The following is a 288,358-nucleotide window of genomic DNA, read 5'->3' as shown; positions in this document are numbered from 1 at the left end:
TTTCTTAAAAAATCTGTCCGTTGCGGATATCCTGTCCACATCGAATGCTGTAATTCCACTGCTAAATGTCATTCTGAAGAAAACAGAGAAGATACATGTCTCACATTGCATATTTCAGTATTACATTCTTTGTTTCTCAGGATTTGTGCAGTCGTTTCTCTTGACCGGAATGTCGTTTGACAGATTTTTAGCTATCTGCCATCCCTTACGTTATGCCACTATTATGAATGCTGAAAACTGCCTCCGGCTGGTCTGTTCTTCTTGGCTTGTGGCCTTTATACTAATAACAAGTGAAATGATACTATTGTACCAGCTGCAGTTCTGCGAATCCAATGTCATTGACCATTTCTTTTGTGACATAGCTCCAATCCTAGAACTTTCGACCTCAAACACAACGTTGGCCTCGTGGTATGACTTTACTTTATCGCTTTTCTTTATATTTGTACCATTTTTGCTTGTTATTGTATCTTATATTTGTATCATCGTCACCATTCTCCAAATTTCTTCTGAGGTCGGGCGCAAAAAAGCATTTTCGACTTGCAGCTCGCATCTGGCTGTCGTATGCACGTATTATGGGACTCTTATTGCAATTTACCTAGTGCCATCTTCTCAACGTCTGCTTGATGAAAACAAATATCGGACTTTAATGTACACTGTGATAACTCCACTGGTAAATCCTATCATCTACAGCCTCAAAAATCAAGAGATAATTGGGGCAATGAAGAAGCTTTTTCATTAAAAGGTGCAATGAAAATGCTTAAAGGGGTTGTCCACTACTTTTTCATTGATGGCCTATTGTTAGGATAGGTGATCAACGTCTGATCAGTTGACATTCCCGCTGATCAGCTGTTGTCGGTGTCGGCAGCGGCCGAAAATGCTCAGTTCCGGAGTTGCCTTGTCAACTGATAGTGGTCATGGCCGGGTACTGCACATCCACTTCCCATTCATATCAATAGGAGGCGGGTGTGCAATATCAAAAGATGGGGCAGCTCCGGAACTCAACATTTCCACCCTTAGGCTACCGCCGATGGCACCGAGAATAGCTAATCGACAGGGATGCCAGGTGTCATGCCCGAGCCGATCAGATGTGACATGGCTACTGGGAAGATATAAAAATGGTCATTTTTGTATGCTAAATACCTCAATTTTTTCTTACATTTCCTTTAGAAATAATGCATATTTATATTCTTACATTCATGGTTTTCATGGTTTAACATTTCAGAGTGCAACTGTCTCTTTTTTGTCATTTTATGTCATGTTCAGTTATGCACCTGTTCACATTGTAATTTTGGGAGTGCCGTCAGTCTTTTTGTCAAGATTAATGGGGTCATGCCTTCTGATCGTGCACCACTCCCCCACTAGCCACAGGGGATTTTACTCTCTATAGCAGCTTCCTACTTGCCCATACACATGGAGGTTTTTAAACCAATATAGAGGCTTCAGTTCAGAGTAGGTACCCAGTACATGAGGTATGCCTTGATGTGGCTACTGGGCAGATATAAAAATGGCGATTTTGTATGCTAAATATCTCAATGTTTTCTTAGATTTTCCTTAGCAGTAATGCATATCTATATTCTTACATTCATTCTTTTCATGCTTTAGCATTTCAGAGTGCAACTGTGTCTTTTTTGTCATTTTATGGTCAGGGTCAGTTATGCACCTGTTTACATTTCAGTTTTTGGAGTGCCATCAGTCTTTTTCTCTAGCCGATCAGACATTAATGATGTATCCTGAGAATAAACCGTCAGTGTTAAAGTAGGGCACAAGCTCTTTAACCCTAGAATGCATACCTGGGGCCTCGCAGGCCTGCTAGGTCATTTGTTTTCTATGGTAGATTGTTATGCTTGCACGTTCTAGGGTTAAATGTAAAACATTTTAATAAACATCCGTATAAGGCTAAGTTCACATTTCCGTTGTTTTACATCAGTCACATGCGTTGCTTGACGCATGTGACTGATGCGTTGTACAATGGATAACAACGGATGACAAAGAAAAGAATTTCATTGTCGGACTCCTTTGTGTGCGGGGGGCGGAGTTCGGGGGCGGGGCTGAGGACGTCAGTGCTGCGGTCTGCATGGCTGGGGACAGGTGAGTGTGTGTGTGTGTGTGTGTCTACATGCGTGTGTACATGCGGAGTGCGGCGGAAGAGGGCGGAGCGCGATCGGGTGGAGCCGAGCGGGGCCGTGTAGCTGAAGACGTCAGTGCCGCAGTGACTGCAGGGCTGGGGACAAGTGAGTGTGTGAGTGTACACATGCGGAGTGCGGGAGGGGGCGGAGCGGAGTGGGTAAGTGTCGGCCTCCTTGCACACTGTATCCAGGGTAAATATCGGGTAACTAAAAGCAAAGCACTTTTTGCTTGGTTACCTGATATTTATCTTGGTTACCAGCATACACCGCTTAGCGCGGGCTCCCTGCACCCGTAACCACTGAAAATATCGGGTAACTAACCAAAGCGCATTGCTTGGTTATCCGATGTGTATCCTGGTTACGGGGGCAGGGAGCCAGAGAGCGCATGCGCAGCAAAATCCTACGGATCGCGCTGCTCAAAAAACGTTACAGGCTGCGTTGCTCCCGCCCGGCGGTCAGTTAAAAAACGACTGACCGCGACGCAGCGGATGCAACGCATCATCATCAGTCACAATCCGTCACTAATAGAAGTCTATGGGGAAAAACAGGATTCCTGCAATATATTTTACAGGATACCGTAATTCCACTAGGCTACGGATTGTGACTGATGCAAAACAACGGAAATGTGAACTTAGCCTAATACAGAAAGTTACTGGAAATTGTGTTGTCCAAATAAACAGTTTTGTTTAATACATGTGTTACCACTGTTTTTGAATTTTATTAGTTTTCTAATCTTCCAAAACCACAATCATAACATTAAATACAACATGTCTATTGCTGCATTCCAATAAACTTTTAAAGATAAACTTTTAATGCACAGCTTTGCCTGCAAAACAGCATCAATTCTTCCAGGTTCACTTGCACACATGATGTATTCCACCTGTCTAGATTTTGGCGATTGGTGACTGTTCACATTCAGTCATCAGGCCTTGTCCACAGGCTATTTACTTCATGCAGCATTTGCTTGGACCTGTCCCGCCCACAGCCATGACTCAGTCATGGGTACGGGATTGAAATAGACCAGGTGAGTGCTGCTAAGAGCAGTTCTACTATTCATATGTGAGGCCGTTTGGCACATTTTATAAAAATATTTTAGTGTTAGGACTGCCCCAACAGAGATTTGCCGTGAAGTGGCGGGGTGGCTCAAGAAATTGCAATTTTTTGCCAAAAATCACATATTTATAATAAGTACAGTTGGAATTTTTAGTGCTGAAGTGCACATTTAGTGCTAGCTTTTTTGTTTTTTCTTTCTGGAAAGAGACAGACCTGGAAAGAGACAGACCTGGAAAGAATAGACAGGGAAAGAGACAGCCCTGGAAACAGACAGACCTGGAAAGAGACAGACGGGGAAAAAGACAGACGGGGAAAGAGATAGACCTGGAAAGAGACAGACGGGGAAAGAGACAGACGGGTAAAGAGACAGAAGGGGAAAGCGATAGACCTGGAAGAGACAGACGGGGAAAGAGACAGACGGGGAAAGAGACAGACGGGGAAAGAGACAAACGGGGAAAGAGACAGACAGGGAAAGAGACAGATGGGGAAAGAGACAGATGGGGAAAGAGACAGACAAAGAGACAGGGAAAGAGACAGACAGGGAAAGAGAGAGACAGACAGACACAGAGATGGAGACAGATATGTGGCGCCCTGGACAAGCCAGGTCGTCACAAGTACTGCAACAACACACCCCACACCCCGGTTAGGCACACCAGTCAGACACACAAATCCTTGTTGCCTCCCTCCAGGGGCTGATGTTCACACCAGGTGGGGTGGAGCCAGGTGGTTGGCCCCACCCACCGAGGAGTTCACAGTCCTGGAGGCGGGAAAAGGAGGTAAGAACAGTGAGGGACAGTGAAAGTGAAGGAGTGAAGTAGTAGTGGAGGAGAAAGAGCAGACTGACCGTGTCCGGGTACGTGGCCCGGGCACCTGAGAGCAAGGTTGGCAGACGGTGGTGACCGTCTGCAGGAGAGGCCGATTGACGCACAACCGTGAGGACCGGGGTCGGGCGGTGGCCCGCTGGTACCGGACCGGGGAGCGAAGAGAAGCCAGCACCATTCGGCAGGGCCTACGGACCCCGACCAGGCTTGAAGTCGCCGTTAAACCGGTCAAATCCGTCAGCGACGGGAACCTCCGGGGTTTCCCAGCAGCAAAGACCCGACTGAAGGCAACCGCTCAACCGTGAAGGGAAATACAGCTACCGCCACAGCTAGAGTTCCCAGGGCCAGAGCCTGCGGGCAAAAAGGGGCTCCTCTGGCAAACACACCGCTGGGGAGCGGGCTACCGGTGGGAAGCCATCGGGGCCGAAAACACACTAAAGGTGCAGGGAGAGACAGTCACGGCCAACCTACCGGGAGTGACCATCGCAGCTGCCTGTGGGACCCGTCCATCCAGCCGTTTGTTTACCAGAGACTCCGTGTACATTACTGGCTGAGTGAGTACCACCGTGCCGTCAGGCACCAAGCTGCCCCGCGACCCTGCACCTCCCCAGCTCCTGCCGTCCACCTTCCAATCACCATCACTGGGCCCCGGGACCACCAAATCCCCCTACCCATGGAGGGGAGAGAAACATCTCGGCTGCTGCCTGTCATCGCTCCCGGGATCCCCGTCCAGAGCAGCGGTGGTGTCCCCAACCTCACCACACACCGTGGGTGGCGTCACGAACTGTCTTCCCAAATCCTGAAAACTATTCCCCTTTCACTCACGGGCGAGGAGCGCCGCTCGAGTCCCCGGATCCGGCCCACCGCTCGAGCCATGGAGCAGCGGCGAGCAAGCAGCAGCCCAGAGCTGGACCCGAGCGTGGTGAGCGCAGCGGCCCCCTCCCCGCCCGCGACAGATAGACTGATACAAATACAGACAGAGAGATAGAGACAGACAAACAGAGACATAGACACAGACAGACAAAGAAAGACACAGACAGAGAGACAGACAGACAGCGACACACAGACAGAGACTGGGAGAGAGACAGAGAGACAGTTACTATCCCGGGCAACGCCTGGGTACTACAGCTAGTACATACAATAAAAATGTGCTTTAACGATTAGCTCTTCAAAATTAAATTGGCTGAAATTATTAATTTCAGCCAATTTAATTTTGAAGATCTAATCTTTAAAGCACATTTTTATTGTTAGAGTGTGGAAGGGGTGAATGTTTTGAGGCCTGCCCAATATTACAATTGGGATGTCGTATTTCTCAGGGGAAATCTCAAATAAAAACCTTTTGACTGGTATGGTACAGTTTAGTGGACAAAGAGATTCTTGTACTTATGCAACTATTCTAAAATGTTCTGTCATGTATGAACCACCTAAATTTATATACAGAATTTGTATATTCAAGGAGGTATAAAATAAAAGAACACACCAGAAATCCCTTTGAGATTGTTGGAAGTCACATGCCTGTGGGCAGAGTTTCCCTGTATATCACAGCACAGCATATCGCGCCTTCTCTCCTTCGCTGCAGAGCGCCACAAGCAAGAGCAATGCTGGGGTGTGATGTGCGGGGAAACTCTGCCCACAGTCCAGTCACTCACGGAGACGAGGGCCGGCAATGGTGATGTCGGGTTATCAAGGTTGGAAATTTTGAGGAAATCACAAATGGGATTTCTCAGGGTCACAGAGACGGAGTTCAAATCGATCTGCGCAGATATAAATTAAGCAGACAATGAAACGTGTTTACGACTTGAGCAGAAGCCAGCTTCTGACCCATGTATTAAAAAATGTTGGGATTATACAATACAACATACGACTTCGACCTTGGAGCAAGAACAATGAATCAACATCCCACATCCCACATCTCACATGGTGTGAACCAACTGATTATGAATTCTCTCAGTATGTTATGAATACCTATTTGTTTGTTGTTCATTTTGGCTTCATTATCTTTGTTAACACACTGTGGAATACACATTTTAGAATCATATTATGAAGCTTCTATGCGATTGTCATATACACACACAGATAATTATGCAACAACATTTATATTTTGATTATTTACACACACAGATAATCTTATTACATCTGGACAAACGGCTTATAGCCCAGGCCTACCCTCACAGGGTCAACTGGAAATTGATGTGACATCACCGGATTTCAGAGGTCACGGTTATTTTTACATAGAGATTATTCCAATACATATGACTTCTTATTTTATTTTTGCGAACTTTCTGGGGGAAAATGATCATTGATTTCGTGTTTTAGATTTTGCTTCGTTCATCCTGCTGCATAATTAATATGTTTCATTTATTCTCTAACTCGGTTATTATCACACCAAATATGTATTTTTGTGTATATTTTTTGTATTCCAAGAGCCATTTTTTTGTGTTAATATCGCGAAATGAAGGTTTAGTTTTAGGAGGCAAGTTATATTTTTTTCATATCACCATTTTTGAGTACATTTTAATTTTGTATAAACTTTTCTTATTTAGGGAGGGGAAAATCATCTAATAAAGGTTTACTGTCGTGCCCTAATGTGTTTGTCCTGAAGAAGGCGTTGCATTAACTCTGAAATGGCTAGACAATAAACCACTTTCTTAATACTGATCCTTTTTCCTTTATTGATCAGCATGGCAGTTTCACTCTACTATCCATTAGTATTCAATCCACATGGATGCCACAATAGCTGTTTCTACAGTAGGGGCTCAAGCTGATAGGTAATCACAAAGCAGTGGCCCTCGAGTTGCGGCAACTCACCTTTGACCAGCTTATTGTTGCTGCATTTAAGCAGCAGATGTAAAAGGTTTTAAAGAATATCATGGCTGGTACATAGATATGGTAACAGAACAGAGCTTACTACACGGATACAGGAACAGAACCAGGCTTACTGTATAAATACGATACCAGAACAGAGATTACCATATAAATACAGAAACAGAAAGGAGATTAATGCACAGATAAGGGTGCAATAGTGAGTTTACTACATAGATACGGAACAAAACCAAACTTACTACACAGGCACAAGAACAGAAATGAGCTTAGTACATCAATATGGGAACATAACCGCACTGAATACATAGATACAGCAAGAGAGCTTAGCTTGCTACATAGATATGGAAACAAAATGAAACTTACTGCATAAATATGGTACTAGAATTGAGCTTACTACATAGAAATGGAAACAGCCAAGCTTACTGCACAGATACGGGAACAAAACCGAGCCTACTGCATATATATAGGAAAAGAACTAAGCTTACTGCATATATACGGGTACATAACTGAGCTTACTGAATAGGCTTGGGAACAGAACCGAGCTTATTGCATAGATAGAGGAACAAAACCAAGCTTATTACACATAGATACGGCAACAACCAAGATTCTTCATAGATAGGGAAACATAACCAAGATTACTTCATAGATAGGGAAACATAACCAAGCTTACTGCATAAATACAGGAAAAGAACCAAGTTTCCTGCAAGATAAGGGAACAGAATCAAACTTACTGCATAGATACTGGACCAAAACCAAGCTTACTACATAGATACAGGAACAGAACTAAGCTTACTGCATAGATACAGCAACAGAACCAAGCTTTCTACATAGATACAGGAAAAGAACCAAGCTTACTGCATAGATTATTATTATTATAGCACCATTTATTCCATGGCGTTTTACATGTGAAAAGGGGTATACATAATAGAGACAAGTACAATAATCATAAACATTAGAAAGCACAGACTGGTACAGGAGGAGAGAGGACCCTGCTCACAAGGGTTCACAGGCTACAAGGGATGGGTGAAGATACAGTAGGTGAGAGTGTAGATGGTCTTGCGGCACTACAGTGGGCTGCGGAGCATGGGTGAGGATAAAGTAAGTGAAGATAGAAATGGTCGTGTGGCGCTATAGCGAACTGAGGGTTACTGCATGCGCTAGGCTTGTCAGATGAGGAGAGTCTTCAGGTTCCTTTTGAAGCTTTTCAAGGTAGGTGAGAGTCTGATATGTTGTGGCAGAGCATTCCAGAGTATGGGGAAGGCACGGGGGAAATCTTGGATGGGAGTGGGAAGAGGAGATGTGAGGGGAATAGAGAAGTAGATCTTGTGAGGATCGGAGGTTATGTGCAGGTAAGTACCGGGAGACTAGGTCACAAATGTATGGAGGAGACAGGTTGTGGATAGCTTTGTAAGTCATGGTTAAGGTTTTCAACTGGAGTCATTGGGCAATGGGAAGTAAGTGAAGGAATTGGCAGAGAGGAGAGGTCGGGGAGTAGCAGGGGGACAGGTGGCTTGGTTGGGCAATCTCTGACAGTGCTATCTAACAAGCTCCTTCGGGGATCGTGTTATTTCCCACTGTCATCGGTGGCCCTGTGACGTGATTACGGGGCACTGATCAGTTGTCATGACAGCGTGGGGTTCAGCTGACGATCCCCGTCACTGTCATGACATGCTTCCTGTGAATGCCAGCACAGTGTCGGCAGTCATAGAACAGCATTTCTGCTATTCATAGTGATGCAATAAAATGTTTTTTTGTTTTTTATTGTTTTAAAAAATATGAAAAAAAATCAAATTATCCACTTTTTGCCCTATTGAAAATAAAACAATAAAAAACACATTTGGTATTGCTGTGTTCAGAAATGAAACACACATACACATATGCAGGCACACACACATGCCCACATATGCAGTTACACAGACATATAGACAAATATACACACACTGAGAAGAACCAGTTATTTAAGACACCCTCACCTATTGGGAGGTGCCTGTGCAATGTTATTTCCTGTAGCCAGTGTGCCCTGTTGTTGAAAGCTCTTAGTCTGGTCCCTGGATCCTGTTCCAGGTTCAGTACTCGCCCGTATGCCTGAACCAGTCCTGAACCTTACCCCGAACCTGTCTGAGAATTTGAGCCCGTTCCAGTGTCCCTGTCTGTGTTCCTGTGTCCCGGTACCAGCCCAACTTCCTGATCTGTTCCTGTGTCTCGGTACCAACCTGAGCTCCTGATCCATTTCTGTGTCCCACTACCCCGAGTTATTTTATCTGTTCCTGTCTCCCGGTACCAGGCTGAGTTCATATAAATGTTCCTGTGTCCCGGTACCAGCCTTAGTTCTATATCCGTTCCTGTGTCGTGCTACCAGCCTGAAATCCTGATCTGTACCTGTGTCCTGGTACCAGCCTGAGTTCCTGTTTCCATTCCTGTGTCCCAGTACCTACCTGTGTTCCTGAACCAATTCCTGTATCAGTTCCTGTGTCCTGGTACCTGCGAGTGTTTCTGAATCCGAGTTCCTGTCTCAACCTGAACCTGAATCTGAACCTGTCCAGTCTGTGTCATTTGTCCTGTTTGTACCTGAACCTGTCCCATCTGTACCAGTACCAGTACCAGCTTCCAGCCAGCCAGTTATCCTGGTCCTGTCCCAGCAGTGACAACACCTGTTTTCATTAGTGTCAGCCTTTGCGGATCTGGGAACTGCCTTGGAGTGGTACCTGTCAGCTGCCTGCAGCACAATCGTAACATCACCACCAGAGGTACTAGAGAAGACCAGGTAGCACTTAGTTATGCCCCTCCAATGTAAACCTGTGATCCAAGGTCCAGTGGATCCACATCCTTGGCCCAGCTGGAATGGTCTTTGCCGTTCTGCCTGTACAGTTTGCACAGACCATGGATCCTGCTGACTTTGGTTACTCTCGCTCTTTTTCGAGAGAGGTCCCCCTTTGGAAATTACAGAATTAATTCCTGACCATGGTCCTCCAGATGATGTACAGCTGTTCTCCACTTTGTCCATGGACATGCGGACAGTGCATACTCATTCTCCACATTGGCCATTCCACACTGGCCATAATCAGGTCTAAATCCTCACCTACCTGCGGACAGTGCACACCCATTTTCTGTGTCTGCAATTCCGGCCTGGCACCGACAGTGAAGTCAGACCATGAACTCCTCAGACACACACGTTAGTATTGGGTTTTTTGGCTTTTCCTGACCTATGTCCTGTGTCAGTACTTGAGCCATATGTCTGAGCTTGGCAGAATTTTCAGTTACTGCTGTCAGTACCGCTTTTTGTTCTTTTGGCTCCAGACAGTTTTTCCATGAATAATATAAAGGGGCTACTGTAACATCGACATTCCTGAACCAGCATGATTGTAGATCTACTTACTGCCCCACTGCCCAGCTGTTCCTCCAGGTATTGTTCCCAACTTGCTTCCGACTATTTCGCAACAGGGCCTGCGCAAGCCGCATGGGTCTCCTGGATACTTGTTAGGATGCGCGTGTGCTCCCTGTTTTTTAAAGAGGCAGCCCCCGCATTCCTCATGTGTTCCCAGCCTATCACTGGGAAATACTAGGTATTTGGTGGTCATGAAGAAGATTCAACACAAAGAGGTGAAGATCACTTCCCACTGGCTAAAGATTACATCTTTTTGGCAAGTAACAGGTCACCTATAACATTCTGTAGTAAGTGATGATACAGCACATAGGCCATTTTGGCAAGTTTTGGGGGTCTAATGTTTCTGCACAATATTTTGGTAAAACTGTAGATAATATGAAGATATTGCGTCACCTACTTCTATACTTAAAAAGTCTTTCAGACATGTATTAATCAAGAAAGATAATTGGATTTCTTGTTTTCCTTCTTGTATACACAGGGGATTTCATTGTTGTATTTTGCCAGATAATAATACTCACGAGGATTTGACCAATATGTTACAAACATATAAAACTAATGGAGAATAAGTGACAAGTATGTGTTAGAACTTAGGGTATAAAGACGCCTTATCCAGGGACATTCCAGCGACAATTATTTTGCCCATATGTATATATACATTATTTTATTTTTTGCAAGTTATTTATCATATATAAAAAATCAGTTTCAGCTAAGAAACAACTTTCTTTTTTATTCCAGATCATCATTGGAAATTCAACTTGTGGTTGGTAAGTAGGTAATGTCACCAGACTTAAAGATCAACATAAGAGTGATGATCAAATTTCAGTACGGAATATCAAGAAGTTGGGTTGTTCTTAAAATTGCTCGATTTTTGGAAACTTTTTCACCTGCATTAAACCTGTTTTGCATTGCGTGGTCATACGTGAACTCTCTTTGTCGTTAATTTGCAACAAATTTATCGAGATGTTCTAACGGTGTTAAATAAAATAATAATTCGTTTTGCAATACAAAAATGACATAAATCGGAAGTAAAACACTTATTCCACTCATTTACACCAATATTAGTTATTCGACTGGATCAGGCAGATTTTGTGAAAAGCTGTGGTCATTTTTGGTTGCCAAAATTCAGCGGTAGTAAATTATCGATAGAAGGAATGAGTTTTCACGTGTGGCTTTTATTTTATTTTTTTCATGGGAGGTTTACCACAATATTTTTCCAAAACACTTCAGGTTTTAGGGGTGTCATTTTTTAGGGCAATTTCTATTTGCAGACCATGTAAATGCTGTGTATTAGTTGTGTGATGTAGCCTAGAATGCGTGGGTTTTGGAACATAAATTGCACAAATAAAATTTACTTTTTAGACAAAATTTCTTTGGGGAATTTATTGTTGTTTTTTCATGTTTTTTTTTTTATTTTTATTTGATAACGCAAAATAAGTACTGGAGTAAATAATATATGTAAATTTAATAAATTGACCACTCTAATAGTATGTTCACCATGAGATTTTAAGTGATTTTGAAATGGATTGAGTTCAAACTCCACTTCAAGGAAAGCTCAGAGTGTGAAGGGCTGCTGATAAATCTTTGGCTTTACCCAGAAAGAAACGAGATAGGATGATGAAACTTTACATTTATTCCACATACTCTCCACTGTGACAACACACTTCTTACATCGGTATTCCAAGTTCCGTAAGGATAGTTTCACACTTACGGCTTTTCGTCGGTTCGCCAGATTCGGCGCACGCTAGTACAGTGTATACAGTACAATGGCAGCGCGACAAGCGCCGGTCACATGCTGTAATGTGATCGGAGCATGTGACCCGGAAGTTGCCGCGCTGCCATTGTACTGTATACACTGTACTGGTGTGCGCCGAATCCGGCGAACCTGCGAAAAGCCGGATGTGTGAAACTTGCCTAAGCCTAGCAAAAAGAAGGATTTTGGTTGTGCCTCAAACCAGGCATCCGTAACAGCCATGGCATCAGAAATGGTGTGAAATTTGGTACCTTTGAGTTGTTTCTTCAGGTTTGGAAACAGATGATAGTCAGAGAGAGGTAGATCTGGTGAATAAGGTGGGTGGTCAACCAGCTGGAAGCCCAGCCCTGCCAGTTTTGCCGTGGTCGCTTGTGCAGTGTGAGCGGAGGCATTGTTTTGGCAGAACAAAATTCCTTTGGACAGCTTGCCGTGCCTTTTGGCCTTCAGAGCTGCCTTCAATTGGTCCAAAAGTTCAATGTAATACCTTGCATTGATGGTGGAAACCTTTAGAAGGTAGTCCACTAGCAGCACGTCCTCCTTATCCCAGAACACAGACGCCATCATCTTAGTGGTTGACTTTTGCACTCTGAACTTCTTTGGACGAGGAACCACTGTGCCTCCACTCTTCTGACTGCTCTTTGTTTTCAGGGTCATACAAATAAATCCAGGTCTCATCCATAGTGACCAGTCAATCCAGGAAGTTCTTATCAGTCGAGAAACGCTGACAAATGGACCGGGAAATTTTCACTCGCATGCTTCTCTGATCTGTTGTCAAACATTTGGGGACCATTTTGCAGATCGCTTCCTCATGTCCAAATGTTTATGGATAATGACACAAACACGTTCACGGGAAATCCCAATGATGTCTGCTATTGCTTTAGCTGCAATTTGTGGATTCTCCAGTATGAGGTTGTGCACAGCATCGACGATCTCCGGAACAAAAAACACTCTCGGTCATCCAGGACGTTCCTCATCATTGGTGCTGAAGTTGTCCATTTTAAATTTGATAACCGAGGTCTTAACTCAGGAATATGAAGGGCATTGATCCCCCAATGTCTGCGACATATCACCATGAATATCCTTCGTGAACTTTGCACAAACAAGAATTTTATCACTCCTGTGCTCTCAGTTGCTGTGAATATCCCATTAGACTCCGCCATTTTATTCTCCCGCGAGAACACTGTTGCCATAAGCAACAAACACAAAGTTTTGAAAACATATTAGACACATAAGGCTCTCATATGATGTAAAATTCGTTATCATAGAAACAAAAAGAGATCACAAAGCCAAAGATTTATCAGCAGCCCCTCGTATATTCAGCAATTTTTGGATTTTGAAACTTCTTCAAAATACACATCAAACCTTCCTTGGAATATACTCTTACAAATTGGACAAATAAAAATTAATGCAATAGGGCACCTTGGATCATAACTTTTAGGCTGGGTTTTGATATATTTGTGGCATCGAGATCAGTTTTATTCTGCCTCAAAATACTATTCACTTAAAACACTTTTGAACATATTCATGGTGTCATGAGAAGGCAAATATACAAGTATGAGTGTGTCTAGTATGTTCTAAATTCTGGTACATTAACCCTCTCCCTAGCATTTCAGGCTAAAACTAAATCCTTATTCATTTATGAGGACTTAGTTTTAGTCTAAAACGCTCAGGAAAAAGTTCACATTTTTTGGATATAATTTTTATTACTTTGGAAAAAAAGCCTATCAATATTTTTAAAGTGAAAAGCGGCTGGAAAATCGTTTTACCATATCGGTCAAGAGTGGTGTTTCCGTTCCGATGACTATTGGAAGCCTTATTCGATGTGCAATAGTTCATACCTGTTTTATGCGTTAAGACTCTTCTACGCATTTCAGACTAAAACTAAGTCCTTATTCATGCATGAAGACTTTGTTTTAGTCTGAAACGCACAGGAAAAATTTCATATTTTTTGGATGTACCAGGATTGTCATGTGAAAACCAGTGGGAAAATCATTCAGCTTTGATTATCATTTTGCCATATCAGGCAAAAGTGGTGTTTCCATTCCGATGACCATTGGAAGCCTAATTCAGGGTGAGATTGTTCTTACATATTTTATGCATATAATGGACCTATCATTTCCAAAAAGTTTTGGCACATCATAGTAACATGGATGAAGTTTTGATCGTGGCTGAGTTTTATGCCTATTTGGTTTTGATTAATTATTCTCCGTTCAATCACTACCTTCTCAGCTTTCCAAGTAAAAAGTCATGTATATTGGAATGAAGGCCTAGAGTACTTAATTTTGCATTTCCACTCATGAAAATGACAGTTGAACTTTGAAGATCCTGAGCCTCAAGGAATACTCTACAACAATGCCCATTAACTACTTATTTGTGTCCTTGTAAGATACCGGTGTCTTCATAATGTGATAACCTGGTCTTTGTGCCCTGCTGGCACCAGATCATGAGTGTGACTTCCCCTTTAGAACTTACAATATCAAAAAACATGCAAGCATTTGTCCTGTTAGATCATTGTGACTTCATAAAGTGGTAGTTGGGTCTTTGGGCCCTTCTAGTACCAGAACATGACTGTAACTTCACCTTTAGCACTTACAATAGGTAAAATCATGCAGGCATGTCTCCTGTTAGAAGATCCTTGTGTCTTCATGAAGCAGTAATTGGGTCTTTGAGCTTTTTTAGCACCAGAACATGACTGTGACTTCACCTTTAGCACTTATGATGTAAAAAAACATGCAGGCATGTGTCCTGTTAGATCTTTGTATCTTCATAAAGTGGTAGTTGAGTCTTTGGGCCTTTATAAAACAAGAACATGACTGTGACTTCCCCTTTTGCACTTACGATAGCACAAACGATGCAGGCATGTGTCCTGTTAGAAGATCCTTGTGTCTTCATAATGTTTTAATTGGATATTTGGGCCTTCTTAGCATCAGAACATGACTGTGAATTCTTCTTTAGCACTTACGATAGCAAAAAACATGCAGGCATGTGTCTTGTTAGAAGATCCTTGTGTCTTCATAAAGTGGTAGTTGGGTTTTCGTGCCCTTCTAGCACCAGAACATGACTGGGACTTCCCATTTAGCACTTACGATAGCAAAAACCATACAGGCATGAGTCTTGTTAGTTCCTTGTGTCTTCATAAAGTGGTAATAGGGTCATTATCCACTTCTATCACTAGAACATGATTGTGACTTTACCTTTAGCACTTACGATAGCAAAAAAACATGCTCTTAGAAGATCCTTGTGTCTTCATAATTTGGCAGTTGGGTTTTTGGAACTTTTTAGAACAAGAATATGACTGTGACTTCCCTTTTCACACTTACAATAGCTAAAACCATGCAGGCATGTGTCCTGTTAGAGCCTTGTGTCTTCATAAAGTGGTAGTTGAGTTTTTGGGCCCTTCAAGCATCAGAACATGACAATGTCTCCTTCTCTTTGACTTACGACAGCTAACACCATGGAGGCATGATTAACGTTTGAAGACTTTTCCTGTCCTAACGCATGTTTCCTCATCCATATACTTTACCAATCATGTTAAGTTATACATTTTTGATTTTATCTACTTTTACAGGTCTAGAAAAATTATTATGCAATAGGACCATGTGTGGAAACAATCACACCATCGTAAATAATGTTGTTCTCCATGGATTCAAAAACCTTTACGACTACAACTTTAATATTCTGCTTTTCTTCTTTGTCTTTTCAATTTTCGTAAGTATATTAGTTGGAAATCTTCTTATCATTGTATTAGTATCGATCAGTTATCATCTTAGACATCCCATGTACTTCTTCCTCAAGAACCTAGCAATCGTTGATGTATTATTCACATCAAACATCTTACCGGCATTGTTACATGTCGTACTGTGGGGCAGCGGTCACTTATCGATAACTGGATGCATTCTTCAATTTTATTTACACAGCTTTCTTGCGTTTACACAGTCGTTCTTACTGACAATTATGTCCTATGATCGATACCTCGCCATCTGTCTCCCATTACGATATGCCGCCATCATGAATGTTAGAACTTGTCTCTACCTCGTGAGCTTTTCTTGGATTTTTTCCTACGTTCTTATCTCAAGTGAGGTTATTTTTGTGTTCCAGCTCCAGTTTTGTGATTCGGAGGATATTGATAATTTCTTTTGTGACTTTGCTCAAATTCTTGAAATATCATCTTCAGACTATTCAGTCATAACCTGGGTGGATTTTGTAATCTGCCTTTTTACCATCTTTTTTCCATTCGTATTTGTCGTTGTATCTTATATCTGCATCTTTATTACCATCCTCAAGATTTCTTCCATCAGTGGACAGAAGAAGGCTTTCTCCACCTGTAGCTCTCACCTTGCGATTGTCTCCATTTACTACGGCACTCTGATTGCTATCTATATGGCGCCATCCGGAGATTCATCTCAGTCTAAGTTTAAGTCTTTAATCTACATTGTGTTAACGCCATTTATTAATCCTATTATTTACAGTTTAAGGAACCAAGAGATATTGCAGAGTTTAAAGAAACTTATCAATAAGAATAGAAAAATGAAGGAATAGCTGCTACACATACTTCCACACTGATGGCTACTCTCACATTTCTTTTTAGAGGTCTAGTATGGGAGTATGACAGTACCAGTTACAAGTGTTGTGCCATACTTGCAGTCCAAGGTGTAAAAAAAGAAAGTTTGCAAATAAGTTGAATGAACATTAGAAGGTCAATTACCAATAACTTTTGGAGATGCAATTCCGCAATAATTAAAATCTTAGTTGTTGTAGCCCCTGTCTAAGGCTAATATAAATGTGAGAGTGCTGATATTGCAACAGCTGCAGTGTCTCCTTCTGTCCAGCAGAGGGAGGTCTGCTCAGGCTTAGAGGAGGAGGCTGTGAGGAGAAAAGATAAGAAGTGGGAAGAAAAGAGGACAAACTGAGAGCGGAGAAGGTACTGGAGAGAGAAGTGGTTGCCTGCATCGTGGTCCGTGCTAGCAGACGGACCACCAGTGAGAGAGAGAGAGGGGCCGCTGAGTGCTGTACGAGCAGAGTCCACTCAGGTGCTTGTGAGTGGATATAGACGGCTGCCAGAGTGAGACAGCAGTTGCAGAAGGAAACCCAGAAGAGATCTTCATCTGAGGCCTTGCTATCAGACTGTGACTTCAGCCATAGTAGAATTGTTCCTGGTGATTGTCGGTGCCATACAGAACTGTGCAGAGTCGGACACGGAACGGATATTCCTTTGCCTGGAGACACCCCAGGAGATAAATATGCGTACCAGTGAGTCCTGAGCTCAGGCCTGGCCTATATCTTTTTGTTTTTGCAGACAAGTGTGCACACTGACTCAGTAGTGGTTTGGCGCCAGACAAGGTCTAATATATACTACACAGCAGCCATTGCTGCAGTACTGTTGGTGTATCTCTGCTAGCCATTGGCCAACGCTGGGGTACTTTCCTGTGTTTCTTATATGTGTGGGGGAAGGGCGGGGAATTAGAGTGTCTGCTAAGATTGTTAATTGGTGTGCTGGTCCAGGGACAACTCCTTCATATACCCAGTGATTTATACCGTTTTAGTGTTTCCAGACGTTCCTGGCTAGGTAAACTGTTCCTGTTCTATTGGAGTCAGTCCTTAGCCCAGCATGCTGATCCCAGTTCAGTAACTGGGTGCCTGTACATTTGTTTGTGTTTACATTTGGTTTACATCCCCATTGCCTTTCTCAGGTTATAAAAAGTTTGCGTTTAAACCTAGTCTGGTCTCGTTCCTCGATCGTGACCCACTGTATCCTGGGAGTAAGGCCGGCGTCACACGATACGATATATCGTGTGGTCACACGAGCGATCGTACCCGCCCTCGTCGTTTGTGCGTCACAGGCAATTATTTGCCCGTGGCGCACAAAGTAGTTAACCTCCGTCACACACACTTACCTCCCGGACGACGTCGCTGTGGCTGGCGAACATCCTCTTCCTGAAGGGGGAGGGACGTTCGGCGTCACAGCGACGTCACACAGCGGCCGGCCAATAGAAGCGGAGGGGCGGAGATGAGCTGGACATAACATCCCTTCCACCTCCTTCCTTCCGCATTGCTGGCGGGACGCAGGTAAGCTGTATTCGTCGTTCCCGGGGTGTCACACGGAGCGATGTGTGCTGCCTCGGGAACGATGAACAACCGGAGCACAGAAGCTGGACCGACATTTTGAAAATGAACGACGTATCAACGAGCAACGATAAGGTGAGTATTTTTGATCATTCACAGTCGTTCTGAGGTATCACACGGTACGATATGTCTCACGATGCCGGATGTGCGTCACTAACGACGTGACCCCGACGACATATCGCCCGATATATCGTACCGTGTGACGCCGGCATAACCTCTTGGTTTACACATAAACTAGAACATTCTTTTCATAATTTTTCATCAACCCAAAGGTATACACAAAGCAGAAAAGATGACTAAATAGGATCTACAGGTGCATCTCAATAAATAGATAAATTAGAATATCATCAAAAAGTTAATTTATTTCAGTAATTCAATACAAAAAGAGAAACGCATATATAATATAGCATCATTACACAAAGAGGGATCTATTCCTATATATTATGTAGAGTCATTACACACCGAGGGATCTATTCCTATATATATTATAGAGAGTCATTACACACAGAGGGATCTATTCCTATATATTATATAGAGTCATTACACACAGAGGGATCTATTCCTATATATTATATAGAGTCATTACACACAGAGGGATCTATTTCACATGTTTATTTCTGTTAATATTGATGATTATGGCTTTCAGTCAATGAAAACCCAAAAGTCATTATCTCAGAAAATTAGAATAATTACCACAAAACACCTGCTGAGGCTTCCTAAGCATTTAAAATAGTCCTTAGTCTGGTTCACACAAGCTGTCTGGGTCCCAGAGTGGAATGTAAAAGTAATTAAATAATTGGAAACAATGGTATTAGGTCCCTCGTATTTTGATACCCAGTGCAGATAAAGCAGACAGCTACAGGCTGCAGCCTCCAGCTGTGTGCGATATCTTAGATATCAAAATATGAGGGACCATATGCAGCTTTTTTTTGTGGTCCCCCCAATTTTGATACACAGCCAAGATAAAGCAGACAGCTGGGGGCTGGTATTCTCAGACTGGGGAGCCCCATGGTTATTTGGCAGTCCCCAGCCTAAAAATAGCAGCCTGCAGATGACCCAGAATTGATGCATCCATTAGAAGTGCATGTTCGTGCTCCATGCATGGATACTAAATGTCTGGTACAGACCCCAAACTATACAGTTCGGGTTCGGCCATCACTACTTGTCACTTCATTTCAAATAATGAAGGTATTTATAGCAACATTACTGTGCTTGACGCTTCTTTTTGTAAAGGCAGGAACAGTTTTCACAAGTCATCTAGCTATAATGGCAGAATCTTTGACTTCTATCGCTTTAGCCCTTGACTAAACTTTCCACCAGTTACCTGTTATATTCATCTTCTATATTACCTTGTATTTTGAAATTTTGCTTTACATGGGGGTTCCTCCTATTTTTTTTACGTTTCTAATGACAATAATACCCTCAGTATTGAAAAAAAATTGATGTAACTTAAGAAAACTGTCCAAAAGAAGTAGAGATGTGCGAATTGGTTTATTGGAAATCGAATGTGTTTTAAATTTTAGAAAATTTGCAGGACCTTCAAATTCGAATACATTTTTAATTGGTTTTGGACAAATCACCTGAAAAAAATGCCCTTCACTAATTTACACATTGTAGAAAATTGCATCAGCTAGAGAAAGGTGATGAGCTCGGGCATGGTGCATAGAGATGAGCGAACCTCCCGCAAACCGAACCGAACATGGGATGCACTCATGAACCTTTATCGAACCGAACCCGAACCGAACTTCAAACCTTTATGGAACCGCATTGGATTCAATAGGAGGCCAAAGATAAGGCACAAAAAACACCTTTAGGGGGTTGAAAGGCTTCCAAAACAGCAAAAATACGTTTTACAGTGCAGCACCACTGTTTTGACCGAGCCATTAGCTTTCATAGAGAGAAGAAATATAGAGGTGGATGAGAGACAGGTGTAGGGCTGGTGCTCCTATACCACTGCCAGTATAGACAAGACACAACTTGGAGACCTATGTAGTAGCCTGGACATTAAAAATCCTTCCAGGGACACAGCAGTACAATAACATCAATTGCTTCCTCCCCTTAGGGCTTTAAAACACCCAGCAGTTACGGGTCCATGCAAAGGCCGTGGGCCCGCCTTTTTGTTTGAAAAAGTGATCATATACCAACTGTGCCTTCTGCAGCAGCGCACCCAGCACATAATACTGTTCTAGACATTGCTGTACAACCAGGTTGATCCATGCAGTGCATATGTGATGTTGCCCAGACGTTGTGTCGCCCGGTTGTAGTGCCGCCACTATGTTTTCAGCCTGATTGCACTTGGCCTTCCCTAGTTACAGGTTCAGTAGAGCCAGCCATTTCTCCAACTCACTCACCAAAGTACCGAGAGAGAAGCAGCTGGAGATTCCTGATGACATATTCATTCTATAGTAGATTTAGAAAGGTTGGAGAAAGCTATGGAAAAATAAAACTGTCAGTAACCTCTCCACAACATTAGAAGACCCATTTTCTAGTTGTTTCCTTTAAAAACAATAGTCCAGTACCAACAATTGTCCATTCCCCAAGGGCTTTCAATCAGCAGGGAGTTACGGTTCACCAAACACATAGACTGTAGGCCTTTGTTTTGTATTTTCAAATTATTCAAAGTGTGCTCCAACATGTAGACGAGTGCAATAGTGATGCTGATGACGGCATCATCAGTGCTAACCATGTTTGTAGCCATTTTAAAACTGTCAAGTAGGGTACAGAGAGCCTTGATCTGTGCCCACTCTACAAGCGTGATTTTTCCCCACCTCCATACTGCATTGTCCAAGTTTATGCCTCAAGATGTACTGCAGCTGGCACAGTCGCTGCAACATGTGCAGAGTAGAATTCCACCATGTCAGCAGATCAAATATCAACCGAAACTCCTTTGTATCATTGCCAATCGATTAACTGCAGGCTGCGAACAGCGGAAGTGAGCAAACACCAACTGTACCTTCTGCAGCAGCGCATCCAGCCCGGGATACTGGGCTACAAATTTCAGTACAACTAGGTTCAGAACGTGAGCCAAACAAGACACTTGTGTGATGTCGCCCAGGTGTAGGGCCACGAACAGGTTTGCACCATTGTCAAACACGGCCTTCCCTGGCTCCAGGTTCAGTGGAGACAGCCAATGACCAAACTCAACCCGAATAGCTTTCCACAACTCTGCAGCTGTGTGACTGTGTTCTCTGATGCAGATTAATTTCAGCACTATAATATAAGAATAGGAGGACTAGAGTCAAAAAGTGCCAATAAAGTGAATATATTTTATTAAATACAATAAAAAGATGTGCAAACAGCAAAAAAGAGGATAAAAACACATAGGGGTGTGAAGTGCATAATCAGGATCAAAGAAATGAACAGTAATCACAAATGGCCAGTTGGAGTAATACAAATCATGCAATGGGGCATTGTTAGAGCAGGCATAAACAATAAGATATGCAGATAAAGTGCATGTGCAATAATATATGTAGTAACCTGCTCAAGCATACCAGGATTAATTAATGGGGCATGATACCATCCAATGAGTATTTACAAAACATTCAAAAACAAAGTGGCCAGTGCATTTTTAAAGTGCATTTTTTAAAGTGACTAATGCATGATCCCAAAAACACAAGAAAGAGGCTCCCCCGTACCCCACCAACGTACGTTTCGCCTAATGAGCACCGTGCTCAAATTCGGCTTCCTCAGGGAGGGAGAAGGCAGCGCTATGCTCGTTGCAGTCCAGGGGTTTTTTATTATGGGGCGCGCATACACTTCCGCGCACGTCACATCCTGGAGTGACGCGCGCGCACGTCAGCAGCGTCCCGATGGGGGCGGGCCAGCCGTCAGGCGGCAACACGCACGCGCGGGAGCAGGGACGCGTCATCCCACTCCCGCGAGAGCGCGGCAACCAAGGTGACGGCGAGCACGCCCACACCAGGAAGGAACAGACGGGCCGCGCGTGCAGAGGAAAGTGACTAAGTAAACACAGGGCCACAAGGAGATACGCAGCCCAGATGATAACAGCAGTGATGTGAACAGTAAAAGGCATATAATATAAATAGAATCCAGTGTCTTCATATACTTGATGGTTATTAGGGACAGCGTATCCAAAAGGGTAGAAGGGTCCAGGAAGAGAGGAGTGCTTAATCCAAAAGAGGAATACTGGAAGAATATACATAAAAAAACATATGGATTAATGTACACATAAAAGTGTGCACGCCAGATGATGCAGCAAGACTGAGCATAGCATATAAAAAAGAGAGAGGGAAAGCACAAGAGAATAAAACATGATAAAAAATAGAAATAAATAAAAACACACAAACCCTAAAAATAATAATAAATGAAAATCAATCCTGGTGATACGGGAATTCAAGCACGTTTAGAGGAACGGAGCAAAACTCAGTGTCTCATTAAGTCCCTTTGGGACCAGCGTGTCCAGACGGTGGATCCAACGAGCCTCACATTGGGCAAGTATTTTTTTGAGATTCCCACCTCTGGACCCGCTGCTCACCATGTCAATGCCCCGCACCTCCAATAATGCAGAATTACAATTGTGGTGGATCTTGAAATGCCGGGGTAACGTTTTGAGCAGTGTGATGTCCGTGGCAGATTTTGCTGCCTCAATGTCACGGACATGCTCCCTGACCCTAATGCGGAGCTCACGGGAAGTGAGCCCCACATAGATCAGGGAGCATGGGCACACAGCAAAATATACCACATGTGTGGATCCACATGCTATATATTTCCTGATTTGAAATGTTTGTGCCCTGTCGGACGAGAAGAAAGTCGTGCATCGGACTACATTTCTGCAGGCCAAACAGTGGCCACACTTGTAGCAGCCCGTGATTGGACCTCTGGAGCCAAATGGATTACGGGCGGGAGGGACATAATGGCTAGCCACTAGGATGTCCCGTAGGTTTTTAGCCCGGCGGGCTGCAACCAATGGAGTATGTGGTAGAAAATCTGAGAGCACAGGATCCGATAGGAGCACCGGCCAGTGCTTATTTAGGATGCCTCTCATAGTGCTCCACTCATGGTTGAAGGTGCCAATAAAGCGTAGTTCAGGCTCTGGGGGACCCTGCCTGGGCTTATATGAGAGCAACTGAGGTCTAGGGGTGTTCCTAGCACGAAGGTAACCCTTTTTGATGGACCGATTGCTGTAGCCTCGGTCCCGGAAGCGGCGCTGGAGATCGGCAGACTGATTTTCAAAGGTGGTGTCTGACGAGCAAATCCGCCTCATCCTGAGGAACTGGCCAGTCGGCACGGCCCGGATGGTGGAGGGGGTATGTGCAGAGGAAGCATGCAGCAGTGCGTTGACTGACGTTTCTTTCCTGTGGACGTCGGTCTGGATGGTTCGTTCAGAACCGACTGAGATTTTAATGTCCAGAAAGTCAACGCAACTGCTGCTATGCTTATGCGTTAATTTGATGTTGAAGATGTTATTATTAAGTTCCCCCATAAATGTCTCAAGTTGCTCCACAGTGCCCTGCCAAAAAATCAAAATATCGTCGATATACCTTAGCCAGCACTGCACATGAGCGCCAGCCCCCGCACCATCGTCACCAAAGACCAACCTCTCCCAGAAACCCAGGAAGAGGTTGGCGTACGAAGGCGCGCAGGCCGCGCCCATCGCAGTGCCGCGCCCCTGAAGGTAATACCGATCGTTGAAAATAAAGAAATTATGAGTAAGGGCAAAGTGGAGCAATTCAAGAATAAAATCCCCCATCCTGCCGCATCGACTGTCCATCCCCAGGAAAAAACGGACTGCTGCCAGACCATCCGCATGTCGGATGCATGTATACAGACTCTCCACGTCGACAGTAACCAATAATACATCATGTTCCACAAAGATGCCGTCAATCCTGTTGAGGACGTCCGTCGTGTCCTTGACATACGAGGGGAGTGTCTCAACCAAAGGTTTAAGTTGAAAGTCAATTAATTTACAAATGGGTTCACACAACCCCTCGATGCCGGACACGATAGGACGCCCCGGAGGATTGACGGGATCTTTGTGGATTTTTGGCAAAAAATACAAAGTTGGAATTTTAGGTGTCTTATTGGAGAGTCCGTCATACATCCTCTGGTCTATAATGCCTTTCTCCAGCGCCGCCTCCAGAATATGGGTCAGTTCTTTAGAGTATGCAGCTAAGGGGCTACAAGTAAGCCTCGTGTAGGTATCCCTATCCCTCAGTTGCCTCATTGCCTCTTTTTCATATTTATCTACTGCCCAGATCACGACGTTGCCCCCCTTGTCCGCCGCTTTGATGATGACATCCTTATAGGAACGAAGTTCCTCTAATGCAGCCCGTTGTCTGTGTGTGAGGTTGTCCCTAGTCCTTCTGGTTGGAATTTTTTTGAAGTCACTAGTGACCAACCTCACAAATATATCCAGCGCTGGGCAGAGGGACAAGGGGGGGAATTTAGTAGATCTAGGCAGTAATGAGTCAGGAAACACACCTGTATTTGTGACTGTCTGTTCACGTAAGAGGTCCTCCAAAGCCCGAAGCGTCTCTCTTTCCACAGGGTCCATGGAACTGTCCACCTCCGTGCCTTTCTTATGATGGAAACGTTTAAGAAGTACCTTTCTGGCGAAGAGGTTAACGTCTTTTACCGCTGTGAAAAGATGGAAACCATTGGTCGGTGAAAAAGACAATCCCATTGAAAGGACCTCAATCTGGGCATCTGTGAGCACATGATCAGAAAGGTTAACAATTTGGAGATGGTTGTGGTTGTCAACATACTTGTAAGGTTTTTTCCATGTGGAGTGTTGTTTACGACGGTCTTTAACCCGGGCACCGACACTCTCATCCACATCAAGTGTGCCCCCAGATGCCTCAGACGAAGATCCTTCACCGGAAACCATGGAGCGTGCGGAAGGAGACCGGTCCCTGTATGGGGCCCTGGGCCGTGAGCCCCGACGTCCTCTGGAAAAACCAGAGTGCCATTTGTAGGCACTATGTGAGGCATAGTCTGCAGTGTCCCTATTAAATTTCCGAAGTTTGTAGTCCTTCGTCTCCTTCTCAATTTTAAAAAGCTCCCCCTCAATATCTTCATTAATTTTGGACAACTGCTCAGACGTACATTTCTCCTTAAGAGATTTTTCTAATGTCTCCAAATCAGATTCCATAGTTGTCAAGGACCGACTATTATGGTCTTTAAGTAGTGTCAAAAAACCTTTCGAGCAGGTCTGGGCCAGATCCTCCCACCTATCCCTGAAGTCGTCATCTTCAATGGGAAAGGACGGGAAGATCTGAACCCTCAGACCCCGAGGGACCATATCTTTTTCAATATATCTAATCAGAAGTGCCCGGTTCCATGACAACCGCAATCTTTTTTTGAGGAGGTCCCTGTATCTGGAGACAAGAATTTCTTGGGGGCACGTATCATCACCAGGTAGATTAGTGTCGCTGGATTTGCACAAAAGGTCGTCAAATCTATTATTCCACGCACGATCACGTGCTCTGAAGTCCATGATTGCCTTAAGGGAGACTGTGGAAAACACAGAAAGCAAACAGGTTAAATATAGGGACCCCCATACAGCAGTATGAAAAGTCATGCTAGACATTGTCTAGCCCAATTTGGTCAGTATGACCATTGCACAGACTCAAATAACCAATATAAGAATAGGAGGACTAGAGTCAAAAAGTGCCAATAAAGTGAATATATTTTATTAAATACAATAAAAAGATGTGCAAACAGCAAAAAAGAGGATAAAAACACATAGGGGTGTGAAGTGCATAATCAGGATCAAAGAAATGAACAGTAATCACAAATGGCCAGTTGGAGTAATACAAATCATGCAATGGGGCATTGTTAGAGCAGGCATAAACAATAAGATATGCAGATAAAGTGCATGTGCAATAATATATGTAGTAACCTGCTCAAGCATACCAGGATTAATTAATGGGGCATGATACCATCCAATGAGTATTTACAAAACATTCAAAAACAAAGTGGCCAGTGCATTTTTAAAGTGCATTTTTTAAAGTGACTAATGCATGATCCCAAAAACACAAGAAAGAGGCTCCCCCGTACCCCACCAACGTACGTTTCGCCTAATGAGCACCGTGCTCAAATTCGGCTTCCTCAGGGAGGGAGAAGGCAGCGCTATGCTCGTTGCAGTCCAGGGGTTTTTTATTATGGGGCGCGCATACACTTCCGCGCACGTCACATCCTGGAGTGACGCGCGCGCACGTCAGCAGCGTCCCGATGGGGGCGGGCCAGCCGTCAGGCGGCAACACGCACGCGCGGGAGCAGGGACGCGTCATCCCACTCCCGCGAGAGCGCGGCAACCAAGGTGACGGCGAGCACGCCCACACCAGGAAGGAACAGACGGGCCGCGCGTGCAGAGGAAAGTGACTAAGTAAATACAGGGCCACAAGGAGATACGCAGCCCAGATGATAACAGCAGTGATGTGAACAGTAAAAGGCATATAATATAAATAGAATCCAGTGTCTTCATATACTTGATGGTTATTAGGGACAGCGTATCCAAAAGGGTAGAAGGGTCCAGGAAGAGAAGAGTGCTTAATCCAAAAGAGGAATACTGGAAGAATATACATAAAAAAACATATGGATTAATGTACACATAAAAGTGTGCACGCCAGATGATGCAGCAAGACTGAGCATAGCATATAAAAAAGAGAGAGGGAAAGCACAAGAGAATAAAACATGATAAAAAATAGAAATAAATAAAAACACACAAACCCTAAAAATAATAATAAATGAAAATCAATCCTGGTGATACGGGAATTCAAGCACGTTTAGAGGAACGGAGCAAAACTCAGTGTCTCATTAAGTCCCTTTGGGACCAGCGTGTCCAGACGGTGGATCCAACGAGCCTCACATTGGGCAAGTATTTTTTTGAGATTCCCACCTCTGGACCCGCTGCTCACCATGTCAATGCCCCGCACCTCCAATAATGCAGAATTACAATTGTGGTGGATCTTGAAATGCCGGGGTAACGTTTTGAGCAGTGTGATGTCCGTGGCAGATTTTGCTGCCTCAATGTCACGGACATGCTCCCTGACCCTAATGCGGAGCTCACGGGAAGTGAGCCCCACATAGATCAGGGAGCATGGGCACACAGCAAAATATACCACATGTGTGGATCCACATGCTATATATTTCCTGATTTGAAATGTTTGTGCCCTGTCGGACGAGAAGAAAGTCGTGCATCGGACTACATTTCTGCAGGCCAAACAGTGGCCACACTTGTAGCAGCCCGTGATTGGACCTCTGGAGCCAAATGGATTACGGGCGGGAGGGACATAATGGCTAGCCACTAGGATGTCCCGTAGGTTTTTAGCCCGGCGGGCTGCAACCAATGGAGTATGTGGTAGAAAATCTGAGAGCACAGGATCCGATAGGAGCACCGGCCAGTGCTTATTTAGGATGCCTCTCATAGTGCTCCACTCATGGTTGAAGGTGCCAATAAAGCGTAGTTCAGGCTCTGGGGGACCCTGCCTGGGCTTATATGAGAGCAACTGAGGTCTAGGGGTGTTCCTAGCACGAAGGTAACCCTTTTTGATGGACCGATTGCTGTAGCCTCGGTCCCGGAAGCGGCGCTGGAGATCGGCAGACTGATTTTCAAAGGTGGTGTCTGACGAGCAAATCCGCCTCATCCTGAGGAACTGGCCAGTCGGCACGGCCCGGATGGTGGAGGGGGTATGTGCAGAGGAAGCATGCAGCAGTGCGTTGACTGACGTTTCTTTCCTGTGGACGTCGGTCTGGATGGTTCGTTCAGAACCGACTGAGATTTTAATGTCCAGAAAGTCAACGCAACTGCTGCTATGCTTATGCGTTAATTTGATGTTGAAGATGTTATTATTAAGTTCCCCCATAAATGTCTCAAGTTGCTCCACAGTGCCCTGCCAAAAAATCAAAATATCGTCGATATACCTTAGCCAGCACTGCACATGAGCGCCAGCCCCCGCACCATCGTCACCAAAGACCAACCTCTCCCAGAAACCCAGGAAGAGGTTGGCGTACGAAGGCGCGCAGGCCGCGCCCATCGCAGTGCCGCGCCCCTGAAGGTAATACTGATCGTTGAAAATAAAGAAATTATGAGTAAGGGCAAAGTGGAGCAATTCAAGAATAAAATCCCCCATCCTGCCGCATCGACTGTCCATCCCCAGGAAAAAACGGACTGCTGCCAGACCATCCGCATGTCGGATGCATGTATACAGACTCTCCACGTCGACAGTAACCAATAATACATCATGTTCCACAAAGATGCCGTCAATCCTGTTGAGGACGTCCGTCGTGTCCTTGACATACGAGGGGAGTGTCTCAACCAAAGGTTTAAGGTGAAAGTCAATTAATTTACAAATGGGTTCACACAACCCCTCGATGCCGGACACGATAGGACGCCCCGGAGGATTGACGGGATCTTTGTGGATTTTTGGCAAAAAATACAAAGTTGGAATTTTAGGTGTCTTATTGGAGAGTCCGTCATACATCCTCTGGTCTATAATGCCTTTCTCCAGCGCCGCCTCCAGAATATGGGTCAGTTCTTTAGAGTATGCAGGACAGTCGATGCGGCAGGATGGGGGATTTTATTCTTGAATTGCTCCACTTTGCCCTTACTCATAATTTCTTTATTTTCAACGATCGGTATTACCTTCAGGGGCGCGGCACTGCGATGGGCGCGGCCTGCGCGCCTTCGTACGCCAACCTCTTCCTGGGTTTCTGGGAGAGGTTGGTCTTTGGTGACGATGGTGCGGGGGCTGGCGCTCATGTGCAGTGCTGGCTAAGGTATATCGACGATATTTTGATTTTTTGGCAGGGCACTGTGGAGCAACTTGAGACATTTATGGGGGAACTTAATAATAACATCTTCAACATCAAATTAACGCATAAGCATAGCAGCAGTTGCGTTGACTTTCTGGACATTAAAATCTCAGTCGGTTCTGAACGAACCATCCAGACCGACGTCCACAGGAAAGAAACGTCAGTCAACGCACTGCTGCATGCTTCCTCTGCACATACCCCCTCCACCATCCGGGCCGTGCCGACTGGCCAGTTCCTCAGGATGAGGCGGATTTGCTCGTCAGACACCACCTTTGAAAATCAGTCTGCCGATCTCCAGCGCCGCTTCCGGGACCGAGGCTACAGCAATCGGTCCATCAAAAAGGGTTACCTTCGTGCTAGGAACACCCCTAGACCTCAGTTGCTCTCATATAAGCCCAGGCAGGGTCCCCCAGAGCCTGAACTACGCTTTATTGGCACCTTCAACCATGAGTGGAGCACTATGAGAGGCATCCTAAATAAGCACTGGCCGGTGCTCCTATCGGATCCTGTGCTCTCAGATTTTCTACCACATACTCCATTGGTTGCAGCCCGCCGGGCTAAAAACCTACGGGACATCCTAGTGGCTAGCCATTATGTCCCTCCCGCCCGTAATCCATTTGGCTCCAGAGGTCCAATCACGGGCTGCTACAAGTGTGGCCACTGTTTGGCCTGCAGAAATGTAGTCCGATGCACGACTTTCTTCTCGTCCGACAGGGCACAAACATTTCAAATCAGGAAATATATAGCATGTGGATCCACACATGTGGTATATTTTGCTGTGTGCCCATGCTCCCTGATCTATGTGGGGCTCACTTCCCGTGAGCTCCGCATTAGGGTCAGGGAGCATGTCCGTGACATTGAGGCAGCAAAATCTGCCACGGACATCACACTGCTCAAAACGTTACCCCGGCATTTCAAGATCCACCACAATTGTAATTCTGCATTATTGGAGGTGCGGGGCATTGACATGGTGAGCAGCGGGTCCAGAGGTGGGAATCTCAAAAAAATACTTGCCCAATGTGAGGCTCGTTGGATCCACCGTCTGGACACGCTGGTCCCAAAGGGACTTAATGAGACACTGAGTTTTGCTCCGTTCCTCTAAACGTGCTTGAATTCCCGTATCACCAGGATTGATTTTCATTTATTATTATTTTTAGGGTTTGTGTGTTTTTATTTATTTCTATTTTTTATCATGTTTTATTCTCTTGTGCTTTCCCTCTCTCTTTTTTATATGCTATGCTCAGTCTTGCTGCATCATCTGGCGTGCACACTTTTATGTGTACATTAATCCATATGTTTTTTTATGTATATTCTTCCAGTATTCCTCTTTTGGATTAAGCACTCCTCTCTTCCTGGACCCTTCTACCCTTTTGGATACGCTGTCCCTAATAACCATCAAGTATATGAAGACACTGGATTCTATTTATATTATATGCCTTTTACTGTTCACATCACTGCTGTTATCATCTGGGCTGCGTATCTCCTTGTGGCCCTGTGTTTACTTAGTCACTTTCCTCTGCACGCGCGGCCCGTCTGTTCCTTCCTGGTGTGGGCGTGCTCGCCGTCACCTTGGTTGCCGCGCTCTCGCGGGAGTGGGATGACGCGTCCCTGCTCCCGCGCGTGCGTGTTGCCGCCTGACGGCTGGCCCGCCCCCATCGGGACGCTGCTGACGTGCGCGCGCGTCACTCCAGGATGTGACGTGCGCGGAAGTGTATGCGCGCCCCATAATAAAAAACCCCTGGACTGCAACGAGCATAGCGCTGCCTTCTCCCTCCCTGAGGAAGCCGAATTTGAGCACGGTGCTCATTAGGCGAAACGTACGTTGGTGGGGTACGGGGGAGCCTCTTTCTTGTGTTTTTGGGATCATGCATTAGTCACTTTAAAAAATGCACTTTAAAAATGCACTGGCCACTTTGTTTTTGAATGTTTTGTAAATACTCATTGGATGGTATCATGCCCCATTAATTAATCCTGGTATGCTTGAGCAGGTTACTACATATATTATTGCACATGCACTTTATCTGCATATCTTATTGTTTATGCCTGCTCTAACAATGCCCCATTGCATGATTTGTATTACTCCAACTGGCCATTTGTGATTACTGTTCATTTCTTTGATCCTGATTATGCACTTCACACCCCTATGTGTTTTTATCCTCTTTTTTGCTGTTTGCACATCTTTTTATTGTATTTAATAAAATATATTCACTTTATTGGCACTTTTTGACTCTAGTCCTCCTATTCTTATATTGGTTATTTGAGTCTGTGCAATGGTCATACTGACCAAATTGGGCTAGACAATGTCTAGCATGACTTTTCATACTGCTGTATGGGGGTCCCTATATTTAACCTGTTTGCTTTCTGTGTTTTCCACAGTCTCCCTTAAGGCAATCATGGACTTCAGAGCACGTGATCGTGCGTGGAATAATAGATTTGACGACCTTTTGTGCAAATCCAGCGACACTAATCTACCTGGTGATGATACGTGCCCCCAAGAAATTCTTGTCTCCAGATACAGGGACCTCCTCAAAAAAAGATTGCGGTTGTCATGGAACCGGGCACTTCTGATTAGATATATTGAAAAAGATATGGTCCCTCGGGGTCTGAGGGTTCAGATCTTCCCGTCCTTTCCCATTGAAGATGACGACTTCAGGGATAGGTGGGAGGATCTGGCCCAGACCTGCTCGAAAGGTTTTTTGACACTACTTAAAGACCATAATAGTCGGTCCTTGACAACTATGGAATCTGATTTGGAGACATTAGAAAAATCTCTTAAGGAGAAATGTACGTCTGAGCAGTTGTCCAAAATTAATGAAGATATTGAGGGGGAGCTTTTTAAAATTGAGAAGGAGACGAAGGACTACAAACTTCGGAAATTTAATAGGGACACTGCAGACTATGCCTCACATAGTGCCTACAAATGGCACTCTGGTTTTTCCAGAGGACGTCGGGGCTCACGGCCCAGGGCCCCATACAGGGACCGGTCTCCTTCCGCACGCTCCATGGTTTCCGGTGAAGGATCTTCGTCTGAGGCATCTGGGGGCACACTTGATGTGGATGAGAGTGTCGGTGCCCGGGTTAAAGACCGTCGTAAACAACACTCCACATGGAAAAAACCTTACAAGTATGTTGACAACCACAACCATCTCCAAATTGTTAACCTTTCTGATCATGTGCTCACAGATGCCCAGATTGAGGTCCTTTCAATGGGATTGTCTTTTTCACCGACCAATGGTTTCCATCTTTTCACAGCGGTAAAAGACGTTAACCTCTTCGCCAGAAAGGTACTTCTTAAACGTTTCCATCATAAGAAAGGCACGGAGGTGGACAGTTCCATGGACCCTGTGGAAAGAGAGGCGCTTCGGGCTTTGGAGGACCTCTTACGTGAACAGACAGTCACAAATACAGGTGTGTTTCCTGACTCATTACTGCCTAGATCTACTAAATTCCCCCCCTTGTCCCTCTGCCCAGCGCTGGATATATTTGTGAGGTTGGTCACTAGTGACTTCAAAAAAATTCCAACCAGAAGGACTAGGGACAACCTCACACACAGACAACGGGCTGCATTAGAGGAACTTCGTTCCTATAAGGATGTCATCATCAAAGCGGCGGACAAGGGGGGCAACGTCGTGATCTGGGCAGTAGATAAATATGAAAAAGAGGCAATGAGGCAACTGAGGGATAGGGATACCTACACGAGGCTTACTTGTAGCCCCTTAGCTGCATACTCTAAAGAACTGACCCATATTCTGGAGGCGGCGCTGGAGAAAGGCATTATAGACCAGAGGATGTATGACGGACTCTCCAATAAGACACCTAAAATTCCAACTTTGTATTTTTTGCCAAAAATCCACAAAGATCCCGTCAATCCTCCGGGGCGTCCTATCGTGTCCGGCATCGAGGGGTTGTGTGAACCCATTTGTAAATTAATTGACTTTCACCTTAAACCTTTGGTTGAGACACTCCCCTCGTATGTCAAGGACACGACGGACGTCCTCAACAGGATTGACGGCATCTTTGTGGAACATGATGTATTATTGGTTACTGTCGACGTGGAGAGTCTGTATACATGCATCCGACATGCGGATGGTCTGGCAGCAGTCCGTTTTTTCCTGGGGATGGACAGTCGATGCGGCAGGATGGGGGATTTTATTCTTGAATTGCTCCACTTTGCCCTTACTCATAATTTCTTTATTTTCAACGATCGGTATTACCTTCAGGGGCGCGGCACTGCGATGGGCGCGGCCTGCGCGCCTTCGTACGCCAACCTCTTCCTGGGTTTCTGGGAGAGGTTGGTCTTTGGTGACGATGGTGCGGGGGCTGGCGCTCATGTGCAGTGCTGGCTAAGGTATATCGACGATATTTTGATTTTTTGGCAGGGCACTGTGGAGCAACTTGAGACATTTATGGGGGAACTTAATAATAACATCTTCAACATCAAATTAACGCATAAGCATAGCAGCAGTTGCGTTGACTTTCTGGACATTAAAATCTCAGTCGGTTCTGAACGAACCATCCAGACCGACGTCCACAGGAAAGAAACGTCAGTCAACGCACTGCTGCATGCTTCCTCTGCACATACCCCCTCCACCATCCGGGCCGTGCCGACTGGCCAGTTCCTCAGGATGAGGCGGATTTGCTCGTCAGACACCACCTTTGAAAATCAGTCTGCCGATCTCCAGCGCCGCTTCCGGGACCGAGGCTACAGCAATCGGTCCATCAAAAAGGGTTACCTTCGTGCTAGGAACACCCCTAGACCTCAGTTGCTCTCATATAAGCCCAGGCAGGGTCCCCCAGAGCCTGAACTACGCTTTATTGGCACCTTCAACCATGAGTGGAGCACTATGAGAGGCATCCTAAATAAGCACTGGCCGGTGCTCCTATCGGATCCTGTGCTCTCAGATTTTCTACCACATACTCCATTGGTTGCAGCCCGCCGGGCTAAAAACCTACGGGACATCCTAGTGGCTAGCCATTATGTCCCTCCCGCCCGTAATCCATTTGGCTCCAGAGGTCCAATCACGGGCTGCTACAAGTGTGGCCACTGTTTGGCCTGCAGAAATGTAGTCCGATGCACGACTTTCTTCTCGTCCGACAGGGCACAAACATTTCAAATCAGGAAATATATAGCATGTGGATCCACACATGTGGTATATTTTGCTGTGTGCCCATGCTCCCTGATCTATGTGGGGCTCACTTCCCGTGAGCTCCGCATTAGGGTCAGGGAGCATGTCCGTGACATTGAGGCAGCAAAATCTGCCACGGACATCACACTGCTCAAAACGTTACCCCGGCATTTCAAGATCCACCACAATTGTAATTCTGCATTATTGGAGGTGCGGGGCATTGACATGGTGAGCAGCGGGTCCAGAGGTGGGAATCTCAAAAAAATACTTGCCCAATGTGAGGCTCGTTGGATCCACCGTCTGGACACGCTGGTCCCAAAGGGACTTAATGAGACACTGAGTTTTGCTCCGTTCCTCTAAACGTGCTTGAATTCCCGTATCACCAGGATTGATTTTCATTTATTATTATTTTTAGGGTTTGTGTGTTTTTATTTATTTCTATTTTTTATCATGTTTTATTCTCTTGTGCTTTCCCTCTCTCTTTTTTATATGCTATGCTCAGTCTTGCTGCATCATCTGGCGTGCACACTTTTATGTGTACATTAATCCATATGTTTTTTTATGTATATTCTTCCAGTATTCCTCTTTTGGATTAAGCACTCCTCTCTTCCTGGACCCTTCTACCCTTTTGGATACGCTGTCCCTAATAACCATCAAGTATATGAAGACACTGGATTCTATTTATATTATATGCCTTTTACTGTTCACATCACTGCTGTTATCATCTGGGCTGCGTATCTCCTTGTGGCCCTGTGTTTACTTAGTCACTTTCCTCTGCACGCGCGGCCCGTCTGTTCCTTCCTGGTGTGGGCGTGCTCGCCGTCACCTTGGTTGCCGCGCTCTCGCGGGAGTGGGATGACGCGTCCCTGCTCCCGCGCGTGCGTGTTGCCGCCTGACGGCTGGCCCGCCCCCATCGGGACGCTGCTGACGTGCGCGCGCGTCACTCCAGGATGTGACGTGCGCGGAAGTGTATGCGCGCCCCATAATAAAAAAACCCTGGACTGCAACGAGCATAGCGCTGCCTTCTCCCTCCCTGAGGAAGCCGAATTTGAGCACGGTGCTCATTAGGCGAAACGTACGTTGGTGGGGTACGGGGGAGCCTCTTTCTTGTGTTTTTGGGATCATGCATTAGTCACTTTAAAAAATGCACTTTAAAAATGCACTGGCCACTTTGTTTTTGAATGTTTTGTAAATACTCATTGGATGGTATCATGCCCCATTAATTAATCCTGGTATGCTTGAGCAGGTTACTACATATATTATTGCACATGCACTTTATCTGCATATCTTATTGTTTATGCCTGCTCTAACAATGCCCCATTGCATGATTTGTATTACTCCAACTGGCCATTTGTGATTACTGTTCATTTCTTTGATCCTGATTATGCACTTCACACCCCTATGTGTTTTTATCCTCTTTTTTGCTGTTTGCACATCTTTTTATTGTATTTAATAAAATATATTCACTTTATTGGCACTTTTTGACTCTAGTCCTCCTATTCTTATATTGGTTATTTGAGTCTGTGCAATGGTCATACTGACCAAATTGGGCTAGACAATGTCTAGCATGACTTTTCATACTGCTGTATGGGGGTCCCTATATTTAACCTAATTTCAGCACTGCCTGATTGCGTTGTGCCCTGGCCGAGCTGTGCGGAGGTGGGGGGATAGACTCTGCACTCTTGTAACACGTGTTACATTAAGGTAGAGGTTGAAGGTGATGGTGGAGGACCTAGAGATGGTGGAGGAAGCAGAAGAGGAAGCGGTACATCCAGAATTTTGGCCTGCAAGCCTTGGGGATTTCAACACTTCAGAAGCAGCCCCTTCCCCGCCTTTCCCCGCAGCCACTAGAGTAATCCAATGCCCAGTAAGCGAGATCTAATGCCCTTGCCCATGCTTCAGGTTTCAGTGGTAAAATGCACCCTGGGAAACACAGAGTTTTCCAAGGAAAAGGTAATCTTGGCTGCGACTTTATGGTATAGTGCAGGCACAGCTTTATTACACAAGTAATGGCGACTGGGCAACTGGTACTGAGGGACTGCGATAGCCAGGAGTTCTCGGAAACTGTTTGTATCCACCAGCCAGAAAGGCAGCATTTCCATAGCCAACAATTTCGATATGGTAAACTTCAAGCACTTTGCTTCTTCATGTGTGGGAGGAAATGCTCTTTTACATGACCAAACATGCGTGACCAAGGGCTGGCTGCTGTGCTGAGAGAGGGTGGAGTAAGGGTTGCACAACTGACCGGTGGACTGGGCGGGAGGTGTAGGGGTAGATGAAATGCTGGATTGAGAACCATGAGCTGTGGTCCATGTCTCACTTGGATCTAAAGCACCAGGCACGGTCATTTCTGCACCACCTGACGGTCCTTCATTCACCTCCACTGTAGCGGGTACACAAGAGGAGGATCTGCAGTTGGAGACCTGTGTTACAATCTTTTCCTCGGTGATGAAGGAAAAGGAAGAAGCGGTAGACGATGTTCATTTGGCGGCCAGTGGTTGGGAAGGCCAATTAATCCACGTTTTAGTGCAGTGAGATTACCACAGTAATGCATGTTGATTGCGCATGTGTCTGTTTATGCTTGTAGTAGTCAAATTATTACTATTTCTGCTTCTACTCAGTTGTTATTTACAACGCTGGCAGATAAGGTAAGTTGGGTCATATTTTGTGGTCTCAAAGAAGGCCCAGGCTAGGCAAAACGTCTTGCGAACTGCAAACCCAGATCCACCACTGGACACAGCCACAGTTGTGGCTGAGGATGCAGTGATTCTCTTGGTTGCATCACTACGTATTTGTGCGGGAATCGACACAGTAACCTCTTCGGCTTCCTCCGACTCCTCGTCATTAGTTGAGCTACTCAGCTGCATGCCTCTGGGTTCACACCAAGTGGGATCTACAACTTTGTCATCATGATCCATGATATCCCCCTTCTCCTCTTCCTGACCTGACATCACAGCACAGTACACGTGCGACTCAGGTATCTGAGTCTCATCATCATCACCTCTATCCCCATAGCTTAACGTAAGTTGATGAGGGTGGGGATCCTGCTGGGACCCTACTTTGTCCGAGACAGGATCCAACTCACAAATATTTTGAGCATCGGTGCAGATGCTTTTCTCCTCAACAGTCTGTGAATGTTTGGAGTGGACCTGTGATGCCCATAGGATAGAATGTGTGAAGAGTAGGGATGAGCGAGCGCCGAGTACCAGCGAAATGCTCGGGCACATGCTCGTCTTCCCCTCCCTGCATGTTGGCGCTCTTTACAGAGTCAGCCCACATGCAGGGATTGGCTGCCACACACGGTAATGCCACTGCCATGTTGGTTGTGGCATTACAGTGATTGGCTGTCCGCACAGCATCATCAGGTCTTTATAAGACCTAATGGCACTGTGCTCGTCACTCTGCTCCAGAGTCAGCTAGTGTAGGGAGAAGTGCTGCTGAGCTAGGGACAGATTTAGTGTGTCAGAAAGCACGAGGGGGAGGAAGAACACTTTTGCTCCCCGTTCTGTCTAATCACTCAATGAGTGAGCAGAGACTGCGGGTTGGTAAGCGGTGATGTCACCGCTGCCACCGTTGCCATAGCAACCTAACGAGCAGGTTACTATAGCAATGGTGATCTCCGATCACCTGATTCCCGGTGCCGCTATTCACCGGTTCATGCAAGAGCCAATAATAGCCACCAATAATACGTGGTTATAACTAACGTGATGTTTTTTTCATTTTCTAAAGCCAATTGCAACTGATAACAAGCCATATGTACACTGCACTAACAATTCCTATTAATGTACTAGCCTCAGCCTGTGTAATTTGTTGCAGGCACCAACACCTATTTGGATGCCTCACTGCCTGGCAACGGATTTTCACGCACTACAAGTACCTGCAATTCCTATTTATAAGACTTCATGTGCCTATTCGTGGCACAACACCCTATTCTAAACTACTGTTGACCTAAACTGTTTTTGACGCACTACAAGTACCCGCAATCCCTATTTATAAGATTTCATGTGCCAATTAGTGGAACAACAACGCTTCTGCCTACACTGCACATCCCTATTCTAACCTTTTGCTGGCCTGTGTAGCTAAACTGCCTAGCACTAAACTTCTAATCTCACTATATACGAGCAGCAGCTTCCCTATTGAACAATATTCACCAAATGACGCCGAGGCAAAATGGCTGCTACATATATCCCCACTGACATGTGACTTAACAAGCCAATCACAGAAGCCTTTCTGTCTCCATCTTGATACTTTCCTATGCCGTGATTGGCTAAAGCAAATAAAGTTCAGGAAAAAAAATCCTTGTTCCACTGCAGATTACTCACCTCCTGCACTGATTTTACAGATTGCCGCATGAAACATCACCGCAATTGTTACGGCCCCTGGGTCTGTTGCTCCACGTTCCCCTTCTTGTTCCAGTCGTTCCAGTCGTTTGAGAACTTCTTAGCTTCCTGAGTCTAAGTCCCAATTATGAGCTACTGAGCATGCTCACGGACTTAGTCATTTCTGAGGCTAAGTGTGTACTCTGTTCTGAGCATGTCTGCGATGTGGCATTACATGATTGGCCGTGGGTGATGTCACAGATGATGCGGGGATCACATGGTCCTCGGCATCTGACGTAGCATTACATGATTGGCCGTGTGTGATGTCACAGATGCTGCGGGGATCACATGGTCCTCGGCATGTGACGTGGCATTACATGATTGGCCGAGGGTGACGTCACTTCTGTCGTTGCTCGTTACTATTGGCCCAGGGTCGTTCCTGTTAATTATCCTCCATCTTGTGGGCGGAGCCAAGTTTATAAAGGGCCTTGGAGCCTGCCTCTCGGTGCTCAGTCGTTACATGTGCTTGTGTAGGAGTAGACGCTCCATGCGAGTCTGCATAATATACCCGCTTACCATGCTTTAGGGGAGTCAGGCTAGGTAGGAACCTCTCCCCCTTCGCTCTTGTTTACTCTCTGCGGATAGCATAGAAAGTTCCCTGGCTCCTTATAGTGTGGTTAGCACACGGGGCTTGGACAGGGACTTGCACTTGAGCCATTTCAGAGAAAGCTATTGCTCTCTGTTATCAGTTGTCATATTACACTTCCTCTATGAGCATAATAGAGGTTAGTTCTTAGGTTTGCCTGTGACCATTAACAGGAGACCTGTGCATTCTCTCCTTACCTAGGAGCATTGTTTATGCTTTGTTAATTTACTAGCTTACTTCTGTGAAGTAACAGGTATTTCCTATTCCTATGGGGTAGACGCCCTAACTTATTTATTTGCTACCACATATTAGTTTATGCTAATACGGTACTCGCTGTGAGTTAAACAGGGTGTGTCGTACTAGTCCTAGTGTTGCTGTAAAGTAACAGGAACAAGTACTACTTCTGTGGTACAGACACCCTTTTCTGCTGTCACTAGCAGCAGTTGCACGGTGGGCCCTGACTGCCTGTTACTCGTAACTAGTTATAATACCAGGCAGCCCCGTAACAGCAATCCTTGACAAAATAACAAAATGCTACTAAAAAACATTTCTGTAAACGCTACGAGCATTCGGGGCCGGCAAACAAACATAAACGAGAATTACCGAGTTTTGGGGGTTGGACTTGTGTTTGCCGAGCCCGAATGAACACGGCCAGGCTCATACCAAACCTGAGATTGGCGAGCCTATATCGAACAGGTTCACTCATCCCTATTCATGAGAAAAGGAGCATCTGTACTAAGTTAAAAATTACATATTTTCGGCAAATAACAGGTCACCTATAACATTCTTTAGATAGGCCATTTTGGCAAATTCTTGGGGCTAAAGTTTATGCACAGTATGAGTATATTGGTAAAAACTCTAGACAATATGAAGATATTGCTTCACCTACTTCTATACTTAAGAAGTATTTTAGACATGTGTTAATCAAGAAAGATAATTGGATTTCTTGTTTTGTTTCTTGTATACACGGGGGATTTCTTTGTTGTTTTTTCTCCAGGTAATAATACTCACGAGGATTTGACCAATATGTTACAAACTAGGATATAAAACTAATGGATAAGTGTCAAGTATATGTTAGAACTTAGGTTATAAAGACGCCTTATCCAGGGACACTGCTTCGCCAATTATTTTGCCCATATGTATATATACAGTATTTTATTTTTTGCAACTTATTTATCATATATAAAAAATCGGTTTCAGCTAAGAAACATCTTTCTTTTTTATTCCAGATCATCATTGGAAATTCAACTTGTGTTTGGTAAGTAGGTAATGTCACCAGACTTAAAGATCAACATAAGGGCGATGATTAAATTTCAACACAAAATATCAAGAAGTTGGGTTCTTTTGAGAATCGCTCAATTTTTTGCAAATTTTTCACCTGCATTAAACCTGTTTTGCATTGCGGCAAATAAGGCACCTTGGATCTTATCTTTTAAGCTGTGTTTCTATATATTTGTGGCATCTATATATTCTGCCTCAACTGATCAAAACTGATGGTAAAATGGCAAAAAAAGAAGACAGCTGCACTCTGAAATGCTAAAGTATGAAAACCATGAATGTAAGAATATAGATATGCATTACTAATAAAGGAAATCTAAGAAAAATGAGATATTTAGCATACAAAAATTGCCATTTTTATATCTGCCCAGTAGCCACGTCAAGGCACTTTTCGTATACTGGGTGCCTACTCTGAACTGGAGCCTCTCTCTGGGTTTAAAAACCTCCTGTTTATGGGCAAGTAGGAACCTGCTAAGAGAATAAAATCACCTGTGATTAGTGGGGGAGGGGTGCAGAGTCAGAAGGCATGACTCCAATTAATCTAGACAAAAAGACTGATGGCACTCTCAAAACTGTAATGGGAACAGGTGCATAACTAAACATGACATAAAATGACATAAAGGAGACATTTGCGCTCTGAAATGCTAAAGCATGAAAACCATGAATGTAAGAATATAGATAAGCATTACTGCTAAAGGTAATCTAAGAAAAAAAAATAGATATTTAGCATACATTTAGCATACAAAAATTGCCATTTTTATATTTGCCCAGTAGCCACACCAAGGCATACATCGTATACTTGGTACCTACTCTGAACTGAAGCCTCTCTCTGGGTTTAAAAACCTCCTGTGTATGGGCAAGTAGGAATCTTTTATAGAGGATACAATCTCCTGTGACTAGCTTTTAAACCCAGAAAGAGGCTTCAGTTCATAGTAGGTACCCAGTATGCGAGGTATGCCTTGACGTGGCTACTGGGCAGATGTAAAAATGGCCGTTTTTGTATGCTCTTAGATTTCCTTTAGCAGTAATGCATGTCTATATATTCTTAAATTCATGGTTTTCAGGCTTTAGCATTTCAGAGTGCAACTGTCTCCTTTTTTGTCATTTTATGTCATGTTTAGTTATACACCTTTTCACATAGCAGTTTTGGGAGTGCCATCAGTCTTTTAGTCTTAATGCTAAAATGGCATCACATTCTTTACAAGTTAGTACTGCAAAACTGGTAAGCTGAATCAAAACATGCACCAAATGATGCATCGGATGAATAGGAACAATTCCAAAGAAATCATTAGATAAGTTCCCATAACAAAATACTATTGACTTAAAACACTTCTATATGTATTCAAGGTACCATGAGAAGGCAAATATACAGGTATGAGTATATCTACTATGTTCTGAATTCTGGTACGTTAACACTCTCCTACGCATTTAAGACAAAACAAAATCCTTATTTACGCATGAACACTTTTATTCTGAAATGCTTGGGAAAAAAATTTAGTATTTTTGGGATGTACCGGGACTAAAAATTTTATTACCTTGGAATAAAGACTATCAATATTTTTAAATTGAAAACCGGCTGGAAAATCCTTCAACTTTGATTACCATATTACCATATCGGGCAAGAGTGGTGTTTCAGTTCCAATGACTATTAGAAGCCTTATTCAGGGTGAGATGGTTCATACATGTCTTAAGAGTTAACACTTTATACTGTTTTTTTCCATACGAGTCTATTAATCCATGTTTATATGCATGCAAAAGTGCGACTTACAATGGATCTATCATTTCCTAAACGTTTCGGCACGTCATGGTAACATGGAAGAAGTTTTGATCATGGCTGAGTTTTGTGCCTATTCGGTTTTGCTTAATTCTTCTCAGCTCTCACTGGAGAGTGTAGTCAGTAGTGTATATGGTTATAAAATGCCTGAGTATAATCACTACCTTCTCGGCGCTCCGAGGACAGAGTCAAGTAGATTGGAATGAAGGCTCACATTACTCAATTTATGTCATGCGGTGTTCAGGTCCAGACTCATTAGGTGTCACGGCAGCGTCAGGCTCAGTTCACACTGCAGAACCTCACAGGAAAAATAATGTCTCCTAGTTGTTCAGCCAGAGCTGGGCGTCGGCTGTTTCATGTGCTCTGTTCCTCAGTCCTGCAGGAGTTAAATCCTGCTGACCTGAGAAACTCTGCTAGGAACTCAGAATGCTAATTTCCAATCACAGCCATCTCCTTCCTATATAAAATTCTGAACCTTGCTACTCAGTGCCGATTATAGCATCAGCATAGCTCCAGCAATTCCGGTCTTTGTGGTGATCCAGTCCATGGTGAACTGTAGTTGCTATTTTGAGTGATGGGGAAGTTCGACTGTTGTACGTTTAGTTTCTTCCATTTTCTTTCTTCCCCTGTACACATTTAGTCTCTCCTTTGTGTTTGAGTGCAGTGTGTACGAGTTTCTGTTCTCCCTTGTCCGTGTTGTTTCTGTGAGGTTTTATTACTGTGTTTCCAGCCAACTCCAAGAGTGAGGGAGAGGGGAGTAAGATCAGAGCTCAGACAGGAGTCAGGGTCATTCTGGGGGTCCAGACCTGGCTACCGTCAAGCCTACGTCTGAGATAATGGACAGCACAAGGTCTCAAGTCTGAGGGTTAGCTTATTATCCCCTGTTCTGTCATTTCATACCCCATGACAACTTAGTATTGACACTCCTTTGCCATGAAAATGCCAGTTGAACTTTGAAGCTCCTGAGCCTCAAGGAATACTCTACAACAATGCCCCTTAACTACTTATTCGCCTCCTTGTAAGATACCAGTGTCATGGTTCTGATCCATGGCGCTCTACTCTCTAGCAGAGTCGGTGTTCTGTTTTGTATTTTGCGCCAGTGGATGGGTGGTTTCCTGTCCTCAGTTCCTGCTCTGGTGTTGTGAAGGGCCTCTCTCTAAGCACCTCATTCCGGGTGACTGCTCTGCTTCATTAAGGAGCAACCTCATCCGGAGTTCCTGCCTGCAGTAAGTGCTCTGGCTCCTGCTTATGTTTTGATCTTGTCTTCCTAACTTGGACCTGTTGTTACTCCTCTCCACCCTTGTCCCTGACTCTGACGTTGTTCCCCAGCTCCTGATCTCTGGCTTGCACCCTGACCTCAGCTCCGTTTCCCCCCAGTGTACCTTACGTGACTTCCTAGCTACTCACCTCCGGCTTGTACCCTGATCTCGGCTCCACTTCTGCCCAGTGTACCTTACGTGACTTCCTGGCTTCTGACCTCAGATTGTGCTCTGACCTCGACTTTGCTTCATCCTTGTGTTCCATACGTGAACTCCTGGCTCCTGACCTCTGGTTTGTTTGACATCCCAGTCACTTTTCCTGTCAACGCATGTTTCCTCATCCATATACTTTACCAATCAAGCTAAATTATACATTTCTGATTTTATCTACCTTTACAGGTCTGGAAAAAGTATTATGCATTAGGACCATGTGTGGAGACAATCACACCATCGTAAAGGATATTGTTCTCCATGGTTTCAAAAACCTTTACAACTACAACTTTAATATTCTGTTATTCTTCTTTGTCTTTTCAATTTTCGTAAGTATATTGGCTGGAAATCTTCTTATCATTGTATTAGTATCGGTCAGTTATCATCTTAGACATCCCATGTACTTCTTCCTCAAGAATCTAGCAATCGTTGATGTATTATTCACCTCAAACATCTTACCGGCATTGTTACATGTCGTATTGTGGGGCAGCGGTCACTTATCGATAACTGGATGCATTCTTCAATATTATTTACACAGCTTTCTTGCGTTCATACAGTCGTTCTTACTAACAATTATGTCCTATGATCGATACCTCGCCATCTGTCTCCCATTACGATATGCCGCCATCATGAATGTTAGAACTTGTCTCTACCTCGTGAGCTTTTCTTGGATTTTTTCCTACGTTCTTATCTCAAGTGAGGTTATTTTTATGTTCCAGCTCCAGTTTTGTGATTCGGGAGACATCGACAATTTCTTTTGTGACATTGCGCAAATTCTTGAAATATCATCTTCAGACTATTCTGTGATAACCTGGGTGGATTTTGTAATCTGCCTTTTTACCATCTTTTTTCCATTCGTATTTGTCGTTGTATCTTATATCTGCATCTTTATTACCATCCTCAAGATTTCCTCCATCAGTGGACGGAAGAAGGCTTTCTCCACCTGTAGCTCTCACCTTACGATTGTCTCCATTTACTACGGCACTCTGATTGCTATCTATATGGCGCCATCCGGAGATTCATCTCAGTCTAAGTTTAAGTCTTTAATCTACATTGTGTTAACGCCATTTATTAATCCTATTATTTACAGTTTAAGGAACCAAGAGATATTGCAGAGTTTAAAGAAACTTATCAATAAGCGTACATGAGCAGAAAAACAAAGGTTATTATTTTCATGAATAGTGAAGACTCGTACAAAACTTTTTCATCCACAATGACCTCCAAATTAGCTAATAGGGGAAAGGGTTAGGCTTTGTGCCCACGTTGCGTTTTTATGTGCAGAAAATCTGCAAATTAAATTGCATGTTTTGGCAGGAAGAAAGCAGCTGAAAAGATGTGCATTTTTATTGCGTTTGCGAGTTTTTTCTCACGTTTTTTTCAATGTTTCTTGTTGTGCGTTTTTAGTCATGGCGACCGCGGGGGTTCACGCGCTGTACCCCCGCCGTGGTCACTGCCAGGTCACCGGCTGATCTTACAACCGGAACCTGGCTCTTGCTGTCCGGAGGGGTGCCCATCAGTGCAATCGAAGCATTCAGGAGGCAGGGTGTGGAGTTTCTTATCTCTCCCAGGCAATCGGGCCCCTGTAGTGCGATCACAGGGACCCGATTGCTGGCATGGTAACCCTGGGTCATCACCATGATGATCCCGGGTTACTAAGGTATGGATCGCCTCAAGACCAGGGCACCTACGTCACTGGAGTTCCCTGCAGCAAGGTCTCACGTTCAATACCGCGAGGCCTAGGTGCAGGGAACCCCGGTGGCGTCACAACAAGGTGAACCGAGTTCATGCTGGTGCATCCGCAGGAAACCCCGGTGATCTTCAGGCATGAACTCGATTCACCTTGTGACGTCACCGGACTTCACTGCAACAAAGTCCCGCGGTCAAGACCGCGAGATGAGGAAATGGCTGCAGGGAACCCCAGTGACGTAAAAAAAAAACACATAAAAACGCACAAAAAATCAACGTGTGCATTACACATGAGTTTTTTCCTGCGTTTTTCACTGACACCATTGAAGTCAATTGGTGAAAAAAGCAGGAAAAAATGCAGAAAGTGGTCCAAGGGCTACAATTCTACCTTGTATTGCAGTGGGTGATAAGAGGATTCCTAGGCTGCTCTGTCACAATGGCGGCATAATCCAGCACTGAGAAATAATCCATTTTAACCTCACCTCTATATTTATACAGTAGACTGTCCCAGAATATGGAATATGAATCATCTATGTCAACGAGAAATATGTTAATATTTGTGTATAAAAATATAAAAAATTATGTAGCTAATATTTTCTACCCATCTTTAAAGAACGCCTTTCACCAAATGTTTCATATTTGCCTCTCAGTTGTGGAGATATTAGCATTCGGAGAATTTGGCACCTGACGAGTTAACATTTTAAAGGGCTAGTGGGTGTTATCAGACATTTTTTTACTGATGGCAAGTACTTTATCACCCTCTATGATGTTGACCAATCATAAAAAGGCAGCAGCTCTAAAAGTAAAAAAGAACACGCCCCCAACCAAAGCTTATAGCAGGTTTTTCTGAGTGTGGGCTGGTATTCTCAGGCTGGGTAGGCTTGGGGTTATTGGGCCCTCCCAGCCTAATAATAGCAGCCTGCATCTGACGCAGAATTGATGCATCCATTAGCAGTCAATGTTCAGGGTCCATGCACAGATACTAAGTGTCTGGTATGTACCCAAAACTTTACAGTTCAGGTTCTGCCATCACTATTTGTGACTTCATTTCAAGTAATGAACATTTTTGGGGCAACATTATCGTCCTTGACACTTCTATTTGTAAAGGCAGGAACAGTTTTCACAAGTAATTTACCTGTAATAGCAGAATCTTTTACTTCTATCACTTTAGCCCTTGACTAAACTGTCCACCAGTTACCAGTGTGGCACCCCAGTGGCCTAGTTGTCACAGTAACATTACCCTCCCCACAGGGGGGTGATGCTATGCCTGGAAGCAAGAAGGGGGGTCTCCCCTGCTAGGTACACTAGCACTCAACACTTCCTACTGCAGACCAGAAGGGGGAGCCCGAGAACCCGGTTTGAGGGGAGCTTTCGCTATGCATTCTGGCATGGAGGAGGAGTTAGGAACACACAGACACATAAAAGTGAAACTAGACTGTTAGAACAAGACAGGAGTGGAGAGAAGACGGTCGCTGAGCAGAGAGCTACACCATAGTTCCCTCAGGGCCGAGCGCTTAAAACCGGACTTTGGAGTCCAAGGCTGCGTGGATACTAAAGTCCCAACCAGCAGAATCTGAAGGGCAAGAGACTTCAGATCTTCTGGTCCACAGAGTGCCCGGAGCACAGCAGCATAATAGAGCCAGGAGCCATTATAGAAGAAGCGGCACCAGTAAAGGACTCGCGCTGCCTGCCATTGGGTGAGAACCAGAACCAACATAAGGAAGAAAGTTCCAGCATAGCTTTAAGCCACAGGGACCCACACATTACAGTGCAAGCAGGAAGGCCTACAACCCACCTGGTTAAGTGGATCCCCTCAATTGCTTCCAGGCTGACCGGATCTCTGTTACCTGCTGGACCAGTCTCCCGAGCCTGTACCATCAACTACCAAGTAAAGGGTAAAGGAAACTACGGCCCTTGTGTTGTCCAATTATTACCGGCGTCTTCAGTCCTGCACCCCAACGTTAAGTCCCTCCATCAATCACCTAGTACTACCCCCATCTGCCCTGGGGCCTAGCTCTGCCTGTGGAGAGCTACACTAACCAAGCTGCATCACCATCTACCCCAGAGGTCCCCATCTCGCACCGGCGGCTCCAAACTTGCCGTATACCACAGGTGGCATCACAAACTACCATCCCCATCATCATCCCTACTTAAACTGACTCCGCCGAGGTCACGGAACCGGACCTTGCCCCAATCGCAGCGTCCCAGAAATGGATCCGCGGCCCGGTAACAAGTAACCCAGGCCCCGGGGCGGGCGTGTCACAGCTATGCTCTTCTTCTCTATCACCTTGTATTTTGAAATTTTGTTCTTTACCTTGCGATTCCTTCTATTTTTTCTACCTATGTAATGAGAATAATACCTTCAGTATTGGAATAAAAATAGATGAAACTCAAGAAAACTGTTCAAAAGAAGTATAGATGTGCGAATTGGTTCAATGGAAATCAAATGTGTTTAAAATTTTGGGAAATTTGCTGGACCCTAAAATTCAAATACATTTTTAATTGGTTTTACACAAACCACCTGAAAAAAATATGAAAATACAAAAACTTATTTTCGCTCATCGGTCTCGAAGATAGGTGGCCGGAGTCCTGGACATTCTCACCACTTAGATATGTACAAAAAGACGATCCTCCAGCACCAGAGTTCTAAAAGCTTGCATTTATTGTGAAAAATATGATAAAATCACAGCATTCAATGAGCAGAAAAAGCCCCATCAGGCACCTGGTCAGTAGACATGTTTCGAACTGACTTGTCCTAATCTCATAGTCTGAACTGGTACATACTGAACATGACATGCAATATTCAAAAATAACATTACGCCTAAGAAAACATGAAAAAAAATTGAAAATATTTTATTGGAAAATATGAGTTACTTAGCAAATAAAGGTGGCCAAATTTATCTGTGCCCAGATACCAATGTCAAGGTGTAACTCTAGAGTCCTACTCTAAATGCTATGCCTATCTTGTCTACACTGAACTATTATATGAGATTAGGAAGTGCCCACAATTTTTCTAGTTTGTATTATGGAGTCATGTTCTTTGTCTGCGCACTCATCCCAGTTATTTCAGGTGTTTTTAATTTTCTTTTTTGCAGGTTCTATTCTAGCCCATATAATAGTTCAGTTTGGACAAGAGAGGTATAGCATTTAGAGTAGGACCCAGATTAGAGTTACACCTTGACGTTGGTGTCTGGGCACAGATAAATTTGGCCACTTTTATTTGCTAAGTAACTCATATTTTAAAAAAAAAAAGTTAAACATTTTTTTCAAGTTTTCTTAGCAGTAATGTGTGTTCAAATTCCAATATTCATCATCTACATTCTTGTTTTTCTCCTTCCCTTTAATTGAGTGCAACTGCATTTTTTGAATATTTTATGTCATGTTTAGTAGGTACCAGTTCAGACTATGAGATTAGGAAGTGCCGGCAATTTTTCTAGTTTATAAAAATATTATAGCACAGCCAACATTAATAATAGTACTCACCTCACCTTGCTCCCACACCGGACACTAAAGCCCACTTTACACGCTACGATATCGTTACCGATATCGCTAGCGTGCATACCCACCCCCGTCGGTTGTGCTTCATGGGCAAATCGCTGCCCGTGGCGCACAACATCGTTATCACCCGTCACACGGACTTACCTTCCCTGCGATATCGCTGTGGCCGGTGAACCGCCTCCTTTCTAAGGGGACGGTTCGTGCGACGTCACAGCGACGTCACACGGCAGCCATCCAATAGAAGAGGAGGGGAGGAGATGAGCACGGAATATCCCGCCCACCTCCTTCCTTCCTTATTGCCAGTGGACGCAGGTAAGGAGATGTTCGTCGCTCCTGCGGTGTCACACATAGCGATGTGTGATGCCACAGGAATGACAAACAGCCAGTGGCATGCACAATCAACGATATTATGAAAAGGAGCGACGTGTCAACGATCAACAATTTTTGCCGTTTTTGCGATCGTTGATCGTCGTTCCTAGCTGTCACACGCTGCGATGTCGCTAACGACGCCGGATCTGCGTCACAAACACCATGACCCCGGCGATATATCATTAGCGATGTCGCAGCGTGTAAAGCACCCTTAATACGTTACTCCTCACTATAGCCTATGGCCCAGTGCAAGACATCATTTAATCGCGCCACTTGACATCCCTTGTGTGGCAATGGCCTCTCACAGGCCATATGCTGGCAACGCTAGGCCTGCCTAAGTAGGCAATAGAGTAGGGAGTTGATGGCTCAATGGTCTATCACAGTTGTTAACAATATACACATCTTGAAAACTCTGGCCAAGGTGGCACATTGCCACACCCACCCATCTGACATTTGGCCCTGATCGTGTGACATTACAAGTAGATATCAGTCAGCTCAGGTGTTAAGACATCACAACCATATCTTTATCCACTGAGCTCCTATGATATCAGCAGCAGAGGTTTCTTTAATAGCCGGACTTTTTTTGAACTATGGTTTTCACTTTATTTTTCAAGACATATAAAATGATTGCTAGATAACCCAAAATACAAAAAATTATCTATGTTCTGATATACTTTATTAATAATCAATGTGTCCTACAGTTTTAAGTCCTCAGAATACCCTTTAAAGTGGTATTCTCTTAAGCAGGTCACAGCCCTGCAATTTCCTTACCTCTTGGTTGCTTGAGGGGCAGGCACATCTCCTTGAGTGACAATTCTGATCAGCTTGCTTCTACTACTTGCAATGTTCTGAATTGCATACTGTGATCAATATCTTTGCATATAGATATAACAGTACATTTGAACAAGCACATGATCAAGGAAGGTGAGAGCCCTGATTTAAGAATTGCTTTGGAAACTACTGATGCTGTTTATAAGTGATAATAAAGGACTGATAAGAGCAGCTCAGTCAGGAGCTGAGAGGCAGCTTTGGAAACTGCTGATGTTCTGGATAAGTGATAATAAAGGACTGATAAGAGCAGCTCAGTCAGGAGCTGAGAGGCAGTTTTGGAAACTGCTGATGTTGTGGATAAGTAATAATAAAGGACTGATAAGAGCACCTCAGTCAGGAGCTGAGAGACAGCTTTGGAAACTGCTGATGTTGTGGATAAGTGATAATAAAGGACTGATAAGAGCACCTCAGTCAGGAGCTGAGAGACAGCTTTGGAAACTGCTGATGTTGAGACTAACTGATAATAAAGGACTGATAAGAGCACCTCAGTCAGGAGCTGAGAGGCAGCTTTGGAAACTGCTGATGGTGTGGATAAGTGATAATAAAGGACTTATAGGAACAGATCAGTCAGGAGCTGAGAGGCAGCTTTGGAAACTGCTGATATTGTGGATAAGTGATAAAAAAGGACTGATAAGAGCAACTCAGTCAGGAATTGAGAGGCAGAGCAAGAGAAGTGAGCACCTATCTGTTGTAAAGAAATTAATAGACTGCAAAGAGCTGATGGGGATCTCAGAAGTTACCTCCTCTTCCGTAATGTAACTACAGCAAGGTTAATCTCTGATGGCCAAGCTCCTTGGAAACAAACTTTACACCATATAAGATGAAAGCTCTCATATCAGGAGAAACACCACAAATAAAAACATTAAAGTCAACTCCAAACTTGCTTATTTATTGTTATGCTGTCTAACTAACTAAAGCAATTTAATAACATGAGAATGTCCCTAAAAGGGCTCATATGTCGTATTTTAAGGAAGAAAAATTACTGATCACAGCAGAGTAGTTTCCCTTTAGTTAAATTCTACATATATTTCATATATTTTATACTTAAGTGTATAAAAAGTTTTACATTTTTTTTCCTTGTGGAGCATTTTGTCCGTTTTTCAGATTTACACGTCCGTTTCTCTTACAATACTAATAAGACATTGTATTGCTTTGTAAATAATTGTTCCTGCCTTTATGTAAATTGGTCATTAAAATTGTTTCTAAAAGTGTATCCTTATTACTAATAAACCCCTGGGACTGTTACACATATTATCCAGCCATAGATAGAAATACACATCATCTCCCGTGTGTAGAAAGTATATAAAAGCGCAATAATAAGAAGACTTAATAAGAAGAAGAATCGCGCATGTGTGCACAGTAAAGTATCATCTTGATTTACGGTTTGGAAAGTGAAGAATAGGGAAAATCAATATTTATATTATAAACTATAAACCCCTTAATATTACAAATATTCGGTAAGTGGCAAATTTTATTTTCTTTAACGATCCATTTTTTAGTAAATCCAAGCGCCTCGGCTATTGAGTTACTTTACTGTGTACTATCAGTATTTATGATTTTATGATGAATTTTACTTTTCATGAAAAGGGACAATACAATTTCTTTATACACAGAAGCTTAGGACATAAAATATCAGGGTTGTAGTTATACACTCTCAAGAGCGGAAGAAGCATAGGGCCCCAAATCAAAACTTGTCATGGAGCCCTACTCCACCATGACCACCTTCTGCCGGAAGTTGAGATGATGTTACCGTATGAGGATAATATCCACAGTGATCTAGAAATATAAAGATAAACTACTTAGGCTATGCTCAAAGGTCCAGTAGTGTCACGGTCATCTCCCTGCTGTTTTGAGACTAGAGTCTGACTTAGGACTGGAGCCTCCCATCTCTATCTTGACCCCTCAAGGTTTCCTATACTTTAGTGTCTCATGAGTTAATTTCAGGTTTTGTTGCCAACAGCTCTGAGCAGGGCAGGTCCATGCCCATTTAGGTTAAATACCGGAGGTTTCCCAGGAGTCTTTAGATTTCATTCTACTCTGGCCAGCCTGGTGGAAGGAGCTGCTGAGGTTTTGTCCTGTGCCCATCCATCTTCAACTTTCAAATCTGTCTACTGCTGTGAAGTTTGGTGTATTTTATCCTTCCGTTTATTCCCCCCTGTCTGTCTATTCTTTCTCTCCGTGTTTATTAGTGTAGTGTCGAGTCTAGTGAACTCGGGCTACTCCCTAGACAGGGTGCGTTTAGGGCCAGCTGAGGGTCCAAGATATCCTGCTCGCTGACAGGTTGAAAGAACCTGTATACGGACGCTAGGGGGCTCAGGAGTCAGCTTGAGGTGAGTTCTGAAGGTGCCCTCTCACCCCTCTTCCTAGCGGCAGGGACCTCCATTGTATCATGACCCCGGTGTTCCCTCCCCCTTTTGTTGGTGGTGTTTTTGAAGTGCGTCAGATGCCCCTTGATCTGAACACGTGTGTCACACATTACATACGTCACTCGGGAACACTGTTACTGCACTGTTGAAGGTACGACACACAGCCAAGAGAGGTATAATGCAAGGTGGTTGAATAAAATGAATGAAAGAAATAGAACAAAAGCATACCAAACGGAATCCAAAGCGTACATCCATTTTTGATCAATTTTTCATAGATCTATTATTTTTTACAACTGGATCTTTTACAGACAGATGACAACTGGACATGAGAAAAGAAATCTTAGTGATGATAAAGTATAGAAATTATGCAAGGAGTTACTGTATGTGAAAGTACAGGGAAAATATACTACATGATGTCATAGCAGAAGAATAACAACCAGAAAAAAAAGGATACAGGTACTTCACAAATTACGGAAAAAATCTATTACGGATTTTCTTGCTGATCTGTAAAAAAAAAACTTACGTGCAGATTTTTATAAAGAGGACAGAAGACATGTTCACTCCGCGCTGCTGCTGAAACTTTCCAAAGGAAAATCCAGGACACACCAGTGGAGATAAGTGGTTTATATTCAATGCATTTCAAAGCAGTGGTTCCTTTCCTGAAGAAGAAGCTTGAAATGGCTTTGAAATGCAATGCATATAAACCACTTATCTCCACTGGTGTATCCTGGATCTTCCCTTAAGTCTTCAGCAGCAGCGCGGAGTGGACACGTCCTCTGTCCTTCTTCTGCACTGTCCTGTGCATTTGTGAGATTACCTCTTTCTCTTTTATTCCATTTATACCAGATAAGACTCTATTTTTGCGCTTTTGCTCCTTAGTGTTCTTTCATGTAAATTTTCTTGTGACTTTCTGCGGATTTGTCTGAAACGCGAAAGTGATTTTTATGGAATTTTATTGCTTACCAATAAAGAGATGTTTTAACTCATACGGATATCCTCATCCTCCTTACTGCAGGAGCTAAATTATTCCTTTTTATATTCCGGAATTTACTCCATGCATTGCTAAAGTGAAAACCTAGAGTAAAAATGCAGGCTGCTATTTTTAGGCTGGGGGTAGCCCAAAAAGCATGGGTCTCTCCACTCTGAGAATACAAGCACCCCAGCCTATCCAGGTCCTCCTGTGTCCCACTGTGGTCGCTCCCAGATCCTCCTGCATTTCACAGCGGTTACTCACAGATCCCCCTGTGTACCACAACGGTTGCTCCCAGGTCCTCCTGCATACCACACACAGAGGTCACTCCCAGGTCCTCCTGCATACCACACATAGAGGTCACTCCCAGGTCCTCCTGCATACCACACACAGAGGTCACACCCAGGTCCTCCTGCATACCACACACAGAGGTCACTCCCAGGTCCTCCTGCATACCACACATAGAGGTCACTCCCAGGTCCTCCTGCATACCACACATAGAGGTCGCTCCCAGGTCCTCCTGCATACCACACACAGAGGGCGCTCCCAGGTCCTCCTGCATACCACACACAGAGGTCACACCCAGGTCATCCTGCATACCACACACAGAGGTCACTCCCAGGTCCTCCTGCATACCACACACAGAGGTCACTCCCAGGTCCTCCTGCATACCACACATAGAGGTCACTCCCAGGTCCTCCTGCATACCACACATAGAGGTCGCTCCCAGGTCCTCCTGCATACCACACACAGAGGGCGCTCCCAGGTCCTCCTGCATACCACACACAGAGGTTACACCCAGGTCATCCTGCATACCACACACAGAGGTCACTCCCAGGTCCTCCTGCATACCACACACAGAGGTCACTCCCAGGTCCTCCTGCATACCACACACAGAGGTCACTCCCAGGTCCTCCTGTGTTCCACAGCGGTCACTCCCAGGTTCTCCTGCTACCACAGCTATCACTCCCAAATCCTCCTGTGTTGCACAGCAGTCACTCCCAAGTCATCCTGCATTTCACAGAGGTTGCTTCTAGGTCCTCCTGCATTTCACAGTGGGCAATCTCAATCTCAGGTCCTTCTTAGGTCCACAGTCATCCCTCCCAGGTCTTTTTGCATTCTACAGCGGATGCTCCCAGGTCCCCCTGCTAGCCAGAAGCATAATCACTGGATGTGTGTTTGTGTGTATGTGTGTGTGTGTGTGTGTGTGACCGGAATGTTACTGAGATCTGATATGTGTGTGTGTCTGTCTGTGTGTGTGTGTGTGTATGTGTGAGAGAGTGATTGGAGGGACCCTGAACCTAATGTGTGTGTGAGTGGGACCTGACAGCAACGCAGATCTCTGTGGGAGAGCCCATCCACCATCGGCACATGCCTGCTGTAGTAGTTCGGTGTTTGGTGAGAGCAATTTTTTTGGGGGGCTGTCTGCTTTCTTTTGGGGCTATCCTCTCTTTTGGGACTGTCTTCCCTCTTTTGGGGATGTCTGCTTTCTTTACTGAAGAGTCCTGCTGTATTCTTTAACTTTTTTAGCTGCATGGACCCTTCATTATTGAAGCACGACTAGGGTTTATTTTTGGGGTAGGGCTTATATTTTAAGTATATTCCACAAAGGATGAAAATTCCTGCTAGGGCTTATTTTCACAGTAGGGCTTATTTTCATGGGAAACATAGTATTAGCTAATTTAGATTGTAATGGGTGAGATGGGACATAAATCAGCCCGTATGTCTACATGTAAAGGCACTACTGCTTAAATAGAAAATTGCTTTCGGACAGTCATTGTTCACCATTAAATCTCAAATTATTTTACCTTTCAACAGGTTTTGAAATCGTGAAATCTTGGAGTCCCCCGGCATGTGTGAGGACAACCACACCACGGTCACATATGTGCTCCTTCTGGGGTTTCAAAACCTTAAAAGCTTCAAGATCCCGTTGTTTGTGATCTTACTATTGGTCTATATTGTTATATTAGTAGGAAACCTTCTGGTCGTCCTTACAGTGCTGATTGCTAAAAACCTCAGACACCCCATGTACATCTTTCTTCAGAATCTTGCCTTGAGTGACTTTCTGTTTTCGTCTGTTGTCGTTCCACAGTTGTTGTACATTACGTGGTGGGAGACCGGACAGTTACTTATGGTGGGTTGTATTTTTCAGTTTTACATGTACAGTTTTCTGGGGATAGTTCAGTGTTACCTATTAACCGTCATGGCCTATGACCGGTATTTGGCCATTTGTGACCCTTTACGATACTCTTCACTTCTGAGCATTAAACATTGCCACCAGTTGGTCTATCTATCATGGTCGCTCGCTTTCATACTTGATTCTCTTGAAGTCATTTTTCTCTTTCAGTTGAAGTTTTGTGACTCCAATATCATCGATCATTTCTTTTGTGACTTATCGCCTATACTTAATTTGTCATCATCTGATACTTCCGTCATAATTTGGCAAGATTTATTTTTATCAGTTGTTACCATTTTGCTGCCATTTCTGTTTGTACTAATATCCTATATATGCATTGTGATTACCATCCTCAACATACCATCCATCACCGGAAGGAAGAAAGCTTTTTCTACCTGCAGCACTCATCTGCTCCTCGTGGTCATTTACTACGGAGCTCTGATCGCTTTATACTTAGCCCCTTCTGGGGATAATTCTCATAATGAAAACAAGTTAAAATACGGTGATATATACCGTATATATCACTGATAAATACGGTGATGACTCCATTCAGCAATCCTCTAATATACAGTGTAAGGAACAAGGAGCTAGTGAGGGGCTTCAAGACTTTCATTCACAGACAGCTATGGACAAACTAAAGTTGTTCTTCACTAGAGATGAGTGGAATGATTCATGGGACACCGACATAGGGGTTAGGGGTACCTGATGGCTAGATGGGAGGCCCATGAATCACTTACCCTCCAGAATTCCCGGCGCGGCTTTTGATTAGCCACAATTGGATCAACATCATCTGAGTGTGACATTGCGCAAGCCCTAAGACACAACGGTTACACCAGAAAGTAGGAGATTTGTGAGCATTCCATCCAGGATGCTCAACCAGAATTCTGAGAATCAATCCAGTCATCTCCAGTGTAGATGTTAGGGGTATCTGGCGGCTAGATGGGAGGCTCGTGAATCTCTTACCTTCCAGAGTTCCCGACACAGCTTTTGATTAGCCAGGACTGGATCAACATCATCTGAGTTTGACATTGTGCTAAACCTAAGACATCAAATGTCATATCTTTTATGCCAGAAGGTAGGAGGTTCGTGGGCATTCCATCCTGGACTCTCAACCAGAATTCCGAGAGTCAATCCACTCATCTCCACCGTAGAGGTTAGAGGTACCTGGTGGCTAGACCGGAGGCTCGTGAATTTCTTCCCTTCCAGAATTCCCCGTGCGGCTTTTGATTAGCCAGGACTGGATCAACATCATCTGAGTGCGACATTGCGCCAACCCTAAGACATAAAATGTCACATTGATTACATCAGAAAGTAGAAGGTTCGTGGGCATTCCATCCTGGACGCTCAACCAGAATTCCGAGAGTCAATCACTCAACTCCACCGTAGAGGTTAGAGGTACCTGGCGGCTACATGGGAAGCTCGTGAATCTCTTTCCTTCCAGAGTTACCCGTGCGGCTTTTGATTAGCCAGGACTGGATCAACATCATCTGAGTGCGACATTGCGCCAACCCTAAGACATCAAATGACACAACGGTTACGCCAGAAAGTAGGATATTCATGGGCATTCCATCCTGGATGCTCAGTTGGAATTCTGAGAATCAATCCAGTAATCTCCAACGTAGAAGTTAGGAGTACCTGGCGGCTAGATGGGAGGCCCATGAATCTCTTACCTTCCAGAGTTCCCGGCGCAGCTTTTGATTAGCTATGACTGGATCAACATCATCTGAGTGTGACATTGCGCCAACCCTAAGACATCAAATGGGACATCAGTTACGCCAGAAGGTAGGAGACTCATGGGCATTCCATCCTGGATGCTCAACCGGAATTCCATGAATTGATCCACTCATCTCCAGCGTAGAGGTTATGGGTACCTGGTGGTTAGATGGGAGGCTCATGAATCTCTTACTTTCCAGAGTTCACCATGTAGCTTTTGATTAGCCAGGGCTGGCTGAATATCATCTGTGTGTGACATTGCGCCAGCTCTAAGACATCAAATGCCACTTTGGTTACGCCAGAAGGTAGGAAATTCGTGGTCCTTCCATTCTGGACGCTCAATTGGAATTCCATGAATCGATCCACTCATCTCTATTCTTTCCTTGCTAATACCTTGTTGTTTGTGGTTGAAAATTGTGCTCCGATTACAGTTTTAAAAGGTTTTTAGCTGAAAAACTGTGGAAAAGAAGCGCACATAGGGTTTTATCCGATATAGGGTTAAACACAGGTAATGGGACAGGTACTCACCTGCTGTAGTTATGACAGGCACAACACCTTGAAAGCACAATATAAATAGAATGGTGGTAAGCAGCAGCCCCGATGCGAGCGGTAAATAATAACAAAATGGTTTACAGAAAACGGGTCAAATGCTGCGCTAAAAAACACAAATCCAGGACATATGATTTTTCTTTATTTTCACAGGTCAACGCGTTTCAAAGACATCTCCGTCGTCTTCATCAGCCGTTCCTTTTATGTTTGTCCTGATGAAGAAGACGGAGATGTCTTTGAAACGCATTGACCTGGGAAAATAAAGAAAAAGGAATTCATGATATGTCCTGGATTTGTGGTTTTTAGCGCAGCGTTTAACCCGTTTTCTCTAAACCATTTTTCATTATTAAAATGTTTTTGCACATTTTACATGACGTTGGAGCAGAATTTCATATATTTGTGCAAGATCTTTTAATTTAGACCCGAAAGAAGAAATAATGAAAAGTAATAATGACATGATGAAATAATAATGAAATAATGAAAGAAGAAATAACCCAATGAAGATTAATTCCATGACCAATAATTTTCTAGAGTAAATTTTGTAGTGCAATTTTTCGGTGTTTTTTTCTTTACTGTCTCATGCAGTGAACCTTTGGACAAACTTTATCAGTTTTATCTAATCTCTAAATCCACTCTTCAATATCTTTATTCTTCTATTTACAACAGATTTCAAAATCTGGTTGCTATGATTCATATGGAAAATAATGGTTGAAAGAAAATGTCTCTGGTTTCACAGTGAAAGGGTTTAAGTATGTAATTTGAGGACAGCATGATGTAGGGGTTAAAACACTGAATTCAGCCATGTGTCACTTATCAGGCTGTGTGTTATGGTTTACTTACAATGAAGGTTTTATCACCATATGATTATCACTGCTAAGACCATCACAGGGCTCATGAGAAGTTGTCCACCACATTCCCACCTCTGATAAGCAGCTCACTGTTGATCTATAATGAACAGAGAGCTGTGGTGTGGGCGGGGCTAGCTGACTGAGCTCTGGTACATCTAAGAACTCTGATTGTATCACAACTGCTGCACCCAGTAAACTATGTGATATATCATTGGAATCAGGGCCTCTGTCCCTACATCATGCTGCTGTCAGATGAGGAAGCAAAAACCTCAGAGCGCATCTTCAGAGATTCCAATTCTGCAAATCACTCAAATTTTACAGGGAAATCTAAGTTATTTGATTCAAATTGAATGTTCCTTATTCTCTTGGATTTCTAAAGACGCCAAAGCATAGTACACCCAAAAATAAGAAAAAAAAAAGATTACTCATGTCCCTGCTCACCTGTCCCACTGTCTGGTCCTCCACGCCTCTTCTTTTGCCTTCCCCCATCATGCACATTCTCTTCAGCCTACTTCACTCTACATTCATTTTTTTTTTACTTTTTTACTTTTTGTCAGCCCTCTATGAATCAGCTAAATATCAGTCATGTTTTTCTGTAAATAACAAAAATATGAGTTTCTGGAGAATACCAATATTTGTAATATTTGTAAAATTCAAGGAGAATTAAATTCTAATAAAATAAATTTGATCATCTCTTGAAGTGAGATTAAAGTAAAAAGAGTTTATGAAAGATTATAAGAAACTAGCTGTAGTACATGGTGTTGCCCAGGATAGTAATTGTCTCTTTCCCTCTCTCTCCCGCTATCTGTTTCTCTCATTCTCCCTCTCACACTCTCTCTCTATCCCTCTCTCTCTTACACTCTCCCACTCTATCACTTTCCCTCTCTCACACACTCCCCCTCTCTCTCTCTCCGTCTCTCACACATGTGACGCCCTGGACTAGCCAGGTAGTCACAGACATAACACCACACACACCCCTTCCCCTGGATAGTAACACCAGTCAAACAAAAACCCTTGTTGCCTCCCTCCAGGGTCTGATGTCCACACCAGGTGGGGCGGAGCCAGGTGGTTGGCCCCGCCCACCGAGGAGTTCACAGGCCTGGAGGCGGGAAAAGAGACAGATTCGAGCAGACAGTGCGAGTGAGAGGTCAGAAACTGTCGGTGCCTGGGTAGGGGCCCAGACACAAACAGCAAGGTTGGCAGACGGTGGTGGCCGTCTGGAGGAGTTAGTGGATCTCTACGGAACCGAAGGACCGGGGTCGGGCGGTGGCCAGGGAGTGGAGTGAAGCTAAGCACACAGGCAGGGCCATCGGACCCCAACTAGGCTTACAGCCGCCGACAACGGTCAAATCCGAGTGTGACCAGAACTCCAGGGGTTTCCCAAGAACCAAGACCCGACAGAAGGCAACAGTCCACACCGTGAGGATATACAGCCACCGCCATAGGCTAGAGATCCAAGGACCAGCACCTGCGGGCAAAACGGGCTCCTTCGGTACCTATACGCCGGGGAGCGGACTACCGGTGGGCAACCACAGGAGTCAGAACATTCTGACAAGGTGCAGGGAAAGACAGCCACCATCACACTGTCCGGGGAGAGCACAAACACTGCAGCCGGCTGCGGGACCCGTCCATCCAGCCGTTTGGTTTACCAGAGACTTTGTGCATCTGTGTCTGAGTGAGTACAACAGTGCCATCCGGCACCGCGCTGCGCTGCCCCTGCAACCCTGCACCTCAGCCATCCAGCCTCCCCGTTACACCACCGGGCCCCGGGATCACCAACCCCTACCCACGGAGGGGACAACATCCTAGCTGCTCCCTACCATCGCTCCCGGGATCCCAGTCACCAGCAGCGGTGGTGCCCTTTATCACCATGACCCGTGGGTGGCGTCACGAACTATCTCCCAAAACAAACCACCCCCTTTTCACGCGTGGACGAGGAGCGCTGCTTGAGTTCCCGGGTCCGGCCCACCTCTCGAGCCACCGAGCAGCAGCAGAAGCCCCGGACCCAAGCGTGGTAAGCGCGCCCCCTCCGCCCGCGACACACACTCTCCCTCTCACACTCTCCCTCTATCCCTCTCTCTTTTACTCGCCGTCTCTCACACTCTCCCACTCTATCACTTTCCCTCTCTCACACACTCCCTCTCTCTCTCTCTGTCTCTCACACACTCCCCCTCTCTCTCTCTGTCTTTCACACACTCTCCCTCTAGGTTCTTCTTTGCTTTGATTACTGCTTTGCACACTCTTGGCATTCTCTTGATGAGCTTCAAGAGGTAGTCACCGGAAATGGTCTTCACTTCACAGGTGTGCTCTGTCAGGTTTAATCAGGCGGATGAGAACGCCCACCTAGGGGTCCTGAGGTGTCAGGGGCGGGAACACGTCAGTTGGAGTTTGAGTTGGAGTTTAAGACAGTCAAGTGGAAGTCAGGCGCAGACTGTGCAGTGTAGTCAGGGGTAGGAGCCCTTGGACTACCCGGCTAGGTGGCAGACAGTGAACAGGGCCACAGGCGACGGAGATCCGGTCGCGGGAAACCTTAAGTGGACCGGGGCAGGGTCGTAGCCCGCCGGTGCCGACAGCGGGAATCCGGTCCAGAGGCCGTGCACAGACGGGGTGTCTGGACCCTAGGACGAGGAAGGTCGCATGCCCCCTTGTTAATGAACCAGCAGAGGACGAGGTTTCAGGCCTTGTTCTTCCGAAGCCCAGAGAGCGAAACGGAAGCCCAACGCAGGGGGATAGGGTGTCCGTCAGAGCCACAGAGATCCCAAGGGTCAGATTTCACAGGCCACAGCTCCCAAATACACACAGAACCGGAAATGGACTTCTCCATTCCATGCAAAGTCATCCAACAAGAGAGAAAAACACAGCGTGCAGGAGGAAGGGACACCTGTTCACTATCCCGGGTCTGGGACCCGAATACACCCTCCAACGGCAGCCGGTCACTGGCAACTTGGTTTACCACTGGACTTGTGTGAAATTACTGAACTTTGAGTACACCACTGACCCCCGGTCCAATCCGGTGCACCACCTCCAGCAGCCATTACTCCCGTGTTCCGACCGCGGGCCCCGAGACTACACCTCCCCTACCCGTGGAGGGGATCCCCTCTTGCTGCCCTGCTCTATCAGCCCCGGGCGCCCCATCACAATGCAGTGGCGGTACTAAATAGGATAACTGAAGTGAGCACTAATATATATTTTATGAGTGCAAGCCAAAAAAATACATAGTACATTAGGATAAGGCTGCACATCAAAGTTAGATAATAGTATAATGCTATAAGCATACCGAAAAACATTGAAGCATACAATGAAAAGTGCCACTTGCTAACTTGAAAGTGTGAATAATGAAATGCATACCTGCCATGAATATTAGGAAAAACGTCATAATACTAAATAGGATAACTGAAGTGAGCATTATTCACCTTTCAAGTTAGCAAGTGGCATTTTTCATTGTATGCTTCAACGTTTTTCGGTATGCTGATAGCATTATACTATTATCTAACTTTGATGTGCAGCCTTATCCTTATGTACTATGTTTTTTTTTTTGGCTTGCACTCATAAAATATATATTAGTGCTCACTTCAGTTATCCTATTTAGTATTATGAAGTTTTTTTTCTGAATGTGAACACAACTCCGCCTTTTTCGGCCATGTTTTTTCCATCTCCTATATAAGAAAGTCCTTGGTTACCCCTCTCCACACACAGCAGTTTTTAATTGCAATGAGATGACACACAGTTAGGGTCATAGAGCTAGGGACCCCAATATAGAGATATGCCTTGACGAGGTTTTGGGGCTCAGTTATATTGATCAATGCGATTGCTAAATATCTCCTTTTTCCTAATATTCATGGCAGGTATGCATTTCATTATTCACCTTTCAAGTTAGCAAGTGGCATTTTTCATTGTATGCTTCAATGTTTTTTGGTATGCTTATAGCATTTTACTATTATCTAACTTTGAAATGCAGCGGCGGTGTCACCATCCCTCACCGCAACCCACGGGTGGCGTCACCGACACAACACATCCCCTGTAAATACCCCCTTTACAACGGTTGTGAGGACGGACGGCCATGTGAGCCCGGGTCCGGTCACCACTCGAGCTGCAGCAGCGAACTCGAGCGGGCCCAGAGAAGCGGCAGTGGCCCCCGCTCGCAACATATGAACTAAGTGCAAGAGCTGAAAAACATTTACCATGGGGGACTACATATATGAATGTAAGATAATTTTAGAAGTAGACCTCTAAAAATTATGATGGAGGGCATTATATATACCAATTTAAAAATTGAGAGTGCGGGTCACATGATCACCCTGTGGATATGGTGGAGGAGGAGGAGGTGCAGAAACTAGTGTAGGAGGTGGGGGAACCCTGATGGAACTAGGACTCTCAGTCCTGGGTGTTGGAAGCAGGTGACACGTTTCCTAGTCTGACTCAGTCCCAGCCACAAGCACTTGTCCACATATCGGTGGTTAAGTGGACCTTCCCAGTAAATGCAATGGTCAGGGCACAGGTTATGTTATGGGACATATGCTTGTGTAAAGTGGGGAAAAATAGTGGTGGCTGGGGACTGAATACCAAGGAAAGACCACCACCATGAAGTTGTAGAAGACCTCAGTGTCCACAAGCCTAAATGGAACCATTTCCAGGGCAAGCAGTCAATTTGGGCTAAATTTATAGGACGGATTGCAATACAACCTGGAAGACACGTAGAGAGGGGCCTCAGAATAAATTGTTGGTCAATTTTAAAAAGTGTGGGAGTCCTACATCTGGTAAAGCCTATGCACTAAGTGCAAGAGCTGATAAATATTTACCCATGGGGGTATATATATCTATGGCAGCACAGTGGCTTTACAGCACTGAGATCTTGAGTTTAAATCCCACCAAGGACAACATCTGCAAGGAGTTTATACAGTTAGGTCCAGAAATATTTGGACAGTGACACAAGTTTTGTTATTTTAGCTGTTTACAAAAACATGTTCAGAAATACAATTATATATATATAATATGGGCTGAAAGTGCACACTCCCAGCTGCAATATGAGAGTTTTCACATCCAAATCGGAGAAAGGGTTTAGGAATCATAGCTCTGTAATGCATAGCCTCCTCTTTTTCAAGGGACCAAAAGTAATTGGACAAGGGACTCTAAGGGCTGCAATTAACTCTGAAGGCGTCTGCCTCGTTAACCTGTAATCAATGAAGTAGTTAAAAGGTCTGGGGTTGATTACAGGTGTGTGGTTTTGCATTTGGAAGCTGTTGCTGTGACCAAACAACATGCGGTCTAAGGAACTCTCAATTGAGGTGAAGCAGAACATCCTGAGGCTGAAAAAAAAGAAAAAATCCATCAGAGAGATAGCAGACATGCTTGGAGTAGCAACATCAACAGTCGGGTACATTCTGAGAAAAAAGGAATTGACTGGTGAGCTTGGGAACTCAAAAAGGCCTGGGCGTCCACTGATGACAACAGTGGTGGATGATCGCCGCATACTTTCTTTGGTGAAGAAGAACCCGTTCACAACATCAACTGAAGTCCAGAACACTCTCAGTGAAGTAGGTGTATCTGTCTCTAAGTCAACAGTAAAGAGAAGACTCCATGAAAGTAAATACAAAGGGTTCACATCTAGATGCAAACCATTCATCAATTCCAAAAATAGACAGGCCAGAGTTAAATTTGCTGAAAAACACCTCATGAAGCCAGCTCAGTTCTGGAAAAGTATTCTATGAACAGATGAGACAAAGATCAACCTGTACCAGAATGTTGGGAAGAAAAAAGTTTGGAGAAGAAAGGGAACGGCACATGATCCAAGGCACACCACATCCTCTGTAAAACATGGTGGAGGCAACGTGATGGCATGGGCATGCATGGCTTTCAATGGCACTGGGTCACTTGTGTTTATTGATGACATAACAGCAGACAAGAGTAGCCGGATTAATTCTGAAGTGTACCGGGATATACTTTCAGCCCAGATTCAGCCAAATGCCGCAAAGTTGATCGGACGGCGCTTCATAGTACAGATGGACAATGACCCCAAGCATACAGCCAAAGCTACCCAGGAGTTCATGAGTGCAAAAAAGTGGAACATTCTGCAATGGCCAAGTCAATCACCAGATCTTAACCCAATTGAGCATGCATTTCACTTGCTCAAATCCAGACTTAAGACGGAAAGACCCACAAACAAGCAAGACCTGAAGGCTGCGGCTGTAAAGGCCTGGCAAAGCATTAAGAAGGAGGAAACCCAGCGTTTGGTGATTTGTACAATTCCTACAATTTCTATCAGATATTTTTGTTCAAACCTTCAAATTAAACGTTACAATCTGCACTTGAATTCTGTTGTAGAGATTTCATTTCAAATCCAATGTGGTGGCATGCAGAGCCCAACTCGCGAAAATTGTGTCACTGTCCAAATATTTCTGGACCTAACTGTATGTTCTCCTCGTGTTTGTGTGGGTTTCCTCTGGGTTCTCCGGTTTCCTGCCACACTCCAAAGACATAGTGATAGGAAATTTAGATAGTGAGCCCCAATGGGGACAGTGTTATTGTCTGCAATCCTCTATTGTCCATAGTTGATGGAAACAATTTACATGAGAAAACATGGAGTTTCCCTTGAAGAGGTTTCCAAGACATACAATATAGTTGCCAAAAATCCTGTACAGAATACATTCTACAATATACTTCATCATGTTGCCCTATATGTCGTTAGAAAGTATTATATATTGGGAATAAAAAATATCCAACAGAAGTGAGATGACCACTCAGCTTCCCTTTATTTTGGTTGAACACATTCATTATTTCAATGATTCATTTGTTGCTTTGTTGATCATTGGTCCTGGCCTTTATGTAAATTGGCAATTAAAATAGTTTTTTTTAAATTGAATCTTCTTGTTTTGTGGCTAATAATCCTGTGGGGAGGTAAAACATGTTTTCCAGACATTAATAGAAACAAACAAACAAACATCGTCTCCCGTGTGTAATAGAATGTAGTATATAAGCGCACAGTAATAGTAAAAGCTAATAATAAGGAAAGAACCGAGCATGTGTGACTATTATCAACTTCACTATCTGTTTTATATTCTAAGCTCCTATTATTACAGATTGGTAAGTGACAAATTATAACATTTTAATTAACAATCCATGCCGAGCGTCTTAGATATTGAGTATTCTTACTTTGTTAGTATGTATATCTTTGTAATTCATTTTACTTTACAAACAATGGAGATTACTATACAATTTATTTATAAACAGAAGCCTAGGGCATAAAATATAAGGCTGCAGTTATACACTCTTAGGGGCATAAACAACCAAGGGGTTCAATAGCAAAACTTGGAATGGAGCCCTACACCACTAGGATCACCTGCAGCAGAAGGACAAGAAACTGTTATGACTATTTTAGTCTCCCAAAAGAAAAGAATGGAAATCACGCACAAATTGAAGTTACAGCAAAGGGTTAAAGTCACAGTACAGGGATAATTCACACAGTGGTGTCACAGTAAAGAGATAATGCACACAGTTATGTTGCCATACAGGGATAATACACACAGCAATGTCACGGTACACTTTTGGAGCCTAGTTGGCTGTAGCCTTGGTGTCTGGCTGCAGCAGTGAAGTGTGTTTGTACATCCTTTTGCTTATGTCCCCCTGTTTGTCCTCCTTACTGTGATGCTACCACCAGGGGGAGTACTCAGGCAGGATGTAGTGCTTCTAAGTGTAGTTAGGCGCAAGCCCACTAGAGGTCACTAGTATCCATGGAAGAATGGTCAATCAAGCCGAAGGTCATTGTCGGGAAGTCACATAGGTACGGAGGGGTAAGTGGAGCTGGAGTCAAGTGAGAGCCGAGGGTCGTGAAGCAAGGAGGTATCGTCAGGAGCCAGAGGGAAGCAAAGCCATCGTCAAATAGCAAGCTGGGATCGGAAACTGAGAGGACAAGTACGTATAGAGGAGCTAGTGGAGACGGGATAACACAGCAGAGAGCGGGTTAGGGAGACAAGGAGGTAAGAAAGGACATGAAGGACGGAGGTCAGGGAAAGGAGTACTAGGTAGCGGGCAGAATCAGAACAGACTCACAGGAACCAGAAGTACACACTGCAGAGCAGGAACTATCACTGGCGGCATACCAAGGAAAACAGTTCCAACGAGGCATGACAGAATAGGCTCCTTCCATTGGACCTAACCCCAAAGAATGCAGACAGCAGGAAAACAAACACATACAATGCCTCTGGACAATCAGAGTCATACGTGAATCATGACAATTCCCCTGTGTGCCGTTACCATAGTGGTAAACTATAGCACATTCACTGGCTTTATCACTCTCCAGGGTGAGAGGACGTCAACAAGGGGAAGGGCTCGTATAGGAATGTTAGGGGAGCTCAGGGACCAGACACAGGTTAGTGTCAGGAGGAGGCCCATCCCCTGCTCTCTATCATCAGGGTTATTCCCATTGATACCCGTGTATTTCGCCGTGCACCGGACAGTTCTTGGTCTGTACGCATCTTTCACGCAATGTGTCGGACACTCACCAGTCCAAGCGGGACATATCTTTGGAGGCTTTGCATGCATCTTTGTATGGAAAAGTGCTGCTTCTATTTCTAGATCGATAGAACAAATAGGATTTGACAAAATAACACAAAACAAACATTTCTTGTTCTCCGATCCTGTGTACATGGCAATAATACTATATGATTCCAGATAACTTAAGCATTACACCAAGCTTTCTTGAGCTAGTAACAGAAGGGTCCACAAGCATCAATACATTTCTGAGATCCCAAAAGTTAGCAAATCTAGGAATTCTTTTGTTGTGACAGATGACTTGTATTATTTATTGACTTTATCCACTCAATGTTTTATCCTTTAATTTCATACTATTTTATCATTTAACAGGTTTTGAAATCTTGGAGTCCCCCGGCATGTGTGAGGACAACCACACCACGGTCACTTATGTGTTACTTCTGGGGTTCCAAGACCTTCAAAACTTCAAGATCCCGTTGTTTGTGATCTTACTATTAGTCTATATTGTTATATTAGTAGGAAACCTTCTGGTCGTCCTTACAGTGCTGATTGCTAAAAATCTCAGACACCCCATGTACATCTTTCTTCAGAATCTTGCCTTCTGCGACTTTCTGTTTTCGTCTGTTGTCGTTCCACAATTGTTGTACGTTACGTGGTGGGAGACCGGACAGTTACTTATGGTGGGTTGTATTTTTCAGTTTTACATGTACAGTTTTCTGGGGATAGTTCAGTCTTTCCTCTTAACCGTCATGGCCTATGACCGGTATTTGGCCATTTGTGACCCTTTACGATACTCTTCACTTCTGAGCATTAAACATTGTCACCAGTTGGTCTATCTGTCTTGGTCGCTCGCTTTCGTACTTGATTCTGTAGAAGTCATTTTTATTTTTCACTTGAAGTTTTGTGACTCCAATATCATCGATCATTTCTTTTGTGACTTATCGCCTATACTTGAACTGGCGTCATCTGATACTTTCATCATAATTTGGCAAGATTTATTTTTATCGGTCATTGCAATACTGCTGCCATTTCTGTTTGTACTAGTATCCTATACATGCATCGTGATTACCATCCTCAACATACCATCCATCACCGGAAGGAAAAAAGCTTTCTCTACCTGCAGCACTCATCTGCTCCTCGTGGTCATTTACTACGGAGCTCTGATCGCTTTATACTTAGCCCCTTCTGGGGATAATTCTCACAATGCAAACAAGTTTAAATCTCTGATAAATATGGTGATGAATCCATTCAGCAATCCTCTAATATACAGTGTAAGGAACAAGGAGCTGGTGAGGGGCTTCAAGACTTTCATTCACAGACAGCTATGGACAAAATAAAATTGCTCTTCAAAAGAGATGAGTGGATTGATTCACGAGACTCTAACGTAGAGGTTAAGGGTACCTGGCGGCTAGACAGGAGGCCTGTGAATGTCTTACCTTCCAGAGTTCACGGCGTGGCTTTTGATTAGCCAGGACTAGATCAACATCATCTGAGTGTGACGTTGCGCCAACCCTATGACATCAAATGTCACATCGGTTGCGCCTGAAGGTAGGAAATTCGTGGTCCCTCCATTCTAGACACTGAACCAGAATTCCATGAATTGATCCACTCATCTCCAGCGTAGAGGTTAGGGGTACCTGGCGGCTAGATGAGAGGCTCGTGATCCTCTTACCTTCCAGAGCTCCTCGCACGGCTTTTGATAAGCTAGGACTGGATCAACAACATCTGAGGGCGACATTGCACCAACCCTAAAGGGGGCTTTACACGCTGTGACATTGCTAACGATTTATCGTCGGGGTCACGGTGTTCGTGACGCACATCCGGCGTCGTTAGCGACATCGCAGCGTGTGACACGTACGAGCGACCTTCTACGATCGCAAAAGTGGTAAAAATCGTTGGTGTTGGAGAGGTCATCCAAAAACCAAATATCGTTGTCTGGTGAGTAGCAATGTTGTTCGTCTTTCCGGCGGCACCACACATCGCTATGTGTAACACCGCAGGAGCGATGAACATCTTCTTACCTCCGGTCACCGGAAAAGAAGGAAGAAAGGAGGTGGGCGGGATGTTACATCCCGCTCATCTCCGCTCCTCTGCTTCTATTGGCTGGCCGCTTAGTGACGCCGCAGTGACGTCGCTATGACGCCGAACGCACCTCCCCCTTGAGGTAGGGATTGTTCGGCGGTCACAGCGACGTCGCTGACAAGGTATGTGCGTGTGACGCTGCCGTAGTGATAATGTTCGCTACGGCAGCGATCAACACATATTGCACATACGATGGGGGCAGGGGCTAGCGATGTCGCAGCGTGTAAAGCACCCTTAAGACATCAAATGCCACTATGGTTACGCCAAAATGTAGCAGATTCGTGGGTGTTCCATGCTGGATGCTGAATCAAAATTCAGCGAATTGGTCCACTCATCTCCAGCATAGAGGTTAGGGGTACCGGGTGGCTAGACAGGAGGCTTGTGAATCTTTTCCCTTCCAGAGTTACCCGTGCGGCTTTTGATTAGCCAGGGCTGAATCAGCATCATCTGAGTGTGACATTGGGCCAACCCTAAGACATCAAGTGTCATATTGGTTACAACAGAAGGTAGGAGGTTCGTGGGAATTCCATCCTGGATGCTCAACCAGAATTCCGAGAATCAATCCAGTCATCTCCAGCGTAGAGGTTAGGGATATCTGGTGGTTAGATGAGAGGCCCATGAACTTCTACCTTCCAGAATTCCCGTTGTGTATTTTGATTAGCCAGGACTGGATGAACATCATCTGAGTATGACATTGCGCCAGCCCTAAGACATCAAATGCCACTTCGGTTACGTGAGAAGGTAGGAAATTCGTGTTCCTTCCATTCTATGTGCTCAATCGGAATTACGCGAATCAGTCCAGTCATCTCCGTTCTTTCCCTTCTAATACCTTGTCGTTTGTGGTTGAAAATTGTGCTCCGATTACATTGTTTAAAACGTTTTTACACATTTTACATTACGTCGGAGCAGACTTTCATATGTTTGCGCGAGATCTTTTAATTTAGACCCGAAAGTCTTAACAATGAAGAATCATTCCGTGAGTAATGATTTTGTAGAGTAAATTTGGTAGTGCAATTTTTCGATGTGTTTGCTTTTCTGTCTCATGCAGTGAACCCATAGACAATCATAATTTATCAGTTTTATCCAAATCTCTAAATCCACACTTCAATATTTTTATTCTTCTATTTACACAGGTTTCAAAATCCGGTTGTTATTTTTAATATGGAAAATAATGGTTGAAAGAAAATGTCTCTGGTTTCACAGTGAAAATGAATAGAAAATGTATTAAAGGGATTCTGTCAGCAGGGTTTTGGTATGTAATTCGAGGACAGCATGTAAGGGTTAAAACACTGAATTCAGCCATGTGTCACTTATCAAGCTGTGTGCTGTGGTTTACTTACAATGAATGTTTTTAACCATATGATTATCACTGCCAGGACTACAGGGCTCATGAGAATTTGTTCAACCACATCCCCACCTCTGATAAGCAGCTCATTGTGGATATACAATGTACAGAGAGCTGTGGTGTGGGCGGGCCTAGCTTACTGAGCTCTGCTACATCTAAGAACTCTGACTGTGTTGCAACTGCTGCATCCAGTAAACTTTGTGATACATCTTTGGAATCAGGGCTTCTGTCCCAACACAATACTATTGTCATATGGGGTAGCAAAAACCTCAGAGCTGATCTTCACAGAAGAAACAGCGCTCAAATGGAATGGGAACAGCATGGAGATGACGCCTGGATGCATCTCTGACTCCCAGGTTGCTGTTGGGAACAACGTTGTCAGAGTTGTCAGAGTATTACCCCCCTTTTACGGAGGAGTAGTAATAAAACAAATTTTGGACAATTTTATAGAGTAGGACTACTACACTGGTAAAGCTGATGCGCAAAGTGCAAGAGCTGAAAAACATTTACCCCGTGGAATACATAAACGTGTGTAGGATATTTTTTGATGTAGACCTCTAAAAATGATGAAAGAGGACATTGTGCTCACCCTTGAAAAATTAAGATCGAGGGTTACATGATCACCTTGTGTATATGGTCGAGGAGGAGGAGGGGGTGCAGGAACTAGTGTAGGAAGTGGGGGAAACCCTGATGGAACTTGGACTCTCATACCTGGGTGTTGGAAGCAGGAGAGACGTTTCCCAGTCTGACTCAGTCCCAGCCACAAGCACTTGTCCACGTGTCGGTGGTTAAGTGGACCTTCCCAGTAAATGCAATGGTCAGGGCATGGATTATGTTATGGGACATGTGCTTCTGTAAAGCGGGGATAGCTCCCCAGGAAAAATAGTGGCAGACCAAGAGACCAAGTACAGAGAAAAGACAACCGTCATGAGGTTGCGGAAGTCCTCAGTGTCCACAAGCCTAAACTGATCCATTTCCAGGGCAAGCAGTCAATTTGGGCCAAATTTATAGGAGGGATTGCAATATACCCTGGAAGACATGTAGAGGTGGGCATGAGAATACATTTTTGGTCAATTTTAAAAAGAGTGGGAGACCTACACTGGTAAAGTCTATGTACTAAATGCAAGGGCTGATAAACATTTACCCAAGGGGGCTACATATATCCAGGGCGGCATGGTTGCCCAGTGGTTAGCACTGTTGCTTTAAGTGCTGGTATCTTGAGTTCAAATACCACTAAGGACAACATTTGCAAGGATTTTGTATGTTCTCCCCGTGTTTGTGGGGGTTTCCTCTGGGTATTCTGGTTTACTCCCACACTCCAAAGACATAATAGGGAATTTAGATTGTGAGCCCCAATGGGGACAGTGTTACTGATGTAGAGTTGTCTTTTTGTCGCTTCCTCCCTGCTCTTGCTTTTCTCCTGAGTCTCTCATTGCTTGTTCCTGTCAGGTTGCAGTGTGTCAGAGACCTGGTTTCCCCTGTCTGTCTTTATCTGTGTTTCCTTCTCACTCCTGCCCCTTCCTTTCTTGGTGGAGGGGGTGAATCAGATTAGTTCTGGTCAGGAGAATAGCCAGGTATGAGACTCAGGCATCTACATCATTAGGGGTAACCCTGAGGTTAGGGATAGCCTGGGGGCATGAGGGACAGCATTGGAGCCTCTGTCCTTCGCTATCCTATCACTTTGTGACACGTAATCAGCACAAGAAGTGCCAGTGTACATTGGAGGAAGACCGGAAAAGATTGGAACCAGATGGAGCCAGTGGAGAACAAGCAGGGGATTTTCGGTGACAGTTGAGCACAAAATTAATTTTTTTAACCTTTTTCACAGCCTTCTACAATCTTGCGAATTGGCCACACACATGATCATATATCAGCAGTGAATAAACCATATACACAAAAATATATAAGTAAATATATACCAGCAGTGAATAAACTACACAATCATTTAGCACCAATGAATAAAATGTTAGGTGTATACATATGTACATGAGTAACGTGCATACATGTTCATGCATCAGCAGTGAAAAATCTAAATGTATGAATATATATCTGCAATTTTACAAAAATTCTTGAGCAATTTTTAGGTGCAACCTGGAAGTTGCACAACAATATTGTGACTTTTGGTACACACCACTCCCAAAATGGTTCACCTAAAAAGGCAAGGTATGGGAGGGATTGGGCATGGCTACACCCATGAAGATTTTTTTTCTTGTTTTTTTTTATGTGCTCTGCTAAATAGATTTTGTATTCCACTTGAACAATGCGGTACCATTGCAGAAAACCTGATTGCTCTCTTTGGTTACCTGGTGTGAAGGAGCCTATCACATCTGCTCCCCACCATACTGGCTGGGCTTCCTACTATGACAGCTATAGTTTATCTTAGTTGGTCTGGGGTGGTGTGGTGTCCCAGACTTTCTGGTGTTAGTAGTTCTTGTTGCCTTGTGTGGTTGTACAGTTTACCCCAGTTGTCTTTTGTTGCATCCTTCCTGCTCTTGTTTTCCTCCTGAATATCTTCTTGTCCTATCCTGTGTGTGTGCAGTGTGTCAGAGTTTTGGTTTTCCCCTATTTGTCTTGTGAGCGAAATACACCCCTCTTGAACTCCAAATTAATAAGATTTGTTTTACGAGAGCTCGGGAAATCAATATGTGCCTCCCCCACGTCAGTAGCAGCCGAGCTGCTCGGATCCAGACCCGCAGTGTGGCTCAAGGGATTCTCTGGACCCGGGGGTCACGCGGACACTCCAAATCAAAGGGGAACGTATTTGTACAGGATTTGCCGTAGTCAGTCTGTGACGCCACCCATGGTGTGTGGTGAAGTATGGCACCACCGCTGCTGCTGTGTGACACCCGGGGCGATGGGATGGCAGCTGGTTGTTAACCCCTCCGTGAGTAGGGATGGTTTCCCCGGGACCTGGTGACTTGGGGCAGGGGACGGTGATGGCAGGGGTCGGCGCGCCTGGTCAGACCAGGGAGTCTCAGCTTACTCACGGTTAAAGAAATCAGACAAGTCCAGTGGTTAACCAAGGTGCTGGTGGCCGGCCGCCGCGGCCGGGTGTACTCTGGTCCCCCACCTGGGCTGGTGGTCTGTATCACTTTCCTCTGCACTGTGTTGTGATGTGGTGGACTTCCCGATGTGGAACGCGGGAGTCCGCTCCCGGTACTATTGTTAGGAGCCGTGCCCGCTGACGCTGACCCGTGGGATCTTCCGGGCCCTGGCGGATGTCCTATCCCTCTCTGTGGGTGGTTGTCTGCTTTTGGGACTTTGGTTGGGACAGGACCAATAATCCTGCCCTCAATTGGTTAATTAGCTAGGCCGTTGGTTCCGGTCCTGGCTTCAGGGTCCAAGTACCCCCTCTGTGAACGGTTTCCGGGTCGGTTCTCCGGTGTCGGTACCGGCGGGCTCCAACCCTGCCCCGGTCCACCTCGGATCTCCGGCTGCCGTCTTCCCGTCTCCTGCTAGACACGGACCACCGTCTGCCACCTAGCCAATGCACCAGGGCTCCAACCCCGGCACCTCTGCTCTCTGCGCTTGAGCTTCACCTCCTCCACTCCACTCAACTTGAGCTCTAAACTTGAACTACTGCTTTTCCTGCCCCGGGCTCTCCAGATCCCTAGGTCGGCGTTCTCCATCCGCCTGGTCCCGCCCACTGGTGTGCCTGTCCTTCCCTGGGGGGGGGGGTGACTAGGGTTTCAGGTCGGCTGTGTGTAACCCTGTGAGGGAAGGTGTTGTGTGGGGGCCTAAATTGTGTGACTACCTGGTTTTGCCAGGGCGTCACAAATACAGCACACACGCTTAGTATGGTGTACTCAAATAATTCTCCTTTATTAGTACATGTGACCAGTTTATATAAGGTCACAAGCAAAGGATAAGTTTCCACTGAACTGTGCAACAATAAAAGTAGAAGGGTTGTGAACAGCAATGTGAAACTTCGCCACTCATCAGTGTTAGCTGAGCCCCATGACATCATTATCTATAAGACAATATGGATACTATGAGAACAAAACAGATTCTATTCTCTCACAGTCTTCGTCTGTGCCTAACATTACACTCCTGCCCCATCCTGCCCCATGCTGCCACAACACATCAAACTCTCGCCTACCTTGACAAGCTTCAAAGGAACCTGAAGACCCACCTCTTCTGACAAGCCTACAACCTGCCGTAACCCTCAGTCTGATACAGCGCCGCACAACCAGCTCTACCATCACCTACTGTATCCTCACCTATCCCTTGTAGACTGTGAGCCCTCGTGGGCAGGGTTCTCTATCCTCCTGTATCAGTCTGTGCCATGTATTTGTACCGCCCCATGCCAGCAGCGGATTTGCTCGGATCCGGATCCGCGGTGGCTCAAGGGGTCTCCAGACCCATGGGGGTCTGTTGTATGGCCACTCAAATTTAAAGAAAAGATTTACAGGAGATGGTGTGGAAAGTTAGTGACGTCACCCGTGGTGTGTGGTAAAGTGGAGTACCACCGCTGCGGTTTGGGAGTACCCGGTAGCGATGGAGTGGGCAGCCAGGTGTTTAACCCCTCCACGGGTAGAAAAATGCCCCGGGACTCGGTGATGGTGACAGGGAGGTGCCGTTGGGGAGGTAAGGGTCACTTGCGTACTCACTCAGTCCAATAACGCTGACACCGACAACTGTGGTAAACCAAAGTTCTGGACACTGCTGCCGCTGGGAGGGAGCACACCTGGGTCCCGTGCCGTTGGTGTTGCCTGTTAGTCTGTGACGTTTGCCTTGGCACCTTTGTCTTCTAGTTGGTCCCTTTAATGTAGAACTAATCGGGTCCTGCTCCCCAGTATGGCTAACTGAGTGAGCTTGCTGTCAGGGTTCACGCTTGGGATTTTCTGGACTGTGTAGTGGAAAGTCTTATCCCCCTCATTGCGCTAGTACCCTGATTTTGGAACGGGTGGAGAACGGATCTTGAAGGCTCCGTCCTCGTCGGGTAAATTGTCAGGACGCCTGAAGCTACTCCCTGACCTAGGGTCCACGTACCCCATCGTGCCCTGGCACCTGCCCGGTGATGGCACAAGGCCGCCGGCTGTCCCCAACGATAATGCCATGCCCCTTGTCACGATCCCCTGTGACCGGGGTCCAGCTCCTACCAGGCCCAGACCAACGTCTGCCACCTAGTAGTTCCTAGGAGCCCAGCTCCTGACCTCTCTTCTCGAGAGTCACTCCTCAACCGACTTGTGACCTCTCTTCTTGAGAGTCACTGCTTAACTGACTGTCCTAACACTCCTGACCCCCCCTTAACCAACCCCCCAAGTGGGCGACCCTATTCCACTTAGGCCGTCCACTGGTGTGTCTTGTGGATGTGGTGCAGAGTGTTCCCAGGATTTTGATTAGCTTGTTCTTGGCAACACCAAAGGTTAGGGACCGGTAACCAAGGAGGAGGTGGATACTGCACAGAAGGGCAGATTGCACAATACCCTGTGACGTCCTGATAGGCCAGGGCATCACATATTGTTTATGAATATTGTACTCGTCCCAATTATGTACACCCCTTTCATATGTAAAGCGCCATGGAATTGATGGCGCTATAATAAATAATAATAATAATAATAATCCTTCCCTGGTGGGGAAATCATACTGGGTCTGGTCGGGCATCTCTACCATCAGGGGTATTCCTCAATTTAGGGATAGCATAGGGCCCCCTAGCATGAAGGACCCATATCTCTCATTATCCAGCAAGTCACATCATGACAGTTAGATCAATAAAAGACAAAAGTTGCGAGTTTGTAGTCTGAAGATGCCTCATTGACGTCTATGACCGTACGTAATAGTCTCACTCTGTGATTGGTGCAAAGGCCATTGTGCAGGGAAAGGAGGAGGTGAGTTGCCTGCAATCCTCTATTCACATCACACTCCAGGCTCGTCCTTCCCTGGTAGAAGGGGGAAATCAGACTAGGTCTGGTCAGGAACAGGCCAGGAATGGAACTTGGGTGACTCCACCATCAGGAGTATCCTTCAATGTAGGGATAGCATAGGTCCCCCTAGCATGAGGGCAGCATAGGGGGCCCCTATCCCTCATTATCCAATAATTCAGATTGCAACTGTGTCGCCCAGGGATAAGGGGTACTCAGATCCGGGCCACGGGGTCACTTCTGTGGGTATCACGGTGGTGTGACCCGGTCTGTGATCCCAGGCTCCACAGTAAGAAGGGGATTAGGTAAGGGAGATTGTCCGTGACGCCACCCGTGGTGTGCGGTGAGGTAACGGAGCACCGCCGCTGCCAGTTAAATGGATCCCGGGGATGGTGGTGGGCAGCAAGGTGGTGATTTCCCTCCACGGGTAGGGTGTTGGTGTCCTGGGACCCCCGTGAGGTGGTGCAGGGAGGAGACGGAGACTGTCTGAGAGCTGTGCGCCTGGTTGGACCGGGGGATGTTGTTACTCACAGTTCGCTTTGCAAGAAAATTCACACAGAGTCAGGAATTAACCAGAAATTGCCGGAGTCCGTAACCTTTGGTACCGAGGGTGTTCGGATCCCACACCCGGTACAGCAGGGCCCTGTTCTTTCCCTGCAGCCAGGTGCCTCTTTCTCCACTCTTTCTTTTTCTTTCCTCCTCGGCCGGGAACGGGGAGTCCACTCCCCTGCAGTGATCCGGGATCTCTTTCGATACCGGCGGGCCACTACCCTGCCCCGGTCACCTCAAGTCCCTTCATCACTAACAGCCTTTACCGGCCCTTTTGGAGCACACTTCTGTAGCAGCCCAGGAGCTACAACTCCGGGCTCCTCTCCCCACACACTCTGCTCCAGCACCTCCCCTCCTGCTCTGTTTAGCTCTTACACTGGGGGGGTGTCTGTCCTGCTGCACTGGTGCGGGATCAGGTTACCAAGGAGGAGAATGACCTGCTCTTTGCTGGATTTCTGCAGGTCTGTGACACCCTGGTTTTGCCAGGGCATCACACAACAATTAGATAAATGAAAGACAAAAAGTTGTGGGTTTGTTATCTGAAGATATCTCATTGACTTCTATGACCGTGCATAATAGTCTCTCTTCGTGATCTTTGCAGAGGTCATTGTGCCAGGAAAGGAGGAGGTTTGCTACCTGTGTAGCGCCCCTGAAGCCATCAGGGAGCTACAAGGTTCTGCATCCTCACTGGGATGCAGGGCCTACCCTCTAGGCCCCAGAATACCAGTGTCGGTAACACACAAAAATCCAGGTAATCCCAGTTTTTCCCCAAACAATCCCACATACAATGGTGCAAGGGTAGGGTCAGACCAATGGATGGCTGCCTAGAGGTGGAGCCAGTCCAGTCCACTAGTTAACCAGGTGGGAGGGGCGGACTGTGGAGAGAGACAGAGTGTGACAATAGTGTGTCGGAGTAGGAGAGTGAAGGTGGACGTGAAGGGGCAAGCTGTCTCGGGTTAACGGTAACCTGGTACTCAGGAGAGTAGTTGCCAGTAGAGCCGGTGGAGCGCTCGGGGAACAACACACCGACGGGGTACAGGACCCTAGGACAGAAAACAGCTCCATGCCGATCTGTTAACACCTACACAGCGAGAGAACCATCAAGGACCTCGCTGACCCCTAAAAATCCGAAGACTCAGTAGCAAAGGGAGAACCGGGGACAGGACCAGAGACTCAACCCCACAGGGTTCATGCTACTGTCAGAAGTGGACAAACCAGCAGACGGGGACCCCCAGTTGCTCTACGCCACGAGGACCCATTTGACCAGGAACAGGTGCAAGGGAAGAAGGTACCAGAGTACTAACTGGCACTGGGACGAAGGGGACCTGGAGGTCAAACCAGCCGGCCTCGGGTAACCGGTTACCACCAACCAGCAGTGAGTAAAAAACAGTTGCACTAAACCTCTGTGTGGACTACCTTCTTCCTATGCCCGTCACATCACCCATCCTCTGGGGCCCGACCCTGCTTGCGGCGGGCCTACCATCCAGGCTGCAATTAACACCGGCCCCAGTAGGGACATTCTGCAGCGGTGCCTCCACATATACAGCCGTAAAACCGCAAGTGGCGTCACGTGTGAACACTAACCTAAATCCCCTGTAAATATATCCCCTTTTCAAAAATCACCCAGGGCACAGAACCGAGCAATGGCCACCAAAGTGACATTCCCCAATTGTACCCTGCCCGGGACCGAGTACCCCATATTCGGGGCGGCATGGTGGCTTAGTGGTTAGCACTGCAGCCTTGCAGCACTGTGTCCCGGGTTCAAATCCCACCAAGGACACTATCTGCAAGGAGTTTGTATGTTCTCCCCGTGTTTGCATGGGTTTCCTCCGGGTACTCTGGTTTCCTCCCACACTACAAAGACACAGATAGGGACTCTAGATTGTGAGCCCCAATGGGGACAGTGTTGCCAATGTATGTAAAGCGCTGTGGAATTAATAGCGCTATATAAATGAATAAATTATTATTATATTCCTGGGCGACACACCTGCAATCCTCTATTCACATCACATTCATGCCTCGTTCTTCCCTGGTGGAAGGGGGAAATCAGATTAGGTCTGGTCTGGAGCAGGTCCAGGAATGGAACTCAAGCATCTCCACCATCAGGAGTATCCCTCAATTTAGGGATAGTATAGGGCTCCCTAGTATGAGGGATTGCATAGGCACCCAAATCCATCATTATCCAAGAAGTCACATTTTGACCGTTAGATGAATAAAAGACAAAAGTCGGGGGTTTGTAGTCTGAAGATGTGTCATTGACTTCTATGACCGTCTGTAATAGTGTCGCTCTATGATCGGTGCAGAGGCTATTGTGCAGGAAAAGGAGGAGGTGAGTTGCCTGCAATCCTCTATTCACATCACACTCCAGCCTCGTCCTTCCCTGGTGGAAGGGGAAAATCATACTAAGTTTGGTCAGGAGTAGGTCCAGGAATGGAACTCGAGCATCTCCACCATCAGGAGCATCCTTCAATTTAGGGATAGTATAGGGCTCCCTAGTGTTAAGGCCCCGTTACACATAGCGATGTCGTTAGGTAGATTGCTGAAACGTCACAGGTTTTGTGACACAACAGCGACCTCGCTAGCGATCTTGCTACGTGTGACACATAGCAGCGACCGCCCCCCCGCTGCGATATCACCGATCGTACCTGGACGTCCTGGTTCATTTTTTGACCGTTGGTGTCCCGCTGGGCAGCATGCATTGCTGTGTTTGACGCCATAACAATGACAAGCGACCAAGTTGGCGACTCAGAACTCAGCAATGTGGGTGTGTTTTTGCTTTGTTTTTCAATGCCCCCTCAGCTCCGATTGGTGGTCACAACTGCGTTATGATTGGGCGACGATGCCATAAAGAAGGCAATGTAGTAGGAAGGAAGCGCTACTGCGTTGCCTTCTAATAGCAAGGTCGCCCAATCCGAGAATGACAGCGCAGCAGTAGTGACCACCAATCGGAGCAGAGGGGCGTGGAAAGGCACGCCTGGGTGGAAACACTACGCCTTTATCGAGGTCTGAGTCGTCAGAATAGCTGCTGTGTGACGGGGTCCCTATGACCGCAGAGGTAATTATACGGATCGCCGTATCGTTGCTGCGTTGCTAATTAGATCTGCCTGTTTGACAGCTCACTAGCGACCATGTAGCGACGTACCAGTGATCCTGACCAGGTCATATCGTTGTCAGGATCGCTGGAACGTCGCTACGTGTAACAAGACCTTTAGAGATAGCATAGGGACCCATATCTCTTGTTATCCAACAAGTCACATCATGACAGTTAGATAAATGAAAGACAAAAAGTTATGGGTTTGTAGTCTGAAGATGTCTCATTGACTTCTACGACTGTGCGTATAGTCTCGCTATGTGATCTGTGCAGAGGCCACTGTGCAGGGAAAGGAGGAGACAAGTTAGGCTAGTGTGTCGCTCACCTGCAGCGGTCGCCCCAGGGACACCACTCCACCCTCGGGGACGCCACAGGGTCTTCACCTTGGGTATATCTGGATACAGGTATGTCAGGTTTATTTACATGGGAGTCGTGACGCCACTCCCGTTTTGCGGTCAGGGTTATGGGTGACCGCCACTGCAGGTTTAACGAGTGTCTGGGGCTGATGGAGTCTGCAGTCTGGTGGTGTGGCCTCCCGTGAGTGAGGCTGGCCCCAGGGGCTCGGGTGTGTAGAACAACAGGTCCCAGAATAACTCAGTCTCAGTCCAAGATATCTTTCAACTGTTCTTTACTCACTTTCAGATGTTTTGTGAGGTACCCGGGTGATGTTGAGATAAACCAAGAGGAACCAGGTATCCTTTAGGCCGGTCTAAGGGTAACCGTTAACTCACCTTCCTAGCACTTCTTGTTTCGGATAACCCCTGACTTGAAGTACCGTGGGATTCATCCAGGGAAGTCGATACTGCCTTTCCTCCCCTTTTCAGCCTGTTTGCCGGCAGCGTGGACCAAGGGAGATAGCTCCAGGCTCAATCCCCCTTATGGGCCCCCTCGTTGCTGCTGAGGCTCGGACTCTAGTTGGTTGGTGTGGGACTTGTGGTTCCCCTCACCGGCAGGTTTAGCATATCAATAAATGGATGTCTACTCTTGGGACCTGTTCCCCGTGCGTGCCTAGTCACCAGGAGTCTCCGTACTCGACTAGCTGACTTCCTCAGCGTCTTTCTGACTGACTTGCTGGTAACCGTTCTCCCCCGCTAAAGGCTACTACACGTGCAGGGTCTGACTAGCGTGTCGGTGCGTGTCTCTCCTCCAGCAACCCTCTTTTTGCGCCTATTACTCTCAGACTGGCTATCTCCTCCTACTTTCCTTACAGCCGCTGCCACCTTAGCTTCCAGCCCCTCCCCTACACCCCTAGGTTAGATGTGGAGGAAAGCCCCCTCTTGGGTCTGCCCAAGGGTCCCCTCTAAGGTGTGGGAGACCTGGTTGCTATGTGTCTGTGCGTACACACCCTATTCCAGCCTTTGGAATTACCTGAAAGCACTGTCCCAGCATGGTTGCACATGGTTTCACATTAGCAGGCCGCCGGGTGATCAGCTGATTGCTCACAGAAGCCGGCCGCCGGGTGATCAGCTGAGGGCTCTCATTAGCTGGCTGCAGGGTGATCAGCTGATCGCTCACAGAAGCCGGCCGCCGGGTGATCAGCTGATCGCTCTCATTAGCCGGCCACCAGGTGATCAGCTGATCACTCACATTAGCCGGCCGCCAGGTGATCAGCTGATCGCTCACATTAGCCGGCCGCAGGGTGATCAGCTGATCGCTCACATTAGCCGGCCGCCAGGTGATCAGCTCATCGCTCACATTAGCCGGCCGCCAGGTGATCAGCTGATCGCTCACATTAGCTGGCCGCTGGGTGATCAGCCGATCGCTCACAGAAGTCGGCCACCGGGTGATCAGCTGATCGCTCACAGAAGCCAGCCGCCGGGTAATCAGCTGATCGCTCACAGAAGCCGGACGCCGGGTAATCAGCTGATCGTTCGCCGCGGAGAGAGAGCATGCACAGCAGAATCAAAAGGATTCCACTGCTCAAAAAACGCTACATGCTGCGTTCCTGCTGCCCGACGGTAAGTCATTCCACAACTGACCAGTCGCGTGGAGGATGCAACGCAGCATCATCAGTCACAATCCGTCGCTCATACAAGTATATGGGAACAACGGAATCCGCCAAACGGATTCCGTTGTTTACCAGAGCCGCGGATTGTGACTGATACAAATTGACGGAAATGTGAACTAAGGGGGCTCTACACGTTGCCACATCGCTTCCGAAATATTGTCGGGGTCACGTCGTTAGTGACGCACATTCGGCGCAGGTAGCGACATCGCAACGTGTAAATCCTAGGTGCGACGATAAACGATTGCAAAAGTGTGATCTGTGTAGCGTCGTTCATTTTCATAATGTCGGGTCGACCGCAGGTACGATGTTGTTTGTTGCTCCTGCAGCATTACACATCGCTGTGTGTAAACCCGCAGGAGCGACAAACATCTCCTTACCTGCGTCCACCGGCAATGCGGAAGGTAGGAGGTGGGCGGGATGTTATGTCCCACTTATCTCCGCCCCTCCGCTTCTATTGGCCGGCCGATTAGTGACGTCGCGGTGACGCTGAACGCACCTCCCCCTTAAAGGAGGGATTGTTCGGCAGTCACCGCGATGTCACCGAACAGGTATGTGCGTGTGACGCTGCCATAGCGATAATGTTCGCTACGGCAGCAATCACAAGAAATCGCATGTGCGACGGGGGCGGGTGCTATCACGCTGGACATCACTAGCAATTGCTAGCGATGTCGCAACGCGTAAAGCCCGCCTTAGCCTAACCTGCAATCCTCTATTGTCAATAGTTAATTGAAACAATTTACATGAGAAAACATGGCGTTTCCCTTTAAGAGGTTTTCAAGACACACAACATAGTTGCTAAAAATCCTGAAAATACAAAAATATTCTGTACAGAATACATTTTACAACCTACTTTATCTTGTTGTCCTTTATGTGCTTTCAATGCCCTTAAAAATGTCATATACAGTCAGGGCCAGAAATATTTGGACAGTGACACAAGTTTTGATATTTTAGCTGTTTACAAAAACATGTTCAGAAATACAATTATATATATAATATGGGCTGAAAGTGCACACTCCCATCTGCAATATGAGAGTTTTCACATCCAAATCGGAGAAAGGGTTTAGGAATCATAGCTCTGTAATGCATAGCCTCCTCTTTTTCAAGGGACCAAAAGTAATTGGACAAGGGACTCTAAGGGCTGCAATTAACTCTGAAGGCGTCTCCCTCGTTAACCTGTAATCAATGAAGTAGTTAAAAGGTCTGGGGTTGATTACAGGTGTGTAGTTTTGCATTTGGAAGCTGTTGCTGTGACCAGACAACATGCAGTCTAAGGAACTCTCAATTGAGGTGAAGCAGAACATCCTGAGGCTGAAAAAAAGAAAAAATCCATCAGAGAGATAGCAGACATGCTTGGAGTAGCAAAATCAACAGTCGGTACATTCTGAGAAAAAAGGAATTGACTGGTGAGCTTGGGAACTCAAAAAGGCCTGGGCGTCCACGGATGACAACAGTGGTGGATGATCGCCGCATACTTTCTTTGGTGAAGAAGAACCCGTTCACAACATCAACTGAAGTCCAGAACACTCTCAGTGAAGTAGGTGTATCTGTCTCTAAGTCAACAGTAAAGAGAAGACTCCATGAAAGTAAATACAAAGGGTTCACATCTAGATGCAAACCATTCATCAATTCCAAAAATAGACAGGCCAGAGTTAAATTTGCTGAAAAACACCTCATGAAGCCAGCTCAGTTCTGGAAAAGTATTCTATGGACAGATGAGACCAAGATCAACCTGTACCAGAATGATGGGAAGAAAAAAGTTTGGAGAAGAAAGGGAACGGCACATGATCCAAGGCACACCACATCCTCTGTAAAACATGGTGGAGGCAACGTGATGGCATGGGCATGCATGGCTTTCAATGGCACTGGGTCACTTGTGTTTATTGATGACATAACAGCAGACAAGAGTAGCCGGATGAATTCTGAAGTGTACCGGGATATACTTTCAGCCCAGATTCAGCCAAATGCCGCAAAGTTGATCGGACGGCGCTTCATTGTACAGATGGACAATGACCCCAAGCATACAGCCAAAGCTACCCAGGAGTTCATGAGTGCAAAAAAGTGGAACATTCTGCAATGGCCAAGTCAATCACCAGATCTTAACCCAATTGAGCATGCATTTCACTTGCTCAAATCCAGAGTTAAGACGGAAAGACCCACAAACAAGCAAGACCTGAAGGCTGCGGCTGTAAAGGCCTGGCAAAGGATTAAGAAGGAGGAAACCCAGCGTTTGGTGATGTCCATGGGTTCCAGACTTAAGGCAGTGATTGCCTCCAAAGGATTCGCAACAAAATATTGAAAATAAAAATATTTTGTTTGGGTTTGGTTTATTTGTCCAATTACTTTTGACCTCCTAAAATGTGGAGTGTTTGTAAAGAAATGTGTACAATTCCTACAATTTCTATCAGATATTTTTGTTCAAACCTTCAAATGAAACGTTACAATCTGCACTTGAATTCTGTTGTAGAGGTTTCATTTCAAATCCAATGTGGTGGCATGCAGAGCCCAACTCGCGAAAATTGTGTCACTGTCCAAAGATTTCTGGACCTAACTGTATTAGGAATAAAAAACGTCCAACACAAGTGAGATGACCACTCAGCTCCCCTTTATTTTGGCTGTCGACAGTCATTATTTCTCTTACAATACTAATGATTAATTTGTTGCTTTGTTGATCATTGGTCCTGGCCTTTATGTAAATTGGCAATTAAAATAGTTTTTTTAAAATTGAATCCTTATTGTTTTGTTGCTAATAATCCTGTGGGGAGGTAAAACATGTTTTCCAGACATTAATAGAAACAAACAAACATCGTCTCCCGTGTGTAATAGAATGAAGTATATAAAAGCACAGTAATAGTAAAAGCTTTAAATAAGGACAGAACCGAGCATGTGTGACTATTATCAACTTCACTATTATAAGCTCCTACTATTACACATATTGGTAAGTGACGAATTATAACATTTTATTAACAATCCATGCATCTATAAAGACGAGCGTCTTAGATATTGAGTATTCTTACTTTGCTAGGATATACAGCTTTGTAATTCATTTTACTTTACAAACAATGGAGATTACTATACCATTTATTTATATAGAGAAGCCTAGGGCATAAAATATAAGGCTGCAGTTATACACTCTTAGGGACATAAACAACCAAGGGGCCCAATAGCAAAACTTGGAAAGGAGCCCTACATCACCAGGACCACCAGGACCACCTGCAGCAGAAGGACAAGAAACTGTTATGACTATTTTAGTCTCCCTAAAGAAAAGGATGGAAATAATGCACAAAGTAAAGTTACAGCAAAGGGTTAAAGTCACAGTACAGGGATAATTTACACAGTGGTGTCACAGTACAGAGATAATACCCACAGTTATGTCACCATACAGGGATAATACACACAGCAATATCACAGTACATATTTGGAGCCTAGTTGGCTGCAGCCTTGGTGTCTGGCTGCAGCAGTGAAGTTTGTTTGTACATCCTTTTACCTATGTCTCCCTGTCGGTCCTCCTTACTGTGATGCTACCACCAGGGGGAGCCGATACTCACTCAGGATGTAGTGCTCCTAAGCGTAGTTAGGCACAAACCCACTAAAGGTCACTAGTAGTGTAGAGCGGACCCGGTTCCGCAAAATCCGGATCCGCACGGTTTGAGCGCCCGATCCGAGTCCGACCAGTACCCGGGATTCGGGGTGCACGATCCGGATCCATTTTTTTTTCTCTCTCTCTCCCCATTGATTAACATGGCCGTGGATTCCGGATCGGATCCGGACTTCGGCGGCAACCCGATCCGGATCCGCCGGACCCGAATTATGACCGATCCGCTCAACTCTAGTCACTAGCATCCACGGAAGGTTGTAATAGAATGGTCGATCAAACCAAAGGTCAGTCCTGAGTCCTGAGAAAAATATAGAAGTTAGGCCTGGCTCAACTATGCAACAGGTGAGGTGCTCGGGAAAACACGTAGCAATATATAGAAAAAATCCGCCACACTCAAAGTATTCTTTAGAAAAAACATTTATTTTTTATTTTTGCGTTATTCTTGTGAGAATGTCAAAAAAAGTAATGTGTCCAAGTCCAACGTTACGACCACAATGTTTGGTCTTTATCAAGGACTATAATGTACAAAGAAACATAAAAAGGAAACAATAAGTACAACAAGTATATTGAACAGCATATACAGTAGTAATAATGTATGGCGTATCCTCAATTATGAGGATAGAAAATAGAGGACATATTTGTAAATATAAAAGAATTTACACAAGGTCACACAATAAGGACAACAGTTTATATTCTAGGAAGAACAGTAACGACAGACTAGATAAGAACCTCATTGGTAAACATGATTATACATATAGGAGGAGATATCAACACAAGCAGACCAACCTCAATGGGCTATGGAATAGCGTCTATCACATGGAATGGTCTGTCGTCTCGTGTTCTCTTCTCTCAGAGAGCCTATGGTTGGAAAATTATAAGGAAAAAACAATAAAACAAAAGAACAAGAACTAATAGAAATATGGGCTCATGAGTACAGAGGGAGTCAACATTAATGGCCATAGATCGGTGAAAATGTCGGTGGGTATATTCCTTATCACACTCGTGTTGGTGCTCAAAGACGAGAAAAAATCCTCTTTGTTCACTCTTTACATAGTACTGTATAACACAATGCATGTGTCAAAAAGGGGTAAAGGAATTAATGTTATACCAGTTTTGTAAGAGCATATGACATTTTAAAAAAAAAACAAACAGTGGGATATACCTAATGGTCCAAAGGAGAAGGAGGAGTATTGCGTAAGGGCGCCAGGACCATTTAAGCGCGGTAACTTGACCAAAGGTTAGGTATACCCTGTAGACTCCAGTGTTATATAGTCAAGGATCTATAACATATAATGCATACATCAGCATAAAATTATATAGGTAGAACCAGAGTGCTATATTACCAATTGATAAAGGAATTCATGAGAACATGAAGCGGTGCGTCACCTGACTAGAAAATGGTAGTATACTTATTTGGATATGGGAACATCCCCCGGTTTGCAGGAATGTACAATGTGAATCCCTAAAATAAGGGAAAAAAAAGGGGGTACCATTTAGAGTATGGGAAAAATTTATGACTGCGAACGTGATGTCACAGTTGCGTTTCACCACCAGGAAACACCAACGTTGGATGCGAGTCGCCTTCTGCGCATGCGCCGCTCGGACACCCAGCGGCGCATGCGCATGATGCGCTCCAACCACGTCACTTCTGCGTCTCACCTCCAGGGAGTGGAGGAGGAGGGCGCGTTCCCCACTAACTATATAAACGTCATATAGGGCTCTTATCCCCACTCCCAGGCACCACTCACCACGTGTATCACCAATGCAGGTGTGTGTTAAACAAGGGGCAAACAGCGCTTTCTACTGTCACACTCTTGCCATTATAGTATCCTTTATTCACTTTCCATAGATACTCGTAAAGGACATACCCTGAATTCATCACCCACTGGGTAAGATCTTTATCCTCTATTGCTCTATTCATCACTATAACTAGTAATCTGTGACCTCACATCTATGTGCATTTTATATGGCATCTCCTAACCACTTAAAGGAACATGCATCATTTAGCTTATTCAAATGCACAACATTGCGGTCATAAATTATTCCCATACTCTAAATGGTACCCCCCTTTTTTTCCCTTATTTTAGGGATTCACATTGTACATTCCTGCAAACCGGGGGATGTTCCCATATCCAAATAAGTATCCTACCATTTTCTAGTCAGCTGACGTACCGGTTCATGTTCTCATGAATTCCTTTATCAATTGGTAATATAGCACTCTGGTTCTACCTATATAATTTTATGCTGATGTATGCATTATATGTTATAGATCCTTGACTATATAACACTGGAGTCTATAGGGTAGACCTAACCTTTGGTCAAGTTACCGCGCTTAAATGGTCCTGGGCCCTTACACAATACTCCTCCATCTCCTTTGGACCATTAGGTATATCCCACTGTTTGATTGTTTTTTTAAAAATGTCATATGCTCTTACAAAACTGGTATAACATTAATTCTTTTACCCCTTTTTGACACATGTATTGTGTTATACAGTACTATGTAAAGAGTGAACAAAGAGGATTTTTTCTCGTCTTTGAGCACCAACACGAGTGTGATAAGGAATATACCCACCGACATTTTCACCGATCTATGGCCATTAATGTTGACTCCCTCTGTACTCATGAGCCCGTATTTCTATTAGTTCTTGTTCTTTTGTTTTATTGTTTTTTCCTTATAATTTTCCAACCATAGGCTCTCTGAGAGAAGAGAACACGAGACGACAGACATTCCATGTGATAGACGCTATTCCATAGCCCATTGAGGTTGGTCTGCTTGTGTTGATATCTCCTCCTATATGTATAATCATGTTTACCAATGAGGTTCTTATCTGGTCTGTCGTTACTGTTCTTCCTAGAATATAAACTGTTGTCCTTATTGTGTGACCTTGTGTAAATTCTTTTATATTTACAAATATGTCCTCTATTTTCTCTCCTAATAATTGAGGATACGCCATACATTATTACTACTGTATATGCTGTTCAATATACTTGTTGTACATATTGTTTCCTTTTTATATTTCTTTGTACATTATAGTCCTTGATAAAGAAAGACCAAAGATTGTGGTCGTAACGTTGGACTTGGACACATTACTTATTTTGACATTCTCACAAGAATAACGCAAAAATATAAAATAAATTTTTTTTCTAAAGAATACTTTGAGTGTGCTGGATTATTTCTATATACTGAGTCCTGAGAAGTCACGTAAGTACAGAGGGGTAAGCGGAGCCGGAGTCAAGTGAGAGCCGAGGGTCGGAAAGCCATGAGGTATCGTCAGGAGCCGGAGGGGAGCAGAGCTAGAGTCAGATAGCAAGCTGGGGTCAGAAACCAAGAGGACAAGTAAGTATAGAGGAGGGAGCGGAGACGGGATAACAAAGCAGAGAGCGGGTTAGGAAGACAGGGAGGTAAGAGAAGACGAGAAAGACAGAGGTCAGGAAAGGAGTACTAGGTAGGATCAGAACAGACTCACAGGAACCAGAAGAGCACACTGCAGAGCAGGAACTATCACTGGCGGCATACCGAGGAAAACAGTTCCAAGATAAGACAACGTGACCCCCGAACGAGGCACGACAGGATAGGCTCCTCCCATCGGATCTAACCCCGGAGAATGCAGACAGCAGGAAAACAAACATACAACGGCTCTGGACATACAGAGACATACGTGAATCATGACACTTCCCCTGTGTGTCATTACTATAGTGGTAAACTATAGCGCACTCACTGACCTTGTCACTATCCAGGGTGAGAGGAGGGTTAGTAAGGAACTAAGCATGTGACGGCGACGAGGGGAAGGACTCGTATAGGAATGTTAGGGGAGCTTAGGGACCAGACTCAGGTTAGTGTCAGGAGGAGGCCCATCCCCTACTCTCTATTATCAGGGTCATCCCCGTTGATACCTGTGTATTTCGCCGTGCACCGGACAGTTGTTAGCCCATGTGCATCTGTCAAGCCATGTGTCGGACGCTCACCAGTCCAAGCGTGACATATCTTTGGAGGCTTTGCATGCATCTTTGTATGGAAAAGTGCTGCTTCTATTTCTAGATAGATAGAACAAATAGGATTTGACAAAATAACACAAAACACACATTTCTTGTTCTCCGATCCCGCGAATATGGCAATAATACTGTATGATTCCAGGTAACTTGAGCATTACACCAAGCTTTCTTGAGATCCACATCTACATTTCTGAGATCCCAAAAGATAGCAAATCTGGGAATTCTTTTGTGATAGATGACTTGTATTATTTATTGACTTTATCCACTCAATGTTTTATCCTTTAATCTCATATTATTTTATCATTTAACAGGTTTTGAAATCTTGGAGTCCCCCGGCATGTGTGAGGACAACCACACCACGGTCACTTATGTGTTACTTTTGGGGTTCCAAGACCTTCAAAGCTTCAAGATCATGTTGTTTGTGATCTTACTATTAGTCTATATTGTTATATTAGTAGGAAACCTTCTGGTCGTCCTTACAGTGCTGATTGCTAAAAACCTCAGACACCCCATGTACATTTTTCTTCAGAATCTTGCCTTCTGCGACTTTCTGTTTTCGTCTGTCGTCGTTCCACAGTTGTTGTACGTTACGTGGTGGGAGACCGGACAGTTACTTATGGTGGGTTGTATTTTTCAGTTTTACATGTACAGTTTTCTGGGGATAGTTCAGTCTTTCCTCTTAACCGTCATGGCCTATGACCGGTATTTGGCCATTTGTGACTCTTTACGATACTCTTCACTTCTGAGCATTAAACATTGCCACCAGTTGGTCTATCTGTCTTGGTCGCTCGCTTTCGTACTTGATTCTGTCGAAGTCATTTTTATTATTCAGTTGAAGTTTTGTGACTCCAATATCATCGATCATTTCTTTTGTGACTTATCGCCTATACTTAATTTATCATCGTCTGATACTTCCGTCATAATTCGGCATGATTTCTTTTTATCGGTCATTGCAATACTGCTGCCATTTCTGTTTGTATTAGTATCCTATATATGCATTGTGATTACCATCCTCAACATACCATCCATCACCGGAAGGAAGAAAGCTTTTTCTACCTGCAGCACTCATCTGCTCCTCGTCGTCTTGTACTACGGAGCTCTGATCGCTTTATACTTAGCCCCTTCTGGGGATAATTCTCACAATGAAAACAAGTTTAAATCTCTGATAAATACAGTGATGACTCCATTCAGCAATCCTCTAATATACAGTGTAAGGAACAAGGAGCTGGTGAGGGGCTTCAAGACTTTCATTCACAGACAGATATGGACAAAATAATTTTTTTTTATCTTATTTTATTTCATACCAGCTACAGTACCCGGTGTTGTCCGGGATAGTAACTGTCTCTTTCTTTCTCACTTACTCTCTCTGTCTGTCTCTCTTTTTTTGTCTGTCTCTCTGTACCCGTGTGTCTCTCACTCTGTCTGTCTGTCTCTGTCTGTCTCTTTCTGTATGCCTCTCTCTCTCTGTCTCTCTCTCCGCTTGTCTCTGTCTCTCTTTTTTTGTCTGTCTCTCTCTCTATTCATTTTGTCTGTCTCTCTCTCTATTCATTTTGTCTGTCTCTCTGTCTTTCCATCTCTTTCTCTCTTTGTCTGTCTCTCTCTTTATTTCTCTGTTTGTCTGTCTCTGTTTGCCGCACTCTGTTTGCCACGCTCTGTCTGTCTCTCTCTATCCAACTCTCTTTATCCATTTCTCTATCAGTCTGTCTCTCTCTGTCTGTCTCTCTCTGTCTGTCTCTCTGTCTGTCTCTCTCCCTAACTGCCTCTCTCATTGTCTGTCTCTCTCCCTGTCTGCCTTTCTTCCGGTCTGCCTCTCTCCCTGTCTGCCTCTTTCCCTGTCTGTCTCTCTCCCTGTCTGCCTCTCTCCCTGTCTGCCTCTCTCCCCGTCTGCCTCTCTCCCCGTCTGCCTCTCTCCCCGTCTGCCTCTCTCCCCGTCTGCCTCTCTCCCCGTCTGCCTCTCTCCCCGTCTGCCTCTCTCCCCGTCTGCCTCTCTCCCCGTCTGCCTCTCTCCCCGTCTGTCTCTCTCCCCGTCTGCCTCTCTCCCCGTCTGCCTCTCTCCCCGTCTGCCTCTCTCCCCGTCTGTCTCTCTCCCCGTCTGCCTCTCTCCCCGTCTGCCTCTCTCCCCGTCTGCCTCTCTCCCCGTCTGCCTCTCTCCCCGTCTGCCTCTCTCCCCGTCTGTCTCTCTTCCTGTCTGTCTCTCTCCCTGTCTGCCTCTCTCCCCGTCTGCCTCTCTCCCCATCTGTCTCTCTCCCCGTCTGTCTCTCTTCCTGTCTGTCTCTCTCCCTGTCTGCCTCTCTCCCGTCTGTCTATCTGTCTCTCTCTTTCTGTCGCTGTCTGTTTGTCTCTGTCTGTCTCTCTCTCTGTCTTTTTTTTCTCTCTGTCTCTCTCTATGTCTCCACTGAAATCATATTACCTCACACACAAGTTTCTAATACTAAGAATGTCCTTCGTTGCCTATAGCAACCAATCACAGCTTCTATTAATGACTTGGAGCTCCCAGCTCCATTGACTTTAATGTAAGCAGGTTTTTTGGGAATAACTGGAAAGCGCGGGGTTACATTTTCCACTCAAGACATAGTCTATGACGGTCCCTGAGTCAAATGAGGCAGCTGTGCAAAATTTTGTGATTATAAATGCGACAATGCGGATTCCTTTAGGCACATACATACACACACATATATACACACACACACACACATACACTCAGTTTTATATACTAGATAGTTTTTGGTCCAAAATTGTGCAATGATCAATTCCTTAAAGCGGTTGCCCAATACCCGGACAACTAATTCTAAATCCCTATATTTGACCCCTTAAAAATAATAACACCTACATTCACCTCCGGTGTTGGCACCATTTCAAAGATATCAGCACTGCATCTCCTGATGATTATGTCACGCAATCCCCAAGAGACACAGTGCTGACAAAGATATAAAAAAAAAATCACCTCTGGCTTTTTTCTCTTTTCCTATGAACGTAATTGACATCCGGAGAAGATAAAAGAGAAGCCACAGGTTTCATTTCTTTCAGATGTGTCTAATTTGTACAAAGGAGGGGAGAAAGAAACCAGCACTGATTGGCCAAAGGGATCACATGACATAGCGATGTCACGCAATCCTTGGGAGATGCAATGCAAACACCACTGGAATGGTGCTGGCACTGGAAGTGAGAATAAGTATTATTTTACTGGGTGCAAACATAGGGATTGAAAAGGGGATGACCAAGCAGTGGACAACTGTTTTAATATACAATTATAGAAATAACAGCTGGTGCAGCCATGTACAGGCTGGTACCAAGATACAGGGTCCAGGAACACAGGCTGGTAGGATCCAGAAACACGGACAGGTCCGGTACAAGAACCAAGGTTGGACAGGTCCAAGAACACAGACAACATGGGCTGGACGGGTCCAGGAACACAGGCAGGACTGGTTCAGGAACTTCAGCACTCACAGAACTGGTTAGAGGCAGGATTGGTGCTGGATACCGGCAGACCAGAGCAACAGACTGGACCAACACAACAGGACTAGGCTAGGAGTTTCTACGGCCCCTCCCAGCAGGAGCGGAAGCTTTGAATACCTTGTGGTGCCTTCCAGCGATAGGCTGGATATACCTTAGCAAGTTGCCCACCCTTCACGTTAAAGGGACAGGGAGCGAGTGTGCACTCTACCCTGTAGACCAGGAAAACATGCTCCCTGCTTTGGGCCTAGGGACCTATGTTAGAGTCGAGGGCCAAAACACAAGTGGGCAGCCATGGAGGAGAACCAGGATCCTCACTACATGTGGGTGGCAATGCTGGAGAGCAGAGGACAATGCAGCACAAGGCCGGCCATGAGGATGAGCTGAGGACCACAAGACACATGCGCGCCTGTAAGGACAAGTGGGCAGCCAAGGAGGTAACAGCATCGGTGATCCTTCTGGGCTGGGGGAGAAGAGAATACCGGGACATCAGTGCTCGGAAGCACCAGGAGGGCAGCATATTTATGGACAGTGACTTTGGCATTACACATACAGTACCTAGTGACATAACTAGAGTCTGATGGACCATGGTGAAAAATTTGGATCTTGGCCCCCACTGCATATTGGTCAAATTTATGGGCTTTTTTAGTGTTCTAAATCCTATAAAGACATAAATACTGCGACCCATAATACAAAACTGTCACCCATTCAGGTCAATCTGGGGCCCTTTTTGGTAATAATGTCCCCCATCCTTTGCCCCTTCCAGTAATAAGGTCCCCCATCTTGGCCCCTGGCAGTAATAATGTCCGACAACCTGTGCTCCTTCCAGTAGGAATGTTCCCCATCCTGGGCCTTTTCTAGGTATAATGTCTTCCATTATGTGATCCTAGAAGTAATAATGTCACACATTCTAGTAAAAATGTTCCCCGTCCTGGGGCCTTTCCTAGTATAATGCCCCTCATCCTGTGTCCCTTCCAGTATTAATGTCCCCTGTCCTGGTGTACTGTCCCCCATCCTGGGCCCCTTCTTAGAACAATATCCTCCCTCCTGATGCAATGTCCTCATCCAGTCCGCTTCCAGTGGTAATGTGCCCCTTCCTGGTATAATGTCCACCTCCCTCATGAGCTCATCCTGTAATAATGTTCCCTGTTCTGCCATTGTTCTCCAACACATTAATAAAAAAAATTCTCATCCTTTATAGGCTGGGAGCTGACATCGATGGTGCCTGCTATGGGCTATGCATTAGGTCACTACTATACGATGCCACTGCCTGCCTTGCCCACATCAGCTGTTGGGCTCTAAGTGGCCAATGGGATGTATTGCGGTGCAGGGACTCAGTAGATCCCTGTGACTCGCCCACCCCAGAGCTTTGGGTGACCCGGTGTCAGGCCGGACTAGTCCTGGGTAGTCAGCGGTGGCGGGGCCCGACTCCGTGACCCTGGCGGGGTCAATTAATATGGCGGCTGTGGGGATGATGATTATAATAAAGTTTATGAAAGATTCGTGACGCCACCTGTGGTAAATTGCAGGTCTTTAGGGCTGCAGCTGCTGGAAGGGACCTCCGGGGCTGGTGTTATAGCAGCTGAGATGTTGCTTGCTCTCCACAGGTAAAGCGGGTACCCCGGGGCAACCTTTGGGTACTTTGTAGGTTCTATGGTGTTGTGTGCTGTGGTTGAGGTGCAGGGCCGACAGGACAGTAGAAAGGAACAGACACTGACACTGATTTCTTTACCTTTCTCCTTTACTTGTCTTTGGCAACTGGGGAAGTCCTGGGAGCCTGTTACAGGTGGTACAGTGGTCCGGAGGACTGGAAGCAGGTGGGGGTCTCACACTGGCCAGGTGAGTAATGAGGCCTACTCCCTCCGCTTTGTCTGGTAAATGGGGCCCCGTGGCTTCGGTAATGCTGAGACCCGTTCTGTTGCTCTTTGAGGTGGGTTATCACCTCCCCCGTGTGGTGGGCTGCGTGGACGATTACAGGTGCCGTTCTGCCTATCCGGGCTCCCAGTCCTGACCTTACAGTGCCGCCTCCGGGTGTGGGGTGGACAGAGACCTGCAGTCCTCTCGTCCTCCGGATGCGACCACCGGTACTCGAGTACTCGAGTGGCCCTGAACTCCGATATTCAAGTTTTCTAGCAATCACGTCGGGGTGAGCTGACTGCTCTCCACTCCCAATGTTTTTCTCCTCTTTGCCTCTCTGTGGATGTGTTTTCCTGGGCAGAGTGATCAGGCCCAGCTCCCAGCTCACACACCACACTACTCGAGTTCCTCTTTCACTGAACTCTCCTCACAGACTAACTCCTCCCCCAAGCAGAGCTTAAAGGGGTGGTTCACCCATATTTTTTATTGTCCAGATCGATATTATATTGAGAAACAATGTTTCTCTCAAATACCTTGTGTTGGCAAAAGTGCCTGTGAGAGGCGCTATTGCAGACCGCTGTTCCCGCTCCAGTGACGTTTCCGTCAAGTGCTGCACACGTCACATCCGAGAAGCCGGCTGTATTCTGAGCCCATCTGCTCCCTCCTCCATCATAGCACAGCGCGTCGCGTCTCTTGCTTGCAGCATTCTGCTAGGAGGGAGGAGGGAGGAGGGAGAGGAAGGGGGGAGCAGATGGGCTGTGATAGCGGTGAAACAACGCTGACAGCTCAGTGTGAGGCAGAATACAGCCGGCTGCACGGATGTGACGTGGCAGCATTTGACGGGTACGTCACTGGAGCGGGAACAGCGGTCTGCAATAGCTCCTCTCACAGGCACTATTGCCAACATAAGGTATTTGAGAGAAACATTGTTTCTCAATATAATATCGAGCTAGACAATAAAAAATATGGGTGAACCACCCCTTTAAGGGATCCTCTCTGAAATTCCAGGTTCAGAGCTCCCTCTGCTGGCCTGGGAGAGAAACTGTGTTGGATGATGGTACTTACTGGCCAATGGATTTCCCCAACTACCTCCAGGCTCAGCATTAACCCTTTTGAGGAGGGCAACACTACTGTGGCAACCAGACTGCTGGGGCGCCACACCTGCACCGCAAGATATTTCAGCTAGGGTGCTCTCTCCTCCTGTAGACTGTGAGCTCTCGTGGGCAGGGTCCTCACCTCCTGTAGGCTGTGAGCCCTCGCGGGCAGGGTGCTCTCGCCTCCTGTAGACTGTGATCCCTCGCAGGCAGGGTGCTCTCGCCTCCTGTAGACTGTGATCCCTCGCGGGCAGGGTGCTCTCACCTCCTGTAGCCTGTGAGACCTCGTGGGCAGGGTGCTCTCACCTCCTGTAGACTGTGAGACCTCGCGGGCAGGGTGCTCTCGCCTCCTGTAGACTGTGATCCCTTGTGGGCAGGGTCCTCTCTCCTCCTGTAGACTGTGATCCCTCATGGGCAGGGTGCTCTCACCTCCTGTAGACTGTGATCCCTCGTGGGCAGGGTCCTCACCTCCTGTAGACTGTGAGCCGTCGCGGACAGGGTCCTCGCCTCCTGTAGGCTGTGAGTCCTCGTGGGCAGGGTGCTCTCACCTCCTGTAGACTGTGATCCCTCGCAGGCAGGGTGCTCTCACCTCCTGTAGACTGTGATCCCTTGCGGGCAGGCTCCTTTCTCCTCCTGTAGCCTGTGAGCCCTCGTGAGCAGGGTCCTCGCCTCCTGTACACTGTTAGCCCTCGCGGGCAGGGTCCTCGCCTCCTGTAGCCTGTGAGCCCTCGTGGGCAGGGTGCTCTCTCCTCCTGTAGACTGTTAGCCCTCATAGGCAGGGTGTTCTCTCCTCCTGTACACTGTTAGCCCTCGTGGGCAGGCTCCTCTCTCCTCCTGTAGGCTGTGAGCCCTTGTGGGCAGGCTCCTTTCTCCTCCTGTAGCCTGTGATCCCTCGTGGGCAGGGTCCTCACCCCCTGTAGCCTGTGAGCCCTCGTGGGCAGGGTCCTCACCTCCAGTAGCCTGTGATCCCTCGTGGGCAGGGTCCTCGCCTCCTGTAGCCTGTGAGCCCTCGTGGGCAGGGTCCTCTCCTCCTGTACCTCTCTGTACCTTGTATTGTTAATGATTGTTATACTTGTTTTTATGTATACCCTTTTCACTTGTAATGGGCCATGGAATAAATTGTGCTATAATTATAAATAATAATAATAATGTTTAGTAATAAACCTAAGCTTCAATGAGGGTTGAATAATTCTGTTTGCGACTATAACAGTCACAAATTAGCTAGCGCTCTTTCTCTCTGACACAGCAGTAAAAAGTTCCCCGGGGAGAGATTGTTCTGACTTTTTATCAACTTTTTTTATTTATGAAAACTTTTTCCAGCAATAACTGTGACCGGTTTTGGCGGCGGTCTCGTGCCTGGAGCCCGTTTAATTGGCCTCTGGAGTCTTCCCTGTGACAGCTGCTAGTGACAATGCAATAACAAAGCTCATCAGCGCCCCTAGGCACCCGCAGGGATATAATGAAGTCACTGAACCATAGGTAAGTGGTTATTGAAATATACACCTATGTTATTAGACTTTTTTTTTCTATTGAATTAAATTAAGCCTAGGTTTTTTTTTTATTTTATTTTCACAGACGAAATCCAATGTGCGAGGAGTAAAACGTGCCAAATCTATTAAGAAGAGCACATTCTGATCATTTGATCACTTTTTTTTATATACTGAGACACTATAGTATTACAGAATATATAGCGTATATATGTACCGCCCCACGTCGGATCCGGATCTGCGGTGTGGCTCAAGGGTTCCCCGGACCCGGGGGCCTCGCGGACACTTCGAAATAAAAAGGGGGATGATGGTGTGGGGATATTGTATACAGTCCGTGACGCCACCCACGGTGTGTGGTAAAATGGGGTACCACCGCTGCTATTGGGGAGTACCCGAGGTGTTGGGATGGCAGCTAGTTGTTATTAACCCTCCATGGGTAGGGATGGATGCCCCGGGGCCCAGTGTCTGTGCTGAGGATGGGGACTGCAGGGGCTGGCACGCCCGGTCGGACCAGGGGATGTTAGTGTACTCAAAGTCAATGAAATCACACAAGTCCGTGGTAAACCAAGGTGTCAGTGGCCGGAGCTCCGCGGCCAGGTGTATTCTGGTCCCTCACCCGGGGTGATGGTCTGTGTCACTTTCCTCTGCACTACTTTAGTTCTCTTTTGGACTTCTCGGTATGGAACTCGGGAGTCCGCTCCCAGAACTTCAGGTGGGAGCTGTGCCCGCAGACGCTGACCCTTGGGATCTAAAGGGGCCCTGGCAGATGCCCTATCCCCCGCGGTCTGCTTTTGGGACTTTAGGTGGGACAGGACCTATAATCCTGTCCTCAACTGGTTAATTAACAAAAGCGGTTGTTCCGGTCTCTGCTTCAGGGTCCAGGTACCCCCTCTGTGCACGGTTTCCGGGTCGGTTCTCCGGTATCAGTACCGGCGGGCTCCTATCCTGTCGCGGTCAACCTTGGATCTCCGGCAGCCGTATTCCCATCTCCTGTCAGACACGGACCACCGTCTGCCACCTAGCCAGCACGCCGGGGCTCCAACCCCAACGCCTTTTCTCTCAGACTCCTCACTTGAACCTCCACTTTACTGTACTCCACTTGAACTAAAACTTGAACTGCAACTTCAACTGACTCTTTTCCCACCCCGGACTCTCTAGACCCCTAGGTGGGCATTTTCTTTCCGCCTGGTCTCGCCCACTGATGTGACTGTCATGCCCTGGAAGGGGGGGGGGTCTCTAGGGTTTTGATGGCATGGTGTAACCCTATGAGGGAAGGTGTTGTGTGGGGGCCTATTCTATGTGTGACCACCTGGTGGCGCCAGGGCGTCACATATATAATGGGCTGGGCTTCTCCAGAGCACCAACATTACACCAACATGGCCGTCTTTTATATCCTCACCCACTGATCTCAGTTGTGGGATCACGTGTTCTGAGCAATGTTCTCTTGTCAGCTTGGATCACTTGGTCGTCCTCAACTAACAATGCTATAGTGACGCTGGCCTTGTCCCATGCCTTTTAATCTGTTGTCTTCCTGCAGTAATAATCTCTCACCTCTCTGGATAGGAATATTTACACTTACAGTTTCCATCCCTGATTTATCAGTATTCAGTTTTTCCATTTACAATTTGAGGCGTTAGCGGCGCCCATTCTCCTTTTCTACTTTATAAGCATAAATTGAGTTCCTTACTTGTATTGGAGAGATGAGAACCTCTGGAAGATCCCTTTATCACCGAGCTGGGATATTTTTGTGTCTATGCTCATAACATTCAGGTTTCAGAAAAATCATCAACATTCAGCATCGTGGGAGAAAGAACTGTTTTGCTTGGTATATACATCAATCACCATCCATCCATCATAAATCTATTCATCATCCATCCATCGTCCATCCATTTATTCACCATCCATCTGGCATCCATTCCTCATCCATCTATCCATCATCCATTCATCATCAATCCATTTATCATCATCCATCAATCCATCCATCATTAATCCATTCATCCATCATCCATCTATCCATCATTCATCCATCATCCATCCATCATTAATCCATTCATCCATCATCCATCTATCCATCATTCATCCATCATTCATCCATCATCCATCCATCATTAATCCATTCATCCATCATCCATCATTCATCCATCCATCATTAATCTATTCATCCATCATCCATCTATCCATCATCCATCCATCATCCATCCATCATCCATCTATCCATCATCCATCCATCATCCATCCATCATTAATCCATTCATCCATCATCCATCTATCCATCATTCATCCATCATCCATCCATCATTAATCCATTCATCCATCATTCATTCATCATTAATCCATTCATCCATCATTCATCCATCATCCATCCATCATTAATCCATTCATCCATCTATCCATCATTCATCCATCATCCATCTATCCATCATTCATCCATCATTAATTGAATCATCCATCATCCATCTATCCATCATTAATCCATTCAACCATCATCCATCCCTCCATCATTAATCCAATCATCCATCTATCCATCATTCATCCATCATCCATCCATTATTAATCCATTCATCCATCTATCCATCATCCATCCATCATTAACAGAAAATGAAAATGCTTCTCACTAGCATTAATGTTTTATTTTGATTGATTGGAATTCTATATATTTAATTAGCTCCAACTGCGCATGCGCCGACTCCAGGCGCCATTTTTTAGAAGCCTGCACCGCCAACAGTTTCTGGATGCACCTCCTGCCTCACAGTGCCCACAGCGAGCATCTAGGACACCTGCTGCATCATCGCCCTACTTCACCACCGCCCCTGCCTCCTGTGACCTCACTCCTCCACCACTGCTACTCCCCTCCGGTAAGACATTACCGGATTATAAGACGAAACCCATATTTTTTTTCCCCTTTAAATTTGGGGTGCGTCTTATAATCCAGTGCGTCTTATAAAACGAAAAAGACAGCATATTTCTCCACCGCTTAGATCTTGTAGTCACAATTGATGGAAGCATCTGGGGCCCCCAGGGAGCAGGGGGTTAACCTTACTCGTCGCCGGGTCGGTGATGTCGGTTCCGGGGATGTCACGGGTGGCCCTGCCCAGCTTTGTTCCCTGAGGTGTCCACAATAAAAGGAGATGATGGGGGTTGTAGTAGGATGATTGTCGTGACGCCACCTGTGTACACGGCCACGGATTAGCCGTTGCTGCTGTGGCTGTTCTCCAGGGCGGATGGTAAAAGCAGCTGAAAATAGTATTGCTGCCCACAGGTGGAGCGAGCCACGGGAAGGATGATGAGAGGAGTAGTGATGGCAAAGGCCTTTGGCGCCGAGGCGTGAGGCGCCAGTAATAAGAGTCCGAGTCAGTTGCTGCGGTTCCAGGTGTCTTTACTCACTCTTTGTGCCGCTCGCCCAGGTAGTACCGGTCACCCACTGTGATGTGCCCCGTCGACCTCGGATAAGTTACAAGTCACCGGTGTTTGAAAGAAGAAAGTCCTTTGTCAGAGTTGCCCTTCCAGCTGTGAGGAACCTGGGCTGAGCGCTTCACTCCAAGCCGCAGGCCCCGTGTAGAGAAGAGAAGTGGTGATGGTGTCGTGTCCCAGAACTGGTGTCCTGGGTCAACTAACTAGTGATTGTCTGAGTTTGCTCCTATTTCTACCCCAAGTGGAATATGCACCCCAGGAGACTGTCCTAGTGACCGGGACAGTCCCAAGCTATGTGTTGGCCAACCCCCTGCCTACCCTAGTCCAGCTCCCCAGTGAGAAGGCTCCTAAGCTTTATGTAAGGTGTAAATGGGGAACACCGGTGATTAATCCCCTCCTTACCCGAGGTGAATACCACACCTTAAATGAGGTGCAGTACTCTGTGGTGACTGGAGCCTCAAGGGCGCCACATTCCCCCACAGCAAATGGCAGCACGCCCGTGCTGCAACTAAACTAAACAAAATTAGTACACCGCAATATTTTTGTATGCAATAACAAATAACATATTCTTCCCTTAAATGAGGTGCAGTACTGTGTGGCGACTGGAGCTTCAGGGGCGCCACACATCTACGCGACTACATGGCTGGGAATCAAAGTTATTTCCAATCCTGACAACTGGAGCAGAACAGAGTGCCTGAGTGGCCAGATATTGGTGACACTTTTATTGCCACATTTAAGCCAAGTGGTCTACTGATCATTGAAACCTCACGTTACTTAGGTACATCTATATTACATGGACAGTCATTTATTGGAACATATAATATTAGACCTAGTAATTGGATAATAGACAGTGATAAACGATCCAGTATCTCAGGGTGTCGCTTTACAGCCATAATCATTTGTATAATGCTCCTAGGAGAGCAATTATTTCCCCACTACATAAAGTTTCTGTGTACCGTCTCTAAGGAACAGAACAAATAATAATGAGATACAGAAAAACATTGGAAGAGATTTTTTAATTAATGATGCATAAAATACAATTTCTTCGAAGTTATCGCTATCGTTATTGTAAGTGTGTATTTTGAAATGTATGTTGTTACATTCCAGCTTAGCCCCAATTATCTATTATCTACAGCTTTTGTAGTTCTTTATAAGTAAGGTTAAGTAGATTTTTATATAGTATTTAACACTGTGCGGTGCGTTGAGGTTTTGGTCTAAATCACTGATTTCTGCCTAAAAGAGATTTAGACAGGACCCCCATGAAGTCTATAAACCATGACTTAAAGGGAAACTGTCAGTAGGATCAGGCCTTCTAAGCCATCCATATGGGTATATAGGACATAGGTGTGATGATTGCCACAAGGTGGCGCTAGACACACTTGTATATAGTAAATGGAGAGGTAGTCAGACAGGCCGAGATCATAAACCAGGAAGGCACGACAGTACACAGGGGCAGACAGAGATGAGGTCAAGATACAAGCCGAAGGTCAGGATTCCAGGAGAGAAAACAAAAGAAGTCAGTCTGGTGGAGCGCTAGTAAGGAAAAGGGACCAAAGGATTTTTTTTTTTAAAATATCCAAACCTTTTATTAGTATTTTATTTACCAGTATGTTGTCTTCCTCAGGTGATATAAGAGCTCTTATATCACCTGAGGAAGACAACATACTGGTTGTCGAAACGCGTTGTGGCATATAAGGGACCACTAATAAAAGATTTGGATATTTTTTTTTAAAAATCCTTTGGTCCCTTTTGCTTACTAGCGCTCCACCAGACCGACTTCTTTTGTTTTCTTGCATACATTCCCCTTGTTGGGAAGCTCGGCAGGAGCTGCTAAGAGGAAGGAGATCGCAAAGTTGATTAGGAACTCCCTCTGCTGGACACCGAGTGTAACAACACAGAGACCATAGGATCACATGATTCTGGATGATCGTTTCCCAGCAGTGGAGCTTGAGAGAGGATGGCAGAAATCTCTCCACATAATTTAGCCCAACAATGGGGTTGTGCGGGGGCGCAAAACCCGCTAAGGTGAGCATCGGATTTTAACCCTTCAGCATCAATTGCCTCATAGGTGCTCCTCATTGCGCTACTTTCTTGTTTTTCTTTTACATAGGATTCCAGGAGAGAACATACAAAATACAGGGAGCAGGCAGGGATGTGGTCAGGAGGACGTCCGAGGTCAGAAGCCAGGATGTCATAACAGAAACAGGGAAGGACTTGCAGAGACAGGTAAACAGCAGTCTGGAGTCGAGAGACAAATACCAGAACACTGAGCACCATAGGAGCACAACTGTAAACAGGACGGCATCCTGAGCTAACACGCTCCCTAATGAAGCAGAGCAATCCCGAGCACCTCCCAGGACCAGCCTGAAACCTAGTGCTTGTGAAACCATCAGCAGAGCATTCATCCTGCAAAAAGCTCTGCACCATAACTATATACTGGCTCTGCAGGAGAGCATAGCAGAACAATACAAGAATGTTCTGCACTTAGCAATCATGACAATAGGAAGCTGAATAAAAAGATGCCTTACTATTTACAATCCAATGCCTTATTCCAGAGAAATCCACATTTTTCTCAATATGTAAATGAGCTGTTAAGATCTACGTGCCGGACATAGATCTTCCTGAGAATCTGCCTCAAGAGCTTATTTTACATGTAATGGGACATTACCAGTGTGAGACATGTAAATCAGGAGGACAAAACAATCACTGATCTCTGGCTGGTCTACCTGAGATCAGTGATTGTTTTGTCTTGTTGGTCTACTAGGCTTTGCTCCCACCTGGCCAGAATCCTACTCCACACTGATGAGGGGCAATACCCCGAAACAGCTGTCTGTGGATGGATACCTGGCCTTGGTATTTCCCTTGTTATATCTTTAAACTCCTCAAGAGTTGGATATTGCCTAAAAGGGCCATGGTGGTTATGGTGGTCTCCAAAAAAGAGCCACTCTTTGGCTAGGTCCTTCCCAGAGGGATATCTGGCTAGTTTCTGTGTCGAGACTCCTAACAGAGGCTCCACGGATCTTTTCGATGTAAATCAGGAGAGCAGACTATCAGTCATTACATGTCTCACACTGGTAACATCCTCTGTCATATAAAATGAGCTCTGAAGGCTGATTCACAAGGAGATCTATGTCCGGTCCATAGATCTTAACAGCTCAATTACACACTGTCATCTCTATATGATTACCCTTCATGCTAAATCTTGAAACTGCCCCACACGTTACTGCACACACTGTCCCCATCGCCACATTGTGCATTCACACTGTCCTCCCATACATTGTTCCCTCTCCATCTTGTGCCCCCTCCACACTATGCTCTTACTGTCCCCCTCCCACAAACACACACACACACACACACACACACATACACACACACACACATACACACACACACACACCGCCACCTCTCCACACTGAATCCTCTCTTCAAACTATCTCCTCTGTGCTGTCCCCTCTGCATATTGTAATGATAGAAAGGAGAACATGGTGTTTGTGGGCATGGGGTGATCAGAAGATTATAAAAAGGGGCATTTTATTAACAACACATTTCAGAGGGGTTCAAACTCCTTAATATAAAATAGGGAGGCATATAGACACATTATATAGTGAGCAGGAACTATATAATGCTGGGATATATGCCCACAATCAGCTGTCATGAAAAATTTAAAAAAAAAACTTTTTACAAAAAACACGTAGTTTATAAATGCACATAATCTTTAAAATACATAAATATCTATAAACAATGTCGAAAAAAATGCCGGCTCCCTACAGTCTAACTGCAGAGAGCCCATTGTCAATCAGCATGACTCTGGCAGCAACGCCATATTGACAGAGCAGCGTGGAAGAGAAAGAGCTGCTCTGTTGACACAAAGCAGCAGAATCGCTGGCAGGAGCAGCTGATCCGGTATGATAGAACAGGCAGGTAGTTAGCAACTACCTGATTGTTAGTTCTTAGACCAATAGTACAAATTTAAATAGTGCCAGATAACTGCTTTGTTGGGTTCATGTCCATTCTTTCTTTATTTTTTCGGATTCTTATTAACACACATTCCGTTTGGCGACTGAACGATTGTGCAATCATGAAACACTTGCAGGGCCGTATATTGCGTATTTCTCTGGGGAAATTTACGTTGCTTTGTGTTTTTATAAACACCTCCATAGCTCCTCAGGGGCCGATTTAGCTTTGCAGTTGTCACAACTTTATGCGTAAAGGGAATTGGAAAAAGGAAGTCTGAAAGTTAAATGAGCGTAAATAATAAATGTGGATCATTACAAAGGTGTTTTCAAGAATGCATTTTGTGCACAAAACAGCAATATGGCTTTAATTGTTGAATAAGCGCACAAGGCAAATCTAAGGGGACCAGGAAGAAATACTGAAGTGCATATTACACAAAAAAACAGTGTTTAAAGAAGACTGGAGTTCTACATGTTCATAATACTTGCTTAAAAAACACAATAAAACGAATGATAATTAATATACAGGGTGGGCCAAAAGTATGGATACACCCTGGGTGGTCTATTAGTATGGATACACCCTGATAAAATGGAAGTAGTTGCTGATACCACCTTACCGTTTGTGGCATATTAGTACATGGGAGGGGCAAAACATTTGAGGACAGGTGACACCCATGGCGGCCATCTTTTTTATCAGGGTGTGTTCATACTTATGGCCCACCCTATATAATCACTAGCTATAGTACCTGGTGTTGCCCAGGATAGTAATTCCCTCTCCCTCTTTGTCTCTCTCACTCTCCCTCTCTGTCTGTCTCCCTCTTTGTCTGTCTGTTTCCCTTTCTGTTTCTCTGTGTGTCACTGTGTCTTGAGTGTGTGTGTCTGTGTGTCTCTGTCTCTGTGTGTGTGTATCTGTCTGTGTGTAACTCTGTGTGTGTGTCTCTGTCTGTGCGTGTCTCTGTGTGTTTCAGTCTCTGTGTGTCTCTGTATTAGAGGTACTTTGCACGTTGCGACATCGCTACTGCGATATCGTCGGGGTCAAATGGAAAGTGACGTACATCCGGCGCCGGTAACGACGTCGCAACGTGTAAAGCCTAGGAGAGAAGATGAACGAGCGTGAAACAGTACAAAATCGGTGATCTGCGTCACGTCGGTCATTTTCATAATGTCAGTGCGTCCGCAGGTACGATGTTGTTCCTCGTTCCTGTAGCGCCACACATCGCTGTGTGTGAAGCCGCAGGAGCGACAAACATCTCCTTACCTGCGCCCGCCGTCCACCGGCAATGCGGAAGGGAGAAGGTGGGCGGGATGTTTACATCCCGCTCATCTCCGCCCCTCCGCTTCTATTGGCCGGCCGATAAGTGACGTCGCGAATGCACCGTGATTCCTCGGCAGTCACAGCGACGTCGCAGGGCAGTTAAGTGCGTGTGAAGCTGCCGTAGCGATAATGTTCGCTACGACAGCAATCGCCACATATCGCATCTGCGACGGGGGGCGGGTACTATCGAGCTCGGCATCGCTATCATCAGCCAGCGATGTTGCAGCGTGCAAAGTACCCCTTAGTCTCTGAGTGTCTCTGTATCAGTTTCTGTCTGTCTCTGTGTGTGTCTCTGTCTATGTCTCTGTGTAACTGTGTGTGTCTGTCTCCGTGTCTCTGTGTGTCTCTGTATTAGTCTCTGAATCAGTCTCTATGTGTCTCTGTATCAGTCTGTGTCTGTCTCTGTGTGTCTCTATGTCTCTGTGTGTGTCTCTGTGCGTGTCTCAGTCTCTGAGTGTCTCTGTGTCAGTCTATTTGTGTCTCTGTATCAGTCTGTGTGTGTCTCTTTGTGTCTGTCTCTGTGTGTCTGTAAAGCACAGGGTTTAATTTTTTTCCCTCAAAACATAGTCTATGATATTCCCTGAGTCAGATGAGGTGTCTGTGCAAAATGTCATGATTGTAAATGCGATAGTGTGGATTCCATTAGCGGACATACACACACATACACACACATACATAAACACACACATACATGTATACACATATACATACATACACACATGTACACATACAGTACATACACACACACACATATATACATATACACATACATACACACACATATACACACACATACACTCAGCGTTATATATTAATTTAAAAAATAAGGTTTTCATGTAACAAATTTTTATTTGTAAACCCTTTGCATATTTAACCCCTATCTTACAAGAGTCAAATATTTTGTTGCCTAAAGGGTGCTTTACACGCCGCGACATCGTTAGCGATCGCTAGCAATATTGCGAGCAATAGCACCCGCCCCCGTCGTTCGTGTGACATTTGGTGCTCGCTGCCGTAGCGAACAATATCGCTATGGCAGTGTCACACGCACATACCTTGTCAGCGACATCGCTGTGACCACCGAATAATCCCTCCTTCAAGGGGGAGGTGCGTGCGGCGTCACTAAGCGGCCGCCCAATAGAAGAGGAGGGGCGGAGATGAGTGGCCGGAACATGCCGCCCACCTCCTTCCTTCCTCATTGCCGGTGGAGGCAATGTAAGGAGATGTTCATCGTTCCTGCAGTGTCACACATAGCGATGTGTAATGCCGCAGGAACGACGAACAACCTGCGGAATGAAACACCAACGACATTATGATTAGGAGCGACGTGTGAACGATTTTTGCCGTTTTTGCGCTCATTGATCGTCGCTCCTTGGTGTCACACGCTGCGATATCGCTAACGACGCTGGATGTGCATCACAAACACCGTGACCCCGACGATATATCGCTAACGATGTCGCAACGTGTAAAGCACCCTATAGCCTCAGAGGGCTTTACTATCTGAGAATTGAGTTGTGTATTGGAAACTTCAATGGCATAATTTTCTATAATATTATTATTATTCTTTATAAACAATACAAGGCACAGACTGGTACAGGAGGAGCGAGGAGCCTGCCCACGAGGGCTCACAGTCCACAGGATATAATACATACATACTTTATATTGCAGAACTTTCGTTATTTCTTTTATGTTAAGAAATGGAAAGATCAGCAGTTGCGCAACGTTTTCTTTTGTTTTGTTTTCTAGACTTTATCACGGTGTTTTCCAAGTGTTATAAATGAGTTGTTAATTATTCTTTGCATCCATTTAAAGCACTTCCAAACTTATCAGTTATGTATTTATTAGACATTAATGGGTAAAGAAGGGAATTTTGTTTACTTACCGTAAATTCCTTTTCTTCTAGCTCCAATTGGGAGACCCAGACAATTGGGTGTATAGCTACTGCCTCCGGAGGCCGCACAAAGTACTACACTTAAAAGTGTAAGGCCCCTCCCCTTCTGGCTATACACCCCCCCGTGGGATCACGGGTTCCTCAGTTTTAGTGCAAAAGCAAGAAGGAGGAAAGCCAATAACTGTTACAAAAACAAATTCAATCCGATAAACAACATCGGAGAACTGAACTTATTAACATGAACAACATGTGCACCCGAAAAACAAAATCCCTAACAAAAAACAGGGCGGGTGCTGGGTCTCCCAATTGGAGCTAGAAGAAAAGGAATTTACGGTAAGTAAACAAAATTCCCTTCTTCTTTGTCGCTCCTAATTGGGAGACCCAGACAATTGGGACGTCCAAAAGCAGTCCCTGGGTGGGTAAAAGAATACCTCGTGATAGGGCTGTCAAGCAGACCTTTCCTACAGGTGGGCCACCGCCGCCTGAAGGACTTGTCTACCTAGGCCGGCATCCGCCGAAGCGAAGGTATGCACCTGATAATGTTTGGTAAAAGTGTGCAGACTCGACCAGGTAGCCGCCTGGCACACCTGCTGAGCCGTAGCCTGATGCCGTAATGCCCAGGACGCACCCACGGCTCTGGTAGAATGGGCCTTCAGTCCAGATGGAATCGGAAGCCCAGCAGAACGGTAGGTGTGAAGAACTGGTTCCTTGATCCACCGCGCAAGGGTGGATTTGGAAGCTTGCGACCCTTTACGCTGACCAGCGACCAGGATAAAGAGTGCATCCGAGCGGCGCAGGGGCGCCGTGCGGGAAATGTAGATCCTGAGTGCTCTTACCAGGTCCAACAAATGCAAACCCTTTTCGAATTGGTGAACTGGATGCGGACACAAAGACGGTAAAGTGATATCCTGATTGAGATGAAAGGAAGATACCACCTTGGGAAGAAACTCTGGAATTGGACGCAGAACTACCTTGTCCTGGTGAAACACCAGGAAGGGAGATTTGCAAGATAACGCCGCCAGCTCGGACACTCTCCGAAGAGACGTGACCGCCACTAGAAAAGCCACTTTCTGTGAAAGCCGAGAAAAGGAAATCTCCTTCATAGGCTCGAAAGGCGGCTTCTGGAGAGCAATTAGAACCTTGTTCAGATCCCAGGGCTCCAACGGCCGCTTGTAAGGAGGGACGATATGACAGACTCCTTGCAGGAACGTGCGTACCTTAGGAAGTCGCGCTAGGCGTTTCTGAAAAAATACGGATAGCGTGGAGACTTGACCTTTAAGGGAGCTAAGCGACAAACCTTTTTCCAACCCAGACTGCAGGAAGGAAAGAAAAATAGGCAATGCAAATGGCCAGGGAGAAACTCCCTGGGCAGAGCACCAAGATAGGAATATCTTCCACGTCCTGTGGTAGATCTTGGCGGAGGATGGTTTCCTAGCCTGTCTCATGGTGGCAACCACCTCATGAGATAAACCTGAGGCCCCTAGGATCCAGGACTCAATGGCCACACAGTCAGGTTCAGGGCCGCAGAATTCAGATGGAAAAACGGCCCTTGAGACAGCAAGTCTGGACGGTCTGGTAGCGCCCACGGTTGGCCTACCGTGAGGTGCCACAGATCCGGGTACCACGACCTCCTTGGCCAGTCTGGAGCGACGAGAATGGCGCGGCGGCAGTCGGACCTGATCTTTCGGAGCACTCTGGGCAACAGTGCCAGAGGTGGGAACACATAAGGTAGCCGGAACTGTGACCAATCTTGAACTAAGGCGTCTGCCGCCCAAGCTCGGTGATCGTGAGATCGTGCCATGAAAACCGGGACCTTGTTGTTGTGTCGTGACGCCATCAGGTCGACGTCCGGCATCCCCCAGCGGCGACAGATCTCCTGAAACACGTCCGGGTGAAGGGACCATTCCCCTGCGTCCATGCCCTGGCGACTGAGAAAATCTGCTTCCCAGTTTTCCACGCCTGGGATGTGAACTGCGGATATGGTGGATGCTGTGTCTTCCACCCACGACAGAATCCGCCTTACTTCCTGGAAGGCTTGCCGACTGCGTGTTCCCCCTTGGTGGTTGATGTACGCCACCGCCGTGGAATTGTCCGACTGAATTCGGATCTGCTTGCCTTCCAGCCACTGTTGGAAGGCTTGCAGGGCAAGATAGACTGCTCTGATTTCCAGAACATTGATCTGAAGGGTGGACTCTTTCCGAGTCCACGTACCCTGAGCCCTGTGGTGAAGAAACACTGCTCCCCACCCTGATAGGCTCGCATCTGTCGTGACTACCGCCCAGGATGGGGGTAGGAACGACCTTCCTTTTGACAAAGAGGTGGGAAGAAGCCACCACCGGAGAGAATCCTTGGCTGTCTGAGAGAGGGAAACATCCCTGTCGAGGGACGTCGACTTCCCGTCCCATTGGCGGAGAATGTCCCATTGTAGAGGGCGCAGATGAAACTGCGCGAAAGGGACTGCTTCCATTGCTGCCACCATTTTCCCTAGGAAATGCATGAGGCGCCTCAAGGTGTGCGACTGGCCCTGAAGGAGAGATTGCACCCCTGTCTGCAGCGAGCACTGCTTGTCCAGTGGAAGTTTCACTATCGCTGAGAGAGTATGAAACTCCATGCCAAGATATGTTAGTGATTGGGTCGGGGTTAGATTTGACTTTGCAAAGTTGACAATCCACCCGAAACTCTGGAGAGTCTTCAGTGCCACGCTCAAACTGTGTTGGCATGCCTCTTGAGAGGGTGCCTTGATAAGTAGATCGTCCAAATACGGAATCACAGAGTGACCCTGCGAGTGCAGGACTGCTACTACTGCAGCCATGACCTTGGTGAAGACCCGAGGGGCTGTCGCCAGCCCGAAAGGTAGCGCTACGAACTGCAGGTGTTCGCTTCCTATAACGAAGCGTAGAAAACGCTGATGCTCTGGCGCAATCGGCATGTGGAGATAAGCATCCTTGATGTCTATTGATGCTAGGAAATCTCCTTGAGACATTGAGGCGATGACGGAGCGGAGAGATTCCATCCGGAACCTCCTGGTTTTTACGTGTTTGTTGAGCAACTTTAGATCCAGGACGGGACGAAACGACCCGTCCTTCTTTGGCACCACAAACAAATTGGAGTAAAAACCGTGACCTTGTTCCTGAAGAGGAACGGAAGTCACCACTCCTTCCGCCTTTAGAGCGGCCACCGCCTGCAGCAGAGCATCGGCCCGGTCGGGCGGTGGAGAAGTTCTGAAGAAACGAGTTGGAGGACGAGAGCTGAACTCTATCCTGTACCCGTGAGACAGAATGTCTCTCACCCAACGGTCTTTGACCTGTGACAGCCAAATGTCGCCAAAGCGGGAGAGCCTGCCACCGACCGAGGATGCGGAAAGAGGAGACTGAGAGTCATGAGGAAGCCGTCTTGGTGACGGTTCTTCCTGCTGTCTTTTTTGGGCGTGATTGAGTCCGCCAAGAATCTGAGCCTCTCTGATCCTTTTGAGTCCTCTTAGACGAGGAGAATTGGGACCTGCCTGAGCCTCGAAAGGACCGAAAACCAGACTGACCCCTCCTTTGTTGGGGTTTGTTTTGTCTGTGTTGAGGTAAGGATGAATCCTTACCCTTGGAGTGTTTAATGATTTCATCCAAACGCTCACCAAACAATCGGTCACGAGAAAAAGGCAAACTGGTTAAGCACTTCTTGGAAGCAGAATCTGCCTTCCATTCCCTCAACCACAAGGCTCTGCGTAAAACTACGGAGTTGGCTGACGCCACCGCCGTACGGCTCGTAGAGTCTAGGACAGCATTAATCGCGTAAGACGCGAATGCAGACATCTGAGAGGTCAATGGTGCCACCTGCGGAGCAGATGTACGTGTGACAGTGTCGACTTGTGTAAGCCCAGCTGAAATAGCTTGGAGTGCCCATACGGCTGCGAATGCTGGCGCCAACGACGCTCCAATAGCTTCATAGATGGATTTCAACCAGAGCTCCATCTGTCTGTCAGTGGCATCTTTAAGTGCCGCTCCATCTTCCACTGCAACTAAGGATCTAGCTGCAAGCCTGGAGATTGGAGGGTCCACCTTGGGACACTGGGTCCAGCCCTTGACCACGTCAGGGGGAAAAGGATAGCGTGTATCTTTAAGCCGTTTGGAAAACCGCTTATTGGGATAAGCGTGGTGTTTCTGGATTGCGTCTCTAAAGTCAGAGTGGTCCAGAAAAGAGCTTAATTTACGCTTGGGATATCTGAAATGGAATTTCTCATGCTGTGAAGCTGACTCCTCCTCAGGAGGAGCTGGCGGAGAAATATCTAACATCTTATTGATGGACGCTATAAGATCATTCACTATGGCGTCACCATCCGGTGTATCCAGATTGAGAGCGGTCCCAGGATCAGAATCCTGATCAGTTACATCCGCCTCATCACCCATAGATTCATCCCGCTGGGATCCTGACCAGTGAGACGAAGTTGAGGGCCCCTCATAGCGAGCCCGCTTAGGCTGTCTGGGACTGTCGTCCGAGTCAGAGCCGTCACCCTGGGGTGCATGTGACACCCCCGGAGCCCGGAAGTGTTCCAGTTGAGGGGGACCAGGGAGCAATGATTCAACAGTGTCCGTGGTCTGAGTTACTGGTCTAGACTGCAATGTTTCAAGAATCTTAGACATTGTCATAGACAATCTATCAGCAAAAGCTGCAAACTCCGTTCCTGTCACCTGGACAGCATTCACAGGTGGTACACCCTGGGTCACGTCTAGCAGAGGCCCCGGCTGAGCAAGTGCTGCAGGGGCCGAGCACTGCACACAATGGGGGTCAGTGGAACCTGCCGGTAGAGTAGCCCCACATGCGGTACAGGCAGCATATAAAGTCTGTGCCTTGGCACCAATGCGTTTAACGGACGACATACTGTTGCCTCCTTGCAATCTAGGAGGGTATATAGCCGAGAATCACCAGCGACCGTACAGTGAAAAGTATTTGCAAACACAAAATACCAAGTACACAACGGCACAAGTGGGGGTGAGCCCTTGAGGGCTGCTTACCGCCCGCTGAAAAGCGGGTATGAGGTCGTAGAATCCCGTGTCTGGGTCTCCCAGGCTCCCCTCTCCAGCTCAGCGTGCAGACAGGAATGGCTGCCGGCGTCCTGTGAAGAGGGGCGGACCGTGGGCGTGCCACAGACAAAGTGCGGGAAACTGCGTCCTACTGTGCCTGGTGTGAGGGCTGGAGTATGTAAAACAGACTCCAGCCCTCAGCGCTGATGCTCTGTACGGCGTCCCGCCCTCCTCCTGACTGGCAGGTGCGGAGGCGGGAACGAGACGAACTAGGCCGCAAAAGCCGGGGACTGAAGTAATAAGCGCGGCCGTGATATATGCACGGCCAGCGCAGAAGTCCCCGGCGCACCACAAGTCCCAGCCGCGTCGCAGTGTGACTGACCCCAGCGGCCGGCGCGACCGTTCGCCCTAAGTCTACCCACTCAGCCAAGCTGTAGTGAGGAAATGGCACAAGCGCAGCAGCGCTGATGTCCCCGGCGCACTAACACACCCAGCCATGCTGCGGTGTGCGCGCGGTATGCACGGGGACACAGAGTACCTTGACGGAGCAGGGTCTGTCCCTGACGATACTCAGCTCCATATCCAGCGGCTTCTCCAGGGGCTGTGGATGGAGCACGGTCTCAGTGCCTGGAGACCGGTAAAGTCCCACTTCACCCGGAACCCTAATGGGGATGGGGAAGGAATCAGCATGTGGGCTCCAGCCTCCGTACCCGCAATGGGTACCTCAACCTTAACAAACACCGCCGACAGAAAGTGGGGTGAGAAGGGAGCATGCTGGGGGCCCTGTATGGGCCCTCTTTTCTTCCATCCGACATAGTCAGCAGCTGCTGCTGACTAAACAGTGGAGCTATGCGTGCGTGTCTGACCTCCTTCGCACAAAGCAAAAAACTGAGGAACCCGTGATCCCACGGGGGGGTGTATAGCCAGAAGGGGAGGGGCCTTACACTTTTAAGTGTAGTACTTTGTGCGGCCTCCGGAGGCAGTAGCTATACACCCAATTGTCTGGGTCTCCCAATTAGGAGCGACAAAGAAAAGTTCTTTGAAGGCTTCTGTTATTCTTCTTGATGTTGAGCTTTATCTTGGTACTGTTTCTTCAACACTCTTGAAATACATTCTTTTTGTGCCAAATTTGCACGTTTTTACTTGGTTGGTTATGGGCAAACTTTAATCTTTATTAAATGTAGAAGTGGCAGTTAAAGGGAACCTGTCACCAGGTTTTTCCCTTATGAACTGCAGCCACCACCAGTGAGCCGCTATATACAGCATCCCAGAATACTGTATATAAGAGCCCAGGCTGGCGACTCCTCTGTGCTGTGATCACCGTCCTCTTTTTTCCCAGCCTTCTGTGGATCACACGTCCTACGTCATCCACATGGAAAGATCGTGGGTGTCAGCTGATATCAATGCTGACAAATGTCTCAGAAACTTCCATTGTTCTTTCCATGGTAAACCTGGTTCTAAGGCGGGCTTTGCACACTACGACATCGCAGGTGCGATGTCGGTGGGGTCAAATCGAAAGTGACGCACATTCTGCGTCGCTGTCCATATCGTAGTGTGCAAATCCTTTTACATACGATTAACAAGCGCAAAAGCGTCATTATGGTATGATCGGTGTAGGGTCCGACATTCCCATAATTTTGCAGCCGCGACTGTACGATGTTGTTCCTCGTTCCTGCGGCAGCACACATCGCTGTGTGTGAAGCCGCTGGAGCGAGGAACATCTCCTACCTGCGTCCCGGCTGCAATGCGGAAAGAAGAAGATGGGCGGGATGTTTACGTCCCGCTCATCTCTGCCCCTTCGCTTCTATTGGCCGCCTGCCGTGTGACGTCGCTGTGACGCCGCACGACCCGCCCCCTTAGGAAGGAGGCGGGTCGCCGGCCAAAGCGACGTCGCAGGGCAGGTATGTGCATGTGAAGCTGCCGTAGCGATAATATTCGCTACGCCAGCTATCACAAGATATCGCATGTGCGACGGGGACTATCGCTGCAGCATCGGTAACACATTGTTACCGATGTCGCAGCGTGCAAAGCCCGCCTTAGTGTCAGAAGGCCCCTCGTGAGGGGGTACTGTAACATGTATGCTGGTTACTGCTACTGCTTTGGCCACTAGGTGGTGCTGTGAGGGTAGGCCTGCTGGGCTATAGGCCGTTTGTCCACATGTAATAAGATTATCTGTGTGTGTAAATAATCAAAGCATGGATGCCGTTGCATAATTATCTGTATGTTAACACAAGGCCGGTCCTAATATTTATGGACACTCCCATTATACAATTATATCAACACTTGAAAAAACATATGAACTCATTTTTTCAAAAAAGGAGCAACAAAGTCCTACATATGATCCATATAAATTTTATTAATACACTCACTCAAACATAAAAAGATGTATGCAACAAACAGACAGAGATTAGCAGCATAATAGTATTGCACATATATCCGATCCACAAAAGTGACTAGTGCTGTGCAAAAATGCAATTAGTGATGCCCAATGAGGTCAGTGTAAGGGGTTCTAGGCCTAAACCAATTTACCACCAGAAATAATTAGCAGGCTGACCACCAACAACTAGACATCCAGAAACATCATATATTATTGCATACAAGATGAATATATAAATCACTAAATCACTACATGGGTCTGAATACTATATCACATTACCCAGTTTGCAAAAGAATGGTGGCCTTAGTCTCAATGCGTCCATAGATGGCGCTACAGTCCCATAAATACAAAGGACCGATATAATAGTAGTAAATTGAATACGTCGGCCGGTGCCTGCAGAACTACTCCCCCCGAGGGGAGGACATCATGTACTAGCAGACACCGAAAACCGGCCAAGTATGAGCACCAAAAAAACCACCATGCAAGAGCGTAACAATTACCTGGGAATGCTGTGAAAACACGCTGCTAGCCTCTTTCCCCGACGTACGTTTCGCTTCCCGCTTCTACGGGGGGCATCTTTTTTTTTTTTTTTTTTTTATGATCCATATAAATTTTATTAATACACTCACTCAAACATAAAAAGATGTATGCAACAAACAGACAGAGATTAGCAGCATAATAGTATTGCACATATATCCGATCCACAAAAGTGACTAGTGCTGTGCAAAAATGCAATTAGTGATGCCCTATGAGGTCAGTGTAAGGGGTTCTAGGCCTAAACCAATTTACCACCAGAAATAATTAGCAGGCTGACCACCAACAACTAGACATCCAGAAACATCATATATTATTGCATACAAGATGAATATATAAATCACTAAATCACTACATGGGTCTGAATACTATATCACATTAAAATGTCTGTCTGTTTGTTGCATACATCTTTTTATGTTTGAGTGAGTGTATTAATAAAATTTATATGGATCATATGTAGGACTTTGTTGCTCCTTTTTTGAAAAAATGAGTTCATATGTTTTTTCAAGTGTTGATATAATAATTATCTGTATGTCTGTATGACAATCGCATAGACGCCATTATAACTTTAAAATGTGTGATCAGGAATGTGTTAACTAGATAATCAAGCCAAAATGGACAATGAACAAAGAGGTATTTAGAATATACTAAGAGAATCTGAAATCAGTTAGTTCTCACCATGTGAGAAATGGGATGTGAGATGTGGGAGGTTTGACTCCTCCTTCTTGCTCAGCAACTTAAAGTATTCAGTAGCTGGTTTAAGCTGGTATTAGGAAGCCAAAGAAGGGAATTTTGTTACTTACCGTAAATTCCTTTTCTTCTAGCTCCTATTGGGAGACCCAGACGATTGGGTGTATAGCACTGCCTCCGGAGGCCACACAAAGCATTACACTAAAAAGTGTAAGGCCCCTCCCCTTCTGGCTATACACCCCCAGTGGGATCACTGGCTCACCAGTTTTAGTGCAAAAGCAAGAAGGAGGAAAGCCAAGAACTGGTTTAAACAAATTCACTCCGAAGTAACATCGGAGAACTGAAAACCATTCAACATGAACAACATGTGTACCTGAAAAACAACCAAAAATCCCGAAGGACAACAGGGCGGGTGCTGGGTCTCCCAATAGGAGCTAGAAGAAAAGGAATTTACGGTAAGTAACAAAATTCCCTTCTTCTTCGGCGCTCCATTGGGAGACCCAGACGATTGGGACGTCCAAAAGCTGTCCCTGGGTGGGTAAAGAAATACCTCATGTTAGAGCTGCAAAGACAGCCCTCCCCTACGGGGAGGCAACTGCCGCCTGCAGGACTCTTCTACCTAGGCTGGCGTCCGCCGAAGCATAGGTATGCACCTGATAATGTTTGGTGAAAGTGTGCAGACTCGACCAGGTAGCTGCCTGGCACACCTGTTGAGCCGTAGCCTGGTGTCGTAATGCCCAGGACGCACCCACGGCTCTGGTAGAATGGGCCTTCAGCCCTGATGGAACCGGAAGCCCAGCAGAACGGTAGGCTTCAAGAATTGGTTCTTTGATCCATCGAGCCAGGGTGGCTTTGGAAGCCTGCGACCCTTTGCGCTTACCAGCGACAAGGACAAAGAGTGCATCCGAGCGGCGCAGGGGCGCCGTGCGGGAAATGTAGATTCTGAGTGCTCTCACCAGATCCAACAAATGTAAATCCTTTTCATACCGATGAACTGCATGCGGATAAAAGGAAGGCAAGGAGATATCCTGATTAAGATGAAAAGAGGATACCACCTTAGGGAGAAACTCCTGAATGGGGCGCAGCACTACCTTGTCCTGGTGGAACACCAGGAAAGGAGCTTTGGATGACAGCGCTGCTAGTTCAGACACTCTCCGAAGAGACGTGACCGCTACCAGAAAGGCCACTTTCTGTGAGAGTCGAGAAAGTGACACATCCCTCAGAGGCTCGAAGGGCGGCTTCTGGAGAGTAACAAGGACCTTGTTTAGATCCCACGGATCTAACGGCCGCCTGTACGGAGGTACGATATGACAAACCCCCTGCAGGAACGTGCGCACCTGAGAAAGTCGTGCTAGACGCTTCTGAAAAAACACGGATAGTGCCGAGACTTGCCCTTTAAGGGAGCCGAGCGACAAGCCCTTTTCCAACCCAGATTGCAGGAAGGAAAGAAAGACAGGTAACGCGAATGGCCAGGGAGATACTCCTTGTGCAGAGCACCAGGATAAGAAAATCTTCCACGTTCTGGGGTAGATCTTAGCAGAAGTGGACTTCCTAGCCTGTCTCATGGTGGCAACGACCCCTTGGGATAATCCTGAAGACGCTAGGATCCAGGACTCAATGGCCACACAGTCAGGTTCAGGGCCGCAGAATTCCGATGGAAAAACGGCCCTTGGGACAGTAAGTCTGGACGGTCTGGTAGTGCCCACGGTTGGCCGACCGTGAGATGCCACGGATCCGGGTACCACGACCTCCTCGGCCAGTCTGGGGCGACGAGTATGACGCGGCCGCAATCGGATCTGATCTTGCGTAACACTCTGGGCAAGAGTGCCAGAGGTGGAAACACATAAGGGAGCCGGAACTGCGACCAATCTTGCACTAAGGCGTCTGCCGCCAGAGCTCTTTGATCGCGAGACCGCGCTATGAAGGTCGGGACCTTGTTGTTGTGCCGAGACGCCATTAGGTCGACGTCCGGCACCCCCCAGCGGCGGCAGATTTCCTGAAACACGTCCGGGTGAAGGGACCATTCCCCTGCGTCCATGCCCTGGCGACTGAGGAAGTCTGCTTCCCAGTTTTCTACGCCCGGGATGTGAACTGCTGATATGGTGGAAGCTCTTTCCTCTACCCACATGAGAATTCGCCTGACTTCCTGGAAGGCTTGCCGACTGCGTGTCCCTCCTTGGTGGTTGATGTATGCCACCGCTGTGGAGTTGTCCGACTGAATTCGGATCTGCTTTCCTTCCAGCCACTGCTGGAAGGCTAATAGGGCAAGATACACTGCCCTGATTTCCAGAACATTGATCTGAAGGGTGGACTCCTGCTGAGTCCACGTCCCTTGAGCCCTGTGGTGGAGAAAAACTGCTCCCCACCCTGACAGACTCGCGTCTGTCGTGACCACTGCCCAGGATGGGGGCAGGAATGATCTTCCCTGCGTTAATGAGGTGGGAAGGAGCCACCATAGCAGAGAATCCTTGGCCGTCTGAGAAAGGGAGACTTTCCTGTCTAGGGAAGTTGTCTTCCCGTCCCACTGGCGGAGAATGTCCCATTGAAGTGGACGCAGATGAAACTGCGCGAACGGGACTGCCTCCATTGCTGCCACCATCTTCCCTAGGAAGTGCATGAGGCGCCTTAAGGGGTGCGACTGACCCTGAAGGAGAGACTGCACCCCTGTCCGTAGAGACCGCTGCTTGTCCAGCGGAAGCTTCACTATCGCTGAGAGAGTATGAAACTCCATGCCAAGATACGTTAGTGATTGAGTCGGTGCCAGGTTTGACTTTGAAAAGTTGATGATCCACCCGAAAGTCTGGAGAGTCTCCAGCGCAACATTCAGGCTGTGTTGGCATGCCTCTTGAGAGGGTGCTTTGACAAGTAGATCGTCTAAGTAAGGGATCACCGAATGTCCCTGAGAATGCAAGACTGCTATCACTGCCGCCATGACCTTGGTGAAAACCCGTGGGGCTGTCGCCAGACCAAATGGCAGAGCTACGAACTGGAGATGGTCGTCTCCTATCATGAAACGTAGAAAACGTTGGTGCTCTGTAGCAATCGGCACGTGGAGATAAGCATCTTTGATGTCTATTGATGCAAGGAAATCTCCTTGAGACATTGAGGCAATGACAGAGCGGAGGGATTCCATCCGGAACCGCCTGGCGTTCACATGCTTGTTGAGCAGCTTTAGGTCCAGAACAGGACGGAACGAGCCGTCCTTTTTTGGAACCACGAAGAGATTGGAGTAAAAACCTTGCCCTTGTTCCTGCAGAGGAACAGGGATCACCACTCCTTCTGCTTTTAGTGAGCACACCGCCTGCAGAAGGGCATCTGCTCGGTCGGGATGTGGGGAGGTTCTGAAGAACCGAGGCGGAGGACGAGAACTGAATTCTATCCTGTACCCGTGAGACAAAATGTCTGCTACCCAGCGGTCTTTGACCTGTGGCAGCCAAATGTCGCAAAAGCGGGAGAGCCTGCCACCGACCGAGGATGCGGAGGGCTGAGGCCGAAAGTCATGAGGCAGCCGCCTTGGAAGCGGTTCCTCCGGTTGCTTTCTTGGGGCGTGACTGAGCCCGCCAGGAATCTGAGCTCCTTTGCTCCTTCTGAGTCCCTTTGGACGAGGAGAATTGGGTCTTGCTGGAGCCTCGAAAGGACCGAAACCTCGACTGCCACTTCCTCTGTTGAGGTTTGCTTGATCTGGGCTGGGGTAAGGAGGAGTCCTTACCCTTGGATTGCTTAATGATTTCAGCCAATTGTTCACCAAACAGTCTATCTACAGATAGCGGCAAGCTGGTTAAACATTTTTTGGAAGCAGAATCCGCTTTCCATTCCTTTAACCACAAGGCTCTGCGCAAGACAACAGAGTTGGCAGACGCAATTGAGGTACGGCTTGTAGAGTCCAGGACAGCGTTGATAGCGTAAGTCGCAAACGCAGACATTTGCGAGGTTAGGGACGCTACTCGCGGCACTGCTGGACATATGATAGAGTCCACCTGTGCCAGGCCAGCTGAAATAGCTTGGAGTGCCCACACGGCCGCGAATGCTGGAGCAAACGACGCGCCGATAGCTTCATAGACAGACTTTAACCAAAGGTCCATCTGTCTGTCATTGGCATCTTTAAGTGAAGCCCCATCTTCCACTGCAACTATGGATCTAGCTGCAAGCCTGGAGATTGGGGGAATCCACCTTTGGACACTGGGTCCAGCGTTTGACCACGTCAGGGGGAAAGGGATAACGTGTATCCTTAAGACGTTTGGAGAAACGCTTATCTGGGTAGGCATGGTGTTTCTGGACTGATTCTCTGAAGTCAGCGTGGTCCAGAAAAGTACTCAGTTTAGGCTTGGGATACCTGAAATGGAACTTCTCCTGCTGTGCAGCTGCCTCCTCTGCAGAAGGGGCAGGGGGAGAAATTTCCAATAGACTATTGATGGCCCCTATAAGGTCATTTACCATGGCGTCACCATCAGGAGTATCCAGATTGAGAGCGGTTTCAGGATTAGACTCCTGATCCCCCTCCTCTGTCTCATCATGTAGAGACTCTTCTCGTTGAGACCCTGATCCGCGTGATGACGTGGAGGGTCTCTCCCAGCGAGCACGCTTAGGCTGCCTGGGACTGTCATCTGAATCAGAGCCGTCAGGCTGAGATGCCTGGGACCCCCTTGAAGCACGGATTAACTCCAACTGAGGGGGACCGGGGAACATTGACGCAGCAGTGTCCATGGTCTGAGTAACTGGCCTGGCCTGCAAGGTCTCTAGGATTTTTGTCATAGTGACAGACATCCTGTCAGCAAAAACAGCAAACTCTGTCCCCGTCACCGGGACAGGGTTCACCGGCGACTCTGCCTGGGCCACTACCACCATAGGCTCCGGCTGACGAAGTGGCACAGGGACCGAACATTGCACACAATGGGGGTCATTGTAACCTGCCGGTAGATTAGCCCCACAAGCGGCACAAGCAGCGTTCACAGCCTGTGTCTTGGCACCCTTGCGTTTTGCAGATGACATGTTGTCGTCTCCTCAGAGCAATAGGGGTATACAGCCAAGAAGCGACCTTACAGTGCAAAATATATATATATATGGTACAGAGAAAAAAGTACACAAATATCACACTGTGGCACTAGTGGGGCCAGCACTTAAGTGCTGCTTACCGCCCGCTAAACGCGGGTGTGTGGTCGCCAGAAATCCCTTGTCTGGGTCTCCCAGAGCCTGTGTCCGTTCTCCAGCCAGACTGCATGTAGGAATGGCTGCCGGCGTCCTGTGGAGAGGGGCGGGCCCTGGGCGTGCGCAGACAAAGAGCGGGAAACCTGCGTCCCACTGTGCTCAGTGAGAGGGCTGGAGCATGTAAATAAGGCTCCAGCCCTCGGCGCTGAATAAACGTACAGCGTCTCTCCCTTGCCCTGATTGACAGGGTGGGGGCGGGAACGAAGCGGAGCTAGGCCGCAAAAGCCGGGGACTAGATTTATAAGCGCCGCCGTCGTAAAAGCACGGTCGGCGCTAAGTCCCCGGCGCACTACAAGTCGCAGCCGCGCCGCCGCTCCAGGGGCGGCCGGCGCGGCAGTCCCCAACACATAAAGTCACTCAGACAAACTGTAGTGACTGTAACCCCAGCGCGCAGCGCTACTGTCCCCGGCGCACTAGCACACCCAGCAAGTCTGGAGTGTGCGCGGCCTGTACAAACGGGGACACAGAGTACCTTAATGTCGCAGGGCCTTGTCCCTGAACGGTACCCAGCTCCGTATCCAGCAGGTTCCATGGGTCTGTGGATGGAGCCCGGCCTCAGGGCTTGGGGGCCGGTAAGATCCCACTTCCTCAGAGCCCCTCAGGGGGATGGGGAAGGAAAACAGCATGTGGGCTCCAGCCTCCGTACCCGCAATGGGTACCTCAACCTTAACAAACACCGCCGACATAAAGTGGGGTGAGAAGGGAGCATGCTGGGGGCCCTAGTATGGGCCCTCTTTTCTTCCATCCGACATAGTCAGCAGCTGCTGCTGACTAAACAGTGGAGCTATGCGTGGATGTCTGACCTCCTTCGCACAAAGCAGAAAACTGGTGAGCCAGTGATCCTACTGGGGGTGTATAGCCAGAAGGGGAGGGGCCTTACACTTTTTAGTGTAATGCTTTGTGTGGCCTCCGGAGGCAGTGCTATACACCCAATCGTCTGGGTCTCCCAATGGAGCGCCGAAGAAAACAGGCTAATGACGTACTATATGAACATTGCTGGTTATCTCTCACCAATCAGGGACAATGTTGAACTGAATAACTGTGTGTATTTTATAATATACGCATCAGAAGACCATTGAGCTTCTCCCGAATAGAGACACGTCTCTGTGTGGTTATTTTACCTCATACATTCATCTGCGCAGATCGATTTGAACTCAGTCTCTGTGACCCTGAAAAACCCAATTTGCAGTTTTCCTTAAATTCCCAACCTTGACAGTGCCCCACTGTTGTTGAGGGTGATGGTTGAAAACATCAAGTCTATTTTATTCCTGGGAGTAGTGGCTCTGTCCAGTCTGGGAGCTACAGGGTTCCTGATTATCCTTGTTGCCAGATAACACCACCGAACAGAAGATGACTCAGTTGCCCTTACCCTGGGATCTCTGTTTTAAGGCCACTTTACACGCTGCGATATCGGTACCGATATCGCTAGCGTGGGTACCTGCCCCCATCTGTTGTGTGACACGGGCAAATCGCTGCCCGTGCCGCACAACATCGCCCAGACTCGTCACACGTACTTACCTGCCCGGCGACGTCGCTGTGACCGGCGAACCGCCTCCTTTCTAAGGGGGCGGTTCGTTCAGCGTCACAGCGACGTCACAGCAGCATCACTGACCCGCCGCCCAATAGAAGCGGAGGGGCGGAGATGAGCGGGACGTAACATCCCGCCCACCTCCTTCCTTCCACATTGTGGCCGGGAGGCAGGTAAGGTGAGGTTCCTCGTTCCTGCAGTGTCACACGTACCGATGTGTGCTGCCGCAGGAACGAGGAACAACTTTGTTACTGCTGCAGTAACGATATTTGAGAAGGGACCCCCATGTCACCGATGAGCGATTTTGCACGTTTTTGCGACGATGCAAAATCGCTCATAGGTGTCACACGCAACGGCATCGCTAATGCGGCCGGATGTGCATCACAAATTCCGTGACCCCCAACGACTTTGCATTAGCGATATCGTAGCGTGTAAAGCCCCCTTAAGTCGAGATCCCTGTACATGAGTTAAAGGGTAAAGGCCACAGCAACCCCTGGGTTCTAGGAAATGGAGTAGCTTGTACCAAGCCTGCTCGTGGTAGCCATTTTTGATCTGCCAGGTGACTACTTACTGTGCACGTGTGACACCTCTAAGCTCTTCTCAATGATTCAGAGTGCTAACCCAAATGGAGCCGAAGCCATTGATTCTAATCAATGAAGTGTTCACTGGTGATCGGTCTAGCAGGAGTTAATTCCTGCTGGCTTATGAATTGCTACTGGGGTCACTGATTGCTGAAGACCTACCACAGCCACCTCCACCGTTTAAAAGAAAGTGGATCCTGGTCCCTCATGCCGATTATAGCTCTAGATTTGCTCCTGCAATACCGGTCTTTTTGCGTCGTGATCCAGTTATTGGTGAACTGTGGAATGCTAATTGGTAAGTGGTGAAAATATCCTTGTTTGTTTATTTCCTTCCTGCACTTTATTTCTCCCTGAGCACGTATTGTCTTTTCCCCTGTGTGCGCTTTCTGTGGGTTAGAGTCTTGGTTTTCCCGTCTGTTCGTATTTATGAGATTCATTACTCCTGTCCCAGCCCTCCCTGGGGGGGTTAGACCAAGACAATTCAGGAGTCAGGGCTACGCTGGGGGTCCAGACCTTGCCACCATCGAGCGTACCTCTGGAATAAGGGTCAGTTTAGGGTCCCTAGTCTGAGGGCCACTCCTAGTTACCGTATCATACCCATGATACCGATCCTGCAGCCGGTCGTTCACTTCTGCACCCTGTATCCTTGGACTTTCAAAATCATGGTGTTGCTTCAGCCTAATCATAGCGGAGGACCGGACTGAACGCCAGACCAGGGCAGCGCAAATCAAACTGCTCATCTCCTACGTTCGACAGAAACAGAACACTGTAATATGTAAACCACAAAAAACTTTAATGAAAACAATAAGAACAATAATAAAAACCATAAAAATAAGCTGTAAAGCAAATTATATACATTTGTGCAACATCAGACAAAAGGCTGAAGAACAGCATGGGGCATCTGGAAAAAGTATGGCATTTTGTAGGGCAGAAATTTGACCGAAACCCATCGAGGGGTGAGTTATATTGTGCTTTACTAGTAGTAGAATAGATTGTTTCATATTAAGACATTAAAAATGAGTGAAGCAAATAATAAAAAAACAAGACTGACAGACGAGAAAGGCAGTACAGGACCATGGAGTGTGTGTGACCTCCAGGAGTTGGAGTTTACGACTTCCATCTTTATATTTGTATGATTTATGGGCATTCGTTTGCTCCTGACATCGTGTACTATGTCTTCTTCTCAGTTTCAGAGCACCAACAATTCATGGTCATTGTTTCTATGTAACAGGGTATATACATTTTGCAAGAAATTGTGTAACAGGCACATTGGATATACAAATGCACATGTAACAATCGGTATAGATGTAATGGCGTTTAGTAGGCAACATATAGCACGTAACATATTGGTCTGGAATCAGGCCATTTCTGAATGATGGCTATTCTTATACATTTGCCACACATAAAACATGTAACAGTTTACATCACAGTGTAACAGTGTTTGACAGGTCGGGTGTATGCATGTAACAATATATACGGGGTGTCTTTCACATTTTTAAGGAGTATTGTCATCTTCTGCGATTAGGAGCACACAGCTCCTCTGCCTCCTGCTAGCCGGGGGACAGTGCACTTCTGAAGACTGGCAGTTCGGACTAGGAGTATTGTCATCTTCTGCGATCAGGAGCACACAGCTCCTCTGACTCCTGCTTGCCGGGGGACAGTGCACTTCTGAAGACTGGCCCTTCGGACTAGGAGTATTGTTATCTTCTGCGATCAGGAGCACACAGCTCCTCTGCCTCCTGCTTGCCGGGGGACGGTGCACGCCTGAAGACTGGCCCTTCGGACTAGGAGTATTGTCATCTTCTGCGATCAGGAGCACACAGCTCCTCTGCCTCCTGCTAGCCGGGGGGGCGGTGCACTCCTGAAGACTGGCAGTTCGGCTAGGAGTATTGTCATCTATTGCGATCAGGAGCACACAGCTCCCCTGCCTCCTGCTTGCCGGGGGCCAGTGCACTCCTGAAGACTAGCAGTTCAGATTAGCTGCATGGCTGTGTCACTGACCCAAACTGCATCCTCTTCATTGCTGCAAGCGGACACAGCATCAGAGGGGTGCAATGGCACTGAATGTAGCCGAATCCAGCCAGATTCAGAGCAGCGCTGACAAGCTCTAAAGCAAAAACCTTGTAAGCGCTGCGATCCTTGCTTAGAAAACTGGCCACCTATGATAAGACTGCAGCGCTGGCCGGTAATCTGGGCAAGGAGCAGTAAACTACAGAACCAAAAATCCCTCCGAACTGGTCACGCTTTTGTGGTATTTTAGTTATTAACATGGGCATACAGATGACATAGAGGTGAAATTAGCCTCCTGGATGAGGGGTCATTTTGGAAAAATCCTCTTTGATATCTTCTATCTTCCAGACTATGGGGCGCGTGCTACCCGGAAGATAAGCCTGCCTCTGGTCTTCATTATCCCAATTTCTCCTGTTCTCTTTAGTATGTGCCTGTGATGTCAGCAGCACGGCCGAAAATCCCGCACCTGCGCATTCTGCCTGCCGTCTCTCCCCTTGTACTTTTTCACCCTTCCGTGGGCACAGTCTTCAATTTGGATGTGCGCAGGCGCCAGCGGTATCACAGTGCAGGGGAGAGTCGGCAGTCAGAATGCGCATGCGCTGGATTTTCGGCTGCGCTCCTGCCATCACAGGCGCATACTAAACAGAAGAGGAGATATTGGGAATAATGAAAACTGGAGTCCGACTTAACTTCCTAGCAGCGCACGCCCCATAGCCCGGAAGACAGAACATATAAAAGAGGGTTTTTTCCAAAACGGCCCCTCATACAGGAGGCATACAGGAATGGCTAATTTCACCTTTATGTCACCTGTATGTCCATATTAATAACTTAAAAAACACAAAAGCGTGACAGATTCCCTTTAAGCGGTAAATTGCTTTTTGACATTTTACCTATTTAAGAAGCTGAGAACACTCCCCACAACCTTCTTCTTTTGGATTTTTAATACGTCGCACCAAAAGAAGAGAGAAAAAAAATGTGCTGCCCCATGTCACATAGGGGATAGTAATGCCGCCACACCATGTCACTAAGACTATAAGCTTAATTTCTATAAATATAACAGATACATTCATTCTTCTCCAATAGAAGCTAATGGAGCTAAGATCTGACATGAGCGCTATAGAGGATGCGTGTTTACCTGTGCGCGATAGTCTTTTGCTTCATGAAGAAAGGGGTCGAGCATTTCCGATATAACGCTATGGACCCCATTCATCGAGCAATAAAACCCCCTGACACATCGCAGTACATTCTTCTTTTTGTCAGTTCCCGGACAGGGATATATCAGCCTTGTCCACGCAAAACTGTTGCATATTGTTAAGTTATTCCGCTTCGCTAGTTATGTGGATCTGAACGCATTCGCATTAGTCTTTATTTTAATAGGAGCCAATTGGAGCCTAATATGGCAATCTATGATAGGTAGCAACGCGCTTGCAAACTCTTTGCTATAGAGCTTGTAAGCGCTGCTCTGAAGCTGATCAGATCACTGGATCCAGCAAGCTTCAGTCCCCTTGCACTCCTCTGATGGAGCAGATGGAGCTACCTATTTTTGCAGTAGTAGCATAGCTCAGAACGGTGCAGACATGTCGGTGGTCTTCCATGTTGGTCATTCGGGAGCGCGCCGCCCGAACCAGGCGAGATGGAAATCGGGATTGGGGAGTGGTGCGCTGCTGAAGACTACATCAGAATAAACCTTTAATTGCCATCCTGCACACTTTACCTATCTGATAGTCACTTGCAGACCCCATCAAAGATCAGGAGGTATTTTTCTGAAATCCCCCCATGCTGACCTAATAAATTGGGGGCTGAATTCATGAACGACCCTTATATTTACCTGTCAAGAATTAATTTCTAAACGTCACATACAGTGTGTCCACCCATATCCTGTCCACCGCCATTAATATGAGAACAGCGGCAGCTATAGGCATAGAAGTGGTGTCTAGGTATAGTAAAGTACCATGCGCTACGCAATGAAACCACCTATAGCGCCACCTGGTGGAAAACAAAGGAGTTAGCATTGTTATCTGGAAAAAGAAACGAGATAGAGAAAAAAGTGAATTACAAAATTGTAGGGCATCATCAATTCAATACGAATCGACACCTTGCATACAGAAATGCTATGATATGAACGTGTAAAACTCACAAGGCTGCGGACGTGAAGCGATACCTCATGGAGACCTTCCTACAAGTCATTGGGTATGGTGGCTGTGTGGAGTGGCCTCCACGCTCACCTGACCTGACACCATTGGACTTCTTTCTGTGAGGTCACATCAAACAGCAGGTGTATGCGACCCCTCCACCAACATTGCAGGACCCACGACGACGTATCACAGACGCTTGTGCAAACGTGTCACCTACCATATTGCACAACGTGCAGCAAGATACAGTATGCTGTCCAGAGCCCAGATGTGCATTGCAGCTGACGGGGGCCACTTTGAGCATCAAAGTTAAATGAGCGCCATATGCGTGACCAGCATTCAATGTTTTGGGGGGTCATGGGTTTCATATCATAGCATTCCTGCATGCAAGGTGTCGCTTCGTATTGAATTGATGATGCCCTGCAACTTTGTAATTCACTTTTTTTCTCTATCTCGTTCCGTGTTCGAGATAAAAATGCTAACTGCGTTGTTTTCCACCAGGTGGCGCTATAGGTGGTTTCATTGCATAGCGCATGGCTACTTTACTATACCTAGACACCACTTCTATGCCTATAGCTGCCGCCGTTCTCAAGTTAATGGCGGTGGACAGGATATGGGTGGACACACTGTATATTTAAAGAGATTTTGCTGCCCTATCTGAGAGCAGTATGATGTAGAGGCTGAGAGCCTGATTCCTGCGATGTGTCACTTACTGGGCTGCTTGCTGTCATTTTGATACAATGCCTGTTTTCTCTGTGGCAGATCTAAGAATGCAGAGACTTGAATAACCCCGCTCACATCACTGATAGGCAGCTTTCTGTGTATACTGTATATTGACAGGAAGCTGCTGATCAGTGGTGGGGGTGGAGTTACACAGAACAGGACTAGGAGGCTCGAGACATCTGGTCCTGTATTGATAATCTCCTGTTGATAAAACACTGATTTTATTTAAACAGGAACACACAGCCTAGTGCTAATCAGTGGTGGGGTGGAATTACACAGAGGAGAAGGACTAGGAGGCACGAGACAACTAGTCCTGTATTGATAATCTCCTGCTGATAAAACAGATATTTTATGGAAACAGGAATACACAGCCCAGTGCTAATCAGTGGTGGGGTGGAATTACACAGAAGAGGACTAGAAGGCATAAGACAACTAGTCCTGTATTGATGATCTCCTGCTGATAAAACACTGATTTTAATTGAAACAGTAACACACAGCCCAGTGCCAATCAGTGGTGGGAGTAGAATTACACAGAGGGGGACTAGGAGGCACGAGACATCTAGTCCTATAGTGATAATCTCCTGCTGATAAAACACTGATATTTTATTAAAACCGCAACACACAGCCTAGTAAGTGACACATTGCTGGAATCAGGGTCTCAGTCCCGGCATCATGCTGCTCTCAGATTACATAAAGGGAATCTGAAAGCAGATTTTTGCTAAGAAAGGTGAAGGGGGAGGACTAATCCATCGGCTACGTTCAGATGTGGCGGATTGGCCGCTAATCATTGGCTACGCACAGTACAATGAGCGTGGGAAGGATTTGCACTAATGGAAAATGAACCACGAAATGAAGCACGGAGATTCCTCCGTAGGGAAGCTGATCAAGTCCAGCTTAGAAGCAGCAGAGACGAGACACAATATGGAGATACTAATCAATACGACACAAGGATCCAACTACACTAGGACACAAGCTATGGACAGATGTGGACCCATGGCACCTAATATGAGGAGCTGACATTACGGCTGCCGCAATGTATGTGCAAAACCGCACATAAAATGCAGCGTATGTGCAAAGGGAATGTCAGCGGAGCACACAAACACCACGTTTGCTTGTTTTTCCCATAAATTTTAGCTTTTCAGGTCTATGTTATGTGACATAGATATGTAACATGTGGCACGTGATGGCCGATGTGATGATGATGATCACACGGGTACAATGTAACAGATGGTATCAGCGCTTCGTCACCAGCACGTCCATCGGGGAGATGTGATGAGAAAGGTACCACTATGCACTGAAATATGACACGGCGTCACGGCTCACGAGAGTTGCATGTGTGAAAGTGAATGTCGAGAGTGTGCAGATAGCGCCCCCGTGTGACGGCTTCAGGGAAGGATATTCAGGGCTTTCCGGCCGGACTAAACACCCCAACAGGAAAGTATTTTACGTGAGTGGGCCACTGGGACGCCACCTGGAAAAACTTCACATCACTGAAGAGCCGGCCGTCAACTGTGACTGAAAGACAGAAAGTAGAAAAGAGCATAAATAATGGCATATAACAATGTGAGGACATAATAGTGTAATGCACAGGACGGACGAGGACTAGTAAGAAAGATAAAAGCCACGTCACAGATTTTACAATAGAAAGCAGCTGCGCAGAGATCATGAGTTAGTAGCTGCATGGAGATTGTGAGTTAGTAGCTGCGCAGAGATCATGAGTAAGCAGCTGCGCAGAGATCATGAGTAAGCAGCTGCGCAGAGATAATGAGTAAGCAGCTGCGCAGAGATCATGAGTAAGCAGCTGCGCAGAGATCATGAGTAAGCAGCTGCGCAGAGATCATGAGTAAGCAGCTGCGCAGAGATCATGAGTAAGCAGCTGCGCAGAGATAATGAGTGAGCAGCTGCGCAGAGATCATGAGTAAGCAGCTGCGCAGAGATCATGAGTAAGCAGCTGCGCGGAGATCATGAGTAAGCAGCTGCATGGAGATCGTGAGTTAGTAGCTGCGTGGAGCTTGTAAGTCAGCAGATGAGCAGAGATCATGAGGCAGTAGCTGCGCGGAAATCACAAGTAAGCAGCTGCACGGAGATCGTGAGGCAGTAGCTGCGCAAAGATTTTCAGTCAGCAGATGAGTATGAGCAGAGATCATAAGTCAGCAGATGAGCAAAGATTGTGAGCAAGCAGCTGCACAGAGATCGCGAGTCAGCAACTGCGTGGATATAGTGAGTCAGCAGCTGCACAGAAATCGCGAGTCAGCAACTGCGCAGTAATTGTGAGTCACAGCAGCTGTGGGGACATAGCGAGTCAGCAGCTGCGCACAGATCGTGAGTCAGCAGCTGCGCACAGATCGTGAGTCAGCAGCTGCGCACAGATCGTGAGTCAGCAGCTGCGCAGAGATCGTGAGTCAGAAGCTGCACAGATCGTGAGTCAGCAGCTCCATGGCTATAGGGAGTCACAGTGCACTATATAGAAGGTGCACTATTCTTAAATAAACCAAATTACAAAAAAAAAAAATAAAAATCTTTTTTTACTTGTATTTTGGGCTAAAAGAAGGTCCCATATCTTGTAAGTTTATGTGATGATGCTCAAGGATATTGGGGAAAATTAGCAGCTTTGTGTTTTTTCTTTGCCTTGACTTAAGAAGCTGACTTCCCTTCCCTTGCACAGTGCCCGTCCTCACCTCGTAACATGGTCTGCTGCTGCCGAGCAGAACAAATAAGTCTTATGATTCCTTCTATGATTTGACTTTTGGCATCAGTTTCTTTTTCCTTTGGTTTCTTACTAAGGAAAATGGTCGGCACTACAAAAAAATAAAAGAAATAATATAAATGTATATATATAATACATTTATAAAATAATAATAACATACATCTAATATATAAAGCTGAGTGTGTATGTATGTATGTATGTATGTGAGTATATGTATGTATGTGTATGTATGTGTGTGTGTGTATGTATGTATGTGTGTGTGTGCATATGTATGTGCATATGTATGTATGTGTGTGCGCATATGTATGTGTGTGTATGTATGTGTGTGTGTATGTATGTATGTGTGTATATGTATTATGTATGTATATGTATGTGTGTGTGCGCATATGTATGTGTGTGTGCGCATATGTATGTATGTGTGTGTATATGTATATGTGTATGTACTGTATGTATGTATGTATGTATGTCCGCTAAAGGAATTCGCACCGTTGCACTTGTAGTTACAAAATTTTGCACAGACACCTCATTTGACTCAGGGAACATCATAGACTATGTTTTGAGGGGAAATTTTAACCTCGTGTATTACAGTTATACACCAAAAAACCTGCTTACACTAAAGCCAATGCACCTGGGAGCTACAGGTCATTAATAGGAGCTGTGATTGGTTGCTATAGGCAACAAAGGACATTATTAGTATAAGAAGCTTATGTGTGAGGTAATATAATATCAGTGGAGAGACAGATAGAGAGACACGGAAAGAGACAGAAAGAAACTGAGACAGACATAGAACAACAGAGAGAGACAGACTGACAGAAAGAAAGAGACAGAGAGAGACAGACAGAAAGACACAAAAAGAGACAGACAGAGAGAGACAGAGAGAGGGAGAGGGGAGAGAGACAGACACTTAGTTACTATACCGGGCAACGCCGGGTACTACAGCTAGTGTACATATAATAATAAATATATGCATTATACAATAACAATAATCACAATAGTAACAAGTATAAAAAAAATATATATAAAATCATAAATATATTCTAATAAAAAATAAATATAAAAAAAAGAGAATTTTGTTACTTACCGTAAATTTTTTTTCTTATAGTTCCGTATTGGGAGACCCAAACCATGGGTGTTTAGCTTCTGCCTCCGGAGGACACACAAAGTACTACACTAAAAGTGTAGCTCCTCCCTCTGAGTTTATACACCCCCTGGTAGCCAGTCCCAGCCACTTTAGTGCAAAATTTGAAGGAGAATAGCCACCCACAAGTAGAACAGAGCAAGAACCGGAACAACCGGAGACTCTGTCCACGACAACAGCCGGTGATAACACGCGGAACAAGAATTTGCCAACAGGCAACAGGGAGGGGAGCTGGGTCTCCCAATACGGAACTATAAGAAAAAGAATTTACGGTAAGTAAACAAAATTCTCTTTTTCCTTATCGTTCCTTTGGGAGACCCAGACCATGGGACGTTCCAAAGCAGTCCATGGGTGGGAATAAACAGAAAAACTAAGAAGTAGGCGGAGCCTAACTTCACAAGTGGGCGACAGCCGCCTGAAGGATGCGTCTGCCCAAGCTCACATCTGCCGAAGCATGAGCATGCACTTGGTAGTGCTTCGAGAAGGTATGCAGGTTAGTCCAAGTGGCAGCCTGACAGACTTGCTGAGCCGTAGCCTGGTGCCTAAAAGCCCAAGAGGCACCGACAGCTCTGGTCGAGTGTGCCTTGATCCCCGGCGGGGGAGGCACCTGAGTACTCTGGTAGGCGTCCGAAATAGTCGATCTAATCCAACGGGCTAAGGTCGGCTTAGAAGCAGGGAGGCCCTTGCGCCGACCTGAGGTTAGCACAAAAAGAGAGGTGCACCGCCTGAGCGCAGCGGTGCGAGACACATAGATCCGGAGAGCACGCACCAGATCTAGAGTATGCAGCGCTTTTTCAAAGCGATGAACAGGGGCCGGACAGAAGGAAGGTAAGGTAATGTCCTGGTTAAGGTGGAAGGGAGAGACCACCTTAGGAAGAAAGTCCGGGGTCGGACGGAGAACCACCTTGTCTTGATGAAAAACCAAAAAAGGTGACTCTGAAGAGAGAGCAGCCAAATCAGAGACTCTCCTGAGAGAAGTTATGGCAACCAGAAAGGCCACTTTCTGAGAAAGACGATACAAAGAAACCTCCCTAAGAGGCTCAAAGGGGGGTTTCTGCAATACCATGAGGACCAAGTTAAAGTCCCAGGGATCCAAGGGCCGCCGATAGGGCGGAATGATGTGAGACGCGCCTTGCATGAAGGTGCGGACCTGAGCCAGCCGAGCGAGACACCGCTGGAACAGAACTGACAGAGCTGAGACCTGTCCCTTGAGAGAGTTGAGGGACAGTCCTAGCTGCAGACCGGACTGTAGAAAAGACAGAAGGGTCGGTAAAGAGAATGGCCAAGGAGGATGGCCGGTAGAGCGACACCAGGACAGGAACATTTTCCAAGTCCTGTGATAGATCTTAGCGGAGGAAGACTTACGGGCCCGAGTCATAGTGGAGATGACTTCAGGAGGAATACCAGAAGCCGTCAAAATCCAGGACTCAAGAGCCACGCCGTCAATTTGAGGGCCGCAGAATTTGGGCGGAAAAACGGACCTTGCGAGAGTAGATCTGGACGGTCCGGGAGATGCCACGGCATCTCCACGGACAGTTGGAGCAGGTCCGGATACCAAGCTTGCCTGGGCCAGTCCGGTGCAATGAGGATGACTCGACGGCCCTCCATTCTAATCTTGCGCAGGACTCTGGGCAAGAGAGCTAGAGGGGGAAACACGTAGGACAGACGAAACTGGGATCAGTCTTGAACCAGAGCGTCCGCGGCGAAGGCCTGAGGATCGTGGGAGCGAGCCACATAAACAGGAACTTTGTTGTTGTGACGGGATGCCATTAGGTCCACATCCGGAGTGCCCCATTTGTGGCAGATTGACTGAAACACTGCCGGGTGCAGGGACCACTCGCCACCGTCCACGCTTTGACGGCTGAGATAATCTGCCTCCCAGTTTTCCACGCCTGGGATGTGGACTGCGGATATGGTGGACTTGGAGTCCTCCGCCCATTGAAGGATGCGTTGTACCTCCATCATTGTCAGGCGGCTGCGTGTGCCGCCTTGGTGATTGATGTAGGCAACCGCTGTCGCGTTGTCTGACTGGACTCGAATGTGCCTGCCCGCCAACAGGTGGTGAAAAGCTAGGAGAGCTAGAAGCACGGCTCTGGTTTCCAGCACGTTGATTGGAAGGGCTGACTCGGACGGAGTCCAAGTGCCCTGTGCTCTGTGGTGGAGACATACCGCTCCCCAGCCGGATAGACTGGCATCCGTGGTGAGAATCACCCAGGACGGGGCCAGGAAGGAGCGCCCTTGGGACAGGGAGAGGGGCCGAAGCCACCACTGAAGAGAGCTCCTGGTCCGTGGCGACAGAGCCACTAACCTGTGTAAGGAGGAAGGCCGCTTGTCCCAACAGCGGAGAATGTCCAGCTGCAGGGGGCGCAGATGGAACTGGGCAAAGGGAACAGCCTCCATGGACGCCACCATTTGACCCAGCACCTGCATCAGACGCCTGAGGGTATAACGGCGGGGCCTCAGCAGAGAGCGCACCGCTAGCTGGAGTGACTGCTGTTTGATTAAGGGCAACTTCACAAGTGCCGGCAAAGTCTCGAACTGCATCCCTAGGTACGTGAGACTCTGGGTCGGAGTCAGAGTGGATTTGGGAAGATTGACAAGCCACCCGAATTGGGCTAGAGTGGCGAGAGTGAGCGAGACACTCCGCTGACAGTCTGCGCTGAATGGATCCTTGACTAGAAGGTCGATAAACTGGCTGGGACTGGCTCACCAGGGGGTGTATAAGCTCAGAGGGAGGAGCTACACTTTTAAGTGTAGTACTTTGTGTGTCCTCCGGAGGCAGAAGCTAAACACCCAAGGTCTGGGTCTCCCAAAGGAACGATAAAGAAATAAGAAGAAATAATATATAAAAAAGTACATGACGTACAAATATCAAACCTCCTGCTCGTATCAATTTGCCACAAAGTTTTTTTTATTTTAAACATTTTAAAAAAACTTCTCTTCTCTGCCTTACACCCCCTCATTGGGTCCAGCGCTGAGTCTTTTCCGCTACTTCAGGAGTCAGATATTGTCTACAGTGCTGTCATCAGACCGACAGCACTGCAGCCAATCAGTGAGCTCAGAAGCTTGTGCCGCTTGTGCTGAGCTCAGCTATTGGCTGCAGGCAATAACAGACACTGGGAGTAGAGGCAGAGGCTCAGCACTGGACCTGGGGAGGGTGATGCAATTAATAAAATTGTCTGCAGTTTGTTTATAAAGAGGACAAGGATTTTCCAAAATTGGTAGCCCCTTTTAATGTTATTTATACAAAATAGAGGTAAGTTACCTTTCTTGTTTCGTGACTCAGTAGTTACCACGCTCAGGCTCATACTACCAGGCGGTGTATCCGGACCGGGCAGACGTGACACAACAACAGAGCGGAATATACTCCGCAGAGTGTTCTTCCCTCCTCCTTCCCTCTCTTTTCTGCGGTCACACGTCAGCCAATAATCCACTTGCAATCCTAAAGCATCTGAAGTCGTCCTACATAAAAAGCAGCAACGGTCAGATCAGAATGCCTTTATCTCAGAAAACACCTCAAATTTCCTAACAAAGGAAGTCACAAATGTAAAATCTGTTACAAACAAAAACAAAAAACACTAATTCACCTGAAAAAAAATTACTTTAAGGGGATCTGTCACTAGTTTTCACAATACAAATGGTATACAATACTAAATAGATATTTTAGACTTGATGAGGCTGCTGTACTTATTGTGAAAATCATGGTCAGAATGGCTGTATAATCCTGATCATAAAATCAGCATTTTATGAGGTCAGCTATAGAGTGAGAGAGCTGATGAGTCAACATGTATTCAGTCTTTTCCCACCCAGCCTGAATGGCAGCTGCAGCTTATACTGAGAAGTGTGAGATCTCAGCAGGAAGGAGGGACACTGAGGAGCTGTCAATCAGGTTAGATGGGAGGATATTCAGCAGGGAGGAGTAAAAATTGAAGTGTTTTCAATCAGGCTAAGAAGATGGAGATTCAGCAGGGAGAAGCTGTTAGTTTGACTACGTGTGCGGAGATTCAGCAAGGAGGAGAAAAGGGGAAGAGCTGACACTCAGTTGAGACGAATGGAGATTCAGCAGAGAGGAGTGACAATGAGGAGCTAACATTAAGGCTAGGTGGGTGCAGAATCAGCAGGGAAGAGTAAAAAGGAAGGGCTGCGAATCAGGCTAGGCAAGTGGTAGTTGAGCAGGGAGGAGGTACACTGAGGAGCTGTTAATTATAGTAAGTAGGTGCACATTCAGCAGCAGTTGGACAAGGAGGAAGGACACTGAGAAGGTGAGATAGCTGGAGATTCAGCAGTGACCATGAAGAGCTGTCAGAAAGGCTAGGTAGTTGCAGATTTACCAGGGAGGAGTAAAACAGAAGAGCTATCAATCAGGTTAGGCGCGTGGACATTGAGCAGGGGGGAGGTACGCTGAGGAGCTGTCAATTATGCTAGGTAGGAAATGGGAAAAGCTGTCACTCAGGTGAGATAGATGGAGATTCAGAGGACAGGATTGACACTAAAGCCCTCTCAATCACGCTTAATGGGTGGAGTCCAGCAGGGAGGAGGGACACTGAGGAACTGTGGCTCAGGCTATGTAGGAAAAGCTGTCACTCAGGTCAGATGGATGGAGATTCAGCAGGGAGGAGTACCACTAAGGAGCTGTCAATCACACTTAGTGGGTGGTGTTCAGGAAGGAGGAGGGACACTGAGGAGCTGTCAATCACACTTAGTGGGTGGTGTTCAGCAGGGAGGAGGGACACTGAGGAGCTGTGGCTCAGGCTAAGTATGTAAAAGGAAAAGCGATCACTCAGATCAGATGGATGGAGATTCAGCGGGGAGGAGTAACACTAAGGAGCTGTCAATCACACTTAGTGGGCGGTGTTCACAAGGAGGAGGGACACTGAGGAACTGTGGCTCAGGCTATGTAGAAAAAGGGAAAAGCTGTCACCCAGGTCAGATGGATGGAGATTCTGCAGGGAGGAGTAACACTAAGGAGCTGTCAATCACACTTAGTGGGCGGTGTTCAGCAGGGAGGAGGGACACTGAGGAACTGTGGCTCAGGCTAAGTAGAAAAAGGGAAAAGATGTCACTCAGGTCAGATGGATGGAGATTCAGCAGCGACCATGAAGAGCTGTCAGAAAGGCTAGCTAGTTGCAGATTTACCAGGGAGGAGTAAAACAGAAGAGCTGTCAATCAGGTTAGGCACGTGGACATTGAGCAGGGAGGAGGTACACTGAGGAGCTGTCAATTATGCTAGGAAGGAAATGGGAAAAGCTGTCACTCAGGTGAGATAGATGGAGATTCAGAGGACAGGATTGACACTAAAGAGCTCTCAATCATGCTCAATGGGTGGAGTCCAGCAGGGAGGAGGGACACTGAGGAACTGTGGCTCAGGCTAAGTAGGAAAAAGGAAAAGCGATCACTCAGATCAGATGGATGGAGATTCAGCGGGGAGGAGTAACACTAAAGAGCTGTCAATCACACTTAGTGGGCGGTGTTCAGCAGGGAGGAGGGACACTAATGAGCTGTCAATCACACTTAGTGGGTTGTGTTCAGCAGGGAGGAGTAACACTAAGGAGCTGTCAATCACACTTAGTGGGTTGTGTTCAGCAGGGAGGAGGGACACTAATGAGCTGTCAATCACACTTAGTCGGTTGTGTTCAGCAGGGAGGAGTAACACTAAGGAGCTGTCAATCACACTTAGTGGGTGGTGTTCAGCAGGGAGGAGGGACACTGAGGAGCTGTCAATCACACTTAGTGGGTTGTGTTCAGCAGGGAGGAGGGACACTAATGAGCTGTCAATCACACTTAGTGGGTTGTGTTCAGCAGGGAGGAGTAACACTAAGGAGCTGTCAATCACACTTAGTGGGTTGTGTTCAGCAGGGAGGAGGGACACTGAGGGGCTGTGGCTCAGGCTAAGTAGAAAAAGGGAAAAGCTGTCACTCAGGTCAGATGAATGGAGATTCAGCTGGGAGGAGTGACACTAAGGAGCTGTTAATCATGCTTGGAGGGTGGAGATTCAGCATGGAGAAGGGACGCTGAGGATTTGTGGTTCAGGCTAGGTGGGTAAAGACGGAGTTTAAAGTTTCAGAAATGAATATATAGCCATTCTAACGTGGACTTTTAATATAAATACACCAACCTTATCTGGTCCAAATGATCTTTTTTTTTTAATGTTTGCAGGTCATGTTGTAATATCATTTCACTGCTGTTCTTTAAGATAAGGCTCAATGTTCTCACCTCCGCTAAACAGGATTACTTCAGAAACCTCATATCCACTTTAACACACAACCCCAAACAGTTATCAATACTTTCAACTCCCTCCTTCGCCCACCACTGCCCCCTCCAACCTCCCTCATTTCTGCAGATGACTTTGCCTCTTATTTCAAAGAAAAAAATCGACCACAGTCTTCTCTGCACGGCCACCACAACCCCATCATATAACTGACCACTGCCCCTCCCCCATAAACTTCCTCCCCACCATCCCCGAAGAAGAGCTTGCACGTCTTCTCTCAAAAGCGCACCTCACCACCTGCGCACTTAACCCCATCCCATCCCATCCCATCCCACCTCCTCCCCAACCTCGCCCCTATCCTTATTCCAGCCTTAACCCATCTTTTCAACCTCTCTCTAACGACTGGTACCTTCCCTTCTGCCTTTAAACATGCATCAGTCACACCTATCCTAAAGAAACCTTCCCTCGACCCAACCTCTACTACCAGCTATCGCCCCATATCACTACTCCCGTTCACCTCAAAACTCCTGGAACAGCACGTCCATGCTGAACTTTCTCCTCACACCTCTCCTCTAACTCTCACTTTGACAACCTACAGTCCGGCTTCCGTCCACATCATTCCACCGAAACTGCCCTGACTAAAAATCACAAATGACTTACTGCCAAAGCTAACAACCACTTCTCTATACTCCTACTTCTAGACCTGTCCTCAGCCTTCGATACCGTCGACCACTCCCTGCTACTACAGATCCTCTCTTCCCTTGGTGTCAGAGATCTCGCCCTCTCTTGGATCTCTTCATACCTTTCCAACCGCACTTTTAGTGTCTCCCACACAACCCCTTCATCCCGCCCTCTCTCTGTTGGCGTCCCCTCAAGGCTCTGTCCTGGGACCCTTACTTTTTTCTATCTATACATTTGGCCTGGGACGCCGATGACACTCAGATCTACCTCTCTGGCCCAGATGTCACTTCTCTGCTGTCCAGAATCCCAGAGTGTCTATCTGCTATATCTTCCTTCTTTTCCTCTCGCTTCCTAAAGCTCAATGTGGCCAAAACTGAACTGATCATCTTTCCTCCATCTCACCTACTCTCCACCTGATCTATCTATTACAATAAATAACACCAGGCTCTCGCCAGTACCCAAAGTTCGCTGCCTCGGAGTGACCTTTGACTCCGCCTTGTCCTTTATACCACACATCTAATCCCTCACCACCTCAAAAATATTTCCAGAATCCGTCCTTTCCTCAACTCGCAATCTACAAAAATGCTAGTGCATGCTCTCATAATCTCCCGCCTCGATTACTGTAACATCCTCCTCTGTGGTCTCCCTGCTAACACGCTCGCTCCTCTCCAGTCCATCCTTAATTCTGGTGCCCGACTGATCCACCTCTCTCCTCAATACCACCCTGCTTCTCCTCTCTGCAAGTCCCTCCGTTGGCTCCCAATCTTCCACCGTATCCAATTCAAACTACTAACACGGACCTACAAAGCTGTGCATAAACTGTCTCTTCCGTATATATCTCTGAACTAATCTCCCACTACGCTCCAACACGTCACCTCCGGTCCTCCCAAGATCTCCTCCTCTCCTCCTCTCTCATTCGCAACCAACTCCAAGACTTCTCCCGAGCATCCCCAGTCTCCTGGAACTCGCTGCCTCAACACGTCAGACTATCTGCTACCCTTGCAAGCTTCAAACGGAACCCATCTGTTCAGAAATGCCTATAAACTACAATTACCTCCCTGCTTCACCACCGTGCGGAGCTGCCGCCCGACCACCGTGCGGAGCTGCCGTCCGACCACCATGCGGAGCTGCCGCCCGACCACCGTGCGGAGCTGCCGCCCGACCACCGTGCGGAGCTGCCGCCCGACCACCGTGCGGAGCTGCCGCCCGACCACCGTGCGGAGCTGCCGCCCGACCACCGTGCGGAGCTGCCGCCCGACCACCGTGCGGAGCTTCCGCCCGATCACCGTGCCGAGCTGCCCCCGATCACCGTGCGGAGCTGCCGCCCAATCTACACCCCACCTACTGTCTCCTCCCCAAAATCCTATAGAATGTAATCCCGCAAGGGCGGGTCCCTCCTCTGTACTAGTCTATCTATTGTAACTTGTATATGTGTTCTGTATGTAACCCCTTCTCATGTACAGCACCATGGAATTAATGGTGCTCTATAAATAAATAATAATAATAATAATAATAATAATAATAATAATAATGTTCAGTGAAGCCTCTCTGAAACAACCATCCAAAATTGCAGTAAAAAAAAAAGTGTGGCTCTCTCAAAAACGATATTTTGGAAAGGTTTACCTGTACATTTTTGCCCCTAGCATTTCAATATATACTTATGCAAAAGAAAGAAGTGCAGAACATTTCCTCTGACCCTGTGTTTCCCTGTAGATTGGCACTTAAAGACGGCGAAGATGGAGGGGTCGCTGAGCAATCACGGAGGATCCCCGCTGAAGAAGGGGGAGACGTAGACGGGAGACCGACACCAAGAGTCAGAGAATCCTCCGCATCTGTGGGGACACAGAACTCAACCGGTTAGTGCAGCCGGCGGCCATCGCAGATACACAGGACGGACAGAGAAGGGGAGATCTGTTAGGATTGAAGGGTTGGTGCAGATTAGGGAGCTCTTCTTCCTCACATACCAGTATTTGGGGGGGACGTCTCCACCAGTCCGACTTTCACCACCTGCAGGAGGACATGAGGGCCAGTGAGAGGAAGGAAACCCCCGAGGATAGAAGAACAGGGAGGCGCAAGGAGAAAAGGAATAAGTCTCAATGTGAGAAGGTATTTTCTAAAAAAAGGGAGCAGGAGACATGGATGGGAACAAATGTAGTCATTCACAGAGATTACTAATATGCCCTGCATTAAATGGATTATAGCGGTCTTCAAAGAGAACAAATCATCAGAAACTGACATTATTTTGTTAAATCTCTTTTTATTATAAATATGTTGTTTTTTTAATCTTTCATTTCTTTATAAAATATATATGTATATGTATTATATATATATATATATATATATATATATATATATATATATATATATATATATATAGACACATTCAGAGCAGGAATGAATGTGTCTCATGGATTAAGGTCTTTCTACATCAATTAAGAGATGTGCTCCTCAGACCATCCGTGGGCATCACAGACTGGACCAGACCTCCATCGGAGGACAATAAAACTTTCACACTGAATTGCAGCAATATTTATGGCCACAACAGTTTGTCCTCTTGCCATACTGATAGTTCTGCTTCACATAACTTGTTTTATATACTGCCCCATTCTACGTCCTGTTGTGTATAAATATGTGACTCTTCAGATTTTGTGTTATATTGAGCCTGAAGAAGAGACCCGAGTAGTCTCGAAAGCTGCTATTATTACCATCTTTTCAGTTAGCCATTAACAGGTATCAACCACTGAGGACTTCAGTTCTTTTAAACAATTTTTTATATATAATTTAGATTTGTATATTCATATATAAAAATGTATATATATATATATCTATCTATCTATATATATATATACACACACACACACAAACATATACAGTGTGTCCACCAATATCCTGACCAGCGCAATTAACTTGAGAATGGCGGCAGCTATAGGCATAGAAGTGGTGTCTAGGTATAGTAAAGTAGCCATGCGCTACGCAATGAAACCACGTATAGAGCCACCTGGTGGAAAACAACGGCGTTAGCATTTTATCTCGACAACGGAACGAGATAGAGAAAAAAGAGAATTTTGTTACTTACCGTAAATTCTTTTTCTTATAGTTCCGTATTGGGAGACCCAGACCATGGGTGTTTAGCTTCTGCCTCCGGAGGACACACAAAGTACTACACTTAAAAGTGTAGCTCCTCCCTCTGAGCTTATACACCCCCTGGTAGCCAGTCCTAGCCAGTTTAGGGCAAAAGCTGAAGGAGACTAGCCACCCACAAGTAGAACCGAGTAAGAACCGGAACAACCGGAGACTCTGTCCACGACAACAGCCGGTGATAACACACGGAACAATAAAATTGCCAACAGGCAACAGGGAGGGAGCTGGGTCTCCCAATACGGAACTATAAGAAAAAGAATTTACGGTAAGTAACAAAATTCTCTTTTTCTTTATCGTTCCTTTGGGAGACCCAGACCATGGGACGTTCCAAAGCTGTCCCTGGGTGGGAATAAACAGAAAAAACCAAGAAGTAGGCGGAGCCTAACTTCACAAGTGGGCGACAGCCGCCTGAAGGATGCGTCTGCCCAAGCTCGCATCTGCCGAAGCATGAGCATGCACTTGGTAGTGCTTCGAAAAGGTATGCAGGCTAGTCCAAGTGGCAGCCTGACAGACTTGTTGAGCCGTAGCCTGGTGCCTAAAAGCCCAAGAGGCACCGACAGCTCTGGTCGAGTGTGCTTTGATCCCCGGCGGGGGAGGCACCTGAGTACTCTGGTAGGCGTCCGAAATGGTCGATCTAATCCAACGGGCCAAGGTCGGCTTAGAAGCAGAGAGACCCTTGCGCCGCCCTGTGGTTAGCACAAAAAGAGAGGTGCACCGCCTAAGCGCAGCGGTGCGAGACACATAGATCCGGAGAGCACACACCAGATCTAGAGTATGCAGCGCTTTCTCAAAGCGATGAACAGGGGCCGGACAGAAGGAAGGCAAGGAAATATCCTGGTTAAGGTGGAAGGGAGAGACCACCTTAGGAAGAAAGTCCGGGGTCGGACGGAGAACTACCTTGTCTTGGTGAAAAAACAAAAAAGGTGACTCCGAGGAGAGCGCAGCCAAATCAGAGACTCTCCTGAGAGAAGTTATGGCAACTAGAAAGGCCACCTTTTGAGAAAGACGATACAAAGAAACCTCCCTAAGGGGCTCGAAAGGGGGTTTCTGCAATACCGTGAGGACCAAGTTAAGGTCCCAGGGATCCAAGGGCCGCCGATAAGGCGGAATGATGTGAGACGCACCTTGCATGAAGGTGCGGACCTGAGCCAGCCGGGCGAGACGCCGCTGGAACAGCACTGATAGAGCTGAGACTTGTCCCTTGAGAGAGTTGAGGGACAGTCCTAGCTGCAGACCGGACTGTAAAAAAGACAGAAGGGTCGGCAACGAGAATGGCCAAGGAGAATGGCCGGAAGAGCGACACCAGGACAGGAAAATTTTCCAAGTCCTGTGATAGATCTTGACGGAGGAAGACTTACGGGCCCGAGTCATAGTGGAGAAGACTTCAGGAGGAATACCAGAAGCCGTCAAAATCCAGGACTCAAGAGCCACGCCGTCAATTTGAGTGCCGCAGAATTCGGGCGGAAAAACGGACCTTGCGAGAGCATCTCCACGGACATCTCCACAGCATCTCCACGGACAGTTGGAGCAGGTCCGGATACCAAGCTCGCCTGGGCCAGTCCGGTGCAATAAGGATGACTCGACGGCCCTCCATTCTGATCTTGCGCAGGACTCTGGGCAAGAGAGCTAGAGGGGGAAACACGTAGGACAGACGAAACTGGGACCAGTCTTGAACCAGAGCGTCCGCGGCGAAGGCCTGAGGATCGTGGGAGCGAGCCACGTAAACCGGAACCTTGTTGTTGTGACGGGATGCCATTAGGTCCACGTCCGGAGTGCCCCACTTGCGGCAGATTGACTGAAACACTGCCGGGTGCAGGGACCACTCGCCACCGTCCACGGATTGACGGCTGAGATAATCTGCCTCCCAGTTTTCTACGCCAGGGATGTGGACTGCGGATATGGTGGACTTGGACTCCTCCGCCCATTGAAGAATGCGTTGGACCTCCAACATTGCCAGGCAGCTGCGTGTCCCGCCTTGGTGATTGATGTAGGCAACCGCTGTCGCGTTGTCTGACTCGGACGGAGTCCAAGTGCCCTGTGCTCTGTGGTGGAGATGTACCGCTCCCCAGCCGGATAGGCTGGCATCCGTGGTGAGAATCACCCAGGACGGAGTCAGGAAGGAGCGCCCTTGGGACAGGGAGAGGGGTCGAAGCCACCACTGAAGAGAGCTCCTGGTCCGTGGCGACAGAGCCACTAACCTCTGTAAGGAGGAAGGCCGCTTGTCCCAACAGCGGAGAATTTCCAGCTGCAGAGGACGCAGATGGAACTGGGCAAAGGGAACCGCCTCCATGGAGGCCACCATTTGACCCAGCACCTGCATCAGGCGCCTGAGGGAATAACGGCGGGGCCTCAGGAGAGAGCGCACCGCTAGCCGGAGAGACTGCTGTTTGATTAAGGGCAACTTCACAAGTGCCGGCAAAGTCTCGAACTGCATCCCTAGGTACGTGAGACTCTGGGTCGGAGTCAGAGTGGATTTGGGAAGATTGACAATCCACCCGAATTGGGCTAGGGTGGCGAGAGTGAGCGAAACACTCCGCTGACAGTCTGCGCTGGATGTACCCTTGACCAGAAGGTCGTCCAGATAAGGAAGCACTGCTCACCCCTGGAGGTGCAGGACCGCAATCACTGCCGCCATGACCTTGGTGAATACCCGAGGGGCCGTGGCTAACCCGAAGGGGAGAGCCACGAATTGGAAATGATCCTCCCCTATCGCAAAACGTAACCAACGCTGATGTGACACTGCGATTGGCACATGGAGATAGGCATCTCTGATGTCGATGGACGCCAGGAACTCCCCTTCGGTCATAGAGGCAATGACTGATCGCAGAGACTCCATGCGAAAATGCCGCACCCGGACATGCTTGTTGAGAAGCTTGAGATCCAGGATGGGCCGGAAGGTACCGTCCTTTTTTGGAACTAGGAAGAGATTTGAGTAAAAACCTCTGAACTGTTCCTGAGCGGGAACTGGGACAATCACTCCGTTTGCCTGCAAGGACGCCACGGCCTGCGAGAAGGCGGCGGCCTTGGAGCAGGGGGGAGTTGAGAGAAAAAATCTGTTTGGAGGGCTGGAAGAGAATTCTATCCTGTAGCCGTGAGATATGATGTCTCTCACCCACTGATCGGAGACTTGCTTTAACCAAGCGTCGCCAAAGTGGGAGAGCCTGCCACCGACTAAGGACGTGGCTGGAGCGGGCCGAGAGTCATGAGGAAGCTGCCTTAGTGGCAGAACCTCCTGCGGTCTTCTGCGGACGCGCTTTTGGGCGCCAGTTGGATTTCTGATCCTTGGCTGAGTTAGCGGACGAGGCGGAAGGCTTAGAGGATGACCAGTTGGAGGAACGAAAGGAACGAAACCTCGATTGATTCCTACCCTGGGCGGGTTTCCTGGTCTTGGTTTGTGGCATGGAAGAACTCTTCCCGCCAGTAGCTTCTTTAATGATTTCATCCAGCTGTTCACCAAACAGCCGTGAACCAGCAAAAGGGAGCCCAGCAAGAAACATCTTGGACGAAGCATCTGCCTTCCACTCTCGAAGCCACAAAATCCTGCGGATAACAAGAGAATTAGCTGAAGCCACCGCAGTGCGGTGAGCAGCCTCTAGCATGGCAGACATGGCATAAGATGAAAAGGCTGAAGCCTGAGCAGTTAAGGTAACCATCTCAGGCATAGATTCCTTGGTGAGGGAATGTATCTCCTCTAGAGAAGCAGAGATGGCTTTGAGAGCCCACACTGCTGCAAAGAAGGGAATTTTGTTTACTTACCGTAAATTCCTTTTCTTCTAGCTCCAATTGGGAGACCCAGACAATTGGGTGTATAGCTACTGCCTCCGGAGGCCACACAAAGTATTACACTTAAAAGTGTAAAGCCCCTCCCCTTCTGCCTATACACCCCCCGTGGGATCACGGGCTCCTCAGTTTTAGTGCAAAAGCAAGAAGGAGGAAAGCCAATAACTGGTTTAAAAACAAATTCAATCCGAAGAAACATCGGAGAACTGAAACCATTTAACATGAACAACATGTGTACCCGAAAAAACAAAAATCCCTAAGAAAACAGGGCGGGTGCTGGGTCTCCCAATTGGAGCTAGAAGAAAAGGAATTTACGGTAAGTAAACAAAATTCCCTTCTTCTTTGTCGCTCCTAATTGGGAGACCCAGACAATTGGGACGTCCAAAAGCAGTCCCTGGGTGGGTAAAATAACACCTCGTGATAGGGCCGTAAAACAGTCCTTTCCTACAGGTGGGCAACCGCCGCCTGAAGGACTTGTCTACCTAGGCTGGCGTCCGCCGAAGCGTAGGTATGCACCTGATAATGCTTGGTAAAAGTGTGCAGACTCGACCAGGTAGCCGCCTGGCACACCTGCTGAGCCGTAGCCTGGTGCCGTAATGCCCAGGACGCACCCACGGCTCTGGTAGAATGAGCCTTCAGTCCTGAGGGAACCGGAAGCCCAGCAGAACGGTAGGCTTCAAGAATTGGTTCCTTGATCCACCGAGCCAGGGTGGATTTGGAAGCTTGCGACCCTTTACGCTGACCAGCGACAAGGACAAAGAGTGCATCCGAGCGGCGCAGGGGCGCCGTGCGGGAAATGTAGATTCTGAGTGCTCTCACCAGATCCAACAAATGCAAATCCTTTTCACATTGATGAACTGGATGAGGACACAAAGAAGGTAAGGAGATATCCTGATTGAGATGAAAGGGGGATACCACCTTAGGGAGAAACTCCGGAATCGGGCGCAGAACCACCTTGTCCTGGTGAAACACCAGGAAGGGAGATTTGCATGATAGCGCTACTAACTCGGACACTCTCCGAAGAGACGTGACCGCTACTAGAAAGGCCACTTTCTGTGAAAGGCGAGAAAGGGAAACATCCCTCATAGGCTCGAAAGGCGGCTTCTGGAGAGCAATTAGAACCCTGTTTAGATCCCAGGGCTCTAACGGCCGCTTGTAAGGAGGGACGATATGACAAACCCCTTGCAGGAACGTGCGCACCTGAGGAAGTCGTGCTAGGCGTTTCTGAAAAAATACAGATAGCGCTGAGACTTGTCCTTTAAGGGAGCCGAGCGACAAACCTTTTTCCAAACCGGATTGCAGGAAGGAAAGAAAAGTAGGCAATGCAAATGGCCAGGGAGAAACTCCCTGAGCAGAGCACCAAGATAAGAATATCTTCCACGTCCTGTGGTAGATCTTGGCGGAGGATGGTTTTCTAGCCTGTCTCATGGTGGCAATGACCTTTTGAGATAATCCTGAAGACGCTAGGATCCAGGACTCAATGGCCACACAGTCAGGTTGAGGGCCGCAGAATTCAGATGGAAAAACGGCCCTTGAGACAGCAAGTCTGGTCGGTCTGGCAGTGCCCACGGTTGGCCTACCGCGAGGTGCCACAGATCCGGGTACCACGACCTCCTCGGCCAGTCTGGAGCGACGAGGATGGCGCGGCGGCAGTCGGACCTGATCTTGCGCAGCACTCTGGGCAACAGTGCCAGAGGTGGGAACACATAAGGTAGCCGGAACTGCGACCAATCTTGAACTAAGGCGTCCGCCGCCAGAGCTCGGTGATCGTGAGACCGTGCCATGAAAGCCGGGACCTTGTTGTTGTGCCGGGACGCCATTAGGTCGACGTCCGGCATCCCCCAGCGGCGACAGATCTCCTGAAACACGTCCGGGTGAAGAGACCATTCCCCTGCGTCCATTCCCTGGCGACTGAGGAAGTCTGCTTCCCAGTTTTCCACGCCTGGGATGTGAACTGCGGATATGGTGGATGCCGTGTCTTCCACCCACGTCAGAATCCGCCGGACTTCCTGGAAGGCTTGCCGACTGCGTGTTCCTCCTTGGTGGTTGATGTATGCCACCGCTGTGGAGTTGTCCGACTGAATTCGGATCTGCTTGCCTTCCAGCCACTGCTGGAAGGCTTGTAGGGCAAGATACACTGCTCTGATTTCCAGAACATTGATCTGAAGGGTGGACTCTTGCTGAGTCCACGTACCTTGAGCCCTGTGGTGGAGAAAAACTGCTCCCCACCCTGATAGACTCGCGTCTGTCGTGACCACCGCCCAGGATGGGGGTAGGAAGGACTTTCCTTTTGACAATAAGGTGGGAAGAAGCCACCACCGAAGAGATTCCTTGGCCGCCTGAGAAAGGGAGAAGTTCCTGTCGAGGGACGTCGACTTCCCGTCCCATTGGCGGAGAATGTCCCATTGTAGTGGACGCAGATGAAACTGCGCGAAAGGGACTGCCTCCATTGCTGCTACCATCTTCCCTAGGAAGTGCATGAGGCGTCTCAAGGGGTGAGACTGGCCTTGAAGGAGAGATTGCACCCCTGTCTGTAGTGAACGCTGTTTGTCCAGCGGAAGCTTCACTATCGCTGAGAGAGTATGAAACTCCATGCCAAGATATGTTAGCGATTGGGTCGGGGTCAGATTTGACTTTGAAAAGTTGATGATCCACCCGAAACTCTGGAGAGTCTCCAGCGCAACGTTCAGGCTGTGTTGGCATGCCTCTTGAGAGGGTGCCTTGACAAGTAGATCGTCCAAATACGGGATCACAGAGTGACCCTGAGAGTGCAGGACTGCTACTACTGCTGCCATGACCTTGGTGAAGACCCGTGGGGCTGTCGCCAGCCCGAAAGGCAGAGCTACGAACTGAAGGTGTTCGTCTCCTATAACGAAGCGTAGAAAACGCTGGTGCTCTGGAGCAATCGGCACGTGGAGATAAGCATCCTTGATGTCTATTGATGCTAGGAAATCTCCTTGAGACATTGAGGCGATGACGGAGCGGAGGGATTCCATCCGGAACCGCCTGGTTTTCACGTGCTTGTTGAGCAGTTTTAGATCCAGAACGGGACGGAAAGACCCGTCCTTTTTTGGCACCACAAACAAATTGGAGTAAAAACCGTGACCTTGCTCCTGAAGAGGAACAGGGGTCACCACTCCTTCTGCCTTTAGAGTGCACACCGCTTGCAGAAGAGCATCGGCTCGGTCGGGAGGTGGAGAAGTTCTGAAGAATCGAGTTGAAGGACGAGAACTGAACTCTATCCTGTACCCGTGAGACAGGATGTCTCTCACCCAACGGTCTTTGACCTGTGGCAGCCAAATGTCGCCAAAGCGGGAGAGCCTGCCACCGACCGAGGATGCGGAGAGAGGAGGCCGAAAGTCATGAGGAAGCCGCCTTGGTAGCGGGTCTTCCGGCTGTCTTTTTTGGGAGTGACTGGGCCCGCCAAGAATCTGAGCTCCTCTGATCTTTTTGAGTCCTTTTGGACGAGGAGAATTGGGACCTGCCCGAGCCTCGAAAGGACCGAAACCCCGACTGTCCCCTCCTCTGTTGGGGTTTGTTTTGTCTGGGCTGAGGTAAGGATGAATCCTTACCCTTGGACTGTTTAATGATTTCATCCAAACGCTCACCAAACAGTCGGTCACCAGAAAATGGCAAACTGGTTAAGCACTTTTTGGAAGCAGAATCTGCCTTCCATTCCCTTAACCACAAGGCTCTGCGTAAAACCACGGAGTTGGCAGACGCCACTGCCGTACGGCTCAGAAAAAAGAGAGAAAGAGGCGATCATGAAAGCCCAAAAGACCAATAGACAGGAATTACAGTACAATGTACTTTTTATTAATATTTTATTTTTCATATAAATATAACAAGTGTGAGTGTGGGCAGAACAAACATACGCCAATGTATACATACAGCGGAAAATATCATAGTTCAGTCAATGCAATTAATTACATAAGGCTGCACATTCCTGCAACTTATATGCAATATTCAAAGAGAGGACCGTACTGCCGTACGGCTCGTAGAGTCCAGGACAGCATTAATCGCGTAAGACGCAAATGCAGACATTTGAGAGGTTAAGGATGCCACCTGCGGAACAGATGTACGTGTGACCGTGTCAATCTGTGTAAGACCAGCTGAAATAGCTTGGAGTGCCCATACGGCTGCGAATGCTGGAGCAAACGACGCGCCGATAGCTTCATAGATGGATTTCAACCAGAGCTCCATCTGTCTGTCAGTGGCATCTTTAAGTGCAGCCCCATCTTCCACTGCCACTATGGATCTAGCCGCAAGCCTGGAAATTGGAGGATCCACCTTGGGACACTGGGTCCAGCCCTTGACCACGTCAGGGGGAAAGGGATAACGTGTATCCTTAAGCCGTTTGGAGAAACGCTTATCTGGATAAGCGTGGTGTTTCTGGACTGACTCTCTAAAGTCAGAGTGGTCCAGAAAAGTACTTAATTTACGCTTGGGATACCTGAAATGGAATTTCTCTTGCTGTGAAGCTGACTCCTCCACTGGAGGAGCCGGAGGAGAAATATCCAACATTCTATTGATGGACGCTATAAGATCATTCACTATGGCGACACCATCAGGTGTATCCAGATTGAGAGCGGTCTCAGGATCAGAATCCTGATCAGCAACCTCCGCCTCATCATACAGAGAGTCCTCCTGCTGGGATCCTGACCAGTGTGAGGAAGTCGAGGGCCGCTCATAGCGAGCTCGCTTAGGCTGTCTGGGACTGTCGTCCGTGTCAGAGCCTTCACCCTGGGATGCATGGGACACCCCCGGAGCCCGGAGCTGTTCCAAATGAGGGGGACCAGGGAGCAATGATTCAACAGTGCCCATGGTCTGAGTTACTGGTCTAGACTGCAAAGTTTCTAGAATTTTAGTCATAGTCACAGACAATCTGTCAGCAAAAACTGCAAACTCCGTCCCCGTCACCTGGACAGTATTCACAGGTGGTTCTCCCTGGGTCACCTCTAGCAGAGGCCCCGGCCGAGCAAGTGCCACAGGGGCCGAGCACTGCACACAATGGGGGTCAGTGGAACCTGCCGGTAGAGTAGCCTCACATGCGGTACAAGCAGCATAGAAAGCCTGTGCCTTGGCACCCTTGCTTTTTGCGGACGACATGCTGTTGTCTCCTCTGAGCAATCTAGGAGGGTATATAGCCAGGAATCACCAGCGACCGTACAGTGCAATGTATAGCATGCAAGCATAAAAATACAAATGTGCACTTCGGCGCTAGTGGGGTCAGCACCAGAGGTGCCGCTTACCGCCCGCACAAAAGCGGGTGTGCGGTCGCCAGAATCCCGTGTCTGGGTCTCCCAGAACTTGTCTCCCCTCTCCAGCTCAGACTGCACACAGGAATGGCTGCCGGCGTTCTGTGAAGAGGGGCGGACCGTGGGCGTGCCTCAGACAAAGTGCGGGAAACTGGCGTCCCACTGTGCCCAGTGTGAGGGCTGGAGTATGTAAAGTAGACTCCAGCCCTCGGCGCTGACGTTCTGTACAGCGTCCCGCCCTTCCCCTGACTGGCAGGCCTGGGGGCGGGAACGAAACGAAACTAGGCCGCAAAAGCCGGGGACTCGAGTAATAAGCGCGGCCGTCATATATGCACGGCCAGCGCGGAAGTCCCCGGCGCACCACAAGTCCCAGCCGCGCCGCAGTGTAAAACTGACAGCAGCGGCCGGCGCGGCCGTTCCCAATACATTGACTCACTCAGCAGAGCTGTAGTGAGTAAAGGCACAAGCGCGCAGCGCTGTTGTCCCCGGCGCACTAACACACCCAGCCATGCTGTAGTGTGTCAGCGCGCGGTCAGTACGGGGACACAGAGTACCTTGACGTAGCAGGGCCCTGTCCCTGACGATACTCAGCTCCATATCCAGCAGATTCCCAAGGGGTTGTGGATGGAGCACGGTCTCAGTGCCTGGAGACCGGTAAAATCCCACTTCACCCAGAGCCCTAAGGGGGATGGGGAAGGAAGCAGCATGTGGGCTCCAGCCTCCGTACCCGCAATGGGTACCTCAACCTTAACAAACACCGCCGACAAAAGTGGGGTGAGAAGGGAGCATGCTGGGGGCCCTGTTATGGGCCCTCTTGTCTTCCATCCGACATAGTCAGCAGCTGCTGCTGACTAAACAGTGGAGCTATGCGTGGATGTCTGACCTCCTTCGCACAAAGCATGAAAACTGAGGAGCCCGTGATCCCACGGGGGGTGTATAGGCAGAAGGGGAGGGGCTTTACACTTTTAAGTGTAATACTTTGTGTGGCCTCCGGAGGCAGTAGCTATACACCCAATTGTCTGGGTCTCCCAATTAGGAGCGACAAAGAAAGTCGGGGAAAACGCGGCCCCCGCAGCTTCATACACATATTTGGCCAGAAGGTCAATCTGACGGTCAGTGGAATCCTTAAGTGAGGTGCCGTCAGCCACCGACACAACGGTCTGGGCTGATAGCCTAGACACCGGAGGGTCTACCTTTGGGGAGTGAGACCACTCCTTGACCACCTCAGGTGGAAATGGAAACCGGTCATCAGAACCACGCTTTGGAAAGCGTTTGTCAGGGCAGGCCCTGGGTTTGGTCACAGCGGTCTGAAAACTGGAGTGGTTAAAGAACACACTCTTCACTCTCTTAGGCGAGGTAAACTGATGTTTTTCTGCCAAAGAGAGTTGCTCCTCTGACACTGGCGGATTAAGATCCAGCACAGAATTAATAGAAGCAATCAAATCACTAAGATCTGAGTCACCCTCAGAGAAATCGATGGGATACATAGCCTCCGAGCCCCCAGTGAGGGCATCCTCCTCATCTTGCGAGTCAGCTCTTAAGGCAGAGCCGTGGGATGGGGAGGGGGAGGAAACCCTGCGCCTTCTCTTAGAAGGACGACGTCTGGGATCAGATGATGAATCCTCCATGAGCTCCGATGGACGGAGGTCAGAGGATAGGAGTCCTCTGTCAAGAGTATTAGAGGCACCCTGTGAGGGGGGCTGATGCATATTCATCAAAGTCCTGGACAAAAGCCCCATGGACTCAGCAAATGACTGGGATATGGACCTAGAAAAGGACTCTACCCAGGCCGGGGGTTCAATCACAGGTGCAGCAGCAGCCTGAGAGACCACTGGGGGTGAGACTCCAGGCTGTGGCACCGCCAAGTTAGAGCAGACATCACAATGTGGATAAATGCTCGGCTCAGGCAGCAGGAGCTTACATGCAGTGCATGCAGAATAAAGCTTTGGAGCCTTGCTCCTTGTGTGAGACATGCTGCTGGAGTGGGGGCTTTGCAGAGAATGAACCCAAGGGAGAATATACAGAGGTCCACAACCGGAGACCGGCTGTGGCTTACCAGACCGCTGAGCGCGGTGTTGTGTGCCCTCCAGATCCCGAAGCCCGGTCCCCCAGTCGCAGCACCTCAGCAGAGATGCAGAATGCAGGATGTCCCAGAGCAGAGTGAACTCTGCCTGAGAAGAGGGCGTTCCTATAAAAGAGCGGGAACTGGACGGCTATAGAGACCTGCAGGGAAGGAGGGACGCCCCAGCAGTGGGGAGTGTCCCTCCCCTGTGTAGAACGGCCGCCGGGAGGAGCCGAACCTGTCCCTCTGCATGAGTGACATGCGAGGGCAGGAAAATGAAACTAGGCCTCCGGCGAAGCCGGGGCCTAAATTTAAGCGGCGAGGCCGACAAGCAGGCACCATCGGCGCGGTTCTCAGGCAAAAGCTGGAGAACCCGCCGGAAAAGTTAAAACAATCTCATACAGCATACTCTCCCCTTACAATAAAGAACCGGGACCCCCAACATAAACGTCTCAGGTACTTAGCTGCTGAGACGCAGGGCCATGTCCCTGGGGATGAGTGCTCCGGTCCAACAGAATCCTCAAGGGGCTGTGGATGGAGACCGGACTCCTGCCAGGCATGGAGACCGTGCTGGCTCCCACTTCAAGCCAGAGCCCAGAAGGGATGGTGAAGGAGCGCGGCATGTAAGGCTTCAGCCTTGTAAATCAACCTTAACAACACCGCCGACACAGTGGGGTGAGAAGGGACATGCCGGGAGTCCAGACATGGACCCGCTTTTCTTCAAACTCTTTCCAAAAGTCAAACAATCAGATGAGAATGCATGTGTGGATGTATGACCTCCTGACACAAAGCAATAAACTGGCTAGGACTGGCTACCAGGGGGTGTATAAGCTCAGAGGGAGGAGCTACACTTTTAAGTGTAGTACTTTGTGTGTCCTCCGAAGGCAGAAGCTAAACACCCATGGTCTGGGTCTCCCAAAGGAACGATAAAGAAAAAGTGAATTACAAAGTTGTAGGGCATCATCAATTCAATACGAATCGACACCTTGCATACAGAAATGCTATGATATGAACGTGTAAAACTCACAAGGCTGCGGACGTGAAGCGATACCTCATGGAGACCTTCCTACAAGTCATTGGGTATGGTGGCTGTGTGGACTGGCCTCCACACTCACCTGACCTGACCCCATTGGGCTTCTTTCTGTGAGGTCACATCAAACAGCAGGTGTATGCGACCCCTCCACCAACATTGCAGGACCTAAGACGACGTGATGCTTGTGCAAACGTGTCACCTACCATATTGCACAACGTGCAGCAAGATACAGTACGCTGTCCAGAGTCCAGATGTGCATTGCAGCTGACGGGGGCCACTTTGAGCATCAAAGTTAAATGAGCGCCATATGCGTAACCAGCATTCAGTGTTTTGGGGGGGGGGTCATGGGTTTCATATCATAGCATTTCTGTATGCAAGGTGCCGATTCGTATTGAATTGATGATGTCCTACAATCTTTTAAATTAACTTTTTTTCCCTCTATCTCGTTCCATTTTCAAGATAAAAATGCTAACTCTGTTGTTTTCCACCAGGTGGCGCTATAGGTGGTTTCAGTGCGTAGCGCATGGCTACTGTACTATACTTAAACACCACTTCTATGCCTATAGCTGCCGCCGTTCTCAAGTTAATGGCGGTGGACACGATATGGGTGGACACACTGTACATATATATATATATATATATATATATATATATATATATATATATATATATATATATATATATATATATATATATATATATATTGCAGTTTCCACACGGGCCACTGTGGCAGACAACCCATGTAATGGCAACTGTACTCTGCTGCTGTCGTCCTAGATACACCAGAGCAGCAAGAAATAAGTATTGAACACATTTCCGATTTTCTAAGTAAATATATTTCTAAAAGGTGCTATTCACATGAATTACTCACTAGATGTCGGTAACAACCCATCCAATCTACACAGGCAAAGAAATCAAACCACAGATGTCCGTAAATTAAGTTAGTTGCAATAATGAGATATGACTCAGGAAGAAAGTATTGAGCACATAAAGAAAGAGAGGTGCAAAAAGCCATAGATAGTCATGATAACAGCTGAAATCTATCACTAATCAGAAAGCAATCCTGCTACTTAGTGAAAAATAATATCAGCTGGTACAACTGATGCCCTATAAAAATGTGTCTCATTATCAAGGTGCCACATAAGAAACATCTAATGATGGGTAAAACCAGAGAGCTGTCTCAAGACCTTCACAACCTTATTCTTGCAAGACATAGTGATGGCATTGGTTACAAAAGAATTTCTAAATTACTGAAGGTTCCACCAAGCACTGTAGGGGCCATAATCCGGAAGTGGAAAGGACATAATTTCACCATAAATCGGTTTTCTTTGAAACAATTGTACCTGCTGATTTCAGGTCTTTCTGTAGCTCTCCACAGGTGGTTCTTGGCTCTTGGACAACTCTTCAGATAATTGTTTTCTCTCCTTTGTCCGAAATCCTGCGGGGATCACTGGGTTGTGGCGCTCCCCGCAATATTTCAGACAGAGGAGTGAAAATAATTATCAGAAGAGTTGTCCAAGAGCCAAGAACCATTTCCATGGCCTGTATGCACCTCATCAAGCAAGACTCCATTCAAGAGCGTTTAGCGTTTGCGCAACAACATTTAGACAATAGTGTGAAATACTGGGAGAATATAGTCTGGTCAGATAACACCAAAACTGAACCCTTTGGATGCCATATTACACACCAGGTTTTATATCCCCCCATACACACCAACTGTGAAGGTTGGAGGTGGGAACATCATGGTGTGGGGATGTTTTTCAGCATACGGCACTGGCAAACTTTGTATTATTGAAGGAAGGATGAATGGACGAAGACATTCTTCATAAAAATCTGCTGCCGTCTACCAGGATGATGAAGATGAAATGAGGGTGGACATTTCAGCAAGACAATGATCCCAAACACACAGCCAAGGAAACTCTCAACTGGTTTCAGAGCAAGAAAATAAAGCTGCTAGAATGGCCGAGCCGATCACCAGAGCTGAATCCAATAGAAAATGTATGGAAGGAACTAAAGCTCAGAGTTCATAGAGGGAGAAATGCTTGTGTGGAAGAATGGACCAAAAATCCACCTGAGCAATGCAGGTGACTAGTGTCTCCATACAGGAGGCATCTTGAAGCTTCATCACCAACAAAGGCTTTTGTACGAAGTATTAAAAAATTTCAGTGACGTGTTAAATATTTTTCCCCCGTCTCATTTCTCATTATTACATATAATCAATTTTATGGACATCTCTGGTTTGATTTCTTTGCCTGTGTGAATTGGATGGGTTGTTTTCGACATCTGGTAATCATTTATGTCAATAGCACCTTTAGAAATAAATTAACTTAGGAAATTGAGGACATGTTCAATACTTTTCAATTTTTTTTAATTTTTTTTTTGGGGGGAGGGGGGAGATTTGTTGTTTTTTTTTATTGCCGACTGACCGTAGAACAGGAGACAAGATCAGACTTGCTGATCAATATTGCCCTGTCAAGTCAGTGGATCAGTGAAACAAACAGACGGTACGTGGAAGCCGACCTCTACGGGTCATGAGAGTACTGACGTTCTTCGGGGGGCGGGGGGTTCGCTGTCTAATGGGTAAGAGAAGCTTGTAAATTTTAATTACCGTATTTTTCGGATTATGACACGCACTTTTCCTCCCAAAAATTTGGGAGGAAAGAAGGGAATTTTGTTTACTTACCGTAAATTCCTTTTCTTCTAGCTCCAATTGGGAGACCCAGACAATTGGGTGTATAGCTTCTGCCTCCGGAGGCCACACAAAGTATTACACTCAAAAGTGTAACCCCTCCCCTCTGCCTATACACCCTCCCGTGCCTCACGGGCTCCTCAGTTTTGGTGCAAGAGCAGGAAGGAGGAAACTTATAAATTGGTCTAAGGTAAATTCAATCCGAAGGATGTTCGGAGAACTGAAACCAAAGAAACAATTGAACAACAAGCCCGAAGGGAACAGGGGCGGGTGCTGGGTCTCCCAATTGGAGCTAGAAGAAAAGGAATTTACGGTAAGTAAACAAAATTCCCTTCTTCTTTGTCGCTCCACTGGGAGACCCAGACAATTGGGACGTCCAAAAGCAGTCCCTGGGTGGGTAAAAGAATACCTCGATAATAGAGCCGACACGGCTCCCTCTTACAGGTGGGCAACCGCCGCCTGAAGGACTCGCCTACCTAGACTGGCATCTGCCGAAGCATAGGTATGATAATGTTTCGTGAAAGTGTGCAGACTAGACCAGGTAGCTGCCTGACACAGCTGCTGAGCCGTCGCCCGGTGCCGCAATGCCAAGGACGCACCCACGGCTCTGGTAGAATGGGCTTTCAGCCCCGAAGGAAGCGGAAGCCCCGAAGAACGGTCAGCTTCAAGAATTGGTTCCTTGATCCACCGAGCCAAGGTTGACTTGGAAGCCTGCGAACCCTTACGCTGACCGGCGACAAGTACAAAGAGTGCATCTGAACGGCGCAGGGGCGCCGTGCGAGACACGTAGAACCGGAGTGCTCTCACTAGATCTAATGAGTGCAAATCCTTTTCACATTGGTGAATTGGATTAGGGCAAAAAGAAGTTAAGGTGATATCCTGATTGAGATGAAAAGGGGATACCACCTTAGGGAGAAATTCCGGAACAGGACGCAGAACCACCTTATCCTGGTGAAAAACCAGGAAGGGGGCTTTGCATGACAGCGCTGCAAGATCCGACACTCTTCGGAGTGATGTAACTGCCACTAGAAATGCCACCTTCTGCGAAAGACGTGATAAGGAGACATCTCGCAGCGGCTCGAAAGGTGGTTTCTGAAGAGCCGTTAGCACCCTGTAAAGGTCCCAGGGCTCTAGTGGGCGCTTGTAAGGTGGGACTATGTGGCATACTCCTTGCAGGAACGTGCGGACCTGCGGGAGCCTGGCCAGGCGCCTTTGAAAAAATACTGAGAGCGCCGATACTTGTCCCTTGAGAGAGCCGAGTGACAAACCCTTGTCCATTCCAGATTGAAGGAAGGAAAGAAAAATGGGTAAGGCAAAAGGCCAGGGAGTAAACCCATTCACAAAGCACCAGGACAAGAATATCCGCCAAGTCCTGTAATAGATCTTGGCGGACGTCGGTTTCCTGGCCTGTCTCATAGTGGCAATGACATCCTGAGATAACCCTGACGATGCTAGGAGCCAGGACTCAATGGCCACAGTCAGGTTGAGGGCCGCAGAATTCAGATGGAAAAACGGCCCTTGTGACAGCAAGTCTGTGCGGTCTGGAAGGGCCCACGGTTGACCCACCATGAGATGCCACAGATCCGGGTACCACGACCGCCTTGGCCAGTCTGGAGCGACGAGAATGGCGCAGCGGCAGTCGGACCTGATCTTGCGTAATACTCTGGGTAGCATCGCCAGAGGAGGAAACACATAAGGCAGTTGAAACTGCGACCAATCCTGTACTAATGCATCCGCCGCCAGAGCTCTGTGAACTGCGGAGATGGTGGATGCTGTGGCTTCCACCCACTGCAGAATTCGCCGTACTTCCTGGAAGGCTTGACGACTGCGAGTGCCGCCCTGGTGATTGATGTAGGCGACTGCAGTGGCGTTGTCCGACTGTATGCGGATCTGCCTGCCCTCCAGCCACTGATGGAACGCCAATAGGGCTAGATACACTGCCCTTATCTCCAGAACATTGATCTGAAAGGAAGACTCCCTCGGAGTCCAGGTCCCCTGAGCCCTGTGGTGGAGAAACACCGCTCCCCACCCTGACAGGCTCGCGTCCGTGGTGACCACAGCCCAGGTTGGGGGCAGGAAGGATTTTCCCTGCGATAGAGAAGTGGGAAGAAGCCACCACTGAAGAGACGTCTTGGTTGCCAGGGAAAGAGAGACATTCTTGTCGAGGGAAGTCGATCTCTTGTCCCACTTGTGGAGAATGTCCCATTGGAGTGGGCGTAGATGAAATTGCGCGAAGGGCACTGCCTCCATCGCTGCCACCATCTTCCCTAGGAAGTGCATGAGGCGCCTCATGTAGGACCGCCACAACGGATACCATGACTTTGGTGAAAACCCGTGGGGCTGTCGCCAAGCCGAAGGCAATGCCACGAACTGAAGGTGTTCGTCCCCTATGGCGAAACGCAAGAAGCGTTGATGTTCGGGTGCGATCGGCACATGGAGATAAGCATCTTTGATGTCGATCGATGCGAGAAAGTCTCCCTGTGACATCGAAGCGATGACCGAGCGGAGAGATTCCATCCTGAACCGTCTGGTTCTCACATGTCTGTTGAGCAGTTTGAGGTCCAGAACGGGACGGAATGAACCGTCCTTCATTGGCACCACGAACAAGTTGGAGTAAAAGCCGCGCCCCTGTTCCTGAGGGGGGACGGGGATCACAACTCCTTCTGTCTTCAGAGCGGCCACTGCCTGAAGAAGTGCGTCGGCCCGAGCGGGGGGGGGGGGGGGGTTGTGAAGAAACGAGTTGGAGGACGAGAGATGAACTCTATCCTGTAACCGTGAGACAGAATGTCTCTCACCCATCGGTCTTGAACATGTGGCCACCAGGTGTCGCAAAAGCGGGAGAGCCTGCCACCGACCGAGGATGCGGTTCGGGGATGCCAAGAGTCATGAGGAGGCCGCCTTGGAGGCAGTGCCTCCGGCAGCCTTTTGGGGGCGTGACTTAGACCGCCACGCGTAGGAGTTCCTCTGACCTTTCTCCGGCCTATTGGACGAAGAGGATTGGGACTTGGCGGAGGGGCGAAAGGACCGAATCCTCGATTGTATCTTACGTTGCTGAGGTCGCTTCGGTCTGGACTGGGGTAAGGAGGAGTCTTTTCCCTCTCATCCAATCGTTCTCCAAACAATCGGTCGCCAGAAAACGGCAAACCGGTTAGGAATCTCTTGGAAGCCGAGTCTGCCTTCCATTCGCGCAGCCACATGGCTCTGCGGACTGCCACAGAATTAGCGGATGCGACCGCTGTACGGCTAGCAGAGTCTAGGACTGCCTTCATGGCGTATGAAGAAAACGCCGACGCCTGAGAAGTCAAAGACGCAACCTGCGGAGCAGAAGTACGTGTGACCGCATTAATCTCGGTTAGACAAGCCGAGATAGCTTGGAGTGCTCACACGGCTGCAAAAGCCGGGGCAAAGGACGCGCCCGTGGCTTCATAGATGGATTTCACCAGGAGCTCTATCTGCCTGTCAGTGGCCTCTTTTAGCGATGAGCCATCTGCAACCGATACCACAGATCTAGCCGCCAATCTAGAGACTGGAGGATCCACCTTGGGACACTGAGCCCAACCCTTAACTACGTCAGAGGGGAAGGGGTAACGTGTGTCAGCAAGGCGCTTAGTAAAGCGCTTGTCCGGAACCGCTCTGGGTTTCTGGACAGCATCCTTGAAGTTAGAGTGGTCGCAAGACGCACTCCGTGTACGTTTGGGGAACCGAAACTGGTGTTTCTCCTGCTGAGAAGCCGACTCCTCTATAGTTGGAGGCGGGGGAGATAGATCTAACACCTGGTTGATGGACGAGATAAGATCATTTACTAAGGCGTCCCCTTCAGGTGTATCAAGGTTGAGGGCAACGTCATGGTCAGAGCCCTGAGCTGCGACCTCCGCCTCGTCCTCCAGCGAGTCCTCCAGCCGGGAACCTGAGCAGCGTGATGAAGCTGATGATTCCAAGCGGGCCCGCTTAGCTGGTCTGGGGCTGTGGACCGTGGAGGAGTCCTCCACGTGAAACCTAGAGCCCACCCCGGGAGCGCGCTGCGGCGTGGACCGAGAGGGACCTGGAGGCGCCGATCCAACAGTGTCCTGGGTCTGTGTAAGGACCGGTCTGGACTGCAAGGCTTCTAGCAGCTTGGCAGACCATTTGTCCATAGACTTAGCGATGGATTGTGAAAGTGACTCAAAGAGCTTCTCAGCAAACACTGCAAACTCTGTCCCTGCCGCCTGGACAGTGGTAGCATGGGGGTCTACCTGAGCCGAGGGGCCCACAAGTGGTCCCGGCTCCGGCTGAGTCAGTGTAACAGGGGTCGAGCATTGCTCACAGTGAGGGTAGGTGGAACCCGCAAGCAACATAGCCCCACAAGAGGTACAGGTCTCAAAGAAACCCTGTGCCTTAGCGCTCTTGCTCCTTGTGGACGACATGCTGTTGTGTCCCAGGAGAGTGATCACAGAGGGTAAAAGGGAAGAGTATACAGCCCGGCCGAACAGAGATCTATATATATATAAAGATATATAATACGTATCTATTCAGGCAACCCAGGGGGACCAGCACCGGATGACCGGTGTGGCTTACCGACCGCTAAAAAGCGGCGTGTGTGTCCTCCAGATTCCCTGCTCCATGTCTCCCAGCGGTGAAGAGCTCTTTCCTGATGAATCTCCAGCTCAGAAGGTCTGAAAAAAATGGCTGCTGGAGCTCTCAGAGGGGGAGTGGAGCGGTGGGCGGCACCAGGAAAAAGTGCGGGAATCTGGGGTCCCTATTGTGATCAAAGAGGGGGGAGGAAGCATACAGGATGCTCCGGCCCTCACTGCCGACGTCAGGACGGCTGTCCCGCCCCTACCCTGACAGACAGGTCCGGGGGCGGGAGTCTTGCCAGTAGGCCGCAACTGAAGCCGGGGACTAAATTTATGACCGCGGCCGACAAGCAGGCGCGGTCGGCGCGGAAGTCCCCCGGCTTTCACGGATCAGCAGCCGCTGTGTGTCCCAGGCAGCGTCCGGTCGGCTGTCCCGCCCCTACCCTGACAGACAGGTCCGGGGGCGAGATTTTGCAAGTAGGCCGCAACTGAAGCCGGGGACTAAATTTATGACTGCGGCCGACAAACAGGCGCGGTCGGCGCGGAAGTCCCCCGGCTTTCACGGCCTAGCAGCCCTTGCAGCGTCCGGGTGCCAGGCGCTCCATGAACCGTCCCCATGGGGACACAGAGTACCTGACAGATGCAGGGCCCGGTCCCTGATAAAGAAAATACTCCGGTCCGGCAGATTCCACACTGGGGCTGCGGAGGGAGCACGGTCCCAGTACCTGGATGACCGCTCAGGATCCCACTTCTCCCAGAGCCCCCAAGGGATGGTGAAGGAAATACGACATGTGGCTCCAGCCTCTGTACCCGCAATGGGTACCTCAACCTTAACAGCACCGCCGACGTAGTGGGGTGAGAAGGGAGCATGCCGGGGGCCCCGTGGGAGCCCTCTTTTCTTCCATCCGATAAAATCAGCAGCTGCTGCTGACTAAAATGGGAATGCATGAGTGGATGTGTGCCTCCTTCCACACAAAGCATAAAACTGAGGAGCCCGTGAGGCACGGGAGGGTGTATAGGCAGAGGGGAGGGGTTACACTTTTGAGTGTAATACTTTGTGTGGCCTCCGGAGGCAGAAGCTATACACCCAATTGTCTGGGTCTCCCAATGGAGCGACAAAGAAATGAGGGGTGCGTCTTAAAATCCAAATGTAGCTTACCGGGTGCTGCCAGCGCTTGTCAGTACGGCGCTGTTGTGTGCATCGGCTCCACTCTGTTTGGCTCTGCTCTGCGCGGCTTGTCTGTTCTGCTCGGCGCGCGGCTGCTATGTGCTGCTCGGCACGCGGCTGCTTTGTGCTGCTCGGCACACGGCTGCTATGTGCTGCTCGGCGCGCGGCTGCTTTGTGCTGCTCGGCTGCTATGTGCTGCTCGGCACGCGTCTGCTATGTGCTGCTCGCCACACGGCTGCTATGTGCTGCTCGGCACGCGGCTGCTTTGTGCTGCTCGGCACACGGCTGTTATGTGCTGGTCGGCGCGCAGCTGCTTTGTGCTGCTCGGCTGCTATGTGCTGCTCGGCACGCGTCTGCTATGTGCTGCTCAGCGCGCGGCTGCTATGTGCTGCTCGGCTGCTATGTGCTGCTCGGCACGCGTCTGCTATGTGCTGCTCGGCGCACGGCTGCTTTGTGCTGCTCGGTGCGCGGCTGCTTTGTGCTGCTCGGCGCACGGCTGCTATGTGCTGCTCGGCACACGGCTGCTATGTGCTGCTCGGCGCGCGGCTGCTTTGTGCTGCTCGGCACACGGCTGCTATGTGCTGCTCGGCGCGCGGCTGCTTTGTGCTGCTATGTGCTGCTCGGCGCGCATCTGCTATGTGCTGCTCGGCGCGCGGCTGCTATGTGCTGCTCGGCTGCTATGTGCTGCTCGGCACGCGTCTGCTATGTGCTGCTCGGCGCACGGCTGCTTTGTGCCGCTTGGTGCGCGGCTGCTTTGTGCTGCTCGGCGAGCGGGCAGTCATTCTGAAGATATCAGGGATTCAAATAATGGCGCCTAGAGTCAGCGCCTACGCAGATGAAGCTCTCAGCTCAAGCTGTTATCTGTGCACGCGCCGACTATGACCGACATTATTTGAAGCCCTCACCGTAGACCGCCACCATCTTCAGAATGGCCGGTGACTCCCTGCCCCCCGCACAGAGCAGAGCGGCGTCACCGGCCCCGCACAGAGCGGCGTCACCGGCCCCGCACAGAGCGGCGTCACCGGCCCAGCACAGAGCGGCGTCACCGGCCCCGCACAGAGCGGCCTCACCGGCCCCGCACAGAGCAGAGCGGCGTCACCGGCCCTGCACAGAGCGGCGTCACCAGATCCGCACACACAGAGCGGCGTCACCGGCCCCGCACAGAGCAGAGACCGCAGTGAGTATCTGGGCTGCATCACCCCGCTTCGCTGCTGCCCCCTCTCCCTGGTAAGACACCACCAGATTATAAAACGGACCCCATATTTTGGGGTGCGTCTTATAATCCGGTGCGTCTTAAAAAAACAAAAAATACGGTATTTTTTTTAGTTTTTGCATGCGAGGAAAACAGATGACACCGTGATGATAAAAATGGACACAGGGACCAAATATGGAGCGCACTGATGACGAAGGATCAATTTTTTTGCATGCAAAAAAAGAAAGAAAAAAAACTTTTTTAAAAAAAGACAAACGACCGGATGAAGCCTAAAGTTACCGCTGGTCGCACATGCAGGATACCAATAGATCGACCAGAAGAAGAGAGAATGCTGCTGCTGATCACATCGGAAAACAGAGGGATCGGACAGTGGAACTCCAATTGCCCAATCCTTATTTCTCCAGAAATCATCTATTGGGGAGGGGCGAGTCGGGGTTTTTTTTTTTAGACATTAATAATCTGACCCCTTGAAAAACTTTTTTATTTTGCAAAAAAAAAAGTATATTTTTAACACTACGGTGACAGGAAAATGAGCCGCTTACCCCAATGAACGGTATGAACTTCTGATAGGAATCATCCTCCTGACTGCGAAAAGAGAAGGCAGAAAGTCACCGATAATATTCCAAAATGCAATAGTTAGTGTCATTATCATTACTTGGCGCTGCAGACAATAACTGAGATCAGCAGCTTGGCCTGAGTTGGCGGCATGTGCTCAAGATGGAGGCACGTGCTGCTCACAGTCGCTGTCAATGACCGAGATCAGCGACTGTGAGCGGCAGGTGCCACCATCTCGAGCACGTGCCGCTCACAGTCGCTGATCTCAGTCATTGGCTGCAGCGCTGCAGCCAAAAACAGACACCGGGAACAGCGGCGAATACTCAATGCTGGATCCGGGGAGTGTGAGTAAAGCACACTTTTAATAAAGCAAACTGCAGTTTGAAAGAAGGGTTGGCCAAACCTGGAAAAAAAAACAACTCAGAACTACCATGTTTCCCCACGAAAATAAGGCCTAGCAGGATTTTTCAGACTTTTTGGAGTAGGCTTGAAATCCCTACTCCAAAAATAAGCCCTAGTTGCATACACAAACAAACAGTATCCTGAAATAGGACTTGTGCAGCTCTGTTTCAGGATACGTAACCTTTATTGTCCTCTTGTGTTGCTCTAAGCTCTGGTAAGTTAAGAGAATGAATATTCACCCTCCTGTCCCATAATCTCACCCATCGCTCTGAGTCCTGCACTGCACCCGCACTCTGTATAACCGGTACTGCTGGCCCAAGGATCGCATCGTAATCATCAATGGACGCTCCTCAGGTGATTGTCAGATCAGGAGTACCACTGATGATTGCGGTGAGCAAGCGCATGGCTAATTAAGGGAATGAATATTCACCCTCCTCTCCCATAATCTCACCCATCGCTCTGAGTCCTGCACTACACCCGCACTCTGTATAACGGGTACTGCTGGCCCAAGAATCACGTCATAATCATCAGCGACTCTCCTCAGCTGGTTGTAACAGCTGCATAGATATGTACGCTGTCACTCTCAGATCAGGAGTACCACCGATGATTGCGGTGAGCAAGCGCATGGCTAATTAAGGGAATGAATATTCACTCTCCTCTCTCGTAAGCCTATCCACCGCTCTGAGTCCTGGACTGCACCCGCACTCTTCCTGCTGTATTAACGCTACTGTCAGCCCAAGAATTGCACCACACTCATCGGCGGCTCTCCTCATCTGAAAGTGACAGTGTGTATGTCTATGCAGCTGTTGATATGTGGATGAGAGTGATGCGATCTTTGAGCTGACAGTACTAGTAATACAGCAGGCAGATTTCGGGTGTAGTGCAGGACTCAGAGCGATGGGCGGGATTACGAGAGAGAAGAGTGAATATTCATTCACTTAACTAGCCATGCACTTGCTCACCGCAATCATCGGCGGTACTCCTGACCGGAGAGTGACAGCATGAATGTCTGTGCATTTGTCACTCTCAGCTCATGAGATATACCGAAGATTGTGGTGCGATCCTCGGGCACTAATACAGCAAACAAATATAAGACACCCCCCGAAAAGAAGCCCTAGCACATTTTTCATAGAAGAAAAGAATATAAGTCCCTGTCTTATTTTCGTTATGTGAATAAGAAAAAAAAACACTGGAAGCGCAAACTTATTATAACTACGACATCAGCACTAAACCGGAGGACGGATTCCAGGGGTAAGTATGGCTCCTCTTATTCCTTTATTTAAAAAAAAAAAAAAAGGAGTAGAGAACCTCTTTTGTGTGACATCTTATCTCACGAAAAATGTACATTAAATTAAAAAAAAACAAAAAAAAACAAAACTTCACAAGCCCTAAAATAAGCAACCGTTACCTGCAATATTCGGACTACTCACAGTTTATGTTTGCAGGTTAACATGGCTTCCGCAATTGGCAGCTGCTGGGAGTTGTTGGCTCCGTTCACATATTGCATGATTCGCCCGAGGATGTCAAAGGAGGGTTCTTCATAGAGGACAAAAAAAAGTGAAAATATTGTGGAAGGCTGAAATATTCCATACACAATTAGCAGTTGTTAAAGGGAACCTGTCACCAGATTTGGTCCCTATAAGCTGCGGCCACCACCAGTGGGCTCTTATATACAGCATTCTAACATGCTGTATATAAGAGCCCAGGCCGCGCTGTATAATGTAAAAACACTTAATACTCACCTAAGGTGCGGTGCGGTGCGACTAGTCAGATGGGTGTCTCTGTTCTCCGGTACCAGCACCTCTTTTGTCCATCTTTGTCCTCCTTCTTCTGAAGCCTGGGTGCATGACACATCCTATGCCATCCACACTAGCCGGCATTGAGGTCCTGCGCAGGCGCACTACAATACTTTGATCTGTCCTGCGCAGGACCTCAATGCCGGATAGTGTGGATGACGTAGGACGCGTCATGCACCCAGGCTTCAGAAGAAGGAGGACAAAGATGGACGAAAGAGGAGGCACCGGACCTAGAGAACGGAGACGCCCATCTGACCAGTCTGCACCGCACCTTAGGTGAGTATTATAAAGTGATTTTTATGTTCTATACAGAGGCCTGGGCTCTTATATACAGCATGTTAGAATGCTGTATATGAGAGCCCACTGGTGGATCCTGAAGCTTATAGTCGCCAAATCCGGTGACAGGTTCCCTTTAACCCCTTCTTGCTACAGACAGTTTTGGCATCACTATCGGCCATGAGGTCATCCCTTTTGGTTCGATGGAAACTGCTGGAGCGGCTGCTCTTCTGCAGGTGGTGGATTTCGCGGGAAAGGATGATTTTTTTTTCTTTTAGAAACATTGATTCCCATCAGAACTGAAAAAACCCTTTCAATTTCCACTTAAAAGGATATGGGCATATTTTATTGCTTATATGCATGTATTTTGGACTAAAAATCACTTTTGCATTTGGGTTTCATTGAAAGAAATATTTGTTTGCTTACAATTTCCTGAGTGAGGAGTTAACTGAGACTCCATCAGCGAGCTCTTTCTGATGAGAACTTCTAACTCCTTTGTCTTTTTTATGAGCTCCTCTGCTATGATTGATGAACACAGACCACATCATAGTTGAGCTGAACTTTAATGGGGTAATAAATTGGATGTTAAACAGAATAGAGAGTTACAAAGTCCTTTAGAAGGAGCTCACTAATGGATCCTCAGTTAACTTATTCTGCAGCCGACAAACAAGCCTATAACAGGCAAACGGTGCAAATTTTTTAATGACATCCAATTGTAAAAATGTTTTTTAGACCAAAATACTGGCATATAAGTAAAAATATGCCCCAAAAGGTAGATGAAAAAAAAATTACAACCAACCTCACGCACTCACCTACAGATGGAACCTCAGATTTACTGAACATCTCTCTCCAAGAAGGGTCAAAGAACAAAGATGCATATCGCGAATCCAAAGAAGAGATGTATTTACATACGGGATGAGACCCTGCGAGAAAAGTAAACAAAGACAAAAAAACCCCATAAAATATGCATAAAATAATATCCACAAAAACAAGGCTCAGTGACAATATCCTGATCAGTCACTCACCGAGGGGAACTAAGAGGAAGCGCAGGTAGCCCAACCAGTCCGGGGTCCGTCCGGCTAAATTTGTAACATATGCTCCGAGCAGAAAGCTGAGGAAGGTGTGCCCCCCTACACACACAACTTTCAGAGGTCGCGGTGGTCCCGGGGCCATGTGACAGCTGGAAACAAACAAAAAAAAAAAAGAACACAATATTGTGAATTTATTTTTCTTTGTCGCTCCATTGGGAGACCCAGACAATTGGGTGTATAGCTTCTGCCTCCGGAGGCCACACAAAGTATTACACTCAAAAGTGTAACCCCTCCCCTCTGCCTATACACCCTCCCGTGCCTCACGGGCTCCTCAGTTTTATGCTTTGTGTGGAAGGAGGCACACATCCACTCATGCATTCCCATTTTAGTCAGCAGCGGCTGCTGATTTTATCGGATGGAAGAAAAGAGGGCTCCCACGGGGCCCCCGGCATGCTCCCTTCTCACCCCACTACGTCGGCGGTGCTGTTAAGGTTGAGGTACCCATTGCGGGTACAGAGGCTGGAGCCACATGCCGTTTGCCTTCACCATCCCTTAGAGGCTCTGGGAGAAGTGGGATCCTAACCGGTCATCCATTCACTGGGACCGGGCTCCCTCCGCAGCCCCTGTGGGAATCTGCCGGACAGGAGTCTATGTATCCTCAGGGACAGGGCCCTGCATCTAAAGGTACTCTGTGTCCCCATGGGGACGGTGTATGGAGCGCTTGTTTCACAGACGCTGCAGCAGCTGCTGGTTTGTGAAGACCGGGACTTCCGCGCCGACCGCGCCTGTTTGTCGGCCGCGGTATTAAATTTAGTCCCCGGCTTCATTGCGGCCTAGTACCATAACTCCCACCCCCGGGTCTGCCAGTCAGGGGTAAGGGCGGGACGGTCGACCTGACGTCGGCAGTGAGGGCTGGAGCATACTTTAGGTTTCCTCCCCTCCCCTCACTGATCACTGTAGGGCCCCAGATTCCCGCACTTTACTGGCTCCCTCCTCCCCTGAGAGCTCCGGCAGCCATTTTTACACACATTCTGCCGGTGGAGGATTTCAGGAACGAGCTCTGGGAGACCTAAGGCAGGGAATCTGGTGGAACACCGGTCACCCGGTGCTGGTCCCCCTAGGGTGCCGGAGTATATATATATATATATTTGTATATATTTTCTCTGTTCAGCTGGGTTGTTTGCTTTTGGCTATATACCCTCAGTGATCACTCTCCTAGGAGACAACAGCATGTCGTCCACAAGGAGCAAGGGCGCTAAGGCAAAGGGTTTTTTTTGCAACCTGTACCTCTTGTGGGGCTATGTTACCTGCGGGTTCCACCTACCCTCACTGTGAGCAATGCTCGACCCCTGTTGCACTTGCTCAGCCGGAGCCTCGGTCACTAGTGGGCCCCTCGGCTCAAGCAGACCTCCTGCTTCCCCTGTCCAGGCGGCAGGGACAGAGTTTGCAGTTTTTGCTGAGAAACTCTCTGAGTCGCTTTCACAATCCATGGCTCAGTCTATGGACAAATGGTCTGCCAAGCTACTAGAAGCCTTGCAGTCCAGACCGGTCCTTACACAGGCCCCGGGCACTGTTGGGTCATCGCCTCCAGGCCCCTCTCGGTCTGCGCCGCAGCGTGCTCCCGGGGTGGCCCCTAGGTCTCACGTGGAGGACTCCTGCACGGACCACAGTCCCAGACCGGCTAAGCGGGCTCGCTGGGAATCTTCCCCGACTTCCTCACGCTGCTCGGGGTCTCAGCTTGAGGACTCTCTGGAGGATGAGGCGGACGTCGCAGCTCAGGGCTCTGACCCTGACGTTGCTCTCAATCTTGATACACCTGAAGGGGACGCCATAGTAAATGACCTTATCTCGTCCATCAACCAGGTGTTAGATATATCTCTCCCGCCGCCACCTGTAGAGGAGTCGACTTCTCAGCAGGAGAAACCCCAGTTTCGGTTCCCTAAACGTACACGGAGTGCGTTTTTCGATCACTCTAACTTCAGAGATGCTGTCCAGAAGCCCAGAGCGGTTCCGGACAAGCGCTTTACTAAGCGCCTTACTGACACACGTTACCCCTTCCCCTCTGACGTAGTTAAGGGTTGGGCTCAATGTCCCAAGGTGGATCCCCCAGTCTCTAGATTGGCGGCTAGATCTGTGGTATCGGTTGCAGATGGCTCATCGCTAAAGGATGCCACTGACAGGCAGATAGAGCTCCTGGTGAAATCCATCTATGAAGCCACGGGCGCGTCTTTTGCCCCGGCTTTTGCAGCCGTGTGGGAACTCCAAGCTATCTCAGCTTGTCTGGCTGAGATTAATGCGGTCACATGTAATTCTGCTCCGCAGGTTGCGTCTTTGACTTCTCAGGCGTCAGCTTTTTCTTCCTACGCCATGAACGCAGTTCTAGACTCTGCTAGCCGTACAGCGGTGGCATCCGCTAACTCTGTGGCAGTCCGCAGGGCCATGTGGCTGCGCGAATGGAAGGCAGACTCGGCTTCCAAGAGGTTCTTAACCGGTTTGCCGTTTTCTGGCGACCGCTTGTTTGGCGAACGATTGGATGAGATTATTAAGGAATCCAAGGGAAAGGACTCCTCCTTACCCCAGTCCAAACCGAAGAGACCTCAGCAACGGAAAATACAATCGAGGTTTCGGTCCTTTCGTCCCTCCGCCAAGCCCCAATCCTCTTCGTCCAGCAGGCCGGAGAAAGGCCAGAGGAACTCCTATGCGTGGCGGTCCAAGTCACGCCCCCAAAAGGCCGCAGGAGGCACTGCTTCCAAGGCGGCCTCCTCATGACTCTCGGCATCCCCGAACCGCATCCTCGGTCGGTGGCAGGCTCTCCCGCTTTTGCGACGCCTGGTGGCCACATGTTCAAGACCGATGGGTGAGAGTCATTCTGTCTCACGGTTACAGGATAGAGTTCAGTTCTCGTCCCCCGACTCGTTTCTTTAGAACCTCTCCGCCCCCCGAGCGAGCCGATGCACTTTTTCAGGCGGTGAACGCTCTGAAGACAGAAGGAGTTGTGATCCCTGTTCCCCCCCAGGAACATGGTCGCGGCTTTTACTCCAACTTGTTTGTGGTGCCAAAGAAGGACGGCTCGTTCCGTCCCGTTCTGGACCTCAAACTGCTCAACAGACATGTGAGCACCAGACGGTTTCGGATGGAATCTCTCCGCTCGGTCATCGCTTCGATGTCACAAGGAGACTTCCTAGCATCGATCGACATCAAGGATGCTTATCTCCATGTGCCGATCGCACCCGAACATCAACGCTTTTTGCGTTTCGCCATCGGGGACGAACACCTTCAGTTCGTGGCATTGCCTTTCAGCCTGGCGACAGCCCCACGGGTGTTCACCAAGGTCATGGCATCTGCTGTGGCGGTCCTACACTCTCAGGGCCACTCGGTGATTCCCTACTTAGACGATCTTCTGGTCAGGGCACCCTCTCAGATGGCGTGTCGAAACAGCCTTTCCGTCGCTCTGGCGACTCTCCAGCAGTTCGGGTGGATCATCAACTTCCCAAAATCCAAGTTGACACCGACCCAATCACTGACGTACCTTGGGATGGAGTTTCATACTCAGTCAGCAGTAGTCATGCTACCGCTGGACAAACAGCTTTCGCTGCAGGCAGGGGTGCAATCTCTTCTTCGGGGTCAGTCACACCCCTTGAGGCGCCTCATGCACTTCCTGGGGAAGATGGTGGCAGCGATGGAGGCAGTGCCCTTCGCGCAATTCCATCTGCGGCCACTCCAGTGGGACATTCCCCGCAAATGGGACAGGAGGTCGACTTCCCTCGACAGGAACGTCTCTCTTTCCCTTGCAACCAATACGTCACTTCAGTGGTGGCTCCTTCCCAACTCTCTGTCGCAGGGAAAATCCTTCCTACCCCCCACCTGGGCTGTGGTCTCCACTCACGGTGGGTCAACCGTGGGCGCTCCCAGACCGCCCAGACTTGCTGTCACAAGGGCCGTTTTTTCCATCTGAATTCTGCGGCCCTCAACCTGACTGTGTGGCCATTGAGTCCTGGCTCCTAGCGTCCTCGGGTTTATCTCAAGATGTCATTGCCACTATGAGACAGGCCAGGAAACCAACGTCCGCCAAGATCTATCACAGGTCTTGGAGGATCTTCTTATCCTGGTGCTCTGATAATGGTTTTACTCCCTGGCCCTTTGCCTTACCCACTTTTCTTTCATTCCTTCAATCCGGAATGGACAAGGGTTTGTCTCTCGGCTCTCTCAAGGGACACGTTCCTGCAGGGAGTTTGCCACATAGTCCCACCTTACAAGCGTTCGCTGGAACCCTGGGACCTTAACAGGGTGCTAACGGCTCTTCAGAAACCACCTTTCGAGCCGCTGCGGGATGTCTCTTTATCACGTCTTTCGCAGAAGGTGGCATTTCTAGTGGCAGTTACATCGCTCCGTAGAGTGTCGGAGCTGGCAGCGCTGTCATGCAAAGCCCCCTTCCTGGTTTTTCACCGGGATAAGGTGGTTCTGCGTCCTGTTCCGGAATTTCTCCCTAAGGTGGTATCTCCTTTTCATCTCAATCAGGATATCTCCTTACCTTCATTTTGCCCTAATCCAATTCACCAATGTGAAAAGGATTTGCACTCATTGGATCTGGTGAGAGCACTCCGGCTCTACGTGTCTCGCACGGCGCCCCTGCGCCGTTCAGATGCTCTCTTTGTCCTTGTCGCTGGCCAGCGTAAGGGTTCGCAGGCTTCCAAGTCAACCTTGGCTCGGTGGATCAAGGAACCGATTCTTGAAGCCTACCGTTCTTCTGGGCTTCCGCTTCCTTGGGGCTGAAAGCCCATTCTACCAGAGCCGTGGGTGCGTCCCGGGCATTGCGGCACCGGGCTACGGCTCAGCAAGTGTGTCAGGCAGCTACCTGGTCTAGTCTGCACACTTTCACGAAACACTATCAGGTGCATACCTATGCTTCGGCAGACGCCAGTCTAGGTAGGCGAGTCCTTCAGGCGGCGGTTGACCACCTGTAAGAGGGGGCCGTTTTTCGGCTTTTTTTTATCGAGGTATTCTTTTACCCACCCAGGGACTGCTTTTGGACGTCCCAATTGTCTGGGTCTCCCAATGGAGCGACAAAGAAGAAGGGAATTTTGTTTACTTACCGTAAATTCCTTTTCTTCTAGCTCCTATTGGGAGACCCAGCACCCGCCCCTGTTCCCTTCGGGCTTGTTGTTCTTTTGTGTACACATGTTGTTCATGTTGAATTGTTCTTTTGGTTCATGGTTTTCAGTTCTCCGAACATCCTTCGGATTGAATTTACCTTAGACCAATTTATAAGTTTCCTCCTTCCTGCTTTTGCACCAAAACTGAGGAGCCCGTGATGCACGGGAGGGTGTATAGGCAGAGGGGAGGGGTTACACTTTTTAAAGTGTAATACTTTGTGTGGCCTCCGGAGGCAGAAGCTATACACCCAATTGTCTGGGTCTCCCAATAGGAGCTAGAAGAAAAAGGAATTTACGGTAAGTAAACAAAATTCCCTTCTTTTTAAACGTGCTTGCAAAAGTTTGAGGTTCACTTTATTTAACTCCTTAAGGACCAGGGATTTTTATTTTGATTTTGCTTTTTCCTCACCTCCCTCCAAAAGGCGACTGAAGGACCCCGGAGAGAGGGCTAGGTGTAAAAAAAAACAAAAAAAAAAAACAACCCGCAATTCTGGTGTTTTGATTTTTATTTTCTCCTTACGGTATTCACCGATCAGGTTAAATAAATCCATCTTTTAACAGAACGGACTTTTACAAGCACCGCAATATCAATAACTTTATTTTTTACATTTTTTTTTTCCTTTACTTTTAACAATTGATTTTATTTTTTTTTTTTAAAATACAGGGCGATATCGAATAAGTCTATTTTTTTTATATGTTTCCTTATTTTTAAACGGGGAAAAATAAGGAGGGGCTGAATTTTTATTTTTTTTTCATCATTTTTCAAAAACTTTTTTGTAAATACACAACTAAACCGAATAAGAGTATTTTTTTTACATTTTTTTTTCTTTTAACAACTGATTTGTTTTATTTTTTTAAAATACAGGGTGATATTGAATAAGTCTATGTTTTATATTTTCCTATATTTTTAAACGGTAAAAAAGAGGGGCTGAATTTTTATTTTTTTCATCATTTTTCAAAAACCTTTTTTAAATACACGGCCATACCAAATAAGAGTATTTTTTTACCTTTTTACAATTTTTTCCTTTTAACAATTGATTTTTTTTTTTTAAATACAGGGCGATATCAAATAAGTCTATTTTTATATATTTCCTTTATTTTTAAACAGGGAAAAAAGGGGGTTGAACTTTTTTTATTTTTTCATCATTTTTCAAAAACTTTTGTAAATACACAGCCATACTGAATAAGGGTATTTTTTTTTACCTTTTTACATTTTTTTTCTTTACTTTTAACAATTATTTTTTTCTTTTTTAAATACAGGGTGATATTAAATAAGTCTATTTTTTCTATGTTTCCTTTATTTTTAAACAGGGAAAAAGGAGGGGCTGAATTTTTATTTTTTCATCATTTTACAAAACCTTTTTGTAAATACAGAGCTATACTGAATAAGGGTATTTTTTTACCTTTTTACATTTTTTTCTATACTGTTAACAACTGATTTTTTTTTAATTCTTTTTTAAATACAGGGTGATATTGAATAAGTCTATTTTTTATATTTTCCTTTATTTTTAAACAGGGACAAAAGGGGGGCTGAATTTTTATTTTTTCATCATTTTTCAAAAACGTTTTATAAATACACGGCCATACCGAATAAGAGTATTTTTATTTTTTTTTTACCTTTTTTCCTTTTTTACATTTTTTTCTCCTTTACTTTTAACAATTGATTTTTATTTTTTTTTTTAACCCCTTCAGCCCCCGGGCACTTTCCGTTTTTGTTTTTGCTCCCCTTCTTCCGAGAGGCGTAACTTTTTTATTTTTCCATCAATCTTGCCATATGAGGGCTTGTTTTTTGCGGGACGAGTTGTACTTTTAAATGAAACCATAAGTTTTACCATATAGTGTACTGGAAAACGGCTAAAAAATTCCAAGTGCGGAAAAATTGCAAAAAAAGTGTGATCGTACAATAGTTTTTGGGATATTTTATTCACTGTGTTCACTATATGGTAAAACTGAGGTATCTATGTGATGCCTCAGGTCGGTGCGAGTTTGTAGACACCAAACATGTATAGGTTTACTTGTATCTAAGGGGTTAAAAATTCACAAGCTTGTCCAAAAAACGTGGCGCACGTTTTGGCCCATTTTCCAAAACCCGTAGCGTTCTCATTTTTCAGGATCTGAGGCTCAGTGATGGCTTATTTTTTGCGTCTCGACCTGACGTTTTTAACGGTACCATTTTTGCGCAGATGTTACGTTTTGATCGCCTGTTATTGCATTTTGTGCAAAATTTGCGGCGACCAAAAAACGTAAATTTTGGCGTTTGGAATTTTTTTGCCGCTACGCCGTTTACTGATCAGATTCATTGAGTTTATATTTTGATAGATCGGGCATTTCTGAACGTGGCGATACCAAATATGTGTGTATTTTTTATTTTTTTAACCCTTTAATTTTCAATGGGGTGAAAGGGGGGTGATTTGAACTTTTAGGTTTTTTTTATTTTTTTTTAAATTTTTTAAAACTTTTTTTTTTTATTTTACTAGTCCCCCTAGGGGGCTATAGCGATCAGCAATCAGATCGCTCTGCACTATCTGCAGATCTCAGCTACAGAGCTGAGAACTGCAGATTTGCTGCTTCACTTTCAATGCCGGCTGTATTCTGGCATTGAGAGGAAGTGAGTCATGTTAGCTACAGGCGTCATCACATGACCCTGTGCTACCATGGCAACCGCCGAAAGTCACGTGATCATGTCACGTGACTTCCGGTGGGGGCGGGGTAAGTGACTGTTATGGCGGCGCCCATATACATATCGCTGCCAAGATTTTGGCAGCGAAATGTAAGGGGTTAATGGCAGCGGGTGGAAGCGATTCCACCCGCGGCTAGCAGGCACACATGTCAGCTGTTGATAACAGCAGATATGTGCGCGGATCGCCGCCGCCTGCCGGCGGCAGGGGGCGGGGCTTACCGGCACACGATCCATGACGTACCCAGTACGTCATGGGTCGTTAAGGGGTTAATACAGGGTGATATTGAATAAACATATTTTTTATATGTTTCCTTTATTTTTAAACGGAAAAAAAGGGGGTTGAATTTTTTTTTATTTTTTCATCATTTTTCAAAAACGTTTTTGTAGATACATAGCCATACTGATAAGGGTATTTTTTTTACCTTTTTACATTTTTTTTTCTTTACTTTTAACAATTGATTATTTTTTTAAAAACAGGGTGATATTGATTAAGACTATTTTTTCTATGTTTCCTTTATTTTTAAAACAGGGAAAAAAGGGGGTTGAATTTTTATTTTTTCATCATTTTTCAAAAACTGTTTTGTAAATACACAGCCATACCGAATAAGAGTATTTTTTTTACTTTTTTTCCCTTTATTTTTAGCAAGGAAAAAAAAAGGGGGGAGGGTAGGTTGAACTTTTTTACATATTTTCTTAAAAACTGTTTTTAAAAAATATCCAGTGATACCAAATAAACTTATTTGTTATTGCTCCATATTTAAAAAATAGTTTTGAAAAAAATTCATCCTACCCCCCTTTTTTTTCTTGGTAAAAATAAAGTGGAAAAAAAATGTAAAAAGTAGATTAAGGCTACTTTCACACATCAGTTTTCTGCATTCAGGCACAATCCTTTTTCTCTTTCGTTTCATTGGGGGACACAGGACCATGGGTTATGCTGCTGTGACTAGGAGGCTGACACTAAGTACACAAAAAAAGGTTAGCTCCTCCCTAGCAGTATACACCCCGAGCTGGAGGCGGACACAGATCAGTTTTTGCTTAGTGTCGTAGGAGGCTGATGTGGGCCGTCTCGGCCCCCTCAGCCATTTGATTTTTTTGCGCATTTTTCCTTTTTTCTCGGCGCCGCTCATCGCTCTCATGCCTGTCTTTTCTCGTTACTGCAGGTATCTTCTTTTCATCCCTCATCCTCTCCAGCCCTGTGGGTACCACTCCCCAGGGTCGCAGAGGCTTGAGACGTCGGGCCCTCTCCCCCGTCCATTCCCGTGGTACCACTCCCGGGTTTGCACGTGGGGCAGAACCTTCGTGGGCACCCCTGATCCACCCTGCGGTATTACCCCAAAGGGTGCACAGGGACGTGCAGCAGGGACTGGACCTCCGCAGCGCGTCTGGAATCTGATGGGGCCCACATCGCTGCCTTCTCCTGCAGGGGGGCTCCTTTCCCCCCTCCTAGCGTCCACCTCCCTGCCTCTCCACTCTGCTTCCCTGGAGCCCGCAGCCCTACCATGAGGTGTGCGCTGCACACAGGCATGTGCAGAGCGCCCTGCCTGCACATCATCCATCGCCGGAGCGGCGCCGCCGAGAACAGGTAGGATCGACCTCCTACCTTCTCCCCCTCGGCTGTTGCAAATTTAGGCCCCGGTCTCGGCCTAGTCGCCCCTGCGTCTCAGCCACGCCGCCCCGCTGCAGCGCTATTGGCCGCCGGCCGTCCCACCCCGACTCCTCCCACCGCTCTGCCTCCTGGCTTTACTGTGTGGGCAGTGGATGCCCCGTTTTTCGCGCTCTAACGCGGCCCCTCCCCCAGCCTCCTCCAGCGTCCTTTCGCCATCTTAGCCTGCTCCTGGTCTCCTGAGGCTGCAGTGCGCCGACGTTCTCTCCCTGGCCACGCTCACTCCTGGACTCCCTCTCTCTGGACTGGTGGGCAGCACACAGGACCCGGGTAAGCTCTGCTCCTACAGAGTAGCCCTCACTAGGTAGCCCTCACTTAGTTTAGTGACTGTTTAGTCCTCTCCTGTCTCCTTCCTAGCAGCCCCAGTGAGAGTACCATTGCACCATGCCTAATTCTAGGTCCGCCCGATCCAAGCAGGCCCCATTTGCCTTGTTTTTTGCATGTTCCTCCTGCAAGACCAAATTCCCCCTAGGCCAGGATGTCCCGCTATGCTCCGGCTGTTCTGCGGACTCGCAGCCTCCGCAGGACTCATCCGCCAATGCCTCCGATGCCGCCGCAGCGTCAGATACTGCAGGGCCCTGCGTTCTGCCCCCTCCCGACTGGCTGGTGTCCCTGTCGAAGTCCGTAGATTCCCTCTCTGAGGCCTCTCGGACCATTGCGCAAGCGCTGCACCTTCTGCCGTCGCTCACCCATACTCCCGCAGGCCTGACGCAATCTCCTCATGAGGAAGTGAGCCCCGTCCCAGGGACCTCATCTACTGCTCAGAAGCCAGGTCTCGTCTTCAGCGTCCTCCCAGGCTTCACCCTCATCCCCAGGTCCAGACTACCACTCCTCCCGGGAGTCCTCCGACTGCTCCGATGACGATTCAGATGCGGCACCTCTGCTGGATTCAGAGCAGGCGGCTGATGTTTGGCGCATGGTGAATAGCCTGGTAGAAGCAGTAAACCAGACCCTAAAGGTACAGGTGGACGTCGTCTCCTCTCAGAGCACCCAGGTCTCCTTTAAGCGGATGAAGCGGGCCCATAGCGCATTCAGTGGACATCCAGAGTTCGCTGAGTTACTACGCAACCACAGGCAACAGCCAGACAGGGTGTTTACCAGCGGTAAGTCCATTGATTTACATTATCCCTTTCCTGAAGGGCTCTGAAAGGAATGGACGGGCTCCCCTGTGGTCGACCCTCCAGTCTCCCGCCTGACTTCTCACACAGTCCTTCCTCTCCCTAACGGTACGTCTCTCAAGGACTTCACGGACCATACCATTGACAGGTTGGCCCGTTCCGCTTTCGAGGCAGCGGGAACATCCCTCTCCCCGGCCTTTGCCTCGGTTTGGGTTGCGAAGGCACTGATGTCCTGGGCGGACACTCTACGCAGCGGACTCCGTGCCATTTCTGCCAATCCGGATCTGGTCCACATCTCTTCGCAGATTTCACTCGCGGGTGAGTACCTTCTCAACTCAGCCCTGGCGTCTGCTAATTGCGCGGCCCAGGCCTCTAGCAACAGTGTGGCTATCCGTCGAGCCCTCTGGCTCCGGACCTGGAATGCGGTGCGGCCTCTAAGAAATCGCTGACTTCCCTGCCCTTCTTGGGGGAACGTCTTTTCGGAGATAGGCTGGACCAGTTGATCTCCGAGGCGACGGGAGGAAAGAGTACATCCCTCCCCCAATTTCGCCCCAAGCGCGTCCAGAATCGGCGCCCCACCGCTCGTTTCCAGGCCTTTCGCAGCTTCAACTCCCCACCTCAACCTCAGAAAAAACGCTCCCCTCCGAGGGACAGGACGGCCCCGTCATTCAAGACTAATCCCGCCTGGCGTTCACGTCCCCGCCAGCCCACGAAGTCCTCCTCCGCTTACCGACGTCGCTCCTCCAAGTGACTCGCAGTCTGTGCGCAGCAGCGCCAGACTCGTGGGAGGGCGTCTGTCTCATTTCCAGCATGTGTGGCTTCCTTTAACCGCGGATGCCTGGGTCAGAGAGATCGTCGTCTCAGGCTACAAAATAGAATTCGATTCAAAGCCACCGAGACGTTTTTTCCAATCTCGCCCTCCCGAGTCGCTCGCGCGTTCTCTCTCTCCATAGAATCTCTCCTCCAAGCCGGAGTCGTGGTACCAGTCCCTCCCTCAGAACGCTTCAAGGGGTTTTATTCCAACCTCTTTGTGGTCCCCAAGAAGGACGGCTCTGTCCGCCCTGTCCTCGACCTAAAGCTTCTCAACAGGTCGGTGAGGTCTCGGCCATTTTGCATGGAGTCCCTCCGCTCTGTGATCGCGTCCATGGAGGTTGGCGAATTCCTGGCATCGCTGGATATTCAAGACGCCTATCTTCACGTTCCGATAGCCCTATCCCACCAACAGTTCCTCCGCTTTGCGATAGCAGAGGACCACTTCCAGTTCACGACTCTTCCCTTCGGCCTCGCATCTGCCCCCAGAGTCTTCACAAAGGTCATGGCGGCTGCCATGTCCGTTCTACATTCCAGTGGCGTTATGGTAATTTCGTACTTGGACGACATGTTGGTCAAAGTTTCTTCTTTCGAGGACTGTCGTCTTGGGGGTTCAAGTCACGATCGACACCCTTTCGCAGCTGGGGTGGCTGATCAATCGGAAGAAGTCCTCTCTGACCCGGGCCCGACGGATCACCTTTTTAGGCATGGTATTCGATACCACCCAAGGGTGGGTGTTCCTCACACAGGAGAAGATCTCTTCCCTGCAACGAGGCCTCCGCACTCTCCGCCGTCAGCACCCGGTTTCCATCAGGTTCGGTATGCGAGTCCTCGGTCTGATGGTGGCGGCGATGGAGGCGGTACCCTTTGCCCAGTTCCATCTCCGGCCTCCCCAGCTGGCCTTGCTGAAGAAGTAGGACAGATCTCCCTTTTCTCTGGACCGCAGGTTTCATCTTTCACCAGAGACCCGCCACTCACTTCGTTGGTGGACCAGTCGTCGCAACCTCGCGATAGGAAGATCATTCCTCCCGCTCCACTGGAGGATAGTGACCACCGACGCCAGTCTCCAAGGCTGGGGGGCAGTGTTCCAGCATCACACAGCGCAAAGCCGATGGACACCTCGAGAGAGTTGTCTCCCGATCAACATTCTGGAGATCAGAGCCATCCGGCTAGCCTTGCAACAGTTTCAGCACCTAGTATAGGGTTGCCCAGTCAGGATCCAGTCGGACAATGCCACGGCGGTGGCACACATCAACCACCAGGGAGGCACAAGGAGTGTCAAGGCGATGCGAGAAGTCAACAAGATCCTGCACTGGGCCGAGTCTCATCACTCCCTGATCTCGGCAGTACACATCCCCGGCGTGGACAATTGGGCGGCGGACTTCCTCAGCAGGGAAGGCCTCGCCTCAGGCTAATGGTCCCTCAACAGGGAAGTCTTCAACCAGATCTGCGGCAGATGGGGAACTCCGGATGTGGACCTAATGGCCTCCCGGTTCAACTGTCAGGTTCCACAATTCATCGCGCGGTGCCGCGACCGCCTGGCGCTAGGAGTCGACGCCCTCACCCTGTCGTGGAGCCAGTTCAGACTCCCGTACAACTTCCCTCCGCTTCCTCTGATCCCGAGGGGTCTCAAGAAGATCAAGGCAGAAGGAATCCCAGTCATTCTGGTGGCTCCAGACTGGCCCAGGCGAGCATGGTTCGCAGAACTCACTCAGCTCCTCGCAGACACCCCTAGGCGCCTTCCAGACCGTCCAGATCTTCTGTCGCAGGGACCTCTCTTCCACCAGAACTCAGGGATCCTATTTTGACGGCCTGGCTATTGAATCCTGGGTACTAGCTCAGGCTGGTTTTTCTTCAAGGGTGATACAGACAATGATTAGGGTCAGGAAGCCATCTTGGTCAAGGATATACTACCGCACGTGGAAAGTCTTCTTCCGGTGGTGTGAGGAGCACAGCATCTCTTCTCCTCTCGCTTTCTCCTTTGCTTCATTACTGGCATTCTTGCAGTCAGGTCTAGATGCGGGTCTCTCGCTTGCCACTCTTAAGAGCCAAGTGTCGGCTCTGTCAATCCTGTTTCAGAGGCCACTCGCTTCTCGCCCCCAGAATAAAACCTTCATCCAGGGAGTTGCCCACCTTGCTCCGCCGTATCGTCGTCCTCTAGAACCGTGGGACCTTAATCTAGTCCTAGGTTCACTTCAAGGTCCTCCCTGTGGAGACACGGGGCTCAGTGGGTGCTCTCGTCCACTAAAACCCGCCGCCTTTAGAAAGACAGCGTGGCTCAGGGCTCATCCCAACTGAACGCCGGCCTCCTTAACCGTGGGCGTAACACTACTCAGACAACACAGGGTGAGGGAACCACAATAATTAGACTTTATTGGATCCCCAAACAATTAACGGCACATAACACATAACCAGCAAAACACACAAATGTAACAGGCAACAGAGTCTCACCCTTCCGCTGGCTCACCAGGGATTAAGAATGTCCATGCCTCAGAGCTTCCAGGGCCGCTTACTCCAGTCCAGCAGCACCCCGCTTTTGGCGGGCACCCACCGAGAAAGGAATAACGCCAGATTTAGGAAGCTGTGTAAGGTCTGCAAAGTCTGTAACAAGTGACTGAACTGTCCCAACCTGAGTGTCCTCCTTAGGTAGTCCTGGTATGATGTTACAATCCTGGCAGCCGGAGTCGAAATCCCTAGGCTGTGGATATGGTCTCCAACCGGATCCGGAGTCCCTAGATTGAAGCCATAAGATATCCTGATCCTCTAGTCAGCTCCAAAGAGCTTAGACTGGATCCATCAGCATCCATCAACCTTCATCAACCCTGGTGGCTTAAAGAAGTCCCTTTTATAGCCATAACCTTCCCTTAGGATACACTGCGTCCTCATCAATTGGTTGGACAAGATTGCTTCTCCCATTGGATGAATTTCAAGCTGCATGGATAATGTTCATTTAAATGATGTGGATAGAAAGACTCAGTATATCTACATGGAGTCGGCAAGTCACCGACTAGACAATGGCTACTAAGGTAATTACATTATCAATACACAACTACAATACAATGGTTACTGGAAAAGTCTGGAGAGCAATAGCTAAGCAAACATGACTTAGCACACATAAGAACAATAGTCTGGCTGAATGTTAAGAAACTTTAACCCATGAGAGTCCATGTCGTCACACTCCCTTCGAGCCCTTACGAGATTCTTCCCTTTCTCACCTGTCTTGGAAAGTGGTGTTCCTCGTTGCCATCACTTCTATACGAAGAACGTCAGAGCTGACAGCTCTCTCTTGTCGTTCCCCCTTTTTGGTCTTTCACCAGGACAAAGCGGTTCTCCGGCCAGACCCCTACTTTCTGCCAAAAGTGGTCTCACCGTTCCATCTAAACGAAGATATTGTCCTTCCGTCCTTCTGTCCCGGTCCTTCTCACAGCCTGGAGAAGTCCTTGCACACCTTGGACTTGGTGCGCACCCTCAGAATTTAAGTCTCCAGAACCGCACCTTTCCGTAAGTCGGACGGTCTGTTCATCCTTCCTTCTGGTAACAAGAGGGGTACGTCGGCGTCCAGGGCCACGATTGCCAGATGGATCCGTTCCGCCATATCTGAGGCCTATCGGATAAGGGACAGGTCTCTGCCGCGGGGAGTAAGGGTGCACTCTACCCGGGCAGTGGGAGCCTCTTGGGCGATTAGGCATCGGCCGATCAGGTCTGCAAGGCCGCCACCTGGTCTAGCCTGCATACCTTTACTAGGTTCTACCATGTTCACCCCCAAGCATCGGCAGATGAAAGTCTTGGGAGAAAGGTTTTGCAGGCGGCAGTTGCACACCTGTAAGAAGGTAAAAGCATTCCGATATTGTTCAAGCCCTCCGAGGGAGGCCGTTTTCTTCCTAGCTGCGGTGCTTACGTATTCCCACCCAGGGACTGATTTTGGACGTCCCATGATCCTGTGTCCCCCAATGAAACGAAAGAGAAAGAAGGATTTTTGTGTACTCACCGTAAAATCTCTTTCTCTGAGTTTTCATTGGGGGACACAGCACCCACCCTGCTTGGTTTTGGTTGTTTCATTGCATTTTGCCTGCCATTTTCAGTGGTCTATGTTCCTAGACCATTTGTTCGCACGGCTACATTATTTTAGTTATTACCTTGTCTTATGTATGGTGATTCTGGTACTCCTCCTACTGCTTGTGCACCAAACTGATCTGAGTCCGCCTCCGGCTCGGGGTGTACACTGCTAGAGAGGAGATAACTCTTTTTTTCTCTACTTAGTGTCAGCCTCCTAGTGACAGCAGCATAACCCATGGTTCTGTGTCCCCCAATGAAGACTCAGAGAAAGAGATTTTACGGTGAGTACACAAAAATCCTTCTTTTTTCCTGATCCAACGGATCCGGCAAAAAATGTAAAAACCGTATCCACCGGATCCGTTTTTTAACGGATCCGTTATGCCGGATGCGTTAAAAAACGGATCCGTTAGATTCGTTTTGCATCCGTTTTTTGCATCCGTTTTGTCCGTTTTTTTTTTTTTGCTGGATCCGTTTTTTCAAAACATTGGAGCATGCTTAGTGTACAAAAACAGATCCGGCAGCCGCATCCGTTTTTTGCCGCATTACGCCGGATCCGGCGTCCCTAGGCTTCCATTGTAAAACAGCGCAATGCGTTTTTTTTAAAGGGCCAAAAAACGTTACATGAAACGTTCCATCCGGCCACCGCATTAATTAATTTTGCCGCATCCGGAAAAAAACGGATGCAACGCAAAGCCATCAGGCACAATCCGGTAACAATGCAAATCTATGGGGATAAAACGGATGCGGTACCCGGATCCGTTTTACCCGTTTTTTTACGGATTGTGCCTGATGGAAAAAACCTGATGTGTGAAAGTAGCCTTAAAGAAAAAAAAAAAAATAAATAAAAAAAATAATAAATAAATAAAAATTCAACCTCTCCCCTTTTTTCTTTGTTACAAATAAAAGTAAAAAAAGAAGACTTAGGCTACTTTCACACATCCGGTTGTAGCAGTGCGGCACAGACCGGCGCTCTGCTGAAAAAATGAAACCGGTTTTTTTTTGCCGCCGGTTTCGTTTTTTCCAGCATTGACTTGCATTGGCGCCGCATTGTGCCGCATGGGCTTGCGTTCCATCCGTTTTTTGCCGCATGCGGCAGATTTAGCCATTGCGGCGGCCGGATGGAACGTTCCCTGGCACGTTTTTTGCTCCGGCAAAAAAACTGCACCGCGCCGCATCCGTCCGCTGCGGCGCGTAAAAACCGCATCCGGCCGCCGCATGCGGTTTCTTCCACTGCGCATGCTCAGTAGCGTTCTGCAACTGGAAAAAAACGGACGGGCCGCATGTAAAAACTTATGCAAAGGATGCGGTGTTTTCGTCGCATCCGTTGCATAGGTTTCACAGTTGTATTGAGCCGCAGTGCTCAAACCGGATGTGTGAAAGTAGCCTTATTCGGTGTCGCTGTGTATTTTAAAAAAAGAGAATTTTGTTTACTTACCGTAAATTCTTTTTCTTATAGTTCCGACATGGGAGACCCAGACCATGGGTGTATAGCTTCTGCCTCCGGAGGACACACAAAGTACTACACTCAAACGTGTAGCTCCTCCCTCCGGGCTATATACACCCCCTGGATGACAATCTAACCAGTTCAGTGCAAAAGCTGAAGGAGGACATCCACCCATAAGTAGAGATAGAGTAAAACTCGGAAAAACCGGAACCTCTGTCTACAACAACAGCCGGTGAAACACACGGAACAAGAACTGCCAACAGGCAACAGGGAGGGTGCTGGGTCTACCATGTCGGAACTATAAGAAAAAGAATTTACGGTAAGTAAACAAAATTCTCTTTTTCTTCCTCGTTCCTTATGGGAGACCCAGACCATGGGACGTCTCAAAGCAGTCCATGGGTGGGAAATAAACAAAACTGAGAAGTAGGCAAAACCTAACTTCACAAATGGGTGACAGCCGCCTGAAGGATGCGTCTGCCGAAGCATGAGCATGCACTTGGTAGTGCTTCGAAAAGGTGTGCAGACTAGACCAAGTGGCAGCCTGACAAACCTGCTGAGCCGTAGCCTGGTGCCTGAAAGCCCAGGAGGCACCGACAGCTCTGGTCGAGTGCGCCTTAATCCCTGGCGGTGGGGGCACCTGAGAACACTGGTAGGCATCGGAGATGGCCGACCTAATCCAACGAGCTAGGGTCGGTTTAGAAGCCGAGAGACCCTTGCGCTGACCCGTGGTTAGCACAAAAAGAGAGGTGCACAGCCTAAAAGCGGCGGTGCGTGACACATAGATTCGGAGCGCCCGCACCAAATCCAAGGTATGCAACGCCTTCTCAAAGCGATGCACAGGGGCCGGACAAAGGGAAGGCAATGAAATGTCCTGGTTAAGGTGGAAAGAAGACACCACCTTAGGGAGAAAATCCGGAGTCGGATGGAGAACCACCTTGTCTTGGTGAAACACTAAAAAAGGTGACTCCGAAGAGAGCGCAGCCAAATCAGAGACTCTTCTGAGAGAAGTTATGGCCACTAGAAAAACCACTTTCTGTGAAAGTCTAAACAAAGGAACCTCCCTAAGAGGCTCAAAGGGGGGTTTCTGTAAGGCCATGAGGACCAGATTAAGATCCCAGGGATCCAAAGGCCGCCGGTAAGGAGGAATGATGTGAGATGCGCCCTGCATGAAGGTGCGCACCTGAGCCAGTCGGGCGATACGCCGCTGGAATAATACCGACAGAGCCGACACCTGTCCCTTGAGGGAATTGAGGGACAGTCCTAGCTGCAGACCGGACTGTAGAAAGGACAGGATGGTCGGCAAAGAGAACGGCCAAGGAGCATGGCCGGAAGAGCGACACCAGGACAGGAAAATCTTCCAAGTCCTGAGGTAAATCTTGGCCGAGGAAGACTTCCGAGCCTGAGTCATAGTGGAGATGACCTCAGAAGGAATGCCTGAAGCCGTCAGGATCCAGGACTCAAGAGCCACGCCGTCAATCTGAGAGCCGCAGAATTCTGGCGGAAAAACGGACCTTGAGAGAGAAGGTCTGGGCGGTCCGGGAGATGCCACGGCATTTCTACGGACAGACGGAGCAGATCTGGGTACCAAGCTCGCCTGGGCCAGTCCGGAGCAATGATTATGACCCGACGGCCCTCCATTCTGATCTTGCGCAGAACCCTGGGCAAGAGAGCTAGAGGGGGAAACACATAGGCCAGACGGAACTGGGACCAATCTTGAACCAGCGCGTCCGCTGCGAAGGCCTGAGGATCGTGGGAGCGAGCCACGTAAACCGGAACCTTGTTGTTGTGCCGGGATGCCATTAGATCCACTTCCGGAGTGCCCCACTTGCGGCAGATTGACCTGAACACTGCCGGATGCAGGGCCCACTCGCCGCTGTCCACGGTTTGTCGGCTGAGATAATCGGCCTCCCAGTTTTCTACGCCTGGGATGTGGACTGCGGATATTGTGGACTTGGAGTCCTCCGTCCACTGAAGGATTCGTTGAACCTCCAACATCGCCAGTCGGCTGCGAGTCCCGCCCTGGTGATTGATGTAGGCAACCGCTGTCGCGTTGTCCGACTGGACTCGAATGTGCTTGCCCGCCAACAGGTGGTGAAAGGCTACGAGAGCTAGAAGAACAGCCCTGATTTCCAGCACAATGATCGAGAGGGCTGATTCGGACGGAGTCCAAGTGCCCTGTGCTCGGTGGTGGAGAAATACTGCTCCCCAGCCGGAGAGGCTGGCATCCGTGGTGAGGATCACCCAGGACGGAGTCAGGAAGGAGCGTCCCTGTGACAGAGAGAGGGGCCGAAGCCACCACTGAAGAGAGCTCCTGGTCTGCGGCGACAGAGCCACTAGCCTGTGCAAGGAAGAGGTCCGCTTGTCCCAACAGCGGAGAATGTTCAGCTGCAGGGGACGCAGATGGAACTGGGCAAAGGGAACCGCTTCCATTGACGCCACCATCTGACCCAGCACCTGCATGAGGTGCCTGATGGAATGACGGCGGGGCTTCAACAGAGAGCGCACCGCCAGATGAAGGGACTGCTGTTTGACTAAGGGCAGCTTCACAAGTGTCGGCAGAGTCTCGAATTGCATCCCTAGGTACGTAAGTTCCTGGGTCGGGGTCAGAGTGGACTTGGGCAGATTGACAAGCCACCCGAATTGAACAAGCGTGGCGAGAGTGAGCGAGACACTCCGCTGACAGTCTGCACTGGATGAGGCCTTGACTAGAAGGTCGTCCAGGTAGGGGATTACTGCCAACCCCTGGAGATGCAGGACCGCAACCACTGCTGCCATGACCTTGGTGAAAACACGAGGGGCCGTGGCTAACCCGAAGGGGAGAGCCACGAATTGGAAATGTTCCTCTCCGATTGCAAAGCGTAGCCAACGCTGGTGTGAAACCGCAATAGGCACATGCAGATAGGCATCTCTGATGTCGATGGATGCTAGAAAATCTCCTTGGGTCATTGAGGCAATGACCGATCTCAGAGATTCCATGCGAAAGCGCCGCACCTGAACATGCTTGTTGAGAAGCTTGAGATCCAGGATGGGCCGGAAGGAACCGTCCTTCTTGGGGACTAGGAAGAGGTTTGAGTAGAAACCTCTGAACCGTTCCCGGACGGGAACCGGAACAATTACACCGTTGGCCTGCAAGGATGCCACGGCCTGTGAGAAGGCGGCGGCTTTGGAGCAGGGGGGAGTGGACAGAAAAAATCTGTTTGGCGGGCTGGAAGAAAATTCTATCCTGTAGCCGTGGGAGATGATATCCCGCACCCACTGATCGGAGACGTGTTGAAACCACACGTCGCCAAAGTGGGAGAGCCTGCCACCGACCAAGGACGTTGCTGGCGCAGCCAGATAGTCAAGAGGAGGCTGCCTTAGTGGTAGCGGCTCCTCCGTTCTTCTGAGGACGCGGCTTCGCGCGCCAGTTGGGTTTACGATCCTTGGCTGAGGTAGTGAACGAAGCTGAGGGCTTAGAGGATGACCAGTTAGAGGAACAAAAGGAACGAAACCTTGACTGGTTCCTGCCCTGGACAGGTTTCCTGATTTTAGTTTGTGGCAAGGAAGTACTCTTCCCGCCAGTAGCTTCCTTAATAATTTCATCCAGTTGTTCACCGAACAGCCGGGACCCAGCAAAGGGGAGCCCAGCAAGGTACTTCTTAGAAGAAGCGTCTGCTTTCCACTCTCGAAGCCACAAGATCCTGCGGATCGCGAGAGAATTAGCAGAAGCCACCGCCGTGCAGTGAGAAGCCTCCAGAATGGCAGACATGGCGTAGGATGAAAAAGCCGAAGCCTGGGAAGTTAAGGCAACCATCTCGGGTATAGAGTCCCTGGCGAGGGAATGTATCTCCGCCAGAGAGGCAGAGACTGCCTTAAGAGCCCACACTGCTGCAAAGGACGGGGAGAACGAGGCTCCTGCCGCCTCATATACAGATTTAGCCAGAAGGTCAACCTGACGGTCAGTGGGATCCTTAAGAGAGGTGGCATCGGCCACAGATACGACTGTCCGGGCTGAGATTCTAGACACCGGAGGGTCTACCTTTGGAGAGTGAGCCCACTCCTTAACCACTTCTGGTGGAAAGGGAAAACGGTCATCAGAACTACGCTTTGGAAAGCGTTTGTCAGGACAGGCCCTGGGTTTGGTAACAGTGGCCTGAAAACTGGAGTGGTTAAAAAACGTACTCCTAGCTCTCTTAGGAGAGGTAAACTGGTGTATTTCTACCAGAGAGGCTTGTTCCTCTGACACTGGTGGATTGAGGTTCAGTACGGAGTTAATGGATGCAATCAAGTCACTAACATCCGCATCACCCTCAGATAAGCCAATGGGGTACATAGAGGTAGCGTCTGAGCCCACAGTAAAAGTATCCTCCTCGCCCTGCACCTCAGCTCGTGAATCAGAGCCGTGGGACGAGGAAGGAGAAGGGTCCCTGCGTCTCCGTTTAGGAGGACGATGTCCTAAAACATGCTCTGAGAGCTCTGAAGAGCTCGGAGCAGCAGAGGCGCCCTGAGAAGGGGGCTGATGCATGGTCAGCAGAGTCCGGGACAGCTGTCCCATGGAGTCGGCAAAAGACTGGGAGATAGCTCTGGAAAAAGATGCTACCCAAGCCGGGGGTTCAGCCACCGGGGCCGGAGCAGCCGGGGGGACCCCTGAAGAGGCTCCAGGCTGAGGCACCACCATGTTAGAGCAGGCCTCACAATGTGGATATGTGCTCGGTTCAGACAGAATGAGCTTACATGCAGTGCATATAGAGTACAGCTTTGCAGACTTGCTCCTAGTGAGAGACATGCTGCTGAGGTGGAGGCTCTGCAGTAAAGAATACACTCCTATAGAATGACCCCCTGAGAGTGTATAATAAAGCCCACAACCAGAGGTTGTGGCTTACCAGACCGCTTTTTGTGTGCCCTCCGGATTCCACAGCTTGGACCCCCAGTAGATGCAGAAGTTGCAGCAGCCAGCGCCGATCAGTGTGTGAACGCTGATAAAATGGCACCGGAGAGAGGAGGGGGGGCGGGGTTTAGCCTAAGAGCGGGAATCCGGAGGGCCAAGGAGAGATACAGGGGAGGGAAACATCTCCTCAGAGAGGAGTGTCCTCCCCTCTGCTGAACGGCCGGTGGGCGGCGCCGCACTGCTCCCCTGCAAGACTGACATGCAGGGGGACTGAAACCGAAACTAGGCCGCAACTGAAGCCGGGGCCTAGATTTTGACATGCGGCCGACGAGCAGGCACCCTCGGCGCGGTTCTCAGGAAAAACCCAGAGAACCGGCCGGAATTCACAGCAAAGTCAAAAGACACACTCTCCCCTTAATAAATGTACCCGGGACCCCTGAAAAAACGTCTCAATACTTAGCTTTTGAGACGCAGGGCCAGGTCCCTGGGGGGGGGGGTTAAACGCTCCGTCCGGCAGGATCCTGACAGGGCTGCGGATGGAGACCGGTCTCCTGCAAGGCAGAGAGGACCGTGATGGCTCCCACTTCAAGCCAGAGCCTCAGAGGATGGTGAAGGAGCGCGGCATGTGAAGGCTCCAGCCTTGTAAAGTCAACCTTAACAGCACCGCCGACACAGTGGGGTGAGAAGGGACATGCCGGGAGTCCAGACTGGACCCACTTTTCTTCCATATCTTTGAAATCAAAAATCTTAAAAATTAAAAATCAGAGAAAGCATGTGTGTGTGTGACCTCCTGAAACACAAAGCATTGAACTGGTTAGATTGTCATCCAGGGGGTGTATATAGCCCGGAGGGAGGAGCTACACGTTTGAGTGTAGTACTTTGTGTGTCCTCTGGAGGCAGAAGCTATACACCCATGGTCTGGGTCTCCCATAAGGAACGATGAAGAAACAAAAGTTAACAAAGATATAACGAAAAACAACTTAACTTCCCTCTTAATTCCCTTCTGAAAAATAAAGAGATAAAATATAAAAAATAAACTTAGTTTTTCCCTTTATTTTTAACAAGGAAAGGAAGGAAATAAAAGGGAGGTTGAATTTTTTTTAACATCTTTTTACAAAACTTTTTTAAAGTTTTGAAAACTTTTAGAAATATTATTTGGGCAAAAAAAAAAATGCATATACTCACTGTCGCTGTATTCGGGTAAGAACTGCAGACAGAGCGCACTGGACATCGGAAGAACAGGAGATACACACACATGGCTTATGCTGCTGCTGAAATAGACTGGAGATAAACTGTAATAAAAAGGGAAGGACAAAGAAAAAACATGAGTCATCAATAATCACAGACAATCAAGAAAACATTCAATGAAAGTGAATCCCATCTGTCAAGTATGGGATTCACTTATACATTATTAAAAAGTATATTGGAGAGGTGTAAAGGGTTTAAAAGGAAAGTGTCATCAGAAAATTACGTATTGTTTAAAAATAAGCAATTAGAATTTTAGTTTTTATATAATTTTTCTGAAAAATAAAATAGGAATCTTACAATTTTTACACCACAGGTTTTACTTTAAACTCATACTTTCTGTTTCATACAGAAGCTTTTTCAGACATCTCATTATCATCACAGACAGGTTTACAATGACCAGTATTATAAATCTATACATAGATCCACCAGTCACAATAGACAATGTCACAGTTGACCTCCCTCAATTCACAATGACCTTTTGCACCCACTCATTAGATGCTTCAATAGAAAAGATAGGGTTGTTTGTTATTTTATTGCTCCTAATGTGCATGTGAATTTTCTCAAATAACAGTAAATAGGAGTCTAAAATGGCTCCAGTAGTCAGTGGGAATCTTGCAAGGTTTCTAATTTTTTTTTTAATATGAATCAAATGTTTAAAGAAAAAAAAAAAATAAAATAATAATAATAATAATAATAATAAGTAGGAAACTAAAATAGCCCCAGTGGCCAGGGAAAAGCCTCCAAGATTTCTAATATTTTTAAATATAAATCATAATGTTTAAAAAAAAAAAACCAAAACAATAAATAATAATAATAATGTATTTTTATATTAATTATTATTATTATTATTATTATTATTATTATTATTATGTAGGAAACTAAAATAGCCCTAGTGGCCAGGGGGAACCCTGCAAGATTTCTAATATTTTTAAATATAAATCATAATGTTTAAAAAAAACCCCAAAACAATAAATAATAATAATAATGTATTTTTATATTAATTATTATTATTATGTAGGAAACTAAAATAGCCCTAGTGGCCAGGGAAAAGCCTCCAAGATTTCTAATATTTTTAAATATAAATCATAATGTTTAAAAAAAAAACCAAAACAATAAATAATAATAATAATGTATTTTTATATTAATTATTATTATTATTATTATTATTATGTAGGAAACTAAAATAGCCCTAGTGGCCAGGGGGAACCCTGCAAGATTTCTAATATTTTTAAATATAAACCATAATGTTTAAAAAAAACCCCAAAACAATAAATAATAATAATAATGTATTTTTATATTAATTATTATTATTATGTAGGAAACTAAAATAGCCCTAGTGGCCAGGGGGAACCCTGCAAGATTTCTAATATTTTTAAATATAAATCATAATGTTTAAAAAAAAAACCAAAACAATAAATAATAATAATAATGTATTTTTATATTAATTATTATTATTATTATTATTATGTAGGAAACTAAAATAGCCCTAGTGGCCAGGGGGAACCCTGCAAGATTTCTAATATTTTTAAATATAAATCATAATGTTTAAAAAAAAACCCAAAACAATAAATAATAATAATAATGTATTTTTATATTAATTATTATTATTATGTAGGAAACTAAAATAGCCCTAGTGGCCAGGGGGAACCCTGCAAGATTTCTAATATTTTTTTAATATAAATCATAATATGTTTAAAGAGAAAAAAAAAAGAATTTTGTTTACTTACCGTAAATTCTTTTTCTTATAGTTCCGTCTTGGGAGACCCAGACCTTGGATGTTTAGCTTCTGCCTCCGGAGGACACACAAAGTACTACACCTAAAAGTGTAGCTCCTCCCTCTGAGCTTATACACCCCCTGGTGAGCCAGTCCCAGCCAGTTTAGTGCAAAAGCTGAAGGAGAATAGCCACCCACAAGTAGAACAGAGCAAGAGCCGGAACAACCGGAGACTCTGTCCACGACAACAGCCGGTGAAAACACGCGGAACAAGGAAATTGCCAACAGGCAACAGGGAGGGTGCTGGGTCTGCCAAGATGGAACTATAAGAAAAAGAATATACGGTAAGTAAACAAAATACTTTTTTTCTTTATCGTTCCTTTGGGAGACCCAGACCTTGGGACGTTCCAAAGCAGTCCCTGGGTGGGAAATAAACAGAAAAACTAAGAAGTAGGCAGAACCTAACTTCACAAATGGGCGACCGCCGCCTGAAGGATGCGTCTGACCAAGCTCGCATCTGCCGAAGCATGAGCATGCACTTGGTAGTGCTTCGAGAAGGTATGCAGGCTAGCCCAAGTGGCAGCCTGACAGACTTGTTGAGCCGTAGCCTGGTGCCTAAAAGCCCAAGAGGCACCGACAGCTCTGGTCGAGTGTGCTTTGATGAGGCGCCTGCGTTCTCTGGTAGGCCTCCGAAATGGTCGACCTAATCCAACGGGCTAAGGTCGGCTTAGAAGCAGTGAGGCCCTTGAGCCAACCTGTGGTTAGCACAAAAAGAGAGGTGCACCGCCTAAGCGCAGCGGTGCGAGACACATGGATCCGGAGAGCACGCACCAGATCTAGAGTATGTAGAGCTTTTTCAAAGCGATGAACAGGGGCCGGACAGAAGGAAGGTAAGGTAATGTCCTGGTTAAGGTGGAAGGGAGAGAGCACCTTAGGAAGAAAGTCCGGAGTCGGACGGAGAACCACCTTGTCTTGATGAAAGACTAAAAAAGGTGACTCCGAGGAGAGCGCAGCCAAATCAGAGACTCTCCTGAGAGAAGTTATGGCAACCAGAAAGGCCACTTTCTGTGAAAGACGATACAAAGAAACCTCCCTAAGAGGCTCAAAGGGGGGTTTCTGCAAGACCGTGAGAACCAAGTTAAGGTCCCAGAGGTCCAAGGGCCGCCGGTAAGGCGGAATGATGTGAGACGCGCCCTGCATGAAGGTGCGGACCTGAGCCAGCCGAGCGAGACGCCGCTGGAACAGAACTGACAGAGCCGAAACTTGTCCCTTGAGAGAGTTGAGGGACAGTCCTAGCTGCAGACCGGACTGTAGAAAAGACAGAAGAGTCGGCAAGGAAAATGGCCAAGGAGGATGGCCGGTAGAGCGACACCAGGACAGGAAAATTTTCCAAGTTCTGTGATAGATCTTAGCGGAGGAAGACTTGCGCGCCCGAGTCATAGTGGAGATGACTTCAGGGGGGATACCAGAAGCCGTCAAAATCCAGGACTCAAGAGCCACGCCGTCAATTTGAGGGCCGCAGAATTCGGGCGGAAAAACGGACCTTGCGAGAGTAGATCTGGGCGGTCCGGGAGATGCCACGGCATCTCTATGGACAGTTGGAGTAGGTCTGGATACCAAGCTCGCCTGGGCCAGTCTGGTGCAATGAGGATGACTCGACGACCCTCCATTCTGATCTTGCGCAAGACTCTGGGCAAGAGAGCTAGAGGGGGAAACACGTAGGACAGACGAAACTGGGACCAGTCCTGAACCAGAGCGTCCGCGGCGAAGGCCTGAGGATCGTGGGAGCGAGCCACGTAAACAGGAACTTTGTTGTTGTGACGGGATGCCATTAGGTCCACGTCCGGAGTGCCCCATTTGCGGCAGATCGACTGAAACACTGCCGGGTGCAGGGACCACTCGCCACCGTCCACGCTTTGACGGCTGAGATAATCTGCCTCCCAGTTGTCCACGCCCGGGATGTGGACTGCGGATATGGTGGACCTGGAGTCTTCCGCCCATTGAAGAATGCGTTGTACCTCCATCATTGCCAGGCGGCTGCGTGTCCCGCCTAGATGATTGATGTAGGCAACCGCTGTCGCGTTGACTGACTGGACTCGAATGTGTCTGCCCGCCGGCAGGTGGTGAAATACTAGGAGAGCTAGAAACACGGCTCTGGTTTCCAGCACATTGATTGAAAGGGCTGACTCGGACGGAGTCCAAGTGCCCTGTGCTCTGTGGTGGAGACATACCGCTCCCCAGCCGGATAGACTGGCATCCGTGGTGAGAATCACCCAGGACGGGGCCAGGAAGGAGCGCCCTTGGGACAGGGAGAGGGGCCGAAGCCACCACTGAAGAGAGCTCCTGGTCCGTGGCGACAGAGCCACTAACTTGTGTAAGGAGGAAGGCCGCTTGTCCCAACAGCGGAGAATGTCCAGCTGCAGGAGGCGCAGATGGAGCTGGGCAAAGGGAACAGCCTCCATGGACGCCACCATTTGACCCAGCACCTGCATCAGACGCCTGAGGGTATAACGGCGGGGCCTCAGGAGAGAGCGCACCGCCAACTGGAGTGACAGCTGTTTGTTTAAGGGCAACTTCACAAGTGCCGGCAAAGTCTCGAACTGCATCCCTAGGTACGTGAGACTCTGGGTCGGAGTCAGAGTGGATTTGGGAAGATTGACAAGCCACCCGAATTGGGCTAGAGTGGCGAGAGTGAGCGAGACACTCCGCTGACAGTCTGCGCTGGATGGAGCCTTGACTAGAAGGTCGTCCAGGTAAGGGAGCACTGCCAACCCCTGGAGGTGCAGAACCGCAGTCACTGCTGCCATGACCTTGGTGAATACCCGAGGGGCCATGGCTAACCCGAAGGGAAGAGCCACGAATTGGAAATGATCTTCTCCTATTGCAAAACGTAGCCAACGCTGGTGTGAAACTGCAATTGGCACATGTAGATAGGCATCTCTGATGTCGATGGACGCCAGGAAATCCCCTTGGGTCATTGAGGCAATGACTGATCGCAGAGACTCCATGCGAAAGTGCCGCACCCGAACATGCTTGTTGAGAAGCTTGAGATCCAGGATGGGCCAGAAGGTACCGTCCTTTTTGGGAACTAGGAAGAGGTTTGAGTAAAAACCTCTGAACCGTTCCCGGGCGGGAACTGGTATAATTACTCCGTTGGCCTGCAAGGCTGCCACAGCCTGTGAGAAGGCGGCGGCCTTGGAGCAGGGGGGAGTTGAGAGAAAAAATCTGTTTGATGGGCTGGAAGAGAATTCTATCCTGTAGCCGTGAGCGATGATATCTTTCACCCACTGATCGGAGACTTGTTGAAACCAAGCGTCGCCAAAGTGGGAGAGCCTGCCACCGACTAAGGACGTTGCTGGAGCAGGCAGAGAGTCACGAGGACGCTGCCTTAGTGGCAGGTCCTCCTGCGGTCTTCTGTGGACGCGCTTTTGGGTGCCAGTTGGATTTCTGGTCCTTAGCTGAGTTAGCGGACGAGGCGGAGGGCTTAGAGGACGACCAGTTGGAGGAACGAAAGGAGAGAAACCTCGACTGATTCCTACCCTGGGCAGGTTTCCTGGTCTTGGTTTGTGGCATGGAAGTACTCTTCCCGCCAGTAGCTTCCTTAATAATTTCATCCAGCTGTTCACCGAACAGCCGGGAACCAGCAAAAGGGAGCCCAGCAAGGTACTTCTTTGAAGAAGCATCTGCCTTCCACTCTCGAAGCCACAAGATCCGGCGGATAACGAGGGAATTAGCCGAAGCCACCGCAGTGCGGTGAGAAGCCTCTAGCATGGCAGACATGGCATAAGATGAAAAAGCTGAAGCTTGAGAAGTTAAGGCAACCATCTCGGGCATAGATTCCCTGGTGAGAGAATGCATCTCCTCTAGAGAAGCAGAGATGGCTTTGAGAGCCCACACTGCTGCAAAAGTTGGGGAAAACGCGGCCCCCGCCGCTTCATACACGGATTTGGCCAGAAGGTCAATCTGACGGTCAGTGGAATCCCTAAGGGAAGTGCCATCAGCCACCGACACAACGGTCCGGGCTGAGAGCCTAGACACCGGAGGGTCTACCTTTGGGGAGTGAGCCCACTCCTTGACCACCTCAGGTGGAAAGGGAAAACGGTCATCAGAACCACGCTTTGGGAAGCGTTTGTCAGGACAGGCCCTGGGTTTGGTCACAGCGGTCTGAAAACTGGAGTGGTTAAAGAACACACTCTTTGCTCTCTTAGGCGAGGTAAACTGGTGCTTTTCTGCCAGAGAGGGTTGCTCCTCTGATACTGGCGGATTGAGATCCAGTACAGAATTAATGGGAGCAATCAAGTCACTAAGATCTGAGTCACCCTCGGAGAGATCAATGGGGCACATGGAGTTAGCCTCCGAGCCCCCTGTAAAGGCATCCTCCTCATCTTGCGAGTCAGCTCTTGAATCAGAGCCGCGGGATGAGGAGGGAGAGGAAACCCTGCGGCTCCTCTTAGGAGGACGGGGTTTGTGCCCTGATGATGAATCCTCTGTGAGCTCCGGTGGACGGAGGTCAGATGATAGGGATCCTAAAGGACCCTTAGCAAGAGCATTAGAGGCACCCTGTGAAGGGGGCTGATGCATATTCATCAAAGTCCTGGACAGAAGTCCCATGGACTCAGCAAAGGACTGGGAGATAGACCTAGAGAAGGACTCTACCCAGGCCGGGGGTTCAGCCACAGGTGCAGAAGCAGCCTGAGAGACCACTGGGGGTGAGACTCCAGGCTGTGGCACCTCCAAGTTAGAGCAGACATCACAATGTGGATAGGTGCTCGGTTCAGGCAGCAGGAGCTTACATGCAGCGCATACAGTATAAAGCTTTGGAGCCTTGCTCCTCGTGTGAGACATGCTGCTGGAGTGGGGACAGCTTCTACAAAGAGAATGAACCCCAGGGAGTATATACAGAGGTCCACAACGAGAGACCGGCTGTGGCTTACCAGACCGCTGGAAGCGGTGTTGTGTGCCCTCCAGATCCCGAAGCCCGGACCCCCAATGCACAGCACCTCAGCAGGGATGCAGAGTGCAGGATGGCCCAGCGCAGAGTGAACCCTGTCCAAAAAAATGGCCGCCGGAGCGAAGAGAGGGGGCAGGACAGGGGCGTCCCTGTAGGAAAGCGGGATCTGGAAGGCCATAGAGACCTGCAGGGGAGGAGTCACGCACAAGCAGTGGGGAGTGTCCCTACCCTGTGCAGGACGGCCGCCGGGAGGAGCCGTGCCTGTCCCTCTGCATGAGTGACATGCGAGGGCCGGTAACAGAAACTAGGCCTCCGGCGAAGCCGGGGCCTACATTTGAGCAGCGAGGCCGACGCGCAGGCACCATCGGCGCGGTTCTCGGACAAAAGCCAGAGAACCCGCCGGAAATGCCAAAATAAATACAGCAAACATACTCTCCCCATACAATAAAGGACATAGACCCCCAACATATGAACGTCTCAGGTACTTAGCTGCTGAGACGCAGGGCCAGGTCCCTGGGGATGAGTGCTCCGGTCCAGCAGAGTCCGAAAGGGCTGTGGACGGAGACCGGGCTCCTGCCAGGCATGGAGACCGTGCTGGCTCCCACTTCAAGCCAGAGCCCAGGAGGGATGGTGAAGGAGCACGGCATGTAAGGCTCCAGCCTTGGAAATCAACCTTACAACACCACCGACACAGTGGGGTGAGAAGGGACATGCCGGGGGTCCAGACGGGGACCCTAACTTCTTCAATCTCTTTCCAAAAAGCAAAAAATCATATGAGAATACATGTGTGCATGTATGCCTCCTGAACACAAAGCGATAAACTGGCTGGGACTGGCTCACCAGGGGGTGTATAAGCTCAGAGGGAGGAGCTACACTTTTAGGTGTAGTACTTTGTGTGTCCTCCGGAGGCAGAAGCTAAACACCCAAGGTCTGGGTCTCCCAAAGGAACGATAAAGAAATATAATAATACATTATTATTGTATTTGTAATAATAATAATAATAATAATAATAATAATAATAATAATAATAATAATAAAAAATTTAAAATAGCCCCAGTGGCCAGTGGGAATCCTACAAGATTTCTAATATTTTTTAATATAACTCATACTATGTATGAAGAAAAATATATATAAAAATAAAATATTATTATTATTATTAATTATAATAATAATAAAATAAGTGGCAATCTAAAAGAGCCCCAGTGGCCAGGGGGAACCCTGCAAGATTTCTAATATTTTTTAATATAACTCATAATATGTTTAAAGAAAAAAATAATAATATTAACATTATTATTAATAATAATAATAATAATAATAATAATAATAATAATAATAAAAATAAGTAGCAATCTAAAATAGCCCCAGTGGCCAGTGGGAACCCTGCAAGATTTCTAATATTTTTTTTAATACAAATCATAATATGTTTAAAGGAAATATATAATAATAATAATAATAATAATAATAATAATAAAAACAAAATAAAAATATAATAATAATAATAATAATAATAATAATAATAATAATAATAATATTATGTGTGTATATACACACACACACACACACACACACATATATATATATATATATAACATTTTTAAATTTTCTGATCCCATATTGTTTTAAAGGAGGCAACTACAGGGAGGTTCTTTTTGCAAAGTGATCAGAAACATCTGGTGTGTTCAGCTTTGGAGAAAAATTACAAATGGTGAATAGAAATGTAATGTTGCGGTTCATCACCTGTCCTTGCCAATCAGAGGTATGCACAATGAATATAGTTTCTGGAAGAGACTGATCGGAGAGGTTCTGATTTAGCTGGTCTAGTAAGATCTTCCGGGGAATCTGTGAGAAATAACAGAAATCATCATTTTTCAGATTGTCCAATACAATTAATCCTAATGATATATAGCGGAGAGCAGGAGGCGCTGGACTGGTACCTGCATCTGTCCGGTCTCCGCGGCCCGGTCACTCTCTGTGCTCTGGGTTCTCTCGGCCATTCCTTTGTTTGAGGGTCTTTCCTTGACGGAGACGTTCCTCTTACTCTGAGGTGTCACACTTAAAGGGAAATTATTTACATTATTCACATTAAAGGGAACCCGTCAGCTGATTCATACTGTGAAAACCACGGGCAGCATGGATCGGGGGCTCTCCCCGCACCGCTCCAGATGATTGACAAGTCTCCGTGGTGTGTTTGAATGGGGAGAGATCTGTAAATCACCTGGAGCGATGCTGGGAGAAGCCGGCCAAGGGCAATATTGCACTAGTCTCATCTATTCGTATAGTCCCTGTCCGGATCTCCAAACTATATTTTCTCTGAAATACCAGAACGTTTCAGAGACAAATGTACCTGGCTCCAACCGTGCGCCCATGCCCGATGCATGCTGCCTGTGGTTTGAGCAACATAAATCAGATGACCGGTTCCCTTTAAAATCGGAGTAAGTGGTCCGCTTTTTTATTTTCTGAGTAGCCAACATTAGTGTCGGAAGAATCCTCATACCTGGGGCTTTTCACAGATTTTGTTTTTTCAGGAACGGAAAAAGTGATTGATTCGGAAAGGGTGTCTACGTCCTGTGAGATATCCAAAGACACATCCTGTAATCGGGGCAAGAAATAAGGAAATGGGCCTCTATACACCTATGTAGATATTGCATTCAAAACCAGACGTTTGCAGCTACAATAGTCATTTACCACATTACAATTGTGAGGTAGCGTGGTCGGCTGCGCAGCAGAAGACACGGGATCCAGGCATTAAGGTTCACAGCACACGGTTTTAATGTCGAAACAAAAGTCCACAACAATATACATGTGCCTCTCCAGCAGAGAACTCAGGGAGTTGTGTTCACTCCCCCACACCCGGCACACCTGCCCTTGTTCCTGATTCTATTTAACCCTTCCTTCAGCCTGTAGGGAAACAGCATTAACCCTAGAGTGGATTTACTTTCTATCATGGAGTGAGCACAACCGGGGCGAGACATACCGGCCGTCATAGATAACCCCGGTCACAGTCTCACATACCCTCCCCCTCAGTTCAAGCGTGCGGGGCTGAACTCCCGCCATCAAACACGGGCCGCGGGACAAGGCATCGGCGTTGCCCTGCAACCCACCGGCCCTATGTTCAACCGTAAACCGGACGTTCTGCAGAGAAAGGAACCACCGGGTAACCCGGGCATTCCGTTCCTTGGCGGACCTCATCCAGACCAGTGGAGAGTGATCCGTCACCAAGCGAAACTGCCGTCCCAGCAGGTAATAGCGTAGGGACTCCAAGGCCCACTTGATCGCCAGGCACTCCTTCTCCACTACGCTATAATTCCGCTCGGGAGGGGTGAGCTTCCTACTTAAGAAGGTGACGGGGTGTTCCTCCCCCTGAACCACCTGAGACAACACTGCCCCCAGGCCGACCTCTGAGGCGTCAGTCTGTACTATGAACTCCTTCCGGAAATCAGGGTGTACGAGAACGGGCTGTCCGCACAGGACCCCCTTCAGGGCCCGGAAGGAGTCCTCGGCCTGCGAAGTCCAGCGCACCATGACGGACTTCTTGCCTTTGAGAAGGTCCGTCAAGGGGGCTGATAGTCCCGCAAAATCCTTTACAAACCTCCTGTAGTACCCCACGATACCCAGGAAGGCCCTAACCTGGTTCGTGGTCAGGGGTCTAGGCCACTTCTGGATCGCCTCAACCTTGTTAATTTGGGGCTTAATCACTCCTTGGCCTATCACGTAGCCCAAGTAGCGGGCTTCCGTGAGTCCCAACGCACATTTCTTGGGATTGGCTGTCAATCCGGCTGTTCGAAGCGCGTCCACCACCGCTTGTACCTGTTCCAAGTGGGTCTGCCAATCGGAGCTGTAAATAATGATGTCATCAAGGTACTCTGATGCATACGCCTGGTGGGGTTCCAGCACTAAGTCCATCAACCTCTGGAACGTGGCCGGAGCGCCATGTAACCCAAAAGGCAAGACAACATAGTGGAAGAGACCCTCCGGCGTAACAAAAGCGGTTTTCTCCTTAGCGGATTCAGTCAGTGGCACCTGCCAGTACCCCTTGGTCAGGTCGAGCGTGGTGAAATATCGCGCCTGTCCCAGCCTATCAATCAGCTCATCCACCCGGGGCATGGGGTAGAGATCGAACTTGGATATTTCGTTCAATCTCCTAAAGTCATTGCAGAACCTTAAGGAGCCATCGGGTTTTGGTATTAGGACAATCGGACTAGCCCATTCACTCCGGGATTTTTCGATGACCCCCAGGCATAACATTGTCTTTACTTCCTCCGATATGGCTTGTCGTCGAGCCTCCGGTACCCGGTATGACTTCAGGCGTACCTTCAGGTGAGGCTCGGTGACAATATCATGTCGTATCAGACTGGTCCTACCGGGCAGCTCTGAGAAGACATCGGGGTTCTGCTGAACCAACCGTCTGGCCTCTCGCCTCTGAGTCTTGGTGAGGGCTTCTCCAATCCTTACTTCCGGTTCGTCCTCTCCGGAGGTCGCTGGAGCCGGAGGTGAACGACCCGAAGAGGAGGGAGATGGGGAAAAAACAGCCATCAGGCTTTCCCGTTCCTGCCAAGGTTTTAATAGGTTGACATGGTATATTTGTTCAGGTTTCCGCCTACCGGGCTGCAATACCTTATAGTTGACCACCCCGACTCTTTCCTTTATCTCGTAGGGGCCTTGCCACTGAGCCAGGAATTTACTCTCCGCCGTGGGGATTAATACCAACACCCGATCCCCGGGTTTAAAGGTCCGCACGGTGGCTTGTCTATTGTAGCGGCCGCTTTGCGCGGCCTGAGCCTCCTGTAAATGCTCCTTCACAATTGGCATGACCGCGTTTATGCGGTTCTGCATACCCAAAATGTGTTCAATCACACTTTTATGGGGGGTGGGCTCTTGCTCCCATGTTTCATTTGCCAGGTCCAACAATCCCCGGGGATGTCGCCCGTATAACAATTCAAAAGGCGAAAACCCCGTGGATGCCTGTGGCACCTCACGGATGGCAAACATCAAATAGGGAAGCATCATATCCCAGTCTTTCCCGTCTTTTGAAATTACCCTTTTGAGCATGGTTTTCAGGGTTTTATTGAAACGCTCGACTAAACCGTCCGTTTGAGGATGATACACAGACGTACGCAACTGCTTGATCTGGAGTAGCCGGCATAGCTCTTTGGTCACTTTAGACATGAATGGGGTCCCCTGATCCGTAAGGATCTCCTTGGGCAACCCCACCCGGCAGAACACAGCAAACAACTCCCGAGCTATAAGCTTTGCTGCAGTATGTCTGAGAGGTATCGCCTCGGGATACCGGGTGGCATAGTCAACGATCACTAGGATGTGTTGGTGCCCTCGAGCGGACTTTACGAGGGGCCCCACCAGATCCATCCCTATCCGTTCAAACGGGACTTCTATAATGGGTAACGGTACCAACGGACTGCGAAAATGGGTCAGGGGTGCGGTAAGCTGACACTCCGGGCAGGTTTCGCAGAACCGTTTTACCTCCCCAAAGACTCCGGGCCAATAGAACCTTTGCAATATTCGCTCCTGCGTTTTCTTGACCCCTAGGTGGCCACTCATCAGGTGTTTATGAGCCAAGTCGAGGACCCGCCGACGATGCGGCTGGGGCACCACCAACTGCTCTACCCCCACGCCCCGTATTTCATCTACCCGGTAGAGTAAATCCTGCTTAAGAGCGAAATGGGGGTACCTTACCTGGGCACCGGGCAGCTGTGCCACCCCGTCAATTACTGTCACCCGACTCCGGGCATGTATTAATGTAGGGTCCTGGAGTTGGGCAGTCCCAAACGTATCCGGGGACGCCTCCAACTCCGGGATGGGTTCGACCGTCTCAGCCTCTCCTGCCAATACCTCTAGGGGCGACCTATCGGGTTCACATTCTGTCCCTATCATGGGGACCCCTACGGCAGGTGTCCCGGATTCAGGATTGTAGGGCTCAGGTCCCGGACTGACCAATATCTGAGGAGACTTAGGGGGTCCCTTCCATAAAGTCCAAAAATAGGGCAGATCCCTTCCTAGGATCACGTCATAGGGAAGAGTGTTAAGAAGTCCCACCTCATGTTGCACCTGACCGCAAGGTGCTGTGATGGTGACAATCCCCGTGGGATAGTCTCGGCAGTCCCCATGTATGCAAACCACCCCCACGGTACGTCCTGTGGCCTTTACTTTAGCCCTCAAGGTGGACCGCACAAGGGTCACTAAGCTTCCGGAATCCAACAATCCTGTAACCGGACATCCATTCACCTGTATTTGGCACAAGTGGGGCTCTGTCTCTGGGGAGACCAGGTCAGCGGTATACACCACCTGAGCATACATTGAACCCCGCCGGGTAACCCCACAATCCATGGGCTCCGTGGTGAGTGGACACTGGGCTTCCATATGTCCCACCCGCTGGCACCGCCAACATCTAATGGAGACGGAAACCCCCTTGACGGGTTGTCGTTTAGGGTACAGAACCTTCCGGACCTCAGGAATGGCGGCCGCGGCCTCAGACGGGACGGTAGGGGACTCCTGCACCGGTGTCAGCGGTGGGTCCTTGGCCCTAGGCTTGGAGGGGCCGGACCGACGGGCGGTACGCAAAGTCTCAGTGTCCCGTATCAAGTCCTGCGTAGCCACATGCCGCTCTACCAGGGACACTAATTGGTCCAGGGTACTCGGGTCACCCTGTCCTACCCACCTTTCCACCATTTGCGCCGGGCTCAGAGTGTCAGGCTGCAACCATTTTTTTACAAGATGCAACAAGTCATAGGCCTGTGAGCGTACGGGTTTGACTTCCTCATAGAACCACTGATTTACCCGCTGAGCCCGTACATAGGTATTCACCCCCAACCGAGCCAGTATTTCGGCTTTCAGGGTCACATAGTCAATGGCGTCCTCGGTACAGAGGTCCAGGTACGCTTTTTGGGGTTCCCCCGTCAGATAGGGCGACAATACCTCAGCCCACTGGGGGGTCGGCAGCTTTTCCCGCTCGGCCACCCGCTCAAACACCGCCAGGAACGCTTCCACATCATCCCCCGGGGTCATCTTTTGTAATGCTTGTCTCACCGCTTTCCGGACGCTGCCGTCGTCACCCGGTCCCGGGGTTGTTGCTGCCGGTCCGGCACGGATCGACTTGGCCAGGAGAACCATCTGTTCTTGGTGTCTTTTTTCCTGCGCTTGTAAGGATTGCTGCTGACGTGCATTGGCCTGAACCAGCTGTTCTTGGTGCCTTGTGTCCTGCGCTTGCAAGGATTGCTGCTGACGTTCCAACGCCCGGAGCAGGTGTGCATTGGTCTGTTGCTGCTGTGCATTAGCCTCTTGTAGCTGTGCATTAGTCTGTTGCTGCTGCCTTAGTATGTCCTCCATGGCGTCACCGGGTTTGGGCTGTAGTATAGCCGCTCGAATCCAGGACATGTGCTGCTGGGTCACCAGGGATGGATGCTACACCTCACCGGCTGTCATGCCCGCCGATTCTCCACCATATGTGAGGTAGCGTGGTCGGCTGCGCAGCAGAAGACACGGGATCCAGGCATTAAGGTTCACAGCACACGGTTTTAATGTCCAAACAAAAGTCCACAAAGAAGGGAATTTTGTTTACTTACCGTAAATTCCTTTTCTTCTAGCTCCAATTGGGAGACCCAGACAATTGGGTGTATAGCTATGCCTCCGGAGGCCACACAAAGCATTACACTAAAAGAGTAAAGCCCCTCCCCTTCAGGCTATACACCCCCCGTGCTGCTACGGGCTCATCAGTTTTGGTGCAAAAGCCAGAAGGAGGAAAAAATTATAAACTGGTTTAAAGTAAATTCAATCCGAAGGAATATCGGAGAACTGAAACCATTTAACATGAACAACATGTGTATACAAAAAACAGGGGCGGGTGCTGGGTCTCCCAATTGGAGCTAGAAGAAAAGGAATTTACGGTAAGTAAACAAAATTCCCTTCTTCTTTGTCGCTCCTAATTGGGAGACCCAGACAATTGGGACGTCCAAAAGCAGTCCCTGGGTGGGTAAATAATACCTCATAATAGAGCCGTAACGGCTCCGTCCTACAGGTGGGCAACTGCCGCCTGAAGGACTTGCCTACCTAGGCTGGCATCTGCCGAAGCATAGGTATGCACCTGATAGTGTTTTGGGAAAGTGTGCAGGCTCGACCAGGTAGCTGCCTGACACACCTGCTGAGCCGTAGCCTGGTGTCGCAAGGCCCAGGACGCTCCCACGGCCCTGGTAGAATGGGCCTTCAGTCCTGAGAGAACCGGAAGCCCCGAGGAACGGTAAGCTTCGAGAATTGGTTCCTTGATCCACCGAGCTAGGGTTGATTTGGAAGCTTGTGTCCCTTTACGCTGGCCAGCGACAAGGACAAAGAGTGCATCCGAGCGGCGCAGGGGCGCCGTACGAGAAATGTAGAGTCTGAGTGCTCTCACCAGATCTAACAAGTGCAAATCCTTTTCACATTGGTGAACTGGATGAGGACAAAACGAGGGTAAGGAGATGTCCTGATTGAGATGAAAAGGGGATACCACCTTAGGGAGGAATTCTGGAACCGGACGCAGAACCACCTTGTCCTGGTGAAACACCAGGAAAGGAGCTTTGCATGATAACGCTGCCAACTCAGACACTCTCCGAAGTGAGGTGACTGCTACTAGAAAAACCACTTTCTGCGAAAGGCGTGCGAGCGAAATATCCCTCATTGGCTCGAACGGTGGTTTCTGAAGGACCATCAGCACCCTGTTCAGATCCCAGGGTTCTAACGGACGCTTGTAAGGAGGGACGATGTGACAAACCCCCTGCAGGAACGTGCGTACCTGTGGGAGCCTGGCCAGGCGCTTCTGAAAAAACACAGAGAGCGCAGAGACTTGTCCCTTAAGGGAGCCTAGCGACAAACCCTTTTCCAATCCGGATTGAAGAAAGGACAGAAAAGTGGGCAAGGCAAAAGGCCAGGGAGAAAACGCCTGAGCAGAGCACCACGACAGGAATATTTTCCACGTCCTGTGGTAGATCTTGGCGGACGTTGGTTTCCTAGCCTGTTTCATAGTGGCAATGACCTCTTGAGATAATCCTGAAGACGCTAGGATCCAGGACTCAATGGCCACACAGTCAGGTTGAGGGCCGCAGAATTCAGATGGAAAAACGGCCCTTGAGACAGCAAATCTGGTCGATCTGGCAGTGCCCACGGGTGGCCGACCATGAGATGCCACAGATCCGGGTACCACGACCTCCTCGGCCAGTCTGGAGCGACGAGGATGGCGCGGCGGCAGTCGGCCCTGATCTTGCGTAACACTCTGGGCAACAGTGCCAGAGGAGGAAACACATAAGGAAGCTGAAACTGCGACCAATCGTCTTCCACCCACAGCAGAATCCGCCGGACTTCCTGGAAGGCTTGCCGACTGCGTGTCCCACCTTGGTGGTTGATGTAAGCCACCGCTGTGGAGTTGTCCGACTGAATTCGGATCTGCTTGCCTTCCAGCCACTGCTGGAACGCTTTTAGGGCAAGATACACTGCCCTGATCTCCAATACATTGATCTGAAGTGAGGACTCTTGCTGAGTCCACGTACCCTGAGCCCTGTGGTGGAGAAAAACTGCTCCCCACCCTGACAGGCTCGCGTCCGTCGTAACCACCTCCCAGTCCCCTTGAAGGAGACGCAGGTGAAACTGCGCGAAAGGTACTGCTTCCATTGCTGCCACCATCTTCCCCAGGAAGTGCATGAGGCGCCTCAAGGGGTGTGACCGACCTTGAAGGAGAGATTGTACCCCTGTCTGTAGCGGACGCTGTTTGTCCAGCGGAAGCTTCACTATCGCTGGAAGAGTATGAAACTCCATGCCAAGATATGTCAGCGATTGGACCGGTGTCAGATTTGACTTTGGAAAATTGATGATCCACCCGAAACTCTGGAGAATCTCCAGAGTGACGTTGAGGCTGTGTTGGCATGCCTCTTGAGAGGGTGCCTTGACCAGCAGATCGTCTAAGTAGGGTATCACAGAGTGACCCTGAGAGTGGAGGAGGGATTCCATCCGCAACCGCCTGGTCCTTACGTGTTTGTTGAGCAGTTTTAGGTCCAAAACAGGACGGAAGGACCCGTCCTTCTTTGGAACCACAAACAGGTTGGAGTAGAAACCGTGACGCTGTTGCTGAAGAGGAACCGGGACCACCACTCCTTCTGCCTTCAGAATGTCCACCGCCTGCAGCAGAGCATCGGCTCGCTCGGGAGGCGGAGATGTTCTGAAGAATCGAGTCGGAGGACGAGAGCTGAACTCTATCCTGTAACCGTGAGACAAAATGTCTCTCACCCAACGGTCTTTTACTTGTGGTAGCCAGGTGTCGCAAAAGCGGGAGAGCCTGCCACCGACCGAGGATGCGGTGTGAGGAGGCCGTAAGTCATGAGGAAGCCGCCTTGGTAGCGGCACCTCCGGCGGTCTTTTTAAGGCGTGATTTAGACCGCCACGCGTCGGAGTTCCTCTGATCTTTCTGAGGCCTTTTGGACGAGGAGAATTGGGACCTGCCCGCACCCCGAAAGGACCGAAACCTCGACTGTCCCCTCCTCTGTTGGGGTGTTTTTGGTTTGGCTTGGGGTAAGGATGTTTCCTTTCCCTTGGATTGTTTGATGATTTCATCCAATCTCTCACCAAATAAACGTTCGCCAGAAAATGGCAAACCAGTTAAGCACTTTTTGGAAGCCGAATCTGCCTTCCATTCCCGCAGCCATAAGGCCCTGCGTATTGCCACCGAATTGGCGGCTGCAACCGCCGTACGGCTCGCAGAGTCCAGGACAGCATTAATAGCGTAGGACGCAAATGCCGACGTTTGAGAGGTTATGGACGCCACCTGCGGCGCAGACGTACGTGTGAGTGCGTCAATTTGCGCCTGACCAGCTGAGATAGCTTGGAGTGCCCATACGGCTGCGAATGCTGGAGCAAAAGACGCGCCGATAGCTTCATAGATGTATTTCAAACAGAGCTCCATCTGTCTGTCAGTGGCATCCTTGAGTGAAGCTCCATCTTCCACTGCAACTATGGATCTAGCCGCCAGTCTGGAGATTGGAGGATCCACCTTGGGACACTGAGTCCAGCCCTTGACCACGTCAGGGGGGGAAAGGGTAACGTGTATCCTTAAGGCGCTTGGAAAAACGCTTATCTGGACAATCTCGGTGTTTCTGGACTGCCTCTCTGAAGTCAGAGTGGTCCAGAAACATACTCTTTGTACGCTTGGGAAACCTGAAACGGAATTTCTCCTGCTGAGAAGCTGACTCCTCCACTGGAGGAGCTGAGGGAGAAATATCCAACATTTCATTGATGGACGCAATAAGATCATTCACTATGGCGTCCCCATCAGGAGTATCAAGGTTGAGAGCGGCTTCAGGGTCAGAATCCTGATCAGCTACCTCCGCTTCATCATACAGAGAGTCCTCTCGCTGAGACCCTGAACATTGTGATGATGTCGAGGGGATTTCATAGCGAGCTCGCTTAGGCGGTCTGGGGTTGCGGTCCGTGTCAGAGACCTCACCCTGGGATCCATGAGACACCCCGGGAAGACATTGCTGTTCCAACTGAGGGGGACCATGGGACAATGATTCTACAGTGCCCCTGGCTTGAGATGCTGGCCTTGACTGCAAGGCTTCTAATATCTTAGCCATAGTCTCAGAAAGTCTTTCAGTAAAAACTGCAAACTCCGTCCCTGTCACCTGGACAGCGTTAACAGGTGGATCTCCCTGGGTCACCCTTAGCAGAGACTCCGGCTGAGAAAGTGCCACAGGGGCCGAGCATTGCACACAATGAGGGTCAGTGGAACCTGCCGGCAGTATAGCCGTACATGCTGCACAGGCAGCATAGTAAGTCTGTCCCTTGCTATTTGTGGACGACATGCTGTTGTCTCCTCTGAGCAATACAGGAGGGGATATAGCCAAAAATCAACAGTGCACCATACAGTGTAAAGTATAGACTATAATCCATAAACTATAAATACACTTCTGCACTAGTGGGGCCAGCACCACAGGTGCTGCTTACCGCCCTTGCAAAGCGTTTGTGTGGGCACCAGAATTCCTGCCTGGGTCTCTTTCAGCTTGTCTGTCCTCTCCAGCGTTAGCAGAGCTGAGAGTAATGGCTGCCAGCGTCCTGAGGAGAGGAGTGAGCCGTGGGCGTGACCCAGAAAAGTGCGGGAACTGGTGCCCCACTGTGCAGAGTGAGGGGGGTGGAGTATGCAAAGCATGCTCCAGCCCTCAGTGCTGCTGTACTGTAGCCATACCCTGTACAGCGTCCCGCCCTTCCCCTGACTGGCAGGGCTGAGGGCGGGAAGAAAAAGAGACTAGGCCGCAGAAGCCGGGGACTCGAGTTATAAGCGCGGCCGCCGTATAAGCGCGGTCGGCGCGGAAGTCCCCGGCGCACTAACAGTCCCAGCCGCGCCGCAGTGATACCCATGGCAGCGGCGGCCAGCGCGGCAGTCCCCCTACACAAACACACTCAGCAACGCTGAGTGTATAGTGGCACAAAACGCAGTCAGCGCTGCGGTCCCCGGTGCACTAGCACACCCAGCAATGCTGGAGTGTTGCTGTGCGCGGTCCCCACGGGGACCCAGAGTACCTCCAAGTAGCAGGGCCATGTCCCTGAACGATACCCGGCTCCTATCCAGCAGGGTCCTCAGGAGCTGTGGATGGAGCACGGTCTCCTGTGCCTGGAGACCGATGAGATCCCACTTCACCCAGAGCCCTAATTGAGGGATGGGGAAGGAAAGCAGCATGTGGGCTCCAGCCTCCGTACCCGCAATGGATACCTCAACCTTAACAACACCGCCGACAAGAGTGGGGTGAGAAGGGAGCATGCTGGGGGCCCTGTTATGGGCCCTCTTTTCTTCCATCCGACATAGTCAGCAGCTGCTGCTGACTAAGCTGTGGAGCTATGCGTGGATGTCTGACCTCCTTCGCACAAAGCAAGAAAACTGATGAGCCCGTAGCAGCACGGGGGGTGTATAGCCTGAAGGGGAGGGGCTTTACACTTTTAGTGTAATGCTTTGTGTGGCCTCCAGAGGCATAGCTATACACCCAATTGTCTGGGTCTCCCAATTAGGAGCGACAAAGAAAATATACATGTGCCTCTCCAGCAGAGAACTCAGGGAGTTGTGTTCACTCCCCCACACCCGGCACACCTGCCCTTGTTCCTGATTCTATTTAACCCTTCCTTCAGCCTGTAGGGAAACAGCATTAACCCTAGAGTGGATTTACTTTCTATCATGGAGTGAGCACAACCGGGGCGAGACATACCGGCCGTCATAGATAACCCCGGTCACAGTCTCACACAATGTATAGAGGGGATTTCTGTTACTTTAATGTTAGCTTCATTGGAAAAAAAATTGCTTTTCTTTCAAAAATAAGGGAATATCTAAGTCACCCTAAACCTTTGAACATTAGTGTATATACATATACTAGCTGTAGCACCCGGCGTTGCCCGGGATAGTACCATCTATACTATTGTACTATTGTACCATCACCCATTCCCTGTAGACTGTGAGTCCTCGCGGGCAGGGCCTTCTCTCCTCCTGTAGACTGTGATCCCTCGCGGGCAGGGTCCTCTCTCCTCCTGTAGACTGTGAGCCCTCGCGGGCAGGGTCCTCGCTCCTCCTGTAGACTGTGAGCCCTCGCGGGCAGGGCCTTCTCTCCTCCTGTAGACTGTAAGCCCTCGCGGGCAGGGTCCTCTCTCCTCCTGTAGACTGTGAGCCCTCGCGGGCAGGGTGCTCTCTCCTCCTGTAGACTGTGAGCCCTCGCGGGCAGGGTCCTCTCTCCTCCTGTAGACTGTGAGCCCTCGCGGGCAGGGTCCTCTCTCCTCCTATACCAGTCTGTTTTGTACTGTTAATGATTGTTGTACGTATACCCTCTTTCACTTGTAAAGCGCCATGGAATAAATGGCGCTATAATAATAAATAATAATAATAGTAACTGTCTCTGTCTCTCTCCCAGTCTCTGTCTGTGTGTGTCTCTGTCTGTCTCTTTCCTTGTCTGTCTGTGTCTATGTCTCTGTCTGTTTCTATCTCTCTGTCTGTCTCTGTATCAATCTGTCTGTCTGTATCTCTGTGTCCCTGTGTCTGTCTGTCTCTCTCTTTCCAGGTCTGTCTCTTTGCCCATCTGTCTCTTTGCCCGGCTGTCTCTTTGCCGGGCTGTCTCTTTCCAGGGCTGTCTCTTTCCAGGGCTGTCTCTTTCCAGGACTGTCTCTTTCCAGGGCTGTGTCTTTCCAGGGCTGTCTCTTTCCAGGGCTGTCTCTTTCCAGGGCTGTCTCTTTCCAGGGCTGTCTCTTTCCCCGTCTGTCTCTTTCCCCGTCTGTCTCTTTCCCCGTCTGTCTCTTTCCCCGTCTGTCTCTTTCCCCGTCTGTCTCTTTCCCCGTCCGTCTCTTTCCCCGTCCGTCTCTTTCCCCGTCCGTCTCTTTCCCCGTCCGTCTCTTTCCCCGTCCGTCTCTTTTCCCGTCTGTCTCTTTCCCCGTCTGTCTCTTTCCCCGTCTGTCTCTTTCCCCGTCTGTCTCTTTCCCCGTCTGTCTCTTTCCCCGTCTGTCTCTTTCCCTATCTTCCAGCAGCGGACTTTAGGAAAATTGCACCCGGAGGTGGCACATGCGCAGATCAGATCTTGGCTTGTCATTGAGCCGATGGCTCAATCCGCGCACGAGCCACCTCTGGGCACCACTTCTTTGAAGCCTGCACCACTGACAGTTCCTGTTTTCTCTGCCTCACAGCTCCGCAGAGCATCTGGGGCACCCGCCACACCATCGCCCTGCTCCACGACCGCCCCTGCCTCCTGTGACCCCGCTCCACCACTGCTGCCGCCCCCACCTTTTAAGACACCACCGAATTAGAAGATAGACCCCCTTTTTTTTTTCTCTAAATTTGAGGTGCATCTAATAATAAAATGCATCTTATAAAATGAAAAATAAGGTCTGTATCGTGTTTTCCCCAAAAATATAGCCTACCCCAAAGATAAGGTGCATATGTAATCACAAAAATGTGGCTCAAAACTGTTACCAAGTGCAGAAAATTGCAGTTGTATTATTACTTTTTTGAGAGTCACAAACCCAGAACATGAACATTTATTTCGCTGTGGAATTCACTTATACTGGATTGATATCCAAGACCGGTTCGGTCGACTCTACCTGACTTATTGTGTCCATTGAATCGTCCTGCCGGGGGATTTTGACATCAACTGAGAGATCTCCCTGTGAAACAAAAAAAAAAAAAAAAAAATTAATTTACAAAAGATGCGAAAACTCAACAAGAACATTTACAGAAATCTAAACTTACAGGTTCCTGGAATAAGAGGAACCTACATATCTATCATTAAAGGCCCCGTTACACGCAACGACATCGCTAACGAGATATCGCTGGGGTCACGGAATTCGTCCATCCAGCATCGTTAGCGACGTCGTTGTGTGTGACACCTACGAGCGACCGCTAACGATCCGAATACTTACCAAACTCGTTGATCGTTGACACGTCGTTCATTTCTCAAATATCGGTGCTCGCTTGGTACGCAGGTTGTTCGTCGTTCCTGAGGCAGCACACAACGCTACGTGTGACACCCCGGGAACGAGGAACAACAGCGTTCCTGCATCCTCTGGCAACGAGGTGGGCGTGACTTTCATGCGGCTGCTCTCCGTCCCTCCGCTTCTATTGATGGCCCGCTGTGTGACGTCGCTGTGACGCCGCACGAACCGCCCCCTTAACATAGAGGCTGTTCAGCGGCCACAGCGACGTCGCTAAAGGGAACCTGTCATCAGAAATTTTGCTTTAAACCTAAAAGTTTCCCCCTCTACAGCTCGTGGGCTGCATTCTAGCAATGTTCCTGTACTTTTTGTGCCCCCTTTTAAGCCAAATTAAACACTTTATAAACTTGTACCTTTTTGTCTGCAATTCTTGTAAATTCTCCATGTGGGCGGGCCGTGTGGTGTCGGTTACTGTCCCTCCTTCTGGTTTACGCCGTCCCCCATTGCTTCTTTTCATAGATCAGGACGCCGCGCACGCGAGGACTGCTGGTGACGTGTCGCAGGCACGATATTATGGGCGGCGCTGTGAATGCATCACAAGTGCCCGCCCATAATACCGTGGCCGCGCTCTCCCCTTTGCCTCCTGCGTTCTACGCAAGCGCTGGCCAAATGATCCGACGTCACCTTCTTCCCATCCTGCCCTGCAGCAGGAAATAGATGGGAGGAGCGGATCAGGCCACCACAGGTTACGAGGAGACGCTTGCGCAGAACGCCGGAGGCAAAGGGGAAAGTGCGGTCACGAGGTTATGGGCGGCACTTGCTGATGACACTCACAGCGCCGCCCATAACCTCGTCCCCGCGCAAAGCGTCACCAGCGGTCACACGTGCACACAGTGCACGGCACCGCTACAGTCGCACAGCGCATGCGCGGGACCACGGGCGCCCAGGGGCGGCGTCCTGAGGTTTGAAATTCAGCGTTCGGGGGGCAGCGTAAATCGGCAGGAGGACAGTAACCGACACCAGGCAGCCCGCCCCCATAGATAATTTTCAAAATTTGCATACGAAAAGGTACAAGTTTATAAAGTATTTATTTTGCAATAAAAGGGGCCACAAAAACTTTAGGAACATTGCTAGAATGCAGCCCCGGAGCTGCAGAGGGGGGAACTTTTAGGTTTACAGGTAAATTTCTGATGACAGGTTCCCTTTAAGAAGGTAAGTATGTGTGACGGGGACTAGCGACATTGTGCGGCATGGGCAACGATTTGCCAGTGACGCACGCACGACGGGAGCGGGTGCGATCGCTAGCGATGTCGCTGCGTGTAAGGCGGCCTTAAGAGTTGGCAATATTCTGCGGGTGGTTATAAGGAGTTCTTCAGAATGGTAAGAAAAATCACAAAAAAATGCTAAAAAGGCAAAACACTGCCGGAGCGGAGGCCGGACGGAGTCTAAAGTGACTCCATCTGCCTCAATACAGTGACTGCTTCTGTCGTGGGGGTTTCATTTTAAATCACATTTTTTAGAGATTTAAAGGGGTGGTTCACCCATTTTTTTTATTTTCTGTAGGAGTTCTACTTACCTTTCTAGGCGTTTTCTCCATTGGCTTCTGTTTCCAGTTCTGGCACTGAGCGGCGCTATCCTGCACGCTCAGTGCCGGTCACATGACCCCCTGGAGCTGTGGCCGCCAGCATCCTCTGACATCCCGGCATTTCCGGGCTCTCAAACAAGATGGGTACGTCAGAGGAGGCTGGCACCACTCACACTGAGTGACAGGGCTGTGGGCGGTGACTACCGCACGTCACAGCCCAGTATCGAGGGGAGGATCCGGAGGACGTCAGTGTGGAGCCGGCGTCCTGCAGATGGTGAGGCACGGGGCGCCAGTGTGCAGTACGGGGGGGGCTGGTTCTTCAGCTGAATCCCCCCTGCACGTAAGTATGTGATCACACTTTCCACCCGCCCGCTCTGCTGCGATGTCAGGAGAGTGGCCGGTGTCGGGCAGTGTGATCATCTGCTCCTCCCAGCAGCAAGACACTGACAGGCATGTCACCGCTGTGCTCTGCCATCTGTCCTGCTGCATGGGACCAACTGTCTGCACTCTGTCACCTGCACCACAAGTCACAGAGTGGAGACAGTTGGTGACATGTATCATCCGGTCACCTGCACAACAAGTCCCAGAGTAAAGACAGATAGTGACATGCAGCACACTATGTGTCAGAGCAGAGCATGTCACTGTCTCCACTCTGGGACTTGTTGTGCAGGTGACCGGATGCTACATGTCACTAACTATCTCCACTCTGGGACTTGTTGTGCAGGTGAGAGTGTATACAGTTGGTACTATGCAGCAGAAGTCACAGAGTGGGGCAGTTAGTGACATGTATCATCCGGTCACCTGCACAACAACTGCCCCACTCTGTGACTTCCGCTGCATAGTACCAACTGTATACACTCTCACCTGCACAACAAGTCCCAGAGTGGAGACAGTTAGTGACATGTAGCATCCGGTCACCTGCACAACAAGTCCCAGAGTGGAGACAGTGACATGCTCTGCTCTGACACATAGTGTGCTGCATGTCACTATCTGTCTCCACTCTGGGACTTGTTGTGCAGGTGACCGGATGATACATGTCAATAACTGCCCCACTCTGAGACTTGTTCAGGTGAGAGTGTATACAGTTGGAACAATGCAGCAGAAATCACAGAGTGGGGCAGTTAGTGACATGTATCATCCGGTCACCTGCACAACAAGTCCCAGAGTGGATACAGTGACATGCAGCACACTATGTGTCAGAGCAGAGCATGTCACCAACTTGCTCTGCTCTGTCATCTGCGGTGCTGCATGTCACGTTTTTGCAGCGATTTGGTGCGTTTTTTGCTGCGTTTTTGCTCACTGCGTTTTTAATCAGTGCACAATGCCATTAAAGATTGTTGATGAAAAAAAAAAAAAAAAGGTCTGATGTCATTTCCTTATTCAAAATGTTCATTGTATGCAGGAGAGCAGACAGCAGCTGCAGAACTACTTGGCTCAGCATCCTCCATTCACTAGTGTATGCAGGAGAGCAGACAGCAGCTGCAGAACTACTTGGCTCAGCATCCTCCATTCACTAGTGTATGCAGGAGAGCAGACAGCAGCTGCAGGACTACAAGGCTCAGCATCCTCCATTCACTAGTGTATGCAGGAGAGCAGACAGAAGCTGCAGAACTACAAGGCTCAGCATCCTCCATCCAGGACTGTATGCAGTTTTTTACCCAAAAAGAAAAAAAAAATGACATGGGCTTCGCCATATTTTTGTATGCTAGCCGGGTACAGCAGGCAGGTACGGGCTGCCCCCAACCCCCAGCTGCCTATTTGTACCCGGCTGGGAACCAAAAATAAAGAGAAGCCCTTTTTTTTTTTATTTCATGAATTTCATGAAATAATTTAAAAAAAAAAATGACGTGAGCTTCGCCTTATATTGGTGTCCAGCCGGGTACAACTAGGCAGCTGGGGATTGGAATCCACAGTGAAGGGTGCCCAAGCTTTCTGGGCACCCCAACTGCGAATTGCAGTCCGCAGCCACCCCAGAAAATGGCGCTTTAATAGAAGCGCCATCTTCTGGCGCTGTATCCAACTCTTCCAGCTGCCCTGATGCCGGGTGGCTAGCTGGGTAATAATGGAGTTAGGGCTAGCTGTATATTATCAGCTAGCCCTAAGCCCGAAATTCATGGTGTCACGCCAATATTAGACATGGCCACCATGAATTTCTAGTAATGATAAAAAAAAAAAAAACACAACACACAGAAGAGAAGGGAATTTTCTTTACTTACCGTAAATTCCTTTTCTTCTAGCTCCTATTGGGAGACCCAGACAATTGGGTGTATAGCTTCTGCCTCCGGAGGCCACACAAAGTATTGCACTTTAAAAAGTGTAACCCCTCCCCTCTGCCTATACACCCTCCCGTGGATCACGGGCTCCTCAGTTTTGGTGCAAAAGCAGGAAGGAGAAAACTTATAAATTGGTCTAGGGTAAATTCAATCCGAAGGATGTTCGGAGAACTGAAAACCATGAACCAAAAGAACAATTCAACATGAACAACATGTGTACACAAAAGAACAACCAGCCCGAAGGGAACAGGGGCGGGTGCTGGGTCTCCCAATAGGAGCTAGAAGAAAAGGAATTTACGGTAAGTAAACAAAATTCCCTTCTTCTTTGTCGCTCCATTGGGAGACCCAGACAATTGGGACGTCCAAAAGCAGTCCCTGGGTGGGTAAAAGAATACCTCAATAAAAAGAGCCGAAACGGCCCCCTCTTACAAGTGGGCAACCGCCGCCTGAAGGACTCGCCTACCTAGACTGGCGTCTGCCGAAGCATAGCTATGCACTTGATAGTGCTTCGTGAAAGTGTGCAGACTAGACCACGTAGCTGCCTGACACACCTGCTGAGCCGTAGCCCGGTGCCGCAATGCCCAGGACGCACCCACGGCTCTGGTAGAATGGGCTTTCAGCCCTGAAGGAAGCGGAAGCCCAGAAGAACGGTAGGCTTCGAGAATCTGTTCCTTGATCCACCGAGCCAAGGTTGACTTGGAAGCCTGCGAACCCTTACGCTGGCCAGCGACAAGGACAAAGAGCGCATCTGAACGACGCAGGGGCACCGTGCGAGACACGTAGAGTCGGAGTGCTCTCACCAGATCCAAAGAGTGCAAATCCTTTTCACATTGGTGAATTGGATTAGGGCAAAATGAAGGCAAGGAGATATCCTGATTGAGATGAAAAGGAGATACCACCTTAGAGAGAAAATCCGGGACCGGACGCAGAACCACCTTATCCTGGTGAAACACCAGGAAGGGGGCTTTGCATGACAGCGCTGCCAGCTCAGACACTCTCCGGAGTGATGTAACTGCCACTAGAAAGGCCACCTTCTGCGAAAGACGTGATAAAGAGACATCCCGCAGCGGCTCGAAAGGTAGTTTCTGAAGAGCCGTTAGTACCCTGTTAAGATCCCAGGGTTCCAGCGGACGCTTGTAAGGTGGGACTATGTGGCAAACTCCCTGCAGGAACGTGCGGACCTGCGGAAGCCTGGCTAGGCGCTTTTGAAAAAATACGGAGAGCGCCGATACTTGGCCCTTGAGAGAGCCGAGTGACAAACCCTTGTCCATTCCGGATTGAAGGAATGAAAGAAAAGTGGGTAAGGCAAACGGCCATGGAAGAAAACCGTTATCAGAGCACCAGGATAAGAAGATTTGCCAAGACCTGTAATAGATCTTGGCGGACGTTGGCTTCCTGGCCTGTCTCATGGTGGCAATGACATCCTGAGATAACCCTGAAGACACTAGGAGCCAGGACTCAATGGCCACACAGTCAGGTTGAGGGCCACGGAATTCAGATGGAAAAACGGGCCTTGAGACAGCAAGTCTGGGCGGTCTGGAAGCGCCCACGGTTGACCCACCGTGAGATGCCACAGATCCGGGTACCACGACCGCCTCGGCCAGTCTGGAGCGACGAGAATGGCGCGACGGCAGTCAGACCTGATCTTGCGCAACACTCTGGGCAGCATCGCCAGAGGAGGAAACACATAAGGTAGTCGAAACTGCGACCAATCCTGAACTAACGCGTCCGCCGCCAGAGCTCTGTGATCCTGAGACCGTGCCATGAATGCCGGGACTTTGTTGTTGTGCCGTGACGCCATGAGATCGACGTCCGGCGTTCCCCAGCGGCGACAGATCTCTCGAAACACTTCTGGGTGCAGAGACCATTTCCCCGCATCCATGCCCTGACGACTGAGAAAATCTGCTTCCCAGTTTTCTACGCCCGGGATGTGAACTGCGGAGATGGTGGAGGCTGTGGCTTCCACCCACTGCAGAATCCGCCGGACTTCCTGGAAGGCTTGACGACTGCGAGTGCCGCCTTGGTGGTTGATGTATGCGACGGCAGTGGCGTTGTCCGACTGGATACGGATCTGCCTGCCCTCCAGCCACTGATGGAAAGCCAATAGGGCTAGATACACTGCCCTTATCTCCAGAACATTGATCTGAAGGGAAGACTCTATCGGAGTCCAGGTTCCCTGAGCCCTGTGGTGGAGAAAAACCGCTCCCCACCCTGACAGGCTCGCGTCCGTGGTGACCACAGCCCAGGTTGGGGGTAGGAAGGATTTTCCCTGCGATAGAGAATTGGGAAGGAGCCACCACTGAAGTGAGATCTTGGTTGCAAGGGAAAGAGAGACGTTCCTGTCGAGGGAAGCCGACCTCCTGTCCCATTTGCGGAGAATGTCCCATTGGAGTGGCCGCAGATGGAATTGCGCGAACGGCACTGCCTCCATTGCTGCCACCATCTTCCCCAGGAAGTGCATGAGGCGCCTTAAGGGGTGTGACTGACCCCGAAGAAGTGATTGCACCCCTGCCTGCAGAGAAAGCTGTTTGTCCCGCGGTAGCTTGACTACCGCTGACTGTGTATGAAACTCCATCCCGAGGTAAGTCAGTGATTGAGTCGGTGTCAACTTGGATTTCGGGAAGTTGATGATCCACCCGAACTGCTGGAGAGTCGCCAGAGCGACGGTAAGGCTGTGTTGACACGCCACCCGAGAAGGGGCCCTGACTAGGAGATCGTCTAAATAGGGAATCACCGAGTGGCCCTAAGAGTGTAGGACCGCCACAACGGATGCCATGACTTTGGTGAAAACCCGTGGGGCTGTCGCCAAGCCGAAAGGCAATGCCACGAACTGAAGGTGTTCGTCCCCGATGGCGAAACGCAAGAAGCGTTGATGTTCGGGTGCGATCGGCACGTGGAGATAAGCATCCTTGATGTCGATCGATGCTAGGAAGTCTCCTTGTGACATCGAGGCGATGACCGAGCGGAGAGATTCCATCCGAAACCGTCTGGTTCTCACATGTCTGTTGAGTAGCTTGAGGTCCAGAACGGGACGGAATGATCCGTCATTTTTTGGCACCACGAACAAGTTGGAGTAAAAGCCGCGACCACGTTCCTGAAGGGGAACGGGGATCACAACTCCTTCTGTCTTCAGAGCGTCCACTGCCTGAAAAAGTGCGTCGGCCTGAGCGGGGGGCGGAGAGGTTCTGAAGAAACGAGCCGCAGGACGAGAGCTGAACTCTATCCTGTAACCGTGAGACAGAATGTCTCTCACCCATCGGTCTTGAACATGTGGCCACCAGGCGTTTCCAAAGCGGGAGAGCCTGCCACCGACCGAGGATGCGGCTAGGGGATGCCGAGAGTCAGGAGGAGGCCGCCTTGGAGGCAGTGCCTCCTGCGGCCTTTTGGGGGCGTGACTTGGACCGCCACGCATAGGAGTTCCTCTGGCCTTTCTCCGGCCTGCTGGACGAAGAGGATTGGGGCTTGGCGGAGGGACGAAAGGACCGAAACCTCGATTGTATTTTCCGTTGCTGAGGTCTCTTAGGTTTGGACTGGGGTAAGGAGGAGTCCTTTCCCTTGGATTCCTTAATAATCTCATCCAATCGTTCGCCAAACAAGCGGTCGCCAGAAAACGGCAAACCGGTTAAGAACCTCTTGGAGGCCGAGTCTGCCTTCCATTCGCGCAGCCACATGGCCCTGCGGACTGCCACAGAGTTAGCGGATGCCACAGCTGTACGGCTAGCAGAGTCTAGGACTGCGTTCATGGTTGTAGGATGAAAAGGCTGACGCCTGAGAGGTCAAAGAAGAAACATGCGGAGCAGAATTCCGTGTGACAGCATTAATCTCAGCCAGACAAGCCGAGATTGCTTGGAGAGCCCACACGGCTGCAAAGGCCGGGGCAAAAGACGCGCCCGTGGCCTCATAGATGGACTTCACCAGGAGCTCTATCTGCCTGTCAGTGGCATCCTTTAGCGATGAGCCATCTGCAACCGATACCACGGATCTAGCCGCCAATCTAGAGACTGGAGGATCCACCTTGGGACATTGAGCCCAACCCTTAACGACTTCAGAGGGGAAGGGGTAACGCGTGTCAGTGAGGCGCTTAGTAAAGCGCTTGTCCGGAACCGCTCTGGGATTCTGGACAGCGTCTCTGAAGTTAGACTCCGTGTACGTTTGGGGAACCTAAACTGGTGTTTCTCCTGCTGAGACGCCGACTCCTCTACAGTAGGAGGCGGGGGAGAGAGATCCAACACCTGGTTGATGGACGAGATAAGATCATTCACTAAGGCGTCCCCTTCAGGTGTATCAAGGTTAAGGGCGACGTCAGGGTCAGAGCCCTGAGCTGCGACGTCCGCCTCGTCCTCCAGAGAGTCCTCAAGCTGGGAACCCGAGCAGCGTGAAGAAGTCGGGGAAGATTCCCAGCGAGCCCGCTTAGCCTGTCTAGGACTGTGGTCCGGGCAGGAGTCCACCACGTGAGACCTAGGGCCCAACCTGGGAGCGCGCTGCGGCGCGGACCGAGAGGGGCCTGGAGGCGACGATCCAACAGGGGCCGGGGCCTGTGTAAGGACCGGTCTGGACTGCAAAGCTTCAAGCAGCTTGGCAGACCATTTGTCCATAGACTGAGCCATGGATTGTGAAAGTGACTCAGAGAGTTTCTCAGCAAAAGAGGCGAACTCTGTCCCTGCCACCTGGACAGGGGGAGCAGGGGGGTCTACATGAGCCGAGGGGCCCACTAGTGACCGAGGCTCCGGCTGAGCAAGCGAAACAGGGGTCGAGCATTGCTCACAGTGAGGGTAGGTGGAACCCGCAGGTAACATAGCCCCACAAGAGGTACAGGCCGCAAAAAAATCCTGTGCCTTAGCAGCTTTGCTCCTTGTGGACGACATGCTGTTGTCTCCTAGGAGAATGATCACTGAGGGTATATGGGAAAGGGGTATACAGCCCGACCGAACAGAAATATATATATAAATACGTATCTATTCCGGCACCCTAGGGGGACCAGCACCGGGTGACCGGTGTGGCTTACCGACCGCTAACAAGCGGAGTGTGTGTGTCCTCCAGATTCCCTGCCTTAGGTCCCCCGGAGCTGCAGAGCTCTTCACTGAGAATCCTCCACCGGCAGAATGCCAAAAAATGGCTGCCGGAGCTTTCAGGGGAGGAGTGGAGCCGTGGGCGGCGCCAGGAAAGTGCGGGAATCTGGGGTCCCCACAGTGATCAGTGAGGGGGGAGGAAACATGCAGGATGCTCCAGCCCTCACATCCGACGTCAGGTCGGCAGTCCCGCCCTTACCCCTGACAGGCAGGCCCGGGGGCGGGATTTTTGCGACTAGGCCGCGATGAAGCCGGGGACTAAATTTTAGACCGCGCCCGACAAGCAGGCACGGTCGGCGCGGAAGTCCGCCGGCCTTCTCAATTCAGCAGCTGCCGCAGCGTCCGGGAAGAAGGTGCGCTCCCTGCACAGTCCCCAATGGGGACACAGAGTACCTTTGAGATGCAGGGCCTGGTCCCTGAGGTTGAATAGACTCCGGTCCGGCAGATTCCCACAGGGGCTGCGGAGGGAGCACGGTCCCAGTAAATGGATGACCGCTCAGGATCCCACTTCTCCCAGAGCCGCTAAGGGATGGTGAAGGAGATGGCATGAGGCTCCGGCCTTTGTACCCGCAATGGGTACCTCAACCTTAACAACACCGCCGACGTAGTGGGGTGAGAAGGGAACATGCCGGGGGCCCCGTGGGGGCCCTCTTTTCTTCCAACCGACATAACTAATATGAGAATGCATGAGTGGATGTGTGCCTCCTTCCACACAAAGCATAAAACTGAGGAGCCCGTGATCCACGGGAGGGTGTATAGGCAGAGGGGAGGGGTTACACTTTTTAAAGTGTAATACTTTGTGTGGCCTCCGGAGGCAGAAGCTATACACCCAATTGTCTGGGTCTCCCAATGGAGCGACAAAGAAATATTTTTATTAGAAATAAATCACAACACAATTAGTGACTCCATCTTTATTGAAATAAAACCCCCTCCGCAGTAATCCTGGGTTAGGGTCCCGCGCCGTCCAATCTGGATCCAATATCATCTGATCGGTTTGCTGGAAGGCAAAGCAATCAGATGATGTGTCAGGTTAAAGGATGTGAATCACATCACACATCAGCTGATTGTATAATAGCCGATTATACAATCAGCTGATGCATCAGTAGAAAAAAAATAAATAAATAAATACATACTCACTTATGTGCTGATTCCGGCAGCTCCTGCAGGGGAGTCTGATCCTGGCCCATCACTGCAGGAGCTGCCGGTAATCAGCTGATGAAGTCCCCTGACGGCAGGATCAGCTGATAGCCGGCCGCCGGCACCGCGAGAATCGATCAGCTGATGCGTCAGGTGACTGCATCAGGTGATCCACCGCCAGGTCCTGCAAGCTTCGTACGTGCCCCGGGGAGACTGCACACAGCCGAAGCGGCGGTACCGAGACAGGGGCTGGAAGCAGGCATGGCACCGGGACCCTGCAGACAGGTGAGTATGACATACACACACACATACACACTCACACACACACTGTATATACGCACACACACTGTATATACGCACACACACTGTATACACACACACACACACACTGTATATACGCGCGCACACACACTTTCTTCCCATGGCTGTGTAGAGCTGCTGCTGTCTCTGTATGATTGATCTCAGTGCATCCACAGGGAAGAGGCAGGGAGGAGGGTTTGGGTGGGAGCAGAGTGGGTGTATTAGACACAATGGGTGTGTTAGATAAGCTAGACACCGCCCTAGAGCCACAAAGAATTCTGGGACTTGTAGGAACTGAACACAGGAAGTCAGAGGAGAGATTAACCCCATCAGAGCTGGAGCCAGCAATGAGCATGTTCTGCTAGTGCACAATAAAAGGTAATTTTGCTGAAAAAACATAATAGATGTGTTGAGGGGCACATATTAGCAAGATTTATCAGAAAAAAAAAAAAATCAGTTTTGGTAACTGGACAACTTCTTTAAACACTCTGGATCAGTGCTAACACTAATCATGGCTGATGGAACTATAGTATTGTATACAGCTGACATCAGCTGCATTTTCGCCCCCTAGGGAAGGGAGTAAAAGAAGGGAATTTTGTTTACTTACCGTAAATTCCTTTTCTTCTAGCTCCAATTGGGAGACCCAGACAATTGGTGTGTATAGCTTCTGCCTCCGGAGGCCACACAAAGTATTAATTGAACTCTAACTGAACCACATGAGGACTATACAGAATTCCTAATACGTGGATTGATATGATGAGGAGATTGATGGCCCAAATTTATTAAAAATAATTTGATATACTGATATCCCCTGATGAACCCCAAGACGTTGGGGGGAAACGCGTCGGGATCAAGCTGCGGTCAAGCTAGTCCTGGCAGGATAAGTACCGGGACCATAAGTCCATCATTCTGATTAGACCCATTAATTTATGTATGTTCTCAGTTATACAGCCTTACAGGTTAATCTCTAGACTGAGAATTGAAATTTCAAGTATTTACATGAAATTTGGATATAACCCTGTGCATTGAATTTTATTATGACATATGACTGAATCTGCACTCCAGCACATTAATTTCTGGTGGTGGGATAAGATTATCATTATAGTGACAGGGGCAATTAGGGCTAGCCGCCGAGGAACGGGGGGCACCCAAAAAATTAAGGTGTTTTTGACCTCCGTTGCCAGGTAGGGTTAACATTAGGGAGTATTTAGACCCCCTTAGTTTATCATAACTATATACCTAACTAAATACAACTGGTGGTGTACACCCTTTGCCCACTGACCTATATTAGGACTTCACTGAACTATCACTAATCACGACTTTGATGTCTCTTGATATATCTGGAAATTTTTCCAATCTTGTATTGATTGCTATAGTTTTTTAATATGAATATAATAAATGTTATGTTTTAGAGAGTAGTTAAATGGTTTTCACACAAAGTATTACACTTAAAAGTGTAAAGCCCCTCCCCTTCTGCCTATACACCCCCCCGTGAGTCACGGGCTCCTCAGTTTTGGTGCAAAAGCAGGAAGGAGGAAACTTATAAATTGGTCTAAGGTAAATTCAATCCGAAGGATGTTCGGAGAACTGAAACCATGAACCAAAAGAACAACTCAACATGAACAACATGTGTACACAAAGAACAACAGCCCGAAGGGAACAGGGGCGGGTGCTGGGTCTCCCAATTGGAGCTAGAAGAGAAGGGAATTTTGTTTACTTACCGTAAATTCCTTTTCTTCTAGCTCCAATTGGGAGACCCAGACAATTGGGTGTATAGGCTATGCCTCCGGAGGCCGCACAAAGTATTACACTAAAAGTGTAAAGCCCCTCCCCTTCTGCGTATACACCCCCCGTGCTCCCACGGGCTCCTCAGTTTTGGTGCAAAAGCAAGAAGGAGGAAAAAAATTATAAACTGGTTTAAAGTAAATTCAATCCGAAGGAATATCGGAGAACTGAAACCATTCAACATGAACAACATGTGTACACAAAAAAACAGGGGCGGGTGCTGGGTCTCCCAATTGGAGCTAGAAGAAAAGGAATTTACGGTAAGTAAACAAAATTCCCTTCTTCTTTGTCGCTCCATTGGGAGACCCAGACAATTGGGACGTCCAAAAGCAGTCCCTGGGTGGGTAAATAATACCTCATAATAGAGCCGTAACGGCTCCGTCCTACAGGTGGGCAACCGCCGCCTGAAGGACTCGCCTACCTAGGCTGGCATCCGCCGAAGCATAGGTATGCACCTGATAGTGTTTCGTGAAAGTGTGCAGGCTCGACCAGGTAGCCGCCTGACACACCTGTTGAGCCGTAGCCTGGTGCCTCAAAGCCCAGGACGCACCCACGGCTCTGGTAGAATGGGCCTTCAGCCCTAAGGGAACCGGAAGCCCAGCAGAACGGTAAGCTTCGAGAATTGGTTCCTTGATCCACCGAGCCAGGGTTGATTTGGAAGCCTGTGACCCTTTACGCTGGCTAGCGACAAGGACAAAGAGTGCATCCGAGCGGCGCAGGGGCGCCGTACGAGAAATGTAGAGTCTGAGTGCTCTCACCAGATCTAACAAGTGCAAATCCTTTTCACATTGGTGAATTGGATGAGGGCAAAAAGAGGGTAAGGAGATATCCTGATTGAGATGAAAAGGGAATACCCCCTTAGGTAAAAATTCCGGAACCGGACGCAGAACCACCTTGTCCTGGTGAAACACCAGGAAAGGGGCTTTGCATGACAATGCTGCTAGCTCAGACACTCTCCGAAGTGAAGTGACTGCTACTAGGAAAACCACTTTCTGCGAAAGGCGTGTGAGAGAAATATCCCTTATTGGCTCGAACGGCAATTTCTGAAGAACCATCAGCACCCTGTTCAGATCCCAGGGTTCCAACGGACGTTTGTAAGGAGGGACGATGTGACAAACCCCCTGCAGGAACGTGCGTACCTGTGGAATTCTGGCCAAGCGCTTCTGAAAAAAAAACACAGAGAGCGCAGAGACTTGTCCCTTAAGGGAGCCAAGCGACAAACCCTTTTCCAATCCGGACTGAAGAAAGGACAGAAAAGTGGGCAAGGCAAATGGCCAGGGAGAAGGACCCTGATCAGAGCACCATGACAGGAATATTTTCCACGTCCTGTGGTAGATCTTGGCGGACGTTGGTTTCCTAGCCTGTCTCATAGTGGCAATGACCTCTTGAGATAATCCTGAAGACGCTAAGATCCAGGACTCAATGGCTACACAGTCAGGTTGAGGGCCGCAGAATTCAGATGGAAAAACGGCCCTTGAGACAGCAAGTCTGGTCGGTCTGGTAGTGTCCACAGTTGGCCGACCGTGAGATGCCACCGATCCGGGTACCACGACCTCCTCGGCCAGTCTGGAGCGACGAGGATGGCGCGGCGGCAGTCGGTCCTGATCTTGCGTAACACTCTGGGCAACAGTGCCAGCGGAGGAAACACATAAGGGAGTTGAAACTGCGACCAATCCTGAACTAAGGCGTCTGCCGCCAGAGCTCTGTGATCGTGAGAACGTGCCATGAATGCCGTGACCTTGTTGTTGTGCCGGGACGCCATTAGGTCGACGTCCGGCATCCCCCAGCGGCAACAGATCTCCTGAAACACGTCCGGGTGAAGGGACCATTCCCCTGCGTCCATGCCCTGGCGACTGAGAAAATCTGCTTCCCAGTTTTCCACGCCCGGGATGTGAACTGCGGAGATGGTGGAGGCCGTGGCTTCCACCCACATCAAAATCCGCCGGACCTCCTGGAAGGCTTGCCGACTGCGTGTTCCTCATTGGTGGTTGATGTAAGCCACCGCTGTGGAATTGTCCGACTGAATTCGGATCTGCTTGCCTTCCAGCCACTGCTGGAACGCTTTTAGGGCAAGATACACTGCCCTGATCTCCAGAACATTGATCTGAAGTGAGGACTCTTGCCGAGTCCACGTACCCTGAGCCCTGTGGTGGAGAAAAACTGCTCCCCACCCTGACAGACTCGCGTCCGTCGTGACCACCACCCAGGATGGGGGTAGGAAGGATTTCCCCTTCGATAATGAAGTGGGATGAAGTCACCACCGAAGGGAAGCTTTGGTTGCCTGAGAGAGGGAGACGTTCCTGTCGAGGGACGTCGGCTTCCTGTCCCATTTGCGTAGGATGTCCCATTGAAGAGGACGTAGGTGAAACTGCGCGAACGGGACTGCCTCCATTGCTGCCACCATCTTCCCCAGGAAGTGCATGAGGCGCCTCAAGGGGTGTGATTGACCTTGAAGGAGAGATTGCACCCCCGTCTGCAGTGAGCGCTGCTTGTTCAGCGGAAGCTTCACTATCGCTGAGAGGGTATGAAACTCCATGCCAAGATATGCCAGCGATTGGGCCGGTGTCAGATTTGACTTTGGAAAATTGATGATCCACCCGAAACTCTGGAGAGTCTCCAGAGTCGCGGTGAGGCTGTGCTGGCATGCCACTCGAGAGGGTGCCTTGACAAGCAGATCGTCTAAGTAAGGGATCACCGAGTGACCCTGAGAGTGGAGGACCGCAACTACTGCAGCCATGGCCTTGGTGAAAACCCGTGGTGCTGTCGCCAGGCCGAAGGGCAGTGCCACGAACTGAAGGTGTTCGTCCCCTATGGCGAAACGCAGAAAGCGCTGATGCTCTGGTGCAATCGGTACGTGGAGATAAGCATCTTTGATGTCGATTGATGCTAGGAAATCTCCTTGGGACATTGAGGCGATGACGGAGCGGAGCGATTCCATCCGGAACCGCCTGGTTTTTACGTGTTTGTTGAGCAGTTTTAGGTCCAGAACAGGACGGAAAGATCCGTCCTTTTTTGGCACCACAAATAAGTTGGAGTAAAAACCGTGACCCTGTTGCTGAAGAGGAACAGGGATCACCACTCCTTCTGCCTTCAGAGTGCTCACCGCCTGAAGAAGAGCATCGGCTCGCTCGGGGGGCGGCCGAATTGGCGGATGCTACCGCCGTACGGCTCGTAGAGTCCAGGACAGCATTAATGGCGTAGGACGCAAACGCCGACGCCTGAGAGGTTAGTGACACCACCTGCGGAGCAGAGGCACGTGTGACTGCATTAATCTGCGAGTGACAAGCTGAGATAGCTTGGAGCGCCCATACGGCTGCGAATGACGGAGCAAATGACGCGCCTATAGCCTCATAGATGGATTTCAACCAGAGCTCCATCTGTCTGTCAGTGGCATCTTTGAGTGAAGCCCCATCTTCCACTGCAACTATGGATCTAGCCGCCAGTCTGGAAACTGGAGGATCCACCTTGGGACACTGAGCCCAACCCTTGACAACCTCAGGGGGGAAGGGATAACGTGTGTCCTTAAGGCGCTTAGAAAAGCGCTTATCTGGACAAGCTCGGTGTTTCTGGACTGCGTCTCTGAAATCGGAGTGATCCAGGAACATACTCATTGTACGCTTGGGAAACCTAAAACGGAATTTCTCCTGCTGAGAAGCTGACTCCTCAATTAGAGGAGCTGCGGGAGAAAGATCCAACACCTGATTGATGGACGCTATAAGGTCGTTCACTATGGCGTCCCCTTCTGGTGTATCTAGGTTGAGAGCGGCTTCAGGATCAGAGTCCTGATCTGCCACCTCCGCTTCATCCTCTAGAGAGTCCTCATGCTGAGACCCTGAGCAGTGTGATGAAGTCGAGGGAAGCTCCCAGCGAGCCCGCTTAGGCGGTCTGGGACTGCGGTCCGTGTCAGAGACCTCACCTAGGGACCTATGAGTCACCCCAGGAGCACCTTGCTGCTCCAACCGAGGGGGGCCTGGGGTCAATGATTCAACAGTGCCCGGGAGCTGTGTTACCGGCCTGGACTGCAAAGCTTCTAGTATCTTAGCAGACCATTTATCCATAGTCTCAGAAAGTTTGTCAGCGAATACTGCAAACTCCGTCCCTGTCACCTGGACAGTGGCAGCCGGTGTTTCTACCTGGGCCGAGGGTCCCACTAGTGGCTGAGGCTCCAGCTGAGTAAGTGCCATAGGTGCCGAGCATTGCACACAATGAGGGTAGGTGGAACCTGCAGGTAGCATTGCCGCACATGAGGTACAGGTTGCAAAGTAAGCCTGTGCTTTGGCACCCTTGCTATTTGCAGACGACATGCTGTTGTCTCCTCTGAGTACAATCTGGGAGGGTATATAGCCAAAAACCAACAGTGCGACCGTACAGAGTAAATGTATAGCATATAAAACTATATAAATACACTTCGGCACCCAGGGGGGCCAGCACCTAGAAACAGGTGCGGCTTACCGACCGCCCAAAGCGGTTGTGTGACCACCAGATTCCCTGCCTGGATCTCCCAGAGCCGTTTGTCTCTCCTCTCTAGCTTCAGAAGTGCTGACAGGAATGGCTGCCGGCGTTCTGTGAGGAGGAGGGGGCCGTGGGCGTGCCCAAGAAAGTGCGGGAATCTGGTGTCCCACTGTGCTCAGTGAGGGGGGAGGAGGATACAGAGTATGCTCCAGCCCTCAGCGCTGACGTCCAGTTCAGCGTCACTCCCTTCCCCTGACTGGCAGGCCCGGGGGCGGGAATATGCGGTACTAGGCCGCAGAAGCCGGGGACTAAAGTTATCAGCGCGGCCGGCAAACAAGCGCAGTCAGCGTGGTAGTCCCGGCGCACTAACACACCCAGCAGTGCTGCAGCGTGTATGACACAAGCGCTCCATGCGCCGTCCCCAAGGGGACACAGAGTACCTTACAGTAGCAGGGCCTTGTCCCTGACGATACCCAGCTCCTGTCCAGCAGATTCCCCAGGGGCTGCGGAGGGAGCACGGTCCCAGTGCCTGGAGACCGATTAGGATCCCACTTCACCCAGAGCCCTGAGGGGATGGGGAAGGAAAGAAGGGAATTTTGTTTACTTACCGTAAATTCCTTTTCTTCTAGCTCCAATTGGGAGACCCAGACAATTGGGTGTATAGCTATGCCTCCGGAGGCCACACAAAGTATTACACTAAAAGTGTAAAGCCCCTCCCCTTCAGCCTATACACCCCCCGTACTGCTACGGGCTCATCAGTTTTGGTGCAAAAGCCAGAAGGAGGAAAAAATTATAAACTGGTTTAAAGTAAATTCAATCCGAAGGAATATCGGAGAACTGAAACCATTTAACATGAACAACATGTGTATACAAAAACAGGGGCGGGTGCTGGGTCTCCCAATTGGAGCTAGAAGAAAAGGAATTTACGGTAAGTAAACAAAATTCCCTTCTTCTTTGTCGCTCCTAATTGGGAGACCCAGACAATTGGGACGTCCAAAAGCAGTCCCTGGGTGGGTAAATAATACCTCATAATAGAGCCGTAACGGCTCCGTCCTACAGGTGGGCAACTGCCGCCTGAAGGACTCGCCTACCTAGGCTGGCATCTGCCGAAGCATAGGTATGCACCTGATAGTGTTTCGTGAAAGTGTGCAGGCTCGACCAGGTAGCTGCCTGACACACCTGCTGAGCCGTAGCCTGGTGTCGCAAGGCCCAGGACGCTCCCACGGCCCTGGTAGAATGGGCCTTCAGTCCTGAGGGAACCGGAAGCCCCGAGGAACGGTAAGCTTCGAGAATTGGTTCCTTGATCCACCGAGCCAGGGTTGATTTGGAAGCTTGTGTCCCTTTACGCTGGCCAGCGACAAGGACAAAGAGTGCATCGGAGCGGCGCAGGGGCGCCGTACGAGAAATGTAGAGTCTGAGTGCTCTCACCAGATCTAACAAGTGCAAATCCTTTTCACATTGGTGAACTGGATGAGGACAAAACGAGGGTAAGGAGATGTCCTGATTGAGATGAAAAGGGGATACCACCTTAGGGAGGAAATCTTGGCGGACGTTGGTTTCCTAGCCTGTCTCATAGTGGCAATGACCTCTTGAGATAATCCTGAAGCGCTAGGATCCAGGACTCAATGGCCACACAGTCAGGTTGAGGGCCGCAGAATTCAGATGGAAAAACGGCCCTTGAGATAGCAAATCTGGTCGGTCTGGCAGTGCCCACGGTTGGCCGACCGTGAGATGCCACAGATCCGTGTACCACGACCTCCTCGGCCAGTCTGGAGCGACGAGGATGGCGCGGCGGCAGTCGGCCCTTATCTTGCGTAACACTCTGGGCAACAGAGCCAGAGGAGGAAACACATAAGGAAGCTGAAACTGCGACCAATCCTGAACTAAGGCGTCTGCCGCCAGAGCTCTGTGATCTTGAGATCGAGCCATGAATGTTGGGACCTTGTTGTTGTGCCGTGACGCCATTAGGTCGACGTCCGGCATCCCCCAGCGGCAACAGATCTCCTGAAACACGTCCGGGTGAAGGGACCATTCCCCTGCGTCCATGCCCTGGCGACTGAGAAAGTCTGCTTCCCAGTTTTCTACGCCCGGGATGTGAACTGCGGATATGGTGGATGCTGTGGCTTCTACCCACAGCAGAATCCTCCGGACTTCCTGGAAGGCTTGCCGACTGCGTGTCCCACCTTGGTGGTTGATGTAAGCCACCGCTGTGGAGTTGTCCGACTGAATTCGGATCTGCTTGCCTTCCAGCCACTGCTGGAACGCTTTAAGGGCAAGATACACTGCCCTGATCTCCAGAACATTGATCTGAAGTGAGGACTCTTGCTGAGTCCACGTACCCTGAGCCCTGTGGTGGAGAAAAACTGCTCCCCACCCTGACAGGCTCGCGTCCGTCGTGACCACCGCCCAGGATGGGGGTAGGAAGGATTTTCCTTTCGATAATGAGGCGGGAAGAAGCCACCACCGAAGGGAAGCTTTGGTTGCTTGAGAGAGGGAGACGTTCCTGTCTAGGGACGTCGGCCTCCTGTCCCACTTGCGTAGGATGTCCCATTGAAGAGGACGCAGGTGAAACTGCGCGAAAGGGACTGCTTCCATTGCTGCCACCATCTTCCCCAGGAAGTGCATGAGGCGCCTCAAGGGGTGTGACCGACCTTGAAGGAGAGATTGTACCCCTGTCTGTAGTGAACGCTGTTTGTCCAGCGGAAGCTTCACTATCGCTGGAAGAGTATGAAACTCCATGCCAAGATATGTCAGTGATTGGACCGGTGTCAGATTTGACTTTGGAAAATTGATGATCCACCCGAAACTCTGGAGAATCTCCAGAGTAACGTTGAGGCTGTGTTGGCATGCCTCTTGAGAGGGTGCCTTGACCAGCAGATCGTCTAAGTAAGGTATCACTGAGTGACCCTGAGAGTGGAGGACCGCAACTACTGTAGCCATGACCTTGGTGAAAACCCTTGGGGCTGTCGCCAGGCCGAACGGCAGTGCCGCGAACTGAAGGTGTTCGTCTCCTATGGCGAAGCGCAAGAAGCGCTGATGCTCTGGAGCAATTGGTACGTGGAGATAAGCATCCTTGATATCGATCGATGCTAGGAAATCTCCTTGGGACATTGAGGCGATGACGGAGCGGAGGGATTCCATCCGGAACCGCCTGGTCCTTACGTGTTTGTTGAGCAGTTTTAGGTCCAAAACAGGACGGAAGGACCCGTCCTTCTTTGGAACCACAAACAGGTTGGAGTAGAAACCGTGACCCTGTTGCTGAAGAGGAACCGGGACCACCACTCCTTCTGCCTTCAGAATGCCCACCGCCTGCAGAAGAGCCTTGGCTCGCTCGGGAGGCGGAGATGTTCTGAAGAATCGAGTCGGAGGACGAGAGCTGAACTCTATCCTGTAACCGTGAGACAAAATGTCTCTCACCCAACGGTCTTTTACTTGTGGCAGCCAGGTGTCGCAAAAGCGGGAGAGCCTGCCACCGACCGAGGATGCGGTGTGAGGAGGCCGTAAGTCATGAGGAAGCCGCCTTGGTAGCGGCACCTCCGGCGGTCTTTTTAGGGCGTGATTTAGACCGCCATGCGTCGGAGTTCCTCTGATCCTTCTGAGGCCTTTTGGACGAGGAGAATTGGGACCTGCCCGTACCCCGAAAGGACCGAAACCTCGACTGTCCCCTCCTCTGTTGGGGTGTTTTTGGTTTGGCCTGGGGTAAGGATGTTTCCTTTCCCTTGGATTGTTTGATGATTTCATCCAATCTCTCACCAAACAAACGGTCGCCAGAAAATGGCAATCCAGTTAAGCACTTTTTGGAAGCCGAATCTGCCTTCCATTCCCGCAGCCACAAGGCCCTGCGTATTGCCACCGAATTGACGGCTGCAACCGCCGTACGGGTCGCAGAGTCCAGGACAGCATTAATAGCGTAGGACGCAAATGCCGACGTTTGAGAGGTTATGGACGCCACCTGCGGCGCAGACGTACGTGTGAGTGCGTCAATTTGCGCCTGACCAGCTGAGATAGCTTGGAGTGCCCATACGGCTGCGAATGCTGGAGCAAAAGACGCGCCGATAGCTTCATAGATGGATTTCAACCAGAGCTCCATCTGTCTGTCAGTGGCATCCTTGAGTGAAGCTCCATCTTCCACTGCAACTATGGATCTAGCCGCCAGTCTGGAGATTGGAGGATCCACCTTGGGACACTGAGTCCAGCCCTTGACCACGTCAGGGGGAAAAGGGTAACGTGTATCCTTAAGGCGCTTGGAAAAACGCTTATCTGGATAAGCTCGGTGTTTCTGGACTGCCTCTCTGAAGTCAGAGTGGTCCAGAAACATACTCTTTGTACGCTTGGGAAACCTGAAACGGAATTTCTCCTGCTGAGAAGCTGACTCCTCCACTGGAGGAGCTGAGGGAGAAATTTTCAACATTTCATTGATGGACGCAATAAGATCATTCACTATGGCGTCCCCATCAGGAGTATCAAGGTTGAGAGCGGCTTCAGGGTCAGAATCCTGATCAGCTACCTCCGCTTCATCATACAGAGAGTCCTCTCGCTGAGACCCTGAACATTGTGATGATGTCGAGGGAATTTCATAGCGAGCTCGCTTAGTCGGTCTGGGGCTGCGGTCCGTGTCAGAGACCTCACCCTGGGATCCATGAGACACCCCGGGAAGACATTGCTGTTCCCACTGAGGGGAACCAGGGGACAATGATTCCACAGTGCCCCTGGCTTGAGATGCCGGCCTGGACTGCAAGGCTTCTAATATCTTAGCCATAGTCTCAGAGAAGGGAATTTTGTTTACTTACCGTAAATTCCTTTTCTTCTAGCTCCAATTGGGAGACCCAGACAATTGGGTGTATAGCTATTGCCTCTGGAGGCCACACAAAGTATTACACTTAAAAGTGTAAGGCCCCTCCCCTTCTGGCTATACACCCCCAGTGGGATCACTGGCTCACCAGTTTTAGTGCCAAAGCAAGAAGGAGGAAAGCCAATAACTGGTTTAAAGACCAATTCCATCCGAGGAAACATCGGAGAACTGAACCATACCACATGAACAACATGTGTACCCGAAAAAACAGAAAAACCCCGAGAAAACAGGGCGGGTGCTGGGTCTCCCAATTGGAGCTAGAAGAAAAGGAATTTACGGTAAGTAAACAAAATTCCCTTCTTCTTTGTCGCTCCATTGGGAGACCCAGACAATTGGGATGTCCAAAAGCAATCCCTGGGTGGGTAAAAGAATACCTCATGATAGGGCCGTCAAACGGCCCTCTCCTACAGGTGGCCAACCGCCGCCTGAATGACTTATCTACCTAGGCTGGCGTCTGCCGAAGCGTAGGTATGCATCTGATAATGCTTGGTAAAAGTAAGTAGACTCGACCAGGTGGGTGCCTGACACACCTGCTGAGCCGTAGCCTGGTGCCGTAATGCCCAGGATGCACCCACGGCTCTGGTAGAATGGGCCTTCGGCCTTGAGAGAACCAGAAGCCCAGTAGAACTGTAGGTTTCAAGAATTGGTTCCTCGAGCCCCCGAGCAAGGGTGGATCTGGAAGCTTGCGACTGTTTACGCCGACCAGCGACAAGGACAAAGAGTGCATCCGGGTGGCGCAGGAGCGCCATGCGGGAAGTAGAACCTGAGTGCTCTCACCAGAACCAACAGATGCAAATCTTTCTGAAATTGATGGACTGGACGAGGACACAAAGAAGGTGAGGTGATATCCTGATTGATATGAAAATGGGATACCACCTTAGGGAGAAATTCCGGAACCGGACGCAGAACTACCCTGTCCTGGTGAAGGACCAGGAAGGGAGTTTGTATGAGAGCGTTGCTAGCTCGGAAACTCTCCTAAGAGACGAGACCGTTACTAGAAGGCCACTTCCCGTGAAAAACGGGAAGGGAGACATCCTTCAAAGGCTCGAAAGGCGGCATCTGGAGAGCAATTAGAACCTTGTTCAGATCTCAGGGCTCTAACGGCCGCTTGTACGGAGTGCTGAGAAGACAAACTCCCCGTAGGAACGTGCGTACCTGAGGAAGTCGTCGTTTCTGAAAAAATACAGATAGCGCTGAGACTTGTCCCTAAAGGGAACTGAGCGACAACCCATTTTCCTACCTAGATTGCAGGAAGGAAGGAAACATAGACGATGCAACCGGCCAGGGAGAAACACCCTGCGCCGAGCACCGAGATAAGAACATCTTCCACGTCCTGTGGTCAATCTTGGCGGACGTTGGTATGCTAGCCTGTCTCATGGTGGCAACCACGTCCTGAGGTAATCCTGACGACACTAGGTTCCAGGACTCAATGCCACACCATCCGGTTGAGGGCCGTAGAATTCAAATGGAAGAATGGCCCTTGAGACAGCCAGTCTGATTGGTCTGGTAGTGCCCCCGGTTAGCCTACCGTGAGGCACCACAGAACCGAGTACCACAACATCCTCGGCCAATTTGTAGCGACGAGGATGGCGCGGCCGCAATCGGTCTTGATCTAGCGCAGTACTCTGGGCAACAATGCCAGAGGTGGCACCTAAGGTAGCTGGAACTGCGACCAATGCTGAACTAAGGCGTTTGCCGCCAGAGCTCGATGATTGTGAAACCGTGCCATGAAGCTGGCACATTGTTGTTGTGCCGTGACGCCATTAGATCGACGTCCGGCCTCTGTCAGCGGCGCCAGATCTCCTGAAACCCGTCCGGGTGAGGAGACCATACTCTTTCGGCCACACCTCAGCGACTTAGGAAGTCAGCTTCCTAGTTTCCACACTTGGGATGTGAATTGTGGATATGGTGGATGCCGTGTCTTCCACCCACATCAGAACCTGCCGGACTTCCTGGAAGGCTTGCCGGTTGCGCGTTCTTCCTTGGTGGTTGATGTATGCCACCGCCGTGGAGCTGTCCGACTGAAGTCGGATATGCTTGCTTTCCAGCCGCTGTTGGAAGGATTGTAGGGCAAGATACACTGCTCTGTGTTCAAGAACATTGATCTGAAGAGTGGACTCTTGCTGAGTCCACGTACCCTGAGCGCTGTAGTGGAGAAAAACTGCTCCCCACCCTGATAGACTCGCGTCTGTCGTAACTATCGCCCAGGACGGGGATAGGAAGGACCTTCTTTTTGACCAAGAGGTGAGAAGAAGCCACCACCGTAGAGATTCCTTGGCCGCCTGAGAAAGAACGACGACTCTGTTGAGGGACGTCGACTCCTCGTCCCATTGGCGGAGAATGTCCCATTGTAGTGGACGCAGTAAAACTGCGCGAAAGGAACTGCCTCCATTGCTACCATCTTACGTAGGAAGTGCATGAGGCGTCTCAATGTGTGCGACTGGTTCTTAAAGAAGAGCTTGCAGCCCGTAGTGAATGCTGTTTGTCTAGCGGCAGCTTCACTATCGCTGAGAGAGTAAGAAACTCTATGCCTAGATATGTTATCGATAGGGTCGGGGTCGGATCTGACTTTAAAAAGTTGATGATCCACCCAAAACTCTAGAGAGTCTCCAGCGCAACGTTCGGGCAGTGTTGGCATGTTTCCTAAGAGAGTGCCTTGACAAGTAGATCGTCTAAATACGGGACCACAGAGTGACCCTGAGAGTGCAGGACTGTGACTACTGCTGCCCTGACCTTGGCGAAGACCAGTTGGACTGTCGCTAGCCGGAAGGTAGAGCTACGAACAGAGGGTGTTCGTCTCCTATAACGAAGCGTAGAAACGCTAGTGCTCTGGATCAATCGGCACGTGTGGATAAGCATCCTTGATGCCTAATGATGCTAGGAAATATCCTTGGGACCTTGAGGCGATGACATGGCGGAGGGATTCCATCCGGAACCGCCTGGTGTCCACGAGCTTGCTGAGCATTTTTAGATCCAGAACGGGACGGAACGGCCCGTTGTTATAGGTACCGCAAAGAATTTGGGGTAAAAACCGTGACCTTGTTCCTGAAGAGGAACGGGGGTCATCACTCTTTCTGCCTATAGAGTGCACCCTGTTTGCAGAAGAGCAGCGGCCCGGCCGGGAGGTGGAGAAATTCTGAAGAATCGAGTTGGAGGACGAGAAGTGAGCTCTATCCTGTACCCGTGAGACAGAATGTCTCACACTCAATGGTCATTGACCTATGGCAGCTAAATATCGCCAAGGCGGGAGAGCCTGCTACCGACCGAGGCCGCAAGTCATGAGGAAGCCGCCTTGGAAGCGGGTTTTCAGACTGTCGCTTTTTTGGGCGAGACTGAGCCCGCTAAGAATCTTAGCTCCTCTGATCCTTTTGAGTCCACATTGGACGAGGAAAAAAGGGGCCTGCCCGAGCCTCGAAAAGGCCGAAAACCCCGACTGCCTCTTGCTCTGTTGGGGTTTGTTGTGTCCGGGCTGAGGAAAGGATGAATCCTTACCCCTGGACTGTTTGATGGTTACATCCAACGCTCACCAAACAGTCGGTCAGCAGAAAAAGGCAACTGGTTAGGCAACCTTTTTTGGAAGCAGAATCTGCCTTCCATTCACTTAACGAGCAGACCAGGCTCTGCTTAAAAACACGGAGTAGCGGAGGCTACCGCCGCACGGTTCGCAGAGTCCAGGACAACCTGAATCGCGTAAGAAACAAATGCAGACATTTGAGAGGTTAAGGATGCCACCTGCGGCACAGATGTACGTGTAACCGTGTCAATCTGTGTAAGACAAGCTGAAATAGCTTGGAGTGCCCCAAGGGAGAGAATGCCGGAGCCAACGGTGCGCCGACAGCCTCATAGATGGCTTTCGACCAGAGATCCATCTGTCTGTCAGTGGCATCTTTGAGTTTGCAGTTCCATCTCCCACTGCAACTATGGATCTAGCTACAAGCCTGGAGATTGGAGGATGCCGCTCGGGACATTGGGTCCAGTCCTTGACCAAGTCAGGGGACAGGGATAACGTGTATCCTAAGCCGTTTGGAGAAGCGCATATCTGGATAAGCGTGGTGTTCCTGGACTGCCTCTCTGAAGGCAGAGTGGTCCAGAAAAATACGTGAAGCTGACTCCTCCACTGGAGGAGCTATGAGAAATAACCCACATTCTATAGATGGACGCTATAAGATTATTTACTATGGCGTCACAATCAGGTGTATCCAGATTGAGAGCGGTCTCAGGATCAGAATCCTGAGCCGCTACTTCCGCCTCATTACACAGCGAGTCCTTCTGTTAGGACCCTGATGAAACCGAGGCCGCTCATAGCGAGCCCACTTAGGCTGTCTGGGACTGACGTCCGTGCAGAGCCGTGACTCTGGGATGCGTGTGACATTCCCGGAGCTGTTAGTTATTCACACTGAGGGGGGCCATGGATCAATGATTCAACAGTGCCCATATTGTGAGAGACATGTCCGGACTGCTAGGCTTCTAGTATCATAGCCATAGTCTCAGAAAAACTGTCAGTAAATACTGCAGACACCGTCCTCATCCCCTGGCCATTAGTGCATACAATGGGAGTCTATGTACCTGCCGGCCGTATAGCCGTACATGCTGTACCAGCTGTATAGAAAAACATGTGGTTCTGCACCTTTGTTTTACACAGAGAATATGCTGATAACTCCTCCGCATAATCCAGGAGGGTATATACAACGTGCGACCAAACAGTGCAATGTATATAGTACAAGCATATCTATAAGTGCACTTCTGCACTAGTGGGGTTAGCACCACAGGTACTGCTTAACGCCTGTTACAGCGATTGTGTGACTATCAGAATGCCCGGGTCTTCCACACTTGTCTCTGTATCGTACAGAAACTGACACTAATGGCTGCCGGTGTCCTTGTAGAGAAGGAAGCCGTGGGCGTGCCTGAGAAAGTGCGGGAATCCGGATTCACAGTGCACACAGTGAGAGGGGTGGAGTATGCAAAACATACTCCAGCTCTCAGCTCTGCTCTATGCAGCGTCACGCCCCTACCCTGACTGTCAGGGCTGTGGGCGGTAACGAAGGGAGACTAGGCCCAGAAGCCGGGGACTCGAGTTAACAGCGCGGCCGCCGTAAAAGCGCGGGCCGCGCTGAAGTCCCCGGCGCACCACAAGTGCCAGCCGCGCCGCAGTTCCAGCGGCCGGCGCGACCGATTCATAGAAGTGGCCAGCGTCCCGCCCCTCTCCTGACTGGCAGGTCTGGGGGCGGGAACGAACGGAAGCAGGCCGCAAAAGCCGGGGACTCTAGTTATCAGCGCGGCCGCCGTAAAAGCGCGGGCCGCGCTGAAGTCCCCGGCGCACCACAAGTGCCAGCCGCGCCGCTGCCAGCGGCCGGCGCGACCGATTCCTGGAAGTGGCCAGCGTCCCGCCCCTCTCCTGACTGGCAGGTCTGGGGGCGGGAACGAACGGAAGCAGGCCGCAAAAGCCGGGGACTCTAGTTATCAGCGCGGCCGCCATAAAAGCGCAGGCCGCGCTGAAGTCCCCGGCGCACTACAAGTGCCAGCCGCGCCGCAGTCCCAGCGGCCGGCGCGACCAATTCCCATAAGTGAGCCTGCTTCAGCAAAGCTGAATGAGGCCATGGCACAGGCGCCGCAGCGCTGATGTCCCCCGGCGCACTACAACACCCAGCATGCTGCGGTGTGAGCGCCAAATGCACGGGGACACAGAGTACCTTGAGGAAGCAGGGCCATGTCCCTGATGTACTCCGCTCCATCCAGCATCTTCTCCAGGGGCTGTAGATGGAGCACGGTCTCAGTGCCTGGAGACCGGTAAATCCCACTTCACCCAGAGCCCTGTAAAAAGGGATGGGGAAGGAATCAGCATGTGGGCTCCTGCCGCCGTACCCGCAATGGGTACCTCAACCTTACAAACACCTCCGACATACAGTGGGGTGAGAAGGGAGCATGCTGGGGACACTATATGTGTCCTCTTTTCTTCCATCCGACATAGTCAGCAGCTGCTGCTGACTAAAAAGTGGAGCTATGCGTGGATGTGTTGCCTCCTTCGCACAAAGCACAAAACTGGTGAGCCAGTGATCCCACTGGGGGTGTATAGCCAGAAGGGGAGGGGCCTTACACTTTTAAGTGTAATACTTTGTGTGGCCTCCAGAGGCAATAGCTATACACCCAATTGTCTGGGTCTCCCAATGGAGCGACAAAGAAAAGTCTTTCAGTAAAAACTGCAAACTCCGTCCCTGTCACCTGGACAGTGTCAACAGGTGGTTCTCCCTGGGCCACCCCTAGCAGAGGCTCCGGCTGAGAAAGTGCCACAGGGGCCGAGCATTGCACACAATGAGGGTCAGTGGAACTTGCCGGCAGTATAGCCGTACATGCTGCACAGGCAGCATAGTAAGTCTGTGCCTTGGCACCCTTGCTATTTGTGGATGACATGCTGTTGTCTCCTCTGAGCAATACAGGAGGGTATATAGCCACAAATCAACAGTGCACCCTACAGTGTAAAGTATAGACTATAATCATATAAACTATAAATACACTTCTGCACTAGTGGGGCCAGCACCACAGGTGCTGCTTACCGCCTGCGCAAAGCGTTTGTGTGGGCACCAGAATTCCTGCCTGGGTCTCTTTGAGCTTGTCTCTCCTCTCCAGCGTTAGCAGAGCTGAGAGGAATGGCTGCCAGCGTCCTGGGGAGAGGAGGGAGCCGTGGGCGTGACCCAGAAAAGTGCGGGAACTGGTGCCCCACTGTGCAGAGTGAGGGGGGTGGCGTATGCAAAGCATGCTCCAGCCCTCAGTGCTGCCGACCTGTACAGCGTCCCGCCCTTCCCCTGACTGGCAGGGCTGGGGGCGGGAAGAAAGACACAAACACACTCAGCGACGCTGAAGTGTATAGTGGCACAAATGCAGCCAGCGCTGCTGTCCCCGGTGCACTAGCACACCCAGCAATGCTGGAGTGTTGCTGTGCGCGGTCCCCACGGGGACACAGAGTACCTCCAAGTAGCAGGGCCATGTCCCTGAACGATACTCGGCTCCTATCCAGCAGGGTCCTCAGGAGCTGTGGATGGAGCACGGTCTCCTGTGCCTGGAGACCGATGGGATCCCACTTCACCCAGAACCCTAATTGAGGGATGGGGAAGGAAAGCAGCATGTGGGCTCCAGCCTCCGTACCCGCAATGGATACCTCAACCTTAACAACACCGCCGACAAGAGTGGGGTGAGAAGGGAGCATGCTGGGGGCCCTATATGGGCCCTCTTTTCTTCCATCCGACATAGTCAGCAGCTGCTGCTGACTAAACAGTGGAGCTATGCGTGCATGTCTGACCTCCTTCGCACAAAGCATAAAAACTGATGAGCCCGTAGCAGTACGGGGGGTGTATAGGCTGAAGGGGAGGGGCTTTACACTTTTAGTGTAATACTTTGTGTGGCCTCCGGAGGCATAGCTATACACCCAATTGTCTGGGTCTCCCAATTAGGAGCGACAAAGAAACAGCATGTTGGCTCCTGCCTATGTACCCGCAATGGGTACCTCAACCTTAACCGCACCGCCGACCAGAGTGGGGTGAGAAGGGAGCATGCTGGGGGCCCTATATGGGCCCACTTTTCTTCCATCCGATATAGTCAGCAGCTGCTGCTGACCAAATTGTGGAGCTATGCGTGCATGTGTGCCTCCTTCGCACAAAGCATAAAAACTGAGGAGCCCGTGACTCACGGGGGGGTGTATAGGCAGAAGGGGAGGGGCTTTACACTTTTAAGTGTAATACTTTGTGTGGCCTCCGGAGGCAGAAGCTATACACCCCAATTGTCTGGGTCTCCCAATGGAGCGACAAAGAAAGGCATATTGGCAGTTGTTAACCCCTTCACCCCAAGGCGCATTCCCTGCTGCAGCGCTTTAAATCGCACTGTCACGTTTTGACAGCACAATTTAATGGGGTTAAAAGGCGCAGGTGGATCACGGATCCACCTGCGACTGCGAGGCAAACATGTCTGCTGTTCAAATCATCAGACATGTACAGGGGATCACCACCGGCTGATTACCACTTTATAATTTAGGACTTACCGTTACATCCTAGGTTGTAAAGGGGATTAAACACCCTCTGTCGGTGCTAACACTGATCGTGGCAGATGGAACTACAGTATTGTATACAGCTGACATCAGCTACATTTTTTTGCCCCCCAGGGAAGGGGGTAAAAAGGCATATTGGCAGTTGTAAACCCCTTCACCCCAGGAGATTTTCCGTTTTTTTGGCAATACCAAATATATATATTTTTTATTTTTTTAACCCTTTAATTTTCCATAGGGAGAATGGGGGGGGTGATTTGAACTTTTACGTTTTTATATAGTTTTTTTAATTTTTTAAAACTTTTATTTTACCTTTTTATTTTTTTTTCTTTTACTAGTTCTCCTAGGGGCCTATAACGATCAGGGCCAAAAAGAAAAAAATTCCATTAAAATATAACCTTTAATATGACATTAGAAAGGTATAATAATAATAATAATAATAATAAATATATATAATTTACCAAAGTACATATATTTATTATTATACCTTTTAAATGTCATATTAAAGGTTATATTTTATGGGAATTTTTTCTTTTTGGTCCTAAACTACTGGTTCCCTTTACAAATTGGCTGCGGCCTTGGTTTTTTCTTTCAGACTATAAGGATCAGCAGCAGTCTGATCGCTCATTCATTTCTCCAGATTAGAGCAGCCTCGCTCTGACCAGGAGAAATGCAGCGTTCCTGTGCTCTGCCGGCTGTAACAGAAACTATGTCAGGATAGCGACAGGAGTCATCGCATGACCTTGTGCTACCATGGAAGCCATCAGCTCCTCATGATCATGTCAAGGGGCCTCCGATGGCGGCGGGGAAAGGCGCATTCCCTGATGCAGCGCTTTAAATCGCACTGTCACGTTTTTGACAGCGCAATTTAATGGGGTTAACAGGCGCAGGTGGATCACGGATCCACCTGCGACTGCGAGGCGAACATGTCTGCTGTTCAAATCATCAGACATGTGCAGGGATCACCACTTTATAATTTAGGACTTATCGTTACGTCCTAGGTCATAAAAGGGATAAACACCCTCTGTCGGTGCTAACACCGATTATGGACGATGGAACTATAGGTATAGCATACAGCTGACATCAGCTGCATTTTTGCAGGGAGTAAAAAAGCAGATCGGCAGTGGTTTAAAGGGTTACTGTCCAATGTAACATCTCCTCTGCTGCTCACCGGGCTGCTCATGTCCCGTCCTTGGCTTCCTTTGCTGTTGAGACTTCCGATTTCTGTCTGTGAACTGGACTGAGAAACTCCCTCGAAGAAGGGTCTAAGTCAAAGAAAGAGAGTGCGTCAGCGAAAAAGGACAAAATACCCAAACGCTCCCATCGCAAGACGCACAGCCCCTACCTGAGCTTTGGTTTGGGGGTACTCAGGACGCTCTCGCTTTCCTCCAGCTCCGGGCAGCTGTCACTTGGGTTGAACATTTCCAGGCTGTCATATAAATCGTCCAGATCTTCTTCCCGAATCTCATCCCGGGACACGTGATCCAGACTAAATCCGACCTAAAAAAGTAAAACGATTGATAAATATTGGTTGCAGTGCGGATGTCAGCACTGTAGACAATAACAGACATCAGGAGCAGCGGCGAAGACTCAACACTGGACCTGGGGAGGGTGAGTGAAGCACAGATTGTTTGATTTTTAAAAACAAACCGCAGGGGTTGTTCAAAATCGGAAAACCCCTTTAAATTTAGTATGAATCCTATAAATACGTCTATAGCACACGAGTGAGATATTGGGCGTGCAGCTCGTCTGACTTCTCCGACAGTATTTCTCAGGTGTGGCGCTTTTCATTTTTACAGGGTCTTTGATGGAGAAGGCAGAGGTCAGGGTCACTTTGATGGGATGTCAAGATGCGAGAATAGATGACTTCCCGTATTTACCTCCTCGGATACTTTGAATCTGTTCAGCAGCGACTTGAGCTTCTGTTTGATGTTTGGTTGCTGGAATAGAGAGTAAAGATTCATTACATAAAATGTATATGACACGGAATGGTCACCAATGATCACCAAGCACAATGCAGAGCCGTACATCACCAAGCACAATGCCGAGCCGTACATCACCAAGCACAATGCCGAGCCGTACATCACCAAGCACAATGCCGAGCCGTACATCACCAAGCACAATGCCGAGCCGTACATCACCAAGCACAATGCCGAGCCGTACATCACCAAGCACAATGCCGAGCCATACATCACCAAGCACAATGCCGAACCATACATCACCAAGCACAATGCCGAGCCGTACATCACCAAGCACAATGCCGAGCCGTACATCACCAAGCACAATGCCGAGCCGTACATCACCAAGCACAATGCCGAGCCGTACATCACCAAGCACAATGCCGAGCCGTACATCACCAAGCACAATGCCGAGCCGTACATCACCAAGCACAATGCTGAGCCGTACATCACCAAGCACAATGTCGAGCCGTACATCACCAAGCACAATGCCGAGCCATACATCACCAAGCACAATGCTGAGCTGTACATCACCAAGCACAATGCTGAGCCGTACATCACCAAGCACAATGCTGAGCCGTACATCACCAAGCACAATGCTGAGCTGTACATCACCAAGCACAATGCTGAGCTGTACATCACCAAGCACAATGCTGAGCTGTACATCACCAAGCACAATGCTGAGCCATACATCACCAAGCACAATGCTGAGCCGTACATCACCAAGCACAATGCTGAGCATCGGATGAAACAGTGTAAAGCCACCGCCACTGGACTCGTGTTCTATGCAGTGATGGATCACACTGCTCTATCTGTATCTGATGGACGAGTCTGGGTTTGTTGAATGCCAGAAGAACGTTACCCCCTGGCTGCATTGTGCCGACTGTACAGTTTGGTGGAGGAGTATGGCTGTTATCAGTGATCGGCCTTGGCCCCTTAGTCCCACTGAATGGAAATCCTAATACTTCAGCACAAGACATTGTGGATAATTGTAGCTTCCAGCTTTATGGGAAGTTTGGAGAAGGCCCTTTTCTGTTCCCCATGACTGAGCCCAGTGCACAAGGTCCATACAAACATAGTTGGTGGAGTCTGATGGAAGATCATGACCAGAGCCCGGACCTCAGCCCCATCCAACACCGATAAAGATTATGAGCCCGACTTCCCCCACATCACCTCACAAATGCTCTTCTGAATGAAGGGTCAAAAATCCCCACAGATGCCTCCAAAATCATGTAGAAATCCCTCCCAAAAGAGCGGGAGCCATTATATCTGCCATCTTAATGCCTATGAGCTTATAATGGAATCTAGTAAAAGCTCCTGTGGGTGTCATTTACAGGAGCCCACTACTATTGTCCATAGTGTAGATCTGAGGACTGATTGTAAACCCTAAAACAATGTTAAAATCTAGCTGACAGGGGGCAATACTGACTAGAATGCAAACTAGCTCAGTGACTGGACAAACAAAGCCTCTCATGGAGTTGGCAGGTGCACCTTGGGTCCCAACAGGGCTCCTAGGTCCAGACGGCTCCCAACAGGGCTCCTAGGTCCAGACGGCTCCCAACAGGGCTCCTAGGTCCAGACGGCTCCCAACAGGGCTCCTAGGTCCAGACGGCTCCCAACAGGGCTCCTAGGTCCAGACGGCTCCCAACAGGGCTCCTAGGTCCAGACGGCTCCCAACAGGGCTCCTAGGTCCAGACGGCTCCCAACAGGGCTCCTAGGTCCAGACGGCTCCCAACAGGGCTCCTAGGTCCAGACGGCTCCCAACAGGGCTCCTAGGTCCAGACGGCTCCCAACAGGGCTCCTAGGTCCAGACGGCTCCCAACAGGGCTCCTAGGTCCAGACGGCTCCCAACAGGGCTCCTAGGTCCAGACGGCTCCCAACAGGGCTCCTAGGTCAAGACGGCTCCCAACAGGGCTCCTAGGTCAAGACGGCTCCCAACAGGGCTCCTAGGTCCAGACGGCTCCCAACAGGGCTCCTAGGTCCAGACGGCTCCCAACAGGGCTCCTAGGTCCAGACGGCTCCCAACAGGGCTCCTAGGTCCAGACGGCTCCCAACAGGGCTCCTAGGTCCAGACGGCTCCCAACAGGGCTCCTAGGTCCAGACGGCTCCCAACAGGGCTCCTAGGTCCAGACGGTCCCCAACAGGACTCCTAGGTCCAGACGGCTCCCAACAGGACTCCTACGGTAGGTCCAGACGGCCCCCAACAGGACTCCTAGATCCAGACGGCCCCCAACAGGACTCCTAGGTCCAGACTGCTCCCAACAGGACTCCTAGGTCCAGATGGCTCCCAACAGGACTCCTAGGTCCAGACGGCTCCCAACAGGACTCCTAGGTCCAGACGGCCCCCAACAGGACTCCTAGGTCCAGACGGCCCCCAACAGGACTCCTAGGTCCAGACTGCTCCCAACAGGACTCCTAGGTCCAGACGGCTCCCAACAGGACTCCTAGGTCCAGACGGCTCCTAACAGGACTCCTAGGTCCAGACGGCCCCCAACAGGACTCCTAGGTCCAGACGGCTCCCAACAGGACTCCTAGGTCCAGACTGCTCCCAACAGGACTCCTAGGTCCAGACTGCTCCCAACAGGACTCCTAGGTCCAGACGGCTCCCAACAGGACTACTAGGTCCAGACGGGTCCCAACAGGACTGCTAGGTCAAGACGGGTCTTAACAGGACTACTAGGTCCAGACGGGTCCTAACAAGACTGCTAGGTCTAGACGGGTCCTAACAGGATTACTAGGTCCAGATGGGTCCTAACAGGATTACTAGGTGCAGACGGGTCCTAACAGGACTACTAGGTCCAGACATTAGGGCTACTGGTCCTGCACACTGTCACGTGCCTGACGCACATTGTGCTGTGGGATCCATGACCACCTTTCCTAGAGATCAGGGCACATATTTCGGGTATCTGGCCTCTGGTCAGGTGGAAGGTCTATTACAAACCTTGTGAAGGACAGTGTCACTGTGTGAATTGGTAGCAGTAATCTAACAGCGACCACATGAAGGTGAAAAGACAAATGAGACGCATTCTCACCCTCGTGATGGCGGATGAGGCTTGAATTTTTCTGCGCGACTTTTTCACCTTTCGGACTTCTTCATCCTCATAATAAAAATCCTACAAAAAAAATCCAATAACATTTTTAGAAGAGAACTTATATACATGTTTGATCAATTCCAGAGATTTTTGCGCCTATAACCCCTTTCTGCCATAGGATGTCCCAGTATGTCAGGCTAAGTAGCTGAGCCCCCTCCACACGGGGCAGATGACAGATGTGTTATAGTAGAGGGAGAGAGAGGAGTAAAGAGCGAGAAAGGAGTAAAGAGCGAGAGAGGAGTAAAGAGCGAGAGAGGAGTAAAGAGCGAGAGAGGAGTAAAGAGCGAGAGAGGAGTAAAGAGCGAGAGAGGAGTAAAGAGGGAGAGAGGAGTAAAGAGGGAGAGAGGAGTAAAGAGGGAGAGAGGAGTAAAGAGGGAGAGGAGTAAAGAGGGAGAGGAGTAAAGAGGGAGAGAGGAGTAAAGAGGGAGAGAGGAGTAAAGAGGGAGAGAGGAGTAAAGAGGGAGAGAGGAGTAAAGAGGGAGAGAGGAGTAAAGAGGGAGAGAGGAGTAAAGAGGGAGAGAGGAGTAAAGAGAGGAGTAAAGAGGGAGAGAGAGGAGTTAAGAGGGAGAGAGAGGAGTTAAGAGGGAGAGAGGAGTTAAGAGAGAGAGGAGTAAAGAGAGAGGAGTAAAGAGGGAGAGAAGAGTAAAGAGGGAGAGAGGAGTAAAGAGGGAGAGAGGAGTAAAGAGGGAGAGAGGAGTAAAGAGAGAGAGAGGAGTAAAGAGGGAGAGAAGAGTAAAGAGGGAGAGAAGAGTAAAGAGGGAGAGTAGAGTAAAGAGGGAGAGAAGAGTAAAGAGAGAGAGAAGAGTAAAGAGGGAGAGAAGAGTAAAGAGGGAGAGAAGAGTAAAGAGGGAGAGAAGAGTAAAGAGGGAGAGAAGAGTAAAGAGGGAGAGAGGATTAAAGAGGGAGAGAGGAGTAAAGAGGGAGAGAGGAAGCTTTTACGTGGCGATACATTAAATTTATACATGAGAAAGAGCTTAGAGAGAAAAAAAACAAAAACAAAAACATACTACGATAATAGTAAGAAAATGCATCACGCACCGGTCCGTGTAATGGGTCATCACTCCCCTCTTGTTCTGAAGAGAAGCTTTCATCTTCATCTTCGGAATAATTCTCGATATCCGGGGACCGGTCTGAAGACAACATAAGAGCACGCCTCAATGTTATATATATATATATATATATATATATATATATATATATATATATATATATATACATACATATACATACATACATATACAGTATATGAGCATTATGTAACACACAGTCGCTATCTCTTCACTAAGTGTATACACATATCAGGTATTTAGAAAAACAAGCCCCAGATGCTGGATATTTGCTTGTACCGGATAGTTTGGCTTTCGGTCCCTCGTGATCTATCGGCTGACTGGAGAGGGAATGGATATTTATCTCTGCAACAGGCAGAGACACATCCTTGGCGTGACTATGAAGAGACAAGACGAGGCCGCTTTCACTGGGAAACTGCAAAACCTGAAAGAAGAAGAGATGACTGAGCAGAACGCACGACACACGTCTTACCCAGAACTGCAAATATATGTGTGTATGTTTATAGATATATACGAGACAGCCATAACATTAGAACCACTGACAGGTGAGCTTGAACTGACAGGATTTGAGCAACTGTGAGTGTTCCCGGGATACAGTGGGTCTTGTGGAGCGTTCACAGTGTACGACAAGTCTCGTGGGATGTTCCCAGCATATGGTGGATCTTGTGGGGTTTTCCCAGCATATGGTGGATCTTGTGGGGTGTTCCAGGTATATGGCAGATCTTGTGGGATGTTCCCGGCATATGGTGGATCTTCTGGGGTTTTCCAGATATCCGGTGGATCTTGTGGGTTTTTCCCAGTATCTGGCAGGTTTTGTGGGGTGTTCCCAGTATACAGCAGGTCTTGTGGAGTGTTCCCGGTATACAGCAGGTCTTGTGGGGTGTTCCCGGTATACAGCAGGTCTTGTGGAGTGTTCCCGGTATACAGCAGGTCTTGTGGAGTGTTCCCGGTATACAGCAGGTCTTGTGGAGTGTTCCCGGTATACAGCAGGTCTTGTGGAGTGTTCCCGGTATACAGCAGGTCTTGTGGAGTGTTCCCGGTATACAGCAGGTCTTGTGGAGTGTTCCCGGTATACAGCAGGTCTTGTGGGGTGTTCCCGGTATACAGCAGGTCTTGTGGAGTGTTCCCGGTATACAGCAGGTCTTGTGGAGTGTTCCCGGTATACAGCAGGTCTTGTGGAGTGTTCCCGGTATACAGCAGGTCTTGTGGAGTGTTCCCGGTATACAGCAGGTCTTGTGGAGTGTTCCCGGTATACAGCAGGTCTTGTGGGGTGTTCCCGGTATACAGCAGGTCTTGTGGGGTGTTCCCGGTATACAGCAGGTCTTGTGGAGTGTTCCCGGTATACAGCAGGTCTTGTGGAGTGTTCCCGGTATACAGCAGGTCTTGTGGAGTGTTCCCGGTATACAGCAGGTCTTGTGGAGTGTTCCCGGTATACAGCAGGTCTTGTGGAGTGTTCCCGGTATACAGCAGGTCTTGTGGGGTGTTCCCGGTATACAGCAGGTCTTGTGGAGTGTTCCCGGTATACAGCAGGTCTTGTGGGGTGTTCCCGGTATACAGCAGGTCTTGTGGAGTGTTCCCGGTATACAGCAGGTCTTGTGGGGTGTTCCCGGTATACAGCAGGTCTTGTGGAGTGTTCCCGGTATACAGCAGGTCTTGTGGGGTGTTCCCGGTATACAGCAGGTCTTGTGGAGTGTTCCCGGTATACAGCAGGTCTTGTGGAGTGTTCCCGGTATACAGCAGGTCTTGTGGGGTGTTCCCAATATACAACAGGTCTTGTGGGGTGTTCCCGGCATATGGGGAATCTTGTGGGGTATTCCCGGTATATGGCAGGACTTGTAGCAAGTCCCCAGTATACGGTAGGTCTGGTGGGGTGTTCCTGGTATACGGTGGGTCTTGTGGGGCGTTCCCGGTATACGGTAGGTCTGGTGGAGTGTTCCTGGTATATGGTGGGTCTTGTGGGTTGTTCCTGGTATACGGTAGGTCTGGTGGCATGTTCCTGGTATATGGTGGGTCTTGTGGGGTGTTCCCAGTATATGGCAGGACTTGTAGGAAGTCCCCAGTAGACGGTAGGTCTGGAGGAATGTTCCTGGTATATGGTGTGTCTTGTGGGGTGTTCACGGTATATCACAGGACTTGTAGGAAGTCCCCAGTAGACGGTAGGTCTGGTGGGGTGTTCCTGGTATATGTTGGGTCTTGTGGTTTGTTCCCGGTATACAACGGGTTGTGTGGAGTGTTCCAGGTATATTGCAGATCTTGTGGGGTGCTCCTGGTATATGGAGGGTCTTACGGGGTGCTACCGATATAGGTCTTGTAGGCAGTTCTCGGCATACGGAGGGGCTTGTGGGATGTCCCCAATATACACGTCTGGTTCCCAATATGCATTGATTGGTAACTACCAAAAGATTCAAGGACAGAAATGTGAACCAACACTCCTGGCACCTTGTTGCATGTCTCCCTAGATCTCCTTCCTATCGGCCTTTCTAGGATGTGCAGGGAAAACACATCTGATGTATTGTGGCTGTTCCTCGCAGACGGCAGAAGGATCTGCTGCTAGGATCTTGGCATCTTCTGACGAATGGTGGAGCCTGTGCCTTGAAGGATTGGAACTGTTCTGGCGGCAGGAGGGGCAGTGACACTACATGGGGCCAGTAGTTTTCATGATACGGCGGACGTATATACAGTAAAATCCTCAGCTGTAGATAGTAAGGAACCTAGAGTAAACACTTCACATTCTCTGAGGATCTAAATGCGTGGAAAGTCCATACACAACATCAGATTCCCTAATCTTTCCCGTTCTATATTATTCAATAGGAAATGTTATTTCCTACAATGAGACCCCCGTGGCTCTTACCTCCGCCATATTTATCACCCCCACAGCCAGGCTTTTATACCCCAGGATGGTGCGGTTCTTGTACCGCTTTCGTCGTTGCAGCATGATCTGTAAGCGGTTTGCGTTTCTCTTTAAAAAGTGCGGATACTAAGAAGAAAACAAAAGCAGACAATGTAAGAAGACCTGTCCCATGGGTACGGCACTGTGCTTTTTTTTTGGCTCATCTAAATGCACCGTAAAGGGGTTGTCCGGTGACTCCGCTGGGACCTGCACTGATCAGGGAACTACATAATGGAGCGTGCTTTACCACTGCTTCATTTATTCCCTGTACTTAGCTTTTTCTGGCAGCCCCGTTGTCACACCAGAGCGTACAGACGCTCAGCGTACAGCGCAACACAATGGTAACACTGGGAATGGTATAGAAGGAAGGCCCTGGAAATAGTTGAGTTGCAAGGTGTCCCCTTTCCATGAGTCTGTACCCTGTGCTTCATAACATCCCTATATAGGTTCTTCCCCCCCCTGTCTCCGTCACGTGCCTGGGCCCTTGCTTGCCCTGAACTCACCCTGGCTAGTGAGAAGGCTGGTGAGAGCACTAGTCTCACCACAAGAGATGAGCGAACCTTCGCAGGGCACATTCGAATCTTAGATAAGGTTCGGTTTGTGACCCTGACTTGAACCGAACCTCAACGGAAGTCAGAAATTGGGCAGTTTGTGTCTCCGCCCACATGCAGCCAGTCATACGCAGAACACTTCCGCGAGCAGGCGGACGTTTTTCAATTTTTCTGGAGGGGTTTGTGCACATTAACTCTGATCATGCTGATTTTAACCCCAGTGCAAGCCGTAAAAACACAACTTGTTCGGGGCTGAGCATCAATCATACCCCAGCACAGAGGCTTGCACTCCTAACTCACTGGAACTTCAAACCCGAACTTTGGGGGGGTTTTGGAAGTCAGTTTTCGAACCCGAACCTCGAGCCTCAGATTCGCTCATCTCTACTCACCACTGCAAAAATACAACACAAGGTAAGGAAGACAAACAAAGGGAAGGTGCACACAAAAAGGAAAACACTCCCAACTCCTACAATACAGCTAAACTTCACAGCTGCAATAGTCCCAACTCCTCAGCTTCTTCCAGAGACAGGCTCCTTCCAAAGCGATTAGCCTAAGAATGAGATACTATAACCAGCGTCAGATGGTAAGACACGTGACATTTTATAGCGAAGGCCACAAAAGGGCTACACCTGAGATCAAGGCTACAAAGGACAGCCAGATAGGAAAGAGTCACTTAACTCCTACAGCACTTAAAAAAGTAGATTCACTTATATACAAGTTATAGACCTGCGCCTAATGACTTGTGACCTTCTGATCCCAGACTCTCCAGATTTCTCCCAATAGCGGGAGATGATACCTGTAGAGAATGAATGGAGCGGTGGCTGGTCTGATCCTTTGTAACAAGGATAAAGTTTCTGTTGGAGATAAAGAATCTTCATTCTATTGATCGGTGCAGATCCCAGTGATCGAACCCCCACCTATCACTAAGTAATCACTGGACAACTCCTTTAAAAGGGAATCTGTCACCAGGTTTTTGCTCCCCCATCTCAGAGCAACATAATGTAGAAACAGAGACCCTGATTCCAGCGATGTGTCACTTATTGAGCTGTTTGCTATCCTTTTAATAAATCAATGTTTTCTCTGCTGCAGATCTAGCAGTTATACGGAGCTCATAAATATGCTGGACTACCTGCAGCAGCCATGTAGTCCTGTAATGATAATTTCCTGCTGATTACACAGTCACTTTATCAAAACTACACTAAGCAGCTGAGTAAGTGACACATCACTGGAATCAGGATCTCTGCCCCTATGTTATGCTGCTCTCAGATTAGGTGGCAAAAACCTGGTGACGGATTCCCTTTAAGTGTGCATCACCAGCATGTAAACATAGCCCGATCATGTGGGGTGTTCTTAGTATGTGAAATGTCTTTTTTGGTGTTCCCGGTATACGGCAGGTCTTGAGGGGCATTTCTAGTATACAGTAGGTTTTGTGGGGTGCTCCCAGTATAAGGCAGATCTTGTGGAGTATTATGGACACACCTTCTTATCTCTAGAACAACTGTTAAGAGGAGACTTTGTGCAGCAGCCTTCATGGTAAAATAGTGCTAGGAAACCACTGCTAAGGACAGGCAACAAGCACAAGAGACTTGTTTGGGCTAAAGAACACAAGGAATTGACATTAGACCAGTGGAAATCTGTGCTTTGGTCTGATGAGTCCAAATTTGAGATCTTTGGATCCAACCACCGTGTCTTTGTAGAAAAGGTGAACGGATGGGCTCTACATGCCTGGTTCCCACCGTGAAGCATGGAGGAGGAGGTGTGATGGTGTGGGGGGGGCTTTGCTGGTGACACTGTTGGGATTTATTCAAAATTGAAGGCATACAGAACCAGCATGGCTACCACAGCATCTTGCAGCGGCGTGCTATTCCATCCGGTTTGCGTTTAGTTGGACCATCATTTATTTTTCAACAGGACAATGACCCCAAACACACCTCCAGGCTGTGTAAGGGCTATTTGACTAAGAAGGAGAGTGATGGGGTGCTACGCCAGATGACCTGGTGTCCACAGTCACCAGACCTGAACCCAATCGAGATGGTTTGGGGTGAGCTGGACCACAGAGTGAAGGCAAAAGGGCCAAAAAGTGTTAAGCATCTCTGTGAACTCCTTCAAGACTGTTGGAAAACCATTTCTGGTGGCTACCTCTTGAAGCTCATCAAGAGAATGCCAAGAGTGTGCAAAGCAGTAATCAAAGCAAAAGGTGGCTGCTTTGAAGAACCTACAATATAAGACATATTTTCAGTTGTTTCACACTTTTTTAAGTATTTCATTCCACATGTGTTAATTCATAGTTTTGATGCCTTCAATGTGAATCTACAATTTTCAGAGTCATGAAAATAAAGAAAACTCTTTGAATGAGGTGTGTCCAAACTTTTGGTCTGTACTGTATATCTTGAATATACATGAATATCCTGATAATTGGGTGCTACAATTCCATCATTAAAGGGCAGTCTCTCTACACTGCGTGATCTTGAGACAGTGTCAGGCCCAAACTGGTGACACCCAGATGTCAGCTTCTTCATCAGGAACACGGAGCCATGTAAAGATCTATGGAAAAGTTCTTTCCAAGACTGCAATACCCTCCGGCCCTCACCTGCAGGGAGAACGTGAGCTGTAGTTCGGTCTCTGACACTCCGCTGGTGGGGAGAGAGATTTCATTTGAACGCAAAATTCGTTTTGAGCCCTAAAAACGTAAAAAAAAATAAAAAAAAAAATATCAGTCATAAGAAATAAAACCAAGAAAGGTACAAAACATTGTTCTTTATACTACAATATATCGACCCCCATGATGCCATCCAGCTAGTCCCGGGGGTAGAAGGAGTACTGCTGAACGAAGAAAAAAAAAATCAATTCCCACCCCTATGAAACAGCTGGGGTGGGAATTCATAGTGATTCCTGCCCCCTGCCTCTTGTTCCTCCCCCTGTTATTTATGCTAATTCTATTATACAATCTTTTTACTAAGTGGCTAGAAGGATCTGTGCTGATGTCGTACCCATGTGACCAGAAGGGGCGGGGCCTCAGCCAACATAGCTGATACCAGGAAGCAACATTACTTTTCTGTCGGCTGAGGCCCCGCCCCTTCTGGTCACATGGGTAAGACATCAGCACAGGTCCTTCTAGCCGCTTAGTAAAAAGATTCTATAATAGAATTAGCATAAATAACAGGGGGAGGGGATAACTATGAATGCCCACACTAGCTATTAGCTGATCGGCAGCTGCTGTCACTCAAAAAGCTGCTCATTTTACAAACTTTACTTGCTTGTCTTTCAAAACCTAAACATCCGAGCTGACCACTACAGGTATGTGTAGAATCAGCCTGATAGTGCAAGTATAGCACTGGCTATAGGTTATATACGAAAACCCCAGATCTTCTGTGTATAAGGCTTGTACGTATCTTTCTGTGTCATTCCTCCTGCGGAGACACTAGTGTTCCCCATGGGAGAACGCAGCGTCCATGACCACAATCAGGATTGTGGGCGCAGCGGATTATCGCTGGGTTGTCCCCAATGAGAACGCTTGCATCTCCACAAGCATAACTTGCCATGCTGCGGTTCGGGCAACATGGCGGTTTGGCTGGTGCCACAGGTTGCTGCCAACTCTGAGCTGATATCACCGCATTTCTGGATTTCAAAGAATAGAGAAGAATGGATGCCGTTCTCAAGACAATGGGCGATCACCAGCCACCGATCTTATTCAGATTTCTCTTTTGTTCTTTAACTTTGCCGTTTATTAATGGTTAACCCCTTCACATCCGGGTGATTTCTTGTTTTTGTTTCTTGCTCCCCTTCTTCCGAGAGCCAGAACTAAAACGTTCCAAGTGCACAAAAAATGCAATTGCACGATTGTTTTGGGGATATTTTATTCACCGTGTTCGCTATATGGTAAAACGGATGTGTGGGTGTGATGCCTAAGGTCGGTGAGAATTGATGGATACCAAACATGTATAGGTTTACTTTTATCTAAGGGGGCTAAAAAAAATTCACAGGTTTGTCCAAAAAAGCGGCGCACTTTTTGCACCATCTTCCACGACCCGTAGTTTTCTCATTTTTCGGGATCTGGGGCTCAGTGATGGCTTATTTTTTGCGCCTCAAACTGACGTTTTTAATGGCACCATTCTTGCACAGATGCTACGTTTTGATCGCCTGTTATTGCATTTTGCGCAAAATTTGCGACAACCAAAAAAACGTAATTTTGTTGTTTGGAATTTTTTTTGCCGCTACGTCGTTTATCGATCAGATTAACTGATTTTATATTTTGATAGATCGGGCGTTTCTGAACTCAGCTATACTAAATATGTGTATATTTTTTTAACCCTTTAATTTTCAATGTGGCGAATGGGGGGTGATTTGTTTTTTATTATTTTTATTTTATTTTTTTTTTTCATTTTTTATTTATTTTACTAGTCCCCCTAGGGGGCTATAAGGATCAGCAATCAGATCGCTTGTTCGTTTCTCCCAATCAGAGCTGCACAGCTCTGATCAGCTGAAATGTTGCTTTCCTCTTACAGCTGCTTCTCTGCCGGCTGTAACAGGAAGTGAGTCATGATAGCGACAGGAGTCATCACATCGCCCTGTGCTGCCATGGCAACCATCAGCTCCCTGTGATTGCCTCAAGAGGCCTCCGATAGCGGTGGGTAAGTGCGGCCATTTACATTGCATTGTCACATTTTGACAGCGTGATCTAAGGGATTAACAGGCGCGGGTGGATCGATGATCCACCTGTGCCTGATAGCCGCATATGTCTGCTGTTCAAATCATCAGAAATGTGCATGGATCGCCGAAGCCAGCGGTGATTACCCCGACATGAGGCAGGACGGAGGGATCGTCTGACAGTTTAATGTGTAGGATGATGTCAGGGAACAGAAGGATCCGGAACATCCGCTACTTTTGTTTTCAGGGAAATAAGTTGCTGTGTCGTAGAGAAGACAGGAGCTGGGGAGGAGGAGACAGCTGTGGGCCCAGTGGTCATCTATTGTGTGTGTGGGGGGCTTAACGTGCACAAATCATAAGATGGAGAACGCGTGTTACCTGCAGCTTCACGGCTATAACAACCGATGGTAAATCTTTATCCAGATCCTTCAGCATCACCAGCTTCCGCAGCGTCAGGGAGAAGAGCCTGGGAAGAAGACAGATACAGGCAGTAATCAGCAGCAAACAAAAAGGAGACACTGGATAAGCAAGGAGCCTCTCTATAACACAAGGTGGACAGGACCGGGGTGGACGAGACCTCCCTGTGAACACAAGATGGTAAGAAGCCGTCACTGTGAGACGAAACAGTCCAGGAGCCATAAACCAAGTCGGCAGTCACCTTCATTTCAAGCAGTCCGCCAACTCCGAGGGTGGCTTACGTCGAAAAGTTTGACGGATATCACAGCACCAGATCGCAGCTGACTTTTTTGTGAGGTAAAACATATACCTGCCTGTTTTTAAAAAATGTTTTACCTGATAGAAAGAATTGTGCTCCCATGCTGTAATGACTCTATACTCATTTGGGCCCTCCCCTGATTCTTTTTGTGAGGTAAAACATTTCCCTGCCTGTTTTTAAAAAATGTTTTACCTGACAGAAAGAATTGTGCTCCCATGCTGTAATGACTCTATACTCATTTGGGTCCTCCCCTGACTCTTTTTGTGAGGTAAAACATTTCCCTGCCTGTTTTTAAAAAATGTTTTACCTGACAGAAAAAAAGGTGCTCCCGTGCAGTAATGACTCTATACTCATTTGGGTCCTCCCCTGATTCATTTTGTGAGGTAAAACATTTCCCTACCTGTTTTTAAAAAATGTATTACATCAGAGAAAGAACTGTGCTCCCGTGCTGTAATGACTCTATACTCTCTATACTTGTATCCTTGTCTTGCTAAATTCTCCTAAAAAGGGGCTGAAAGCCCGTACTTACGAAGCGCTCACTGATATCCTAATCAGGCACGAATACTAAGATTCTTTATAGCAAGATATTATTTATTTTAATAGCACATGAATAATCAGTGGTACATAGGCATTAGAACTACTTTATAGTCATAGAATCTTATACAATAACAGAAATATGCATCAACATTACCGGATGTTGTAGCATTCCTTCCTCATCGGAGGGACTCGATTAGTGAGAAGGAATATAACCCGGCCTCTGCATCACATGCGAAGTGTGTCCACTTGAGCGTCCTGGAAATGTCTCTATCTTACTGAGTGAGCCCTGTATTTTTATACCAAACTTTGTACATTGTGGTCGTCGTGTGCACTGAGTATTGCAATTAGTGACCAGCATGTGATTGCTGAGTCACGGTCATGTAACCTGACCACACGCTGCTGTGAGCACCAGTAGCTTCCTACACATGTTGCTAGCTTGACCACTGGTTTCCTGCATATGTTGCAATGAGCCGTGAATTTTACATTGCTAGTTTCCTACACATGTTGCTAATTAACCACTGGTTTCCTGCATATGTTGAACTGTAAGCGTTCCTTCCTCATAATAGTGGTTTGTTCAAGACCTACTAACATGTACTCTTCATCATGGTGAAATTGTGTCAACCAGAGAACACCTCTCTGATACTGAGTTTGGATAGATCAATAAGACCTGTGATCACTATCTTTTGATTAGAATTCCTATCTAATCACACTCATTCTTCAGTCATATCACATTGGTATCACAATCCTCCCCAACCCAGGAGATGTGGTATGAACAGACCACGTCCCTGTATGGGCTCCACTGCGGAGGATGATGGGAGTAGTGTGCCCTACTCATTTGCGTCCTCCCCTTATTCTTTTTGTGAGGAAAATCATTTCCCTGCCTCTTTTTCAAAATGTTTTACCTCACAGAAAGAACTGTGAACTCGTGCTATAATGACTGTATACTCATTTGGGTCCTCCCCTGATTCTTTTTGTGAAGTAAAACATTTCCCTGCCTGTTTTTAAAAAATGTTTTACCTCAGAGAAAGAATTGTGATCTCATGCTGTCATTACTCTATACTCTCTTGCATCCTCCCCAACCCATCAGATGTGGTATGAAAAGACCATGTCCCTGTATGGGCTCCACTGCGGAGGATGATGGGAGTAGTGTGCCCTACATGAAGAAAGACCCCACACAGAGGCTGATGGTCACCAATGAAGAGAAGATATCAGCAGAGTAAATATGGAGGAGCCTGAAAAATAGGAAGACCAGGACACAGACTGTAAGAAAACATCAAAGACTCAAACTCTGATGTAGAAGAGACTCCTATAAGAGCATTCATGCTGCAGACAATCGCCGTCACCACAGCGTACACGTTATTGTGGCTTCCATAATGGTTACAATGAGCACAGCCTTAAAGGGGGTTTCCAGGCTGAAAAGAAAAATCTCTATGTGACTGGAGACTAAGGAATTGTGACATTACGCATTGCACATACTGTCAAGATTCCCCTGTCACCTGCCAACCAATCTCATCCGACATCTCGCAAAGGGAAACTCAGGAGAATCTAATCGTTATGTGAATGTAACATCCCATGAGCGCTCTCTTGTGCTATCAATACACCAGAGTCATGACAGTATACACAGTCCACACAATTCAAAGTCTGCAGTCACACAGAGTAACTACACACTTCTGTTCAGCCTGGAAAACTCCTTTAAGAGTCTGCACCCTTTGTAACAATATCTCACAGAACATCTCACAGATAGGAGAGTCAAAGATCCATTTGCACTAGAATTATGAAAGAAATTGAGTACGACAGGAAAACAAATGCTCAAGATCCAAATGGATAAAACTCATCTAAAGAGCACGGCACCAATGGAGCTGGTCCCTTATATTTATGGATAATGTCACTGCTGCCATCATGATGGATTCTGAGTAGTGATGGGCACTACCATGCTTAGTGCTCATGGTAGCACATGGTAGTGCTCGCTCATCACTAGTTAGGAGTACAAAGCACCCGAGCATGGTAGTGCTCGCTCATCACTAGTTACGAGTACTGAGTACCTGAGCATGGTAGTGCCCGATCATCACTAGTTACGAGTACTGAGCACCCGAGCATGGTAGTGCCCGCTCATCACTAGTTACGAGTACTGAGCACCCGAGCATGGTAGTGCTCGCTCATCACTAGTTACAAATAACGAGCACCCGAGCATGGTAGTGCCCGCTCATCACTAGTTACGAGTACAGAGCACCCGAGCATGGTAGTGCTCGCTCATCACTAGTTACAAGTACCGAGCACCCGAGCATGGTAGTGCCCACTCATCACTAGTTACGAGTACAGAGCACCCGAGCATGGTAGTGCCCGCTCATCACTAGTTACGAGTACAGAGCACCCGAGCATGGTAGTGCTCGCTCATCACTAGTTACAAATAACGAGCACCCGAGCATGGTAGTGCCCGCTCATCACTAGTTACGAGTACCGAGCACCCGAGCTTGGTAGTGCCCGCTCATCTCTAGTTACGAGTACTAAGCACCTGAGCATGGTAGTGCCCGCTCATCACTAGTTACGAGTACTGAGCACCCGAGCATGGTAGTGCTCGCTCATCACTAGTTACAAATAACGAGCACCCGAGCATGGTAGTGCCCGCTCATCTCTAGTTACGAGTACTGAGCACCTGAGCATGGTAGTGCCCGCTCATCACTAGTTACCAGTACTGAGCACCCGAGCATGGTAGTGCTCGCTCATCACTAGTTACAAATAACGAGCACCCGAGCATGGTAGTGCCCGCTCATCTCTAGTTACGAGTACTGAGCACCAGAGCATGGTAGTGCCCGCTCATCACTAGTTACGAGTACTGAGCACCTGAGCATGGTAGTGCTCGCTCATCACTAGTTCCGAGTACTTGTGGGGGTAAGGCCTGTGATGTAGGCGTTTGTATGACAATCGCAAAGACGCCAGAATATGATTTTAAGATGTGCACTCAGGATGTGTTAACCAAGATGAATAAGCTAAAATGTACACTGAACAAAGAAGTATTCATAACACATTGATTGTATTCATAACATGTTGGTTCTCACCAGCTGGGATGTGAAGCTGGGGCTTTATCTCTTAAGGGCGTTTTACACACAGCGACATCGCTAGCGATGTCGCTGGTGAAAGCACCCGCCCCCGTCGGTTGTGCGTCACGGGCAAATCGCTGCCGTGGCGCACAACATCGCTAGGCCCCGTCACACGGACTTACCTGCCTAACGGCGTCGCTGTGGCCGGCGAACCACCTCCTTTCTAAGGGGGTGGTTTGTGCGGTGTCACAGCAGCATCACTAAGCGGCTGCCCAATAGAAGCGGAGGGGCGGAGATCAGCGGCCGTAACATCCCGCCCACCTCCTTCCTTCCTCATTGCCGGCGGCCACAGGTAAGCAGTTGTTCCTCGTTCCTGCGGTGTCACACGTAGCGATGTGTGCTGCCTCAGGAACGACGAACAACCTGCGTCCTGCAACGATATTTGGGATTAGAACGACGTGTCAACGATCAACGAATAGGTGAGTAATTTTGATCGTTAACGGCCGTTCCTGAGTTTGACACGCAACGACGTTGCTAACAAGGCCGGATGTGCGTCACGAATTCCGTGACCCTCAACGACGTCTCGTTAGCGATGTCGCTGCATGTAAAGCCCCCTTTACTCCTTGTTCTCGTTTCAAGGTCAAATGTTGGACTGTATAATTGTGATTGTTTTACAATATACGGGTTAGAAGAGCATTGAGCTTCTCCCGGATAGAGACACGTCTCTGTGTGTGGTCATTGTTCCTCATACATAGATATGCGCAGATCGATTTGAAATCCATCTCTGTGACCCTGAGAATCCCCATTTGTGGTTTCCCCAAAATTCCCAACCTTGACATACTAAGCACCTGAGCATGGTAGTGCCCGCTCATCACTAGTTACGAGTACTGAGCACCCGAGCATGGTAGTGCCCGCTCATCACTAGTTACCAGTACTGAGCACCTGAGCATGGTAGTGCTCGCTCATCACTAGTTACAAGTACTGAGCACCTGAGCATGGTAGTGCCCGCTCATCACTAGTTACCAGTACTGAGCACCTGAGCATGGTAGTGCCCACTCATCACTAGTTACGAGTACAGAGCACCTGAGCATGGTAGTGCCCGCTCATCATTAGTTACCAGTACTGAGCACCCGAGCATGGTAGTGCTCGCTCATCACTAGTTACAAGTACTGAGCACCTGAGCATGGTAGTGCCCACTCATCACTAGTTACGAGTACAGAGCACCTGAGCATGGTAGTGCCCGCTCATCACTAGTTACGAGTACAGAGCACCCGAGCATGGTAGTGCCCGCTCATCACTAGTTACCAGTACTGAGCACCCGGGCATGGTAGTGCACGCTCATCACTAGTTACAAGTACTGAGCACCTGAGCATGGTAGTGCCCGCTCATCACTAGTTACAAGTACTGAGCACCTGAGCATGGTAGTGCCCACTCATCACTAGTTACGAGTACAGAGCACCTGAGCATGGTAGTGCCCGCTCATCATTAGTTACCAGTACTGAGCACCTGAGCATGGTAGTGCCCACTCATCACTAGTTACAAGTACTGAGCACCTGAGCATGGTAGTGCCCACTCATCACTAGTTACAAGTACTGAGCACCTGAGCATGGTAGTGCCCGCTCATCACTAGTTACAAGTACTGAGCACCTGAGCATGGTAGTGCCCACTCATCACTAGTTACGAGTACAGAGCACCTGAGCATGGTAGTGCTCGCTCATCACTAGTTACCAGTACTGAGCACCCGGGCATGGTAGTGCACGCTCATCACTAGTTACAAGTACTGAGCACCTGAGCATGGTAGTGCCCACTCATCACTAGTTACGAGTACAGAGCACCTGAGCATGGTAGTGCCCGCTCATCACTAGTTACGAGTACAGAGCACCCGAGCATGGTAGTGCCCGCTCATCACTAGTTACCAGTACTGAGCACCCGGGCATGGTAGTGCACGCTCATCACTAGTTACAAGTACTGAGCACCTGAGCATGGTAGTGCCCGCTCATCACTAGTTACAAGTACTGAGCACCCGAGCATGGTAGTGCCCACTCATCACTAGTTACGAGTACAGAGCACCTGAGCATGGTAGTGCCCACTCATCACTAGTTACGAGTACAGAGCACCTGAGCATGGTAGTGCCCGCTCATCACTAGTTACGAGTACTGAGCACCCGAGCATGGTAGTGCCCGCTCATCACTAGTTACCAGTACTGAGCACCTGAGCATGGTAGTGCTCGCTCATCACTAGTTACGAGTACTGAGCACCCGAGCATGGTAGTGCCCGCTCATCACTAGTTACGAGTACTGAGCACCCGAGCATGGTAGTGCCCGCTCATCACTAGTTACGAGTACTGAGCACCCGAGCATGGTAGTGCCCGCTCATCACTAGTTACCAGTACTGAGCACCTGAGCATGGTAGTGCTCGCTCATCACTAGTTACAAGTACTGAGCACCTGAGCATGGTAGTGCCCGCTCATCACTAGTTACCAGTACTGAGCACCTGAGCATGGTAGTGCCCACTCATCACTAGTTACGAGTACAGAGCACCTGAGCATGGTAGTGCCCGCTCATCATTAGTTACCAGTACTGAGCACCCGAGCATGGTAGTGCTCGCTCATCACTAGTTACAAGTACTGAGCACCTGAGCATGGTAGTGCCCACTCATCACTAGTTACGAGTACAGAGCACCTGAGCATGGTAGTGCCCGCTCATCATTAGTTACCAGTACTGAGCACCTGAGCATGGTAGTGCCCACTCATCACTAGTTACAAGTACTGAGCACCTGAGCATGGTAGTGCCCACTCATCACTAGTTACAAGTACTGAGCACCTGAGCATGGTAGTGCCCACTCATCACTAGTTACAAGTACTGAGCACCTGAGCATGGTAGTGCCCACTCATCACTAGTTACAAGTACTGAGCACCTGAGCATGGTAGTGCCCACTCATCACTAGTTACGAGTACAGAGCACCTGAGCATGGTAGTGCTCGCTCATCACTAGTTACCAGTACTGAGCACCCGGGCATGGTAGTGCACGCTCATCACTAGTTACAAGTACTGAGCACCTGAGCATGGTAGTGCCCACTCATCACTAGTTACGAGTACAGAGCACCTGAGCATGGTAGTGCCCGCTCATCACTAGTTACGAGTACAGAGCACCCGAGCATGGTAGTGCCCGCTCATCACTAGTTACCAGTACTGAGCACCCGGGCATGGTAGTGCACGCTCATCACTAGTTACAAGTACTGAGCACCTGAGCATGGTAGTGCCCGCTCATCACTAGTTACAAGTACTGAGCACCCGAGCATGGTAGTGCCCACTCATCACTAGTTACGAGTACAGAGCACCTGAGCATGGTAGTGCCCGCTCATCATTAGTTACCAGTACTGAGCACCTGAGCATGGTAGTGCCCACTCATCACTAGTTACAAGTACTGAGCACCTGAGCATGGTAGTGCTCGCTCATCACTAGTTACCAGTACTGAGCACCCGGGCATGGTAGTGCACGCTCATCACTAGTTACAAGTACTGAGCACCTGAGCATGGTAGTGCCCACTCATCACTAGTTACGAGTACAGAGCACCTGAGCATGGTAGTGCCCGCTCATCACTAGTTACGAGTACTGAGCACCCGAGCATGGTAGTGCCCACTCATCACTAGTTACGAGTACAGAGCACCTGAGCATGGTAGTGCCCGCTCATCACTAGTTACGAGTACTGAGCACCCGAGCATGGTAGTGCCCGCTCATCACTAGTTACCAGTACAGAGCACCTGAGCATGGTAGTGCCTGCTCACTCCCCAAAAGGGCCCCAGGATGGGAGACATTATTACCGAAAGAGGTCCAGAAGAAATCACATAATTACACAAAGGAGACAGGATGGGGGAGATTATTACACAGGGGGTGAATATGCATGCATGTCTTTATAGAATCCGGAATGCTACAAGAGCCCATACATTTGACCGACATGTAGGTGAGGGCTCAGGTACAAATTTTCACTGGAGCCCATCGGTCTCTGGTTACACCACTGCATAGGAGCATGGCTGGCTCTAAGGGGTACTTTGCACGTTGCGACATCGCTACTGCGATATCGTCGGAGTCAAATCGAAAGTGGCGCACATCCGGCGCCGGTAACGACGTCGCAACGTGTAAAGCCTAGATGCGCCGATAAACGATCGCAAAAGCGTGGTAAAGCTGCTTTCACACTACGTCTTTTTAACATGCGTCCTGAACGTTTTTTTTAACGCTGAAACGGATCCAGTGCAAATGCGTTTTCATTTCAATGCATTTGCAATGGACTCGCGTTAACATGCGTTCACATGCGTTTGCGTGCGTTATAGTGAGGATCCAGCGACTTCCAGTTTTTTAACATCTTTCAAAAACGCTACTTGTAGCATTTTTGAGCTGCGTCCAACTTCTGCAAATTGCTGGATCCTGACTAAACAGCACGCAAACGCATGTGAACGCTGGCATGCTGATAGGCAGGATCCTGCTTGCTCTACTGAGCATGCCCAGAAACCAGCCTCCGTGATCAGTCCCTCTCTCTCCTACCTCTCTGTCTCTCCCCCTCCCTCTCCCCCACCTGAGAGCTGCGGACACTCGTAACCAAGGTAAATATCGGGTAACCACTTATCTTAGTTACCCGATGTTTACGTTGGTTACGTGTGCAGGGAGCCCGACTCCTAGCAGCTGCAGACGCTTGTAACCAAAGTAAATATCGGGTATCCAAGCAAGTATACCCGATGTTTACCTTGGTTACAAGCCTCGCAGCTGTCAGATGCCGGCTCCCAGTCTGGCACGTTTAGTTCCCCTCACTCCCGATCACATGACTCCAATGCCCGCCCCTAAACATCCAGTGACAGGATCCTGCAAAATAACACATGCATTTTTTGCTGTAAAAGCAGGATCCGCTTTTGCAGCAAAAAAACGTTCAGGACGCATGTTAAAAAGACGTAGTGTGAAAGCCGCCTAAATCGGTGATCTGTGTAGTATCGGTCATTTTCATAATGTCACACCAATAGGAGATATGATGTTGTTCCTCGTTCCTGCGGCAGCATACATCGCTGTGTGTGAAGCCGCAGGAGCGAGGAACATCTCCTTACCTGCCTCCACCGGCTATGCGGAAGAAAGGAGGTGGGCGGGATGTTTACATCCTGCTCATCTCCGCCCCTCCGCTTCTATTGGCCCCCAGCCGTGTGACGTCACTGTGACGCTGCACGACCCGCCCCCTTAGGAAGGAGGCGGTTCGCCGGCCAGAGCGACGTCGCAGGGCAGGTGAGTGCATGTGAAGCTGCCGTAGCGATAATGTTCGCTACGGCAGCTATCACAAGATATCGCTTGTGCGATGGGAGCGGGAACTATCGCGCTCGGCATCGCTAGCGATATCACAGCGTGCAAAGTAACCCTAAGGCTGAATTCAGCTGTCCATGTATCAGGGTGCCCGGACTAGCTATGGGTCTTTTGACCTGAACTTGACTGATTCATACAAGGCTGTCCAGTTGAAGTCAGGAGAACTGTGCCCGGTCCGTGCATCATGACCCGTGCTTGCACTGTGACATATGAATGTCTAAATTCACCCTAAGAGTGAATTCACAGTTGGGTTTTTTTTTGGGGGGGGCGATTTTGCAGCTCAAAAATCCACATCAAATACTCTCCCTATTCATTTCATAGAATTCCCAATAAACTGAGATTAATGACAGTCGTCAATATCAGCTCGGTGGGGGTCCAATACCCGGCACTGCCACTGATTAGCTGCTATCCAGCTCAGATGTAAACAGTGAAGGGATGAGAGTAGCACAGCGCCACTAGCCATGTAGTGGCCACTGCCAGGTACTGCAGATTAGCTCATTTTTATTTTATCTGCAGTGTCTGTTCCGCTCTGTATAAGGCTAGAATCGTACTTGCGAGTGTAAAATCGGTCCGAGTCTCATGCTAGAAAGTGGCATGAGCTCTGTTCAAGTGTTGATCAGTGTGCAATGCAACAGCAATGCGATTATGTGATTTTTCTCATGATTTTAGTCTGTGTGCAATGCGTGTGCGATGCGTTTTTATTCTCAGCAGCTATGTTATCGGCCATTCAGCCCTGCTATATGCCCGCTGACAGCAGCCACAGACAGAGCCGCGCGATCAAAATGAACTCGGATGAACTTCACTGTCATCCCGCGGCTCTGTCTGTGTGTCGTGGCCTGATTTACCCCTGAGTGACTTAAGTGATCGGCGCTATCAGTGGTGCCGTCACTGAGGTTACCCGCGGCCACAGCTGAAGTCCTCCCGCTGAGATCTGTGGCCGCGGGTAACCTGAGTGACGTCATCACTGATAGCACGATTCACTTCAGTCGCTGCGGGGAGCTCACAGAGAGCGGTCGTGGTCTACGGCAGCTCTCTGTCAGCTTCAGATGTAGCAGAGCTGACAGCGTCGTGGGACCTCTGTGGATTATGTCGGACCTGGAGGGGTATTTGGGGACTTTAATAAAGTGATGAAAGAGGTTGGTTTTGGTCATTTATTTCAAATAAAGGATTTTTGGGTGTTTGTATTTATTTCCTTTAACTTACAGGTTAATGATGGAAGGTATCTCGGGGAGACGCCTGCCATGATTAACCTAGGACTTAGTGGCAGCTATGGGCTGCTGCCATTAACTCCTTATTACCTCGATTGCCACCACACCAGGGCAACTCGGGATGAGCTGGGTACAGTTTCAGGACTGTCGCATCTAATGGATGCGGCAATTCCGGGCAGCTGCTGGCTGATATTGTTAGGCTGGGGGGCTCCCCATAACGTGGGGCTCCCCATCCTGACAATACCAGCCTCCAGCCGTATGGCTTTACCCTGGCTGGTATCAAAATTGGGGGGGACCGCACGCAGTTTTTTTAAAATTATTTATTTATTTTACTGCACGATGTAGACCCGCCCACCGGCAGCTGTGATTGGTTGCAGTGAGACAGCTGTCACTCAGCGTGGGGGTGTGTCTGACTACAAAAAATCATAGGCACCGGTGGCGGCGGAAGCAGGGAATACGTGATGGAATAATGATCGGCCGGCATTTTCAAAAGAGAAGCCGCCAGCAGTGTGAACGTCGTGCAGCGCCGCGTCGGTGATCGTGGATCGGTGAGTATGAGAGAGGGGATGGGAGGGAGAGATCGACATGGACGGAGAGAGAGAGACCGACCGACAGGGAGAGAGAGACAGAGAGAGAGAGACCGACAGAGATCGACAGACCGACCGACAGAGAGAGATACCGACCGACAGGGAGAGAATAGAGACCGAGAGGGAGAGACCGACTGACAGAGATAGAGATTGACCGACATTGTCAGACCTCACTCATTTCCAGTATTTTCTGAAACATGCGATAAATGTATTTAGAAAAACGGATGTTACTAGGATGGTGAGTGCCGTCCCGTGACATCCGTTTATTTACCTGCTCCCATAGAGTTTCATTGGGGAAACTCACCAAAACACAACATGCTGCGATTTTTTTTCTCAGTCCGATCTGAGAAAAAATTAGCAGATGTGAGCTGCATCATTGATTAACATGTGTCCGAGTGCAATGCGAGAATTTCTCACATTGCACTTGTGCGAGTTAATCGCAAGTGTGAAACCGGCCTAATGATTACGTCCGGCCCCTGCTAAAGCTAATATGATCAGTCATGGTCAATACTCCACTGATTTTAGTTTGATGACCTATCCTAAGAATCCGATATAGAGCACAACCCCTTTAAATGCCAGGCAATATCCCTTAAAGGTAAACAAAATAGCTGTCTCCCTATAGATCGGTTCCCTAGAAGTCTTCAACCGATCCTCTAATAAACCTTACAAGACGACTCATGATACTTAAAGGGGGTCTACCACTCAAATTTTTTTATTGACACTCGGTACTTTTTCTGATTGCTGCGGCTCCATAGATTCTGGAACAGTTTTTCTTTTTCTTCTGCGCCCCTCCGTTCCAAAGTTACGTCCTCCGGTAATAAAGATGCAAAATGTCTCCTTAACTGGATGTGTACCATAGAACTCATCTGTGGGTGTGGCTGTGTTTTGATTGGAGGAGAAAGAGGACACGCCCATTTAAAGGGACATTTTGCATCTTTAGTACTGGGTACCATAACTTTGGAACGGAGGGACATAGGAGAAAAAGAAAAACTATTCCAGAATCGGTGGAGGGGAAGAAATTAAAGTTTTCGGTGAAAGGTCCGGTATCCCCGGGACCACCCTCATGGCAGACTTCATTGAAGCCACGCCCCATTCATAGACCACACCCCCTTATTATGAGACGCTTTATGGTAACGGTGTTTTTTGGGAGGGCTCAATGGTTGCCTAGGAGACCAGCCCCTCTTCTGGGGTCAGGGAGGTCACTGCTTTTTCCCAGATCTCTAGTGATCTATTATCCCCCCAAAAAATGACCCCTGCACCCCCCTCCAGTCTGCAGTGACTCTCCTTAGGGTCAGTGACTCTCCCCAGACTCCCGGCTCTCCCTGCTTCACCACACACTGCCACAGGTGTGAATGACATCACAGGTTACGCGCTGACGTCATACCTGGGCACGCAGGCCGCGCTGCCTCGGTCTGTCTCCCAGGTGGCGTACAAGTTCATGCGGACCGGACCTCCAGCGGTCGGGGCGGGACCGGTAACGGGTAAATCACCACCGAGAGTGGCGAGCCCTGGCGGTGCCATGACTGTGGCCCCCGAGGGCCCCGTTGTGACAGAGCGCTCGGACATGGCGCAGAGAGAACGGAGCAAGACTGCGGCTGCGGCCAATCAGAAGGTGACAAAGAGGCCACGTGACAGGGCCGGGCCAATGGCAGATCAACGTCACTGGATGTTCTGCGCACCAATCAGCGAGGAGAAACAATGTTTACGGGCGAGGCTTCCTTCCTTGACGTCATCGCTCCTGTGGCCAATGAGCGTGTAGTGCTAGAGCGTTGTCGCTTTACGGCCGCTGTGCTATTAAAGCGACAGACGGCTCTGCTCGGTCCAGCACTGCTGAGCCCGGTGTTACCGGACAAGTAGCGGTCCTGTAACACTAAAGTGTGTGCATTGCACCGCCAGGGGGCGACACACGAGCAGCCCTTCCTATAAATAGCCGAACCTTTTCATTCTGAGGTCCAGGAACACATATGGCACCCTTGTGTCCACCATGCTTTACACTGCAGCTACATATCAGGTTTGAGGGGCCCAGGGGTCTATCAGTAGCATGAATTCTGGTTACAAATCCTAATTGACTGGTGATTTGGGGTTTAGGTCGGCAGGACGAGGAATTTTTCAATTTGCCTCTTAATATATTCAGCCGTTCTTGAAATTAACACTTTCTTTGCGTCTTGATGCCTTAAAAATATTATTTCACAATTTATGAATTAAAATGTATTTTATTCATGGAACGACCCCTTCAAATGCATGGAAGAAAAAGAAAATCATATGCACGACTGGTTTAATAAAATAGTTTCTATTATTCGGCATTTGAATTGGTCTCCCGGCCGCTTCATACTTCATGTGGTCATCATCCAGCTGAGAAAAAGACATGGGATACAAGACGAGCTCACTGACAGGCGCACAGTGAACTCCTTCCTCAGCCATCGATAGACAGAGCAACACAGAAGCTACGGGAGGCAAATGGTGCAAAATGTCGGATGAAACCCAACTGCAAAAGGGAATTTTAGCGTCTGATACATGTATTTAAAGGGAATCTGTCAACATGTTTTTGCTATGGAAGCAGAAGCAAGCATGCTGCAAGGGTTAACACAGAATTCAGGGATGCCTGTCTTGTCACAGTCCTTTATTTAAGCAGCAGTACCCTTATTGCTTGGACACAGTCAGGACAGGCACCCTGCTGTGCTGTAAGGTTAACAGAGAATTCAGGGATGCCTGTCTTGTCACAGTCCTGTTTGTTTAAGCAGCAGGACCCTTATCATTGCTTGGACACAAACTCAGGACACACCTCTCTACTGTGCTTTAAGGGTTAACGGAATTCAGGGATGCCTCTTTTGTCACGGCCCTGTTTGTTTAAGCAGCAGGACCCTTATCAATGCTTGGACACATTTAGGACAGACCCCCTGCTGTGCTGTTAACAGAGAATTCAGGGATGCTGTCTTGTCACAAGCCCTTATCATTGCTTGGACACAAAACTCAGGACACGCCTCCCTGCTGTGCTGTAAAGGTTTACAGAGAATTCAGGGATGCCTCTTTTATCACAGTCCTGTTTAAGCAGCATGACCCTTATCATTGCTTGGACACATTCAGGACAGGCCCCCTGCTGTGCTGTAAGGGTTTACAGAGAATTCAGGGATGCCTCTTTTGTCACAGTCCTGTTTAAGCAGCATGACCCTTATCATTGCTTGGACACATTCAGGACAGGCCCCCTGCTGTGCTGTAAGGGTTTACAGAGAATTCAGGGATGCCTCTTTTGTCACAGTCCTGTTTAAGCAGCATGACCCTTATCAATGCTTGGACACATTCAGGATAGGCCCCCTGCTGTGCTGTAAGGGTTAACAGAGAATTCAGAGATGCCTCTTTTGTCACAATCCCATCTGTTTAAGCAGCAGGACCCTTATCATTGCTTGGACACATTTAGGACAAGCCCCCTGCTGTGCTGTAAGGTTAATAGAGAATTCAGGAATGCCTGTCTTGTCACAGTCCTGTTTGTTTAAGCAGCAGGACCCTTATCAATGCTTGGACACATTCAGGACAGCCCCCCCTGCTGTGATCGGCACCTCAGTCAATGTACAGTCTCTACAGAGACCCTGGTGTGTGCAGTTCAGCTCTGCTACATGACTAAAGCTAAAAGTTCTGATTGTGTCAGAACGGCTGCAGCCAGTAATCTAAGTGATACATCATTGGATTCAGAATCTCTCTGCCTACATCATGCTGCTCTCAGATTACATAGCAAAAGCCTACTCATAGATTCCCTTTAAGTGAAAAAAAAAGTAGCCCAAAACGTGGAAAAACACTTTATACTGGAGGGTTAACGGAAAAAGTTGGGGGCACCATTTGCTAAGGTCGGAATAAAGGACCTGCAGTATTTCTCTTTCGTTTCATTGGATGACACAGGACCGGGGGTGTATGCTGCTGTGACTAGGAGGCTGACACTAAGTAGACAAAAAAAGGTTAGCTCCTCCCTAGCAGTGTACACCCCGAGCCGGAGGCAGACTTAAATCAGTTTTTTGCTTAGTGTCGTAGGAGGCTGAAGTGGGCTCTCGGCCCCCTTCAGCCACTCTTCTCTTGCGTATTTTTCATTTTTTCTCAGCGACGCTCATCACTCTCATTCTCCTTTTTCTCTGTTTCTGCAGGTGTTGTTTCCCTTGCCTTGATGAATTCCCCCTAGGCCAGGATGTCCAGCTATGCTCCGGCTGCTCTGCAGACCTGCAGCGTCCACAGGACCCCTCCCCCAACGCCTCAGATGCCGCCGCGCAGCCTCCGATCCTGCAGGGCCCAGCGTCCCGCCTCCTCCCGACTAGTTGGCGTCCCTGTCGCAGTCCGTAGATTCCCTCTCTAAGGCTTCTCGGACCATCGCGCAAGCTCTGCGTCTCTTGCCGACGCTCGATCAGCCCTCCACAGGCCTAGCGCAGTCTCCTCAGTAGGAAGTGAGCTCTGTCCCACGTTCCTCTGCTACTCAGGAGCGGACCCGCCAGGTCTCGTCTTCAGCGCCCTCCCAGGCTTCTCCTGCATCCCCAGGTCCAGACTACCACTCCTCCCTGGAGTCCTCCGACCTCTCGGGTGACGATTCAGATGCAGCACCTCTGCTGGATTCCGTACAAGCGGCTGATGTTCGGCGCATGGTGGATAGCCTGGTAGAAGCGGTGAATCAGACTCTGAGGATACAGGTAGATCCCGTCTCTTCTCAGAGCACCCGTCTCCTTTAAGCGGACGAGGCGAGTCCTTAACGCATTCAGTGGACATCCAGAGTTCGCTGAGTTACGGAGCAACCACAGGCAACAGCCGGTCACGGTATGTACCAGCGGTTAGTCCATTATTTTACATTATCCCTTCTCTGAAGGCCTCCGAGAAGAATGGGCAGACTCCCCTGTGGTCAGCCCGCCAGATCCCGCCTGACTTCTCACCCCTAACAGTGCTTCTCTCAGGGACTCCATGGACCGTACCATTCACAGGTGGGCCCATTCTGCCTTCGAGGCAGTGGCAACTTCCCTTTCCTCGGCCTTTGCCTCGGTTTGGGTTGCAAAGCCGCTGATGTCCTGGGCAGACATTCTGCGCAGCGGACTCCGTGCCATCTCTGCCGTTCCGGAACTGGCTAACATCTCTTCGCAGATCACACTTGCGGGTGAGTACCTTCTCAACGCAGCCCTGGCATCTGCCAATTGTGCGTCCCAGGCCCCTGCAACAGTGTGGCCATCCGTCGAACCCTCAGGCTCAGGACCTGGAACGCAGATTCGGCCTCTGAAAGTAGCTGACTTCCCTTCCGTTCTTAGGGGAGCGTCTTTTTGGAGCTAGGCTAGTCCAGTTGATCTCCGAGGCTACGGGAGGAAAGAGTACTCCTCTTCCCTAATTTCGGCCCAAACGCATCCAGAACACCTCAACCTCGGAAAACATGCTCCCCTCGGAGGGACAGGAAGGCTCCGTCATTCAAGACCAATCCCTCCTGGCATTCGCGTCCCCACCAGTCCACGAAGTCCGCCTCCAGGTCTTATCGCCGTTCCTCCAAATGACTCGCGGTCTGCGGGCAGCAGTGCCAGACTGGTGGGGGGCTACTGTGTCGCTTCCAGCATGTCTGGCTCCCCTTAGATGCAGATGCCTAGGTCAGAGAGATCATTGTCTCAGGCTACGAAATAGATTTGATTCAATGCCACCGAGACGTTTTTTTCCGTTCTCGCCCTCCGGAGTCTCCCGCGCGTGTTTGTGCGTTCCTCCCCTCCATGGAGTCTCTCCTTCACTCTGGAGTTGTGGTACCAGTCCCTCCCTCAGAACTCTTCCAGCGGTTTTATTGCAACCTCTTTGTGGTCCCCAAGAATGTCTGCTTGGTCCGCCCCGTCCTCGACCCGGAGCTTTCTCAGCAAGTCGGTGACCTCGAGCATTTTGCATGGAGTCCCTCCGCTCTGTGATCACCTCCATGGAAGTCGGCGAAGTTCTGACGTCGCTGGACATTCAAGACGCCTATCTAGCAAGTAAGGCCTCGCTTCAGGCGAATGGTCCCTCAACGGGGAAAGCTTCAACCAGATCGGCAGCAGATAAAGGACTCCGAAGGTGGTCCTATTGGCCTCCCGATTCGACTGTCAGATCCCATGGTTCATAGCGGGGTACCGCGACCACCTGGCGCTAGGGGTCGACGTGTGAAACCAGTGCAGGCTCCCGTACTTCTTCCCACTGCGGCCCCTGATCCTGAAGGTTCTCAAGAACATTAGGGCGGAAGGATTTCCAGTCATTCTAATGGCTCCAGGATGGTCCAGACTAGCATGGTTCATGGAACTTATTCAGCCCCACACGGTCGTCCCGCGGCGCCTTCCAGACCTTCTGTGGCCACGCTTAACCCCTTCAGCCCCGGGGCACTTTCCGTTTTTGCGTTTTTGTTTTTTGCTCCCCTTCTTCCGAGAGCCGTAACTTTTTTATTTTTCCATCAATCTTGCCATATGAGGGCTTGTTTTTTGCGGGACAAGTTGTACTTTTAAATGAAACCATAAGTTTTACCATATGGTGTACTGGAAAGCAGCAAAAAAATTCCAAGTGTGGAAAAATTGCAAAAAAAGTGTGATGGCACAATAGTTTTTGGGATGTTTTATTCACAGTCTTCACTATATGGTAAAACTGATGTGTGGGTGTGATGCCTGAGGTCGGTGCGAGTTTGTAGACACCAAACATGTATAGATTTACTTGTATCTAAGGGGTTAAAAAAAAATCACAAGTTTGTCCAATAAAAGTGGCGCACGTTTTGCGCCATTTTCCGAAACACGTAGCGTTCTTATTTTTTGGGATCTATGGCTCAGTGACGGCTTATTTTTTGCGTCTCAAGCTGATGTTTCTAATGGTAGCATTTTTGCGCAGATGCTACGTTTTGATCGCCTGTTCTTGCATTTTGCGTAAAACTTGCGGCGACCAAAAAACGTAATTTTGGCGTTTAGAATTTTTTTGCCACTACGCCGTTTTACCAATCAGATTAATTGATTTTATATTTTGATAGATCGGGCATTTCTGAACGCGGCGATACCAAATATGTGTATATTTATTTATTTTTTAACCCTTTAATTTTCAATGGGGGGGAAAGGGGGGTGATTTGAACTTTTTAGGTTTTTTTAATTTTTTTTAATTTCTTAAAACTTTTTTTTTACTTTTTTTTATTTTATTTTACTAGTCCCCCTAGGGGGCTATAGCGATCAGCAATCCGATTGCTGATCGCTATCTGCTGATCACAGCTATACCGCTGTAAACAGCAGAAATAGTCACTTTCTTTTTTCCTCTGCTCCGTGCCGAGGAAGAATGAAAGTGAAACTTCGTAGCAGCAGGCGTCATCACATGACCCTGTGCTACGATGGCAACCACCAAACGTCACGTGATCACTCACGTGACGTCCGGAGGGGGCGGCGGGAAGTAAAAAACATGGCCGCGCGCATATAGATCTCGCTGCCAGACTTTGGCAGCGAGATCTAAGGGGTTAATGTTCCAGGTGGAATGCGATTCCACTCGGAACATGTAGGCACACGTCAGCTGTTGAAAACAGCTGATATGTGTGCCGATCCACGCCGCCTGCCCGCGGCAGGGGGCGGGGCTCACCGGGACACGATCCATGACGGAAAGATCCGTCCATGGTCGTGAAGGGGTTAAAAGCCAAGTGTCGGCTCTGTGAAGTCGGTTTCAGAGGACTCTCGCTTCTTGCCCGCGGATCAGGGGCTTCATTCAGGGAGTTGTCCATCCAGCTCCACCGTATCGTCGTCTGCTAGAACTGTGGGTTCTTATGCTAGTGCTGGGTTCGCTTCAAGGTCCGCCGTTTGCACCTTTCGAGATTCTTTCCTTCTCACCTGTTTTGGAGAGTGGTGTTCCTCGTCGCCATCCCTTCTATATGAAGAGCGTCAGAGCTCTCTCGGTCCTTACCCTTTTTCGGGTCTTCCACCAGGACAAGGTGGTGCTCCGGCCGGATCCCTCCCTTCTGCCCAGGGTGGTCTCACCATTCCATCCGAATGACGAGATTGTTTTCCTGTCCTCCGGTCCTCGTCTGGTCCCCCGGCCCTGGTCCTTTCTCGCAGCCTGAAAGGGACCTTGTGCAGAGGTGTATCTAGGCTTTCCAGCACCCGGGGCAAGAATTCAGTTTGGCGCCCCCCATGTGACCAATTATTCATATGTGATTTGCACACTTACAGTCACATGATGACGAGCTGCTCTTAATAATTCACCTGATGTTCAAAGAGAAACGTAGGAAGAAAAGCTACCGTAATTGTCACATGTAGGTATGAAACTCATATATGAGTGGAGGGGCCATATGATGACTACTAGAAGCAGAAGCAGAGCTGAATCCTGACAGGGAGTATATTACATGCTGCTAGGATTGGGTTAAACTGTTTAATTTTTTTTTAAGTAAAGGGCTTCTCTAGGTTTGATATAAAAATCTGCAGTCACTCTGTGTCACTCTGTGACTGCAGACTTCTGAATTCTCACACTGCACACTGTCAGGATTCTCTGGTGCTGGCAGTGAGAGGTCACGAAACTGCAAGTATGCGATTTACATACATAAAGGGGTGGTCCAATCTCACAATTTATGTATTGCTACTCGTGTACAGGATCAGAACTAGTAACAGTATCAGAACCACCAGAGGTACAGAAATAAATAATTAGAACCCCCATCAATACAGAAACACAGTATCACAACCACCAGAAGTACAGAAATTCATCACAACCACCAGCAGTACAGAAATACATCAATATAACCCCACCACTTCAGAAACATCATCAAAACCTTCTTCAGTAGAGAAATACATCATCAGAACCACAAGCATGGTACATCAATTGTAATGTCAGGTCAGACACATAGACATTTCTATTGCAGGAATCTACAACTTCCAACACATCCTTAAAGGCAATCGGTCACTAGGATATTAACATTTTATCTGAGAGCAGCATAATGTAGGGGTAGAGATCCTGATTCTAGCAGTGTGTCACTTACTGTGCTGCTTAGTGTAGTTTTGATAAAAATCACTGTTTAATCAGCAGTAGATTATCCCTACAGGACTGCTTGGCATGCTGCCAGGTAGTCCAGCATATTCATCAGCTCTGTATACCTGCTAGATCTGCAGCAGAGAAAACATTGATTTTATCAAAATGACAGCAAACAACCCAGTAAGTGACACATCGCTGGAATCAGGGTCTCTGTCTCTACATTATGCTGCTCTCAGATGGGGGCACAAAAACCTGGTGACAGATTCCTTTTAACAATGGTAAGTAGATACTTGGGAGTTAACAGTCATCATCAGACGGCGGACTATACAGGAACTACAGTAAGGTCTCAGTTCCACTTGTGTTATGCACGGACGAGTGCAATCTGATAAAATATCGAGTGTCCATCAGCAATTGATTTTGCATCATATATTGGCATGAGAAAAGAATTGCAGCATGCTGCAAGTGTCAGAGATTCTCAGCTCACACACCCATACAAGTCTACGGGAGCGTGTGAATATCGCACTGCACTTGGATGTAATCAGAGTGCAGTACAATGTACGCAGAGAGGCCGTGGATAAGGGGGAAATTACTCCCTCCCTTCATCTTGTCCGCAGCTGTGATCTGATCGCAAGATCGGATCACAGTCGCATGACACTCGACTCACGCTCACAGCAGAGCCCGAGACGAGAGTCATTAGCATATTGCATCTAATGATCTTGCATGGGAAGAAATGAGCAAGTGGGACTGAGGCCTAATAATGAGAATTAGTCACACTGTCCTCTACACTATGTCCCCTTATACTGCCCAGTCTTATACTGTGCCCCTCATCACACTCCCCCTTCTTGCTATGGCTTCACACTATCCTCTCATGCTATCCCTTTTCCTTGACAGCCGGACTCCGAGAATAACCAGCTCCCACTACGGGGGTGGCAAAATGCAGCTGCAGGCAGGGCCAGCTCCAGGTTTTTGTGGGCCCTGGGTGAGTCTCAATGGGCCCCATCCTCACATAGACACGCACATACACAAATATGTACACATACAGGCATACATACATATACATAAAGACAAATTCACAAAAATACATATAAACAGAGATAAATCTATACACAGTCATATACACTGACATACACAGACACACATCATACATGCACACAGACACATTACAGATATTATTAATAAGGGGAAGCCGGCAGCAGGCTCACGCACCTCCCCCGCTTGTCTCCATCCAGCTCCACCTGGGCATGTTGCTGTGCCACGCTGATTGGTGGCCATGACTAAAAGACATAGCCACACACAGAGCACACTGACACTGCTGTATATACATCACAAGAGAGGCTGGGGACATATCGCTCCAGAGGGGACATACAGTTCTAGAGGGGGGCAATCAGATCTGAGAAGGTATATAGCTCTGGGGGGTATACAGCACTGGAGTGGGGGGACAAACAACTCAGGGGGATGCAGCACTGGATTGGAGAGAGATACAGCTCTGGGGTATACAGTTCTTGGGTTGTATACTGCACTAGAGTGGGCGACATACTGCACTGGAGTGGGAGACAAACAGCTCTGGGAGGTATACAGCACTGAGGTGGAGGACAAACAATTCTGAGGGTATACAGCACTGGAGTGGGGGACAAACAGCTCTGGGGTATACAGCACTGGGATGGGGGGAACAGACAGTTCTAGGGTGCTATTCAGCACTGGGGTCAGGGGACAGATAGTTCTGGGGGGTATACAGCACTGGTGGGTTATAGACCGTTCTGGGTGTATTTAGCACTGCGGTGGGGGGATATTATAGGCAGTTCTGTGGGGTATTCAGCACTGGGGGGTTATAGACAGTTCTGGGGTATATAGCACTGTGGTGGGGGGATATTATAGGCAGTTCTGCTGGTATACATCACTGGGGGGTTATAGGCAGTTTTGGGGGTATATAGCACTGTTGTGGGGGGGGGATATTATAGGCAGTTCTGCGGGGTATTCAGCACTGGGGGGTTATAGACAGTTCTGGGGATATATAGCACTGCAGTGGGGGGATATTATAGGTAGTTCTCCAGGGTATACATCACTGGGGGGGGTTATAGGCAGTTCTGGGGGTATATAGCACTGCGGTGGGGGAATATTATAGGCAGTTATGCGGGGTATACATCACTGGGGGTTATAGGCAGTTCTGGGGGTATATAGCACTGCGGTGGGGGAATATTATAGGCAGTTATGCGGGGTATACATCACTGGGGGGGGTTATAGGCAGTTCTGGGGGTATTTAGCACTGCGGTGGGGGAATATTATAGGCAGTTATGCGGGGTATACATCACTGGGGGGTTATAGGCAGTTCTGGGGGTATTTAGCATTGCGGCGGGGGGAATATTATAGGCAGTTCTGCAGGGTATACAGCACTGGGGGTTATAGGCAGTTCTAGGGGTATATAGCACTGCGGTGGGGGGATATTATAGGTAGTTCTCCAGGGTATACAGCACTGTGGGTGACAGGACATAGAGCTCGGCGGCTCATTTTCTTCCTCTGCGTTGAGCCTTGAATGTATGGGCTCCTTCCAGATAATGGGCGTGACCAGCTTCATGACAAATTAAGTCATACCTGGACGGAGCCCATACATTCTATCATCTACCATCATCTGTGGGACGGCAGGGCAGGGCAGTGTACGCTAGCTCCGCCCACAGACAAACTTAACCCCTACACAGCGGTGAAGGCTGCATTCAGGTGTGGGTCGGCATGAGCGCTGCCTGCGGGCCCCTGAACTCGGCCGCAGCATACATCACTGTCCTTGCTGAAAGGTGCACGCGGGTCCCGACAGCGCCACCCCTGACGCTGTGCCCGGGGCACGTGCACCCCCAGCCCCCCCGTAGTTACGCCCCTGCCTTGTGTACTCTGGACCTTGTGCGAGCCCTCAGAATCTACGCCTCCAGGACTGCACCTTTCCCTAAGACGGTCGGTCTGTTCATCATTCCATCCGGACCCATGACGGGCAGGCCGGTATCCAGGACCACAATTGGCAGATGGATCCGTTCTGCCATTTCCGAGGCTTATTGGATAAAGGACAGATCTCCGCCACGGGGAGTAACGGCGCACTCTACCCGTGCAGTGGGAACCTCCTGGCCGCTTACGCATCAGACGTCGGTCGACCAGGTCCGCCACCTGGTCTAGTCTGCATTCCTTACCAGGTTTTCTACCACGTTCACACCCAAGCATCGGCAGAGGCCAGTCTTGGGAAATTGGTTTTGAAGGTGGCAGTAGCACACCTGTGTAGGGTAGGTGCATTCACGTCTTGGGCAAGCCCGCCAAGTGAGGCAGTTTCCTTCCTATCCGCAGTGCTTGCCTCTTCCCACCCAGGGACTGCTTTTGGACGTCCCACGGTCCTGTGTCCCTCAATGAAACGAAAGAGGATTTTTGTGTACTCACCGTAAAATCTCTTTCTCTGAGTCTTCATTGGGAGACACAGCACCCACCCTGCTTGTTTTATTACATATTGCCTGTCTATCTCAGTGGTCTATGTTCCCAGGCCATTTGTCACACGGCTACTTTGTTGTAGTTATTACCTTGAATTATGTATGGTTGTGTTTTTGTTCTCCATCAACTGCTTGTGCACTAAACTGATTTAAGTCCGCCTCCGGCTCGGAGTGTATACTGCTAGGGAGGAGCTAACCTTTTTTGTGTACTTAGTGTCAGCCTCCTAGTCTCAGCAGCATACACCCATGGTCCTGTGTCCCCCAATGAAGACTCAGAGAAGAAGGGAATTTTGTTTACTTACCGTAAATTCCTTTTCTTCTAGCTCCAATTGGGAGACCCAGACAATTGGGTGTATAGCTTCTGCCTCCGGAGGCCACACAAAGCACTACACTTAAAAGTGTAAAGCCCCTCCCCTTCTGCCTATACACCCCCCGTGGGATCACGGGCTCCTCAGTTTTAGTGCAAGAGCAAGAAGGAGGAAAGCCAATAACTGGTTTAAAAAACCAATTCGATCCGAAGAAACATCGGAGAACTGAAACCATTCAACATGAACAACATGTGTACCCGAAAAAACAAAAATCCCTAAGAAAACAGGGCGGGTGCTGGGTCTCCCAATTGGAGCTAGAAGAAAAGGAATTTACGGTAAGTAAACAAAATTCCCTTCTTCTTTGTCGCTCCTAATTGGGAGACCCAGACAATTGGGACGTCCAAAAGCAGTCCCTGGGTGGGTAAAATAACACCTCGTGATAGGGCCGAAAAAACAGCCCTTTCCTACAGGTGGGCAACCGCCGCCTGAAGGACTTGTCTACCTAGGCTGGCGTCCGCCGAAGCGTAGGTATGCACCTGATAATGCTTGGTAAAAGTGTGCAGACTCGACCAGGTAGCCGCCTGGCACACCTGCTGAGCCGTAGCCTGGTGCCGTAATGCCCAGGATGCACCCACGGCTCTGGTAGAATGGGCCTTCAGCCCTGAGGGAACCGGAATCCCAGCAGAACGGTAGGCTTCAAGAATTGGTTCCTTGATCCACCGAGCCAGGGTGGATTTGGAAGCTTGCGACCCTTTACGCTGACCAGCGACAAGGACAAAGAGTGCATCCGAGCGGCGCAGAGGCGCCGTGCGGGAAATGTAGATTCTGAGTGCTCTCACCAGATCCAACAAATGCAAATCCTTTTCACATTGATGAACTGGATGAGGACACAAAGAAGGTAAGACGATATCCTGATTGAGATGAAAGGGGGATACCACCTTAGGGAGAAACTCCGGAATCGGGCGCAGAACCACCTTGTCCTGGTGAAACACCAGGAAGGGAGATTTGCATGACAGTGCTGCTAGCTCGGACACTCTCCGAAGAGACGTGACCGCTACTAGAAAGGCCACTTTCTGTGAAAGGCGAGAAAGGGAAACATCCCTCATAGGCTCGAAAGGCGGCTTCTGGAGAGCAATTAGAACCCTGTTCCGATCCCAGGGCTCTAACGGCCGCTTGTAAGGAGGGACGATATGACAAACCCCTTGCAGGAACGTGCGTACCTGAGGAAGTCGTGCTAGGCGTTTCTGAAAAAATACAGATAGCGCTGAGACTTGTCCTTTAAGGGAGCCTAGCGACAAACCTTTTTCCAAACCGGATTGCAGGAAGGAAAGAAGAGTAGGCAATGCAAATGGCCAGGGAGAAACTCCCTGAGCAGAGCACCAAGATAAGAATATCTTCCACGTCCTGTGGTAGATCTTGGCGGAGGATGGTTTTCTAGCCTGTCTCATGGTGGCAATGACCTCTTGAGATAATCCTGAAGACGCTAGGATCCAGGACTCAATGGCCACACAGTCAGGTTCAGGGCCGCAGAATTCCGATGGAAAAAACGGCCCTTGGGACAAGTCTGGTCGGTCTGGTAGTGCCCACGGTTGGCCTACCGTGAGGTGCCACAGATCCGGGTACCACGACCTCCTCGGCCAGTCTGGAGCGACGAGGATGGCGCGGCGGCAGTCGGACCTGATCTTGCGCAGCACTCTGGGCAACAGTGCCAGAGGTGGGAACACATAAGGTAGCCGGAACTGCGACCAATCTTGAACTAAGGCGTCCGCCGCCAGAGCTCGGTGATCGTGAGACCGTGCCATGAAAGCCGGGACCTTGTTGTTGTGCCGGGACGCCATTAGGTCGACGTCCGGCATCCCCCAGCGGCGACAGATCTCCTGAAACACGTCCGGGTGAAGAGACCATTCCCCTGCGTCCATACCCTGGCGACTGAGGAAGTCTGCTTCCCAGTTTTCCACGCCTGGGATGTGAACTGCGGATATGGTGGATGCCATGTCTTCCACCCACGTCAGAATCCGCCGGACTTCCCGGAAGGCTTGCCGACTGCGTGTTCCTCCTTGGTGGTTGATGTATGCCACCGCTGTGGAGTTGTCCGACTGAATTCGGATCTGCTTGCCTTCCAGCCACTGCTGGAAGGCTTGTAGGGCAAGATACACTGCTCTGATTTCCAGAACATTGATCTGAAGGGTGGACTCTTGCTGAGTCCACGTACCTTGAGCCCTGTGGTGGAGAAAAACTGCTCCCCACCCTGAAAGACTCGCGTCTGTCGTAACCACCGCCCAGGATGGGGGTAGGAAGGACTTTCCCTTTGACAATGAGGTGGGAAGAAGCCACCACCGAAGAGATTCCTTGGCCGCCTGAGAAAGGGAGACGTTTCTGTCGAGGGACGTCGACTTCCCGTCCCATTGGCGGAGAATGTCCCATTGTAGTGGACGCAGATGAAACTGCGCGAAAGGGACTGCCTCCATTGTTGCTACCATCTTCCCTAGGAAGTGCATGATGCGTCTCAAGGGGTGTGACTGGCCTTGAAGGAGAGATTGCACCCCTGTCTGTAGTGAACGCTGTTTGTCCAGCGGAAGCTTCACTATCGCTGAGAGAGTATGAAACTCCATGCCCAGGTATGTTAGCGATTGGGTCGGGGTCAGATTTGACTTTGAAAAGTTGATGATCCACCCGAAACTCTGGAGAGTCTCCAGCGCAACGTTCAGGCTGTGTTGGCATGCCTCTTGAGAGGGTGCCTTGACAAGTAGATCGTCCAAATACGGGATCACAGAGTGACCTTGAGAGTGCAGGACTGCTACTACTGCTGCCATGACCTTGGTGAAGACCCGTGGGGCTGTCGCCAGCCCGAAAGGCAGAGCTACGAACTGAAGGTGTTCGTCTCCTATAACGAAGCGTAGAAAACGCTGGTGCTCTGGAGCAATCGGCACGTGGAGATAAGCATCCTTGATGTCTATTGATGCTAGGAAATCTCCTTGAGACATTGAGGCGATGACGGAGCGGAGGGATTCCATCCGGAACCGCCTGGTTTTCACGTGCTTGTTGAGCAGTTTTAGATCCAGAACGGGACGGAAAGTCCTTTTTTGGCACCACAAACAAATTGGAGTAAAAACCGTGACCTTGCTCCTGAAGAGGAACAGGGGTCACCACTCCTTCTGCCTTTAGAGTGCACACCGCTTGCAGAAGAGCATCGGCTCGGTCGGGAGGTGGAGAAGTTCTGAAGAATCGAGTTGGAGGACGAGAACTGAACTCTATCCTGTACCCGTGAGACAGAATGTCTCTCACCCAACGGTCTTTGACCTGTGGCAGCCAAACGTCGCCAAAGCGGGAGAGCCTGCCACCGACCGAGGATGCGGAGAGAGGAGGCCGAAAGTCATGAGGAAGCCGCCTTGGTAGCGGGTCTTCCGGCTGTCTTTTTTGGGCGTGATTGAGTCCGCCAAGAATCTGAGCTCCTCTGATTCTTTTGAGTCCTTTTGGACGAGGAGAATTGGGACCTGCCCGAGCCTCGAAAGGACCGAAACCCCGACTGTCCCCTCCTCTGTTGGGGTTTGTTTTGTCTGGGCTGAGGTAAGGATGAATCCTTACCCTTGGACTGTTTAATGATTTCATCCAAACGCTCACCAAACAGTCGGTCACCAGACAATGGCAAACTGGTTAAGCACTTTTTGGAAGCAGAATCTGCCTTCCATTCCCTTAACCACAAGGCTCTGCGTAAAACCACGGAGTTGGCGGACGCCACTGCCGTACGGCTCGTAGAGTCCAGGACAGCATTAATCGCGTAAGACGCAAATGCAGACATTTGAGAGGTTAAGGATGCCACCTGCGGAACAGATGTACGTGTGACCGTGTCAATCTGTGTAAGACCAGCTGAAATAGCTTGGAGTGCCCATACGGCTGCGAATGCTGGAGCAAACGACGCGCCGATAGCTTCATAGATGGATTTCAACCAGAGCTCCATCTGTCTGTCAGTGGCATCTTTAAGTGCAGCCCCATCTTCCACTGCAACTATGGATCTAGCCGCAAGCCTGGAGATTGGAGGATCCACCTTGGGACACTGGGTCCAGCCCTTGACCACGTCAGGGGGAAAAGGATAACGTGTATCCTTAAGCCGTTTGGAGAAACGTTTATCTGGATAAGCGTGGTGTTTCTGGACTGCCTCTCTAAAGTCAGAGTGGTCCAGAAAAGTACTTAATTTACGCTTGGGATACCTGAAATGGAATTTCTCCTGCTGTGAAGCTGACTCCTCCACTGGAGGAGCTGGGGGAGAAATATCCAACATTCTATTGATGGACGCTATAAGATCATTCACTATGGCGTCACCATCAGGAGTATCCAGATTGAGAGCGGTCTCAGGATCAGAATCCTGATCAGCTACCTCCGCCTCATCATACAGAGAGTCCTCCTGCTGGGACCCTGACCAGTGTGATGAAGTCGAGGGCCGCTCATAGCGAGCTCGCTTAGGCTGTCTGGGACTGTCGTCCGTGTCAGAGCCTTCACCCTGGGATGCATGAGACACCCCCGGAGCCCGGAGCTGTTCCAACTGAGGGGGACCAGGGAGCAATGATTCAACAGTGCCCATGGTCTGAGTTACTGGTCTAGACTGCAAAGTTTCTAGAATTTTAGTCATAGTCACAGACAATCTATCAGCAAAAACTGCAAACTCCGTCCCCGTCACCTGGACAGTATTCACAGGTGGTTCTCCCTGGGTCACCTCTAGCAGAGGCCCCGGCCGAGCAAGTGCCACAGGGGCGGAGCACTGCACACAATGGGGGTCAGTGGAACCTGCCGGTAGAGTAGCCTCACATGCGGTACAAGCAGCATAGAAAGCCTGTGCCTTGGCACCCTTGCTTTTTGCGGATGACATGCTGTTGTCTCCTCTGAGCAATCTAGGAGGGTATATAGCCAAAAATCACCAGCGACCGTACAGTGCAATGTATAGCATGTAAGCATAAAAGAAGGGAATTTTGTTTACTTACCGTAAATTCCTTTTCTTCTAGCTCCAATTGGGAGACCCAGACAATTGGGTGTATAGCTACTGCCTCCGGAGGCCGCACAAAGTACTACACTCAAAAGTGTAAGGCCCCTCCCCTTCTGGCTATACACCCCCCCGTGGGAGCACGGGTTCCTCAGTTTTAGTGCAAAAGCAAGAAGGAGGAAAGCCAATAACTGTTACAAAAAACAAATTCAATCCGATAAACAATATCGGAGAACTGAACTTATCAACATGAACAACATGTGCACCCGAAAAACAAATTCCCTAAGAAAACTAGGGCGGGTGCTGGGTCTCCCAATTGGAGCTAGAAGAAAAGGAATTTACGGTAAGTAAACAAAATTCCCTTCTTCTTTTTCGCTCCTAATTGGGAGACCCAGACAATTGGGACGTCCAAAAGCAGTCCCTGGGTGGGTAAAAGAATACCTCGTGATAGGGCTGTCAAGCAGCCCTTCTTACAGGTGGGCCACCGCCGCCTGAAGGACTTGTCTACCTAGGCTGGCATCTGCCGAAGCATAGGTATGCACCTGATAATGCTTGGTAAAAGTGTGCAGACTCGACCAGGTAGCCGCCTGGCACACCTGCTGAGCCGTAGCTTGATGCCGTAATGCCCAGGACGCACCTACGGCTCTGGTAGAATGGGCCTTCAGTCCAGAAGGAATCGGAAGCCCGGCAGACCGGTAGGCGTGAAGAATTGGTTCCTTGATCCACTGCGCAAGGGTGGATTTGGAAGCTTGTGACCCTTTATGCTGACCAGTGACCAGGATAAAGAGTGCATCCGAACGGCGCAGAGGCGCCGTGCGGGAAATGTAGATCCTGAGTGCTCTCACTAGATCCAACAGATGCAAACCCTTTTCAAATTGGTGAACTGGATGCGGACACAGAGATGGTAAGGTGATATCCTGATTGAGATGAAAGGAAGATACCACCTTGGGAAGAAACTCTGGAATTGGACGCAGAACTACCTTGTCTTGGTGAAACACCAGGAAAGGAGATTTGCAAGATAACGCCGCCAGCTCTGACACTCTCCGAAGAGACGTGACCGCCACTAGAAAAACCACTTTCTGTGAAAGCCGAGAAAAGGAAATCTCCTTCATAGGCTCGAAAGGCGGCTTCTGGAGAGCAATCAGAACCTTGTTCAGATCCCAGGGCTCCAATGGTCGCTTGTAAGGGGGAACGATATGACAAACCCCTTGCAGGAATGTGCGTACCTTAGGAAGTCGCGCTAGGCGTTTCTGAAAAAATACAGATAGCGCGGAGACTTGAATCTTAAGGGAGCTAAGCGACAAACCTTTTTCCAACCCAGACTGCAGGAAGGAAAGAAAAATAGGCAATGCAAAGGGCCAGGGAGAAACTCCCTGGACAGAGCACCAAGATAGGAAAATCTTCCACGTCCGGTGGTAGATCTTGGCGGAGGATGGTTTCCTAGCCTGTCTCATGGTGGCAACAACTGCATGAGATAAACCTGAGGTCCCTAGGATCCAGGACTCAATGGCCACACAGTCAGGTTCAGGGCCGCAGAATTCAGATGGAAAAACGGCCCTTGAGACAGCAAGTCGGGACGGTCTGGTAGCGCCCACGGTTGGCCTACCGTGAGATGCCACAGATCCGGGTACCACGACCTCCTTGGCCAGTCTGGAGCGACGAGAATGGCGCGGTGGCAGTCGGACCTGATTTTCCGGAGCACTCTGGGCAACAATGCCAGAGGTGGGAACACATAAGGCAGCCGGAACTGCGACCAATCTTGAACTAAGGCGTCTGCCGCCATAGCTCGGTGATCGTGAGATCGTGCCATGAAAAGCGGGACCTTGTTGTTGTGTCGTGACGCCATCAGGTCGACTTCCGGCATTCCCCAGCGGCGACAGATCTCCTGAAACACGTCCGGGTGAAGGGACCATTCCCCTGCGTCCATGCCCTGGCGACTGAGAAAGTCTGCTTCCCAGTTTTCCACGCCTGGGATGTGAACTGCTGATATGGTGGATGCTGTGTCCT

The 288,358-nt window shown here is 48.7% G+C and overlaps 5 protein-coding genes across 5 annotated transcripts in view; 4 read left to right on the top strand and 1 right to left on the bottom strand.

Annotated features, from left to right (window-relative positions):
- Positions 1-739, top strand: part of LOC142254321 (olfactory receptor 1S1-like) — a 921-nt gene extending 182 nt beyond the window's left edge. Inside the window, exon 1 of the mRNA XM_075325367.1 lies at positions 1-739. This exon is cut by the window's left edge and continues 182 nt beyond it. Within this exon, the coding sequence (XP_075181482.1) occupies positions 1-739 (739 nt within the window).
- Positions 740-15,555: 14,816 nt separating this feature from the next.
- LOC142254320 (olfactory receptor 11A1-like) lies at positions 15,556-16,497 on the top strand. The gene has a single exon (XM_075325366.1). The coding sequence runs from the start codon at positions 15,556-15,558 to the stop codon at positions 16,495-16,497; it is 942 nt and encodes a 313-aa protein (XP_075181481.1).
- Positions 16,498-55,041: 38,544 nt separating this feature from the next.
- LOC142254319 (olfactory receptor 6C70-like) lies at positions 55,042-68,299 on the top strand. The gene is made up of 5 exons (XM_075325365.1): positions 55,042-55,323; positions 55,537-55,631; positions 57,781-57,832; positions 65,552-65,555; positions 67,335-68,299. Exons 1-5 carry the CDS (start codon positions 55,042-55,044, stop codon positions 68,297-68,299), a joined length of 1,398 nt encoding a protein of 465 aa, XP_075181480.1.
- Positions 68,300-85,761: 17,462 nt separating this feature from the next.
- On the top strand, positions 85,762-90,765 carry LOC142254318 (olfactory receptor 1500-like). Its single transcript, XM_075325364.1, has 2 exons — positions 85,762-85,780; positions 89,801-90,765. The coding sequence occupies exons 1-2, from the start codon at positions 85,762-85,764 to the stop codon at positions 90,763-90,765; spliced, it is 984 nt and encodes a 327-aa protein (XP_075181479.1).
- Positions 90,766-128,597: 37,832 nt separating this feature from the next.
- Positions 128,598-270,268, bottom strand: PACS1 (phosphofurin acidic cluster sorting protein 1). The gene is made up of 24 exons (XM_075326269.1): positions 270,058-270,268; positions 257,629-257,716; positions 255,194-255,283; positions 252,014-252,139; positions 249,442-249,586; positions 249,134-249,225; positions 248,036-248,116; positions 244,926-244,985; positions 244,391-244,545; positions 244,217-244,310; positions 213,231-213,293; positions 200,629-200,723; positions 200,069-200,186; positions 199,872-199,973; positions 191,407-191,513; positions 168,425-168,579; positions 168,212-168,322; positions 166,758-166,863; positions 164,913-164,955; positions 141,438-141,480; positions 141,170-141,305; positions 135,850-136,046; positions 131,418-131,537; positions 128,598-130,254 (listed from the first exon to the last, which is right to left on the bottom strand). Exons 1-24 carry the CDS (start codon positions 270,237-270,239, stop codon positions 130,139-130,141), a joined length of 2,625 nt encoding a protein of 874 aa, XP_075182384.1. The 5' UTR covers positions 270,240-270,268; the 3' UTR covers positions 128,598-130,138.
- Between the last annotated feature and the right edge of the window lie 18,090 nt (positions 270,269-288,358).

The sequence above is a fragment of the Anomaloglossus baeobatrachus genome, chromosome 10 (genome assembly GCF_048569485.1).
Source record: "Anomaloglossus baeobatrachus isolate aAnoBae1 chromosome 10, aAnoBae1.hap1, whole genome shotgun sequence".
Lineage (NCBI taxonomy): Eukaryota > Metazoa > Chordata > Amphibia > Anura > Aromobatidae > Anomaloglossus > Anomaloglossus baeobatrachus.
The sequence above is the reverse complement of the archived record's forward strand: the minus strand, read 5'-3'. Positions and strand labels throughout refer to the sequence as shown.

Bases quoted from the DNA above. Each gene is read 5' to 3' on its own strand.
- LOC142254320 (XM_075325366.1), top strand. From the start codon at position 15,556: ATGTGTGGAAACAATCACACCATCGTAAATAATGTTGTTCTCCATGGA.
- LOC142254319 (XM_075325365.1), top strand. From the start codon at position 55,042: ATGTGTGAGGACAACCACACCACGGTCACATATGTGCTCCTTCTGGGG. The intron at 55,324-55,536 runs GTGGGTTGTATT...TTTCTCTTTCAG, and splicing joins AGACCGGACAGTTACTTATG to TTGAAGTTTTGTGACTCCAA. The intron at 55,632-57,780 runs GCAAGATTTATT...TTATTTTCACAG, and splicing joins GATACTTCCGTCATAATTTG to GTCAACGCGTTTCAAAGACA.
- PACS1 (XM_075326269.1), bottom strand. From the start codon at position 270,239: ATGTCCGAGCGCTCTGTCACAACGGGGCCCTCGGGGGCCACAGTCATG. The intron at 244,546-244,925 runs GTAAATACGGGA...TTACTTTTTTAG, and splicing joins GATTCAAAGTATCCGAGGAG to GTCGGATTTAGTCTGGATCA. The intron at 130,255-131,417 runs GTGAGGACGGGC...TCTGTCTTTCAG, and splicing joins GCAGCAGACCATGTTACGAG to TCACAGTTGACGGCCGGCTC.